The 222,894-nt window shown below is 39.6% G+C and overlaps 6 protein-coding genes across 11 annotated transcripts; 2 read left to right on the top strand and 4 right to left on the bottom strand.

Annotated features, from left to right (window-relative positions):
• The first annotated feature begins 9,572 nt into the window (after window positions 1–9,572).
• LOC309828770 (sodium-dependent phosphate transport protein 1-like) lies at window positions 9,573–147,670 on the top strand. Of its 6 annotated transcripts, none has more exons than XM_082664317.1 (13): window positions 9,573–10,076; window positions 13,723–13,807; window positions 32,456–32,628; window positions 42,620–42,853; window positions 42,940–43,027; window positions 43,369–43,455; window positions 49,576–49,694; window positions 49,798–49,959; window positions 50,972–51,104; window positions 51,191–51,338; window positions 59,028–59,118; window positions 66,783–66,919; window positions 147,453–147,670. In XM_082664317.1, exons 2-12 carry the CDS (start codon window positions 13,780–13,782, stop codon window positions 66,915–66,917), a joined length of 1,398 nt encoding a protein of 465 aa, XP_082520443.1. In that variant the 5' UTR covers window positions 9,573–10,076; window positions 13,723–13,779; the 3' UTR covers window positions 66,918–66,919; window positions 147,453–147,670. The 6 variants fall into 6 exon arrangements, with proteins under 6 accessions (XP_082520443.1, XP_082520441.1, XP_082520442.1 ...); XM_082664315.1 differs by lacking the exon at window positions 147,453–147,670 and adding an exon at window positions 85,864–86,109; XM_082664316.1 differs by lacking the exon at window positions 147,453–147,670 and adding an exon at window positions 85,852–86,109.
• On the bottom strand, window positions 83,967–110,949 carry SLC17A4 (solute carrier family 17 member 4; the record flags this gene model as incomplete). The annotated part of the gene is given in 8 exon segments (XM_082664798.1): window positions 83,967–84,097; window positions 84,100–84,112; window positions 85,464–85,554; window positions 86,389–86,536; window positions 86,625–86,638; window positions 86,640–86,755; window positions 87,975–88,036; window positions 110,859–110,949. Coding segments are annotated over 8 exon segments (666 nt in total).
• Window positions 119,199–119,869, bottom strand: LOC309829101 (histone H2A type 1-A-like; the record flags this gene model as incomplete). Its single annotated transcript, XM_082664797.1, has 2 exons — window positions 119,199–119,594; window positions 119,861–119,869. The coding sequence occupies 2 exons, from the start codon at window positions 119,867–119,869 to the stop codon at window positions 119,199–119,201; spliced, it is 405 nt and encodes a 134-aa protein (XP_082520923.1).
• On the top strand, window positions 119,868–120,251 carry LOC309828672 (histone H2B type 1-A-like; the record flags this gene model as incomplete). Its single annotated transcript, XM_082664174.1, has 1 exon — window positions 119,868–120,251. The coding sequence occupies one exon, from the start codon at window positions 119,868–119,870 to the stop codon at window positions 120,249–120,251; it is 384 nt and encodes a 127-aa protein (XP_082520300.1).
• On the bottom strand, window positions 129,309–129,692 carry LOC309829100 (histone H2B type 1-A; the record flags this gene model as incomplete). The annotated part of the gene is made up of 1 exon (XM_082664796.1): window positions 129,309–129,692. One exon carries the CDS (start codon window positions 129,690–129,692, stop codon window positions 129,309–129,311), a length of 384 nt encoding a protein of 127 aa, XP_082520922.1.
• A 23,747-nt stretch (window positions 147,671–171,417) lies between the features above and the next one.
• SCGN (secretagogin, EF-hand calcium binding protein) lies at window positions 171,418–208,642 on the bottom strand (the record flags this gene model as incomplete). The annotated part of the gene is made up of 11 exons (XM_082664687.1): window positions 171,418–171,546; window positions 176,697–176,765; window positions 178,498–178,557; window positions 178,800–178,845; window positions 184,328–184,383; window positions 195,346–195,423; window positions 195,729–195,785; window positions 199,949–200,038; window positions 203,414–203,506; window positions 207,570–207,640; window positions 208,561–208,642. 11 exons carry the CDS (start codon window positions 208,640–208,642, stop codon window positions 171,418–171,420), a joined length of 831 nt encoding a protein of 276 aa, XP_082520813.1.
• Window positions 208,643–222,894: the final 14,252 nt, after the last annotated feature.

Raw genomic sequence — 222,894 nt, 5'->3', positions numbered from 1 at the left:
TTAACGTGTTTTTTTTTTTTTTTTTTTTGCGGTACGCGGGCCTCTCACTGTTGTGGCCTCTCCCGTTGCGGAGCACAGGCTCCGGACGCACAGGCTCAGCGGCCATGGCTCACGGGCCCAGCAGCTCCGCGGCATGTGGGATCTTCCCGGACCGGGGCACGAACCCGTGTCCCCTGCATCGGCAGGCGGACTCTCAACCACTGCGCCACCAGGGAAGCCCTAACATGAATTTTTAAGTAGGCATAATTTACATGATACAAGGAGCGAGCTTTTAAGTGTAAAACTACTGAGCTACTTTATTAAGATCAGAAGTTTACAGGTGATATTCAAAAAATAATGACGTGTATTGTGAAACTTTTGTTTCCCCAGGCAACACCAACCTGGGGCAGAAGTAGGGGGAAATGATTTACACTTACAGGGGAAAGATTGCACTGATCTGACTCCAGCCACAACCTGCTCCTACCAAGACTTCACCCTCCAATAAAGCTCAAATCTTTCTGAGAATCCCAATGAGGGACTTATTATCATGAGTTTTGTATTATCATTGCTATGTCAATATTTGGTGTCAAACCAACAAGAAATTTAAAACCATTTCCAATATGTTCATTTGATTCACTCCTTTTCATTATCTGTAAATTCCATTACACACATGAGTAGTCATCGTGGATGATATAAGTATCCCAGGAAGCTGTTGCTATACCAGATTAGCTCGCAGTAATTTAACCCTATCCATTTTTGACCCAAACCACACAAATGTAGCCTAATTTTTAGCCCAAATTAAGTATATTCCCACTTAAGCTTTGCCGTAGCAATATTAAACCATTCCCTCCATTACTTCATCACCCATCACTAGGGAGAGTCCAACAGAATGGTGATGGATAGTGGCCTTACGCAATTGTGGTTAAAACTGGTTAAAATTTTCAAACACCTAAGACTATGTGAACACATTTCTAGTGCCCTGTCCCCCTCCACCGGAAGCTTGGAAACAGCCCATGCAAATGACAGGTTCTTAATCTTGTCACTGAGAGTACTATATGGATATGACTGACTGCTGAAGGCCCTGACATGGCTGTACCATGCTTCTTTGAGTCTTCAAAGTAAGCACATAATGAATATCCGGTGAACTGAACTGAAGCACCAGTGTACGGTCGGGCCACTCCGGATGGCTGTTCTCTTGCTCTCTGTACATCTCCTGCTCGACCTACACCTGCTTCACCTACGCCCTACTCACAGGAACGTGCTTTCCCCCTGCCCCTTAGGCCAGAATGGCTTCACCTGCTAGTTTATGAAAGGGAAACAGCTGTCCTCAAGATGGTCGTTACCCTGAGGGGCTGTGAGGGACGTGCTCCAGCTGCTGGTTTCCCTGGTAACTGATGAGCCAACCTGACGTCATTCCCCCTATAAATGGTAGCCTCTCCACGCCCGCCCCCTCCATGGCGAAGGCTGCTGCCGCGTCCTGAAGACTGGCTGCTGCACACAGTGGGGTGATGCTCCTGGACCTGGTTTCAGACATGTAAGATCCCCTGTCCAATAAGCCATTGATGTCTCTGTCGCTGTCTCCAAGCTATTTCTTCGGTCTTGAGGCTGGGCAACTACCAGGCTTGCAGGCCTGCGGGGTGCAGACTGGTGAGTCAGCCAGAAGGCCAGGGAAACTCCTGTGAGCACCACAATGTTGGGAAAAAAGGACAAGGAATGGAAAGTTGCGGGGAAAGACGTGGCTGTCCACTCGCGTGTGGGGGCCTGTAGCAGCTGTCTGCCATGAGAGGTAGCTTGCTCTTTCCATTATATTGATGATATCCTGTTAACCTCCGAGTCCCTTTCTAGTTTAAAAGTAGCAGCCCTGTGCTAGTGACTCATCTGATTGCACGGAGATGGCTGGTGAATAAGCCACTGTTTGGGGTCTAGAAGAGCTGTGTGTGAACTCTAGGACCCCCATGGACATCAGTAGTGACCAAGGGATCCGCTTTGTCGGCCATGAAGTTCAGGAATGGGCCGATAAGAATGGCACACACCGGCATCTTCCCCCGCCTCACAACCCCACTGCTGCTGGGCGGTGAATGAGCTGCTTCAACAACAGCTGAGACGGGAAACCCGCTCCTTCAACGTGTGGACACATCCCAGGAGCTGACGCCATGTTCACCCAGAGGCCGCTAGTCAACACCATTCAGGTTCAACTGTTGACCACTGCAGGACCGTTGCCAACTGCTGGCCAGGACGATAACTCACTTTTGCCCTCGCCACAGGCTCTACCCCCAGGGAAACACATCATAACATGGCCCTGGGACTGGCAGGTAAGTCTCTGTGGTTTGGGTTTGCTGCCTCATGGAGAAGAGGATTAGAAAGAGAGTTAAGAGGTTTCACCTGTCTCCTACCCAGCCCCACCTAAGAGCACTAAGGTAATTAATCCGCGCCCCCTACTGGAGAAGGGCACCATTACACTAACCCTGCAGTCTGTTATATGGCCTCTCCAGTATTCGGCACTGGCTGTGGGGACTGAGGGTAGACAGGCCGTGGGGTCCTGCAGGCCAGGACAGAAACCACGGGCAGGGGTGGTGGTATCTCAATGCTGTTACTGCTTGTATTTTGCTCAATGGTCATCATCTTCTCTGTATTGTGCCTGTTAAACACCTTACATTTCACCCCTAGTCTGAGCAGAGGGAATCTGTTCACAGACTGGGCGACAACAGTGGCCTCACTGTGAAATGAGTTTGATGGCTGGGTCTACAGGGAGGCGCCGTCATGGTCCTCCTCTGGCCCCTCCATGACCCGATAAGCTCCTGACTCCATAAGTTTGCCCACCTCTTGGCCTCCTGATTCTCTTTCACTGCTGTTGTCTGTATTGCATTTGTGGTAGCTGGTTGCAGTTCGCCTCTGTGTACCTGACCCCTCGGACCCCTCACTCCTCACAGTGTGAAGGGACAATGCGGAAGGTGGGGGGGCAAGATTGTAAGGGTCATGCGGGGTGTGTAGGGGTGGAGTATATGGAGGCTGCCCAAGATGGCTGTTCTCTTGCTCTCTGCCCATCCCCTGCTCTACCAGTGCCTACTTCACCGACACCCTACTCACATGACTGACCTTCCTACGTACTTGCCCCGGCCTCAGCTAATGATTGCTCTAGCTTTAAATCAGGACGTCTCCATCGTAATAAGTTATCAAAGGGGCTGTGAGGGACATGCCCCTTTGCTGGTTCTCCTGGTAACCGATGAGCCAACCTGACATCAATTCCCCACAGGAACATGCTTTCCCCCTGCCCCTTAGGCCAGAATGGCTCCACCTGCTAGTTTATTAAAGGGAAACATCTGCCCTCGTGATGCTGTTAACCTGAGGGGCTGTGAGGAAAGTGCCCCCACTCCTGGTTTCCCTCGGTAGCTGATGAGCCAACGTGACGTCAAATCCCCCTATAAATGGTCGCCTCCCCCTCCCCGCCCCCCCCCCGCCCCCAGCGAAGACTGCTGTCATGTCCTGCCTGCCTTCCGCCCCACATGGTGCCACTGCAGGACCTTGCTTCGAACATGTAAGATTCCCTGTCCATTACACCATTGATGTCTCTGTCACTGACTCCAGGCTCTTTCCTCGGTCTCGAGGATGGGCAAGTACAGGGCTTGCAGGCCTGAGGGGTGCAGCCCAACCGGTGTCTTCCAAATGTCCTGTTCCACTTCATCATATGAGTTTCCAAGCAGAACTACCTTGTCCACTATGTCTTAAAGAAGTTTTGGTAAAATTGCTCCTTTAGTTTTTAGCTGCAAACCCCTCGGAACCTCCTCCCTCAAAGTCTGAGGGGCTGAACCACACTCACTTTTTCTCTCCCAGTAATCGCCTCTCTTTATTTCCTATGCAATTGTTACTGAATCAGCAATATTGAAATTGTGTGCCTCCCTGCATCAGCCCTTTGGGTAAGGTTCTTTCCCCAATTTTCCTCATTCCCAGGGGCCTTTAGTCACTTATGAAGAGGTTCCCATCGGATTCCTCCATAAACCAAGCATATTAGGATTTTACTGATTATTATCAATAAAAACAGTTTAGGTTCATCCTGAGACAATCTCTACCTTAGCTGTATGTGTGATTAAAAAAAAATCAATGTAGAGGTTCTTTCCCATCAAAAATTAAGAAGTCTTTCAATTAGTAACTGCAGTACACATTCTCAGTTCCCTTTGCCGGAACTACCTACCAATTTGCAGTGAGCTTTCATTCCCAACACCCGGCACCTGTTTGCCTTATTGGGTTTTGGGAGCCTGTTTTGCCTGCCAGCATGAATGTGCCTGGGAGTTTATGTCCTCCTGGGAACAGGAGGCCAGTAATCCATCGCCACAGAGATATAAATACTCCAGCTCCCTTGCTCCTACTGGGGACGTCTCTGAGGCAAAACCTACACTGTCTCCCAAACTCCTAAGAATTGATCTGGACCTTACTCGATATCCCTTCTAGATCTTCTCTTCTCTGCCACTTTTTCCTGGGAATGTGTCCTAACAGATCATTTTCACAGGAATCCTCATTTCAGGATCTGGTTCTTGAGAATTTGATCTAAGACAGTTGTTTCTGCAAGGGAACCTGGGATGCAGACTCTCAGGATAGACTTCTGGAGTTAAATCACTCACAGGCCAGATGGCACAAGGACCCTCTTGATGTTAGTAAGAGCAGTGGTAATAATCCTGGCCTACTGTAGCAGTATGATTACGAAGACCCTCTCCTGTGGGACACTGGGATGGGAAATGGGGTACTGGTGAAAGGACATGCACTGGCTTGGTTAATACTTCTAGTGTTGAGAGATATGGGGAAATAGCAATTATAACAACTTCGAAGCTGGCTCTTTGATGGTCAGTACTACTGAGGGCCTCGAGCAGGAGAATTACATCAGAGCGTGACATGAAAGTCAGAAAATCTCCCTGGCAGCATTTAAAGATACACGATCTCCAATAACCAGAAGGAAGACCTGTTCTGAAGATCAGACTCAGGATTTGATGGTCAGACTAGCAGAAACACAAAGACTGGATTTAAAGGCACAAAAATTATACTAAAGATAAGTTTGGGGTAAACCTGAAACTTATACTGCAGGAGTGGCCATACCTGGTGCTGGCAGACAACAGCCTCTTTGAAGACCACATAGAAAGCAAATTGACACAGATGCCTTGCAAGAAAAAGCTTACTTGGTCAGTTTCTGTTATAGTTTCCTCTAATATCTGACAATTAATAAACCTAATGCTAGACAAATAACTAGGTCAGATCTTAGTATGTCCTAACTGGTATAGTACTGGTCCCACTAAGGGAGGGAAGGGATTTTTCACCAATAAAGTGTCAGGAATAAGGAGAGTGTGTCTGGAATATGGGACCAGGCTTTTGGGGCAGAATGGAAGACTGGATAAGGGAGACTTTGTCAATACGGGGATACAATGCTGTGACTCAGGACTTAACGTTATATAAGCCTAAATGGGATGCCTGAAATCGTCCATTCGTGGAAAATTAGTAACTCAAAAGCAATACTAGGGCTGCCCTGCTGGCGCAGTGGTTGAGAGTCCACCTGCCCATGCAGAAGACATGGGTTCGTGCTCCAGTCTGGGAAGATTCCACATGCTGCAGAGCAGCTAGGCCTGTGAGCCATGGCCGCTGAGCCTGCGTGTCTGGAGCCTGCGCGTCTGGAGCCTGTGCTCAGCAACGGGAGAGGCCACAACAGTGAGAGGCCCGCGTACTGCAAAAAAAAAAAAAAAAAGCAACACTGCATGCCAGGTGGAATGGCGGAGAGTAATGTCATTTTAAAAGATTTATAGGATGCTAGGATGATGGCCTCTATCATATTCCCATTCAACTCACCATTTTGTGGCCCCAGCAAAAATGGATTGTAACAGAAGATGAAGGATTACCATAGACTTAATCCAATGGTAGTCTTAATTGTGTGTGTTGTGCCAGATGGCGTATTTTTAATAGAACAACTTTATTTTCAGCATGTATAGAAGTCCTAGTTCCCAGAAGAGAGGAATGCTTCCAGGAACGGGCTTAGTAAGGCTTCCAATAAGCCTAGAACTATGAATGCTGACTTGTCATGTTGGGATCCTCTTGCTGGTAGACTGAGAGTGAAAGAAAGAAGTCGCCATGCTGGCCAGGAGTATTTAACCCTGATCATTATGAGACGGTTGGTTGCTACTACATAATAGGGACAGGGACAAGTATGTCCAGAGCTCAGGGAATCCCACATTTTAACTATGAAAAGGTAATGATAGCACCTACATCAAAGTTATGGCATCAAACCTTCAGAGATGAATTATTGGGTTACCCCACTCTGCACGCAACGCAAAGCAGCAAAAGTGCTGGCCAAGAGAGGAGACCTGTAATGGGTAGATGAAGAAAGATCATGAGTATCAGTTACATCCTTGGGACTGATTACGGCAGCAGGGGTGTAAATGTTTCATTAATCTTTTCTTCCTGAAGAATCAGTGCTATGAACTTAATGTGAAGGGAGAATGGAACTGAAGAGTGTGAAGGACAACAGAAGCTGTTGGTGCTCTGCCCTTACCTCCTGGGGTCCTTTGTATTTTGGAGCACACAAATTCCCCTTGTGCCTTCACTGGCAACAGCCAGCACACCCATCACTTGGTTTGAGGGCTGCCCTTGGGCTGCTGGAACCTACTTGATCTGTGCTCACTGAAAGGTAAAATTGTCTGGGGAGTTAGGACCTCCCAGAGGCAGCCCTTAGCCAGGGATTAATGGGTGCTGGCATATACACACTCCAACTTCTTTAGCTTTGGTTAGGAAAACTCTGAGGTATGGTTAAGGCTGTGCCCACTGCTCCCTTGCAGAATGAACCCCAAACTGCCTTCCTCCAGATTTAGCTTGTTACCGCACACTTGTTTGCTCTCCTTTCTTTTTCTGCCCACTTCCCTCCTTCCCTGCTGTTTTCATTGTTTTTCTGAAAATACTGCCTATTAAATCACTTTTACAGGAATCTTAATGTCAAGGTCTGCTTCTAGGAGAGGCAACAAATTTATTTTGGTAATAATATTAGTGTTATTTTGATGTTAATATGGGTATATAATAAAGCAAGAAAAGTAATTATATTAACTAAGACGTTCAACATAGGGGAAAATGCAAGAGTATAAAATTAACGAACTTTAAAAGAAATCACTCTAACATTCAATTTGAACTGGAAATATTAGAATTTATGATTTTTCTCTTAAAAACTGTTTCCAAATTCTTCCACTGAGAAGGCCTAGACGCAATGAGCACCCCAGTGCCCAGTGTGTGGTCTCCAAATGTTATTTCTTTCTGAAAGGAACCAGCACTCCTTAAAGTCCAGGTCTGGGAAGAGAAAATATTTGGGGACGCTAGAATATAATTTGTGCTAGAAAATAAGGAAGCTAACCAAGATCATTAGGGTCGTGTCATAAGGACGTAGAAGCCAGCTTGAAGAGACCCTTGCTGGCCACAGAGGAGACAATCTGAGAATCAAAATAGAGTAAGGACTGTGATGGATTGAAACATGTCAAATTCCATGAGGTCATAATTTTACTTGGTCATCTTTGCTAAGGCACTAAATTATTATTCTGGAATTTTATAAAGTATTTATCCTGACTTTCCTATTAAATCTGTATTTAAGGGTAACCAAATATTTGATTAGGTATATTTCCTGTTTTGTAGAAAATTCCAGCTCATAAATGAAGGCATGATAGAATTACAAAATCACCATTTTGCAACTTCTAATGAGATAACAGTTCTAGATAACATTAACAACAGCTAAAATCACAGGTGAAAGGTTAAGTACTTTATTAGTGGATAAGTCAGAGAATATCTGAACCCCCTGATCAGTCTTACTAAAAGTGAGACAACCTGCTATGGTGAAAGCATCCAGCACCCCTACGAAGTATTCATGTCCTGAATCTAACCAAGTCTCTCTTTATACTTAGTAGTTCCCAGGATATAAGGGGATAAAGAAATATATCAAATGACACAGCAAGCAATTAGCCAAATCAATTATGAGAGTCATTCTGCAAATGACTCTTGTATTATTGTTGTTTTAAATAACAGCAAGTAGAAAAGAGGGGGAGGAATTGTTATGAAATTAAAGAGAGCCGAGAGCCATAACAATTAAGTGTCATATGTGGATCTTGTTTGGATCTTCATTTAAATAAATCAAGTATAAATGGATAACCTTGAAGCAATTAGGAAAATTTTCATAATGACTGGATATTAGATGATATTAAGGAGTTATTGTTTATCTATTAGATATGCTGATGGCATGTTACGTTTTCAAAAGTCCTAATGAACTATGTAGTCATGCTGTACTTTTTGCAGGAGTAATGACATGATATAATACAGAAAACAACCTTTGGGTATATGGAAACTCGAATGGCCAATTATTGAAAATTGTGGAAACTGGTTAAGGGGTACATGGTTATATTAGACTGGTCTACTTTTTTTTTTTTATGTTTGAAACTTTCCATAATAAAACGTTAAACTTAAAAACTTAATAAGGAAAACACAGAATCCAGATGTAGAAGCCAGAAGTAATTTCAAAGGGTATGACAGAGCAGTGTAAAGCTTTGGGGCCAGCAAATAGAATGATGGTTCCCTCCTGGGTAATCAGTACCTAGAACTGGGGATATTGACACCAGATAGGAAGGTTGTTTGCTTAAAACGTGGACATTAAACAGCTGCTGACCTGGGACTTTCAATCAATAAAAGGGCCCCTTCCCAGAAAATGTCAGAAGTTGCCAGCCTTCGTGTCAGACAGGACAAACAGCACAAACATCCTGGAATAGCCAGATGAAAATCAGCAGAACCTAGACTTTAGAAAAAGAAAACAAAATCCAGATGTATATGACAAGACATCAAACCCTCTTGGGCAAATGGGTTAAGGTTTTCAACATTTTAAAAAACTTTTTATTGGAGTCTAGTTGATTTACAATGTTGTGTTATTTTCAGGTGTACAACAAAGTGAATCAGTTATACATATACATATATCCACTTTTTTTAGATTCTTTTCCCATACAGTTCATTACAGAGTATTGAGTAGAGTTCCCCGTGCTATACAGTAGGTCCTTATTAGATATCTATGTTATATATAGTAGCGAGTATAGGTCAATCCCAATCTCCCAATTTATCCCTCGCCCCCTTACCCCCTGGTAACCATAAATTTGTTTTCTACATCTGTGACTCTACTTCTGTTTCAACATTTCTTGAGAGAGAAAATAACTTGTTTAATTTATAGAGCATCTTCTATGTGCCAAACATTTATTGGGCACTTTAAAAGCACACTAAAAAAAATTTAAATGCTTAAGTATGTAAGAAACTATAGTGCACAATTTTTTATTTAAGGGTTTAGATGTCCCTATCTGCTCAGTAGTTTGCCTTCAAAGGGTTCCAAGGTAAAATGCTCCCAAGTACTGCTATAGATAGGAGGCTGAACCAGCAGAACTTACAGTCAATGCAGGAGAAGCCACAAGGGAATTCATACTCTTCAGAGGACACAACTCAATAAAATGTACCTCATTCTGAGTAGCTTGAATATTAAACAGATGTGACCTTTGGAAGAGATGACAAAAGGAGTGTGGGGGGAGGAGGGATGAGACGGAGGGAGAGGAAGGGAAGAGGAAAAGAGAGGAGAGGCAGAAGGGAAAGGAGGGAAGAAGGAAGGATGGAAAGGAGGGAGGGAAGAAGGGGGAAAAAGCCAATAGGTCATTTATAAGGCATTTAGAAAGCCATAGCATGCCTGTAAAAATAGTTCTGTACACACAGAACCATCCTCAATAGAAAAATCCTGGAAATTCTTATGGGGCAGGCAGGTTCTACTTCCTGGTAGGGACAGAGACTGGTGGTGTCTGTCTGTCATGGTCATGAAATTATTGGCAAATTTCTAGGAGGTTTCTGGTCCATTGGATGACTTTAAGACTTGCACTCCTCCCCTGAAGATTCAAGGCAAGAATGTAAGTGAAGTTAAAAATTAAGTTTTCAGCTTTGACCTAGGGAGATCAAAAGATATGAAGAATTTAAATGGCTGAAATTAGCAAATCCTGTAATTCAGTATTTTTAAAAGTTGAGAGGAAAGTCTGCACAGGGGAAGAAGGAATCGCTTTTCTGTCCTGAATCAGGTTAGTGACTATACGCTTATCTACTATTCATTAAATGAAATTTACAATTAATTAATTCCCCAGGAGGATTAATCAGGAGGGCTCCGTTGTTAGAGATCTGATCAAAGGTATTTAGCAATCTGGGGAAATCTGGGGGGAAAATATGTATTTTCGCAAGTCTTTCACAAGGGAAAGAAAAAAAATTTGTAGGGATGAATGTGAGCTGGACAGTTATGTGGATAGACAAGGAAAGAGAAGTGTGTGTTGTGGTGGATGGTGCTTGTGTATTTGTGAGTGGTGTGTATGTGGTGGAGAGTACATGTGTGTTCATGATGTATGTGATGGTGGTGGTGGTGTGTGTGTGTACTGAAAAAAACAGCAGGCAGACATTCCAATGTGTAATAATGGTAGTTGACAAACTGCTCATTTAAATACACTTTGCAAATCCAATCTTAGGAATTTTAAGTGTCTTTTGAGCATCTGCTGTCATATATGCTGATATGGTCAAAACTCTTTTGTTTGATTCACCCACTTTTCTGAGCTTCCTACCAACAAAGGCAGACCTGGCAGCAGGAGTCCTTTTGTCCAAGGTAGTAGGGAGAATGATTTGCCTCTCCTTATAAGGGTGCTATTAAAAAGCAGATCTTTAACTCTATGAAGATATAAGAAAAATAAAGGAATTTATTTTACCTTTAATTCCTTTTCTGACATCTTTCCTTTCTTTTTGTACATCCAAGTTTCTGACCTTTAGCAATCTCCTTCTGTCTGAAAACTTCTTTTCATATTCCCTGCAGGGTAGGTTTCCTGGCAATAAATTCCCTCAGGTTTTTTGTGTTTATTAGTCTTTATTTCTCTTTCACTTTTTTTTTTTTTTAATTCATTCACATTCTTGCATGTAGCTCAAGTTTCTTTTTTTTTTTCCAACATCTTTATTGGAGTATAATTGCTTTACAGTGTTGTGTTAGTTTCTGCTGTATGACAAAGTGAATCAGCTATATGTATACGTATATCCCCATATCCCCTCCCTCTTGCGTCTCCCTCCCAACCTCCCTATCCCACCCCTCTAGGTGGTCACACAGCACAGAGCTGATCTTCCTTTTTTCAGAACCTTTTTTTTTTAATTTTAGATTCCATATATATGTGTTAGCATACGGTATTTTTTTTCTCTTTCTGACTTACTTCACTCTGTATGACAGACTCTAAGTCCATCCACCTCACTACAAATAATTCAATTTCATTTCTTTTTATGGCTGAGTAATATTCCATTGTATATATGTGCCACATCTTCTTCTTTTTTTAAACATCTTTATTGGAGTATAATTGCCTTACAATGGTGTGTTAGTTTCTGCGTTATAACAAAGTGAATCAGCTGTACATATACATATGTTCCCATATCTCTTCCTGCTTGCATCTCCCTCTGTCCCAACCTCCCTATCCCACCCCTCTAGGTGGTCACAAAGCACTGAACTGATCTCCCTGTGCTATGTGACTGCTTCCCACTAGCTATCTATTTTATGTTTGGTAGTGTATATATGTCCATGCCACTCTCTCACTTTGTCACAACTTACCCTTCCCCCTCCCCATATCCTCAAGTCCATTCTCTAGTAGGTCTGTGTCTTTATTCCCGTCTTGCCCCTAGATTCTTCATGACCTTTTTTTTTCTTAATTTCCTTACATATATGTGTTAGCATATGGTATTTGTTTTTCTCTTTCTGACTTACTTCACTCTGTATGACAGACTCTAGGTCCATCTACCTCACTACAAATAATTCAACTGCATTTCTTTTTATGGCTGAGTAATATTCCATTGTATATATGTGCCACATCTTCTTTATCCATTCATCTGTTGATGGACACTTGGGTTGCTTCCATGTCCTGGCTATTGTAAATAGTGCTGCAATGAACATTGTGATATATGACTCTTTTTGAATTATGGTTTTCTCAGGGTTTATGCCCAGTAGTGGGATTGCTAGGTCATATGGTAGTTCTATTTTTAGTTTTTTAAGGAACCTCCATACTGTTCTCCATAGTGGCTGTATCAATTTACATTCCCACCAACAGTGCAACAGGGTTCCCTTTTCTCCATAGTCTCTCCAGCATTGATTGTTTGTAGATTTTTTGATGATGGCCATTCTGACCACTGTGATGTGATACCTCACTGCAGTTTTGATTTGCATTTCTCTAATGATTAGTGATGTTGAGCATCCTTTCATGTGTTTGTTGGCAATCTGTATATCTTCTTTGGAGAAATGTCTATTTAGGTCTTCTGTCCATTTTTGGATTGAGTTGTTTGTTTTTTTGATATTGAGCTGCATGTTCTGCTTGTAAATTTTGGAGATTAATCCTTTGTCAGTTGCTTCATTTGAAAATATTTTCTCCCTTCTGAGGTTTTCTTTTGTCTTGTTTACAGTTTCCTTTGCTGTGCAAAAGCTTTGAAGTTTCATTAGGTCCCATTTGTTTATTTTTGTTTTTATTTCCATTCCTCTAGGAGGTGGGTCAAAAAGGATCTTGCTGTGATTTGTCATAGAATGTTCTGCCTATGTTTTCCTCTAAGAGTTTTATAGTATCTGGCCTTATATCTAGATCTTTAATCCATTTTGAGTTTATTTTTGTGTATGGTGTTAGGGAGTGTTCTAATTTCATTCTTTTACATGTGGCTGTCCGGTTTTCCCAGCACCACTTATTGAAGAGGCTGTCTTTTCTCCACTGTATATTCTTGCCTCCTTTATCCAAGATAAGGTGACCCTATATGCGTGGGTTTATCTCTGGGCTTTCTATCCTGTTCCATTGATCTATATTTGTTTCTGTGCCAGTACCATATTCTCTTGATTACTGTAGCTTTGTAGTATAGTCTGAAGTCTGGAAGCCTGATTCCTCGAGCTCCGTTTTTCTTTCTCAAGATTGCTTTGGCTATTCAGGGTCTTTTGTTTCCATACAAATTGTGAAATATTTTGTTCTAGTTCTGTGAAAAATGCCATTGGTAGTTTGATAGGGATTGCATTGAATCTGTAGATTGCTTTGGGTAGTATAGTCATTTTCACAGTGTTGATTCTTCCAATCCAAGAACATGGTATATCTCTCCATCTGTTTGTATCATCTTTAATTTCTTTCATCAGTCTCTTATAGTTTTATGCATACAGGTCTTTTGTCTCCCTAGGTAGGTTTATTCCTAGGTATTTTATTGCAGTGGTAAATGGGAGTGTTTTCTTAATTTCACTTTCAGATTTTCATCATTAGTGTATAGGAATGCAAGAGATTTCTGTGCATTAATTTTGTATCCTGCTGCTTTACCAAATTCACTGATTATCTCTAGTAGTTTTCTGGTAGCAGCTTTAGGATTCTCTATGTATAGTATCATGTCATCTGCAAACAGTGACAGTTTTACTTCTTTTTCACTTTTGAGGGATATCTTCACTGGATTTAGAATTATAGTTTGGCAGGATCTGTTTGTTTTCTATAGTTTTCAGATTTTCTCTATATTTAGTAATCAACAAATATATCATAAAAATGAAATGTGAAAGCAAGAATGTGATAGAGTTGAAAGGGATACTGGTATGACAAAACAAATTTCCCTTGGATTAATGTTTTAAATCAGAGAGGAGTGTAGGTGGATTTTGCTCAGTTCCTCCCTGAGTTATGCTGACATCAGTGTGTTTTGCACTTGCAGTGGATAGAGAACAAACCCTTCAGCAAGAAGAGAAGCAACCGGAACACTCTTATGTAAATGGATAACCAGGTCCCTCCCAGGAAAGGTAGAAATTATTCTCTGTTCTGTCACATAGGTTTTCTCCTTCTCAAATATGACACCATAGATTCCATGTGAGAGGCTTTTGTCCATAAAAGTATGTATGGGGTCTTAGAAATGTTCAGGAAAGGAGGTGAAAGAAAAAAAAAAGAGTCCTGCTATGGTTTTCCATTAGAAAAACCCTAAATAAAAAAAATCCTTGTATCTAGATTGTTTACACTTTGTTATTTTGATTCTTATACACTTGTCAGTTTATCACTTGGTGCAGAATATCAGAAAGAGGTGCACTATTTTGGTTTTATCTCAAGGAGAAAGAGACAGATCCATGGATGCAAGTGAGGCAGGATGAATGTTCTTGAGTCACTGCACCCTTGTATATCAACAGGTGGATATTTACAGAATATTTTTTTAGACTAACTGTTTATCTCAAGCAGGGCAGGGGAAAAACAATAAGGAATTACTGCTATCAGATTAGTGTTAGGTCCATGTCATAGTGGACAAAATTCTAGAAGAGAGGGTGGGCAACAGATTACATACTCTTTCAATTTATATAAATGTTAGTGGGCTATTAAATTTTATATTTCTTGTATCAATTTTGATATTTTTATATTGTTCCTTTGAATTTGAATCTATATTCAAATTTATATATGAACATATAAAAGATAGAAACATGTATAAGACATAAGCATATATACATATATATATATAATTGATTCCTGCCTTTATGCTTAACATATCCTCCCTTTTAGGTTCTTTGGGTTTGTCCCTTTGTTCATTTTCCAAGTCTTTGAGTTCTCTCTTCTTTTCTGATAAATATGTTTAGGAGTGTACAATTTGCTCTAACTTTCCATGAGTTTGACATGTAGTGTCTTACCGTTACTTGGTCCCAAGCACTTTAGAACATCCCTTGTGATTTTTTATTTTTTACATCTTTATTGGAGTATAATTGCTTTACAATGGTTTGATTTTTAGATTTTTAAATTTTTTATTGAAGTGTAGTTGATTTACAATGTTGTGCTGATTTCTGCTGTACAGCAAAGTGACTCAATTATACACATATATATATTACACATAAATATACACATATATATATATTCCTTTTCTATATTATTTTCTAATTTCCTATGATTTCTTTAATTCAAGACTTATTTAGAAGTAAAGCATGTTCTTCCTGGAGCAACGTAGGGAAAACAAAACACAAAAGTGCACCCCTAAGTGACCGTGACAAGCCCTCCTCCATACATGGTGAGGATTAGGTTGTTTAGAAAGCTTTGGAGCAAGTCATCTTGGTGTATGTGTGTACATGCGTGGTTTGAGATGTTTTTCAGATGACCCAAGGCCAGTGAGTTTAAAATGAAAGGAAGGGTTCGGTAATGATTAAATTTCTGAGGCATTCTTTTCTTCCTTCTGCTCAGTTCCAAGGTTCAAACAGGGCAAAAATTTTTGCCTGTTTCCCTGGAAAGTTAGGAGGCAGTGTATTTACCCTTCACTGCCTCAGTAAGTCTTTGGCATCTAAACGTTTAGGGAAGGGGGTCTCTTACTAGACCTTCCCACTGCCGGGGCTTTGGTGTCTGACTCCTGTTGTCCCCATTCCCTGGGAATCCAGAAAAACCCCTGAGATCAAATGTTATCAGTGTAAAATCTTCCTTCAACGATCAGTTTATGCCCTGAAGACTGTCTTCACAAAATCTTTGGCCTGAATATCTCATCTTTCCTGCCAGATCATCCACACTTTCAATGAAATGTTATTTTAAATATATTTTATCTCATATTCTTATCTGTTTACAAAGGGAATCAGTCCAGAAAACTTATTTTCCGGGCACTAATGTTTCTCTTTTCACTTAATATATCTAAATAGTAACCCACATTTGTACCTAAAGAGCTTCCTCATCATTTTTTAGAGTTGCATATGAATTTGGTATGAATATATTATAATTTATTTAACTAATTATTGATTTATCTAATTTGTTTAAAATCTTTTACTGTTGTTTCAAACAATTCTTCAAAAATGGATAATGATATAAAATTCAATTCAGTGAGATTACTGAAAAAATATTTATGCAACTAAATAAAATAGCCTCAAATATATAAAAGCAAAATTAACAGTATGTTAAAAAGATACAAAAATCCTAATAAAATATTAGCAAAACAAATTGAAGAATTTATGAAAACATTTTTAAAAATCATGAACACTAAGTCCAGCTTAACCTAGGAAAGTAGATAACTGTCATTCAACACAAATTAAAGAGAAAAACTGTATGATGATCTCAATAGATATACAAAAAATATCTTTATGAAATTAACATTCATTCCCAATGAACACTATTAGGTAACTAGGAATATGTAATGGACAGAACTCTAAGATGGCCCCTTTGCATTCTTGGGTGGAACCAAAGTGCAAAGGACAAAGCAGAGAGCTCAGAGGACAGAGCCAAGAGCCACAGGGATTATCCCCAGGCCTTGAGAAAGATCCAACATTTGTCTAGCTGAACTTCAAAACTCTTATGGATCAATGACTCCTTTTTACTCTCCATTTTTACCCTTTGGAACTAGAATGTCTGTATCAGTTATTCTGTGCTTGTCCCACCACTGTACCGTGGAAGTTTTGGGGGCATGTAACTTGTGTCCTTAGTTTCACAAGTCCACAGATAGTTACTGCACCGAGGGTGGTTTACTTTTAGAAGCCTCATCCACACCTGTTTTAGATGATTTGGATCATGAGATTTTGGAAATTTGAGCTCATGAGATTTTGATGAGGCTTTGGACTTGAGTTGATGCTATAATGAGATGAGACCTTTAGGAACCTTGGGAATGGGGTATGTTTTGCATAAGGGATGAACGTGGATCTTCCGGGACCAGATGGTGAACTGAAGTAGGTAGAAATCTAAGCCTGCCCACAAGATCCTGGCCCCTGGTATACATACACCTTCCTCCAGCTTTTGAAGCAAACACTAACCTAGGTGCTGCTTGAAGGGATTTTTCAGATCTAATCATGGTCCCTAATCAGCTGATCTTAAAATAGGGAAATTATCCAGGTAGGACAGATCTAATCATGAGAGCTCTTTAACTCTGGGTCTAGAGGTCAGAGAGCAGTTAGAGAGGTTCAAAGCATGAGAGGGATTCAATATAAGAGAGATTTACAATAGCCCAGAGATGGAAACAACCTAACTGCCCATCATCGGATGAATGGATAAAGAAGATGTGGCACATATATACAATGGAATATTACTCAGAAAAGAAACGAAATTGAGCTATTTGTAATGAGGTGGATAGACCTAGAGTCTGTCATACAGAGTGAAGTAAGTCAGAAAGGGAAAGACAAATACCGTATGCTAACACATATATATGGAACTAAAAACATAATGTCATGAAGAACCTAGGGGTAAGACAGGAATAAAGACACAGACCTACTGGAGAACGGACTTGAGGATATGGGGAGGGGAAGGGTGAGCTGTGACAAAGCGAGAGAGAGGCATGGACATATATACACTAACAAACGTAAGGTAGATAGCTAGTGGGAAGCAGCCGCATAGCACAGGGATATCAGCTCGGTGCTTTGTGACCGCCTGGAGGGGTGGGATAGGGAGGGTGGGAGGGAGGGAGACGCAAGAGGGAAGAGATATGGGAACATATGTATATGTATAACTGATTCACTTTGTTATAAAGCAGAAACTAACACACCATTGTAAAGCAATTATACCCCAATAAAGATGTTTTAAAAAAAAAGATGTGCTGTTAGTGTAAAATGCCTATCAGATTTCAAAGACTGAGTAGTAAAATAATAAAAAATAAAAAAATTAAAAAAAGAGAGATTCTACCCTGCTGGCTTTGGGGATGGAGTGGGCCATGTGAGAAGGAATGTACACAGCCTCTTAAAACTAGCAGCTCTTAGCTGACAGCCAGCAGGAAAATGGCAACCTTTGTACTACAACCATGGAAAACTGAATTCTTCCAATCGCCTGAATGAGCTTGGAAATAGATCCTTCCTTAGAACCCATGTTGGTTGATCCCTTGCTATTGGCCTTTGAGACCAGGAGTGGAATATCCAACCACATCATGCTAAAACTTCTGACCTACAGAACTATGAGCTAATAAATATGTGTTGTTTTAAGCCATTATGTTTGTGAAATTTTTTTGCACAGGAAAGCTAGCTGGATATAACGTCAATATTTAAAAGTCAAATTTATTTCTTTATACCAACCACAGACAATTTAAAAATATAACCTTCATCGGGTTGTAACAATGTAGGTTCACTCCTCTTTTCTTTCAGGCTGGCCAACAAATGTGCTTTTGGATCTATGCCAATCTGACATGTCATCGTAGTTTCTCTCTCTACACAAATGTTTTTTGGTGTGTGTGGGGCCGTTATTCTGCTTACCACACATCCCATAACAGTTATTTGAGTTATAACAAGTTCAACCCACAATAAAAAATTCTACTTAATTTAAGTTATAATTTTATTTCTAGAAATCTAATTGGCACAAACTTTTCTGGAACATATTTATAACTTAGACATTAAACCACATAATTTCCTACAGATATTTTTCTTTCTTCCTTCCTTTCTTCCCTCCTGTCCTTTCTTATTTTGTACTTCCTTAACCCATTTTTTGTACCACCCCCCTCACCGCTGGCAACCACTAATCTGTTCTCTGTATATACGAGCTTGATTTCTTTTTTTTTAAGATTCCACATATAAAAGAGATCATACAGTATTTGTCTTTCTCTGTCTGACCTATTTAACTTAGTGTTAATGTCCTTGAGGTCCATCCATGTTGTCCCAAATGGCAAGATTTCATTCTTTTTAAATAAAAACACTAATTCAAAAAGATACATGTACCCAATGTTTATAGCAGCGTTATTTACAATCACAAAGATATGGAGGCAAACTAAGTGCCCATCAACAGATGAATGGATAAAGAAGATGTAGTATATATGTACAATGGAATATTATTCATCCATTAAAAACTCAAATTCTGCCATTTGTAACAACATGGATGGACCTAAAGGGTATTATGCTTAGTGAAATAAGTCAGACAAAGACAAATATTCTATATTACCACTTATATATAGAATCTAAAGAATAAAACAAATTAATGAATATAACAAAACAGAAACAGACTCACAGATATAGAGAACAAACTGGTGGTTACCCAATGGGAAGAAGGAAGGGGGGAAGGGGCCAGATAGTGTTAGGAGATTAAGAGATACAAACTACCATGTATAAAATAAGCAACAAGGATATATTGTACAGTACAAGGAAGTATAGCCATTGTTTTGTAAAAACTTTAAAAGGAGTATAATTTTAAAATATTGAATTACTGTGATGTATACCTGAAACTAAAATAATATTATAAATCAACTATACTTCAATTAAAAGAATTTTATTCTTTTTTAAGGCTTAATAATCTTCCATCATATAAATAACCACATTTTCTTTATCTATTCATCCATCAGTAGATACTTAGGTTGTTTCCATATCTTGGTTATTGTAAACAATGCTGCAATATACATGGGGGTATAGATACATTTTCAAGTTAGTGTTTTCATTTTCCTTGAATAAGTACCCAGAAATGGAATTGCTGGATCATACAGTAGTTTTTTTCTTCTTTTCTGTAATTTAATTTTAATATTTTTAATTTAATTTTATTTTTTTAATACAGCAGGTTCTTATTAGTTATCTGTTTTATACATATTAGTGTATACATGTCAATCCCAATCTCCCAATTCATCCCACCACCACCACCACCCCACCTTCCATGTTCCCTCCTTGTGTCCATACATTTGTTCTCTACATCTTTGTCTCTATTTCTTCCTTGCAAACCAGTCCATCTGTACCATTTTTCTAGATTCCACATATATGTGTTAATATACGATATTTGTTATTCTCTTTCTGACTTCACTCTGTATGACAGTGTCTAGGTCCATCCACGTCTCTATAAATGACCAAATTTCATTCCTTTTTATGACTGAGTAATATTCCATTGTATATATGTAACACATCTTCTTTATCCATCTGTCTGTCAGTGGGCATTTAGGTTGCTTCCATGACCTGACTATTGTAAATAGTGCTGCGGTGAACATTGGGGTGCATGTGTCTTTTTGAATTGTGGTTTTCTCTGGGTATATACCCAGTAGTGGGATTGTTGGGTCATATGGTAATTCTATTTTTAGTTTTTTAAAGAACCTCCATACTGTTCTCCATAGTGTCTGTATCATTTACATTCCCACCGACAGTGCAAGAGGGTTCCCTTTTCTGCACACCCTCTCCAGCATTTTATTGTTTGTAGAGTTTTTGTTAATGGCCATTCTGACTGGTGTGAGGTGATACCTCATTGTAGTTTTGATTTGCATTTCTCCAATAATTAGTGATGTTGAGCAGCTTTTCATGTGCCTCTTGGTCATCTGTATGTCTTCTTTGGAGGAATGTCTATTAAGGTCTTCTGCCCATTTTTTGACTGGGTTTTTTTTTAATATTGAGCTGCATGAGCTGTTTATATATTTTGGAGGTTAATCCTTTGTCTGTTGATTTGTTTGCAAGTATTTTCTCCCATTCTGAGGGTTGTCTTTTTGTCCTGTTTCTAGTTTCCTTTGCTGTACAGTAGCTTTTAGTTTCATTAGGTCCCACTTGTTTATTTTTGTTTTTATTTCCATTACTCTAGGAGGTGGATCAAAAAAGATCTTGCTGTGATTTATGTCAAAGAGTGTTATTCCCATGTTTTCCTCTAATTTTATAGTGTCCAGTCTTACATTTAGGTCTTTAATCCATTTTGAGTTTATTTTTGTGTACGGTGTTACGGAGTATTCTAATTTCATTCTTTTATATTTGGCTGTCCAGTTTTCCCAGCACCACTTACTGAAGAAACTGTCTTTTCTCCATTGTATATCCTTGCCTCCTTTATCATAGATTAGTTGAACATAGGTGCGTGGATTTATCTCTAGGCTTTCTATCCTGTTCCATTAATCTATATTTCTGTTTTTGTGCCAGTACCATATTGTCTCGATTACTGTAGCTTTGTAGTGTAGTCTGAAGTCAGGGAGTCTGATTCCTCCAGCTCCGTTTTTTCCCCGCAGGATTGCTTTGGTTATTCAGGGTCTTTTGTGTCTTCATACAAATTTTAAGATTTTTTGCTCTAGTTCTGTAAAAAAAAAAAAAAAAAAAAAAAAAAAAATGCCATTGGTACTTTGATAAGGATTGTGTTGAACCTTTAGATTGCTTTGGGTAGTATAATCATTTTCACAATATTGATTCTTCCAATGCAAGAACATGGTATATCTCTCCATCTGTTTCTGTTATCTGATTTCTTTCATCAGTGTCGTATAGTTTTCAGAGTACAGGTCTTTTACCTCCTTAGGTAGGTTTTTTCCTAGGTATTTTATCCTTTTTGTTGCAGTGGTGAATGGGATTGTTTTTTGTTTTTTCTTTTCTTTTTTTTTTTTGCGGTACGTGGGCCTCTCACTGCTGTGGCCTCTCCTGCTGCGGAGCACAGGCTCCGGACGCACAGGCCAGCGGCCATGGCTCACGGGCCCAGCCGCTCCGCAGCACGTGGGACCCTCCCGGACCGGGGCACGAACCCGTGTCCCCCGCATCGGCAGGCAGATTCTCAACCACTGTGCCACCAGGGAAGCCCGGGATTGTTTTCTTAATTTCACTTTCTGATCTTTCTATGTTAGTGTATAGGAATGCAAGAGATTTCTGTGCATTAATTTTGTATCTTGCAAGTTCACCAAATTCATTGATTAGCTCTAGTAGTTTTCTGGTGGCATCTTTAGGATTATCTATGTATAGATATCCTGTCATCTGCAAACAGTGTCAGTTTTACTTCTTTTCCAATTTGTATTCCTTTTATTTATTTTTAATATCTAATTGCCTGGCTAGGACTTCTAAAACTATGTTGAATAAGGGTGGCAACAGTGCACATCCTTGTCTTTTTCCTGATCTTAGAGGAAATGCTTTCAGTTTTTCACCACTGAGAATGATGTTTGCTGTGCGTTTGTCATATATGGACTTTATTATGTTGAGGTAGCTTCCCTCTATGCCCACTTTCTGGTGTAATGTGTTGTTGGATTCTGTTTTCTTGTATTTTGTTGAGAATTTTTGCATCTATATTCATCTCATCAGTGATATTGGCCTGTAATTTTCTTTTTTTGTAGTATCTTTATCTGGTTTTGGTATCAGGGTGATGGTGGCCTCATAGAAGGAGTTTGGGAGTGTTCCTCCCTTTGCAATTTTTTAGAAGAGTTTGAGAAGGATGGGTGTTACCTCTTCTCTAAATGTTTGATAGAATTCACCTGTGAAGCCATCTGGTACTGGAATTCTGTTTGTTGGAAGATTTTTAATCACAGTTTCAATTTCATTACTTGTGATTGGTCTGTTCATATTTTCTATTTCTTCCTGGTTCAGTCTTGGAAGGTAATACCTTTCTAAAAATTTGTTCATTTCTTCCAGGTTGTCCATTTTACTGGCATAGAGTTCCTTGTAGTAGTCTCTTAGGATGCTTTGTATTTCTGCGGTGTCTGCTGTAACTTCTCCTTTTTCATTTCTAATTTTATTGATTTGAGTCCTCTCCCTCTTGATGACTCTGGCTAAAGGTTTGTCAGTTTTCTTTATCTTCTCAAAGAACCAGCTTTTAGTTTTATTGATATTTGCTATTGTTTTCTTTGTTTCTATTTCATTTATTTCTGCTCTGATCTTTATGATTTCTTTCCTTCTGGTAACTTTGCGTTTTGTTTGTTCTTCTTTCTCTAGTTCCTTTAGGTGGAAGGTTAGATTGTTTATTTGAGATTCTTCTTGTTTCTTGAGGTAGGCTTGTATAGCTATAACCTTCCCTCTTAGAACTGCTTTTGCCACATCCCATAGGTTTTGGATCGTCATGTTTTCATTGTCATTTTTCTCTAGGTATTTTTTGATTTCCTCTTTGATTTCTTCAGTGATCTCTTGGTTATTTAGTAACGTATTGTTTAGCCTCCACATGGTTGTGTTTTTTTCCCTGTAATTGATTTCTAATCTCATAGCACTGTGGTCAGAAAAGATGCTTGATATGATTTCAGTTTTCTTAAATTTACTGAGGCTTGATTTATGACCCAAGATGTGATCTATCCTGGAGAATGTTCCATGTGCACTTGAGAAGAAAGTGTAATCTGCAGTTTTTGGATGGAATGTCCTATCAATATCAATTAAATCTATCTGGTCTATTGTGTCATTTAAAGCTTCTGTTTCCTTATTTATTTTCATTTTGGATGATCTGTCCATTGGTGTAAGGTGTTAAAGTCCCCCAGTATTATTGTGTTACTGTCAATTTCCTCTTTTAGAGCTGTTAGTATCTGCCTTATGTATTGAGGTCCTCCTATGTTGGGTGCATATATATTTATAATAGTTATATCGTCTGCTTGAACTGATCCGTTGATCACTATGTAGTGTCCTTCCTTTCCTCTTGTAACATTCTTTATTTTATAGTCTATTTTATCTGATATGAGTATTGCTACTCCAGCTTTCTTTTGATTTCCATTTGCATGGAAGATCTTTTTCCATCCCCTCACTTTCAGTCTGTATGTTTCCCTAGGTCTGAAGTGGGTCTCGTATAGACAGCATATATATGGGTCTTGTTTTTGTATCCATTCAGCCAGCCTGTGTCTTTTGGGTGGAGCATTTAATCTGTTCACATATAATGTAATTATTGATATGTATGTTCCTATTACCATTTTCTTAATTGTTTTGGGTTTGTTTTTCTTCTCTTGTGTTTCCCAGTTAGAGAAGTTCCTTTAGCGTTTGTTGTAGGACTTGTTTGGTAGTGCTGAATTCTCTTAGCTTTTGCTTCTCTGTGAAGCTTTTGATTTCATAACTTTAAATATATCGTGCCACTCCCTTCTGACTTGTAGAGTTTCTGCTGAGAAATCAGCTGTTAACCTTGTGGGAGGTCCCTTGTATGTTATTTGTTATTTTTCCCTTGTTGCTTTTAATAATTTTTCTTTGTTTTTAATTTTTGTCAGTTTGATTATATGTGTCTTGGTGTGTTTCTCCTTGGGTTTATCCTGTATGGGACTCTCTGTGCTCCCTAGACTTAGGTGGATATTTCCCTTCCCATGTTAGGGAGTTTTTCAACTATAATCTCTTCAAATATTTTCTTGGGTCCTTTCCCTCTCTCTTCCTCTGGGACCCCTACAATGCAAATATTGGTGCATTTAATGTTGTCCCAGAGGTCTCTTAGACTGTCTTCACTTCTTTTCATTTTTTTTTCTTTATTCTGTTCCACAGCTGTGAATTCCACCATTGTGTCTTCCAGGTCACTGATCCATTTTTCTGCTTCAGTTATTCTGCTATTGATTCCTTCTACTGTATTTTTCATTTCAGTTATTGTTTTGTTCATCTCTGTTTGTTTGTTCTTTAACTCTTCCACGTGTTTGTTCTTTAATTCTTCTAGGTCTTTGTTAAACATTTCTTGCATCTTCTCGATCTTTGCCTCCATTCATATTCTGGGGTCCTGGATCATCTTCACTATCATTATTCTGAATTCTTTTTCTGGAAGGGTGCCTATCTCCACTTCATTTAGTTGTTTTTCTGGGGTTTTATCTTGTTCCTTCATCTGGTACATAGCCCTCTGCCTTTTCATCTTGTCTACCTTTCTGTGAATGTGATTTTCATTCCACAGGCTGCAGGATTGTTGTTCTTGCTTCTGCTGTCTGCCCTCTGATGGATGAGGCTATCTTTGTACATTACTTCTATTTTTATTTTTTTAAGGAACCGCCATATTGTTTTTCAGAGTGGCTGCCACAATTTATATACCCACCAACAGTACACAGTTCCTTTTCTTCCCTCCTTTCCAACACTTATTTCTTGCCTTTTTGATAATAGCTATTTTAACAGGTATAAGTTGCTATCCCATTATGGTTTTGATTTGCCTTTCTGTAATGATGAGTGATGTTGAACATCTTTTCATGTACCTCTTGACCATATGCATGTCTTCTTCGGAAAATGTCTATTCAGTTCTGCCCATTTCTTAATTGGATTTTTTCTTTGTTTTTCACTGTTTAATTGTATGAGTTTTTTTATATTTTGTGTGCAAACCCCTTATCAGATTTATGATTTGCAAATATCTTCTCCCATTCAGTAGGTTTCCCTTTCATTTTGTTGATAATTTCCTTTGCTCTGCAGAAGTCTTTTAGTTTGATATAGTGCTCTTTGTTTATTTTGCTTTCATTGCTTTTGCTTTTAGTGTCATATTCAAAAAATCATCGCCAAGGCATATGTCAAGGAACTTACCACCTATATTTTCTTCTAGAAGTTTTATGTTTTCATGTCTTAAGTTTGTCTTCAATCCATTTTGAGTTAATTTTTGTATATGGTGTAAGATAGTGATCAAGTTACATTGTTGTGCATGTGACTGTCCAGTTTTCAGAACACCATTATTGAATATTTTAATATTTATTGAGGTATAATGATATAAAATAAAATATGGATCTTAGGTGTATATATTGATGTGTTTTTTTAATTTTTGAATTTTATTTTATTTATTTTTTTATACAGCAGGTTCTTATTAGTCATCAGTTTTGTACACATTGGTGTATACATGTCAATCCAAATTGCCCAATTCAGCACACCACCATCCCCAACCCCCTGTGGCTTTCCCCCCTTGGTGTCCATACATTTGTTCTCTACATCTGTGTCTCAACTTCTGCCCTGCAAACCGGTTCATCTGTACCATTTTTCTAGGTTCCACGTACATGCGTTTATATAAGATATTTGTTTTTCTCTTTCTGACTTAATTCATTCTGTATGATAGTCTCTAGATGCATCCAGGTCTCAACAAATGACTCAATTTCGTTCCTTTTTATGGCTGAGTAATATTCCGTTGTATATATGTACCACATCTTCTTTATCCATTAATCTGTCGATGGGCGTTTAGGTTGCTTCCATGATATGGCTATTGTAAATAGTGCTGCAATGAATATTGGGGTGTATGTGTCTTTTTGAATTATGGCTTTCTCTGGGTATATACCCAGTAGTGGGATTGCTGGATCATATGGTAATTCTATATTTAGTTTTTAAAGGAACCTCCATAATGTTCTCCATAGTGGCTGTATCAATTTACATTCCCACCAACAGTGCAACAGGGTTCCCTTTGCTCCACACTCTCTCCAACATTTGTTGTTTGTAGATTTTCTGATGATACCCATTCTAACTGGTGTGAGGTGATACCTCATTGTAGTTTTGATTTGCATTTCTTTGATAATTAGTGATGTTGAGCAGCTTTTCATGTGCTTCTTGGCCATCTGTATGTCTTCTTTGGAGATATGTCTATTTAGGTCTTCTGCCCATTTTTGGATTGGGTTGTTTGTATCTTTAATATTGAGCTGCATGAGCTGTTTATATATTTTGGAGATTAATCCTTTGTCCATTGATTCGTTTGCAAATATTTTCTCCCATTCTAAGGGTTGTCATTTCATCTTGTTTATGGTCTCCTTTGCTGTGCAAAAGCTTTTAAGTTTCATTAGGTCCCATTTGTTTATTTTTGTTTTTATTTCCATTACTCTAGGAGGTGGATCAAAAAAGATCTTGCTGTGATTTATGTCAAAGAATGTTCTTCTGATGTTTTCCTCTAAGAGTTTTATAGTGTCCAGTCTTACATTTAGGTCTTGAATCCATTTTGAGTCTATTTTTGTGTATGGTATTAAGGAGTGTTCTAATTTCATTCTTTTACATGTAGCTGTCCAGTTTTCCCAGCACTACTTATTGAAGAGACTGTCTTTTCTCCATTGTATATCCTTGCCTCCTTAGTCATAGATTAGTTGACCATAGGTGTGTGGGTTTACCGCTGGGCTTTCTATCTTGTTCCATTGATCTATGTTTCTGTTTATGTGCCAGTACCCTATTGTCTTGACTGTAGCTTTGTAGTATAGTCTGAAGTCAGGAAGTCTGATTCTTCCAGCTCCGTTTTTTTCCCTCAAGATTGCTTTGGCTACTTGGGGTCTTCTGTGTCTCCATACAAACTTTAAGATTTTTTTGTTCTAGTTCCGTAAAAAATGCCATTGGTAATTTCATAGGGATTGCAATGAATCTGTAGATTGCTTTGGGTAGTACAGTCATTTTCACAATATTGATTCTTCCAATCCAAGAACATGGTATATCTCTCCATCTGTTGGTATCATGTTTAATTTCTTTCATCAGTCTCTTATGGTTTTATGCATACAGGTCTTTTGTCTCCCTAGGTAGGTTTATTCCTAGGTATTTTATTCTTTCTGTTGCAGTGGTAAATGGGAGTGTTTCCTTAATTTCTCTTTCAGATTTTTCATCATTAGTGTATAGGAATGCAAGAGATTTCTGTGCATTAATTTTGTTTCCTGCAACTTTACCAAATTCATTGATTAGGTCTAGTAGTTTTCTGGTGGCATTTTTAGATTTCTCTATAGTATCATGTCATCTGCAAACAATGACAGTTTTACTTCTTGTTTTCCAATTTGTATTCCTTTTATTTATTTTTCTTCTCTGATTGTCGTGGCTAGGACTTCCAAAACTATGTTGAATAATAGTGGTGAGAGTGGACATCCTTGTCTTGTTCCTGATCTTAGAGGAAATGCTTTCAGTTTTTCACCACTGAAAATGATGGTTGCTGTGGGTTTGTCGTATACTGCCTTTATTATGTTGAAGTAGGTTCCCTCTATGCCCACTTTCTGGAGAGTTTTTATCATAAATGGGTGTTGAATTTTGTCAAATGTTGTTTCTGCATCTATTGAGAGGATCATATGGTTTTTCTTCTTCAATTTGTTAATATGGTGTACCACATTGATTGATTTGCGTATATTGAAGAATCCTTGCATCTCTGGAATAAATCCCACTTGATAATGGTGTATGATCCTTTTAATGTGTTGTTGGATTCTGTTTGGTAGTGTTTTGTTGAGGATTTTTGCATCTATATTCATCAGTGATATTGGTCTGTAATTTTCTTTTTTTGTAGTATCTTTGTCTGGTTTTGGTATCAGGGTAATAGTGGCCTCATAGAATGAGTTTGGAAGTGTTCCTTCCTCTGCAGTTTTATGGACGAGTTTGAGAAGGATGGGTGTTAGCTCTTCTCTAAATGTTTGATACAATTCACCTGTGAAGGCATCTGGTCCTGGACTTTTGTTTGTTGGAAGATTTTTAATCACAGTTTCAATTTCATTACTTGTGATTGGTCTGTTCATATTTTCTATTTCTTCCTGGTTCAGTCTTGGACGGTTATACCTTTCTAAGAATTTGTCCATTTTGTTGGCATAGAGTTGCTTGTAGTAGTCTCTTAGGATACTTTGTATTTCTGTGGTGTCTGTTGTAACTTCTCCTTTTTCATTTCTAATTTTATTGATTTGAGTCCTCTCCCTCTTTTTCTTGATGAGTCTGGCTAATGGTTTATCAGTTTTGTTTATCTTCTCAAAGAACCAGCTTTTAGTTTTATTGATCTTTGCTATTGTTTTCTTTGTTTCTATTTCATTTATTTCTGCTCTGATCTTTATTCTTTCTTTCCTTCTGCTAACTTTGGGTTTTGTTTGTTCTTCTTTCTCTAGTTCCTTTAGGTGGAAGTTTAGATTGTTTATTTGAGATTCTTCTTGTTTCTTGAGGTAGGCTTGTATAGCTGTAAACTTCCCTCTTAGAAGTGCTTTTGCCACATTCCATAGGTTTTGGATCGTTGTGTTTTCATTGTCATTTTTCTCTAGGTATTTTTTGATTTCCTCTTTGATTTCTTCAGTGATCTGTTGGTTATTTAGTAACATATTTTTATCCTCCATATGGTTGTGTTTTTTCCCTGTAATTGATTTCTAATCTCATAGCATTGTGGTAAGAAGAGATGCTTGATATGATGTCAATTTTCTTAAATTTACTGAGGCTTGATTTATGACCCAAGATGTGATCTATCCTGGGGAAATTCCATGCACACTTGAGAAGAAAGTGTAATCTGCTGTTTTTGGATGGAATGTCCTATCAATATCAATTAAATCTATCTGGTCTATTGTGTCATTTAAAGCTTCTGTTTCCTTGTTTGTTTTCATTTTGGGTGATCTGTCCATTGGTGTAAGTGAGGTGTTAAAGTCCCCCAGTATTATTGTGTTACTGTCAATTTCCTCTTTTAGAGCTGTTAGTATCTGCCTTATGTATTGAGGTCCTCCTATGTTGGGTGCATATATATTTATAATTGTTATATCGTCTTCTTGGATTGATCCCTTGATCACTATGTAGTGTCCTTCCTTTCCTCTTGTAACATTCTTTATTTTATAGTCTATTTTATCTGATATGAGTATTGCTACTCCAGCTTTCTTTTGATTTCCATTTGCATGGGAGATCTTTTTCCATCCCCCCCCCCTTTCAGTCTGTATGTGTCCCTTAGGTCTGAAGTGGGTCTCTTTTAGACAGCTTATATATGGGTCTTCTTTTATGTCCATTCAGCAAGCCTGTGTCTTTTGTTTGGAGCATTTAATCCATTCACCTTTGAGGTAATTATTTATATGTATATCCTATGACCATTTTCTTAATTGTTTTGGGTTTGTTTTTGTAGGTCCTTTTCTTCTCTTGTGATTCCCACTTAAGTTCCTTTAGCATTTGTTGTAGAGCTGGTTTGGTGGTGCTGAATTCTCTTAGCTTTTGCTTGTCTTTAAAGCTTTTGATTTCTCCGTTGAATCTCAATGAGATCCTTGCCAAGTAGAGTAATCTTGGTTGTAGCTTCTTCTTTTCATTACTTTAAGTATACCATGCCACTCCCTTCTGGCTTGTAAATTTTCTGCTGAGTAATCAGCTGTTAACCTTGTGGGAGTTCCCTTGTATGTTATTTGTTGCTTTTCCCTTGCTGCTTTCAATCATTTTTCTTTGTCTTTAATTTTTGCCAATTGATTACTGTGTGTCTTGGAGTGTTTCTCCTTGGCTTTATCTGGTATGGGACTCTCTGTGCTTCCTGGACTTCAGTAGCTATTTCCTTTCCCATGTTAGGGAATTTTTTGACTGTAATCTCTTCAAATATTTTCTCTGGTCCTTTCTCTCTCTCTTCTCCTTCTGGTACCCCTATAATGCGAATGTTGTTGTGTTTATTGTTGTCCCAGTGGTCTCTTAGGCTGTCTTCATTTCTTTTTATTCTTTTTTCTTTATTCTCTTCCACAGCAGTGAATTCCACCATTCTGTCTTCCACGTCATTTATCCGTTCTTCTGCCTCAGTTATTCTGCTATTGATTTCTTCTAGTGTAGTTTTCTTTTCAGTTATTGTATTGTTCATCTCTGTTTGTTTCTTCTTTAATTCTTCCAGGTCCTTGTTAAACATTTCTTGAGTCTTCTCGATCTTTGCCTCCATTCTTTTTCTGAGGTTCTGGATCATCTTCACTGACATAATTCTGAATTCTTTTTCTGGAAGGTTGCCTGTCTCCACTTCATTTAGTTGTGTTTCTGGGGTTTTATTTTGTTCCTTCGTCTGGTACATAACCCTCTGCCTTTTCATCTTCTCTATCTTTCTGTGAATGAGGTTTTTGTTCCACAGGCTGCAGGATTGTTGTTCTTCTTGCTTCTGCTGTCTGCCCTCTGGTAGATGAGGCTATCTAAGAGGCTTGTGTAAGTTTCCTGATGGGAGGGACTTGTGGTGGGTAGAGCTGGTTGTTGCTCTGGTGGGCAGAGCTCAGTAAAACTTTAATATGCTTGACTGTCGATGTGTGGGGCTGGGTTCTCTCCCTGTTGTTCTCTCCCTGTTGGTTGTTTGGCCTGAGGCAACCCAACACTGGAGCCTACCTGGGCTCTTTGGTGGGGCTAATGGCAGACTCTGGCAGGGCTCGCACAAAGGAGTACTTCCCAGAACTTCTGCTGCCAGTGTCCTTTTCCCATACGGTGAGCCACAGCCACCCCCTGCTTCTGCAGGAAACCCTCCAACACTAGCAGGTAGCTCTGGTTCATTCTTCCCTGGGGTCACTGCTACTTCCCCTGGGTCCTGAGGTGCACACTACTTTGTGTGTGCCCTCCAAGAGTGGAGTCTCTGTTTCCCCCAGTCCTGTCAAAGTCCTGCAGTCAAATCCCACTAGCCTTCAAAGTCTGATTCTCTAGGAATTCCTCCTCCCGTTGCCAGACCCCCAGATTGGGAAGCCTGACGTGGGGCTCAGAACCTTCACTCCAGTGGGTGGACTCCTGTGGTATAAGTGTTCAGCAGTGTGTAAGTCACCCACCCGGCAGTTACTGGATTTGATTTTACTGTGATTGCGCCCCTCCTACCATCTCACTGTGGCTTCTCCTTTGTCTTTGGATGTGGGGTATTTTTTTTTTTTGGTGAGTTCCAGTGTCTTCCTATCAATGACTGTCCAGCAACTAGTTGTGATTCTGGTGTTCTCACAAGAGGGAGTGAGAGCATGTCCTTCTACTCCGCCATTTTGTTTCCTCTCCCAATGCCAGTTGTGGTTGTTGTTGCTGTTGGATAATCTTAGATGTGTTTTGAAAAATGTATAAACTTACAAACAAGACTCACAGAACACTACATTAAAGTCCCTTCATGTCCTTTTGCCCTCCTCACCAAGAGGTAATTGTTATTGTAATATCTAGCCACATAAATTAATTTTGCCCACTTTTGAAATTCATAGAAATAGTATGCATAAAAATAGTATGCACTCTTTGGTGTCTAGCTTCTTCAGCTGACAATATTTTTGTTGAGATTCATCCAGATTGTTGAGTGTATCAGTGTTTCCTTACTTTGTATTTCTGAGTAATATCATATTACTGAGTAATATGATATATGATAATATATCATATAATGATATATGATAATGATATATGATATATTATCATATGATATTACATATATCATATATCATGATATATGATATATCATGATATATGATATATGTAATATCATATAATATATATTATATATCATATAATATATATAATATAATGATATGTGATAATATATGAATATGATAATATCTGAGTAAAATTGTATTAATTCACTATGGTATGTTCATCCATTCCAAATATCCAGCTATTTTGAATAAAGCTGCTATAAACATTTCAGTACAAGCCTTTTGTAGACACATATTTTTATTTCTCTTGATAAAGTGCCATTTGTTGAAAAGACTGTACTTGCCTCCATTGATTTGCATTAGTGTATTTATTCAAAAGCATATGGTTATTTATACTCCTCTCTTTCTGGACTCCCTACTTTCTCCTATTGATGAATTTGTTTGGCCTTTCACCAACACTACACTGATTACTCTAGCTTGAAACTACTTCAAATACATTACATTTTTTTAAGTGCTGTTTTTCTCTGCAATGTGCACATATGATTTTCTCAACCAGACTAATCATATAAGTTTTGAGAATAAAGCAGTTTACTTGAGGGAAGGTCTTTTTTGTTGTTCAGGGGACTTACTTCCAAGAGTAACTCAGGGTATTTGTAAATGGTCCCTTTAAAATAAACATGAGCCAAAGTCCTTCAAGGACTGGCTCAATTTTCTGGGACGTTCTATTAGGGATTATATTTTAGGGGGTATGAAATTATAAGATCAGTCCCACATCTTCTTATTGTGTCATGAATTCTCAAAAGCCAGTTAGTACAATAAAAATTTTAATTAATATATAGGGGTCCAAATTTCTAAGTGGCACTTCCTAAAGTTAAATTATGTTTTTACCTCAGATGTGTTAATGATGGATACTTTCTGTTCTACATTCCAGTTCCAAATTTTTGTTCCATTCGTTATGGAATTGCTCTCTTACTGCTCCTCTGTAATGTTATAGTAATGTCACAGCGTGTGTGTATGAGCCTCACAATGATAGCCATGGTGAACAGCACAGAGCCACATGGTTTGTCCAACACCTCCACAAAGGAGCCACAGGATAACATAAAGGTATATCAAAAATATTATAGACAGTCATAAGTTTAAAATCCTATCTTGCTAACTAATTTGTGGAGAGGTTGAATGTTATCATAATTGATATGACAGTAATTATTAAAAAAAGAAGCTCAAGTCTTGATCTGTCTTGCCAGTAGTAACCTAAATAAACATGTCCCACAACTAAAATATGTCTCAGTATTTGTAAAGGGCAAGAGAAGTTTGGACAAGAGAGAAAAGGAAAGCATCTTAAATGAGAAGTAGAAGTCAAGACACTTTTTCTTTCTTATTTACATTTTTAACATACAGTACATTTACATGTTTCATTAATTTCATCTATGTAATGTAATGAGTTGATACCTTTCAGAAGATGTAGTACAGAAAAAAATGAAAATAGGTGGGAAAAGTATTTTCCACTATACTCTTCCTATGTCCCTTTATGAATACACAGGCAAATAAGAAAATATTTTCTTATTATCACCCCTATTTACATTAAAAATAACACTATATGAAGTGTACTGCACCCTGATTTTTTTTAACATAAGCATCAGAACCAGGCTCAGATTTGACACATATGTAGGAATTCCTAGACAGGGAATTTAAAATAACTATAATTAATATGTCAAGGACACTAATGGGAAAAAAATGACAACATACAATACCACATAGGTAGTCTTAGCAGAGAGATGGATATTATTAGAAAGCATAAAAAAGAAATAGTAGAAATCATGGCAACTGTAACAGGTACAAAGAATGCCTTGATGGGCTTATAAGTAATCTCAACACAGCTGAGGAAAGGATCAATGAACTTGAATATAGGTCAATAGGAACTTCCCAATCTGAAATGAAAGAGAATTTAATAAATAAATAAATAAATAAACAAACAAACAGAACATCTCAGAACTGTGGACAATACCAAAAGTTGTAACATATGCATGACTAGAACACCAGGAAGAGTAGGAAAAAATGGGAAGAAGAAATATTTGAAAAATTAATGGCTGAGAACTTTTTGAAATTAATGGCAGACACCAAGCCACAAATCCAAGAAGCTCAGAGAACACCAAACAGGATAAATATTAAAAAGAAAAATAATCATCAACAACAAGAACAACCACCCAGACATACATATTTAAATTGCAGAAAACTAAGACAAAGAGAACTTCTTGAATGAAGCTAGAGGCAAGAATCACCTACAGAGGAAGAGGATAAGAATTACGGAAGACTTCTTATCAGACACCACTCAAACATGAAGAGAGAAATGAACTCTTTAAAGTATTGAAAGAAAAAAAAAAGACACCTGCCAAACTAGAATTCTATATCCAATGAAATTACCTCAAAAGTCAAAGAGAATAAAGACATTTTCAAGCAAAGAAAAACTGAGGGAGCTATATTAATTTCAGACAGAGCAGAATTTATATCAAGGAAGATTATCAGAGACAAAGAGGGCACTGTCTGATGATAAAGGGGTCAATTCTCCAAGGAGACATAATAATCCTAACCATGTATGTCTCTAACAGCAATCCTAAACATGTATGTCTCTAACAAAGCAGCAAAATACAGAAGGCTAAAACTGCTAGAACTAAAAGGAGAAAAGACAAATATAAAATTGGTAACTGTTTTCTATTTGTTACGTCTGTTCTTTGTTACGTTTCTTTTTTCCACTCCTTTTTTTGCCTTATCTTGGTATAATTGAGCATTTTATATGATTCAATTTTTTTTTTTTTTTTTTTTTTGGTTATACGCAGGCCTCTCACTGTTGTGGCCTCTCCCATTGTGGAGCACAGGCTCTGGTCACGCAGGCTCAGCAGCCATGGCTCACAGGCCCAGCCACTCTGAAGCATGTGGGATCTTCCCGGACCAGGGCACGAACCCATGTCCCCTGCATCGGCGGGCGGACTCTCAACAACCGCGCCACCATATAGGGAAGCCCTATATGATTCAATTTTATTTCTTCTCTTGATGTATCATTTATACTTAAAAAAAACTGTTTTAATAGTTTCCCTAGGGTTTACAATATACATTTTTAAATAATAGAAATCCACCATCAAATAACACTTTACTGCTTCATGTGTAATGCAGGCACTTTGTAACAGAGTATTCTTAATTCTTCTCTCCCATCTTTTGTGACACTGCTGCTATTCATTTCCCTTATCCATATGCTATAAATGCCCAATACAGAATTACATTATTGCTTTAAACAAGTAGGTATCTTTTGCATCAATTCAAAATAATATAAATTACACCTTCATTTATTCTTTCTTCATGCTCTTCTTTTTTAAATGTAGATACAAGTTTCTGAACTATATAATTTTCCTTCTGCATAAAGAACTTCTGTTGGTTTTACCAAAACTTCTTCTGGCTTTATATCTAATAAATCTTTGCATAGCCCAAAGTAAAAATATCTGTTATGTTTTCTTCTAGAAGTTTTATAATTTCAGGTTTTACATTTAAATATTCATTTTTTCAATTTTTTTATATGTTGTGTTGAAGATCCTTTTTTACATATGTGTGTACAACTGTTCTAGCATCATTTGTTGAAAAGACTTCTTTCTCCACTGAATTGTCTTTTAAGTTTGGCAAAAAATCAATAGTTACAGGAATAACGCTACCTACCTGATTTTAAGACTTTGTTATAAAGCTACAGTTATCAAGACAGTGTGTTATTAGCATAAAGACAGAAAAGTAATCATTGAAATAGAACAGAGTGTCCAGAAATAGACTCACACACCTATGAACTACTGATTTTTTTCATGATTCACAAAAGAAGAAACAAAAAAATTGGACTTCACCAAAATTCAAAAAAACACTGTTAAAAGACTGAAAAGACAAACCAGAGACAGTGGTAAATTTTTGAAAATCATATCTAGTAACGGAAGTTTATCAAAACTCAATAATAAATGAAACCAACAACGCAGCACAAAAATGGGGAAAAGATGTGAATAGACGCTTCATCCAAGATGATACATGGGCCTTCCCTGGGGGCGCAGTGGTTGAGATTCTGCCTGCCGATGCAGGGGACACGGGTTCATGCCCTGGTCCGGGAAGATCCCACATGCCATGGAGCAGCTAGGCCCGTGAGTCCTGGCCACTGAGCCTGTGCATCCAGAGCCTGTGCTCCTCAACAGGAGAGGCCACAACAGTGAAAGGCCTGATATGACTACACACCAATTCAAATGGCCAAAATTATAAAGATTGGACATAAGTGTTGTAAGAATGTGGAGGAACTGGAAGTCTTCTACACTGCTGGTGATAATTCACAATGGTACAACCAGTTTAGTTAAGCATATAGCTACCGTATGATCCAGCCATTCCACTGCTACTAAAGAGAAATGAAAGCATGTGTCCATATAGAGATGTATATATAGATTCTCATTGTAGCTTTATTTGTAATAGCAAAAAATTGGAAACAACCAACACGTTCATCAATAGGTGAATGAATGCACAAACTATGTCCCATCCATAAAATGGAGTACTGCTTAGTACTAAAAAGGGATGGGGGGCTTCCCTGGTGGCACAGTGGTTGAGAGTCCGCCTGCCGATGCAGGGGACGCAGGTTTGTGCCCCGGTCTGGGAGGATCCCACATGCCGCGGAGCGGCTGGGCCCCTGAGCCATGGCCACTGAGCCTGCACGTCCAGAACCTGTGCTCTGCAATGGGAGAGGCCACAACAATGAGAGGTACGCATACCACCAAAAAAAAAAAAAGGGATGAACTATTGATACACAGGCCAACATGGATGCCGCTCTTATTATGCTGAGTCAACTAAGCTAGATAAAAAGAAATAGTACATACTGTATGACTCCATTTATATATAAAACTTCTAGGAAATGATGACAAAGCAGATCATTGGCAGTGGAGGAGCAGAAGGGAGGAATTACAAGGAGTAAGGAAACTTTTGGAGATGAATAATATGTTCATCATCTTGATTCTGATGATGGTTTCATGAGTGTACACATTTAAAAATTTAGCAAGTTGTACACTTTATGACAAAGATTAAATATACAGTTTATTGTGTCAATTGTACCTCAAAAAATCTGTCAAAACCTATTCAAAATTTTTTTTCTTTAATTCTTAAATATTTGTAGTATTCCATTGCCTTGGTTTAAATATCAAGAATCCCATTCTCTAGAGAGATGACTACTCACAAAGGCTGTACTTCATTTCCTTCACTGTAGCAAAAGAAGAGGCAAGAGAGATGGCTACTCACAAAGGCTGTATTTTATTTCCTTCGCTGTAACAAAAGAAGAGGCAGCTCAAGCTGTGGAGCTTGGAACATTTCTTTGGCACATTCACCCCCACCCCCACCCACCGTGGAACTTGCTGCTATAATCCAGGACATTTGATCTTAAAATATGAGTCACAGGAAAGGATTTCAGTTTGCTGCTCTACAAAGGTACTAGATGAAGAAACAGAGCACATAATTATTCTCATGTATGAAAACTCACCAGGATATCATTTTCCCAAAGCAGATCTAAAATGTAACCTGAAATTACAAATGAACCTAAAAACTAGGAAAGCAACTCTAGCTATGGAAGGAACACTACAGTGCAGTACATCCAGGAGCTCAAAGCAGAGATAGCCAGGTGGTAGCAGTCTATGCTCAGACAGAAGATGAATGGGGAAGAAAAAAGGAAATTAACAGAACTCAGAAAAGGATTATGATAAAATGAGACAGAACATTTTACAAAAGAAGACAAAATAACAAGGAAAACAGCGAAAAGGAACCACAAAGACCACAGTAAGGGACACTGAGTATAGAAAGGAAGAGGAAGGAAGATGAGAAAAAGTGTGACACATAAATGAGGAGTATTCTCTATCAGTCTTCCCTCTGCCACAACAGCCAAGGAATAAGTATAATTATTCTATTTAAAATTTACTAATCCAATAGAAATTCTGCCATAACTTTAAATTTTTTATTATTAATGAATGTGCACATTTTTATATTTCTGTGACCTATACTTATTGATCATTTCCATTTTTCTCTCATAAATTATCTATTGATACCCTTAGTCCATTTTACAAGTAGATATTATCTACTTGCTCATTTATATGACTCATACAGATGTATATATATTTATTCCTAAGATTTATATAGGATAATTTAAACATTTATATATGTAGCACTTTGTTTAATGACAACTAGTTAATGCAACTTAGGTTTTATCCTTCTGGTGTGGGGAATTTATGAGTTCAGCAGTTTTAATTCAACTATGGTGGGATTTTTTTCTTTTTTTTTTTTACATCCTGCTGTGAAGAGTGATGGCTTTATGCCATTAGAAAAACAACCCAATATTCTGAGTAATCTGCACAGGGAGAGTTGAACAAATGTGTGCTGGACCACCTGATGTGGGTAAGGGTGAATATTGATTTCCTTGGCGAAATTCCTGTGATTTAGAAAAAAATGGCAGAGCATCTTGTTCCATCCTCTGAGTAGCTTCCAACCAATGGAAGAGATCTGGAGCTTCCATGCTCCCTTGGCTACTCTACGGATGCCTCTCACTATTCAATATTCTCAGAGTTGTACTCCTACCAGATCTCTCATGAAAGTCCTTTCTATCAGGAAGAGACATCACTATACAGAGGCCACAGCTACAGGATGACAGAGATTTGAGAAAGGGAGGGGAAAAAAAGGGATGAAGGGTGAAAGTAACAGTGATGAGAGAACAAACACATGGACTCCTACCTATTTCATTATTTCATAGTCAGCCAAAAATTTCATTAAGAACATTCATTCTTTATTTAACAAAACTCTTCATTTCTTAATATAAAAACTAATTATGCAAGTGCAGAGAAAGTTCAGGGAAGCAGACTATCATACACATAACCAAAGAGGCTTTATCTTGTCGTCACCTACTAAAATTAAGGCTTCTCCCTGTTCAGTGGGTCCAAAAATAGCACAGCCTCCTCATAGCCCCAGGTATATGTTCAATGTTCAGAATTTCTTATATCAACTTTAATAATACAACAAATTTATGCAAGACCACCTAGCCTAAGAATTGACAGGAAACCACTCCCAAGACAGACAACAAAACATGACACATCAGAGCCAAGCAAAAGAAGAGAAATGGTCTTTTTCCTTCACTATCCCATTCAATTATTTCCATAGTTCAGTCTGAGAACTCCTCTTCATGATTTGATATTCTCTCAATTGCTGCTTTTCTCTCTGGGATCATGTGTGTGGAGGGAAAATGTTGTTTTGTGAATGAGGTTAACTGAATAGAGAAATCAGAGGGTGAGAAGGGGCAGGAGGAAATTAATGATTGCAGTAAATGTAGTATTACATGGCACTCGACAGAAGAGTTTACATGTTTTTTACAAACATTCAAGAAACAAGTATTAGAGATGTTGAAGATGGAGAGGTAGAAAAGTCTGGACTCACCTCTTCATACAGACACACCAAATATACAGCTACATATGGAACAACTTCCTCTGGAAAAAAAATTGAAAGCTGGGTAACTCCTACACATCGGGCGAACAAGAAAAAGCCCACAACCAAGAGGAAATGCTGAGACACAATCTCACTGTAAACCCCACCCCTGGCAAGGCGACCCAGCAAAGCAACCCTGAGGAGTGAAGAGTTTGAACCCCACAATGGGCATGCCAACTTTTAAGACCTGTGCCTGAGAGATACGCCACCCACATATCTAGCTCTGAAAGCCAACAGGGCTCATATACCCAAGTCCCACAGGGTATAGTGAACTGAGAAATGGTTCTTAAAGGGCTTGCACATGAACTCACCTACCCCAGAGCACAGAACAGAGGCAACCATTTGAAAAGCACCAAGATGTTCTATGAAAGAGGCTTATTTGCTTACCATAAACTGTTGGCCTGAGGGGCGGGCATCTAATTTAACACACATCCAGGGCCTGCTGGAGTTCTCTTTGGGGATGGAGACCAGCAGATGCCATCCTTGTGTTCTCTCTGCTGTGCTCTGGAGAGCCAGTATCTCCCAAAAGGGAGCTTTTACATTCATCTGGCCCCTTGTTCTGGCACCCGATTTTTTTTTTCTTTTTAACAGCTGACGCCTTGATCATCTGGCTCTGGTGGCCATCAGGGTTTGACAAAATTAATATCCAAAATTCTAAACAAGTGAGTATAGAGGGAATGTACCTCAACATAATAAAGGCCATGTATAACAAGACCACAGATAACATCATACTCAATGGTGAAAATCTGAAAGCTTTCCCTCTAATATCAGGAATAAAACAGTGATTCCCACTCCCACCACTTTTATTCAACATAGTATTGGAAGTCCTCACCAAAGCAATTAGGCAAGGAAAAAAAAAGGCATCCAAATTGAAAAGGAAGAAGTAAAATTGTCACTATTTGCAGATGACATGATATTATATATAGAAAATCCTGAAGACTCCACTAAGGAAACTGTTAGAATAAAAATGAATTCAGCAAAGTTGTAAGATATGAAATCAATATACAAAAATCTGTTGCATTTCTATACACTATTAACAAACTAGCAGAAACAAAATTAAGAAAACAATTCTAATTGCATCAAAAAGACTAAAATATACAGGAATAAATTTAACCAAGAAGGTTAAACACCTATGCACTGAAAACTGTATGACGCTGATGAAAGAAACTGAAGAAGACACAAGTAAATGGAAAGATATTTTGTGCTCATGGATTGAAAGAATTCATATTGTTAAAATGTCTACAGATTAGATGTAATCATCAAAATTCCAACTGCCTTTTTCACAGAAATAGCACAAACAGTACTACAATTTGTATGCAACTGCAAAAGGCTGAGAATAGCCAAAGAAATAATGAGAAAGAAAAACAAAGCTAGAGGCATCAAGCTTCCTGATTTCAAACTACATCCCAAAGCTATAGTAATCAAAAAAGTATGGTATTTGCATAAACTCAGACACGTCAATCAGCAAAGCAGTGTAGATAGCCCAGAAATAAACCCATACGTATTTGGGCAATTAATCTGTGACAAAGGAGGCAAGAATATAAAATGATGAAAAGACAATCTCTTCAATATATAGTATTGGGAAAACTGAGCCACTATCTTATAATGCACACAAAAATTAACTCAAAATGAATCCAACATGGGAACATTAAGACCTAAAAACATAAAACTAGAAGAAAACATAGGTGAAAAGCTCACTGACATTAGTCTTGGCTATGATTTTTTGGATTTTACATCAAAATCAATGGCAGCAAAAGCAAAAATACACAAGTGAGACTACATCAAACTAAAAAGCTTCTGCACGGCAAAGGAAACCGTCAACAAAATGAAAAGGCAACCTACTGAATAAGAGAAAATATTTGCAAATCATATCTGATAAGAGATTGGTATCCAAAATATATGAAGAACTCATACAACTCTATTGTAAAAAAAAAAAAAATCAAAAAATGGGCAGAGGGGTTTCCCTGGTGGCGCAGTGGTTGAGAGTCCGCCTGCCGATGCAGGGGACACGGGTTCGTGCCCTGATCCAGGAAGATCCCACATGCCGTGGAGCGGCTGGGCCCGTGAGCCATGGCCACTGAGCCTGTGCGTCTGGAGCCTCTGCTCTGCAATGGGAGAGGCCACAACAGTGAGAGGCCCGCGTACCAAAAAAAAAAAAAATTGGGCAGAGGATCTGAATAGACATTTTTCCAGAAAAGACAGACAAATTGTCAACAGGCACATGAGAGGGTGCCCAACATCATCAGGGAAATGCAAATCAAACCCACAAGGTATCACCTCATACCTGTCAACATGGCTATTATCAAAAAGACAAGCAATATCAAGTGTTGACTAAGATGTGGAGAGAAGGGAACCCTAGTGCACTGATGGTATAATGTAAATTAGTGCAGTCACTGTGGAAAACAGTATGAAGGTTCTTCAAAAACTTAAAAATTAAATTACCATATCCAGCAATTCTAGTTCTGGGTATTTATCCTAAGAAAATAAAAACACTAACTTGAAAAAATATCTACACCCCCATGTTCATTGCAGCATTATTTACAACAGCCTAAGGATCCATCCAAGGATGAATGGATAATGCAAATGCACTGTATATATACAATGGAATATTATTCAGTCATAAAAAGTAAGAAATCTTGCCATTTGCGACAACATGAATGGACCTTGAGTGTATTGTGCTAAGTGAAATAAATCAGACAAAGACAAATACTATACGATCTTGTTTATATGTGGAATCTAAACAAACAAATGAATCTGAGCTCCTGGTTACAGAGAACAGGCTGCTGGTTGCCAGTAGCAGGGGATCGGGGATGGGTGGTGTTGGGCAAAATGGGTAAAGAGAGTTAAAAAGTGCAAACTTCCAGCTATAAAATAAGTTATGGGGGGACCTCCCTGGTGGTCCAGTGGTTAAGACTTTGCCTTCCAGTGAGAGGGTGTGGTTTCAATCCCTGGTTGGGGAGCTAAGATTCCATGAGGCTGGCAGCCAAAAACCCAAAACAGAAGCAGTGTTGTAACAAATTCAATAAAATATTTTTAAAAATGGTCCACATCAAAATAAATCTTTAAAAAAATTGTTATAGGGGTGTAGCATATAGCATGGTGACTATAGTTAATGATACTGTATTGTATAGTTGAAAGTTGCTAAGAGAGTAGATCTTAAAAGTTTTCATCACAACTATATATATAGTGATGGATGTTAACTAGACTTATGATCATTTCTCAGTATATACAAATATCGAATCATTATGTTGTACACCTGAAACTAATATAATCTGCCAATTATATCTAAAATTTTTTTAAAAAGCAAGTATTAAACGTCTATGCTGTGACAGGTATGGGTGGTACAAATGATGCCCTTGACTGCAAAGACTTTTCGTTATAGTTGAGGGTACCAATGATAAAATGTAATTACACACAGATAATGATGTTACTAGGAATAAAGAAGTCCCATAATAGAGGATGTTAGGCAGAGGACAGCTATTTTACGTGGGGTACGCTGGAAGACCAGTTTTCCCATATTCCTGAACATCATAGAAAATCATCTGCAGAGTGGCTAGATGTGTCTCCTTTTTCCTTTCAGAACCCTGTGTATAACTGGAGCACTGAAATCCAGGGGATCATGTTAAGTTCCATCTTCTACGGTATTCTCATCAGCCAAATTCCTGCTGGATACTTATCTGGAATATACTCCTTAAAGAAAATGGTTGGTTCCACATTGTTCCTCAGCTCTCTGTTTACTGTGCTCATCCCACTGGCAGCTGAATTTGGAGAAGCTTTGGTCATCATATGCCGAGTAATCCAGGGACTATTCCAGGTATTAAGATGATACAAAAACTGAACCAAGAGCTTAAATTCACAGAAAGTGTCAGAGAGCAAATGTTCTAATCATTCTTCTTTCAGGGGATAGCATTAACAACTCAGCAAGTAGTATGGCTCAAGTGGGCTCCTCCCTTGGAACAAGTCCGACTTACCTCTCTGAGTTTATCAGGTAATGACTAGGGGCCTAGAATGTTTAATCTCATTGTCATCTGACTGTAGCATGTGCTGCCCTAGAGCCATAAGAAACATGTATGTTTTGAACTGTCAAGGGCTTTGGAAACCATCCTCACTTTAAAGATATGGAAATTGTCTGGGATGGAGAAGAGGCTTCCTTATCTCAAACAATAGAGAAAAGAGAGAAAAGCAAATATTTTATTATTTTCTTCTGTTCGGTGTTATACGTTATACAAATATTTCACTATAAATTGTTCACTGCTACCATGAGACTACATTATTTCTACTTCCAGATGCCTGCATTCATTGGGGGTGTTCTTTGTGCCTTCTGATTAGGACTTCTGCTAGGACCCTGTGTTGTCCTACTTATAACAGGATTCATCTGTGACTCCCTGGGATGGCCTATGGTCTTTTATATTTTTGGTGAGTCTCTTTCTATAAAAATCCCAGCCATTATTCAGAATTTTTAAAACTTAAAACTAAAAATGGAATACAGTAGTTTATATGAAGTTAGCAATATTAAAACTCATAAATCCCATTGAAGGAAAAAGAGCAGTCAACATTCATGAATTTCTTATTATAAGCAAGACATCATGCTCAGAACTCTACGTGCATTACTGTATATAATTTCACAATTCTACAACATCGATGCTACAGATATATATCCCTTACCTGAAACTCTTGGGGAAAGGGATGATCAGAATAGATCAAAGATAATAGGAGTATACTATTTATAGTTAACATCCCAAGCAAAATTTAGAGCATCATCTCATAATCAAACACATTAATTTCTGAAGTGAAACATGAAATTCTCATAAATTGGAATAAATGAAAAACTATAAAGGATTGAGGTTTCTAAATAAGTTAGAAAATCACTTTTGGCTTTCAAATCTTTGTTTCAGATTTGTGGATAAGGGACTGTGGATGGGTGCTATTGTGCTTGTTTGATACGTAAGGAAAATTACAGAGACTTAATTCAAAAGGATCTATTACAAAGTGATTCTTTAAAATGGTAAATAAAGATGTGGCAGAATCAGATGGATAGAGCAGTAATCAGATGCTAGCAAAATGGAAGCTAATACCATCCCCAGGTCCAAAAGGGCAAGCAAGGGTGTAGACAATGGGAATCTACTAGGAGAGAGTCCTGTAGAGATGGCTGCCTTGAGAGGACCCATGACTTTTCATAAAAGAGCATATAGACTGAGGCAATGCTAGGGAAGGTGATAACTAGAGAGACCCTAATCTCATTCAACTCTCTCCCTCTCATCTTCTGCTCAAGCTTTCTGCTGCCTAAATCTATCTGGAAAGCAGAGAACATAGGGGCCGGTTGATATTCATTCAAGTCAGCCATCTGTGGCCAAAGCAGGGTAAAGAAGGGTGGAGAGTGGATCTAGAGGGACAAACAGGGAACCCCCGATACCCACAGTGAGCAAATGACAGAGGCATGTCTTCCATCCTCACAATTTCATTGTTCTTCATCACTGCATTAGTCATCAGTAGTAAGTAATGGTCAGTATAGTGATATTACACAAACCCTATGTCAGGAAAGGGCTGGAAGACTTGGAACTGTCTAACCTGGTGAAATGAAAACTTGAGCAGGCATGCTTTGCAGGACTCTCCTGTAAGAGAAATGCATACCTGCTCTGCATTACAAAACTAAAATTAATACGCAGGTAATTATAGGGAGGTGAAGTTTCGGCTCCATGTAAGAAAAACTTTTCAGTAATTAACGCTGCCCAACATTGCTGATCAAAAGTTGGGTGAGCTCCAATATTCATGATGTATTCGTATTTCAACATCATGCACATGTATACAGCAACATTTGTCATTTGCAATTCTCATGGGTGGCTCTATGAAGCGCAAAGAAAGGGACTATGCATTATACTGTGATAACAGCTTTACCATGAATTGCCCCATCTGCTTTTTCTTATCACTTAGAATAGGGGAAGAGTGCCATCACTTAGATGGCAGCAGTATAGGGATTTAGGTGTTACTGCCACAAGTCTTACAATGAGTCATACGTGCCCATAGATGTGAAATAACCTGCCCAAGTTAGTGGCAGAGGCAAACTAAAACCAGGATGTTTTGTGGTTCCATTTGAATGCTCTTCTCAATAAAGTTAGATAAATCTAATCAATACTATTTTAAAGAACAAAATAATACCTGCTTTTAAGCAGCTGATAATTGCTGGGGAATATTACCATACAGAACAAATTGAACCATACACTCACATTTGCACTTAAAAGGGCTTGACTGTCCAGCCATGTTTCTCTCCATAAATACTATTTCAAACTTCTCAAAACTACTCTCTCAAATCTCTAAAATGGCTCCCTTTCCCTGCTGTCTCTTTCAAGTTACCTCCCTTTTAATAGTCAAAATTATTGAACAACCTGTCTACACCCACTGCCCCCACTTCCTAGCCACCCACTGTCTCCTCAACTTATATCTGACTATAAGTGTCTGACCCATTCTACTATCAAGAGAGCCCTTGCCGAGGTCACTTATGGCTTCCATAAGGGCTAGAGCTGCTCTGAAGCCCAGACAGGAGGGGCCTTGCCTTGGATTCTACATTGTAGTGAGCCCATTCTGGCCCCCCTCCAGCCAAGCCTTCTTCATAGGGTAGAAGTCTATGGCATCAAAATTATAGGCTCATCAGAGTTCATGACTTTCCTTCTAATGACCACTCCCAGAATTTTTTTCTCATATACGACCAAGGCTTTTTCAGAACTGGCAGGACTCTTCCCCACATTCACTGAATTGAGGCTGGGCCGGGAGGTGACAGGTAAAACTATTTGCAGAGAATGTAGATGGAGCATGATGGGGAAGCCAAGAATTTCTATACAGAGCCATTCAAAACCCCTAGTGGTGTGGGACTGGATCTGGGTGGGAACAGAAGAGGTCAAGTCCCAGATCAGTGACCAGGGATTTGTGACCAGTGGAATCTAAGAATTCTAAATTTAAACCCGACTACCCGGGTCATTTTCTTTCCTCTGGCTTCTTTCAAAATTTTCTCTCTTTTACTTTCTGCAGTTTGAATATGATATGCCTATGTGTAAATTGATTGATTGATTGATATTCATCCTTTTTGTGTTCTCTGAGCTTCCTCTTTCTGTGGTTTTGTGTCTATCATTACTTTTGGGAAATTCTGAGTAATTATTACTTCAAATATTTCTTCTGTTCCTTTCTCTTACTTCTCTTTCCGATATTCCCGTTACACGTATACTACACTATTGTAATTGTCCCACAATTCTTGGATATTCTGTTCTTTTTTATTCTTTTACTCTATTTGCAATTCAGGTTTGGAAGTTTCTGTGGACATTTCTTGAAGCTCAGTGATTTTACCTCGACTGTGTCTAGTCTCTTAATGAGCTCGTTAAATGCATTCTTCATTTCTGTTACAGTGTTTTTGATTTCTATCATTTTCTTTTGATTCCTTATTAGCGTTTCCATCTCTCTACTTACATTACTCATGTTTTTGTATGTTGTCTGCTTTTTCCATAAGCATTTTAATCAAAGTTGTTTTAAATTCTTGATCTGATCATTCCAGCACCTCTGCTATGTCTCAGTCTGGATCTGATGCTTGCTCTGTCTCTTCAAACTACATTTTTTGTCTGTTAGTGTGCCTCATGTTTTTCTTGTTGAAAGCTAACAAGATATACTAGGTAAAAGGAACTGAGAAAAATAGCCCTTTAGTGTGAGGTTTTATGTTTTTCTGGCTAAGGGTTAGGCTGTGCTTACTGTGTGCTATGGTTAAAAGTTTCAGAGGCTACAGCTTCCTCTGGTGTCTTTGTTTTTGTCTTTCCTTGTCTTTGAGTTTCTCTAGAGCCTTCTTAAATAAGGTTTGTGATGTGCAGTTCTTCCAGGTGGATTCCCAATAACGTGCAGGACACTTTTGACGTGGTGGTAAGGTGTGTACATGAGGAGACAATGTTCTATAGTGCTGTGATTAGGTATCAGTATTTTAGTGAGCCTCTGCCCCGAACTCGACCTTCACAAGTCCTTCTCAGTTTTTTTTTCCCCTCCTTAAGTGAGCCAGGAGGAAGGGGCTGGAATTGGATATTTCCCTTAAGTTGGTTAGGCTCTGGCAAAACAGTTTCCCTTTGAGCAGTTTTTGTTAAGAACAGAATGCTCTAGACATAATTCAGAATAGCTACTTTTCCCTTCCTCTCCTGTAAGGATGGAGGGATTTTTCTCTTCTATTCACTGTGAGAACCTGGTAGGTGTTCTGGAGATAAAACTCACAAAAGTGTGAGGGGTCTTCTTAAGACTGGGCCCCCATCCCCAGACTTTTCATCTCTCAAACTTGTCTACACTGAACCTAAAGCAAGCCATCAATTACTAGGTTTTCCTACCCTAGAACTGACTGGTTCCAATGGAGTTTTCTGATTCTGGGCTTCTGTTCTGGGAAGTTGTCATTCTCTGTATCTATCTGTCTGTCTCTCTAGAGACAGGAGGGCAGTGGTTTGCCCTGTGACCTCAATTCTCTGATGGATCAAAGAAGAGTTATTGATTTCTAGTTTGTTCAACATTTTCCTTGTTGTAAGGATGGGAGTGATAACTTCTAAACTCCTTATATGCCCCCCAAATGCTGGCCAAGCTCCATGCCCATAAATCAAGTGGAAGTTTTTCAGTCCACATTTGACCTGAACTGTCAATCATATTCAACAATACCATTCTTTCCCTTGTGCCTTTGCCTCTGACTCCATGCACTGAACCTCAGTGACTGGACATTTCCTTCTCGTCTCAGTCTCTCTGACCCTGTTCTTCCTACAATGGACTTTATCCTTCTGGCCATTCCCTCTCAGTCTCCTTTGCAGACTTCTCCTCTTCTACTTGCCATTAACTGTTGTCTTTCTTCCAGGCTTTTCTCCAGCCTCCTCCTCTAGGGCTATTTTCCCTCCCTAGACAATGTAATCCGTGCTTAAGTGTCAGTTACCACTTACTAATCATGTGTCCCTGGGTAAGCAAGCAGATCGTTCTGAGCATCAGTCTTCTTATTTTGAAAAAGAGCTAATAGTATCAAATGTATTTTCTGAGGGTTGAGTACAATAATATAGAGAAATATATGTATTGCCTGTGTATTTATTAGGTGCTCACTTTTCTTCATTTACATTTTGCCTTGGGTTTGGGCTCTCAGGTCACAGAATGAGGTGGAAATGGTATGTTGTCAAAGTATTCTTTTAATGTTGTCTTAAAGTGTGTTGTAAACATCTGAGATCTCACAGTGGCTCCAGGTTTCCACATGGTCTGATCTCATTATCTCTCATCCTCATCCATTTCCACCCTCACCTTGCTCCCTGCCCAGTGACACTGGCCTCATAACTCTGGGCTTTGGTACTTATTTCTCCCTCTGCCTGGAGTGTCTGTGCCCCATCCACGTCCTAGCCTTCCCTGAACATGGTACTCCTTCCTTCCTCCCCCCATAACTCTCCTCCATAGCTCTTTTCACTGACATTTACTACCTTTTATTTAATTACTTTTCATTATCTTTGTCTCATCCATTAGAAACTAAAGTCTGTGAAGGCAGGGCTTTGTCTGTTTTATTCACTGTTGTATTCCCAGGACCTAGAATGGTTCATGGTACATAATGGACATTTAACCAATATTTTTCAGATGAATGAATGCAATTCTGGAAGGCTGACTACTGGGTACTACATACTCCCTGTCCTAACAAAGGATTCCTTATGATCAGATCATTAGTATAAAAAACTGAAAAACAACAAATAATTTGGCAAACTCTTATGGGACTTGGACAATCCCTAAGGCCTGGTCTGCATCTTAGGAGCATAGCTAAGGCCTAGCTCTCAAAACTGGGTGATTGGGGCTTCCCTGGTGGCACAGTGGTTGAGAATCTGCCTGCCAATGCAGGGGACATGGGTTCGAGCCCTGGTCTGGGAAGATCCCGCATGCCGCGGAGCAGCTAGGCCTGTGAGCCACAACTACTGAGCCTGCACGTCTGGAGCCTGTGCTCCGCAACAAGAGAGGCTGCGATAGTGAGAGGCCCGCGTACCGCAATGAAGAGTGGCCCCCGCTTGCCACAACTAGAGAAAGCCCTCGCACAGAAATGAAGACCCAACACAACAAAAATTAATTAATTAATAAACTCCTACCCCCAACATCTTTAAAATAAGATTGATTTAAAAGTAAGATTTAACTTTAAAAAAAAAAAAACAACAACAACTGGGTGATTGTCAAGCCCTGTGTAGGCTCAGCTATGCCGTACTCTCACAGTAGAATACATTAGGAATCTGTAGAGATGATGGCCTAAGAGCTGGGAGGCCCAGCTGTCCTGCGTGGAGAAAAATAGAGGCTAGGAGATCAGGAGAGGCCAGAGGGTTTACCACCATTTCTGTAAAATTCATTCTGTTGAGAGAGGCAGCTATGGATACAGAGAAAACAATCAAAATGTGAGCTTTGTTGCAAAGTTCCAAAAAAGAAAACAGGAGTCTAGGTTCTCAGACCAATAATGAAAAATGCCAGTTTGGAAAAGAAACTCACTATAGACAGAAACAATTCCAATTCTAACTTGCCCTGTTCCAATAGGTGCTTGTGGTTGTGCCTTAAGTCTTCTCTGGTTCGTACTGTTTTATGAGGACCCAAAGGACCACCCGTGTATAAGCAAAAGTGAGAAGGAATACATCACGTCCGCCCTCGCCCAGCAGGTAGAACACGCATGCTCCACTTTGGTATCTCCCAGATTCTGTGCCAAATAAAATGTGTTCCATCTTGTCCTAATGTGCTAACGATTAATGGGTTCCTTTCCAGGTCAGTTCAAGTGCACCATCTCTGCCCATCAAGGCTGTGCTTAAGTCTCCTCCACTCTGGGTCATTTCCCTCTGTAATTTTGCTTTTTTCTGGGCAAATAGCTTCCTGAGTTTGTATACACCAATGTTTATCAACTCCAAGTTTCATATTAATGTAAAAGAGGTAAGTACACCTTCTGTTCTTCACTTTATGAAGGACTTTGCACCCATTTCCTTTTCTCCCATGACTCTAGTCCTAGCTCTTGCCCACCCCTATACTACTTAGCTGGTGTTCTTTACCTGGAGACGTCACTCTTTCCAATTATTAGGTCAACATTGCCCAGAATAAAAGGTGTAGACATGATGTCTAGCACTCCCACAACAATACACACTCACCCACATTCCCACAGATTCCCTATCTCCCATTCCCTGTATAATCACCCTTATGTATTCCTTAAGGCTCAACACCATTGTTCCCTGCAGGGTCAGATCCTTTCCTGAAAGTCAGTTGGCCAGGCTCTACCACCCTTTCCAGCTCATACGAATCCTCTCCCCTGGGGAAAGGCAAAGAGTCCTGGGTTGTGAACCCATGACTCACAGCTTGCTCTGAAAGGACCGACACTTTCATTGGTTGTCTGACTTGGAGAATTACTGATGCCTGGAACCTTCTGTTGTTTGATGCCATAATAACCAGAAAAGACTCCTTTAGAAATGGAGTCTGGGCTTGCCATTTTGAGACATTCTATAATGAACTTTCAGTAACCCAGCTTAGTGACCGGTGTAACAGTGAGGTCACCTAAGCTCTCTAAGATTCAATTTTATCTTCCATGAGATCATGGATTTGCTGCAAGGATTAACAGCAGCTGGTCCACAATAAGCACCATATACATGTTTTCAGTTGTTATCATTATCATCTCTATCACTTTCCCCACAGACAGCATTTCCCATTCCCAACATAGTTTTCCTCTCTACCATCTAGGGCTTTCAGGTCCCAACAGAAAACTAGGCAGATTGTGATGACCGTTTCTGACGTCCAAACGATTTTTCTCTTTCTCTTGGGTAGTGTGTCCCCAGAAGTAACTCTGGGATTGGACGTTGATGCTTTCCTATATGACAATACAAACTTTAGATACTGAATTTCAGCGTAGGGCTTATCGTGTTTCTCATACTCACTCACAATAACATTCCTTCCTCAGAATGGGCTGCTGTCTTCCCTCCCCCATTTGTTTGCCTGGATTTTTGCTATCCTAGCAGGTCATATGGCAGACGTCTTCCTGTCCAGGAATGTTCTCAGCCTACTCACCATCCGGAAACTCTTCACCTTGCTAGGTAAGGAGCCAGGACATTCAAGCACTTTGGGGCATTTCACCCCCATCTTTGGGATACGCCTGACTGTTGTCTGAATCACTCCCCAGGACTTCTCCTGCCCGCCCTCTTCAGCCTGTGCCTGCTTTACCTGAGTTCCAGCTTCCATGGCACTATGATTTTCCTGATACTTGCTAATGCAACAGGAAGCTTTTGTATGGGTGGAATATTAATAAATGTCTTGGATATTGCTCCCAGGTAGGGTTCTAAAAATCGCTTTCTTTCTTGGATCCAAGTTCTCAAAGTTTTAAGATTTCAAGTATTTTGGAACTGGTGGTCAGCAGGCCAAAAGTTCCGAAGAAGCATCTATGTAGGTCAGACATATAACTTAAATGATATTTATATACCAAATGATATATGCAAATGTGTGCAACTCTCACATGTGTATGAGGAAGTATAGTCCAGTGATCAGGAGAACAGATTCTAGAGTCAGACTATTGGGTTTCATGACCATTTTCTTCAAGCCAATTACTTACTTTCTCAACACCTGTTTCTCATCTATAAAATGGGGGTAATAAGAAAATGCTTACCTCATAAAGTTATCCTCACAAGAGGATTAAACAAGTTAATACAGTCAAGTACATAGAATAGTGCCTGGAACATAGCAAACATGTATAAGGGTTAACTGATCCATTAAAATTATTATACCATGCTTATATATTATTACTCATGAAGAAAAGCCATCAGTTAGTAATATTTATTTTGTAACTAAGAAAACTGAGTTTCAGATACTTAACGTTCTCCCTAAGATCTCATCACTGGCTTGGATATTAGCTAGAACTTTAATCAAGATCTCTGTGACAAAGAACTTTTCCTCTTTTTACTATGTTATGCCTTTTTTTAGATATAATAAGTGTGACTAATGGAAGCAGTTCTGTCATTTGCACAATTCCAGGCGACACTCTTCACGTTGTACTTTATTGGGCTAGCAGTCTCTGGAGAACATAGATCCAATATGAACAGAATTATTTGAAGTTTTGTAAAGCAGTAGCCTGAGGTAGAGAGGCAAAAAGAAACCAAGAATAATCTACTTTGTCACAGTTCTGTAAAGAATCTTGCCCATCAGATCTACACTAGGTGAAGGCCAGAGTAATGAAGACATGTATCCATTTGATTTATTGAGTTCTGAGACCCTCCTTAAAAATGCCTGCAGGTATTCTGATTACTTGGAATTATATAAAGACATAAATAGATTATTTGATATAGAATACACAATGCCACCTGAGCCATATGCACTCTGAAAAACAGGTAAATTAAGAATGTATACACAAATAGATAAAGGAAATTATAAATAGCTACCATTTATTGAGTATTTTTTATGTGCCTGTTATGCCCCAGTGTGAGATAATAGTGTCCACATAGTGTGGGTAAGGAAACAAAAGACCAGGGAAATGAATGTATATAAAGTCACATGATTAGTAATAAGTAGAGGGAAGGTTCATATCTAGAATGTCTGCCTCCAGAGCCGTCTAGATGTAGTCAATGCCTCACTAGTGTTATTTACCAGTACCTGGTCACTAAGATGGGAAATATCTCAGCCAGCAATGGCTTGGATAACATAGAACTTGACCTGAGTTGCATCATTCTAATGGGCCCAAATACCATATTAGTCAGGTAATTTTGTACCATCAGAGAAGATATACTAATAGACAATTTGGGAATATTCTTAGTCTCTTAAGCTAATTCATCCTCAATATTTAGGGCATATGTGCATTATGTCACAAACATATTAATTTATAATGCTTAAACTTTTTTTTTAACATCTTTATTGGGGTATAATTGCTTTACAATGGTGTGTTAGTTTCTGCTTTATAACAAAGTGAATCAGTTATACATATACATATGTTCCCATATGTCTTCCCTCTTGCATCTCCCTCCCTCCCACCCTCCCTATCGCACCCCTCCAGGCTGTCACAAAGCACCGAGCCAATATCCCTGTGCCATGCGGCTGCTTCCAACTAGCTATCTACCTTACTACATTTGTTAGTGTGTATATGTCCAGGACTCTCTCTCGCCCTGTCACAGCTCACCCTTCCCCCTCCCCATATCCTCAAGTCTGTTCTCCAGTAGGTCTGCGTCTATATTCCTGTCTTACCCCTAGGTTCTTCATAACATTTTTTTTTCTTAAATTCCATATATATGTGTTAGCATACGGTATTCGTCTTTTTCTTTCTGACTTACTTCACTCTGTATGACAGACTCTAGGTCTATCCACCTCATTACATATAGCTCAATTTCGTTTCTTTTTATGGCTGAGTAATATTCCATTGTATATATGTGCCACATCTTCTTTATCCATTCATCCGATGATGGGCACTTAGGTTGTTTCCATCTCTGGGCTATTGTAAATAGAGCTGCAATGAACATTTTGGTACATGACTCTTTTTGAATTTTGGTTTTCTCAGGGTATATGCCCAGTAGTGGGATTGCTGGGTCATATGGTAGTTCTAGTTGTAGTTTTTTAAGGAACCTTCATACTGTTCTCCATAGTGGCTGAACCAATTCACATTCCCACCAGCAGTGCAAGAGTGTTCCCTTTTCTCCACACCCTCTCCAGCATTTATTGTTTCTAGATTTTTTGATGATGGCCATTCTGACTGGTGTGAGATGATATCTCATTGTAGTTTTGATTTGCATTTCTCTAATGATTAATGATGTTGAGCATTCTTTCATGTGTTTGTTGGCAGTCTGTATATCTTCTGTGGAGAAATGTCTATTTAGGTCTTCTGCCCATTTTTGGATTGGGTTGTTTTTTTGTTATTGAGCTGCATGAGCTGCTTGTAAAATTTGGAGATTAATCCTTTGTCAGTTGCTTCATTTGCAAATATTTTCTCCCATTCTGAGGGTCTTTTGGTCTTGTTTATGGTTTCCTTTGCTGTGCAAAAGCTTTGAAGTTTCATTAGGTCCCATTTGTTTATTTTTGTTTTTATTTCCATTACTCTAGGAGGTGGGTCAGAAAGGATCTTGCTGTGATTTATGTCATAGAGTGTTCTGCCTATGTTTTCCTCTAAGAGTTTGATAGTTTCTGGCCTTACATTTAGGTCTTTAATCCACCTTGAGCTTATTTTTGTGTATGGTGTTAGGGAGTGACCTAATCTCATACTTTTACATGTACCTGTCCAGTTTTCCCAGCACCACTTATTGAAGAGGCTGTCCTTTCTCCACTGTACATTCCTGCTACCTTTATCAAAGATAAGGTGTCCATATGTGCGTGGGTTTATCTCTGGGCTTTCTATCCTGTTCCATTGATCTATCTTTCTGTTTTTGTGCCAGTACCATACTGTCTTGATTATTGTAGCTTTGTAGTATAGTCTGAAGTCAGGGAGCCTGATTCCTCCAGCTCCTTTTTTCGTTCTCAAGATTGCTTTGGCTATTCGGGGTCTTTTGTGTTTCCATACAAATTGAGAATTTTTTTGTTCTAGTTCTGTGAAAAATGCCAGTGGTAGTTTGATAGGGATTGCATTGAATCTATAGATTGCTTTGGGTAGTAGAGTCATTTTCACAATGTTGATTCTTCCAATCCAAGAACATGGTATATCTCTCCATCTATTTGTATCATCTTTAATTTCTTTCATCAGTGTCTTACAATTTTCTGCATACAGGTCTTTTGTCTCCTTAGGTAGGTTTATTCCTAGATATTTTATTCTTTTTGTTGCAATAGTAAATGGGAGTGTTTTTTTGATTTCACTTTCAGATTTTTCATCATTAGTATATAGGAATGCCAGAGATTTCTGTGCATTAATTTTGTATCCTGCTACTTTACCAAATTCATTGATTAGCTCTAGTAGTTTTCTGGTAGCAACTTTAGGATTCTCTATGTATAGTATCATGTCATCTGCAAACAGTGACAGCTTTACTTCTTCTTTTCTGATTTGGATTCCTTTTATTTCCTTTTCTTCTCTGATTGCTGTGGCTAAAACTTCCAAAACTATGTTGAATAACAGTGGTAAGAGTGGGCAACCTTGTCTTGTTCCTGATCTTAGTGGAAATGCTTTCAGTTTTTCACCATTGAGGATGATGTTTGCTGTGGGCTTGTCATATATGGCCTTTATTATGTTGACGAAAGTTCCCTCTATGCCTACTTTCTGCAGGGTTTTTATCATAAATGGGTGTTGAATTTTGTCAGAAGCTTTCTCTGCATCTATTGAGATGATCATATGGTTTTTCTCCTTTAATTTGTTAATATGGTTTATCACATTGATAGATTTGCGTATATTGAAGAATCCTTACATTCCTGGAATAAACCCCACTTGATCATGGTGTATGATCCTTTTAATGTGCTGTTGGATTCTGTTTGCTAGTATTTTGTTGAGGATTTTTGCATCTATGTTCATCAGTGATATTGGCCTGTAGTTTTCTTTCTTTGTGACATCCTTGTCTGGTTTTGGTATCAAGGTGATGGTGGCCTCGTAGAAGGAATTTGGGAGTGTTCCTCCCTCTGCTATATTTTGGAAGAGTTTGAGAAGGATCAGTGTTAGCTCTTCTTAAATGTTTGATAGAATTCTCCTGTGAAGCCATCTGGTCCTGGGCTTTTGTTTGTTGGAAGACTTTTAATCACAGTTTCAATTTCAGTGCTTGTGATTGGTCTGTTCATATTTTCTATTTCTTCCTGATTCAGTCTTGGCAGGTTGTGCATTTCTAAGAATTTGTCCATTTCTTCCAGATTGTCCATTTTATTGGCATAGAGTTGCTTGTAGTAATCTCTCATGATCTCTTTTATTTCCGCAGTGTCAGTTGTTACTTCTCCTTTTTCATTTCTAATTCTATTGATTTGAGTCTTCTCCCTTTTTTTCTTGATGAGTCTGGCTAGTGGTTTATCTATTTTGTTTATCTTCTCAAAGAACCAGCTTTTAGTTTTATTGATCTTTGCTATTGTTTCCTTCATTTCTTTTTCATTTATTTCTGATCTGATTTTTATGATTTCTTTCCTTCTGCTAGCTTTGGGGTATTTTTGTTCTTCTTTCTCTAATTGCTTGAGGTGCAAGGTTAGGTTGTTTATTCTAGATGTTTCCTGCTTCTTAAGGTGGGCTTGTATTGCTATAAACTTCCCCCTTAGAACTGCTTTTGCTGCATCCCATAGGTTTTGGGTCGTTGTGTCTCCATTGTCATTTGTTTCTAGGTATTTTTTTATTTCCTCTTTGATTTCTTCAGTGATCACTTCATTATTAAGTAGTGTATTGTTTAGCCTCCACGTGTTTATATTTTTTACAGATCTTTTCCTGTAATTGATATCTAGTCTCATGGCATTGTGATCAGAAAAGATACTTGATACAATTTCAATTTTCTTAAATTTACCAAGGCTTGATTTGTGACCCAAGATATGATCTATCCTGGAGAATGTTCCATGAGCACTTGAGAAAAATGTGTATTCTGTTGTTTTTGGCTGGAGTGTCCTATAAATATCAATTAAGTCCATCTTGTTTAATGTATCATTTAAAGCTTGTGTTTCCTTATTTATTTTCATTTTGGATGATCTGTCCATGGGTGAAAGTGGGGTGTTAAAGTCCCCTACTATGAATGTGTTACTGTCGATTTCCCCTTTTATGGCTGTTAGTATTTGCCTTATGTATTGAGGTGCTCCTGTGTTGGGTGCATAAATATTTACAATTGTTATGTCTTCTTCTTGGATCGATCCCTTGATCATTATGTAGTGTCCTTCTTTGTCTCTTTTAATAGTTCTTATTTTAAAGTCTATTTTGTCTGATATGAGAATTGCTACTCCAGCTTTCTTTTGGTTTCCTTTTGCATGGAATATCTTTTTCCATCCCCTTACTTTCAGTCTGTATGTGTCTCTAGGTCTGAAGTGGGTCTCTTGTAGACAGCATATATAGGGTCTTGTTTTTGTATCCATTCAGCCAATCTGTGTCTTTTGGTGGGAGCATTTAGTCCATTTACATTTAAGGTAATTATCGATATGTATGTTCCTATTCCCATTTTCTAAATTGTTTTGGGTTCGTTATTATAGGTCTTTTCCTTCTCTTGTGTTTCTTATCTAGAGAAGTTCCTTTAGCATTTGCTGCAAAGCTGGTTTGGTGGTGCTGAACTCTCTCAGCTTTTGCTTGTCTGTAAAGGTTTTAATTTTTTCCTGAAATTAACAATATGCTGGATCATAAAGCAAGCTGCAATTCATTTTAAATGACTAAAATCATTCAGAATACATTCTTTAATCACTGTGAAATTAAGGTTGCTATCAAAAGCAAAAGATAAGTAATTCCCAATGCTTTGAAACTAATGTTTAGGTCAAAGAAGAAATCGCATTTGAAATTAGAAAATAGTTTAAATTACAATGAAATATGACATATCAAAGCATGTGGGATGCATTTAACATCCTGCCCAGAGAAATGTATAGCTTTAAACATATATACTGAAAGACAATTAAGTCTTAATATCAATAATCATGTTTGTAACTCAGGTATTATGGGTAGGGAAAAAAAGCAGCAAATTAAACCCAAAGAAAGTAGAAGGAAAGAAATTATGAAGAGTAGGACAAAAAAATGATATGTAAAGCCAACAATATCAAAAGTTGCTTCTTTGAAAATTAATAAAATTAGTGAAATAAAGATTGATCAAGAAAAAGGAAAACATTATCAATATAAGCAATGAAAATGGCTGCATTGTAATAACTCTTAGCACATAATAAAGAAAATAACAATATTATAAACAAGTTCATACCAATAAATCTGACAATTTAGATGAAATTGAAAAGTTCCACAACACATAGAGTCATAAAATTGTAAGTATTTTTTGTGGTGGAAGGTGATTATGAAGGCAAAAGTAACAAGGGCTCCCAAAGGCATAAGTGACCCTATTACCACTGAAAACTCAGGAGTTCTATTGCTAAAATGAAAAAGGAAACAATGGATACTGGAAATAAGTGATGGTTTCTGCCCCAATCTGCACCTGTGGCTGCTCATAACCATAAATCTTCTTCACACATTAAAAGACACTTTCCATCTCCCCCAAAAAAGAGCCAACTCAAATTTCCACCATGTGACTGCATACAGCTCCACAATCCAAGGACTCTAGGTCCAGATGTGTTGCTTCTCTGACCCAGGACCCATAAACTAATAAACTATACACTCCCTCCCATATTCAACAGGTAAAGGCAGAGTAAGAATGGAAAAGACCCAAGGAAATAAAATAAGAGACAGAGCAAAACAAACAAAAAGCCTTCACTCTCATAAAAGGCAAGAATTGAAAACAGAGAACATTTTATGGTGAAATCTGTTGGGCAGGAAAGGCACAGACTCCCTGTCCTGGAGTGAACTAATTTCTTGATTAGACACGTGTTCTGTTCTGCAAGAGGCACTTCCTTGTTCTTTATGGCTGATGGATTTGAGCCCTACTTTATCTATTATTCTCTGTGGCTTCCCTGCTTTTGTAGCTCCACTTTCTGCTGAAGTTGGTTTTGGCTCTCAGGAATGGCCAATCACAGTTGCTTGTAAAGAAGCTTCTGGTTTCCTTGCCTGAATAATGGGAGCAATCATAGCGGCCAGTAGTTCTGGGACTGTGAGAATAGGTCAGGTGAACAGAGCCCTTCAATTTTGTATTAATCCCAAACCTGTTCCTATTACCAACACACATCACCTTTGGAATTTCTCAACTGTATTTATAGATTTCCTAACTCTGCTGGCTTTTACTCTAATATGGCCTCATTTTCTCAATATATTAATATTCTTTACTGCTAAAGCCAACCTTTCTGGCTCTGCAGTGCAACCAGAAAGTTACTTATATCCATATACTTTTTCAGACATTTTTAATGGAATTTGAATAGTGGAAATGGGAAATTTAGGAAGTTAACAGTTATCTTAAATCTCATTTCATTAGGTTTTTCCTGCAGCACTTGTATTACTTTACATCTGTGTATTTTCATTCATTTTTGTATAGATATTATGGATTTCTTAAAGGATTTACAAATGTAATTGGACTAACAGGAGGACTAGTTGCTTCCACTGTGACTGGAGTGATCCTTAGTCAGGTAAGGAACACCCAGACATGGGTAGTTATTTTTCTCATATTAACTGTACAGAAAAAGAAAGTGTAAGGCATAAAAAAGTTGCAGAGGAGACATCAGCAAGAGGTGAGTTATGAGTTTTTGTGTCATATTAAACTTGGCATTCCCTCCAAACTTACAGAGGATACAAGTTCTTTCTTGCTATATGTCAATTAGTTGTGCTGGTAACTCTTTAATCATTGGTTATTGAAACAGAAGTGGACCTCTGTGATTTTTAACAATTAATGTGTGCCTTTATCAAAACAGGTAGTTGACTGGGTGAATGGTAATATAAGTAAGAAGTTATAGTTTTGTCAGGGAAGGAATGAAAAATCAGGAACAAATACAATTTTAGAATGACCAAAAGAAACAATTCTATGAAGGCTGGCTTCTGTTCCTATGGACGAGGTTACCTGAAATTCTCCTCTTAAAAATACTTAAAATGCCTTATGTGGTGCTGAAGGAAAATAACTGCTAGTCTAGAATTCTACAATCCATCAAAAAAAATCCATCATAAAAAATGAAGTTTAAATTCATCCATTTTCAAACAGAAACAGAATTCATCAGAAGTAGGCTAGCACTGAGAAAAAAAGCTAGTTTTTTAGGGAGAAATAAAATTAACCCAGATGGTAGATTGGAGATACAAAAAGGAAAAGAGGCAACAGAAATGATCAATACATGGATGATTCTACAGGAATATTGTATAAATTGATAGTATTATGTAAAAAACCCCAGTTCTCAAAGCTGGTTACCGAGTGGAGGCAAAACCACTATCATCACCCAGGTGATAACTGGAAACACGTGCACGTTCCTCAACCATCACATTTATTCTGACTTTTCTTCTTAAGCCACAGATAATTTACCTGCTAACCATTAATACTAAGTTTCTTTATTATTTGTTACATTAGTTCATCTTTGACCAGGATTTATTGATCTGTTACGATGACTCTGTTCTCATACACCTGAACATGCTTTCTCCAACACACTATATTGCAAATGGCTGTACAATCTTTGCCAACACATTTTCATGAATTCTGTGGTCCCAGAGTCTAATAATATATATTCAAAAAATTTTAAATGCCTTATAATGCATGCCTGATCTTGAGAAAAAAAAAATAAGGGAAAATTTCAGAGATTGAACATGAAGGAAGAGCTTGATTCCAGAGAGGTAAATGACCATCAAAGCCACTGGCTGCCTTGGAGAAATTGCCCATCCTGGGTGTTATAATGGACACCCAGTTATAATGGACAAACAGAGCATAAGAGATAATATCCCAAAACCACTCATAAAAGAAGAGTCAGAATGAAAATGCTGATATATATCTGTAACCGCTAAGGACTACAACCTCACACCACTACTACCATGTAGCTCATATATAAACTTGGAGGAAAGTTTTGGAGGAAAATCTCCAAGCTGAGAGGTAGCAGTGTTCAGGCAAATACTCCAATTGCTCCTTGTCCCACAACTTTGGCCAAGGAGAGACAATTTGTACTCACCATGGCCAAATTTCCCATAGAGAGGAGCCTCCCGACCATCATGTGCTAGGACTTATGGTATCAGAAAGGCTAGAAACATCACTATAACCATGGAAGCTCCCTGATCAGAGAGGCAGCCTTATTAAAAAAGAACTCCAGGAGACCAGGGTGTGTTTTCTCCCCCTGAGCATGGAGCCCACTCAGCCTGTTCTTCTAATGAACTCATTCAGACCTGCTGAGCTGACTTCCCCCAAAGGTGGCAGGAAACATGGCCCCAGAACTGTCCGAAGTTGTCTCTGCCCAGTGAGGAAACTTATCTACTTCAACCTCAGCTACAAAGGGAGAGGAAAAGCTGAATAAAGACTCTTCTGAACGTTTGAAACAATAAACCAATCTTCACAATGGTTTGAGGCCCTAATTCAAATTCTATTGTGTCCAAATGCCATAAGCCAAGAATTGAATTTCTAGTAGTCCACAGATGCCTAGGAAATGTAAATAATTTTTTTTTTCTGGAGAAAGTCTAAATTCATACTCCAGAATTTCCTTATGCATAAAGTTTTGGTGAATATGCTTGAGGAAATAATGTGTTATGTGAGAGATGAATAAAAACCACCGAATCAGATCCTCAGAGATATTGGACATATATGTATATATTTAAAGAAGTAAAAGAGAGGATTGAAAATATAAATAAAATATAAATAAGAAAAAATATATAAATATAAACTTAAGAAACATAAGTTTAGGGCTTCCCTGGTGGGGCAGTGGTTGAGAATCTGCCTGCCAATGTAGGGGACGCGGGTTCGAGCCCTAGTCTGGGAAGATCCCACGTGCCACGGAGCAACTAGGCCCATGAGCCACAACTACTGAGCCTGCGCATCTGGAGCTTGTGCTCTGCAGCAAGAGAGGCCACGGCAGTGAGAGGCCCACACACCACGATGAAGAGTGACCCCCTCTCACCGCAACTAGTGAAAGCCCTTGCACAGAAACAAAGACCCAACACAGCCAAAAATAAATAAATAAATAAATAGCGTTCCCTTTAAAAAAAGAAAAAAAGAAAGAAATATAAGTTTAGACAAAGAACTAAATCTAACCTCTGGCATTTAAAAATATAAAAATTAAAAATTCAGATTAAGTACAGCTAATAAGAGAATTAGTGAGGCTTCTGCCTCCATTAATGGGAGGGTTAGTAATTTGGACCAATTCTCTTAAGAAAGACAATTTAAAAGCCTGAAAAAATGTATAAACCTACATGCACAACAATTTTACTCCTTCCATAAGGGAGTCAACAGACATCCAAAGTCCCACCTAGTTAGGGCATCAAGTTCAAAGTGCAGAATGTATCACCCTTTACTGGGGGATAATGCATAATGGCCCTCTATATCAGGAATTATGTGCTCCATCATGCTGTATACAATGGTAGCATAGCAATCCAACAGCTGCGATAAATACTTCCTTTCAGAAAAGGAGGATTGGAAAGGAAACAGCAATCATTTGTCCTTAGTAATGCTGACACACTGCTAGGCAGACATTTTGAGAGTCACATCCTGATGAATGTTTGAATGTTCTTCAATCAGGCTCTGAAACAGATGAAGGTAGGGACTGGAGGGTCTTTGGAGTGGTCTCTCTTGATTAGTGTGTTTGGCATAGAGGAAGGTGAGTGAATCCAATGTTTGTGGAGCAGAGGGCAGGCTGGAAAGTAACTATTGCAGATACAATGATTTTTTGGTTGTCCTCTTAGGCATTTCCCCACTTCCTTGAAGTTAGATATATTTATATAACTTATTTTGGCCAATGACACATGAGAGAATGTGATATGCATTCATTCTGAAGAGAAGCACTGAGAACTAAGAGGCCACTCTCTTGGATATAGCAACTGGCAACAATCAGAATGTCAACTGCAACTCTGTTGACCAGGATCCAGGAATGAAGAGATGTGGAGCATAACCTCTAGCCAACTTGCTATGGACATTTAGTTTAAACAAAAACCAAATCTCTGCCATTAAAAGCCACTAGGAATTGCGGGGGGTGGGGGGCAGTGGGTATTGGTTACTGTAGTATAACCTACTCTATATTGACTGGTCAGGAGGATCTATCCTCCTGACCACATGAATCACCACATGAATGAATCACTTTAAGAAAAAAATTATAGAAAATACAACATATGTGGACTCAGTGAGAAGGCCCAACATACATTTAACTAGAGTTCCAGAAAACAGAATAGGGCAGAAGTTAAATTTGAAGAGAAAATGATTGTTTTCTAATTTTTCAGAAATATAGCAATTCACATCTTTAAGAAGTCCATTAATGACAAGTAGGATAAACCCACAGTTGCACACCTCATAGAGAATTTACAGAAAAGTAAAGACAAAAAGAAAGTCATACAAGCAGTGAGAGAAATAAGAAAGGTTGCCTTCAAATGAACAACAGTTAAACTAATCTCTGACTCCTCATCCACAAAAAAAGAAGCCCAGAAGACAGTAGAATGATATCTTCAGTATACTAAATGAAAATAACTGCCAACTTAAATTTGTAAACTCAATGAAAATATTTTTTTAAAGGAGATAACATATTTCAAACAAACAAAAATCAAGGAAGTTCAATTCATTAATGGGCATTTAAAGAATGTTTTTAAGCCTAAGAAAGTTGGAGGTACAAACAGGAATGAAGAACAGTAAAAGTGGTGTGTGCAAATCCACTTATTTACTTATTTGTTTTATTGTACAAAATAATAAAAGTGTCTTGCGGAGTTTTAAAAAAAACTACGTGTATAGAATGAATGAAGTAGAGTAGACAGTAACAATAGTAAATTAATCAGGAGAGGATAAATAGAATAAATTATTCCAAAGACTTCATGTTCTCTTGCCATAGGATAAAAGTATTAATAGAGTTTTGTGCACCAAGGATACATGTTGTAATTTCTAGGGTAATAATTTTTAAAATACAGAAAAATGTGTATAAATTTCAAAGTAACTGGAAAATGAAATAAAAAGCACTTTCTTTAATAAAAGAGGGCAAGACACAAGAGAAAAAGCAATATAGACCAGGAGTTGTCAATGTAAAGCCAACAAAATAAGTAGGTAAATTAAGATACATCACTATTTATTCACAGACTACAGAATTATTCTCCAGCTTTCGTTTTTAAATTGCATAAGTGTGTGTGTTAAAGTAAAAACCACATAACATAAATTTACCCTCTTAACAAATTTTGAGTGTATATTACAATATTGTATAGTTAGTATTGATAACTATATGCACATCGTTGTATAATAGATCTTTAGAATTTTGTCATCTTGCATGATTGAAGCTCTATACCCACTGAACAAGAACTCCCTGTTTCCCCTCCTCCTGGACCCTCTAATTTTTTAATACATAAAGATTAGTATTAAATTTGGGGGGTATGTGTATTAAAATTCCAAGACATAGAGTGTGGAACTTTCAAACCAGGAGAGAGGTGAAAACATGGAATAATTTTTTTTTTTAAATAGGAAGCAAAAGCCCCTCAATATGAAAGAAGGTAAGAAATGGTGTGAGGGTTGGGGGTAGGACTATAGGTAGAAGACAGGACAAATTGAAAGCACAAAGACAGATGGTAGAAATAAATCCAAATATACCAAAGATCGCAATAAATATAGATGGACTAAACTCTGCAATTAAGGGACACATTTTGTAAGACTAAAAACAAAAGCCATTCATATGCTATTTATATATAAAATACATACCTAAAATAAAGACAAAGAAACATTGAAAGTTGTAAGGACAGCATAAAAAATGAAGTAAACATTAACCAACAAAAGATGATATTATTATATTATCAGGAAAAAAGTTTTTCTTTAAGCAAAAATACTAGAAACAATGAGAATCAGCTACTTAGTGGTTTACAGTGTATATTTCCCCAGCAAAACTATCTTGTTCAAGTCTTAGCTCACCTACTTATAAGATATGTGACCTGGAAACGTTTCTTAATGTTTCTTAACGTTTCTTCTTCTAAGATGACATAGAAACCTCATGGTGTAAGGTAATTACCAAATCAGATCATGTATGCAAGTATCAGATGTTTATGTGTTCAATGCATAACAGCTATAAGTATTTTTAGTCTCATATACTTTTAAATCAGGAAAAATAAAAGTGTGTTTGCTATCCTATTGTTTAGCATTCTGAAAATGTTAGCAAACACAATTGTCAAGAAAACTTAATTACGGATATATACAATGTAAGTGTAGAGGAAAAATATAACATTATGTACAGAGAATGCAATTGTCTTCCTGGGGAAAAAAAAATTAAAGTTAGGTAGCATACTGTGGAAAAATCTAAAGCACAGTATCGACCAATATTGCAAAATACCTATGGGTATTTTGAAAATTGTACAAAGTCCACAAGAAGTCCTAATTGTACAAAGTCCAAAAAGTTGCTGCACACCTATTGAGCAACATCAGTGAAAATATTAGACGGGAGAGGCACGTCAAGTTTCTAGGTTGGAACTGTATAATATCACTTATATGTGGAATCTAGAAAAATGGCAGAGATTAACTTATTTGCAAAAGAGAAATAGATCTACAGATGTAGAAGACAAACTTATGGTTACCAAGGGGGAAGGGGGGGTAGGATGAATTGGGCTATCGGGATTAACATATATACACTACTATATATAAAATAGATAACTAATGAGAACCTACTGTATAGCACAGGGAACTCTACTCAGTGCTCTGTGGTGACCTAAATGGCAAGGAAATCTAAAAAAGAGTGGATATATGATTCACTTTGCTGTATAGCAGAAACTAACACAACATTGTAAAGCAACTATACTCCAATAAAAATTAATTTTAAAAAATTTCTAGGTTGGACTTCAATTCCAAATCGCAATAGATTCTACTAACTTAAAATTACCACAAGCTTTATTATTTATCATTAAATTTCTAAGCACATCTTGATTTTTTCCTCCACTTTCTGTTTGCCTACTACCTGTCAAATTTGGCATGTTTGATTATAGAAATCACTATGATTAAATATATATGTAATGTCTAGTTTGTCAGGAAACATTGTTTTATTTTTTTCAGTGTCTACTCTTAATTATATTTTAAATGAAATTGATGATGATTTAATAATGGTCAAGTTCTGAAAAGAATACATTCTATATAATAAAGTTTCATTTCAAACCAGAAGGAATGGATTGATTTTTTAAAAAACATAGTGGCAAGCCCACCTGAAAAATACAATTACACTCTGTTCTCATATTTACCCCCAGGTTAATTCTAGGTGATTAAAAAATGTAAATGAAGAAAGGAAATAATAAAGATACTAAAGTAAAATAGGAGTTAATAATTATTTAAGCTTTAGGCAGGACATCCTTGAAAAGCATGGCACCAGAGACCAAAACCCAATCACAATGCATTTTACGTTTAACTACATAAAATTTAACCTCAGCTGATGAAAAAGTAAAGGGCAAAGTGGTAAAGAAAATCTGAAACATAACTGAAATTTAATGTCATCTTTGAATATGGATTCCAAAAATAAATTACCTGTGCACAGAATCCACCAACATATTAAAATATATATGACACCATGATTAAGTAGGCCATTTTCTGTGAAAGTAAAAGTGACTCTATCTATTAATAAAATCTGTTAATGAAACTGATCATATTAATAGGCTGAAAGAGAAAATGTGTCAATAATTTTTATAAATAAGGAAAGCATATTTGACAAATCTTATTCAAAAGCATTGCTGTATATGTAATTAACCACCAATATATTCAAATTTATATCAACAAAAAGTGAAAAACAACTTTAAAGAAATAAGGGATGCTTTTGTAAATTTTATAAATCTAAACTCTGGATTACTAATCAGTCAGTAACAGTTATGATATAGTCAAATATTTCCTGATATGCAAACATGTTTATGAGATATTTCTAAATGAAAAACCATATGCATTCTTGGCTTTAGCACTATATACATACAATGTCCTTTTTGTACATGAAAAATTATATATAATAGATCTAAATCAAAACATGGAAAGATAAATAATGATTATCTTTGTAGAGTGAAATGGCTTTTTTTGTTCCTTATGATAGTGTTTTGCTGTGTTTTAGTGACCTGCATTGAGCCTATATTAATTTTAATATTACATTTTAAATGTTACAAAACACAATTTATAATTTTTTGCATTTTAATTCCTCAGGATCAAGATTCTCCCTGGCTTAAAATCTTCTTCATGATGGTAGCCAATAATGTGATAAGCCTAATCTTCTACCTTATATTTGCTAAAGCAGAGATTCAAGACTGGGCTAAAGAAACACAAAACACTTATCTCTGAAGGTAAGAAGTGATCCGATTAAGGGCAGATTTTGAAGCTGGGGATGCAGGAAATAGAGGAGCTAAAGATGGCCCCTGAGCAAACTGTGGTGTTGCTGACTGAGATGGGAAAAAATATGGGGTGCAGGTTTGGGGGAGAAGAGGGAACCATGTAAAGTCTGAAACTATTTGACATCCTGATGAGATGGCATGCAGCCCAGCGGATATACCAGTCTAGAATTCTTGAGAGATACTGGGGCTAGAGATATAAATTTGTGAGTCTGGGCCTCTCTAACATCTAAAGGTGAGGAAGAGAGGGGGATGCTTGCAAGGGAAACTGGGAAGGGCCTTTGGTGAAGTAGGAAAGACAGTTGAAGAATGTGGTGTCTAAGAAGAAAAGTGAAAAAGGTGGGAATGAGTACCCGTGGTAAATGCTATCAAGGGGTCAAATTATATAAGGTCTGTGAATTTATTAATGGGTCTAGCAAGAGTTACTTTAAAGGTGATCCTGACTAGAGTGGTTTTCAAATGAATGATGGAGACAAAGCGTCCATTAAAGTTCAAAGGAGAATCTGATATTGTGCCTTTCTTCTCTAAACTCTGTCAGTGGTAAATAAATAAATAGGAAAAATGTATTTTTGTAGAATTAGTTCAGCTAGTACACAAATAAGAATTGATAGATGTAGAAAATCCCCATTTTGCAAACCCCAGTGAATTAAGGGATCTAGGGTTGAGCATCAGTGGCTGATATCACAAAGAGAGACATAGAGACATTGTGTACATCCTGGTGAAAAAACGCACCACCATCAAGGTCTTGCTAAAAAGATCAAACTGAATGTGATCAAGCCTCAGGATACAGCTACTGTTTTCTAATAAATACAGAAAATAGAGAATATGTTGAACTAAATCCTAAGGATATCATCAGCAAATCTAAACTGTCTTATAATTGTCTTTAACAAATGAATTATAAGGAAAAAGAAGAGTGATGCAGGGGGAGTCTCTGATTCAAAGAGACTTAAAAGACATACAAAATGGGGCTTCCCTGGTGGCGCAGTGGTTGAGAGTCCGCCTGCCGATGCAGGGGACACGGGTTCATGCCCCGGTCCAGGAAGATCCCACATGCCGCAGAGTGGCTGGGCCCGTGAGCCATGGCCACTGAGCCTGCGCGTCCAGAGCCTGTGCTCCGCAATGGGAGAGGCCACAGCAGTGAGAGGCCCGCGTACTGCAAAAAAAAAGAAAAAAAAAGACATACAAAATGTTTAAAAACTGGCAAAACTAAAGTTTACAGTGATACATATGTGGGTAATAAGTCTATAAAGACATGCACAGAAGACATTACACTAAATGTCAGGATAGTCATTACCTGTAGGGGGAGGGAGAGGTTGTGATTAAGAGAGACCACATGGAAAACTGCTGGGATCCTGGTGATAGTCTGTTTTTCATATCCAAAGTTATGATTAAAAGAGTGTTCATTGGGTGGAGACTTTAGGGTTCTCTATATAGAGTACCATGTCATCTTCAAATGATGACAGTTTTACCTCTTCCCTTCTGATTTGGATACCTTTTATTTCTTTTTCTTGTCTGATTGCTATGGCTAAGGAAGTGGAGACAGCAAGAATAGATAGCCCTATAAAGGAGAGCTGAGAAACGTTATGGTACAGTGGGGAGTTTTTTATATGTTTGTTGTTTTAGAATTAGATGTAATAGTATATAAACTGATGGTATAATCTAATAGTGAGGTTTCACAATATTGGAGAGAAAATGCACATGCAGAATTAAACTACTTGATTTACCAGGACTCGTTCATACTATGAGACTCAGGTTGAAGCAGCAGCTGAGGCCCTGTCCATAGGGAACTTAGAGAGCATGGCACAGAGGATGGAGGTGTGCCTCAGTGGGCACTTGCAGTATAGCTCTCCTTGAAGACTGTGAGCTTCTGCAAGGTACAGCCTAATGGCTTCACCACTGAAAATCATCCCAGGTCTTCACCCAGGTCCCCTCTTCCTCTCCCTAAAAAACCATCATGATAGAGAGAGAGTCAGGCTGGTGAAGGGGCTCTGACCACCATGCACATGTGTACATCCACAGAAAATAAAAGGGGAGCAATGCACCAGGCTGTAGAAGTCTGGAGAGTTCTGCCTTTCTTGGTCAGGAAGTGCTGCTGCTACTGATAACAGCAATTTTATAGGCTAAGAAAGTATTTGTGCTCAAGTAAACTTTTATTACACAAATTATGTACATATTAAAAAATGGTGTGTATGATTCCTCGTTTAAAAAAAAAAAAAAGTCCAGAGGGGATGAAATCCAAGCACAGTGCAGAGGCTGGCCTTGGATACAAACCCAGAGTTTACCCATAGTAGCTGAGAGAAAGTAGGTTTATGGACACAGACTTGGTAGGTCAACACATAGTTTGGCATTTTGTCTGTGCAATAAACAGTGAGGTTTTCACTTAAACTGTCCTCACTTCTTTTCATTCTTTTTTCTTTTTTTTTCTGTTCAGTGGCAGTGATTTCTCCTACTCTGTTTTCCAGCTCACTGATCTGTTCCTCTGTATCATTTAGTCTACTATTGATTCCTTCTATTATATTCTTCATTTCAGTTATTGTATTCTTCATCTCTGTTTGGTTGTTCTTTTATATTTTCTAACTCTTTGTTGAAAACTTCTAATTTCTCATTCTGTGCATCCATTCTTCTCCCAAGTTCTTTCATCATCTTTACGATCATTACTCTGAACTCTTTCTCAGGTAGATTGCCTATCTCCACTTCACTTAGTTCTTCTTCTGGGGTTTTATCTTGTTCCTTCATCTGGGACATGTTCTTCTGCCACTTCATTTTGTCTCAGTTGCTATTACTATTTTTATGTATGTAGTTGGTTAGTTATATTTCTCGACCTTGGAGAAGTGGCCTTCTGTAGGAGAAGTCCTATGCATTCTTGCAGCATACTCCTCTCTTGTCACCCAAGGTATAAGCTTTAGGGATTCCCCCTAAAAGGGCTGTGTGTTGTGGTCCTTCTGTTGTGGCAGTCTGCCTATGTGGGTGGTCTGGTAGGCTTGGCTGGCCCCTGGCCCAGTTGGTTGCCAGGCCTTGCCTTGTGTGGCTGCTGTTGCCTAGTAGGGCCTGGTCACAGGTGGCTGATTGCAGAGCCCCTCCCAGGGCCCCAGGGTTAGTGCTGGTTCACTGGTGGGTGGAGTCAGGGTCCTGAAGAGTCTGGGGCTGTTGCCCACCCACAGGCAGGTGAAGCCAGGTCCTAGTGTTAGCGATGGACTACTGGCAGGCAGAGCCAGGTCCTGGAGTCTGGCTGCGGGGCCCAGGGATCCCAGAGCTGCTTTCAGATTGCTGGGGGAAGGGGTGGGGTTCCTGACACAGTTGCATATGAGGTCCTTCATGTCCCTGTGTTGTCCTGCTAGTGGGCAGGGCTGGGGCCCATCTGGTCCCAGGGTAGGGTGTGGCCTGCTACGAGTGTGCTGTGTGGTGCTCAGGCTGTGGGACTGTGGTTTTCCTGTGTCTGGTGTCTGCCTCCTGGTGGGTGAGGCTGGTCTGGAAGCGAGTGCAGGCTTCCTGGAGGGCAGGGTCAGTGCCTGCCCACTGGTGGGAGGAGCTGGGTTTTGGTCTTCTGGTGGGCAGGGCTGTGTGTAGACGCCATGTCTAGAGGCAGCTGTGGGCTCAGGAAGTTTTTAGGCAGCCTGTCTGCTGATGGATGGGGTTGTGTCCCCACCCAGTTAGTTGTTTGGTCTGAGGCATCCCAGCATTCCAGACTGTTGGGTGGGGCCAGGTCTTGGTGCTAACAGGCCAGAGAGAGGATCCCACACATTGGCACCCACCAGCATCAGTGGCTCCCAAATACGTATGCCACCAGTGTCTGTGTCCCCAGGGTGAGCCACAGCTGCCTCTCACCTCTCCAGGAGACTCTCCAAGACCAGCAGGTAAGTCTGGCCCGGGCTTGTATCAAATTACTGCTTGTGCCCTGGGTCCTGGTACATGTGAAGTTTTGTGTGCACCCCTTAAGAGTGAAGTCATGAAGCCTCTATTTCCCACAGTCCATTGGGACTCCTGAAATTAAGACCCACAGGCCTTCAAAGCCAAATGCTCTGGGGGCTTGTCTTCCTGGTGTAGGACCCCCAGGCTGGGGAGCCTGATGTGGGGCTCAGAACTCTCCTGGGGAAGTTCTGTACTATAATTATTCTCCAGTTTGGTTGCCCACCTGAGCATATAGGACTTGATTATATTGTGAGTCCTCCCCTCCTACCCATCTCATTGTGGTTCTTCTTTCTGCCTTTAGTTGTAGATCTTTTTCTGATAGGTTTCAGTCATTTTCATAGATGATTATTCTGCAAGTAGCGATTCTGATGTGTTTGTGAGAGGAGGTGAGCTCAGGGTCTTTCTGCTCCCACATCTTGACCAATCTCCAAGGTTTTTACTTAAGAGACAGGAGTTGAGAGAAATGGAAAGAAAAGGAATCCACACAGGAAAAGGGTAAAATTACCATTATGAGTTGATGATATGATTGTTTACCTAGAAAATATAACTGGGTTGGCTGGAAAGCTACAGAAACAATAAGTGCACACAGTAAGTTTCCTGACTAACCTATTAATACAGAAAATTTTTTTCATGTTAAACAATCACTAGTTAGCAAATTTATTGAAAGAAATGATCCAAATGATGGTTGCAGGGAAATCTGCTATGATCAATCAAAACTTTATTTGACTCAGTTTGCCAGCACCAAGAACTTTCCAAAATGGTGCACTCACAAAACTTCACCAGGATGCATTTATGCTCAAGATTGCTGATTAGAAATGACAAAGATCTGGATCTGGAATTAAACATGTCTATCAATGGTGTCTTCGTTAATAAATTTTGCAAGTGAATGGAATATAACCAGCAGCTGAAAAATATGGGATCTCATACAAATATTTTAATATAGATATTACTGAGGCCATTGTTATGAATAAGCACATAACAACACTAGGAAATATTCCATAGGTGTTAGCAAAAGTTCATCTTCTATTTCCAAGGTACAGAGTTGGGCACAGCTATGGAAGCAATCACACTACTTTATTCAGACCCTATAAATCTTACCTGTTTCTATATATTTGACCTATTTAAATACTAAAAGTTTTTAGTTTAGTTTTCAGTTTAGTTTTATACTAAAGTTTTCCATGATTGTTATTTCTATTCATTTCTGTTTATGTCCAAGCAGTCATTATTGAATATTCTGATGTTATATTACAATTTCAAAAAGATTTTGACAAGTATATCTTAATTGAAAATTTAATTTTGATTTTGTAAAGTTATCAGCCTTTTCCATTTGTTGAGTTTTACTCATTTGACTTTCTGATATTGCATCCTCAAATTTTATGTGTGTGCGTGCTCGTTTTAGATTCCCAGGAATACTTTTTCATAGCCTTTAAATTCCGCCTTTCTGAGTCATTTCATTTAGTATGTGTTCCTTATAAAGTGTATATATTTGGGTTCAATAATTTCACCCATTCCGAGAGTTGTCTCCTATGTTAGCTGAGTTTAACCCAACTGCATTCATTGTGTTTACAAATATACTTCATTTTTTGTCATTTTATTTTATATTCCCTTAAAACAAAGTCCTCCTCCTCCTGCCCCCTTGCCTGCCTCTAGTAATTTGGAAGGTTTATGGAATATTGTAAGTTTGGGTTGTGCTTACACTCTAATGAAATCTTTGAAAATGTGTTCATTTTCCATTACCATGCTATGTTCTTTTCCTGCCAAAATATTTAACATATCCGACTTTTCTAATTACTTTTCTCTGGCTAGGACCAATTCTCTCTGAACTTGTAATTCCCCAAGCATGGTGTGGGTAGAATTTCCTCAGTTCTCCTGTTTACCTGGCCGCTGTTTCCATCTTCCCATCAGTCTGCAGCTGGAGGTCTGAGAGTTTGAATCCACTTTTCGGACCCTAGGCAAGAGGACAGCTCAGGGAACACCGGCCCGGGTAATGGGGTAGTTCCGGAGACGTTTTCCTTAGCTTTGCTTTTTGTTTTGATGTGCTGATGGTTGTTTCTTCAGTCATAGGCGTCTTCAGTGCTGTCAGCCATAATCAGCGGTATTTTTCCCTGTCAGTCAAACTGACACACTGTTGCAACGGTGATCAATCCCAACTTCCTATCTTTATTTAAGAAATTGGGGGAAAACAAGAAAGGGCTGAGTTACAGCCACGTGTTTCTCCTCCAGCCCAGAAGCCATTGCCAAAGGGCCTGGGACGCCAGAATTGCAAGTGTCCACCTGGTTCCCAGATGCCCTGGCCCTGGGGCATTACCCTCTCTTACTTCCAGAGGAATGTACCAAACTTTTGAGTCTGGTAGGCATCGTGAGTTGATTTCCAATGTCGCTTTTTCATTTGATCCCCATTGTTTTGAATTTAGCAAATAGTCCTTGTTGTTTTTGGCATGGTGTAGTGCTCCAGTCTTTGTAATTTTCTGATTTTGCTTCTTTGAATTTATTTCAGTAGTTGTGTAAAGGGACATACATTCTGCCTGTGAAAGTTTGTTTAGAGCAAGGCTTCTCAGCCTTTTTGTGATGGACCTCAATTCACAATATAATGCCCAGAACTCCAAAGGAGAAAGATTATAGTGAAATAGTTATCAAGATATTTTAAAAACATGTTTATGATCATATATATGCTCCTTTATTAATTAATTAAATAATGAGAACTAATTACAGGTCTAATAGATCCATTGTAATTTCAAAACAGTGTTGAGCAAAACAGCATATTTTGCGATATTGGTAATAACTGTAATGACACAAGAAGATATCTGTGATTTCTTATGCTGTCAGTCATCAGTACTGCTAATATTACTGTGGTTTGTTGCCTACATTCATAATAGATAGAAATGTTAAATTTCAGCCAGAGGTTGGGGATATAAAGATGTATTTTTTTTCTATAAAGTTTGCAGATCCCAGATTAAGAACCCCTGCTTTCTAATATTCAACCAGATTAAAAAAAAATACTTTTAAAGCATTTTTATAAGTGCTGAGAAGAGAGCTACATCGTCAGGACTTCTATTCCTAAAGGAGATTTATGTTTTGTTGTGTGTGGTAGGGTGTGTGGGGAGGCGGGTATAGGGAGAGAAGATGAATGATATCTATAGTTTAAAAGTTAAGATAATTCCAGGTTCTAATAGCTCATAAAGAACATGAAAGAGGGTAACGTGATATAGAGAGTCCAGGAGAGCTGCTTTAGTTGCAGATACAGGACGTGACATTTGTGTTGAGACTTCAGTGATGAGAAGGAGAGCCTCATGACAATCAGGGGAAAGGGTGCTCCGAGCATCAGAAATAACCAAGGGAAGGACCTAGAGATGGGAATGAGCTCAGTCTACCTAATGAGCTCAGTCTACCTAAGAGCAGAGGGCAGTGTGGTTGGAATCTAGTGAGTGACGGAAAGTGAGATTGGGAACTAGTTAAGGGCCAGATCCTGTAGAGCTTGAAGATCATGGTAAGAGCTTGGTCTGAATTTAATTCTATTTATAATTGGGTCAATTAAATGCTTTTGAGGAGGGAGGTGACTTGCCTAATTAATGCTGTATAGAGATCCTCTGGCTACCTTCTAGAAAAGGGTCTCTAGGAAAACAAGGGTGGAGGCAGGGAGACCAGACTGACGCTGTTTCAGAAGTTCATGTCAAAGATGTTTGTGGAGTGGGCTAAGATGGAGGCAGAAGGAATGGTGAGAAGCAGTTAGATGTAGACTCTGCAGGTAGAGCTGGGCAGACATGGCAGGGAGATTATGGATTGTGCAGGAGAGAGAAGAAACAAGGATGGGACCCAGATTTTGGTTTTAACAACTAAGTGAATAAGGAAGTACATTACACAGAACTCTCAGCATTTCATTCATGGTGTGTTGTCATACTTGCCTTTGCCACCTAACTGTTTTCCATAGCGGCAGTACCATTTTACATTTCCACAAAAAATGTGTGAGGGTTCCAATTCTCTGCATCCTTGCATTTGTTATTTCCTGTTTTGTTGTTTTATTATAGCCATCTATTGCGTTTGAAGTGGTTTTGATTTGTGTTTCTCTAATGATTTCTTTTAACATCTTTATTGGAGTATAATTGCTTTACAATGTTGTGTTAGTTTCTGCTGTATCACAAAGTGAATCAGCTATATACATATATCCCAATATCCCCTCTGTCTTGTGTCTCCCTCCCACCCTCCCTATCCCACCCCTCTAGGTGGTCACAAAGCACCAAGCTGATCTCCCTGTGCTATGTGGCTGCTTCCCACTAGCTAGCTATTATACATTTGGGAGTGTATATATGAAATTGCCACTCTCTCACTTCGTCCCAGCTTACCTTTCCCCGCCTGATGTCCTCAAGTCCATTCTCTATGTCTGTGTCCTTATTCCTCTCCTGCCCCTAGGTTCTTCAAACCATTTTTACTTTTAGACTCCATATAAATGTATTAGCATATGGTATTTGTTTTTCTCTTTCTGACTTACTTCACTCTGTATGACAGACTCTAGGTCCATCCACCTCACTACAAATAACTCAATTTCGTTTCTTTTTATGACTGAGTAATATTCCATTGTATATGTGTGCCACATCTTCTTTATCCATTCATCTGTTGATGGACACTTAGGTTGCTTCCATACCCTGGCTATTGTAAATAGAGCTGCAATGAACATTGTGGTACATGACACTTTTTGAATTACGGTTTTCTCAGGGTTTATGCCCAGTAGTGGGATTGCTGGGTCATATGGTAGTTCTAGTTTTAGTTTTTTAAGAAACCTCCATTCTGTTCTCCATAGTTGCTGTATCAATTCACATTCCCACCAACAGTGCAAGAAGGGACCCTTTTCTCCACACCCTCTCCAGCATTTATTGTTTGTAGATTTTTCGATGATGGTCGCTCTGACTGGTGTGAGGTGACACCTTATTGTAGTTTTGATTTGCATTTCTCCCGTGATTAGTGATGTTGAGCATCCTTTCATGTGTTTGATGGCAATCCGTATATCTTCTTTGGAGAAATGTCTATTTAAGTTTTCTGCCCATTTTTTGATTGGGTTGCTTGTTCTTTTGATATTGAGCTGCATGAGCTGCTTGTAGATTTTGGAGATTAATCCTTTGTCAGTTGCTTCATTTGCACATATTTTCTCCCATTCTGAGAGTTGTCTTTCTGTCTTGTTTATGATTTCCTTTGCTGTGCAAAAGATTTTAAGTTTCATTAGGTCCCATTTGTTTATTTTTGTTTGTATTTCCATTTCTCTAGGAGGTGGGTCTAGAGGATCTTGCTGTGTTCTACCTGTTTTCTTCTAAGAGTTTGATAGTGTCTGGCCTTACATTTAGGTCTTTAATCCATTTTGAGTTTATTTTTGTGTATGGTGTTAGGGAGTGTTCTAATTTCATTCTTTTACATGTAGCTGTCCAGTTTTCCCAGCACCACTTATTGAAGAGGCTGTCTTTCCTCCATTGTATAATCAGGCCTCCTTTATTAAAAATAAGGTGATCATAGGTGCATGGGTTTATCTCTGGGCTTTCTATCCTCTTCCATTGATCTATATTTCTGTTTTTGTGCCAGTATCATACTGTCCTGATTACTGTAGCTTTGTAGTATAGTCTGAAGTCTGGGAGTCTGATTCCTCGAGCTCCGTTTTTCTTTCTCAAGATTTCTTTGGCTATTCAGGGCCTTTTGTGTTTCCATACAAATTGTGGAATTTTTGTTCTAGTTCTGTGAAAAATGCCATTGGTAGTTTGATAAGGATTGCATTGAATCTGTAGATTGCTTTGGGTAGTATAGTCATTTTCACAGTGTTGATTCTTCCAATCCAAGAATATGGTATATCTCTCCATCTGTTTGTATCATCTTTAATTTCTTTCATCAGTGTCTTATAGTTTTCTGCATACAGGTCTTTTGTTTCCCTAGGTAGGTTTATTCCTAGGTATTTTATTCTTTTTTTTCCAATGTAAATGGGAATGTTTCCTTAATTTCTCTTTCTGATTTTTCATCATTAATGTATAGGAATGCAAGAGATTTCTGTGCATTAATTTTGCATCCTGCTACTTTACCAAATTCATTAATTAGTTCTAGTAGTTTTCTGGTGGCATCATTAGGGTTCACTATTTATAGTATCAGTTCATCTGTAAACAGTGACAGCTTTACTTCTTCTTTTCTGATTTGGATTCCTTTTATTTCTTTTTCTTCTCTGACTGCAGTTGCTAAAACTTTCAAAATTATGTTGAATAATAGTGATGAGAGTGCACAACCTTGTCTTCTTCCTGATCTTAGTGGAAATGGTTTCAATTTTTCACCATTGAGAATGATGTTGGCTGTGGGCTTGCAATATATGGACTTTATTATGTTGAGGTAAGTTCCCTCCAAGCCTAGTTTCTGGAGGGTTTTTTTTTATCATAAGTGGGTGTTGGATTTTGTTGCAAGCTTTTTCTGCATCTATTGAGATGATCACATGGTTTTTCTCCTTCACTTTGTTAATATGGTTTATCACATTGATTGATTTTCATATATTGAAGAATCCTTGCATTCCTGGGATAAATCCCATTTGATCCTGGTGTGTGATCCTTTTAATGTGCTGTTGGATTCTGCTTGCTAGTATTTTGTTGAGGATTTTTGCATCTATGTTCATCAGTGATATTGGCCTGTAGTTTTCTTTCTTCGTGATATCTTTGTCTGGTTTTGGTATCAGGGTTATGGTGGCCTCGTAGAATGAGTTTGGGAGTGTTCCTCCCTCTGCTATATTTTGGAAGAGTTTGAGAAGGACAGTTGTTGTCTCTTCTTTAAATGTTTGATAGAATTCAACTGTGAAGCCATCTGGTCCTGGGCTTTTGTTTGTTGGAAGATTTTTAATCACAATCTCAATTTCAGTGCTTGTGATTCATCTGTTTATATTTACTATTTCTTCCTGGTTCAGTCTCAGAAGGTTGTGCTTTTCTAAGAATTTTCCCATTTCTCCCAGGTTGTCCAATTTATTGGCATATAGTTGCTTGTAGTAATCTCTCATGATCCTTTGTATATCTGCAGTGTCAGTTGTTACTTCTCCATTTTCATTTTTAATTCTACTGATTTGCATCTTCTCCCTTTTTTTCTTGATGAGTCTGGCTAATGGTTTATCAGGGTTTTTTTAATCTTCTCAAAGAACCAGCTTTTAGTTTTATTGATCTTTGCTATTGTTTCATTCAAGTCTTTTTCATTTATTTCTGATCTGATCTTTATGATTTCTTTCCTTCTGCTAACTTTGGAATTTTTTTGTTCTTCTTTCTCTGATTGCTTTAGGTGTAAGGTTAGGTTGTTTGAGATGTTTCTTGTTTCTTGAGGTAGGATTGTATTGCTGTAAACTTCCATCTTAGAACTGCTTTTGCTGCATCCCGTTGGTTTTGGGTCTTTGTGTTTTCGTTGTCATTTGTTTCTAGGTACTTTTTGATTTCCTCTTTGATTTCTTCAGTGATCTCTTGGTTATTTAGTAGTGTATTGTTTAACGTCCATGTGTTTGTATTTTTTACAGATTTTTTTCCTGTAATTGGTATCTAGTCTCATAGCATTGTGATTGGAAAAGACTTGATATGATTTCAGTTTTCTTAAATTTACCAAGGCTTGATTTGTGACCTAAGATATGATCCATCCTGGAGAATGTTCCATGAGCACTTGAGAAGAAAGTGTATTCTGTTGTTTTTGGATGGAATGTCCTATGAATATCAATTAAATCCATCTTGTTTAATGTATCATTTAAAGCTTGTGTTTCCTTATTTATTTTCATTTTGGATGATCTGTCCATTGGTGAAAGTGGGGTGTTAAAGTCCCCTACTATGAATGTGTTACTGTCGATTTCCCTTTTTATGGCTGTTAGCATTTGCCTTATGTATTGAGGTGCTCCTATGTTGGGTGCATAAATATTTACAATTGTTATATCATCTTCTTGGATTGATCCCTTGATCATTATGTAGTGTCTTTCTTTGTCTCTTGTAATAGTCTTTATTTTAAAGTCTATTTTGTCTGATATGAGAATTGCTGCTCCAGCTTTCTTCTGATTTCCATTTGCATAGAATATCTTTTTCCATCCCCTCACTTTTAGTCTGTATGTGTCCCTAGGTCTGAACTGGTTCTCTTGTAAACAGCATATATACGGGTCTTGTTTTTGTATCCATTCAGCCAGTCTATGTCTTTTGGTTGGAGCATTTTATCCATTTACATTTAAGGTAATTATTGATATGTACATTCCTATGACCATTTTCTTAATTGTTTTGGGTTTGTTATTATAGGTCTTTTTCTTCTCTTGTGTTTCCTGCCTAGAGAAGTTCCTTTAGCGTTTGTTGTAAAGCTGGTTTGGTGGTGCTGAATTCTCTTAGCTTTTGCTTGTCTGTAAAGGTTTTATTTTCTCCACCAAATCTGAATGAGATCCTTGCTGGGTAGAGTAATCTTGCTTGTAGGTTTTCCCCTTTCATCACTTTAAATACGTCCTGCCACTCCCTTCTGGCTTGTAGAGTTTCTGCTGAAAGATCAGCTGTTAACCTTATGGGGATTCCCTCATATGTTATTTGTTGTTTTTCCCTTGCTGCTTTTAATATTTTTTTCTTTGTATTTTATTTTTCATAGTTTGATTAATATGTGTCTTGGCGTGTTTCTCCTTGGATTTATCCTGTATGGGACACACTGTGTTTCCTGGACTTGATTAACTATTTCCTTTCCCATATTAGGGAAGTTTTCGACTATAATCTCTTCAAATATTTTCTCAGTCCCTTTCTTTTTCTCTTCTTCTTCTGGGACCCCTATAATTCGAATGTTGGTGTGTTTAATGTTGTCCCAGAGATCTCTGAGACTGCCCTCAATTCTTTTCTATCTTTTTTCTTTATTCTGCTCTGTGGTAGTTATTTCCACTCTTTTATCTTCCAGGTCACTTATCCATTCTTCTGCCTCAGTTATTCTGCTATTGATTCCTACTAGAGAATTTTTAATATCATTTATTGTGTTGTTCACCATTGTTTGTTTGCTCTTTAGTTCTTCTAGGTCCTTGTTAAAAGTTTCTTGTATTTTCTCTGTTCTATTTCCAAGATTTTGGATCATCTTTACCATCATTACTCTGAATTCATTTTTAGGTAGACTTCCTATTTCCTCTTTATTTGTTTGGTCTGGTGGGTTTTTACTTTGCTCCTTCATCTGCTGTGCATTTCTCTGTCTTCTCATTTTGTTTAACTTACTATCTTTGGGATCTCCTTTTCACAGGCTGCATGTTCGTACTTTCCATTGTTTTCGGTGTCTGCCCCCAGTGGGTGAGGTTGGTTCAGTGGGTTTTGTAGGTTTTCTGGTGGAGTGGACTGGTGCCTGTGTTCTGGTGGATGAGGCTGGATCTTGTCTTTCTGGTGGGCAGGACCACGTCTGGTTGTGTGTTTTGGGGTGTCTGTGAACTTATTATGATTTTAGGCAGCGTCTCTGCTAATGGGTTGGGTTTTGTTCCTGTCTTGCTAGTTGTTTGGCATAGGGTGTCCAGCACTGGAGGTTGCTGGTCGTTGAGTGGAGCTGGGTCTTAGCATTGAGATGGAGATCTCTGGGAGAGCTCCCACTGATTGATATTACATGGGGCCAGGAGGTCTCTGGTGGTCCAATGTTCTGAACTCTGCTCTCCTACTTCAAGGTTCAGGCCTGATACCCAGCCAGAGCACCAAGACCCTGTCAGCCACACAGCATACCTCCTCACTGAGCCCAGGAATAGTTGATCTCTGCTAAGTGACCTGATGTGAGTTGTCCTGATGCCTCTCTTACCCAAACTCAGAGGCAGAGCACCACTTGGATGAGCATGGGATGGAAAGTCATGCAGACCAAGCCCTGACCTTTGCTGCAGCCTTCACAGCAAGGCCTGGTGCCTGGGCACTGCTGGTTCAGAAGTGGCTCATTTTAATACACTCTGGCCTAAAGTTACAGCTGGTTTCTAGAAAGGGGACAAAAAACACCACCTCCCTAATGATGGTGAGCGTCTTTTCATTGCATGTTGGTCATATTTATATCTTCTTCAAAAAAATGTTTATTCAAGTTTTGCCCATTTTTTAATTGGGTTGTTTGTCTTTTTGTTGTTGAGTTTATATATTCTATATATAAGACCCTTATCAGATATGTGACTTGCACATAGTTTCTCCCATTCGGAGGTTTTCTTTTCACTTTCTTGATAGTGTTCTTTGCCACACAAAAGTTTTTAATATTTATGAAGTCTACTTTATCAGTTTTTTTTGTTGCTTATGCTTTTGGTGTTATATCTAAGAAACCGTTGCCAAGTCTGAGGTTGTGAAGGATTTACCCCTATGTTCTCTTCAAAGAATTTTATTATTTTAGCTCTTACATTTAGATCTTTGATCTATTTTTATCTAGTTTAATTTTTGTAAATGGTGTGAACTAAAGGTCCAGATTCATTCTTTAGAATGTAGCTATCCAGTTATCCCAGGACAATTTGTTAAAAAGACTATTATTTCCCCATTGAATGGTCTTGGCATGTTTGTCAAAAATCAGTTGACCATAGACACTTTGGTTTATTTCTGGACTCAGTTCGATACCACTGATCTATATATTTATCCTTATGCTAGTACAACTCTGTCTTGATTACTGTTGCTTTGTAGAGAGCTTTGAAGTGTGAGTCCTCGAACTTGGTTCTTCTTTTTCAAGAATGTTTTGGCTATTCTGGGTCCCTTACAATTCTGTATTAATTTTGGAATCAGCTTGTCAATTTCCACAGAGAAATTGCTTGGATTCTGATAGAAATTTCATTAAATCTATGGCTCAATTTCAGGAGTTTTGCCATTTTAACAGTACTGAAGTCTTCCACTCCATGAACGTCGATTCTTTTCATTCATTTAGATCTTCTCTCATTTCTTTCAACAATGTTTTATACTTTTCAGAGTATAAGTCTTACGTTTCTATTGTTAATTTTATTCCTAAATATATTCTTTTTTATGCTACTTTAAATGAAATTAGTTTAATTTTTGGATTGTCCATTGCAAGTATATAGAAATATAACTGATTTATGTATATCAATCTTGTATCCTGAAACCTTGCTGAACTCATTTATTATTCAAATAGTTTTTCAGTGGTTCTTTACAATTTCTATATAGAAGATTATGCCATCTGTGAATATAGTTTTATTTCTTCTCTTCCAGCCTAAGTGACTTTTATTTCTTTTTCTTGCCTAGATGCCCTGCCTAGAACCTCTACTAGGATGTTGAATAGAAATGGCAAGAGTGGACATCCTTGTCTTATTCTTGATCTTATAGGGAAAACACACATTTAAAATTTTTTTCAAAGCCTTTCTCTAACTCCACTCTCCTGAGGCTTTTACTTTTATGTAATCCTAAATTGTTTAGAACCATATGACTTTTTAAAAATGACATCCTGAGCAATATCTGTGAGGTACCCTAACACCGCACATTGGAATTTCATGTCTGTTATATATGGCCACCTACAGCAAGTCTTCAATGTAACATCATCATACACCCTGTTACAGAATTAGTCACCGTAAATTTGGCCGGATACAGGCCATCCTAGAAAAGAGGAAACAGATATATCTTATTTCTTCCCATGGACTATGTGCACTTAAAGCAGTGACATGTTGGTGAGAGATGTCAACTTTTTTCTCAGTCTTGGGTGAAATACCTGTGTTGCATAGTATTTTCCCTCCTGTGGATAAAACGCATCATGGTTGCTTACGTTAAAGGAATGTTTATATTCAGCTAACACGTAGAAACACATGTGGGGGTACTTACCGGTAGTTATTAGGCAACGTAAGTAACTGTTTCTACTGGGAAACCCAGAAAATGTCTGTTTGTATGAATGGCATGTTTTAGTGTGTCTTCCTCATCACTGCCCCAGATAGGCTCCTGTACTGATACCCAAATTAAGCACCTTGGCCACTTCCCCTTTTTAGGTTTTGGAGAACATTACATCAGATGAATTGATCTGGACACCTGCTAACCAGGTGAAGCTGGGTTTCAGTCCAGTTTGCCAGATAGCACTGTCCCAATTGCCACAGGTTTTGGTAGCTTGTTCTTTGAAAGGACTGGGAATGTTTCTGAGCAGAACCAGAGTGTGTGGTTGGTGGAGGGTCACAAAAAGAAGTTTCATTTTCATTTGCTTAGTAACAAATATTTACAAAGAATGGGAATTTGGTCAAGTACAAAAAGTGTGCCTTGTGAATGCTGCGGATAAAATGTATTCCTATTAGGGAGCGCAGCAATATCAAACTACCTGAGTCCCAAACCCCAGGAGTGTGCAGTGTTTTTATTTTCAGGATACAGCATAGGTATAGAGCAAATGGTGGATGGTTTCGTACCACGTGCTTGGACCTAGCAAGATATTGGAATTGTTCAGACCTTTCACTCAGAGACTTTTGAGAGTAAGAACGAGTAAGGAGGATAAAATTGCACCGTTTTTATGTCAAGAGATGAGAAGTGTAACAAATGCCTAGGATAAACTAATTGGGACAAAGAAAACAACTTGAAAAAATATACTAAACCAGACTATTCCTCCGAACTGTTGTAAAGCTTTCTTATATCCACTGGGTATCAGGACTCAGTGACATTTATGTGTGCTTTTTTCTTTCTCTACAAAACTTAGTGTAAAACAGAGCACTAGGAGAGCCTGGGTCTGAACTCCTTATTGAGGGGGAGAGGGACCAGCACACAAGCTGGGACTGAGGGGCAGTCACCAGCCCAAGGAAGAAGATGGCATGGAGATTCCTAGGAGGCCAGTCCCCACCCCCAGCCCCTGCCACCATGCACACCCTGTGGGCATCTCTTTTGTCCATGTATTGTTTGTAACAAGTAACACATCTGAATTTTAAATTAGGGTTTGTCTTCGACTCTGCATTAGTTGCCTTATAAATGATTGTTAAATAAACAGAAAGCAAGCACAAGAAGATAAAATTTTATTCTAAGACTTTACGAAAGAGCCTTTCCATAATTTGCAACTCTCACTCCTCCATGTCCTAGGTGTATGGGCCAGTGGAAAATCTGAGATTTCTGTACTTTAAGGACAGCCCATTTTGGGGTAGAACTGTAAGTCAGGGGAATGTCCATGAGGGCAAACAGTGAACAACTAAGCACCGGCATCTAATTCGTCACTCGGTTTGCTCAGAAGCGGGTGAACCTCTACCTTTAGCCCAGTCCTGCACCTCTGCTTGGCCAAAGATGAGGTAGAGAAACAGGCCTGCTATGTTCACAGCAGCTGAAAGCAAGAAGACATTCCTCAACTGAACTCTGAGTCCTGGAGGCAGGAAACTACAAGTTATTAACAGTCTCCTAGTTCTTGTCCCTCCTGGTTCAGAAAGGCTTTGGCACCATATTCTACCGCCCTCATCCCCAGCTCTGCCCCCCATTACATGTTCCTGGTTGCTCTTAGAATATGCAGGTACATTTCCGGTGCCATGGCCTTTCCCTCTGCTGGAATATTCCTCCCCTCAAGTAGTCATTTCTCTCACCCATGTACTTGCTTCCCATAAATATTACTTTTTCAATGAGACTTCCTCGGCCACCCTACTTAAAACTGAAATCCCACCCCTCTCATGTGCCCTATTCTCCTCTCCGGCTCTACTCTTTTCTTAGCGCTTACAACCAATCACTATACCATGTTTTGGTTTAGTTTGTTAGTTTTCTGTCGGTTTCTTTCCTACTGACTTCACAAGGGCAGGGACTTCTGTTGGTTTTATTCACTTAAACAGTGCATTGCACATGCTAATGTTCATTGCATATATGTCGAATGAATGAAGAGATAAATGAGTGAGTGAGTGAGTGAGTAATAAGGGAAACAAGAGCAGTTTGAGAATTTCCGTTGTAAACAGTGTTAGTCAGTGGCTGGAAGAGAACTGAAGCTTCAAAAAAAAAAGGACTTGGTGTCAAAAAGAATACCCTTTCTTTGTTATTCTCCATTCATTTTCCTGGCTTACTGGTGGAAACCACAGGAAACTTAAAGAATGATAGTCATGTGAATGTCATATGTATGTTTCTTCACATAAAGTCTGTATCAGTCCGATTCTTATGAAATTGTCATCAGATGAATTTGTTTATTCTGACAACTTTAAATGCATCTCCCAGGATGGAAGACTGTATGAATGTAAAAACACTATGTAAGCAATACTGGGCAGAGGAATTTCTGTACTAACCACTGATGAGCATACCTGTAATGTACAGGTTGCTCCTTCGCTCTTTCATTCACTCATCCACTCAGCATCTCGTTCATTTGTTCTATAAATATTTGTTGGGTTCCTACATAGGGTGACCAACTCTTTCCAGATTGCCTGGAACTTTCAAGATTTTAGTGTTGAAAGTCCCACATCCCAGGAAACCCCTCAGCCCCAGCCAATCAGAATGGTTGGCCGTTCTATACTTCACAAGAAGGGTCATGATTATTGCTAGAAAATGTGATGATTAGCACGAGAAACTCATTCTAAGAACTCATAAAGCATAAACTCATACAATAGAGCATTCTCCTTCACTCCATACCCTGAACATGTGGTAATTTTTCTGCATGAGCTGAGCCTAGGGTCAGAATGAGAGGCTGGATGATCTTTTGAGGTGACTCTTGTGAATATCATAATCATCAGAACATTTGACCTTACATGACTGATGAAAAATCCGGCAACTGTGGGAGAGATGGCTCCCGCTATGTAAGAAAAGATCTGTGATAGTCCCCTGAGTAAGGCACTGTACCTGCGAGAGAGAAAGTGTGAGAAAACAATATTCCTCTTTAAGCAAAGGGTTAATCTCAGCTGATCTGTTGCAACTCTATGATTATCTCTGGGGATTGCTGGAGTTGTGCTGACCCTTAGTCAAACCTGAATGAAATGTACTGACTAGTGATGAGTATAATCCAGTGCTAGGATCTGGGATTTCCAAGGGGTCACCTGCACTAACTTGTCAACGTTCATTATACAAAAGGTACAGATTGATGGTTGGCAGCTGGTTTATATGTTCTCTTGTCTTCTGCTGTGGAGCCTGATCTTTCAGCCTTGCTTTTAGGTATAAAAGACCTCCCATTGGATGAGACATTGGCTTCCCTGAGACCAAGGTGTCTCCCATGTAATTTGGTGGTTCATTACCTGAAGATGAAATGTGTCCTATTGACTGTGAACGGTCCATGGATGGTCCCTGGGAGCTATATTTGGAAGTCTCAGTCATCTGGTATTTACCTATATCAGAGGTGAATGTTTCTCCTGCTATCCTGTATCCTCTACTTTTATTAAAGCCTTACATGAGCACGCCCTCTGAAGTTTACGAGTCCTTTCAGTGATCCAGCCCTGTGTAACTGCTGCATTCCCCAACAGAAAGAAATTGGTGTGAGTCTCCCACAGTTGAACTGTGAGTGTGGCCACTGACTTCTGTTTTCATCTGGAAAAACTAAGTTCGCAGAGGTTGGCTAGCTTTGGGTCCCTTCCAGGAATTATTTGGATGTACGACTGGTGCTGAAATTTCCTGTGACCCATTGCATGTGTCACATTTTACCCACGTGTCAGAGCAGGTTTAGGGATGATCACAGGTCCCTACCGAGGAGCAATATCCATGAAGTTGACAAGGGCTCCTGATTGGCTGAGGCTTTTGGTAGCAGAAGACAGTATCAAGAAGGCCATGGTGGCACTGAAGCTGGATCTGACCCAGAAAAGGGACACGAAGAACGCAGATGGGAGGAGAACCCCTGGGGCAGAAGAACAAACACAGTGAATAGGAAGCTTCCCAGAGCATCCCACATCCACCCACCACCCCATGTCTACCTTGGTTCTTACCTATGGCAGTGAAGTTTCCTGATGGTATTGAGTCTGAGGATTTTTCTGGAGAGGAGAAAATCTGCCAGTAGACCTCCAGGGACAATGCAGATACAGGCAGAAACAAACGGCAGGGCTGACAGCATCCCACTCTGAGAACCAGAGCTGAGATGAGGTGCATGCCTCACTATACCCACCATGACACAGATTGATCCCTGGGTGGATTGTCTACATCTATAGCTTTTCTTTTATATACACATCACCTTTAATATGAATTTCTGGAATGAGCCAATATAATTTTAGTGCCTGAGGAAAAATATGCATACAGTTCAATTTGAAAAAAAAATGGACCAATGCTGTCTTCATATATAAGGATCATGTAGAAATAGATATTAAAAGGAACAAAAGCCAGTAGAAAAATAGTCAAAGGATATGAATGGACCATTTATAGAAAAAGAAAGTGATTTCTAACATATTAAAAGGTATCCACCCTCATAATAGTAAAACTACTGTGAGATACCATTTTATCAAACTGCCAAAAGTGCAACAGTTTTGTGACGTGATCTGTGGTGATGCCAGGGGTATCAGGTACTTCCAAATATTATCAATGCCTAATGGAGGGCAATTTGACAATAAATATAAAAGTTTATAGAGGAGATAGATCAAGATAGTGGAGTAAGAGGACGCGGAGCTCACCTCACCCCATGAAACATCAAAAATACATCTACATGTGGAGCAATTCTCACTGAAAACAAACTGGAGACTGGCAGAAAGACTCTTATACAACCAAGTCTGTAAGAAAGTTTCGCATGTAATTGGGTAGAAGGGAGAGAAGTGATCAGATCGAGACCTACACCCCTGGGAGGGTACACAGAAGAGGAGGGGGAATTACACAGGTTCAGAGATCCTCCCTGGGGAGTGAGTGGTGAGAACCACTGAGCACTACGCCCTAGGGTCTGGCACCAGGAGGACACGTCCCCTTAGCTGATTCGAAAAACTGGGATTGATAGCAGGACTATAACGAACCAAGACTCCGCTCATGAAGAGCATGCACACGCTGGCTTACTCCCAAAAACAGGCAGAGGAAGCAGATTGAAACTGATAGGGACTCTGGCTGGTTTCCCACCACTGCCTAACACACACCTCAGCCTGAGCAGAGCACCTGCTCCAGCCCCTCTTGCTCCCAGTGCAGCTCCACACTGGAGAGAGGGCTGCCATGGCTGAGAGGAGTATGCAGTTGTGAGGGAAAGAGGTAGCTCAGACTTAGCACAGCATCTGGACATTGCTGGTGCCTATGAAGGCAGAAGATCAGGAGCTGTCCAGGACTCCGACTAGTGCCGGCACTACCACGGTCTGCACTCCAACCCATACCAAGCACCCACTCCAGCTCCTCTTGCTCCAGCGCTGTTCCCTTCTGGGTGAGTGTGCCTGTGCTGGGAGGGGGGAGAGCACACATTTAGAGGGAATGGAGCCAGATCAGACCAACCCTCAGGTCTTCTGACCCAGCAACGTGGAACCCACCCCCACCCTGATAGTGTGGTGTTGGCCACCAAACCGAGGAGAAGCCCTGGCTCACAACTGGCTCTTGCTCTAGCCCTTCTACTTCCAGCCCTACCTCCTACCCTGGTGATAGCTGCTAGCACACCATTGGGGAAGAGGGACTTATGCTCAACGTCAGATGTAGCTGTGCCACCAGAGACGCTGGGCACATACAGACTGCACAGGGATGCTTCCATACAAGGACACCACTTCAATTCCAGGATAGCTAAATGTTTTACCTAATTTCATAGAGACAGAGAAAGTTAAGCAAAATGAAGAGATAGAGAAATTTAATTCAAAGGAAAGAACAAGAGAAAACCCCTGAAAAAACAAGTAATGAAACAGAAATAATGTACCAGATAAGAGTTCAAAGTATTAGTAATAAGAATGCTAACTAAATTAAAGAGTAGATGAACACAGTGATAATTTTAATAAGGAAATAGAAAACATATAACAGAGCCAGCCAGAACCAAAGAATACAATAACTGAAATGAAAAACACAATCAAAGGAATTAACAGCTGACTAGGTGATACAAAAGAATGCATGTGTGACCTGGAAGATAGAATAATGGAAATTACCCAATCAGAGCTGCAAAAAGAAAAACAGAAGAGTTTAAGAGATCTCTAGGATAACATTAAGCAAACCATGATTTGCACTATAGGAGTCCCAGAAGGAGAAGAGAGAGAGAGAGAGAGACAGGTCAAAAATGTATTTGATAAAATTATGGCTGAAAACTTCCCAAACCTGCAGAAAGAAACAGATATCCAGATACAGGAAGCACAGAGGGTCCCAAACAAGATGAACCTAAACAGACCTACACCAAGACATATCATAATTAAAATGGAAAAATCAAAGATAAAAAGAATTCTAAAGGCAGCAAGAGAAAAACAGTCATATACAAGGGAACCCCCATAAGACTATCAGCTGATTTTTCTGCAGAAACTTTGCAGGCCAGAGGTAGTGGCATGATATATTTAAAGTGCTGAAAAGGAAAAACCTGCAACTAGGATACTCTACCCAGCAAGATGATCATTTAGAATTGAAGGAGAGATAAAGAACTTCTCAGACAAGCAAAAACTAAGAGTTAATCAATACCAAACCTACCCAAAATGTAATGTTAAAGGGTCATCTCTAAGTGGAAAAGAAAAGGCTACAACAAGAAGTAAGAATCTATAGGAAAGCAAAAATCCCACTAGTAAAAGAAAATAGACAGTAAAGACTGGATCAACTACTTAAATAGGCTAGCATGAAGATTAAAAGACAAAAAAATTGTAAAATCAACTATAAATACAATTAACAGTGAAGGGATAAACATGAAGATGTAAAATATGACATCAAAACACAAAACATGGAGGAGGGGAGTAAAAAATGTAGATCTTTTAGAATATGTTTGAACTTAAATGACTACCAGTTTAAAACAAGTAGATATAAGTAAATATACATGAACCTCATAGTAACCACAAATTAGAAACCTACAATAGATACAAAAAAAACGAGAGAAAGGAACACAAGGATACCACTTTAAAAATCATCAAACCACAAGGGAATAAACTAAAAGAAAAAGGAACAGAAAAGAACATAAAAACAATCAGAAAACAAGAAACAAAATGACAATAAGGACATACCTACCAATAATCACTTAAAATGTCAATGGACTAAATGCTCTAATAAAAAGACATAAGGTGGCTAACTGAATTAAAAAACAAGACCCATCTGTATACTGCCCACAAAGACTCACTTCAGAGCTAAAAACACATACAGATTGAAAGTGAGGGGATGGAAAAAGACATTTCATGCAAATGGAAATGACAAAAATGGGGGTAGCAATACTCATATCAGACAAAATAGACTTTAAAACAAAGTTTATAACAAAAGACAAAGAAGGGCATTATATAATGATAAAGGAATCAATACAAGAAGATATAACACTTTCTAACATATATGGACCTAATATAGGAGCACCTAAATATATAAAGCAAATATTAACAGACATAAAGGGAAAAATTGACAAAGATATAATAATAGTAGGAGACTTTAATACCTCACTTACATCAATGGACAGGTAATTCAGACAGAAAATCAATCAGGAAACAGTGGTCTTAAATGACACAACAGACCAGTTGGACTTACAGGACATTCCATCTAAAACCAGCAGAATACACATTCTTTTCAAGTGCACATGGAATGTTCTCCAGAATGGATCACATGCCACGTTACAAAAGAAGTTTCAACGAACTTAAGAGGATAGCAATTATATCTGGCATTTGTTCCAACCACAATGGTATGAAACTAGAAATCAATTACAGGAAGAAAAATGGGAAAAACATAAACATGTGGAGACTAAAGAACATGCTACCTAAAAAAAAAAAAAAGCGTCAATGAAGACATCAAAGAGGACATAAGAAATACCTTGAGACAAATGAAAATGGAAACACAGTACTCCAAAATCTATGGGATGCAGCAAAAGCAGTTAGTTTATGGCAGTATAGGCCTTCCTCAAGAAACAAGAAAAATCTCAAAATCTGCTACTTGAAAGAGAATGAAAAAAGCCCAAAGTCAGCAGAAGCAAGGAAATAATAAAAATCAGAGAGGAAATAAATAAAACATAGACCAAAAATAAATAAATAGCTATAGAAAAGATCAGTGAAACCAAGACTTGGTTTTCTGAAACGGTAAACAAACTTGATAAACCTTTAGCCAAGATCATCAAGAAGAAAAGAGAGAGGATCCAAATAAAATAAGAAATGAAAGAGGAAATATACCACCCAATACTACAGAGATACAAAAAAATCTTAAGAGAATACTATGAACAGTTATATGTCAACAATTTGGACAACCTAAAAGAAATAGATAATTTCTAGAAACATACATGACTGAACCAAAAATAGACAATCTGAACAGACCAATCACTGGTAGTGAAATTGAATTCATAATTTAAAAAATAACTCCCAGTAACAAAAGTCCCGGACCAAATGGCTTCACAGGGGAGTTCTACCAAACATTAAAGAAGAGCTCATACCTATATTTCTCAAACTATTCCAAAAACTGGGAGAGGGGGGAATACTCCCAAATTCATTCTATGAGACCACCAGTACCCTATACCAAAATCAGACAAAGACACTACAAAAAAGAAAATTATAATCCAATATCTCTGATGAATATAGAAGCAAATATCCTCAACAAAATATTAGCAAACAAAATTCAACAATATATAAAAAGGATCATACCCCCATGATAAAGTGATTTATTCCAGGAAGGCAAGGATAGTTCAATGTTCACAAATCAATCAATGTGAGACATCATATTAACAAAAGGAAGGATGAAAATCACATATTCATCTCAATAGATGCAGAAAAAACATGTGACAAAACTTAATATCCATTCATGATAAAAACTTCCATCAAAATTGGAACATGGGCTTCCCTGGTGGCGCAGTGGTTGAGAGTCCGCCTGCCGATGCAGGGGACACGGGTTCGTGCCCCAGTCCGGTAGGATCCCACATGCCACGGAGCAGCTAGGCCCGTGAGCCATGGCCGCTGAGCCTGCGCGTCCGGAGCCTGTGTTTTGCAATGGGAGAGGCCACAACAGTGAGAGGCCCGCATAATGCAAAAAAAAAAAAAATGGAACATAACATAATAAAGGCTGAGAAAACAGGGCAGATTGGGGACAGGAATGAGAGTAAGATTTTTTACTCTTTTACCTTTTTATATATATTTTTTAAATGTTGATCCCTGTTTTTATCAATTCAACTCCTAAATTAAATTGCCATTAAAGAAAATGCAAGGAAAGGAGGCCATTCTTTGTTGTATGTAACCCAAACAATGAAAAGGATTTCACTGTCAACTGGTCCGAGATGTTTATTTTACATATGAGTAAACATATGTTGAATAAGACTTCTAGGAGGAGAAAATAAAGAGAATTGAGGACAGGCAATACTTTTAAAAATATTGAATAGGACTCCTTCAGAATAGATGAAACATAAGATTTCTCAGATTCAAGAATTACAGAGTGTCAAGCCAAAGAAATGAAATGAAATTTATACCTAGACATATCATAAGGCTGCAGTATATGTATACTGCAGGATACAAAAAGCACAGGCCTTATTTATAATAATAGATACCATTAAAGGTCATTGACAAAAGGGGAGAAATCCATTTCAGTATGATATCAGACAGGGGAGAGGTGTTTTTTAAACTTCTTCAAAATAATTTTAAAAAGACAAAATATAGGAAAATGGGTAAAGAGCAGGTAACTATCAGAAGAATAGATAAATACAGATGAAGAACGAACAGTGGGAAATGCAGTCTGCCTTACTATAGAGGAAGGCCATGGATATCAAAGGAACAATATCATACTATCTCTTACCCATCAACCTTCATAAATATTTAAAAGACTTTTATCACCAAGTTTAGGCAGAAGTGTGAGTAATAAGCTGTTATTTATGGTGGTCAAACTGCATTCCTTCTACCGATATTGCTGCTTCACGGTGTCTGCACAGCCACACAGAGTATGTCCCAAGACACTCCTTGTAGCAGCAATATTTGTAAAAGTAAAAAATCAGGAACAACTAATGATCATTAATATTTAAATAGTTAAGTAAAGTACATGTAAATTTTAGAATACAGCAGTCAAAAAGAATTAATTGGATCTATATTAAAAAGCATATAAAGATTTAACAGACATTAAGTGGAAAAAGTACATTGTAGAATAGTAAGTATAAGATAATAAGTAAAACATACATAATATTCCATTATGTAATTTATGTGTTATAAAGGTCAGGAGACCTCCCACAGCAGCAGGTGCAAAGACGCCTGGACAGAGACCTGCAGGTTCGTTCTGAACCAGATACGGATGATTCAGGAGAGGTCCGGTTTATAGCCTTTTAAAATCCTGCCCAAGAGAACTGTCTAGAGGGACCACATACCCCAAAAAAGGTGGGGTGGACTGCAGGATGCCCAGCAGGTGAGGGAGGAACAGTAAGGGCTGAGCAGTGGACACGCATCACCTGTGACATGGGGGAGACTGATGGGTGTCCCCAGTGGGGAACTCTCCAAAAGATCAGCACTGAACATACACCCAAGCCCAGAGAGCCCCAATGCCAGATCACAAGAGTCCCAGTCAAAACCCACACTTCCGGCCTCTTATCCACCAACCCATACCTCCGTAAGCGCCAGCCCTAGAAGGATCAGACGCCTCAGCTAGCAAGAGGGGCAAGGGGAGGAGCTGACGGAGAAGGGAATAAGAAGCCAGACCAAATCATCCACCACACCCCTCCCCAATCAGACCCAAGCTGGAGGCGGGAGAAGCTCTAATTTTAGATAAAATTTGGAGTTTTATGCTTTTCATCAGACTGCAGCTATTAATTATAACATGAGATTATTTGGAGGCTGAAAATAACCAATGGACTTTTCACTCTCTGAAAGTGATCAGAAAAGTTATGGGGCTGAGCAGATATAAAGGGAAGTGAGGGCAGGGCAGGAGTTGCTGGTAAAATAAAATTTCGAATTTCTCTCTATGGAGTACTACTTTTATTAACGTAAGAGCAAGTATATATCTGATTCTTCGATGATTTGTTTTTAAGTATAAGTGCAAACATTGCATAATGTCTGTGCATGTCACAACTACAGTTGGTAGTGGTTAACTAACAGAACAGTTGCCTAATTACGTCATTCAAAAGCACAGATGTTGGAGACCAAGGAGCCCTCCAGTCCACACTGAAATTCAGAAACAAACTGAAAGTTGAATTGAAATCCAAATCATTGTTCATTGGCAAAATAGAGTGGCTCTGCTAACTGAGAAGAAACCTGTCACAAGAAGGGACTGAATATCCCGCTGTATAAGTAATTTACTTATCATGTCTGTCTACACCTTAGGGCAATTAGTTTAATTGACAGGGTTATTAGCAGTCACAGAACTGAAGACATAGCTTTCAGAGTAACATTTTCCCCCAAGGGTTACACCTATAAGGACTCTTCTAGTGTACCAGTGCCTAAGAGTTCACTGACCACTTGTTCCTTCATTGATTCAGTAAATATTTGTTGAGCCAATAAGTGGAATGTTCTGCTACCTTAGCCCTTTCTCTTGCATTTGTGACTGAAGGACTCCATTCTCATTAAATTTCCTCTCTCTATACTTATTATTACAGAAGCACTTGCTAGTTTTTCTGGCAACCAGCAATAATGCCAGCATACTGTCCACACCAGCATCCCTTACCCTATACCAGCTTTGTCCTAACTTCTATTGCCTTGTTAACTCCAGCAAAGTCTCCAGGAGGGGCACAAAATGAAAAGAAAGAGGAATGACATTTGCTATGAAGAAAAGGAGAGTAGCGGTGACAGTGACTTAGTAACTAGCATCTGGTGAAGAGGGCAACTACTTTGCCAAATCTAACTATTTTACCTGGTTGTGTGAGAAAGTTACATGTGAGCTGAAATGGGAATGATGAGAAAGAGGCAGCTCTGAGCCAGAGCATTCCAGGCAAAGGAACCAGCAAGTTTGTCCAATGTAGCCAGTGCAGAGTGAGTGAGGAGGTTAATGGTGGGAGATGAGATCAAAGTGGTGGTCAGGGCCACACCATGAAGGGTCCTATGGGGTGGATAAGGGGACTGGATTTCCCTTGGCTGCTGTGGGGTGCGTGGTCTACAAGGTCCAAGACTAGGACCCAAGAAACTGGAGAAGAGGCTGTCGTAGTCACCCATTGAAGGGTTGATGGTGTCTGGGCTAGGCTGTCGTGGTTCAAAAGACAAGACTGGGAATCTGTTTTGGAGCTAGACCCAAGAAGAATTGCTGATAAGGTGGATAGTGGGATGAGAAAAGAGGCGGGGGGGGGGCGATTTTTGGAGACTTCTAGATTTATGGCTTGAGCAAATGAGTGAATGGTAGTGTGCTCAATGGAGGTGGGGAAATGAGCGAGAAGGGAGCAGGTTTCCAGAAGAAAAACAAGAGTTTCATTTTGGACATGTTGGGTTTGAGATGCCTGTTAGACCCAGAAGGGAAGATTGCCAAGTAGGCATTGTGTCTATGAGTTGGTAGCTTGGGACAGAGGGCCCAGGTAGAAATATAAATTTGAAAGTCATCAGCCCTATTTATTTAGAGACCAGGTAAATGAGGAAGAACCAGCAAAGAAATTGGGCCATTCATTCTTCTATCAATTTCCTGGCAGTTTCTCTGGCCACGATTGTTTCTGTGTCTATGACCTTTGCATTAAGTATACCCTGCTCTTCCGCCATTGATTAGTTCACTGTAGAATGAGACTTTTCTCTAAGGTACCATGCAGAGTTATTAATAACTCAAATGTTATCTCTGTCTGGTCTCAGCACTGAACATTTCTTCCATATAAGAACAGTTCATGGCTCTTATTCATAGCCCCAGAATAAAAGTTCTCTGCCCCAAACTCTTCACTCACTACCTACTTCCCAAAGCCATGTGGGATTTCATTTGTTTTACTCTTCCCCCTAAATTAATTGGAAAGATCTAGTCTGTTTTGATTATTTGATGTTTTAGCCCCGATGAAAATCTCCCTTTGTCAGAATATACACTTACTGTCTCACCATAGATGTGATCAATGTCTTCTTTTTTAATTAATGTGTCCCACGAAAACAAGCCCAGTTTAGGAATCTTAAGCTGGCCATCTAGCCTAATGCCAATAAATGGGTGATATTAACCCTAAAAAGCATAATTTAAAATTGTTGGTTTATCTCCAGGTCTCTGTAGCCATCCTTTTGGATAATTTTGTTCCCTGGAGTTCTGGGGCTCTGGTTTCTCTTAGGAAAAGGTGACATCTTCTCTCACTTCTGAGAATTATCTCAGGAAAGAAGAGGTCTCTTCCCCATTCCAACAATCTCTACCCCAAAACAGCAAATTAAGCTCCTCTCTATGGGAAAACCCATTCCCATCATCTCAAAAGCAGAATATTAAAGAGCAAAAGATTGAAGGCTAACCTGAGGGAGGTGCAGTGCAGGGTCCTCATTCCATTCAAATAAATTTCTCTAAACGTCTCCAAATTTCCTAGTCTTCAGGAGGTAAATGATTACCCCAAACCTTTAGCATCTATGTTACCAAAGGGGAGAATTTTATTGGCTTAATGGTTTAATTTTTAACTTCACTTTCATTGTCTCACTGACAAGTACATCGAGCTCATTAAATCTTCCTCATGCTTCAAGCCCAGATGAGGCCAATGCCATCTTCCCTGATCTCCCATTTGGAATTGATGCCCCCTTCTTGTAGGAACCTGACAGCCCATGCTCCTTGTTTAAGCACTGCTACCTTATGGGGTCTCTCAGCGTTATTATATTCTTCATGAGGATGGGGTATGTCTTGTCCCTTTTTGGTCCTCTCCCCATTATCCTCCTGTTTAATACAACTGGGCTCTCCACAGAGTGGAGACTTAATATATTTTGGTTAACTTGAATGATTTTTTTTTTCGGTACGCGGGCCTCTCACTGTTGTGGCCCCTCCTGTTGCGGAGCACAGGCTCTGGACGCGCAGGCTCAGCGGCCATGGCTCACGGGCCCAGCCGCTCCGCGGCATGTGGGATCTTCCTGGACCGGGGCACGAACCCGTGTCCCCTGAATCGGCAGGCGGACCCTCAACCACTGCGCCACCAGGGAAGCCCAACTTGAATGATTTTTGTGGTTTTCTGATTATACCTATTTGCACAAAGGCCATTGAGTTTTCTGTGAAAATTGACACCCTGTGATTTTGCTCCCTTTTGTAGCAAAATATTTCATAAGACAGGCATGCTTGTCTGTTTCCTCACCTCCAATTCTCTCTCTCTCTTAAAACTGAACTATAGTTGACTTACAATATTATATTAGTTTCAGGTATACAGCATAGTAATTCGATATTTTTCTAGATGATACTCCATATATAGTTATATTCTCTCTTGAGCCCACCAGCAACAAGAGAGCCCTTGGCAAAGCCATCACTGACCTCCATACTTGCAAATCCAGTGGTCACTTACGCCTTATCTGTCGATACTTAACAGCTTTCATCACTCACTCCTTCCTGTTTCCCTTGATTGCCACATGCCATTCAGGTCTGATTTTTCTCATGCCTTATTGGTTGCTCTTTCTGAATCCTTTTTGCTGAATCACCATCTTTTCCTTAACCTCTAATGTTGGTGTACCCAGAGCTCTGTTCTTGAACTTCTTCCCTACCTAAACTCACTCCCAAGGTGATCCCATGCAGTCTCCTTTCCTTACATGCCCTCCCTCTGAGATCCAAACTTTCTTCAGCTGCCTTCACCTGTTGTAGAGGTTGGGTTTCCACCAAGTGACGCAAAACTACAGCAGCTCCTCTGCCATCCAGTGAGCTACACATGTGCCCTCTCCCAGAAGGTCTGGATCTCAGGCCTTGATGCTCCCCTTTGGCCCTATGGGTAGTAACTGCCCTTATCTCTGCTAGTCCTCTACTATTTAGAGTTATTTTTACTGCTTATTAGCCAGTCCCAAGTCCTTACTCCAATTCCCTGAATTCATTCTTTATATTCAAATTTCCCTCTTCAGATAACTGTTGGTTTCTCTCTCCTGATCGGATCTAGTGGTATAACCGTTGACTTATTTTTTGTGTATTTACCGAAAATTAAACCATTGGGATCATAGTATGTCCTTGTGTGCTATTTATTTAATGTTCTCACAGAGTTGACTTCTAATGTTTAACATAGGAAATAGGTCCCTCTGAACAATTTTGAGCATGTTGTTTTCATTAGGTTTCATCATACTGTTATATTTTCTACATAAATAGAAATGAAGCGTATTTTTGCACAATTTTTCTGGGGTTCAATTTTCTCTATATATTTCCCAGAATTTCTTTCCCTCTTTTTGGGAAAAAGAAACCTGCAGCTGACACACACACACGCACACGCACATGCACATGCACACACACATGCAGAGGGACGGTGTATGTGCTTAATTCAAGGAACAATTGACTCTCATAAGTTTGATTATTCTTAGCTGTCAAATTACATCATTACTTCTAATCTTATGTTAATCCTCTTAGAAAGCTTTAGACTTTTCTTCACAACATCACTGCACATTTTTGTTGTTTGTCCCAAATCTCTGTACCTTTTGATCATATGTGATAATTAGTAGGTGTATGGATTACATTATTTTACCTCATAGCCTCATAGTTAAAAAGGAGATTTTTTTTTTAAAGTAGAGTAATGTATTTGGATTTCCATTTTCATTTCTTTCTTTAGATGTTTCTCTATACTCAATGCAATAAATCAACTCCTTGGAAAATTCCTTGACTAATATTCCTGAATATATCACAAAGTATCATCAAATAATGATGGTGGTACAAAGATTTCTTGTTACATTTCTGACTCTCTGGGGAACAGTACTGATATTTCACCATCAAGCATGATATTGGGCTTTAGGTTGAGATATACTTGGTCCATATGTTAAGAATCCTATTAGTCTTGTTTTACTAAGCACTTTTTTTAAATGTAAAATAAGTATTAATTATGCTCTTTTAGCAAATTTTGAATTTAACAGACTTTTGGGGGGATTTTGGGGGGGGTTGTTTTTAGCACTGTCAGGGAGGAGGAAATTTCCCCCTACCCCTCTCAAGTTCTTTTGGCTGGTCTAATAATTAAATTGGCACAAGAGAGATTAACAGGAGAGAAAAACACCAATTTAGTTCGTACTCATTGGGGTTCTCATAGAAATGGGAACCCCAAATGCTCCAAGCAGGCTGTTTATATATCATTTTTAGACAAAGAAACAATTATTTGTGAAGATTTAACAAAACAGAGGGACTTGTGCTTGGGGCAGCTGACTAACAAAGAGTAACAAAGTTTGTTTATACAGCTTTCTTAGCCTTGAATTCCCTAACTCTGGTGGTATAGTCTACCCTCCTAGTATAGGGAGGGTATCTTTACATGAAAGATTTATTTTCCGCTTTCAGGGGGAAAGTAGAGGATCAGAGTGGGTTTTTTAATCATTTTTTCCCCCCACTGGCTGTTTCTCAAGTAACTTTAATTCAAAATAATCCATATGCTGTTTTCCATAGTGTTTGTACCAATTTACATTCCCGCCAGCAATACACTAAGGTTCCCTTTTCTCCACATCATTTGTAATTTGTGGTCTTTCTGATGACAGCTATTCTGACAGGTGTGAGGTGATATCTCATTGCCGTTTTGATTTGCATTTCCCTGATGGTTAGTTATGTTGAGCATCTTTTCACGTAAAAAAGAAACAGACTCACAGATATAGAGAACAAACTAGTGGTTACCAGTGGGGAGAGGGAAAGTGGGGGAGGAGCTTTAGGGGATTAAGAGGTACAAACTAATATGTATAAAATAAATAAGCTACAAGGATATTTGTACAGCACAGGGAATATAGCCAGTATTCTATAACAACTTTAAATGGAGTATAATGTATGAAAATACTGAATCACTATCTTGTATACCTGAAACTAATATTGTAAATCAACTATACCTCAATTAAAAAAAATAATCAATATGCCATTGAGGCATATTTTGGGGCAGCCTGCCCTGGGCCCCAACAGCACAAATATTACATTTAATTTGCAAACAAAAACTAAAACCAGCTATAAAAATTTTTCAGAGGGGCTTCCCTGGTGGCGCAGTGGTTGAGAGTCCGCCTGCCGATGCAGGGGACACGGGTTCGTGCCCCGGTCCGGGAGGATCCCCCATGGCGCGGAGCGGCTGGGCCCGTGAGCCATGGCGGCTGAGCCTGCGCGTCCGGAGCCTGTGCTCCACAACGGGAGGGGCCACAACAGTGAGAGGCCCGCATACCGCAAAAAAAAAAAAAAAAAAAAAAATTTCAGAAAATTTGGGCAAATTTGAAAATAGACTAGGTATTAGGGAATTATTGTTAATTTTCCTAGATATGAGAATGATACGGAGAATATCCTCTCTTAGGAGAGGCATACTGAAATTGAAGTTGCCATAATGTGTCAATGTGGGTGTTTATCATACTATTCTTTCAAATTCATATGTGCAAAATATAACAATAAATAGTTGAGAAAATTAATAAAATAACATAAAAAGTGAATGACAGGGATGGGAAGGAGATATTATTGAAAATAACATATTCAGGCTATATGTAATTTTTGTGGTCTACTCCTATTTAAAATTTCTGTGTAAATTTTGTATGTTATATATACACAATTTTGTTTCCTGGAAAAAAATAGACTAACTGCTATCAAGTCAATATTAAAATGACTGGTGTTAAAAAATATAGTACCCCTTTACTGAATAATGGGCTTCAGGAACTTGTATTGGAAGACAGTGAAGTAAAGAAATGATTTTTTTATGTGCAACTTAAGATGATAAAATGACTTGTAAAGGTAAGAAGGGTATTCTGAGGAACTATAGCACTGGTGTGAAAAAAGTGAGCAAATACTTTTAGGCACAATTTGTTAAAGCAAAGCAAACACAAAATCTATAAATACGTTTGTATAAAATATTAGTTCTAAGAGAAGAATTGAGAAGTCTTTGTGCCTGCTGGGGTTTTTTGAGGAGGGATGACAAATGATGTAGAGATGATATATCAATCTCACCCCTACTTCACAGCTCTCTCATCACTTCCCTCTCAAATGAGGTTATGTCAGAGACATCAATAAATTATGTTTATTTTAAGTAAAAAGGATATCAAGTTTTTAATAAAATGGCTGCTTTCAAAAAAGCAAAAAAGACAATTTCATTATCAGTTATGTGGCATGTGTTCTATAAATCTGACTTTACTCTCACTTTAGTTTTAGAACCTAGTGTGATAAACCATGATCACGCTGCAGTTACCTGTGACTTCACTACAGCTCTTATTGAAGGGCTTTGCTGTAGAGCTTTGCTTTTTCCATAGTTAGGCTTCTTTTCAAATCATGGATCTTTTATATTTGCCCTCTCAGTGGAATAAGAAAATTTTATTTTCATAAATTTAAAACCATTTAAATATAAATTATCTCTCAAACTTGAAAATTGATGACCAATATATCAAAATTACAAGACCAAGTTGTTACAGTCTAATATTTACCCAAAGCAAAATGTTCGTATAATTCACTTGTCTGCTGTCTCAAGAGCCATAAGCCAGAGCAGAATTAATTTTTATGGAGAAGAAAAATGAATCAAATGGGGATGAGGACCAGCTCTGGGTTCTCAATACTGTTGGTGAATTGGAAAAAAGGCGTTTAACACAATTTTTGGAATCTTTTTGGCTTGGTATTGTGGATCCCATATTATAGATGCTCTTATGTTAATATATGCTAAGTTTCTTGGAAGAATAGTCCTAACTAGATGTATGAAGAATTTACACAGCCTTGGAGGTGTGGTGTTATCTGCCGATATCCTGTGGGCATACGCTCCCATCAGACAGTTGAGCTGAGAGCTGAAAGTTTACATGCCTCCTTCCGCCTCTTCTAATCCCATCGGCCTTTAAGCCTAGCTCCTTACATCATTGAAATAATAAAAATAAGAAATAAAAATAAGATTTACCCACTCATCCACTATGATCTATGTATTTATTCTCCTTTCTGAAGAGCTACGCTGCTGTCACAATGCATAAGCAATTGTACTTTACTCCAGTACCCTAGCATAGCTCCATGAGTGCCCTAACCAAGACCCAAATGGTAATATTGCTGCCAGATCCCACTGGGCCCTGCTGCTCTGCCTACCTGCAGGACGTGCTAAGATAGATCCACTTCCATACCCGCATCCCCTCTGAAGCCAGAGGCATCAAGGGTTCCTCTGTTGGTGATATTCTTGGTGAATAGCTTCGGGAGGCCCCCTGTCATTCAAATCAAAGATTCTTTTTAGGTTACTGTGAATTTGTAAAAGACAAGTTGTGATAAAGTATCTTTTTATTGGCAGTCTATGGCTGGGAATCAATCAATTGCTCCCTTGATTCGCTTTCCTACTTTGTGACTAGAAGAAAATGCGTTATCTATTATAACCTAATCTCCACAGTGACATATTCTAACTTCTGCTGTATTGTATTTTCTGGGTCCCATAGACTAACCCTCGTACAACGTGGGAAGGGGGCTGCTCAAGGGTGCCAATACCAGGAGGTAGGGGTAATGGAGTGCCGTCTTAGAAACTGGCTACCACACTAGGTCTGCAATGAAGTCATCCAAAAGTATGAAATTGGCTTAGAGTTGACCATGGTTAAATTCCGTGCCTACTATCTTTGTCTAATATTTCACAATAAGACATGTGGTGGTGATAGGGACTTTTGGGGGCAGGTTCCTGACTCTAATGACAGTAAAACTATTATTTCACTACTGGACATACGATGCTGGGTTTTCTTTGGGGACGTATCCAATTCAACACCTTCTAGAATTTATGCCATTATCTTCAGTTTACCAAAAGTTTTTAACCGTACAGTAACTATAGAGAGTATTTTCAAATGCATGTTTAGTAACCATTGTTGTGAATATAATGCTTTATCAGTATTGACTTGCTAATGTGCTGAATCACCTTTATGGATGTGCCGGTACTGAATCATCCTTGGATTCTGGAGAGGAACTCTATGAGGCAGTCATCAAGGACGCCAGCTGCAGATAAGCCAATTAAAGATCATCAGAAACCAAAGTATTTTCAGAGCAGTTAAGTTTCCATAATAATAGCTGTAATTAACTGTGTTTTTCTTGTTTATATGCTCGTGGCTCTGAATCACATAGTTCATTGGATAACACATGATATATTTTTTTGGTTGAGTTTATTATTTGCAGATGTGGTAAACATTCAAGCTCACCAGGTAGATGACATTTAATTCTACTTATTATTAAGGTTGCAAAATCTTCTCATGAGTGATCCTCTCTGTCATTAAGTCAAACATGCGAATTTATTTCCAAGCGTGTCTTCTAATACTTCTGAAACGGTCTCGTGCAATAGGACCGTTTTTAGAAAGCCTCTGAGGATTTGTTTATTGGCTGGAGTATAGGAAAGGCAATGTTTCAAATAGAGGAGGAGCTCTAGAGAGACAAACTGATGCCTCCATAGTGCCCATTTGTTTTGGCCTTTAGTACTTTGCCAGATATTCTGGAAAGAGGCCAGAGCATCTGTTTTTGTTATTTTGATGACTGTTATTCTATAAATCTGAGAGAGAAGGATCAGGAGCCTGAGAACAAGCCTCCAACTTCGGAATGGGAATAATAAGCACCCATTTTCTTTAGTATAGGAAAAAGGAGTTTTTCCCATGATCTGGCCTCCCTCCCCTCAGGAAACATGCCGGGGTTTGAGGCTACAGAACAAGTGAGTGTTAAAAGTATTCCTTTGCCTCTCATTGCCCTCTGTACCTTTGTTTCATTTCGGGGCCTCTCTCAAATGTCTGGAGTGAGGGTTATAGACAGTGATGTGCTGGTAAATGTTGAACAACTGGCTCTAACAGAAAAAACAAATACACACACAAAACATACACACACACACACACACACACACACGCATACATATACATGTTAATAAAACCCTTAAGGTTAAGGTAAAAAAACTGTTAAATATTTTCATACAGTTTTAGAAATAGATTTTAGCTAAAACCTCCTTGATTTTCAGATTAGACCAATAATTTCAAAGGAATTGCTATTTCTTACAAAATCTACTTACCGCTTTTATAATTTTATTGCCCACAATAGTGTCATAAAATCAGACTGCAAATAACTGCTTGATTACTATCCATTTCATCACAGAAGTCACTCACACCATTGACCAATGAATATAGTCCTGACATAAATGTTGATTCTTTTTTTAAAAATTTCACCACGTAAGAAAAAGCTATGTCAGACATGAGGGACTCCTTTGCTGAATCAGATAATAGTTTCTGAATATTAGAAAAATATTTCCTTAATATTTGGGGTTATTCACAGTGTAACAGCTGCAGATACACCACACTTTTAAGTTTAATGCACATTTTCTCCAAGATGTTTTAAAATCTAGATAATCACCAAACTTAAATCTAGATAATCACCAAAACAATAAGTTAAGTCCTGCCTTTATAGCATTTATTGATTTCCATGGTGTAAAAAAATCCTATCGGGCTGATTTCCAGCTACCAGCACTTCTCTGAAATCAGAACTGGGAAGAAAGCACAATAGGAAGCCGTTAAATGGCATGTCTATCATTTAGACAGAATTAACGAAAATAACCTCAAGGGCATAGGTAATAGTAAACACTGGCAAAAATTAGAAGGTGATGTATATCTTTACCTGTTCTAAATTTATTTAATTGTAGTTTTATACGATTTAATTTTTAGTAATGGTCTTATTTAACACCAACTTGCAAAATTCCCCCAAATTTAATGGTTGACCCTTGCAAGCAGGTTTGCTCTCACTGGAACCTAATCCATCACAACACTGGCTCCGTGAGTGACAATTTGTAGGGATTAGGGACAGAGTTCAATGCTTAAAAGAATCCCAAGTATCTGGCTGAAGCAAACGCATTAGATGTGTTTCTTCAAACCTCCCTGCCTCCCCATTACAATCCATCTGCATTGGTGCCAATAGTCTCTCAGTAACTCGCACATCTGACCATTTCACTCTCATACTCAGAAGCTTTGAACACCTACCCTTTTGATTAGCGGTTCCAATCTCTTTAGCATCCCACACAAAAGTTTGCGTCAACCATCCCCAAGCTGCCATCCAGTCAAGTCTTCCCACTGTGTGCCTGTGTTGTCTAGTCATACTGGACTCTTTATTACTCAAAGAGGCCATTCTCGCCACACCTCAGGGCCTTTGATGATGCTCTTCTATATCCCTCAGTCGGTCTTGCCCTTTCCTCTTCATGGCATTTAGTAACTCCCTCATCCAGGTCTGGCTCACATAACCTTCTCCTTGGAAAGCTTTTCTTTAGCTTCCTCTCGCGAATGAACCAGACTTTCAATCCAGTAGCTCTCGTACACTTTTGTACATATTATCTGCTATACAATACGTTTTTTTCTTAAGCACTTATGATTTTTCTAAAATTATCTGGCTCATTTATTTGTTCATTTCCACATCCATAAGTTCTTTGAAACATTGTCTGGTTTGCCACCAATTCCCCGGGGCCAAGAGCAGTTATCATTGGCCTGTGCGTGCTCCGTAACCCTTGTTTAATGAGTGGGTGGAAGACATTTTAAGTCCTTAAGTATACTGGCACTCCACGGTCCAACCATCTAGCATCACAAGGTATTTTTCCTTAATAAATTGCTTGCTTAGATTTTATATTATTCTGTTTAGGACTTTTGCATCTACTCGAGTAATTGAGATTAGCTTTGAGTCTTCCTGTGCTACCTTTGTCTAATTCTGGTTTCAGAGTAATGTTAGCTCATAGAACCCCACAGAAGTTGCTTCATTTTTCTGTTAGTTTACAAAACCTGGGATTTAAAATTTGAATTTATTTTCTTCTTATTATTTTCTTTTTAATTTCTGACAGAAATAGAAGGCATCCCAATAAGAATATACCATCAGAGAACTGTGTTCAGAAGTCACTGGAAATAATCCATTCTTTGTGGATTCACGTTACCAATATGATATACAGTCACCTTCATTCATGTCAGTCTGTTTTCAGAATTTGCTTATTTTCCTTTTGATGTAATTTTATTTCTTGAACCTGTGAAGTATGAACATGGTTCAAAATTTCCATCCTTTACCCAAAAGTATCACTCAAGATGCATTTTTTCTGCATTCTTTCTTCACCTCATAGTATATCATGGAGCGCTTTCCCTACCGGCACATGAAGATGATTCTCATTCATTTTCATGGCTTCCCAGGTGCTCCAGTGTGAATCTGTCCTGGAGATTATTCAACCTTTCCCCTACGGATGGACATTAACATTATTTCCATTTTATAATATATCACAAATAATGCTGCCTGAGCAACTTCGTACATTTTTGTTAATTCATATATGTAGAATCATATTTTTCAGGTAGATTCTTAGAAGTGGAATTCCTGTGTCCAAGGTTAAGGCATATGTTACTTTGTTAGATATTACTAAACTTTCCCACCATATGTATTATATCATTTTACACTCCCACCAGCAATGTACATGTATGCCCATTTCTCCTTAGCATTGTCAGCTGGGTGGGTTGTAGGATTTTTGACTATCAGATAGGCAAGAATTGATATCCCAGTGTAGTTTTAACTTGCCCTTCATTTTGATTATAAATGAATATCTTTTCATGTATTTAAGGGTCATTTGCCTTTTTCTCCACTGTGAACTTTCTTTTCGTCTTGTTAAATAAATAGGACTACACTGAATTTGACATCTTTAGGATGTTATATCATCCTGTCCACAAGTATAAGATGCTTTCTTGTTTATTTAAATCTCCTTTTGATTCTTTTAGGAATATTTAAAGTTTTTCTTATATAGGATTTACATTTCTTATTAAGTTTACTCCTAGATATTTCACATATTTTGCTTCTTTTGAAAATTTGGTCTTTTCCTTTTTTATAACTTCTAACTGGTTATAGTTTATAATTAATGCTATTGACTTTTGTCTTAGTTTCATATCCTGCCACTTTACTGAATTATCTTGCTTTTCATTGGTTCTCTTGGGTTACCTTCAAGAAAGTTCTGTTAGCCTGTTGCCTACAGATAGAGTGTGCCCTTTACTAATCTGATTCTTGGGCTCCCATTTGCTCCCTTTCCAATGCTCCTTATGAGAGCACTTGTAGGACACTTTCTATGCGTTGGTCAATGTTTGAAGCACTTTACACACATTTATACTTTTAATACTCACAACAAATCTACAAAATACTGTCATTCTCCTTATTTCACAGAGAGGTTAAGTAACTTGCTTGTATGGAATGGAGTCAGGATACCAGCCCTTGACCCTGGCTATAGGGTCTGTCCTCTTACCCTCCACCTATTACAAAATAAAATCGTTTCCCTTAAATTTTCCTTTTAGTTCAACCACCTTGGAATTCTTAGATGGGAGGAGACAAAAGCAAGAGGAGTTTCTTTTCTTTCTTTTTTTCTTCGTTTTCTTTTTCTCATACCCACTGTTCTCCTTAAGAATGTCAGGCATCCCTTCAGACTCTACTTGAATACTTTCCACTACAACCATTTACTTTAAAGCTTTTGAGTGGGTTTAATGCCATCAGGCTTCTCTCTCACTCTAATTTTCACTTCCCTTTCAATGAAAGATAAGCATTAAGAGCAAAGACATTGGGGATTCCCTGGTGGCGCAGTGGTTCAGAGTCCGCCTGCCGATGCAGGGGACACGGGTTCGTGCCGCGGTCCGGGAAGATCCCACATGTCGCGGAGCGGCTGGGCCTGTGAGCCATGGCCGTTGAGCCTGCGCGTCCGGAGCCTGTGCTCCGCAACGAGAAAGGCCACAAGAGTGAGAGGCCCGCGTACCGCCAAAAAAAAAAAAAAAAAAAAAAGAGCAAAGACATCAGTATTGTTGCTACAGAAAAAGGGCAGAATGCACTTATTTGTTCAATATGCTAGTAAATGTGGAATTCTTATTGTGTTGAGTTAGTTTTGGCTTGGATTTGTCACACAATCTCTTGTTAGTGACAGAAGTCAAATTGAAATAGCATTTTAAAAAGAGAGACAGACAAAAGTGGAGGGTGGTGGTTTGTGCTAAGTAGACTGAGACACCTCACATTATAAGAGCCTTTGGAACAAGCACACCTGTTGAGACTGGATATAAATGTATCTCTCTGTTCCTCACCCCAAACTTCCAAACTCATTTTTGTTGTTCCCCTTCACTTCACCTTTCTTCTCAATCTTTCCCAAGAGGCCGGAGACACTTCCTCAGCCCCTCCAGTCTCATTCACACCCTCATAAAAGAAAGAAAAATTATGTTCAAGCCGCTGAAAATCTCAGAAAGCTCTTTCACTGGCTCAGCTCAGGCCACTTCCCTACTTTTGGGCCAATCACTGTGGCCCAGGAGAGCAGTTCTATTGGCAATAAGCCTGTGTAATTATCCCAGCATTTTTCAAACGGCAGTGTCCTACCCTGCCTTGAAATCAATTTAGTGAGCACCCAGAGCATGGTTATTAAGAAATGTAAAAGGTTAGAACAGGATTAAAAATCTAATGACAATCTAAATTTCAAGAAAAACTAACTTTCACAGAGTAGTTACAAACAGAATTTACAAGGAAGGTGTCAAGATAACATTTTTAACTGGACTGTTTTATTGAAAGATTGTATATTGTTCTTTGGAATCTAGCCACAGCTCTTTCTCAGAAACTATGTGCTTATCCTTTGGTTTTTGGTTTGTTGTTTCCGTTCCCCAGAAATGCATATTACTTACTGGGCTTTGCTAACTGGAGACTTTACTGGCACTTGCCTCTGTGGTGGTGGCCCTTGGTTTCCCTTAATATCGGACTGGGCTTCCCTGGTGGCGCAGTGGTTGAGGGTCCGCCTGCCGGTGCAGGGGACACGGGTTCGTGCCCCGGTCCGGGAAGATCCCACATGCCGTGGAGCGCCTAGGCCCATGAGCCGTGGCCGCTGAGCCTGCGCGTCCGGAGCCTGTGCTCCGCAACGGGAGAGGCCACAACAGTGACAGGCCCGCGTACCGCAAAAAAAACACAAAAAAACCCAAATATCGGACTGAACACCCGCCCTGGGCGATGGTTGTGCAGTGTCAGGCAGGATGATGCCTGACTTGTAGCTGCCATGTTGTCTGCCAGGCCTTGCATTGACCCTCGCTCCGAGCAGACTCGCTCCTTGCCAGCCAGGGAGAAGACACGATAAACTTCTGCCTACCTGCTCCCCACCTCCAAAAGAGAGAAAGCTGAAAAACAAGAGTTAACACACGATTGAGGGAAATACCCGCAGGCTATTTTAGCTGCTTGACTAAGGTATAAAGTGTGGTTAGTGTTCTGATTGGCTGATGTCAGGGAGGCATTTATCCAATCAGAGAGTTGAATTGGCAGTCCTACTTTTACTTTCATTCTACTGTAATCATCCTCCAATCAGACCTGGTTGTTTCAAAACTTCATTTGAATATATGGACTATAAATGAATCCCTCCCACGGCATCCATGTAAATCATCAGTCTTTCTTAGAGAGCAAGTTGCGTTACCATGACTGATTTTCTGAGGGGTTTTTGTGAGTCTCTAAGAAAGGCGATTGAAAAGCGAGGACTGCAAATGTTGACATTACAACAGGAGTTGTGTTTGTTTGGCGAGTTCCTAAAGCAAGTTTGCTTCAAAATCCAGCTGTGGTAGTAGGATCAAGTTTTCTGGGAAACACCGCAAGTTAGAATTCGGTGCCTCTAGTACTGCCCAGAGAACTGCAAGGCTATTGGGCTGTTTTACTAGAACCCAAAGGGTTTATTCAGAGCCATTTCAAGTTCTTCCGTCAAAGGAGTGTTTCCTGTTTACTGACCATCTAGGACATCAGCAAGAAGTGAGTAATAATTTATAATTTATCTCTATAATTTCGTTATTTCGGAATGTTATATGAATGAGATCATACAGTATATAACCTTTTGAGATTGACTTTATTTTCACACAGCATAATTCCCCAGAGATCCGTCCAAGTTGTTGCATGTATCAGTAGCTTGTTCCTTTTTATTGTCGAATAGTATTCCACGGTATGGATAAACAACAGCATATTTAACATTCGCCTATTAAAGGACATATTAGTGTTTTTCCAAGCTTTGACCACTACAAAATAAACAAATCAAAAAAAATAAACAAAACCCTGGTGTAAACATTCACCCGCAGGTTTTTGTGTCAATGTAAATTTTCATTTCTCTGGGATGGACGCTCAGTAGTGGGAGTGCTGGATCACACAGTAAGCATGTTTAGATTTTTAAGAAACTACCAAAATATTTTCCTCCACCTTCATGCCAGCATTTCATTTTTGTCACTAGTTTTAATTTTAGTTGCCTAATGGGTATATATTAACATTTCGTCATAGTCTTAATCTCATTTCTCTAATGGTTATTAACGTTAAACAGCTTTTCATGTGCTTTGCTTGCCATCTCTATGTCTTCTGTGAAATGTCTCTGACTTTTGCCCATTTTTTAATGGGATAATTTGGGTTTGGGGTTTTTTGTTGTTGTTGTTGTTTTTAACTATTGAGCTTGGAAAGCTCTTTCTATACTCTAAAAATAAGCCTTTTGTCATATATGAAGTTTGCATATATTTCTTTTATGTCTATAGTTTGTCTTTTTATCCTTTCCACAGGGACTTTCACAAAACAAAAGTTTTTACTTTTGATGAGATTTACCAACCTTTTCTTTTCTGGATCGTTTGGGTTTCATTTTTGCCTAGCTCTAGATCCCCAATATTTTTATATCTTTTTTTCTAAAAGGTTCATAGATTTATATTTTACCTTTAAATCTACCATCCATTTTGAGTTACTTTTTGTAAGTGGTTTCAGGCTTAAGTGGAGGTTCTTATTTTTGCCTATTGCTCCATCATCATTTGTTGAAAAAACTATTCTTCTTCATTGTATTTCTCTTCATCATTGTCTAAAATCGGTTGGCCATACTTACGTGGGACAATTTGTGGGTTCTCTGTTCTGGTCCACTGATACATTTATCTATCCCTTTCCTGTTACTATACAGCCTTGATTACTGTAATACATAATAAATCTTGAAATTGGGGAGAGTGATTCTTCCCACTTTATTCTTCTTTTTCAGAATTATTTTCGACATTGTACCTGGCAGCTATTAGCTTTAGGAGGTTTTTTGTTTGTTTTGTTTTGTTTTGTTTGTAGATTCCTTGTTTTCTTCTACACAGACCATCATGTCATCTTTGAACAGAAGGAATTTTGTTTCCGTCTTTCAGATCCATATGCCTTTAGTTTCTTTTTCTTGCCTGATTGTGCAACGGAGGACTTCAATGTGAAGTTGAATTTAATGGTGAGGATGGATATCTTTGCCTTGTTCTTGACCTTATGGGGAGGCATTGCGTCTCTTCATTAGTTATGGTGTTACCTGTAGGATATCTGTAGATGCCCTTCGTTAGACACAGAGACTTCTCTTCTACTAATCTGTTGAGTTTTTAATCAGATAAGGTTGATGAATTTTGTCAAATGTTTTTTCTGCATTCACTGATGTGATCATGTTGTTTTTCTTTATACTGTTAATATGGTGGGTTACACTGATCGATTTTGAATATTGAACCAGTCTTACATTCTTTGATCTACATTGCTGGACTTGATTTGCTAATATTGTATCAATGTTCATAAGGAATATTGGTCTAGTTTTTGTTTGTACTGTTTTTGTCTGATTTTAGTATTAGGGTAATTTTGGACTCATAAAATGAGTTGGGAAGTATTTTATCTTCTTTTATATTCTGGAAGAAATTGTGTGAAATCAGTGTTATTTCTTCTTTAAAGATTCGGTAGAATTCTCCAGTGAAACCATCTAGATCTAGCGGCTTCATTTCCTGAAGGGTTTTAATTACTATTTCAGTTTCTTTAAGATATAAGAATATTTAATTTCTATAATTTACCTTAGATGAATTCTGCTAGTTTCTTTTCCCTTATTATCATTTTAATAGTCTGTTATTTTATCCCCTGTTTTGAGATTGGTAGTTTGTGTCTTCTCTCTTTTATTATCAGTCTTGATACAGCTTTTTCAATTGTATTGGTCTTTTTAAAAGACTTTTTGTTTCAATGATTTTTCTGTTGTTTTTCTGTTTTAATCTCATTGAGTTCTCCTCTTGTTTTTATTTTCTTTATGTTTAATTGAACTTACTTTGCTCTTCTTTTTCCATGTATTAACATTGAAACTTAGATTAATGATTTGAGAACGTTTACCTTCTCTGATATAAACATTTAGTGCTAAATTTCCCACTAAGCATGGCTTTCACTGCATTCTACAAATTTTTTAAATTAAACTTTTTTATTTTGAGATCATGGTAGATTCACATGCAGTTGTAAGAAATAATGCAGAGAGATACCATGCACCCTTTGCTCAGTTTCCCCCAAAGGTAACATCTTGCAAAACTTAGTACAATATCACAACCAGGATATTGCTGATGCTTTAATCAGGATATAGAATATTGCCATCACTGCAAGGATCCCTCATGTTGCCTTTTTATAGCCACAGATACTTCTCTGCTACCACCTCCTCAACTCTTGGGCCACTAATATATTCTCTGTTTCTTATGTCGTTTCAAGAATGTACTATAAATTGAATTTATAGTAGGTAATCTTTTGGAGTTGGCTTTTTTTTAATAGACTTTATTTTTTAAAGCAGTTTTAGGTTTAAAGCAGAAAAATTGTGCAGAAAGTACAGCGACTTCTCATGTACCTCCTCTTCTTCTACATTAGCGTGGTACACTTGTTACAATTAATGAACCACTATTGATATGTTATTATTAAAGTCTATAGTTTGTGTTAGGATTCACTCTTTGTGCTGTAAAGTTCTGTGGGTTTTGACAAATGCATAATGTCGTGTATCTACCTTATAGTATCATACAGAGTGGTTTCCCTGCCCTAAAAATCCTGTGTGCTCCACTCGTTCATCCCTGCCCCCTCCCACCACCAAACCCTGGCAGCTGCTGGCCTTTTTACTATCTCTATCGTTTTACCTTTTCCATGATATGATTAGTTGGACTCATACAGTATGTAGTCTTTTCAGACTGGCTTCTTTCACTTAGCAGTATGCATTTAAGATTCCTCCATGCCTTTCCATGGCTTGATAGTTCATCTCTTTTTATCACTGAATAATACTCCATTGTATGGGTGTAACATAGTTTATTTATCCATTCACCTGTTGAACAACATCTTGGTTGTTTCCAGTTTTTGGCAATTGTGCATAAAGCTGCTATAAACATTTTGTGTGTATGTGTGTGAATGTACATATAAACTCACTTGGATAAATACCTACGAGCGCTATTACTGGATCAAATAGCCAATGTTTACTATTGTAAGAAACTGTGTCTTCCAAAGTGGCCATACCATTTTGTGTTACAAACAGCAATGAATGGGTGTTCCTGTTGCTTTATTTCCTACTTAGCATTTCATATTGTCAGTGTTTTGGATTTTGGTCATTCTAATAGGTGTGAGATAATAGTGGTATCTCATTGCAGTTCCCTAATAAAATATGGTATTGAATACCTTTTCATGTGCTTATTTGCTGTCTGTATACCCTTTTTGGTGAAATGTCCCTTCATGCTTTTGCCCATTTTCTAATTGGATTCTTTAACATTTTCTAACTATTGGATTTTGGAAGTTCTTTATATATTATAGATACTAGCCCTTTATCAAATATGTATTTTGCAACTATTTTCTTTGAACCTGTATCTTGTCTTTTCATCCTCTTAACAGAGTGTATTTCTTATGGTCACCGTAACAGATTTTCACAAACTGGGTAGTTTAAAACAACAGAAATTTGTTCTCATGTAATATTGGCAGGACGAAGTCCAAAATCAGGTGCTGGCAGAATTGGTTCTTTCTGGATGCTCTGAGAGATAATTTGTCCCATGCTTCCCTTCTAGTTTCTGGTGGCTTCTAGGAATCTTTTGTGTTGCTTGATTTGTAGCTGCATCTCTTCAATCTCTGCTTTCATCTTCCACGCAATCTTCTCTTCTGTGTGTCTTCTCTTCTGTCTCTTATAAGAATACTTGTTACTGGATTTAGGCCCTACTGGGGCCCTTGAGATGATCTGAGATCCTGGATAACCCAGAATGAACACAGATACCAACTAGAATCCAAGCAGAACCTGAAAGGTTGGGATTAAGGAGAATCAGAAGAAAGGTATCAGGAATGAAATGACTTATATCACACAGGGTTTATTTTTTATATTTCTTTATGGTAACAAGGGGAGAGACTATTCATTTGGGAAAACCTAAATTTTGCTGCCAGATATTTTTAAGCGGAAAACTGTGATCTAATATCACTATTATATTTCAGTGAATGCAGCAAGCTTAGCTCTTATTTCCAGCATCATGTTATTTGGGTGGCATTAGTATATGATGGTCATATACTATTGGTTGATTAACACACTGATGAGTTTAGTTGGACCATGTAAGAAAGTAAAGTTCAAGATGGAAAAGACAAGAGGGTGTCACTTTTATTTTTACTGGGTAGAAAGGGCTTGGAGGCAAACTTAGTTAAATGTGATCCAGGTCTGATAAAATTTCAAGATTTTAGATGACTCATTGAGTAAGAGAAGGAACCGTGAGTGACAGACTGACGTTATCTCACTGCCCTCATATGGATTCTGGTAGTAGAGGTAAGGATTGAAAAGATGACTCCATGGAATGGATCCCCACCCAGAAAGGATGACCCCATCAGAATGTTCTGATGATCCACAAATACTCTCAAAGGGCCAGACATACTCCTTTTTTGGTGTTAAATTTGTCTTTTAATTGCCTTATATCATTAGAAGAAGGAGGAAAATTCCATCCCTTAACTAAATTTCATCCTTCTCCTCTGCCTCTCTCTCCCGTATTCTGTATTTATCTCTCAGTGGTACACCATGACTAAAAACAAGGCCATTTGCATTTCAGTACTAAAAAAAGTACTGAGACGAAGGACCCAGATTAACGACCAAACACATTTCATTGACAGTGGTGCTGGACAGAGGGTTTTCGTTGTGCCAAGTTGAAAGCTGTCCCTTGAATTTGCCAGGCAAATGTGCTTGCAAGTGAAACACGTAGTTGAAATATATTAAGGAAAGATAGGGGAGACATTAAAAGTAACCTGAATAACCCTGAGAACAGAAAGAAAAGCTACTGGGACTGAGTCCTTAGAGCGTGGAATCTCAGCAGCCACAGAATTTTTTTCTGATGTTGCCTTCATTTTCTTAATTTGTTCTAAGAACAAGAGATTAGCCACTGACGGCTCTAGATTAATTTTCTAACGTCTTCAGATTGCCCTGCACCTATACAAATGCGTCCCTTCAATTTCCAGGTCTGAGAATCCCAGGAAAGATTGGGTGGCATTCCCACTCTTTGAATGAATATTTTGGCCCAGAGAGTGCAGTTTCTTTATTGGCTAAACCTGTGTGCCTCATGAGCTGCTTGGATCAGCCATTCCTATCATTTCAGCGTTCCAAACAGCAAATCATGAACCATTTGTGAAGTAGGATACTCAAGAGAACAGTTGAACAAAACGGAATAATTAAGAACAGTAATCTTGGAATCCTTCCACAGTGGCATATTGTTTATGAAAACTTTTAAGTTATTTGTATGCATGTGTATTTCTGAGTGTGATTTTGCTCATATAGTAAAACGGATTTCTTAATGTGTTGTAGGAAAAAAAAAGAAAAACTCAGTGTACTGCATTGAATATAAATTTGTGTATTTGAATTCTGTCAGTGCTGCTGCTTGTGTAACTCATTACAGCAGCAAGGCAGTTTCCCCTGTTTTGCATAATAGACTGCATTAGAGCATGATTGCTCACTTAACCCCTGGGCTCCTCATTTACCCATTTAGATAGTAATCAGATGTACTTATTTCCCCTTCTGGGCTTCAGCATCAAGCCTCATTTATCCTTGTTTCTCCTGATTTCATATGTCTTTAACCCCCCTTCTTCTCCCCAATTTTTCCATAGTCTGATTCCAGTGGAATATTACAATTCTTTTACTAAGTGTTTGGTATGGCTTTCTGAAATTATAAATGAAAAACTGCTATCAATCACCAAAAAGCACGATTTTATTTTACTTATTAAAATGGCTTCTCGTATAACAGTTTGCATGAACTGAGGATAAAAGATTAACACCAGCATTTTAAAAAATTCTTTTTTAATTTTTATTCTATTTTGGAGTGTAGTTGATTAACAAATGCTATGTTAGTTTTCGGTGTACAGCATAGTGATTGAGTTATACGTGTATCTATTCTTTTTCAAGTTCTTTTCCCATTTAGCTTATTACAGAATATTGAGCAGAGTTCCCTGTGACATACAGTAGGTCCTTGCTGGTTACCTATTTTAAATATAGCAGTGTGTATATGTCAGTCTCCAACTCCCAATCTATCCCTCTCCCCTACTCTCCCCCCTCTCCCCCCCCCGTAACCATAACTTCATTCTCTAATTCTGTGAGTCTGTTTCTGTTTTGTAAATAAGTTCATTTATATCATTTTCTTCTGGATTTCACATGTAAGAGATATCATATGATGTTCGTCTTTCTCTGTCCTACTTACTGCACTTAGTATGATAATCTCCAGGTCCATCCATGTTGCTGCATATGGCATGATTTCATCTTTTTAATGGCTAATATTCCATTGTATATATGTACCACATCTTCTTTATCCATTCATCTGTTGATGGACATTTAGGTTGCCTCCATGTCTTGGCTATTGTGAATAGTGCTTCAGTGAACACTGGGGTGCATGTATCTTTTTGAATTATGGTTTCCTCCAGATATATGCCCAGGACTGGGATTGCTGGATCATACAGTAGCTCTATTTTTAGTGTTTTAAGGAACCTCCATACTGTTCTCCTTAGTGGCTGTATCAATTTACATTCCCACCAACAGTGTAGAATGTACTGTTGGTGGGAATGTAAACCAACCTTTTCTCCACACCCTCTCCAGCACTGATTATTTCTAGACTTTCTGATGATGGCCATTCTGACTGATGCAAGGTGATATCTCATTGTAGTTTTGATTTGTATTTCTCTAGTAATTAGCGATGTTGAGCATATTTTCATGTACCTCTTGGCCATCGGTATGTCTTCTTTGGAGAAATGTCTATTTAGGTCTTCTGCCCATTTTTTGTTTGGTTTTTTGATATTGAGCAGCGTGAGCTGTTTGTAAATTATGGAGATTAATCCCTTGTCGGTCGTATTGTTTGCAAATATTTTCTCCCATTCTGTGGGTTGTTTCTTCGTTTTGTTTATGGTTTCCTTTGCTGTGCAAAAGCTTTTGAGTTTAATTGGGTCCCATTTATTTATGTTTTTATTTCCATTACTCTAGGAGGTGGATCAAAAAAGATATTGCTGCGATTTATGTCAAACAGTGTTCTGCCTATGTTTTCCTCTAAGTTCTTTAGTAATCCGGTCCTACATTTAAGGCCTTTAATCCATTTTGAGTTTATTTTTGTGTATGGTGTTAAAGACTGTTCTAATTTCAACACCAGCATTTTGAAGTAGCCATAATTAATATTACATTGAATATAAATGACTCATTGAAATGTTTTTTTTGAAACTTGGTCACAGCTCCTTTTCTGAAAGATGGCTCTGAAGAGAACTGTTGATTTCCAATATAATTATTTCCCAGTTAATTGTGAAGCATTACCCTGCAGGTGTTACTTGCACCTAATTTTATTTCCCTTTTGTTACAGCAGAATCCTTTTAATATTTCTAAATGATTTGTCTAACGTAGTCCAGAATAGTATTAAAATATGATAAAGGGCTTCCCTGGTGGCGCAGTGGTTGAGGGTCCGCCTGCCCATACAGTGGACAAGGGTTCGTGCCCCGGTCCGGGAGGATCCCACATGCCGCGGAGCGGCTGGGCCCGTGAGCCATGGCCGCTGAGCCTGCGCGTCCGGAGCCTGTGCTCCGCAACGGGAGAGGCCACAACAGAGAGGCCCGCATACCAAAAAAAAAAAAAAAAAAAAAGATAAAAAGTCTGCTAACAGTAACTACTATTATTCCACTAAGAAACAAAAACTATCCAACTAAACATACTAGCAAATGTTAAGCATCTTCTGAGTTTAACAGGACTATTTTTCCCTTCGGTTTTATAAAGTGAATTGTTTGCTTTCACTCAACATTGAAACAACCTCACATTCTTAGATCCCCATTTGTCATTGTTTGGTAATTTTCTAATGGGCTGCCAAAGTTCACATTTAATGGAGATTTATGGGTTATTTAAAACATATTGCACTGCACTTAGCATGCTTTTTTCATTAAATTTTATATTTCTTCAAAAATATTTTTTCATAATCTGGAGCCACTTCCTTAGCCATAGATTTCTCTTTTCCTTAAATATCTAAGAGGATGGTAGCTCATCGACTTTTTTTCCCATTTATCTTAGTCCTCACTGCTTTTTAGGTTCAATTTAAGCAATTTATATTTTTCCGGAAACTCTTACATTTCATCAGTATTTTTAAATGTTTTTTTTAAACTATGTTTTTGTAATTTTAGAACACTTCGATTCTATATATAGGTTTGGGTATACGTTTATAGACAAGAGTAGTGTTCAAATTTTAACTTGGCAACTGTTTAAGGAATTTTTAAATTATAAACATGTAGATTTTTGTTTTGTGTTTGGAAATTTTTGATGCTTTCATTTTCGTACAAAAATTTTGTATTTGGCTGCTTTCTTGTCAGTTGTCTCTGTGGGTGTTTACTCCTAGGCAGTGCTAAAAGATCAACAAAATATTTTGCTTCATTTTCAGTGGTTAAATCTGTTGAATTCAGTGCCTACTATTCCTGAATAATTGGTGGTAGAAAGCTGCCTTGTCACATTACTTACCCACTCTAATACTGATAGTATTTTACCATTAAAATGGTACGTCTTGTTTGAGATTTATCCTACACACTATCAACCTGTTTGCTGTTTTTCATGTAATTAGCTGTCAAGTATGTCTTTTATCTTTTGGCTTAACATGTCATGCTTAGAGATTTCAGGATATGGAACCATCCTAGAACTCTTGGAAATCCCTTGCTAGAAAGCACTTGTGAGAACAAGCAGCCGTGATGCATACTGACTTGCTAGCTGCTTGGCTGACGTTCTGTTGACATACTCTCCAAACATGAGTTAAGCCAAAAGCTGCAACTTCACAAGTCTTTGCTTTTAATCCACTCATTTAGTCTAACTTTATCCTCCCTAAAGATCATGCGTCTTAATTCTTTCTTGGGAATTGTGTTCATTGTCAGAACAATCCTAAATTTGCTTCTTTCCCCAAGGAGAATGGCATCTCCTCCAACCCCACCCCCATCTCGCCAGGAGCCCGCTAGGATGTTTGCTCTACCTACTCTGAAATGTAAAAAATTTACACCCAAGTTCACGAGTTTTGCTGGAAAAATTTTTATGAAGTTAAACTGTTTCAGGGGTGTCACCGGAGCTACATACTTTTCAGAGTCCAGAGTTCTGTTAGCGTTAGTTGTGGTGAGTTCTTTTTTGGTGCCAATTACTGCTCTGTAGTCTCTTTCTAAACCTAAGCTGTTTCTCAGTAATTGTGAGTGGCTTTGGTTTCAGCTTGGGGCTTTTCTCCTTTAGACATTCAAGTTACTCACTTGGCTTTGCAACTTGTGAAGTGTTACTTGCACTGAACCTGGCGGTGGTGGCTCTCGGTCTTCCTGGGCAGCAGCACTGCCTGGATGCTGGGTAGGATACCGCCCTGAGCGATGGTCACACCGCCCAGCAGCTTGTTGAGCTCTTCGTCATTACGGATGGCCAACTGCAGGTGACGCGGGATGATGCGCATCTTGTTGTTTTCATGGGTCGCACTGCCCGCCAGCTCCAGGACCTCGGCCGTCAGGTACTCCAGCACTGCTGCCAGGTAAACCAGTGTGCCGGCCCCAATCTGCTCGATGTAATTGCCCTTGCGGAGAAGGTGGTGAACTCGACCCACAGAGAACTGCAGGCCGGCTCTGTACGAATGAGATTTGGCCTTAGTACGTGCTTGCCACGTCCAAACATTACTATAAGAATACTAATCTGTTATAACGGAAACAAATACCGTTAGGGCAGGTACGGGGTCTATTTATAGTCTCACGGTGGGTTGTGATTTACTATTTGATTGGCTGATACGCTTATATCCAATCAGAGAACCATACTGGAATCACCTCATTTACATACATGCCACTATCCAGTATCCAATCAGATGTGAGCTGCCCAATACGTCATCTGAACTCCGCGCATATAAATATCACGCTTCAGCAGACCAACTGCCGCTGGTTTTCTGTTTTAAAACTGTACGTTAGCCATGCCGGAGCAGACTTCCAAGAGCAGTGCTAGTTCCATGAAAGGCTATAAGAAAGCCGTGACTAAAACTCAGAAAAAGGAGGAGAAAAAGCGCAAGAGATATCGCAAAGAGAGCTATTCAGTGTATATCTATAAAGTACTGAAACAAGTTCATCCGGATACTGGTATTTCTTCGAAGGCTATGAGTATTATGAATTCACTTGTTACTGATATGTTTGAGCGCATTGCAGCGGAGGCGTCCCGCCTGGTGCGTTACAACAAGTGTTCGACCGTCACATCCAGGGAGATCCAGACAGCAGTGCGCTTGCTGCTTCCTGGGGAGTTGGCCAAGCACGCAGTGTCCGAGGGCACCAAGGCTGTCAGTAAATACAGTAGTTCCAAGTAAAGAAATTCAGACTTTTGTAACCCAAAGGCTCTTTTAAGAGCCACTTAACTTTCTAGAGAGTTGTAGGCTTTTTACTTGGCTGCTCAGTGTGTGTGGACAGGCTTACTCTTAGAGTGAGCTATAGCTGTTATGCTAGTAACTGTCAGATTCACTTTGCTGCCTTTAGTGTGGTTAAGAAATACGTAGATAACTCGTCCGTCTCACGTGACTATTAACCAGAATGATTTCAGGTGAAATCCCGGATCTCTTAAGCATATCAAAGAATAGAGCTCTCTTGAGTTGAACAGAGCTCCTTTAAGTCTGTCTTAAGAGAGGGTGGGTCGAGTGCCATGAGAAACGTGGCTTGCTCTTCTCTGGGTTATGTCCTGTTTTAAGTACTTTCTATCAAGAGACTGAAAGGGAACTGAAGCTGTGGAAAGACAAAGAACATAGGCAAGCTCAGCATGGGAGTGTTAAGGCTGTTTTGCTTCCGGTCTACATTTTCTGTAGTGTGTGAGAATTCTATAGATCAGGTTAGGTGCCCTACATCTGCTGAGATTTCGAGTCCAATAGTTCCTTGGTCTGGTGATGTCATCTGTACATTATTGGGGTGTCTAAACTAGGCTGTTTGTTAAAAACAGCTTGATATTGGGGAGTGGAGGTCTTGCCATATTGGAGTCACACAATCTGGCTAACCACAACTGACTGGCAAACAGAAGTAACGCTGACTGAATTTTTGGGGGGCGTTACTTTTCTTCCAAGTTATAATAGGATCACTTGCATTTTGTTTTATGAGAAGATAATTAAATTGGTGTTTGTGTCCTATATTACTGGACTCCAATACTAACATGTTCCAAATTGGGTCATAGGGTGTTTATCAAGTCAAGGGACTTTGGGTGGAAGATCTACTCTGTCACGATCGTCTGGACTCTTAGCAGACAAGCATTAAAAAGTGACAAATGACACTGAAATTAACATTAAAAAAGATCAAATTACTACTTCCCACAAACCAGTAGTTTAGCTGGACTCAATTCGTTCATTTATATTTTTCATTCTTCCCTTTTAATAACAAGATTTCGTGCTCATGTGTGTCTACCTTACAGTTAAAAAATACTTTAGTATCATTTGGTAGATATGTGTACTAAAACTCCACAGGGAAAAAAAAAAGTGCCCTACATTTCTGCACAGAAACAGACCCTACAAGAACCTCTGAATATCTTAACTGGGAATCATCCAAGGAGTTAACAGATGGGGCATCTGTGCCACATTGTCTGGGAGGGGAGGCATCATCTCCAAGCAGGGGTCCCAGCTGCCCCCATAAGATCTTGTGAAACAGCAGATGTCTGTATAGCTCCCAAATCCTTGTCAACTCTTGAGTTGAAAAGCAAGCAGTTTTTCCATGCTGGTTTTTGCCTTAGCAGTAGGTGTTTAGATTCACCCATTTTGTTATGTGAATTAAGAGCTTGTTCCTTTTAATGGTTGACTAGTATTCCATTGTATGCATAAACCACAGTTTGTCTATCCATTCATCTAACGAAGGGATCTTAGTTGCTTCCACTTTTTAGCTGTAGTTGTTATATAACTATTCACATGCAAGTTTTTGTGTGGACAGAAGTTTTCAAATCAGTTGGGTATTACCAGGAGCACAGCTGCTGGATGGTAGGCTCAACAGTACGTTTAGCTTTATAAGAAACTGTCAAACTGTCTTCGAAAGTGGCTGTGCCATTCTGCATTACTACCAACAATGAATGTGTTCCCGTTGCTCCATGTCCTCCTCAGCATTTGGTAATGTACAATATTTTGGATGTTATCCATTCTAATCGATGTTTAATATCTCATTGTTTTAATTTGCATTTTCCTAATAAATGACATTGAGGATCTTTTGGTATGCTAATTTACCATCTGTAAATTTTTTTTTTTTTTTTTTGCTGTACGCGGGCCTCTCACTGTTGCGGCCTCTCCCGTTGCGGAGCACAGGCTCCGGACGCGCAGGCCCAGCGGCCATGGCTCACGGGCTCAGCTGCTCCGCGGCATGTGGGATTTTCCCGGACCGGGGCACGAACCCATGTCCCCCGCATCGGCAGGTGGACTCCCAACCACTGCGCCACCAGGGAAACGCCCATCTGTAAATTTTTTTGGTGAAGTGTCTGTCCAGTTCTTTTGCCTATTCTTTAATTGGGTTATTTTCTTATTGTTTAGTTACAAGCATTCTATTTTCTTGGACACAAGTCCCGTTTCAGATAAATGATTTGAAAATATTTTCTCCTGGTCTGTGGTCTATTTTTACAGTATCCTAGCAGAAGTTTTTAATTTCACAAATGTCTGGTAGAAATATAATGCAAGCCACAAATACTGATCACATATGTCACGTTAAACGTTCCAGTACCCACACAGCATAAAAAAAAAGTGAAATGAATTTGAATCAAATATTTTGTTTAGTCCAGTTTATCTAAAATGTCAGTGTGTAATAAGGGTTAAATTATAATAATTTACATTTTAAAAAATTAGGACTTTGAAATTCAATGTGTATTTTATACTTACAGCATATCTCATGCAACATTTCAAGTGCTCAGTAACCACATCTGGCTAGTGGCCACCATATTGGACACTGTAGCACTGAACTCTTTCTCTAGGCAACCTAAGTCATACCCTTGCTGTAAATACCTACAGCAGATGATTCACGAATTATATCTGCAGTCCAGGGCTCTCCATGAACTGCAGACCAGTAACTGCTTACTTAATATTACCACCCTGATGGTGCTCATGCATCTCTAAACATTTCTCTCCACAAGGGTTTCCAATGTATCCTGACAGACCTGTTTTCAAATTCCAATGTTCCCTATATCCATGGGGCCACCCCAATCACATGGTTGTCCAAGCCAGAAATGTATTTTTTCCTTGATAGTGCCTCTGTTCAACCTCCATTTCAATCTTTTGACAACATATGGAGATTTTATTTCCTAAATATTTTATTATTATCTGACTTCTTTTGTCATCTCCACTGCCAACATTTTTGTCCAAGCCCCCATCATCTCTTGCCCGGGTTACTGTCTCTAACTAGACTCACTGCTCCTAATGTTTTCTTTCTAAAATCCACTCTCCACACAACTGACAAAGTAATCTTAGATAAAACAATATTGTCACTAACCATTAACTGAAAGTTAGTATTTCTTTCAGTTTTGACTATAGCAAATAGACCAGTCACATTAGCTATACCTGTGACTTTATTGCCAATGAAAACCATAGTTATAGTCCTAGCACTTAACCAGATATATCAAAATATTGTTTATGCTCATCCCAACCTCAGAATATTAAATTTTGATCTTGCTATTTGAAGCACAAAGAAGCACAAATATTACTGTATCAAACTATTTTTAAAACTGTTTCAACCTGGTATTGTTTTATTATTAAAATTCATATTTTACTTTATGTACTTAGAAATTTATTTTAAGAAGATGTTTATTTTATTTTAAGAAGGATCAACTAGACTTTCAAAGAAATCCATAATACAATAAAAGCTAAGAGCCCCTGTTTAAGGATTCCAGCAAATACCTTACATATAAAGTAGACTAGAGACAGATGATATAAAAATCAGATGGCAGAATTCCACTAATAATCCAGTTGGGAGCAGATAACTGAATCTTCCTTGGCTGTTAGACTGATTGCTTCATCAGGATGCCAATTCTGCAGCCACAGGATACTGGGGTTACTAGGGCATCCCACTCAATTCATGCATGTGTGTCTGCTGGAAACACACATCTTGATTATTATTGTTTTTATCACTGAAACAATTTCTCACATTACTTCTGCTAACCATCAGCCCTCTAGTGTGATTGGAGATGAAGAGCTAAAGAACTTGTAGTGGGTGAAAAGAACTTGTAGGGGGTTAAATGATGACTAACCTTTTCTGGAGAGTGAATTCCTCATTAGAAAAGTCCATTTATTAGTTTCCTAGGGCTGCTGCAACAAGTTACCGAAAACTGGTTGGCGTAAAACAGAAATATATTCTTGCACTGTTTTGGAGGCCAAGAAGTCCAAAACCACAGTGTCAGTAGGGTTGATTCCTTGTGGAGGCGCTGAGGGAGAATCTATTCTATGCCTTACCTGGCTTCTGGCGGCAGCTGGCAATCTTCGGTGTTCCGTGGCTTGCGCTGCATCACTCCAATCTCTGCCTGCCTCAGTTTTCATATGGTCTTCTGCTTTGCATCTCTGATGCCCCTCTCCCTTCTCTTATAAGTATACCCTAAATCCAGGATGATCTCATTTCAAGATTCTTAACTACACCCTATTTCCAAACAAGGGTCACATTCATAGGTGCCAGGGGTTAAGACTTGGACATGTCCTTTTTCAGGACACTCAACCTACTACATTTCACAGATCCTAAGGTTTACCTTAACATTGACTCACACAAAATTTACATCACACTATCTGGATAGAAGTATTTTAGAGTAAATTACAGACAATACAAAGCTTTCCTTAGGCACCTTATTATCTCTCTCATTCATAATCAGCTAAAGTGACCTTGTGTGTTTATATCTGCCTCACTAAACTAGAAAGGAAACAGTGAGAGTAAGGACCTCCTCTCTTACACACACAAACACACACACTCTCTTTCTCTCTCTCTCTCTCTATCAGTGAATGTTTGAAGAGTGAAGAAAAAAGAACAATTTTTTAAAACCTTTTTGGAAAACAAAATAAGGAGAAATAACAAAATGCAGCCACTTGTCTATGACCAGCCCTGCACTGAAGAGCTAGCAATGTCCACCTGCCGGAACGATGCAGTAAGGGCTTGGTGTGATCTAGCTTCCTCTGGCCCTGCTCCTTGAGAGGGTTTCCCTTGCCCTGTAGACCTCAGGGACCCATCTGAGATGAGAATAGAAAGTCTCTTTTTTGAGGGCTACACCAGCCCTCTTCTTTTCTGAATTCAGAGGCACTGTGGTGGCTTTTGGGTAATTACAGCATCTGGGTTTCTAAACAGGCCTAGTTGCTCTGCCCTTTTTCCAGCCCTCATCTTACTGGCATCCATTATGTTCTCTGTTCTGTGGCACAACAAAACCACAGCCTAGAATCAGGGAAAGACAGCAAATATCTCCCCTGCTTCCATGGCAAATCCCAATGCGTAACCATTGCAATGATTTTAGGGTGAAGTTAACAGCCAGATGTAGCTTAGGGAGGGTAGCACCTAAAGGATCTGCTTTCCCCAGTTCCCAAACCAAACCTTATCATATTTAAAGCAGAGTCCTAACTTTGCTGTGGCCCTTTTCTCAGAAAATTCTGTCTTGCCAGTCCTTTATGACTTAGGGATTGAGATGTGGGTGGACAAACAGCACCTTTCTTAAGCACTTTAACCTAAAAACAAAAAAACCTGTGTTTTCTCTGCTTTCATGAATTGTCTTGGATTAAAAGTTTACTCTTATTTCTCTGACATCATTAAAGTCTTTGAAGGTTGCAAACCCATCCCAACGTCCTGTGTTTGTCCCTCCAAGTTCCGTAAAGCTGGGTCCTTGGTCTGCATTTGGTCTGCATCTCTGGTGGAAGGAGAGTTTGACCAGCTGCTTTGCTGGTCGATAACAGTGATTTCCAGGTTCCTAATAGGAAGTGAAGGAATCTGCTTTTCCTAGCACCTCTCTCACATTAATGAAAATTCAGAATATATACAGAACTTGTGGGAATAAAGTGAAGCATGGCCCAAAGGAAAAATGATAGATTTAAATGCTGCTTACATTAATAAATTAGAAAGTGTAAATGCAGGCAGTCCTTCAGGTAGTGTGAAATCTTAAAAGTGACTATGCAAAGCAGTCTTAATAATCAATGGGAAAAGTCATGATTGTTCCATGACCTTTAAAATTTTTTATCAAAACATTAAAAACTCACCATCTATCATAAATATAAAGGGAAGTGAAAAACTAATATTAAGGACATTGTAATTTTAAATATTAAAACAATGAGAATTAGTGTCATTTCTTTTTTAAAAACTTACCAAAAATAGTTGAATGGTGCTTGATTTTTTTTCTTATCATGCAACTTATGATACAGAGTGAGTGTCCTTCTTATGCTTTGGGGAATTGTCATGTTTCTTTCTAAGTTTGGATTAGCTTCCAATATTTCACCCTTTGCATTTTTAATGCCATGAAATATCTCTGAGAATTCGTTTAATATGAAGTATTTTGCCAGTGTCACTTTCTTTGGAACTTCTTCCTTTTCATCACAACCATTTTCTACATTTATATCAGTTGGCCTTTACTGAGTTCCTCTGGTTTGCATAGCTAGTCTCTTCATAGCAACAGTGTCAACATTTCCCCGGTCAACTGTTACTTCAATAGCTCTATTTACCTTCGATTCAAATTCTGCTTCCAGGGTTATTACTTTCTCTTGTCTTGCTGTACTTTCATCTTCTTGGCCAAATCCCTCTTGACTTGATTTTTGTCATGTGAGTTTATCACTGGAAGACAAGGAAGCAACTAAACTACATGCTTTCTCTTTTTGAATAAACTGAATAACATGTGCAGTAACCATGCCAACAAATTTTGGCCAACGAATTTTAAAATAAGTGACACGATTAGGTCACTGATCACAGTGTATGTGTGTTATTTGTGCAGTGACTTGTGAACTAAAAGCGAGCAGTGAATTTTGTAGTTTATGCAATGACTCACCATGCCATGACCTTTGAACTGTGTTTTCGGGCAAGTGGTGTTATTTAACTAAACTGTGGTAACTGAAATTCATTTAGATCAAAACTGTGCAATGTAAAGACTGTCGCTATAAAGTTAGCATCCCACTAAAGAAGCTAGGAAAAACAAAAATAAAGTGAACTAGTGGCAGCAGAAAGGCTAAATAATGGAAAATGGAAAAAAATAATTAGGAAAAAGAAAACAGTAAAACTAAATGCAAGAGTAAAGAAATAGCAAATAAATAAACACACTTAAAAAATAAAAGATTAACCAATAACCATTGTGGTTTGTGAAAAATCAGAAGACACAAGTACAAAATTTAGAATAATAAAGGAGCTGTAGTTACAAAGACAGCGGAGGTTAAAATCATTAGAGACCAATTTGCTGATCTCTAAGAGAATATCTTTAAAAAATTGTCTTGAAAAATATAATTTACCAAAACTTATTACAAATTATTAGCAACTCTAAATAGAAAAAATTCATTAAAGAAAAATAAAGATAATTGTCAAAGAACTGTCATCTGAAAAAGGGCACCAAGTACAAATTGTTTTAAAAAGGAAGTTTACCAAAGTTTTAAAGAAAAGGGAATTCCAATGCTGTTCAAACACTTCCAGAGTATTAAAAGGACATCTATCCTCCATATTATTTTTATGAATTGAATAAAAATTTGTACCAGAACCTGAACATCAGTGCACACACAAAAAAGGGAAAAGAGATCAATTTAATTTATAATATTGAAGTATAAATTGTAAATGATCCATTGGCAACCAGAGTTCAACAGAACATTAAATGAGTAACATACGATGCCCAAGCAGGGGGTTATATAAAAAAATGCAAAGGTGACTATTAAGAAGTTTATTTAAATAACTCATCATAATATACATAAAGAGGGAAGGCCTATGCTCATTCTTCAGAGATGCTCAAAAGGCATTTTATAAATTTCAACATGCATTCTTAACAATTCTCAATAAAGCAGACATAGAATTCTTCGTCATTGTATGATATAGCTAATGAGGAATAGTGTAGATCTTCAGCAAAGTGAAGGATAAAACAAGAATAGCCACCCTATTTAACATTGATATGAAGGTATGCGGCACTGAAATCAGGTGAAAGGAATTAGAAGTGAACTAAATTGAAAGGAAGCAGTGAAATGTTTACTATTTTCAGACATCATTGCAAACATGTAAAACCCAACAGAATTATATCAGAAAGCCAATGCAAAAATTAGTCAATTCAGTAAGATATAATAAGATATAAAAATGTACAAAAATCAGTACTTTCATATAAAACAAGATGCTGGAAGATATGAATTGGGAAATACACTATTTATGGAAATGAAAACAAAATACCTAGAGCTAAATGTAATAAATGTGCCACACATATTAAGTAAACTGGTCCACATCAATCACATTGTCCCAATTTCCCTGCAGATGAATGACTCAAGCAGCATGTGGGACTAAGCTCAATTCTAGAGAAGGGACTCGAGAGGAAGTCCTCCTCATTTGCTCTCAATTGGAAACCCAGGGAGATAGACTGTCTTCCTACCACTACTTTGACCTGAGTGAACACTTGGAACTGTGACCAGCATGAGGGTGTAATGCCAGGGTCGGGAGAAGAGCAGTGAGACTGCAGGGCCTTGGAGCCTGGGCTCTGATCCATGATTGTTACCACTGATGTTTAATGCTTATCTGCTGAGTGGAGTCCAGGTAGTTCAGTAATACAGGACACCAACACCTATTTAAATGATTCATCATACAAAACACCCACAAATGATCACACCGTTATTTATAAAAAAAACCAAAAAAGGAGTTTGAGTTACTGTTTTCTAGTCAATTGTGGTTAGCCAGATTGCTGGCTTCCGGTGAGACAGAGAGCAATATTCCCCCATCCCAGATCAACGTGCCCTGGACAACGTAGGTCACCAGGGCAAAAGGACCCCAAGTTGAGGACCTCAAACCACTCGAGCTTTGAAACAACTTCGCTGGCCTACAGAATCCAAACTTTTCAGATAGAGAAGTAGAAAAAAACCAGGATAATGTACTTTACAAGATCTCTCCACACCTTCAGGCCCTTTATAGAATTTTCAGTCATTTATAGAGACAAATGCGTCTTTTATACTTTACAGCTCCTTCACTCTAAGAACACTTTCTATATGTATTAACCATAAACTTTCCTGTAAAAAGCATTCTGAAGAATTTCTTTTGCTGCAGTTGATTTCTGAAGACCGTTGGAGCCTCATGGGGGCTTCTATACAGTAGAAAGTCACTAAATTACAAACGGCAGCTAAGTAGTAAAGTTTATAACGTAAGTATCCTACTTACGTTGAGTCCACAGCTCTTTCAGAAACATGACTGGCTCTGAAAAGAGCCTTTGGGTTGTAACTGGAGCCTGCTTACACTTTGCAAGTTTACAGGGAGGTAGTGTACTTCGCTACAGCCTTCGTGCCCTCGGACACAGCGTGCTTAGCTAGCTCTCCTGGCAGCAACAGGCGCACGGCCGTTTGAATCTCCCTGGACGTAATAGTCGATCGCTTATTGTAGTGAGCCAAGCGGGATGCCTCGTTTGCAATACGCTCGAAAACATCAGCAACGAAGGAATTCATAATACTCATGGCTTTCGATGAGATACCGGTGTCTGGGTGTACTTGCTTCAACACTTTGTAGATATAAATCGAATAACTCTCTTTCCTGCATCTCTTGTGCTTTCTTTCTTCTTTCCTTTGAGTCTTCGTTATGGCTTTCTTAAATCCTTTCTTAGAAACAGCAATACTTCTTGAAGCCTGATCTGGCATACCTAGTGTTAAGCTCTATGCCGTTAACAGTTCTAACAACTCCCACCAACGCCAAGAAAACGAAGACAGACCCTAGCTGGAAAGGGTGGTATTTATAGGGGCAGCACTCAAGTGACGTGTGGAGAGGCCAGTATCTGATTGGATATCTGGCACTCTCGTGTATGTAAATGAGGTGATTCCTGTGAGCATTTCTGATTGGATAGATGGCCATCAGCCAATCAGAAAGCAAAGCACACCCTACCGTCAGACTATAAATATGCCCAGTCGTAGGTGTTACATATTGGCGTCGCGGTTTCTCGTTAAAGATATGTGTGGGCGTGGTAAACAAGGTGGTAAAGTCCACGGTAAAGGTAAATCTCGCTCATTCTGAGCAGGCTTGCAGTTTCCGGTTGGTCGGATCTATCGTCTGCTCTGCAAGGGTAACTGCCGAGCGCCTTGCGGCTGGTTTGCCTGTGTATTTAGCAGCGGTATTGGAGTCCATAACGGCTCAGATCTTGGAGTTGGCGGGTAATGTCTGCCGTGACAAGAAGACGCGCATTATCCCCTGCCAGTTGCAGCTAGCAGTCCGTAATGATGAGGAGCTCAACAATTTGCTGGGTGGTGTGATTATCACTCAGGGTGGTGTCTTGACGAACATCCACGCTGTGCTGCTTCCCAGGAAGACCGAGAGCCACCATCACAAAGTGTAGGGCAAGTAATCCAAGTGGAGGTTACCGTTGAGCAATCTAAACGTCTGGTGAAGGAAGATACCAAAGGCTCTTTTCAGAGCCACTTAAATTATCATTGAGGGCTGTGCCTGGGCTGTCTGGGTCTGTGATTGTGACGTATTCCAAAAGTAGGCCGCCGAAAACATCCGTTAACCGTAACTTTATCATGTTGATTCTAGCACGTGAGGTTCTTTGCAGCTTTTTTTATTACTGAAGGGCAAGTTCATGGGCCTTCAAGATGCCTATCGGGTGAGAGAAAAAGAGCAAAGCTTCAGCATTCTAATACCCTTTTTAAGGCTCATTTTGATAAGTATTCGCGATGCCTGTGGTTTAACACGTGCTTAGAAAATGTTTCTTAAATGTAATGTCCATGAAAAACCTAAGTGGCACATGTAGGGGAGGGACACTAGTGTCTCACTAGAGGTAGGAATGTGACATGGTATACCATAATTGGAATTATTAGGGAGTTTTTGTCAGATCTTTCAAATGGTTTCATTTGATCTGTATTATAAACACCAAGAAAAATTGGAAAGCAAATGAACAGGTAGGCTGTCATAAAGTTACAGAAAATTCAGCAGTTTGCCTTATCTCAAGGAGAAAGTGTCGCTGGTTATTCTTTTAAAGTCATTGTTAGACACGTGAGAGCTAAACACATAAGACATACAGAAGCAGGCACGAAGTATAGAGTTCTGTAAGAAATTAAAAGATGAAAGTAAACTACGTAATATGTTGAGCAATCGAGTTACGAAAAAGCCAACCATGTTTTGAATTAATGTACATAGATAAGGCATGTGATTAAGAAGGGCACAGAAGGACGGGAAAATTTCGAAAACTGAAAGGAAATTGTACAGATATATTGAACAAAATTAGATTATGTTTAGAACATGGCATTAAAAACTAAAATGTGAAAATTTAAAATCTGAGAATGCTGATGTAAGTGATTGACTAAATGAGGGATATGTGAAAAATCTTCTAAACAGAAGAATTTCAAATCATTTATATAGATGTTCCCCCATCAAGCAGCTGGAACTTAACTCCCCAGACTTACCAAAGTGGAGTATGGAAAGGCAGGGGAAAACAGGAGTGACTTTACAGTAGAGAAAACGGGCAAACACTACCGCAAATGATCAGTGTTAAGATCATCAGTGATAAACCACGTGGTTTGCATGTGCCATTAATATGATGTGTTGAGAGGGGCAATTCACTTCTCTGGTCTTCCTCCCAGCAACACATAATCTCAGTCTAAACATGAGAAAAACGTCAGACAAATACAAGTTAGGAACATTCTAAAGAATATGAGTCCTCAAAATTATCAAGTTCATCGAAAACAAGGAAATTCTGAGAAACTGTCAGCCCAGAGCAGTTAAGGAGACATTACAAGAAAATGTCAAGTACAACATGACACGGGTTTAATCAGCATATTCCTTATAGTCGGATTCCATATTCAAGGTTCTTCCACATCCACATATTCAACCACAGACTGTATAGCACTGTAGTATTTACTATTGAAAAGTATCTGCGTATAAGTATACGCGCACAGTTCAAACCCCGAGTTGTTCAAGAGTCAACTGTATTTTGGATTGGATCCTGGAACAGACAAAGAGCATTAGGGAAAATCTAATGAAACCCAAAGTTTAGAGTTTAATTCACAGTAAAGTACCAGTGTTATTTCCTAGGTTGTGACAAATGCATAAATGTTGACAACAGAGGAAATGGTGAGGTATATGGGAACTACCTTTACAACTTTTATGTAAATCTAAAATTGTTCCAAGTTAGAAAGCTTATTGAAAAAAAAAACCACATTTTTTTTAAATCAAAGAGTCCCAAATCCATAACAAATGAAATCTCAATAGACTATCGCTCATAAGCTGAAAGTGTGAGTGGCTCTGAAAAGAGCCTCTGGTTTCAGATATTGGTGTCCTAAAAAATGCTCTCTTGTAGCTGTTGTACTTGGTGACGAGGCATAGTGCCTTGCACACAGCGTGCTTGGCTGGTTCCCCAGTCATCAACAGGCATTAGTTCTCTGGAATTCCCTGTAGAGCAGGGGTCCCCAAGCCCTGGACCGTGGACCGTTACGGGTCATGGCCTGTTAGGAACCGGGCCACACAGCAGGAGGTGAGTGGCGGGCAAGCAAGCGAAGCTTCATCTGTATTTACAGCTACTCCCCATCACTCGCATTACCGCCTGAGCTCCGCCTCCTGTCAGATCAGCAGCGTAGTTAGATTCTCATAGGAGCATGCACCGTACTCTGAACTACGCATTCGAGAGATCTAGATTGCGCACTCCTTATGGGAATCTAATGCCTGATGATCTGAGGAGGAGCTGAGGCGGTGAGGCCAGCGCTGGGGAACGGCTGCAAGTACAGATCATCATTAGCAGAGAGGTTTCACTGCACAGAGACCATAATAAGTCAATTGCTTGCAGACTCATATCAAAACCCTATCAGTGAGTGACAAGTGAAAACAAGCTCAGGGCTCCCACTGATTCTGCATTATGGTGGGTTGTATAATTATTTCATTATATATTTCAATGTAATAATAGAAATAAAGTGCACAATAAAGGTAACGCACTTGAATCATCCTGAAACCACCCCTCCCCCCCCCCACCGTCCATGGAAAAATTGTCTTCCTTGAAACCGGTCCCTGGTGCCAAAAAGGTTGGGGACCGCTGCTGTACAGGATAGTAAAGAGTCTGTTGTAATGAGCCAAGTAGGTTGACTCACCAGTGATGTACTCAAAGGTCACAAACGAGTTCAGTATTCACATGGCTTCCATAGAGATGCCAGGGTTGGGGCAAACCGCAGCACTGTCTGTGACATCTCTGGTGCTTCTTGCCTTTCTTTTCATCTTGAGGATAGCTTCTTGGAGCCTTTCTTGGACATGACAGTAAACTTAGAGAAAGACTGGGAGATAGGAGACACAGCCATTATCTACCTTGAGAAAAGAAGGATGGCAGGCTGTGTATTCAAATGAGGTATTGAATAAACCATTTCTGATTGGAATAAAAGCAAGAGGCAAATGAATGCAAATAAGATATCTCAGGTCAACTCTGATTGCATAGTACTCCTACTGGCATCAACCACTCAGAAAGCAGAAGGCTATCATGTGGGGTCTTGCTCAAGGGCATTTGAACCCAGGGGCCCCTACAGCTGCTCAGTTTTGTAGATTTCAGCCTCAGCTTGTTTTGAGAGAGACCACCTTCCTTAACCCAAGTTTAAATTTCCAAAGAAATGGATCTGGCCCAGTGTGAATCGTCTGTCCACTCACTGTCCATCAACAGTAGTCAGAAGAGAATGATCCTGAAAACAATGCATCAGAATTGACACATTGTTAGGATTATTTGTTCTCAGTTTCCCTGATGCTGAATAGTATTTGCTTATACTTGCCTGTTTTAAAAACCCTGTCCTGTGGTCAAACATGGTTCTTATCTACTACCTGAGCAAGTGAAGGTGACTCACTGCTATTCAAGTTATTAGCCTGATCGAATTTCCATGTTTTTAATAGTGAGGTGAGGCATCATTTCATGTTTGGTGGTATCTTTTTGATGTTTTTCTTCCTCCTGGTTTTAAAGACTACCATAATGTGAGTACTTTTTGTCAAATGGTGTAAGTTGCCTTTTGTACTTTTCAGAATCAACCTATGCGTTCTCTTTCTTCATATGCATTTCTTAATCCTTTTCCCATTGTAATGAAATCCTATTTGAGTTAAACTAAAAGCTTATATAGAATAAAATATTTGTAAACAACGTGAATACGTGTTTAGGGTGACATGTGCCTTGACTTTTTCAAACCTTTTGTGTATGTCTTATAAAACTTTATAATTTTCCTTAGAGCTTTTACACATATTTCATGGAGTTTATATCCAGGTGCCCTTCTTTTTATTTTAGGGGCATCTTGTTGTTTTTGTTAGCTTATACCTTTATTTCTTAAAATAATTTTTCACCCGCTGAAAGGAAACAGAGCACCTTGAAAGACAGGCTGAATTCAGGCCTGTGGCAGGAAATTAAGAGGAGTCTGGGACATCTTGCTGTACTGGAAAGCAAGGAAGCTGTCAAGAACTAATGGGTCAGGTCAGGAAGACACAAGAACCAGCAGGGGTAAGATACTGGTAAAGGAATGAAAGGAAAGAAAGGAAAAAGGGAGAGAGGGGGCAAATATGGCAAAATCTTGATCATTGTTTAATCTGGGTGACGTGTATGTGGGATTCATTTTAATATTCTTTCTTGTATTTGAATTTTTCATTATAAAATAAACATTTACATTATTTGCATTAAAGAAGGCCTAAATATTTAGGCCTTCTTTAATGCAAAGCAACACATGTGTTATCAATAAAATTAAGTAACACAGATGGGTAAAATAAAAAGCATTGATAATTCTATCACTCAGATAATTACTGTACTACTAATTTGTTGTGATGCTTTCTCAATATTCTTCACTACATATGCAAATTTTTAAAAACTAATTTCGTCTTCAATTTCTCATATCATCTATGGCCTAGAAGCACCACTTTGATTATACTATTGCCCTGCTTTCTAATCCATTAGGACTTTCTACAATTACCAAGTACAGTCTGGGCTCCTTGACATTAAAGGTCTTCCAACGTTCTTTCCAGAATTCTTTCTACTACCTTGTCTCCATAAACCCCCCTAGGCTCTAGCCACTCTGGATCTCTTACATTTGAATTCGTATTGGTTTCTGTATAAATGTCATAATTTATCATCTGAACGAGCACTCAAGACCTTTAAAATAATATATTTGGGGATTTCAAAGTTTAAGACTCCTGATACAACTAGCAACTTGTCCCAGCACAGAGCCTAATTTCTGTCAAAAGGCCAAGCTGTTACATAAGCATTGAGCCGAGATCCATGAAAAGAAATTAAGAGACTGCATCTCAGCCTGTAAGGGATGGCTTGAAAACTAAAAAGAAAGTGAGAATCTGTCTCCACAAGTCACAGTGCTTCTGCAATATTTGTTTCTGCTGGTGGTGTTAGAAGAAGAAATAACATGCCTGTTTTGCTGAATACAGGGAGTGTGAGGTCCCCCAAAGGTCCTAGGCATCACACTCTTTCAGAATTGGGAATTTTGGTTCCAGGAATAAGCTTGTCCCTTGTTCAGCTATGCTGCATTCACTGCACTTCTGCAACTTTGAGAGGTTATAGTTTTGGTCCGAAAAAATGTAATTCCAATGTTGTTTCTAAACTTAAACAGTCTTGTATGTCAATTTTTTAAAAAATATCTGTATTGGAGTATAATTGCTTTACAATGGTGTGTTAGTTTCTGCTTTAAAACAAAGTGAATCAGCTATACGTATACATATATCCCCATATCTCCTCCCTTTTGCATCTCCCTCCAACCCTCCCTATCCTACCCCTCTAGGTGGTCACAAAGCACCGAGCTTATCTCCCTGTGCTATGCGGATTCTTCCCACTAGCTATCTGTTTCACATTTGGTAGTGTAGATAAGTCTATGCCACTCTCTCATTTCGTCCCAGCTTACCGTTCCCCCTCACCGTGTCCTCAAGTCCATTCTCTATGTCTGTGTCTTTATTCCTGTCTTGTCCCTAGGTACTTCATAACTTTTTTTTTTTTTTTTTTAGATTCCATATATATGTGTTAGCATACGGTATTTGTTTTTCTCTTTCTGACTTACTTCACTCTGTATGACAAGACTCTAGGTCCATCCACCTCACTACAAATAACTCAATTTCATTTCTTTTTATGGCTGAGTAATATTCTATTTTATATATGTTCCACATCACCTTTATCCATTCATCTGTTGATGGATACTTAGGTTGTGTCCATGTCCTCGCTATTGTAAACAGAGCTGCAATGAACACTCTGGTACATGACTCTTTTTGAATTATGGTTTTCTCAGGGTATATACCCAGTAGTGGGATTGCTGGGTCATATGGTAGTTCTATTTTTACTTTCTTAAGGAACCTCCATACTGTTCTCCATAGTGGCTGTATGCGGCGAGCCGCCTCCGACCAGCAGAATGACGAGTCGCCACACGCAAGATTCTTCTCGTATCACACTTTATTGGAGCACAGCTTGGTTAAAGAAAAGATGGAAGGAAGACCCCGCAATCCTATAGCAGTCTGCTTATATAGGGATTAAGAACATGTGTCGCTCTGTGATTGGCTTTCGCTGATGGTGCGACTTGTGAGCCAGCATCGGATAGGTCGCTACTTTAAAACCTCATTAGTATACTTAGCGCAAGCGCAGTGGCCACAGGAAGGATGACTCAGCTTGCTTCAGCTTCCTGCTGCGTGGCAGTTAGCTGACCGCGCCCTACAGCTGTATCAATTTACATTCCCATCAACAGTGCAAGAGGGTTCCCTTTTCTCCACAGCCTCTCCAGCATTTATTGTTTGTAGATTTTTTGATGATGGCCATCCTGACTGGTGTGAGGTGATACCTCACTGTAGTTTAGATTTGCATTTCTCTAATGATTAGTGATATTGAACATTCTTTCATGTGTTTGCTGGCAATCTGTATATCTTCTTTGGATAAATGTCTATTTAGGCCTTCTGCCCATTTTTGGATTGGGTTGGGGTTTTTTTGGTATTGAGCTGCATGAGCCGCTTGTAAATTTTGGAGATGAATCCTTTGTCAGTTGCTTCATTTGCACATATTTTCTCCCATTCTGAGGGTTGTCTTTTCATCTTGTTTATGATTTCCTTTGCTGTGCAAAAGCTTTTAAGTTTCATTAGGTTCCATTTGTTTTTGTTTTTATTTCCATTTCTCTAGGAGGTGGGTCAAAAAGAATCTTGCTATGATTTATGTCATAGAGTGTTCTGCCTATGTTTTCTTCTAAGAGTTTGATAGTGTCTGGCCTTACACTTAGGTCTTTAATTCACTTTGAGTTTATTTTTGTGTATGGTGTTAGGGAGTGTTCTAATTTCATTCTTTTACATGTGGCTGTCCAGTTCGCCCAGCACCACTTATTGAAGAGGCTGTCTTTTCTCCATTGTATATTCTTGCCTCCTTTATCAAAGATAAGGTGACCATATGTGCATGGGTTTATCTCTGGGCTTTCTATCCTGTTCCATTAACCTGTATTTCTGTTCTTGTGCCAGTACCATACTGTCTTGATTACTGTAGCTTTGTAATATAGTCTGAAGTCAGGGAGTCTGATTCCTCCAGCTCCGTTTTTCTTTCTCAAGATTGTTTGGCTATTCAGGGCCTTTTGTGTTTCCATACAAATTGTGAAATTTTTTGTTCTAGTTCTGTGAAAAATGCCATTGGTAGTTTGATAGGGATTGCATTGAATCTGTAGATTGCTTTGGGTAGTATAGTCATTTTCACAGTGTTGAGTCTTCCAATCCAAGAACATGGTATATCTCTCCATCTGTTTGTATCATCTTTAATTTCTTTCATCTGTGTCTTATAGTTTTCTGCATACAGGTCTTTTGTCTCCTTTGGTAGGTTCATTCCTAGGTATTTTATTCTTTTTGTTGCAGTGGTAAATGGGAATGTTTCCTTAATTTCTCTTTCAGATTTTTCATCATTAATGTATAGGAATGCAAGAGATTTCTGTGCATTAATTTTGGATCCTGCAGCTTTACCAAATTTGTTGATTAGCTCTAGTAGTTTTCTGGTAGAGTCCTTAGGATTCTCTATGTATATTATCATGTCATCTGCAAACAGTGATAGCTTTACTTCTTTTCCAATTTGAATTCCTTTTATTTCTTTTTCTTCTGTGATTGCTGTTGCTAAAACTTCCAGAACTATGTTCAATAATATTGGTGAGAGTGGGCAACCTCGTCTTGTTCCTGATCTTAGAGGAAATGGTTTCAGTTTTTCACCATTGAGAACGATGTTGGCTGTGGGTTTGTCATATATGGCCTTTATTATGTTGAGGTTAAGTTCCCTCTATGCCTGTTTTCTGGAGACTTTATCATAAATGGGTGTTGATTTTGTCGAAATCTTTTTTCTGCAACTACTGAGATGATCACATGGTTTTTCTCCTTCAATTTGTTAATTTGGTTTATCACTTTGATTGATTTGCATATATTGAAGAATCCTTGCATTCCTGGGATAAACCCCATTTGATCATGGGGTATGATCCTTTTAATGTGCTGCTGGATTCTGTTTGCTAGTCTTTTGTTGAGGATTTTTGCATCTATGTTCATCAGTGATATTGGCCTGTAGTTTTCTTTCTTTGTGACATCTCTGTCTGGTTTTGGTATCAGGGTGATGTGGTCTTGCAGAATGAGTTTGGGGGTGTTCCTCCCTCTGCTATATTTTGAAGAGTTTGAGAAGGATAGGTGTCAGCTCTTCTCTAAATGTTTGATAGAATTCGCCTGTGAAGCCATCTGGTCCTGGGCTTTTGTTTGTTGGAAGATTTTTAATCACAGTCTCAATTTCAGTGCTTGCGATAGGTCTGTTTATATTTTCTGTTTCTTCTTGGTTTAGTCTCAGAAGTTTGTGCTTTTCTAAGAATTTGTCCATTTCTTCCAGGTTGTCCATTTTACTGGCATATGGTTGCTTGTAGTAATCTCTCATGATCCTTTGTATTTCTGCAGTCTCAGTTGTCACTTCTCCGTCTTCACTTCTAATTCTATTGATTTGAGTCTTCTCCCTTTTTTCTTGATTAGTCTGGCTAATGGTTTATCAACGTTTTTTATCTTCTCAAAGAACCAGCTTTTAGTTTTATTGATCTTTGCTGTTGTTTCCTTCATGTCTTTTTCATTTATTTCTGATCTGATCTTTATGATTTCTTTCCTTCTGCTAACTTTGGAGTTTTTTTGTTCTTCTTTCTCTAATTGTTTTAGGTGTAATGTTAGGTTGTTTATTTGAGATGTTTCTTGTTTCTTGAGGTAGGATTGTATTGCTATAAATTTCCCTCTTAAAACTGTGTCTGCTGCATCTCATACATTTTGGGTCATTGTGTTTTCCTTGTTATTTGTTTCTAAGTATTTTTTGATTTCCTCTTTGATTTCTTTAGTGATCTCTTGGTTATTAAGTATTGTTTAGCCTCCATGTGCTTGTACTTTTTACAGATTTTTTACTGTAATTGATATCTAGTCTCATAGTGTTGTGGTTGGAAAAGATACTTGATACAATTTCAATTTCCTTAAATTTACCAAGGCTTGATTTGTGACCCAAGATATGGTCTATCCTGGAGAATGTTCCATGAGCACTTGAAAAGAAAGTGTATTCTGGTGTTTTGGTTGGAATGTCCTATAAATATCAATTAAGTCCATCTTGTTTAATGTATCATTTAAAGCTTGTATTTCCTTATTTATTTTCATTTTGGATGATCTGTCCATTGGTGAAAGTGGGGTGTTAGAGTCCCCTACTATGATTGTGTTACTGTTGGTTTCTCCTTTTATGGTGTTAGCATTTGCCTTATGTATTGAGGTGCTCCTATGTTGGGTGCATAAATATTTATAATTGTTATATCTTCTTCATGGATTGATCTCTTGATCACTATGTAGTGTCTTTCTTTGTCTCTTTATTTTAAAGTCTATTTTGTCTGATACGAGAATTGCTACTCCATGTTTCTCATGATTTTCATTTGCATGGAATGTCTTTTTCCATCCCCTCACTTTCAGTCTATATGTGTCCCTAGGTCTGAACTGGTTCTCTTGTAGACAGCATTTATACAGGTCTTGTTTTTGTATCCATTCAGCCAGTCTATATCTTTTGGTTGGAGTATTTAATCCATTTACATTTAAGGTAATTATTGATATGTGTGTTCCTATTACCATTTTCTTAATTATGTTGGGTTTGTTATTGTAGGTCTTTTCCTTCCTTTTTGTTTCCTGCCTAGAGAAGTTCCTTTAGCAAATGCTGTAAAGCTGGTTTGGTGGTGCTGAATTGTCTTAGCTTTTGCTTGTCTGTTAAGGTTTGAATTTCTCCATCAAATCTGAATGAGATCCTTGCTGGGTAGAGTAGTCTTTCTTGTAGGTTTTTCCCTTTCATCACTTTAAATATGTCCTGCCACTCCCTTCTGGCTTTCAGTTTCTGCTGAAAGATCAGCTGTTAATCTTATGGGGATTCCCTTGTATGTTATTTGTTGTTTTTCCCTTGCTGCTTTTAATATTTTTTCTTTGTGTTTAATTTTTGATAATTGGATTAATATGTGTCTTGGCATGTTTCTCCTTGGATCTATCGTGTATGGGACACACTGCGCTTCCTGGACTTGATTAACTATTTCCTTTCCCATATTAGGGACGTTTTCAACTATAATCTCTTCAAATATTTTCTCAGTCCCTTTCTTTTTCTCTTCCTCTAGGATCCCTATAATTCGAATGTTGGTGCATTTAATGTTGTCCCAGAGGTCTCTGAGACTGTCCTCAATTCTTTTCTATCTTTTTTCTTTATTCTGCTCTGTGGTAGTTATTTTCACTATTTTATCTTCCAGGTATCTTATCCTCAGTTATTCTGCCTCAGTTATTCTACTATTGATTCCTTCTAGAGAATTTTTAATTTCATTTATTGTGTTGTTCACCATTGTTTGCTCTTTAGTTCTTCTAGGTCCTTGTTAAAAGTTTCTTGCATTTTCTTCATTCTATTTCCAAGATTTTGGATCATCTTTACCATCATTACTCTGAATTCTTTTTTAGGTAGACTGCCTATTTCCTCTTCATTTGTTTGATCAGGTGGGTTTTTACTTTGCTCCTTCATCTGCTGTGCATTCCTCTGTCTTCTCATTTTGTTTAACTTATTGTCTTTGGGGTCTCCTTTACACAGGCTGCAGGTTCGTACTTTCCGTTGTTTTTGGTGTCTGCCCCCAGTGGGTAAGGTTGGTTCAGTGGGTTGTGTAGGTTTCCTGGTGGAGCGGACTGGTGCCTGTGTTCTGGTGGATGAGGCTGGATCTTGTATTTCTGGTGGGCAGGACCACGTCTGGTTGTGTGTTTTGGGGTGTCTGTGAACTTATTATAATTTTAAGCAGCCTCTCTACTAATGGATGGGGTTGTGTTCCTTTCTTGCTAGTTGTTTGGCATAGGGTATCCAGCACTGTAGCTTGCTGGTCGTTGAGTGGACCTGGGTCTTATTGTTGAGATGGAGATCTCTGGGAGAGCTTTCACTGTTTGATATTACATGGGGCCGGGAGGTCTCTGGTGGACCAGTATCCTGAACTCGGCTGTCTCACCTCAGAGGCACAGGCCTGACACCCAGCTGGAGCACCAAGACTCTGTCAGCCACACGGCTCAGAAGAAAAGGGAGAAAACAAGAAAGAAAGAAGGAAAGAAAAAAAGAAAGAAAGAAAATCAAGTTATTAAAATAAAAAAGAATTATTAAAAATAAAATTTTTAAATAAAAAAAGAAAGAAGAGAGCAACCAAATCAAAAAACAAATCCACCTATGATAACAAGTGCTAAAAACTATACAAAAAAATAATAATAACCAAAAAAAAAATACACGGACTGACAGAACCCTAGGACAAATGGTAAAAGCAAAGCTATACAGACAAATTCACACACAGTAGCATACAGATACACACTCACAAAAAGGGAAAAAAGAAAAAATATATATATATCATTGCTCCCAAAGTCCGCCTCAATTTGGGGATGATTCGTTGTCTATTCAGGTATTCCACAGATGCAGGGTACATCAGGTTGATTGTGGAGATTTAATCCGCTGCTCCTGAGGCGGATTAAATCTCCACAAAAGAAAAAAATTTCCCTTTTTCTTCTGTGTTCCCACAGCTCCCTGGGTTCAGCTTTGGATTTGGCCCCGCCTGTGTGTGTAGGTCGCCTGAGGGCGTCTGTTCTTCACTCAGACAGGACGCGGTTAAAGCAGCAGCTGATTCGGGGGCTCAGGCCGCGGGGGAGGGAGGGGTTCGGATGCGGGGCGAGCCTGCGGCGGCAGAGGCCAGCGGGACGTTGCACCAGCCTGAGGCGCCGTGTGTTCTCCCAGGGAAGTTGTCCCTGTGGCGGGCTGCACAGGCTCCCGGAAGGGGGGTGTGGATAGTGACCTGTGCTCGCACAGAGGCCCCTTGGTGGCGGCAGCAGCAGCCTTAGCGTCTCATGCCCGTCTCTCGGGTCCGTGCTGATAGCCGTGGCTTGCGCCCGTCTCTGGAGCTCCTTTAAGCAGCGCTCTGAATCCCCTCTCCTCGCGCACCAGGAAAGAAAGAGGTAAGAAAAAGTCTCTTGCCTCTTGGGCAGGTCTAGACTTTTCCCCGGACTCCCTCCCGGCTAGCCGTGGCGCACTAACCCCCAGCAGGCTGTGTTCACGCCGCCAACCCCAGTCCTCTCCCTGCGCTCCGACCGAAGCCCGAGCCTCAGCTCCCAGCCCCCGCCCGCCCCAGCGGGTGAGCAGACAAGCCTCTCGGGCCGGTGAGTGCCGGTCGGCCCTGATCTTCTGTGCGGGAATCTCCCCGCTTTGCCCTCCGCACGCCTGTTGCTGTGCTCTCTTCCGCGGCACCGAAGCTCCCCCCTCCGCCTCCCGCAGTCTCCGCCCGCGAAGGGGCTTCCTAGTGTGTGGAAACTTTTCCTCCTTCACAGCTCCCTCCCACTGGTGCAGGTCCCGTCCCTGTCCTTTTGTCTCTGTTTATTCTTTTTTCTTTTACCCTACCCAGGTACGTGGGCAGTTTCTTGCCTTTTGGGAAGTTTGAGGATTTTCTGCCAGCGTTCAGTACGTGTTCTGTAGGAGTTGTTCCACATGTAGATGTATTTCTGATGTATTTGTGGGGAGGAAGGTGATCTCCACATCTTACTCTTTCGCCATCTTGAAGGTCTCTCACATTTTAGGGACATATTAAAAGGGACTTTTTATTATGTTTTCTGACTGTTTTTTATAGGTAGAAACTTACCGAGTTTTGTATTGTAATTTCGTATTTAGCTTCCTTATTGAATTCTGTCATTTCCATTTTCTAGCTTTTTTTCCCCTAGGGTTTTCAAGTAGGCAAGAAAATCATATAATGTTGCTCCTGTCATTTTCAATAGTTAACTTTCTTGTCTAAATGAATTGTCTAATAGTCAGGAATGATGATAAATAAAAGTGGTGATTGGGGTCTTTCTCATCTTACTGCTGATTATAATCAGAATAATATGACATTGGTGCAGTTCTTGGATTGTTTCTCCTATTTCCTTACCACCACCACCACCCCCCCCACGCAATTTATATTGCTTCACAGTTACCACTCTACTTGGGGGTGGTAGACTTACTGGTTCCCAGTTGGCATTTCCCCTCAGTACTGGTTTGATTAACCGGAAGTGGGAGTCGCAGATAGAGGTTTGCAGATTTTGACCTTGTAGAATATCAGTGCCCAGTATGTGCTCTGAAATTGGAGAGATAAAATCCTCATATTCTCATGGGGGAGATTGCTCAATGTCAGTGTCAAAAGGACCTTCCTGGCCATAATTGTTTGCCATCTGTAACTATCGATGGCACTGAGGGGCCAGAAACTCCTGAGGGTGACAGTGTATTAGAGTACGTTCGGTTCCAGTGTCAACCAGAGCCATCACCTTTTGTTTACTTCTGGGGGACAATGAATAGTGAGCACAACATGGGGCCTCCATTCACCTGCAATGGCCCTCTCCTGGAGACAGTCTTGGCCACATCCTAAGCCCAGTATGTGGGGGCACCCACCACGAATAAGACCGTGTCTCTGAGGTCTCCACTGGAGCAGGTGGGACATCAGGAAAGGTAAGGGCAGGAGGTGGGGCAGGTCTGAAATGTGGTTCAGGTTTTAAGGCTTTTTACAGGCTGACCAACACAGCATTGGGTTGTTGGTCTATCTTTTCAGGTGGAGTCCCTGCAGCAATGAGGTCAAACCCCACTTGCTTCCAGGTTACTTTTACCAGAAGCTTTACAGCTGATTGGGATAACCTACTGGCTTCTCCAGCTCCCTCTCTGTCTCAGGGCTTTCCCACAGCCTGTACCCACTCCCAGGGTTTGTCAGTTTCCCCTAAGATTAGCAATGGATCGCCCAATATAAATATCTTGTCCCACGACTGGACCCAACATGGACATTGGTGTACATACCAGGTGCTGGGGGGAGACTGGAGTATCATGGTTTTCACTCCTGCAGTGAATGTAGCCCAGTCAGGGCCTTCAGAGATCAGGGGCATAGATGACCTGACTCATTCCTAACTCCTTAAGAATTTGTTGTACCTTCTCTATTGATTTCTAGAATCCCGCATACCTGGGGCTATCTCCCCCCTCCCCCCAATTGGGCCAAGCCTCTCTGTAGGATAGAATGACTCAATCTATGAAGGAGCGAGTACCTTGAACCCCCACACGATGCAGTTGCTGCCAGAGGGCAGGGTGTGTGGGGATGTTGCTCATTTTCTCTGCCTCCTGCCCAATCAGAGAAACACCATTGCCCCCTGTACCCCATAGCTGTGCTCATTAATAATGCCTGGATACTTTCCTTGGCCTTTGGCTGGAACATTGCAGCTATATTAATAAGCTCAGCAGGTATATAGTCTCTCATCATGAACATTTCCTGAACAGGGGGCTGCCCCGCTGGCTGACATTGTTGTTGCTGTGCTTTTGCTGTTTTTGAATTAGGGGTTGGACAGCATGGGACATTCTGTCCATTTCACTGTCACTCACCTCTTCATCCTCTTCATGAACATCCTCTTCGTTCTCCTCACTTTCCTAGGCATTCCACCTCTTAGTGGCCCAATCTGGCTTTGTCAGTTCTCAGACCTTAACCTGTAGTAGCTTGTGCCCTCCTAGCTTTGCAGAATGGCACCCTAAAGTCTACACCTTATCCTGCTCTCCTACCTTGACTGCCAGCTCTGAAGCCAGCAGAGTAGTGGACACCCACATGTCCTTCCTAAATCTCAGCTCTTCTTCCAACTTTCTAACGGTGCACTCTGTGCAGTACCTCAGTCAAGCAAATTCGATCAGACTGAGTTTTTAGGGCCTCCCAGTACTCATGCAACAGTCCACAAGCATCTAACATACAGGCCACCCTCCCCACACAGAGGTTGATGACCAACCTGGGATTCCCCCCAGGTGCCCCTTTCCCAAGACCCATTTCTTTAGTCTCCTGGTTGGCTCACCAATTATTGGTTCGCAACCTTGGTAGTTCCCCGGGTGAAATTCAAAACTGGCCATCGTTACAGAGGGCAAGGGGAGACAGAAAAAAGAAGCAGACAACTCCAGATTGGCGGGTGGCAGTTTTAATAAGCAAGGGAACTTACATATGAGGCTTGTCTTGTGCAGCTGCAAGACGAGCAGATCCCTGCATCTGCCCACCAGAATCTTAAAGAGTTTATATAGCGGCCTTAAGGGGGTTCAGCCACGAATACAGTCCAGGTGGCCTCAGTAACACATTACTCTCTCAAGGCTGCATCTTTGAAGTGGCTCCTAGTACAGGGACAGTGGGTGGAAAGTTCATTCCAAGGACAGGGGAGGGGTGAGGAGTCTCCAGTTCAAGGGTCAACTAGTGGTCACATCCTCTTGATGACCTCCTCCAACATCTCTCAACTGCTCCCCCCTAGCTTTCAGGACAAAATTCAGATTCCAAGCTAAGCTGTGGAATCTAGCCCCTGACTACTTCACTGGGCTTTTTTCTTATCACAGTCTCCCATTTGTGGTTATATCAATATACTTGCAGTTCCGTGAATTTAATTCACTTTTGTCTTTCTTAGTTGTATTTCCCCTCGGAATGTTCTTCCTGCCCTTCTTTATTTAGTTTCTGTAAATCATTCAAGATTATGGTCTTGTAATAATATTTCATTATTTCAATCAATGCTGTAATGAACATGTACATGCAAATAGCTTTGCCTCCTTCTGAAGTAGTTGCCTTAAACCATTACTAGATATAGGATGATTGGATCAAAGAGTATACATGATTTTAGGGCTTTGTCTGCAGTTGTTAAATGATTCTTCCAAACGGTTGCATCAAAATGCCACAGCCAAGCATGAAAGTATATGTTTTATTTCACTCTCAGAGAAGTTGGTGTTGTTTAAATAAAGATTTGCCTAAGTTTTAGGGTAAAGTGCTACCACATTATTGTTTTAATTTGCATTTCTTTTTATCATTGTGAGACTGCACGTTTTCATTCATATATATATGTTTGTTTTTTCTAGTTAGTTCCATCTTGTGAAATGTCTCTTTTGAGCCATTAAATAATTTAAACAATTCAAACAATTGTTTAAATAATTTAAATAATTCATATTTGTTGTTCTCTAACATTATAAAACCTAAGTTATGTTGGACCCTTAATAGAATGTTTGTGAAACCTGAATAAAACAATTTACAATGTAGTCAGTAAGAGCCAGTTGAAATTTCTAAATTGCCGCTTGACGAAGAACATATTCCGCATTAACTTGAAATGTGGTCACACATGTGCTCCTTTAAAGGCAAATATCTTAGCTGACACCAGAGGGAGCCCGGTAGGCATTCCACGTGAAAGTGTGTCCAATTTTTAGTGCATTTCTGAAATGACACTGGAGAAAATATACAGTGAAATTATGAATATTGCACTTAACAGTCCTAGAGAGAAAAACAGAAATCAGTTCTTAAAATATATTTTCAGACTTCAACCTTTCTTGAACTAGGAAAGATATAAAATAAGAATGGTGATTAAATGAACAATTGTAGAACACCCACAAATGCCTTTATTGATGTTGTTTTAATTGTTATTTCTGGCTCCTGTGAGCATGGGAATCAGTCAGACCTGCTTCACAGCCCAGCTCTGCTGCTTCTGAGTTGAGTGTTCTTAACCTCTCTGCCTCTGTCTCTTCACTTGCACATTGTAAAGCACCTCACAGGGTTATTGTGAAGGTCAAATTGTAGATCACATCGATGAAGCATCTTGCGCATAGCACATGCTTCAGATATGTTAGCTCTTCATCTAGTGCAGTGGTTCTCAACCGGGGGTGACTTTGCCACCCAAAGAACATTTGGCAATATCTGGAGACATGTTTGGCTGATGGAGCCTGGGAGAAGAAGCCTTTGAGTCAGAAGTCCTGAGTTTGAGTCCTGGCCCTGCCCCTTTCTACCTGGGTGACCTCTCCTGATATCTCAAGCCTCTTTCCCCATCTGTGGCATGGAAGGAAGAATCCCTCATGAGGTTTATGTGGACTTTAAACATTCAGCGCTTCACAAGCATCACCTATAATCCTCTCCTTTGCTTGTCAGGTTCTGCCTCACAAAGGAGTCTTATGGCCAAGCTCAGAATTTACCACAGAACTACTATTGTATGGCCTTAAGTTGCCAGCGAGAGGCAGGTGGATTCACACTTACTGAGCATCTGCTATGTGAGGATTCCGTGTTCAACACTTCAAGCCCATTGTTTAAGATGTAAAACGTGGCAAAGCATTCAAAGGCAGCCAAGGGGCTGATCCAAGGAGCGATCTACTTTTTCAATGGACGAAGGGTAAGTGACTAAAATGTAATTGATGGCTTCCTAGGCCCTAGAATGGGAACGTTAATTTAGTTCCCTTTGTTTTCTTTGGTTCACCTGCCCTACTCACCTCAAAACTTGCTTAAAGGAGGAGGCCACAAATTAATCAACTAGATGCCTGCGAAGTAGGAGATAGGCTGAAGAAAGGAGATCTTAGTAGAGGGCCCTTTCCTCCAGCAGCGGGGATTCCAGGGCTGGGGACAGAGCTGTAAGTACACAGCCATTCTACTCCCTCCTCATCTTGGATTCTCTCTTCTCCTGAGTGGACCCTCTCTGCCCATCTACCTCCCTTGTCTACGTATGTCTCTACCTACAGATCTACCTCTCCCAGGCTCAAGCTTATCAAGAGTAGTGGGTTGTGGGCTTCCCTGGTGGTGCAGTGGTTGAGAGTCTGCCTGCCGATGCAGGGGACGCAGGTTCGTGCCCCGGTCCGGGAAGATCCCACATGCCGCGGAGCAGCTGGGCCCGTGAGCCATGGCCGCTGAGCCTGCGCGTCCGGAGCCTGTGCTCCGCAACGGGAGAGGCCACAGCAGTGAGAGGCTCGCGTACCACAAAGAAAAAAAAAAAAGAGTAGCGTGTTGTGGTGAATGCTGACAGAAAGAATGAGTACGAAACACATGGGCAGCCTATTTTCAAAAGAAGGCTTGGGGCAGGGAGTTTAGCTTTACATTCTCACAGTTAATGGATTTAATCTTGTTGGAGGGAGAGGGGGATGTTTCTCTCCAAAGAAAAGTGAAAATGAAATATCAAAAAATGGTTTAAGGGACTGGCAAAAATGGGAGTGGTTTTGGTTGATCTGAGCTCGGGGATACCCAAGCAGAAGATCTGCTGGTGGGGCTGCTGGTCTGGCTCCTTAAAAGTTTTCAACCAAATATGCTTATCCAAGCAGAGGTGGAAAGATGAGGCAGCCAGCTACAACGCCTCACTCATTTATCTGGTCTGGACTGAAGGGTTTTTATATTGAGAATCTACATCTGTTAAAGGTCATCATCGATCCTAGGGCATGTGAGCCAGGCCTGCCAGCCCCCTGATGGCAGCATGTTTGAGATAATTGCAGGCTGTCCTCTTCGACAGCTCCTTTTGACTGAACAAGTGCTGCCTTTCCCAGCACTGGCTTAAGTTGGAGTTAAACAAATGCTGTAATACTGATGCAACAGCTGAGAGTGGTTCTCAGATAATCACTGCGCAAAGCGAAATTATTAGCAATATTAGCGCTTGTTGGCAGATTACTATAATTGTGCCCGTGGTAATCAGTGCTGACTCAGAATGACACATTCATAAATAAGATAAAAAAGTGCGTGCCAAGCAAGGATTTCCATGCCAGACAGCCTCTCCCTCCCCCACATGTTCAACAACATTCTCAGTTCTTCTACCATCTGCACTCAGATAACTATGGAAGTAAAATGTTTACTGTCTAGGAGAAAATGATCATTATATTTTGATAGATGAAATTGGGCTGCCTCATTAAGTGGAAAATGTTGATCTCAAGACAGTGCAACAGAGCAGGACAATGGAAGGATTTGAGGGTCTCAAGTCTCACAGTCAAGGCTGCCCATGCCATGAGGCAGAGAAGACTACTGCCCACTTTGGAGGGTCTGGGAAGGCCAGAATTCTCCAAAATTATTCTTGCAACTGATTATTGAAGTCTGAAATGCCTTTAACCAGGGACAAAACGTCTCATACTAGCAATAAGAAATGAGGTTGTTTTCTAAATACATTATTTCACTAAAACGTCCTAACAATCTATGCTCTTGTTCTTTCATTATCCCCCACTTTGCAAGTTTAGAGAAGTAGAATCCCACACAGCTAATTATATGATAGTAGCCAGGATAAACCTATTACGTGCTGGTTCCTGACCCCATCTGACTGTTCTGCACCCCTATTTTACACTAGTGGTACCAGATTTTTCCCTGAAACCTGGCAACAAGGAGAAAACGTGAGAGAAGAATGGGTTTCTGAAGCAAAAGTCCCCTCAAAGGAACAATAAAATAGAGTCGGAAAGAGTAGGTGCCCCTGGGGACCATGAGGACAAGTTCTGTCACTTCCCACCTGTGCTGAGGACTGACCCTGGGCAGTGTTTCCCTCCTTGACTTTGGCAGGCATCATGAAGCACTATAGTCCTGTAACAAAAGCCACGGGAGGCCTGCTTTGCCTGGGCACATTCTTTTGGAGACCAGCACTGCTGGGACTAAACAGACCCCACCAGACCTCAGAGGCCCCAGCCTGGGGAAAAAGGAAGTCTTGGTGATTTCTTTTATTGTGGTTATTTTCTTTACATTTTTCCCTTTCCATTTGTCCTCAAATACCTTTCTTTAGTCTTTAATTGACTGGAACCAGTTGCCAGTAAGGAAGAGAAGTATATTGTAAACTATTTGTAGGGATTCCATATTTGTCCAAAAATTGCTCTCTTGCTTCATTTCTTGCAGATAATTTTTGGCCCCCATTTACAATGGCTGCTTGGTCCTCCCCAGCAAAATTCATGGTATAATATTCCATTGTATATATGCGCCACATCTTCTTTATCCATTCATCTGTCACTCAGCCATAAAAAGAAATGAAATTGAGTTATTTGTAGTGAGGTGGATGGACCTAGAGTCTGTCATACAGAGTGAAGTAAGTCAGAAAGAGAAAAACAAATACCTTAAGGTAACACATATATATGGAATGTAAAAAAAGAATGGTTCTGAAGAACCGAGGGGCAGGACAGGAATAAAGATGCAGACGTGGAGGGTGGACTTGAGGACATGGGGTGGGGGGTGGAGTGGTGGGCTGGGACACGGTGAGCAAGTGGCATGGACAGGTATACACTACCAAATGTAGAACGGATGGCTGGTGGGGAGCAGCCGCATAGCACAGGGAGATCAGCTCGGTGCTTTGTGACCACCTAGAGGGGTGGGATAGGGAGGGTGGGAGGGAGACGCAAGAGGGAGGGGATATGGGGATATGTATGGCTGATTCACTTTGTTACACGAAAGAAGCTAACGCACCATTATAGAGCAATTATACTCCAATAAAGAAGTTGAAAAAAAATTCATGGTATAAAAGACTCTGGGAGGGCTTCCCTGGTGGCGCAGTGGTTGGGAGTCCGCCTGCCAATGCAGGGGACGCGGGTTCGTGCCGCGGTCCGGGAAGCTTCCACATGCCGCGGAGTGGCTGGGCCCGTGAGCCATGGCCGCTGAGCCTGCGCGTCCGGAGCCCGTGCTCTGCAACGGGAGAGGCCACAACAGTGAGAGGCCCGCGTACCAAAAAAAAAAAAAAAAAAGACTATGGGAGTTCAGGTCTTTCGAGCATGAGATGCCCATTCTCCTGCTGAGCCCTGCAATAAAACTTTCTCTGCTCCAGACTCCAGTATTTTGGGGTTTGGGGCCTCACTGTGTGTCAGGCGCACAAACTTGTGTTTGTCAAGGCTTCCTGTAATAATCTATGCTGGTTAATAACCCTCAGATGGAAGGGAGGAGGACTCAGGTGATTTCAATCTCTTTTCTTTGGTATTTACCCTGTATGGTGTTCTCTGTGCTTACTGGGTCTGTGGTTTGGTATCTGAAATTAATTGCGGGAAATTCTCAGTCATTATTGTTTCAAACATTTCTTCTGTTCCTTTTATCTCTTTCTTCTCCTATTTCCCTTACACGTATGTTACACCTTTTGTAATTGTCCACAGTACCTGGAGAGTCTGTTCTGTCTTTTTAAGTCTTTGTTCTCTTTGCTTTCATCTTTTAAAGTTTTTTTTGGATATCCTCAAGCTCAGAGATTTCTTCTTTCCTCAGCCATGTCTAGTCTGCTAATAAACCCATCAAAGGCATGGCATTCTTTATTTCTGGTACAGTGTTTTTGATCTCTAGCATTTCTTTTTGGTTCTTTCTTAGGATTTCCATTTCCCTGCTTACATTGTCCATTTGTTCTTGCATCCTGTCTACTTTATCCACTAGAGCCCCTACCATATAAATCATAGTTTTAAATTACAGGTCTGATAATTCCAACATCCTTGCCATGTCTGTTTCTGATGATTGCTCTGTCTCTTCAAATTGTCTTTTGTGATGTTTGGTATGCTTTGTCATTTTTTTCTTGGTAGCTTAACATGATGTACCAGGTAAAAAGAACTGCTATAAATAAGCCTGTAGTCATGTGGTGGTGCGCTGTGGGGCAGGGGAAGCATTCTGTAGTCCAGTGGTCAGGTCTCAGTCTTTTGGTGAGCTTAGGCCTCTGGACTGTGAATTTCGCAAGAGTTTCTCGGTTTTTTCTTCCCCGCTTAGGTGGAACAGGGTGGCTAGCGTGGGCTGGAGTTGGGTATTTCCCTTCCCCCAAGTCAATCAGGCTCTGATAATAACCCAGCAGGTGAGGCTCTGGTTAACTAGTTTCCCCTGCGGGCAGGCTTTTTAAGCAGAGCAGAGTACTCTGGGATATTTCAAGATGGCGCCTTTTCTCCTTCCCTCTGCTAGAAGCAGGAGTGGATTTTTCTCCGATGTTTCCTGAGGGAATCTGGTCGGGTTTCGGAGGTAGAGCTCACAGTATTACTGGGTCCCTGTGGAGTTTTAACTCTCAGACTTGTTCCTGCTGAGCCTCCAGCAATTCGTCAATTACAGTTCCTGGTTTCCGGCCCTGCATGTCGGTTCCCAAAGGTAATCCCTTATATTTGCCTGTCTCTCTAATCTTGGGGGCAGTGGTTTGCTCTGCGTTCTCTCCTCTGTTGTGGATATGAGTTGCTTTTTGTCTGTTCAGCTTTTTACTTGTTTAAATGGGGTTGCGGCTTCCAAGCTCCTTACATGGGGAACCAGAAATCAGACCCCATCCCGCACTCCCCCTCCATCCCAGTTAAAGCAGAGAGCTGCCTGAATAGTAGTGGGAAAAAAAAAAAAAAGGACTAAGCATATGTGTGGGAGTAGGGAAGTGTGGAAAAAATTACCTAAATCAAGTGTCTGTTATGTTTTAGATCTTTAAACAATGTGTCTTTACTCATCACAGAAGTCATATGCTGTGTTTTACTGCCAGACATACCCCTTCCTTTTTCTGATAATCAAATGCTCTGTTGTGAAACATTCAGGGTCTTTTAGGAAGGTCAAACTCTGCATCAGAGGCAGCTGGACCTAGACAAGCAATCAGCAAACTTTTTCTGGAAAGAACATGAAAAGACGTTCAGCACCACTAATTATTAGGGAAATACAAATCAAAACCACAATAAGATATCACCTCACACCTGTTAGAATGGCTACTATCAAAAAAACAAGAAATAATAAATATTGGAGAGGATGTGGAAAAAAGGGAAACTTTTGGTAGGATTTAAAATTGATGCAGCCACTATGGAAACCAATATGAAGATTACTCAAAAAATTAAGAATAGAGTTACCATATGACCCAGCAATTTCACTTCTGGGTATTTATCCAAAGAACATGAAAACACTAATTCAAAAAGATACCTGGGCTTCCCTGGTGGCGCAGTGGTTGAGGGTCTGCCTGCTGATGCAGGGGACGTTCGTGCCCCGGTCCGGGAGGGTCCCGCATGCCACGGAGCGGCTGGGCCCGTGGGCCATGGCTGCTGAGCCTGCGCGTCCGGAGCCTGTTTTCCGCAATGGGAGAGGCCGCGACGGTGAGAGGCCCGCGTACCGCAAAAAAAAAAAAAAAGATACCTGCACCCCCATGTTCATTACTGCATTATTTACAGTAGCCAACATATGGAATCAATCTAAGAGCCCATCAATGAATGAATAGCTAAAAAAGATGTAGTATATATATACATAGTGGAATTCCACTCAGCCATGAAAAAGAATGAAATCCTGCCATTTGTGACAACATGGACAGATCTTGAGGACATTATGCAAAATGAAATAAGTCAGAGAAAGACAAATATCATATGATTTCACCCATATGTGGAATCTTAAAACAAGCAACTCATAGATACAGAAATCAGAGTAGTGGTTACCAGAGGGAAGCAGGGGAGGAATGGAGGAAATGGGCGAAGTGAGTCAACTGAATGGTGATGGATGGTAACTAGCCTTGTGGTGTTGATCATTTTGTAGTGTATATAGATATAGAATTATAATACTGTATACCTGTAACTTATGTAATAATAATTATACACACACACACACACACACCAGATAGAACATATTTTTGGCTTTGCAAGACATACTGTCTCTGTCATAACTACTCACCTCTACTGGTATAGCATGAAAACAGCCATAGACAATATAAATGAAGGAGCATGACCAGATGTGGGCCATGTGGGGCTGGATTTGGCCCCAGGGTTATACTTTGTCCGCTCCTGATCTAGACCTTACCAGTTGAAGTGCCCTGCCCTCTGGCCACAGTAATTGGCTCAGGGATAGTATATAATCCAAGCTAGACCAATCAGAATACGCCCTGGAATTTTTCTATTGAAGCTACAGAAAAGTTGGCCCCGCAGTTAGTTGTGAAGATGTGGATCTGGAACTGCCAAGGGCCATCTCCTTTGCATGTTAGAAAGGTTCTGGATGAGAAATGGAGAAAAGAGAGAGAGAATTATTGGTGTTTCTTGAGCCCCTAATCCCAGTCAAGTATCCAGATCTTCCTTTATGATTTATAGTTCTATGAACACAACTTTTTGTGGAAGCTAGTTTGAGTCTGATTTTGCTCTTAAAACTAAAATATTCTGGCTAATATACTATAAGAAATCAACATTATTCCTGTTTTACAAATTAATTTGTATTCTGCTCTGTCGCTTACTAACTGGGAGACCTTCAACAGTTTAATTACCCTCTCTAAGCCCAAATTTTCTGATTTGTAACATAGGAATAATAATGTACATTCATCCCATGATTGAATGGGATAATTCATATGTAGCACATATGAATTTCTGTTCACAGATTCAGGTGATCAAGGAATATTACTTTATTTTCTATGACTTCATTTTACTCTGAGGCCCCTCTTTTCCTGGCTAGTTAAAACTTCTCTGGCATTCTTGGGTGTCCCTGCCCCTTACCATTATTGTATTACAACTCCAGTGAGTGTGTGTGTGTGTGTGTGTGTGTGTGTGTGTGTGTGTGTGTGTGTGTGTATTATGTGGAGGGTATTTGTCATTTGGTCTCATAGAAATAGGACTTAAGAAGTGGCCAAAGGAGGCAGCTTTTATATTTTTTTAAGACAAAGAAACAAATTTGAGGGGAATTGACAGGACAAAGAAACTAGGTTTGGGCTTTTAATAAGGAACATCAGCAGAGTTTGGTCTTGTGTGGTAAATTAAAGAAGTAACAAGGTTTGTTCATAGGGGCTTCTCACCCAAATTCTTCTGGAGATAAGGGTGTTTCTACCTCCAGATGCACGGAGGGCACCTTCCATATGAAAGATTTATTTCCTGCTTTCAGGGAGACAGAGAGGAGGATAAGAGTGTTCTTCTTGCATTGGCTCTTTCTTTAAGTAACTTTAATTCAAAATAATGAGTATGCCGTTGAGGCACATTTTGGGACCACCCACCCTGAGTCCCAGAAACTGCATGGTTACAAAATCAGGACTCACAGTCAGCATGAATGTGTGATGTACGGACCCACAAGGGAACGTTGAGTAACTGTAAGGGATTTGGAGAGCAGGGATGGGTCAAGGGAATGACAGACCTTTTTTGTTTGTTTTTATTTTGTTTTTACGTACAGTTGATTTACAGTATTGTGTTAATTTCAGGTGTACAGCTTGATGATTTGGGTTTTCTGCAGATCATATTCCATTATAGGCTATTGTAAGATATTGGATATAATTCCCTGTGCTATACAGTAAAGCATTGTTCCTTATCTATTTTATGTATAGTAGTTTGTATCTGCTAATCCCATACCCCTGACTTGTCCCCCCACCCCCTTTGATAACCATTAGTTTGTTTTCTATGTCTGTCTGTTTCAGTTTTGTATATAGATTCATTTGTATTATTTTTTAGATTCCACATATAAGTGATATCATATAGTATTTGTCTTTCTCTGACTTATTTCACTGAGCATTATATTCTCTAGGTCCATCAGTGTTGCTGCAGATGGCAATATTTCATTCTTTTTTATGGCTGAGTAATATTCTCTTGTATATATATACACCACATCTTTTTTTAATTGAAGTATAGTTGATTTACAATGTTGTGTTAATTTCTTCTGTACAAAGTGACTCAAACATATATATATACACATATATATTCTTTTCCATATTCTTTTCCATTATGGTTTGTCACAGAATATTGAATATAGTTCTCTGTGCTGTACAACAGGACCTTGTGGTTTATCCATCCTATATATAATAGTTTGTCTCTGCTAATCCCAAACTCCCAATCCTTCCCTCCCCTACCCCCCAATCCCCTTAGCAACCACAAGTTTGTTCTCTATATCTGTCAGTCTGTTTTTGTTTCATAGATATGTTGATTTGTGTCGTATTTTAGATTCCTCATATAAGTGATATCATATGGTATTTGTCTTTCTCTTTCTGACTTACTTCCCTTAGTACGATAATCTCTAGGTCCATCCATGTTGGTGCAAATGGCATTATTTCATTCTTTTAAATGGATGAGTAATGTTCCATTGTATATGTGTATATATATATACCTCATCTTCTTTATCCATTCATCTGTCGGTGGACATTTATATTGCGTCTGTGTCTTGGCTATTGTAAATAGTGCTGCTGTGAAGATGGGGTGCTTGTATCTTTTTTTTTTTTTTTTTTTGCGGTGCGCAGGCCTCTCACTGTTGTGGCCTCTCCCGTTGTGGGGCACGGGCTCCAGACGCGCAGGCTCAGCAGCCATGGCTCACGGGCCCAGCCACTCCGCGGCATGTGGGATCCTCCCGGACCTGGGCACGAACCCGTGTCCCCTGCATCGGCAGGCGGACTCTTAACCACTGCGCCACCAGGGAAGCCCTGTATCTTTTTGAATTATAGTTTTGTATAAACTATACGCCCAGGAGTGAGATTGCTGGATCATATGGCAGCTTTTTTTTTTCCGTTTCTTGAGGAATCTCCATACTGTTTTCCACAGTGGCTGCACCAATTTACATTTCCACCAACAGTGTAGGAAGGTTCCCTTTTCTCCACACCCTCTCCAGCATTTTTTATTTGTAGACTTTTTAATGATAGCCATTCTGACAGGTGTGAGGTGGTACCTCATTGTAGTTTTGATTTGCATTTCTCTAATAATTAGTGATATTGAGCATTTTTCATGTGCCTACTGGCCATCTATATGTCTTCTTTGGAGCCATATCTATCAAGGTCTTCTGCCCCTTTTTTGACTGGGTTCTTTGGTTTTTGATATTGAGACACGTGAGCTATTTGTAAATTTTGGAGGTTAACCCCTGGTTGGTCGCATCATTTGCAAATATTTTCTCCCATTTGCAAATATTTTCTCCCATTCTGTGGGTTGTGTTTTCGTTACATTTATGGTTTTCCTTTTCTGTGCAAGAGCTTGTAAGTTTAAGTCAAACTTTTGTTTATTCTTGCTTTTATTTCTATTGCCTTAGGAGACTGACCTAAGAAAACATTGGTACGATTTGTGTCAGAGAATGTTTTGCCTATGTTCTCTTCTAGGAGTTTTATGGTATCTTGTCTTATATTTAGCTCTTTAAGCCATTTTGAGTTTATTTTTGTATATGGTGTTAGGGTGTGTTCTAACTTCATTGATTTACATGTGGCTGTCCAACTTTCCCAACACCACTTGCTGAAGACACTGTCTTTTCCCCATTGTATATTCTTGCCCCCTTGGTTGAAGTTTAATTGTCCCTAGTTGTGTGAGTTTATTTCTGGGCTCTCTATTCTGTTCCATTTGATCCATATGTCTGTTTTTGTGCCAGTACCATGCTGTTTTGATTACTGTAGCCTTGCAATATCGTCTGAAGTTTGGGAGGGTTATGCCTCCTGGTTTGTTCCTTTTCCTCAGGATTGCTTTGGCAATTCTGGGTCTTTTATGGTTCCATATAAATGTTAGTATTGTTATTTCTGTGAAAAATGTCATGGGTAATTTAATAGGGCTCACATTAAATCTGTAGATTGCTCTGGGTAGTATGGCCATTTTAACAATATTAATTCTTCTAATTGAAGAGCATGGGATATCTTTCCATTTCTTTGAACCATCTTTAATTTACTTCATTAATGTTTTATAGCTCTCAGCATATAATCTTTATCTCCTTGGTGAGGTTTGTTCCTAAGTATTTTTTTTTTTTGGTGCGATTTTAAAAGGGATTGTTTGTTTACATTCCCTTTCTGATATTTCATTGTTAGTGTAAAGAAATGCAACCATTTTCTGTATGTTGAAAATCTACCACATCTTAAGCCAGTTGTCTGTTGATGAACACCTGGGTAGCTTCCATGTTTGGCTCTTGTAAATAGTGCATGACAGATGGTTTTAAGCTTTATTACTTAAGATGGTGATGAAACAAACCTCCCCCTTTCCTCCCCACTGTTATTGTCTCACCTACCTAATGTTTGTGCAAAGCATCACAGTTTATAAAATGTTTTCATGTACATTAGTTCATTCAATCACCCGGTCTTTTCACCAATCGTGAGGTATTTTTATTACTGTTATTATTTCCATTTAACAGATGAGGAAGCTGAGGTTCAAACAGGTGGGACATGAGTATCCATAGATATGCATGAGTACATATAGCACATAGCTTGTGAGAATTTAACCAGGTTTCCTGATGCCAAGTTCAGTTACTTTTCTTCTCATTTGTATAGGTTTTTTGTTTTGTTTTGTTTTGTTTTACATGTCCTTTCTGACCTGGAGTATCCTAGCATTTTCTGTACATTGGAGACATTTGTTTGGTCCAAATGTCCTGGGCTTTCTCTCTCTTGTATATAACGTACAGACAGGCTCCCTGAAGCCATTTAGTTCATAAAAGCAACTTTCAGCTTTGAATCATCTTTGGGACAACAGTTGTTAGCAAGTAATTTTAAACAATAGTATCTGTAATTAAAATACAGAATGAAAACATTTGCTTACACTTCCATCATAGCAGATGTTTCCATGATGTTGGCTGCTCTGATAACTTGCAAGCTATTGTTTTCATTAATAATGGTATTTTATCATTCTACAAATAACCGTAAGCAAGGGAGGGAGAGAAAGAGAGAGACATCAAAACAGCCTGTTGGTTTTTATATTGTCAAGTACTTTTTTTCCCTTAAAATTTTTTTGGCAAGTGAGGGAACTAGAAAATTGTTTTCTATTTCTGTCTTAGCAGGAGTCAAAACTGGTAAGGATTTCTCCAGACACGCCCTAACTTATTCATGTTTTTTAGGACTATTAGATTAAATGAGAATATTTATCTCTTTTCCTTTAGAATATTGCAGCATTAGAAACATGTCATGAAATTGTCTCCCTTAAGAATGTACCCATCTGATTAATTTTGAATAATAGTTCAACTCATATATTTTCTTACCCTAATGTGAAATGCGTCAGGCCATGCAAAATAGTGACACGGAAACTAGACTAGAGGGAACTAGGGAAGGAGGAGAGAGTAGGAGTCTGGGGTCTGGTCTAGAATCACATGCCTACCAGCCTCCTTCCCAACCAATAACTTACTCTGAGCTCCTGGCCAAGACATGGTCTCTCTAGACTTAAGAACTGTGTTAATATAAATATGAATAGTTGTGTAAAATAACGTAACTTACATATTCACAAGGATATTGGGGAGGAAAATAAGAAACCAATCCCTGCTTTTCATTCAGTGGGGAAGCTTAATATGTCTTCTTACTGAAGACAAATAGGGGAATTGATGGTGTTAATTCTATTAGATTTTTCAATGTACTTGATTTTTTTTTTTTACTTTTCAAAATAGCAGACTAAATTCTCTAGTTCTCTTTAACACAAGCTATGGTAAAAATTCATCAGAACCCTTCAAATCTACTGTGGCTGGCAGTGGGCCAGGCTAAAGAGGAGAGTGACAGGAACACAGTATAAATGAATGGGGCCTGGTGATGTGAAAGGGGGCCCCTGGGGCAAATCCCTGGTGAAGAGTTTGAGCCAGATCCTCCTGACTCAGAGGTTATTGATAGGTAGGTCACAAAAATGGCTCCAGTTCTTCTCTCCTTAAATCCACGCCCTTGCCATGTAGTTTAGCAGTGCCCTCCTCCTCTTGGTCCTACTCTTTGACGCTGCTTTGCTTTGGTGGATGGGACATTAGCAAATACTGCTCAAGAAGAGGCTTGAGCAGTGCCTGCCCACTCATATTTCTGCATTTGCCCTGAGGATAACATGGGCAGACTAGCCTCCTAGAGAATGAGACACACACAGCTGAGCTGAGTTATCCCAGGTGCCCAAGCTAAGGCCAGCCTCTATCAGCCAGTGGCCAGCCGATCCCCAGATATCTGAGCCAGCCTAGCCAACATCAGCAAAGTGATTAGCTGATCTTAGACTAGTGAGCAGTAAACACTTAAAGTTATGTTACTTAGATTATGTGGTTGTTTGTTTCAAGGGAAATGCTAAATGATACAGCCTCCACCCCCCAAGTTTTCTACCTGGACCCAAACCTAGTGGCCCTGGTGATATGGAAAACAAACTTGGAGCTCATCCAGAATACCGATTAGTAGTAGGGGAAAGTCAGCCAGTGACTTACAGTTGAGCCAGGATGGTTTTCAATGGGACTTCTTCCCATGTGACCAGTTGAGCTTTGACCACATTTGTTATTTTCAATTTCTCCTTCCATCTGGGGACTGAGAAATGTTCTTTCTTTCATGTTCCCTTTTCATTCCTAAGACTTTTCTAAAGAGCTGAAACAAAGAAACACATACAGGAAACTAGAGAGGCAATCATTCATGTTGCTTGTTGTTAGGAACTCCAAGATGTATCCGTGCCCCCCAGAAAGGCAGTCATTCATGTTGCTTGTTGTTAGGAACTCCAAGATGTATCCGTGTTCCCCAGAATCTTTTCCAGTGGCCTGTGTTTCAGAAAGCCTATCCACTCTTTTGAGAGAAAGCATTGTTCTCAAAAAACAATAACAAAATGATTACAGTGCTAGTATGCTCACCAAAAGGCAATTCATTAAGTTATCAATTCTGCCACACGGTTGTCATCAAGTATGTGGTTATAATAGAAGGAACCTTAGAAATCTATCAGTCTCATCTTTGATTTTATGTAAAATAAGCATAATCCTAGGAAAGTTAGGTGACTTTGTTCAAAATAAAATAACCTAAGTTGAAACACATTCAGGATTTCAGACCCCAGGTCTGATGCCTCTCCCACCATGCTGCTGCGTTTCGGGCAGCAACTCCCAGCCCCTCAGAGAAGAACCCATACGTATCAGACGGCCTCTCTGGGTACTACCAAGTGTTACCAAATTAAAATTAAGCAGCCTTGTGGCCTACTTATACACAGTGGTTTATTCAAGGAAACACCAATCCGATAACCAAAGAAAAACTTAAAAAGAAACTTAAATCATTATTGAACTATTTCAATAAACATCAAAGGGGGATTCCATTAATAAAACCCAGTGAACTGTCTTCCTCCCTTTATACCCCTCACACATACCTGCCCCCATTCTCTCCTCCCTCTTTTCAAACTCTCCCAAACTGTGCCCCAATTCCAGCCCACACAGCTGCTTCATTTCTTCCCTCCCTTCTCTTTTGGATCTGTTCCTCTCCCAACGACTCCAGCCCTTTCCAACAAAAACCAGTTGGAATTCTTGACTTCTGCGATTCTGTCTCTACCTAATACCCTTATTTTGTGTAACAGGGTCTTGGGAATCTAGTGGGCAAAATAAAATTCTCCTCAGTGGATGGGAGTGAGAGAGAAGCTATACACACACCAGGATATAAGACCAGGGAGCAGGACTTTGTGTCTGTGACCCTGTTATATACTGATCGCCCAGAAGAGTGATGGTATGTTGTATTAATTAAATGCATAAATATTTGCTAAATAAAGAAATGTCACACATGCAATGAAACCTCCAGGAGGTACAGAAGAACAAAGGCTGTCAAGTTGTATTGTCAGTCACGTGGACACCATTGCAGCAAAGTGGCTGGTGTCAAGGAGAGGATCTTATAATCTAGCAAAGTACATTGTGCCAAAGACGTTAATCCTGTTGATTCCAAGTAATGAAGTCACGTTAGGAGCGAAGGATCATATTTTCACCACCATGCGGTCTTCCTGGTAATAGGTGAGCACAGGATGGCAGACAAGCCACTGGTTGTTGCCCCTCCTTTTATGGTGTGTATGAAAAGAAAAAGATGTTCCCTCTACTGTAATCTGGGGGGCAAAAAACAGAATTTATCATTTCATGCTCTAATGATCAAAGTTAATAAAGGAAGAATGTGAGGTACAAGCTCTAATTGTCTGGAAATGATTTCCCTATGAAAATGATTACCTCAGCTCTGTTGCAATATCATCATTTTCACATAAAGAAAGCAAGTTGAGAAAATGTTTAAAAATAATTAGATTCCAGGCAAGTTAATTAGGCAAGCACTAATTCTATTTTAAGAGGAAGATAATGAATAGTTTTATGACAAGACAAAGTGGAGGGTGGGGGAAAATCACATCAGAAGAAATGCCATGAAATGCTTCAGTGTTTTTAAAGACCAATTTCCCCAAGACATGCTGCCCCCAACTTTCTCACATCGCCATTGTCAATCTCCACAGAGTTGGGAGCACTTCCTAGTAATGTGACATAATGGAATAGAGTCATGACAGATCCATCTCTTTTGTCTAAAGAATATCTCTAAATGACTGAAATGCTCCTTTTAAAAGGTTGAATCATTCAATCTCTGCTTTGGATATATTTCCTAATTCATTCCAGTCTGCCTTTAGTCATTTCCTGTTTGTAATCTCAATGATCTGAAAATGTCTTTGCACAGTTTTTAAAGTTGTATAATACTAATTGGAGAAAAAAGTAATTATCTTCATTCTCTACTGTCAGGAAAATATAAAGCATAAAGAATGAAAAAACTTTTTACCACAAAGGCATTTTCTGAGATGATTATGTAATAAGCTTACTTGGAAATGTTCCCTTGTCTTTGGCATCTAGCTTTGCTGATAAAAATCTGCATACGATAATTATCATTTACTAAATACTTTTCTCCTTTTCTTGGATAGCTTTTGAGGTTTTACATTTTAACCTTTATTTTCGACAGTTTTGCTAGAAAGTGTCTGGTGTGAGTTTATTTTTATTTACTAGATTTAATATTCAAGCTGTATTCCTATTCTGAGGACTCATGTCTTTCTTCGTTTCTGGAAACTCTCAACCATTATCTCTTCAAGTTTTATTTATCCATCATTCCTTCTGTTCTTTTTGTTTGGAATTGCAGTAGATACACACTGTGGACTCTTAATATAGCTCCCATCTTTCTTTTTCATATTTATTATCTCACTACATCTCTGTGTGGCTTTCTGTGTGAATTATCTGTTCTATTTCTTTTCACTAATTACTTCCAATTGTGACCAGTCAAAAGTTATTTCTTGCATTGATGTTGTCTCAGTGATTATACTTTGGGCAAAGGTGATCAAAAGGTGCAAACTTCCAGTTATATAATAAGTAAGTCCTGGAGATGTAATGCAGCAGGGTGGCTATAGTTAATAATACTGTATTGTATATTTGATGCCAGCCCCTGGTGTCAAGCAGTGAAACCAACTCCTGCCTTCCAATCCCTTTTAATGCCTGATGCTAACGCTCTTGACTCAGAATTGGGAGCCCGGCAAGACCTCTGGCCCTGTGTTATCTTACAGGAAGATTATTTTGTTTGTGAGCATCATTTTTAGAAGTCTTTTTTTTTTTTTTTTTTTTTTGCTGTACACGGGCCTCTCACTGCTGTGGCCTCTCCCGCCACGGAGCACAGGCTCCGGACGTGCAGGCCGAGCGGCCATGGCCCACGGGCCCGGCCGCTCCACGGCACGTGGGATCCTCCCGGACCGGGGCACGAACCCGGGTCCCCTGCATCGGCAGGCGGACTCTCAACCACTGCGCCACCAGGGAAGCCCTAGAAGTCTTTTTTATTGCTTGCTGGGACACTGCTATGCATTTGGAGTGGTGGCCTGGGGAGAGATGTGCTCAAAGCCTGAACATACAGCATAATTTTCACTGGAAGTCAACACGGTTATTTTACAGATGAGGAAATTGATGTGTAGAGAGATTAGGTGATCTTTCCCTAGGAACAGACAGAATTAGAACTAAATGGCAGACCACTGTGTAGTCTTATAATTGAGACTCTTTCTGTTACACGGTAATATTTCAAGTTTCTAACTGGTGCTGGTGTTGACAAAAAATAAATCAGTAGTCAATCTAAGAAAGAAATGGAAAATTTTATTCAAGCCAAACTGAGGAGTATAACCCGGGAGACAGTCTCTCAGAGAGCTCTGAGAACGGTTCCAAAGAGGTAAAGGGAGAGGCCAGTACCTATGTGATTTTGGCAAATGGGTACGTGCAGTCAGGCACTCATCTTGGTAGAAGATTTTGCTATTTGTGAGGAACAGATATCTTAGTTAATGGTTCAGTGCTTTTCTAAGTATGAGAAGATGCAAGAAGCTGGGATCACACAGTCTTCTCCTGAAAATATCTCAGCGCCAGTTCTGTCAGTTCTCCCAGAACACAAAGTACCTCATCCTGATCTTCGCCCTGAATTCATTTCAAGGTGTATTACAGGTCAGTGACTGCAGTGATGACTTGATTCTTATAGAACTGGATGGTGGGCAACATTCTATATTTTACAGTCTTTTTGGTCTTAATTTCAACCAAGGTTTGGGAGGCATTTCGTGACCACTTTGTCCCATGGTGCTAAGATTGCTCATTCCCAGGTCAGGTGAGGACTTCCTTGATAGGCTAGTCCGTGTGCTGTTACTGGACCTAGGCCCTGTTAAAGTACCCAGAAGCCTCTGGACCACCTGTCTTACTAGTCTGTTATGGTCCAGGAAATGTTTCCCTTTTGTTGCTTCTTCCCATATCTAGAGTTATAATATTACTATCATTGATCTTATAGAGCTGAATATTTGATCAACTGTTTCAAGTCACCTAATTATTAATTTTATCTGAGGCTCAGTCATTTAGTAATGCAAGAAACAATCTTGTAAAATGAGCAGAATACAAGTAATATAGCTAGTAACATGAATAAGGTCATAACTAAATATTTAAGCTAAGAACTTACATTCAGTATGGCCCAGTATCTCACCAGGTTATCTGACCAGTCTGTTCTGCCCCAATCACTGTCTTTAAGGGAAATGATATATTGGCTGCACCTGTAGGTGGTCTGCACCTATAAGGTGAGTGGTGAGTCATCATGACCCCTTATAAGTTAGAGAAACAAATATTATATTCTAAGGAGTTACACAACTGACATCAGAAGGAGAAAAATTGATCTTGATGGTTGAGCAGGTATTTCTGCCACTGGGGAATCTGGTTAATGCAGAATGCAGATAGATGCATGAGCACCCTAGAGGGGAAGGAGGAGGCCCAAATGGCCAGAGAAAATTTTTGTTTGAATTCTGCTTGTCATGCCTTAAACTGTGAATTTCTATTTCATCACTGGGCACTGTGCTAAGAGATGTATGTGTGTGTGTGGTGCTCAGGTAGGGCCAGCTTCTGGAAGCAATCTAAAACAAGGTTTTCTGATCTTAAAAGAAGCTTATCACTTCATTGGAAATGACAAAACCAGTCGTATAAAACAACTACAGAAGGATTAGAATCAAATTATGGAGTATTGGTTACACAATGACAGAAATTGGGGGGTAAAAGGACATCGGTGGAGAGTATTGGGGCAGGCTCTATGGGGAAGTTGACGCTTGAGCAGACCTTTGAAGAAAGGGTAGATTTTAAATGGTCAAGGGGAAGAGGAATGAGGTGGAAGGTGAGAAGGGACTAGAGACCAGACGGAGGTAAAGAAGAGGGAATGGGCAGCTGTAAGCACCGCAGTGAGAGGCGGGAGGGGGCAACTGAGGAGAGCAGAGCCGACCCTCAGGGAAAGGAGCCCGCCTGGGAGGCACTGAGATGTCCTAGGGATGTGGAGATGCAGAGAACCAGTGAAGAGGGAAGGTTAGTAGACATGATAATTAGTTCCTCTAACGCTGGAGGGAAAGAAGAGAGAGGATCCATTAGGAAATAGGAACACATTTTTATCTGCCAGGTTTATTGTTTGTTTTCATAGTTAGAAACTTACATTGTCCTAGAAGTCTCGTAGACTCTAAGTATCTTTACCAGAATAAAGCAGAAATATGCCGATTATTGCTATTTCTAAAACTTACAGACTTTCAGAACTTATAAGTTCATAAGCAGTCAAGAAGCAGAATTAGAGCCTATGGGTCTGGTCGTAGGGCCTCTGAAGCTGTTCTTTTGGTTTTTCTTGTTTTTTTTTTTTAATGCCAAGTCTTGTCTGAGTTCAGTCAGAAAGTCTGTTATTTGTGCAACTATTAAATTCATTCAAACTGCTGGATTTTATAGGATTTTTGGCTGAACTGATCAGATACTGCGGTGTGAAGATAAAGTAAAGCTGGTACCCGCACCAGTTTTACTGAAATTTTACAGAAATGAATGATTGGATTCTATCACTCAACCTTTTATTTTAGGTTACATTATGCAGCAAATATAATCACATTCTTTTTTGCTTTAATATCATGTAGACATATATTAAAGCAAAATAGAATAATATATATGTATATACATGTAGAAGAAGATTATAGGTATATAATCTTTTTTATTTATTATCCATTGATGGGCACTTAGATGGTCTTTGCATCTTGGCTATTGTGAATGATGCAAAGAAACATGAAAGTAAAGGTACCTCTTCAAGATCCTGATTTTATTTCCTTTGGCTGTATACGCAGAAGTAGAATTGGTGGATCCTATGGTAGTTCTGTTTTTATTTTTTTGAGGAACCTCCATACTGTTTTCCACAGTAGCTGAACCAATTTACATTCCCACCAAGAGTGCACAAGCGTTCCCTTTTCTCCACATCCTTGCAAACACTTATCTCTTGTCTTTTTGATAATGGCCATTCTAATAGGTGTGAGGTAATATCTCATTGTGGTTTTGATTTGTATTTCTCTGATGATAAGTAATGTTGAGCACCTTTTGACATACCTGTTGTTCATTTGTATGTCTTCTTTGGCAAAATGTCTATTCAGATCCTCTTCCCATTTTTTAACCAGATTGTTTTTTGCTACTGAGTTGTAAGAGTTTCTTGTATATTTTGGATATTAACCCCTTATTAGACAGATGGTTTGCAAATATTTTCTCCCATTCTGTAGGTTGCCTCTTCATTCTAACTGTTTTTTCTGCTGTGCAGAAGATTTTTCATTCGATGTAGTTCCACTTACTGACTTTTGCTCCTGTTGCTTGTGCTTTTGGTGTCATATCAAAAAAAATCATTGCCAAGACCAATGTCAAGGAGCTCTTTCTGTGTTTTTGTCTAGGAGTTTTATTGTTTCAGGTGTTACATTTAAATCTTTAATCCATTTCACGTTAATTTTTGTTGAGTGGTATAAGATGAGGATCCAATTTCATTCTTGTGCATGTGGCTATCCAGTTTCCCCAACACCATTTATTGAAGACACTATTCTTTCTCTTGAGCATTCCCGGCTCCTTTGTCAAATATTAGTTGACTATATATGCGAGGGGTTATTTCTGGCCTCTCAATTCTCTTCCATTGGTCTATGTGTCTGTTTTTTATGCCATACCATACCATTCTGATTACTGTATCTTTGTAATATAGTTTGAAATCAGGAAGTGTGATGTCTCCAGCTTTGGTCTTCTTTCTTAGGCTTGCTTTGGTTATTTGAGGTCTTTTGTGGTTCCATACAAATTTTAAGATTGTTTTTTATACCTATATGAAAAATGCTATTGGAATTTTGTTATGGATTGCTTTGAATATTAGATGGCTCTGGGTAGTATTGACATTTTAACAATATTAATTCTTCCAAATGATAAACACAGGATATCTTTCCATTTATTTGCGCCTTCTTCAATTTCTTTCATCAAAGTCTTACAGTTTTCAGTGTATCTTTCACTTCCTTAGTTAAATTTATTCCTAAGTATTTTATTATGTTTGATGCTATTGTAAATGGGATTGTTTTCTTTGTTCCTTTTTCATGTATTTTGTTGTTAGAATATAAAAATGCTATATACTACAGCATTTTGCATGTTGATTTTGTGTACTGCAACTTTACTGAATTCATTTATTAGTTCTAACAGGTTTTTGGTGGCGTCTTTAGGATTTTCTCTATATAAGATCACATCATCACCAAATAGAGACAATTTTACTTCTTCCTTTCTGATTTGGAATGAACGAAATCTTCAGCAAGGAGCACGGCTCTCTGGGGTGCCATCACACCTTTCCCCAGCCCATCAAATATTTACAGCATGGGCTTTGATAAGAGACTTCTGCCTTCTGTCAGTCCCTTATTCAGCACTCTGTTCCCCTTTGGTGCTCCAGCAGAGGGCTAAGACCAGTTATTTTCCTTGGCCATTGCTATAGACTGAATGTTTGTGTCCCTCCAAAATTTATATGGTGAAGCTTAATCCCCAACATGTTGACATTTGGAGATTTGGCCTTTGGGAGGCGATTAGGTCACAGGGCAGAGTCCTCCTCATAAATGAGATTACTGCCCTTATAAAAGAGACTACAGAGAGCTGCTTTGCTCCTTCTACCGTTGGAGGACACAGGAATAGGCATCTGTCTATGAACCAAGAAGCAGGTTCTCACCTGACACTGAATCTACCAGGACCTTGAACTTGGACTTACCAGCCTCTAGAACTGTGAAAAATAAATGTTCATTGTTTAAGCCACCCAGTCAATAGTATTTTTGTTATAGTAGCCAGAGTGGACTGAGATAACCATCCATTAATGAACATACCAGCACCTATATTACAGGACATGAGGCTCAAACTTCTTGAGAATGTTTTTGAGTGAACTCATTCCTTAAGTGGAACAAACCCACCTTCCTTCCACTTAAAGATCTCCACCAGCCCTTTCTTTGGATGCCGGGAAAGGTCTTTGCCAGCCTAAGGTTATGACTGGGAAAGAAACCTGAGAGCTTCTGATAGAATCTCAGCCATATGCCATGACCGAAAGCTTGCTGGTGCTCAAGGCAAGTAGCTGCCCTCAATGAATCTTAACAAATTACCCTTAAAAGACTAAAGCTTCCCTTCCCCACTCACTTCCACCTCCGTTATCTCCAGAAAGACACAGAGGACTCTTTGGCTAAGAATTTATGCAGTCATGGCTGGAGCAGTAACCTCAAAAGTTATCCTCGGGCTTCCCTGGTGGTGCGGTGGTTGAGAGTCCGCCTGCCGATGCAGGGGACACGGCTTCGTGCCCCGGTCCGGGAAGATCCCACATGCCGCGGAGCAGCTGGGCCCGTGAGCCATGGCCGCTGAGCCTGCGCGTCCGGAGCCTGTGCTCCGCAGCGGGAGAGGCCACAACAGTGAGAGGCCCGCGTACCGCAAAAAAAAAAAGTTCTCCTCATATAGCTAAAGGGAGAGTCATGAATTAATATATGTCAGCTCTGGGTCCAGTTTTTATTTTTTCCTTCTTGTGAGCTTAGGTTGTCTCAACCCTGGAAACAAATGTTTGCTCTTTGAAGGGTGTGTGGGTACACAGTTAGCTCAACATTTGGATAATGAGGAGAAGTCTGCCTTCTTGGCTTGCCCTGTACTCCTTCCTGGGCTCTCTTCAAGCTCCCATGAAGCATTAATCCACACTGAATGACCCAGACTTAGATAAATGTTCTGCTGCTGTGGACCCCACAGTGAGACCAAACCTGTGGGGAAGGGCCAAGGTTTCCTGAAAGATGACCATTATTTGTATATATGTCCCACATCTTCTTTATCCATTCATCTGTCGATGGACATTTGGGTTGTTTCCATGTTTTGGCTATTGTGAGTAGTGCTACTATGAGCATAGGGATGCATGTATCTTTTTGAATTATAGTTTTTTCTGGGTATATTCTCAGGAGTGGGATTGCTGGGTCATAGGGTAATTCTATTTTCAGTTTTCTGAGGAACCTCCGTACTGTTCTCCATAGTGGCTGCACCAACTTGCATTCCCACCAACAGTGTAGGAGGGTTCCCTTTACTCCACACCCTCTCCAGCATTTGTCATTTGTAGACGTTTTAATGATGGCCATTCTGACAGGTATGAAGGTGACTCATTGTAGTTTCGATTTGCATCTCTCTAATATTAGATTAGTGATGTTGAGCATCTTTTTAGTGCCTACTGGCCATCTGTATGTCTTCTTTGGAGAAATGTTTATCAAGGTCTTCTACCCATTTTTCAATTGGGTTGTTTGCTTTTTTGTTGTTGAGTTGCATGAACTGTTTGTATATTTTGGAGATTAAGCCCTTGTCTGTTGCATCATTTGAAAATCGGCCATTGTTGACTCCCTGACTCCCAACCTCTGATATGTATGAGCACAGACATGCTGCTTAGCTTCTATTTGCCTCAGTTTCTTCATCTCTAAGGTGGGTGTCGTGAGAGTACCTACCTCATAGGGTTTGGTGAGGACTAAATTAGTTAAGGTATGGAAAGCATCTAGAAGTACATGGCACATAGAAAGCACTTGATCAAATAGTAATTATGGATACTAATTATCTCTATGTTGGAAGTAAGGGGCACCTAAGAGGAAGGGAACCAGGTTAGGACCTGTGTGTGCCAGTGAGGGAGATCTCTGTGAGTGGTAGAGTTTCTTGGGTTATGGTCAGCTCTAAGTGAACTATGCTACACTGTAATTTTTCTGAATTACCTACAACACTTCGTTAAACCTGAAATTCCTACACAGTCTGGTATAAGGTAGAGGTGTTCTGGAAAATAAAGTGTCAGGACAGCAGAGGAATCAATCTGTCTGCCCCTGCCCCAGGGAGACTGAGTCAGAGTTCCAGGAGTGAAGGGAGGGGGTCTGGTCCATGGGGGAGCCAGCAACCTGCAGAGGGGCCCACAATAGTCACAGGCATAGGAGGAGGCCTCAGGGGTCCCAGATTTGCCAGAGGAAACTGTTGGAAGGGGAATGGTTGGAGGGGGTGACGGATGCTGGGGTTACCTGGGAAAGATTTTCTCCATATTTCTTCTGTATTCCTGCCTGCTTGGCCACGTGAGTTCGCAAAGCACCTAAGAGCAAAACCCAGGCCAGGATGAATGTTCTGGTCTTCTCCACGCAGTGAGATGAAAATGACGATTGGCAACTCCTACTTTGACTCCAACTCATCCGGGCACCTGAGAACTACAGGGTTGGTGATGTGGACTCCATCCAGGATCTTGCCCTTCTCTCTCCTTCTCTTTCCCCCACCCCAGTTAGAGAAGTAGTTCATCCATCCAACCATCAGGTAGAACCCTCCAAAGGTCACAGCACAAAAGCAGTTCGCAGTGCATCTTTGTTTCCAGCTGCAGCTTTATTTCCACTTCAAAATCTATTTGTGAAAGTCACGGGACTGCCACGAATGCCACATACCATTCAGCAGAAAGCCGAAAAGAAGAGCACAGGTAGATGGACTCAGCTGCCCCACCTCCCCAGTGACTGGGGGAGGACAAGCCAAGCAGATCCTGGAGGTCAGCTGAGTCTTTAGCAGAACAGGAAAGCCCAGGGTCAAGGGGAAAATAACACAGACCCTGCGTGGGGGGCTTCCAGTAAAGGCAGGAAAACACCAGGACATTAAAAAGAAGGCCCTCAGGTCCCTCCCCTTGCCCAAGAACACCACACCATTTGTTAGAAAGTTTGCCTACTGTGTCCCCAGTAGCAAAGCACAGATACAGTTTTACCAGCAGGAGCTCAGAAACACGCTAAGAGCCAAAGGCAAAGCGGTCTGGGGATTAGGGGTTGATTTTCAGCCCAAGACACAAAGCCAGCTCAGACTTCTGAATTTTTCCATCCTTATTCACATCGCAGTGACGCAAAAGAATCTCCCGGAACTTATCAAGGTCCACCCCGCTGATGCTGGGCTGAGGACAATAAAAATAACATGTCAGTAGGCAAGCCAATGGCAGTCCCACCCTTTCATGCCACCCTGCCTCCCCTCCGTGTTTGCTAAGCTTAGGGGACACCCTGCCTTCTGAGAGCCCCTCCCTGGAGACAGGCCACGAGGGGGTGATTCTGTCTCCTCATCCCACCAGATGTTGCCAAGGATGAGTTTTCTGCCAACAAGTTCATTTCTTAGCATGTCCCTTCAGGCAAAAGAATGTCTATTCCCACATCACTTCTCTGCAGTTCTAACAGAAAGCCGGCCTTTTTCTCAACCATAATAAAGATATTTTGCCTTAGAGCAGAGGATCGTCACCAAAATTCTGTCTCCCTACGCTGCTGAGAGAAGGCACATTTATTATCTCCCCGTGGGAGGTTTCTGTGCCTCTAGTTTTTAAAAGGGTTACAATGCATGAAAATCTAACTAAAGAATTACGTTGTTGAGCTAGATAGGCCCCATCACATTTATTCCAAGGGACTGTTTCAGGGGCTAAGAAGGAATTGTGAATCAGGTCAGCTAGGAAAATATTCTAAACTCAAAGGCCTGCAAAAGTGAGCAATGCCGGAGCTAAGTGATTCTCCCTCGGTTATTTTATTTAATCCTCACGGTAACTTTGCAAAGTGAATGATTATGCCTCGTTTACAGATTAGGACGCGGAGGCTCAGAAAGAGCTGAGACATCTTGCGAAGCTAGAAAGTGGCAACAGCATTTTTGATCCCAAGTCTTTTGTCTCCAGTTAAGTGCTTATTTCACCAGTTCTCTCTGCTCTCAGGGCGAAATCGCTGGCCTAAGGAAGCTGTATGAATGGTGACGAATCTAAATTTAAAAGTTAGTGTCTGGAGAGAAAGGAAAAAATCATATTTCCAAACCCCTTGATTGTGGACTAGTTATGAGTGAGCAGCAGAGGCTCACTCTGCAGGATTTGATTTCAGGAACCCTTGGAAGCAGCCCTTATCACCCAACCCCACCCCAAGGTTTCCTCACTTCCCAAGAAAGCTCTAGAAAACCTGCAGTAGGAAACAAAACCTTTCATTCTGCAACTAGACAGCCATATTAAGACAAGCTAATTTGCAGTGTCCCACAGGGTAAATGACTGACACGAAATCTACCCCTGATAGCAGGTGTTAACAGAGCGAAGGAGGGGAGAGAACAGCAGGAACGGGGAGCCATAAGGCAGAGCAAGAAGAAAAAACGCCGAAGCGGGGCAGGATTCTGGGAGATATCAGGAGGTGAAAGAGCCTGGGGCCAGAAGCTAAACTTGGCGAACTTCACTCCTCTGCCGAGAATCCCTGAGTGATTGGACTAAGAGGCTAACACGTAACACAGTGTCAATAGGTTCTCTTGTCGGGGCTCTAGAGGATAGCTCCCTGGGTGTCAGTGCCAGGCAGGTATCGATGTGGCCTGAGGAGAAGGGGCCTAGAGGTCCTGAACACAGCAAGCCACACTCTGTGGCTCTGTATCACAGGCTCATTTGTTGTACGGTTACAAGTGGAGATATTTGGTTTTCAGTATCCTCAAACCACTTCTGCTAAATCCTTTCTGCAGCAAGTGACACCCTGCCCCAGGATCCTTTTAGTAAATTCCCACACTTAGAAAAGACTTGGGTGGTAGTCATGTACATACTAGCATATATCAACTTGCCAAGGCATTTATGCAATACCAAACTATTCTAAGCTCTTTTTTTAATTTTTTCTGATTTGTTTCCTTTAAGTGAGTAGAAATATCTTAAGTTGTGTGCAGGCATGTGTTGGGGAGGCAGTTGTGGGTATGAATGTGGGTGTGTGTGTAAAGGAAGTTTCTTTGGATCTTTTGAGTTGTGGGTTTTGGGTTTTGTGGGGGCTTTATTAATTAGTTATTTTTGGCTGCATTGGGTCTGTTTTGCTGCACATGGGCTTTTCTCTAGTTGCGGCGAGCGGGGGCTACTCCTCGTTGCGGTGGGTGTGCTTCTCATTGTGGTGGCTTCTCTTGTTGCGGAGCACGGGCTCTAGGCATGTGGGCTTCAGTAGTTGTGGCACGAGGGCTCAGTAGTTGTGGCTCGCAGGCTCTAGGGCGCAGGCTCAGTGTTTGTGGTGCATGGGCTTAGTTGCTCCGCAGCATGTGAGATCTTTCCGGACCAGGACTCGAACCCATGACCCCTGCATTGGCAGGCTAATTCCCAACCACTGCACCACCAGGGAAGCCCTTGAGTTATGTTTTTAATGCTTGACAAATCACCAGGAGTCAGGAGGACTGAATGCCACTGCTAAAAAAAAATGCTTGGCTCACAGAAGACAAATCATTTGAAACCACTAAGGGCTTCCATTTTAATAGCAAGTTGCCAATATAAATGTATGCAGGTTCCTGATCTAAGGCCTCTATGAGTCCCCTCTTGCCAACCATCTTCTTGTCAACAACAGAGAAAATCAGATGGTGTACCTAGCAGGGAAAAGAATAAACTTTTGGAGGCCTGGGGGCAGGACCTCATCATCTCCAGGCAGACACCCTGGTCATCTCTGGCATCCCTTTTATTTGGCTTCCAACATTTTTGTTCACATTACTACTTCTCCTTGGTGGGTGCTTGGAATCTTCGATGTCTTGCCTTCCCACTTTCTAGTTTAGGTTGTAGATTCTTGTGTTGATTTTCTTGCTGTGCTAAGTGAGCTACAGGCTTTCAGAGACTCTTGTGTAGAAATTATGGTGTCTGCTCCCTTAGGGACTTGCTATCTGATCACACTGTTGGAGGACAGCCTTGGGTAGCATTTTCCAGAGGTTAAAGAAAAGGGTGGGTGTTCTGGTAACCAAATAATTTTGTTAACACAAATTCAACATATGCATCATATATGACTGTACAAGAATTAAAAGGCTATAAAATAAGCTTACTTCAGGGTTATTATTGCAAACATCGGGGATCCTGACCAGGACTGTATGTTTAGAAACTGAACCAGCTCCCTGCTGACCCCATGGCATGCTCTGATAGTTGCTTTTAAAATAAATCCCAGATACTAGTTTAATTGTCCTGTGGCCCTTTCTTATAAGATGAAAATAAAGAAATAAGTCACAGGAGATGGCTGTACTTTATGAAGCTGAGAAATGTCAGATCCTCAGTGGTCTCAATGTCAGGGTCTCAATGACCCAGTGGTCATACTTCACTACATCTTTCAAATTGTATGTGAATATATATTAAAGCAACCTGGAAGACTAGAAAGATCCAATAAAGATAGGCACCCTCCATCATCTGGCTTCAGGGGAGAACATTAGTAACTAATTACTGTGTACATACTTTTTAGCTCGACAGATCAGCCTCCTATAAACTGCTTTTGTATTCCTGACCACAGTCTGACCCAATCCTTAGAAACCAGCTGTCTCAAATTGTCTGGTACTGACATGGAGAAGTGCTTTTTTGTTGCCCCAGTAGCCCCACAGAAATAGAGGGACAAGGACAAAAATGGTGGGGATCCTCTGATTTCCCATAGAGGTGATATAAGTCCATCAAAGAGTGAGGCGGATTTCTGCCTCCAGCTCAGGTTTTTAGATGGTCATGAATTTTTCCCTTTAATTTTCTCTAGAAAAATGTCTTCTCTGCTCCGTTGCTGGTTTAGGTTTTACTTCCATCATCTCCCATTAACCTTTGGAAGCCTTTGCCAAACCCAGAGACAGTTGAAAGATAATTGAAAGGATCTGAAGCCTCTGGGCTCTACACTCAGGCGATCAGGGGCCCTGGCTCCACAGCAAAGAGGAGGCCACACAGCTCTGGAAAACAGGTTCCCCATCCCATTTATTCTATCAAAAGCAAATTAAAACTTCAGTTAGGCAAGGCCTTCTGCTGTGCACCTTTAATCCCATAGATAATTGCTCACTTTCTATTATAGAAGTCATTCTGGCATTAAATAGGTAATGAGTGAAATGGGATTTTAATTTAGCAAGCAGTGTGAAAGGCAATATCACACCAACGCCCAGCAACTATTCTGACTGTGCCAATGTTGGTGAAATCTCCAACAGGAGCACCACGTGAAGGGGACAAAGAAGTGGCAAGGGGCCAGTTGGGATGGGACTAATGAGAGTTAGGCATCCTGATAAGAGACATCTCATCCGTGCCTGCTTAACTGCAGTATGTAAACTTCCTGGAGATTTACACAAAAATCGGTATCTGGGCATTTTTCCACGGCAAAACTCCATAGTTGTTTTTTTAACATCTTTATTGGGGTATAATTGCTTTACAATGGTGTGTTAGTTTCTGCTTTATAACAAAGTGAATCAGTTATACATATATGTATGTTCCCATATCTCTTCCCTCTTGCGTCTCCCTCCCTCCCCAAAACTCCATAGTTTTAATCATATTTTTCAAAAAGGTCTGAGACTCCAAAAACCGTTACTAATTGTTGCTACTCAAATTTATTGCCATCTGGGCCAATCAGGAAATGACGATTATGTCCTATACAAACCTCAAAAGAAATCCCTAAGGATATGAGACTATGAAATTCAGTGTCTATACAGTCTCATAGAAAAACACCCACACAGGAGTTGGAAGGTATCTGTTTAACTGGATCGTGCAGCCAGTCAGTACAATTCATCAGGATCTCAAAGGAGATTGCTTTTTTTAAACATTGTTTACCCTACGTGAAACAGCTCTGTGATGTAGATATGATCTAACTATCATCAGTCCCAATCACTGCCTTGCTAGGCGAAACAGCCATCTTAGGCTAGGTGTTAGAGCAGCCCCTTGGTGTTAAAAAAAAAAAAGAGAGAGAGAGAGAGAGAATCCCAAGTATGGGATTTATTACATGAAATTATAAGTTTTAGTTATTCTAATAACCAAGTCCACAGGAGAAGGACTTTCTGTAATCAAAAACTAAAGCAGCAAGATATATAGTGGCACTGTGCTCCTTTGGTAAAATAGATGACATTCAAATGATGGTAACAAGAAGCTTCTATGGGGGCTTCACTTAATTGAAACTACAAATGATCTTAAGAGAGAAGAGAGATTTTTGGGGCTTCAAAGTTTGAAAGCTCAAAGTTTGTTAAACAGACTACATCCCTAGATTTTCTCCAGCATTAATCTTTGGCCCTACTGATTCCCCAAAATAAACAGTGGAGTCAAAACGGCAACCCCAGTCCATGATGGGGCTGATCTACACAGCCTCGTGAAGTTACCTGGACAAGCTCCATCATGTCTTTGACAAACCCATCCACTTCTGGGCCTTCTAGGGCTCCAGTTTTACTCTGAAAAATAAAAGATCCAATCAACCAAATATCGTTTTCTTAAGTCAGAAAGCTTAAAGAATAAATTATACAAATAGACCAAATCTTTTGTGACTGCAAACAAGTTTGGAAACGGCATGTTCCAACTTATGGTCCCTGTGCAGGATGTGAATGCGCCACATAAATCAGAAGCACGCCCTGTAAATAACTCCCTCCATTTAACCAAATGGGAAGCAGTAGTTTTGAGTTCCTTGGCTCTTACAAATAGCATTACTATGACACGTACCGACTTTATTTGCTTCCCAAATACTAGGACTCAGTTCAGACTAGTGCTAATTGAACATCCACTGATCCTTTGAAGGCTAGATTGACATTTTTAAATTTTGCTTTATGATTTAGCAGTGATTTACTGAGTATCAAAACACATTTTAAATTCAAGAGAGACTAGATTGAGTGAGCATTATTAGAATTACTGTATGGTTCATGCATAAAATCTTTTATTTTTTCTACCCATTTTATAAGAATGCCTATAAAATACAATACATATTAACATATTTCAGTTTCTTCTCTAAAGTTCCAGTTAATGATAAGTCATCCATTCTCCTCAAGTTTTTCTAATCCTGAACCTTTAACATATTATAAAAACTCATTCCCTTCGTGTATTTACCAGACACTGATACAGTACTTGCCATATGCCAGGAACTCCTCAAAAAGCTTACGAACATGAATTCATTTAATTCTCATATAACAAGCCCATGAGGTAGGTATTATCATTATCCCCATCACCCTAATTTTATAGATAAGGAAAATGAGGCACAGGGAGGTTAAGAAATTTGCCCAAGGTCACACAGCTCATGAGCCGTGATTCAAACCCAGGTAATTGGTCACAGAGTCCTATATACTTAAACAGTTTGCTAGACTGCCTCTTCCAGGTGATTTTCTTTTCTGCTCAGCATATGACACACAGATATCCAGTCTGATTAGTTTCAGGATCTCTTATGACCTTTCTCAACTTTCTTTTTGTTTTCCTTGCTCCGTGCATTATCCCACCTTGTCCTGAAGAAATTCAACCTCTTTGCCATACTTCCTTCTTTAGAATTATTATTTTCTCCCCTCTAAAGAAGGACCAAATAATAGTCTTATAAGAGAAATAGATTTTGTGCCAAAGATGTCTGACTTCCCCCTATTTCTTTAGGTTGGTTGTGTTTTTTTTTATTTGACTGTTTGCTTTTGTGTTTGAGCATACTATGATAGATAGAGACCAAGAAGGAGAAACTTTCTTTTAGCTTGATTACAAGGAGCAAAAAAATAATAGGGCTTCCCTGGTGGTGCAGTGGTTGAGAGTCTGCCTGCCGATGCAGGAGACACGGGTTCGTGCCCCGGTCCTGGAAGATCCCACATGCCGCGGAGTGGCTGGGCCCGTGAGCCATGGCCGCTGAACCTGCGCGTCCGGAGCCTGTGCTCCGCAACGGGAGAGGCCACGACAGGGAGAGGCCCGCGTACCGCAAAAATAATAATAATAATAATGTTATTTTATTCTCTTCTCCACCATAAGTACTACTCCTATGTCTGTTTTTACTTAGTTCTCAGAAGTTTCATAGAGAAGCTGGGTACCTTGACATAGCAACACACATGTGCGATTGCTGTTCGTTATATAAGTTTAGGGTCTGTAAGTAGGATGACCCCACATAAGGGCTAAAAAAGCTTCCTACCTGAAGATGACCAGCACAATATATTGAAAAGGCACACTTACGACATCATAGTGAGCAAAGATTTTCTCAAAGTCCCTCTTTCTTTCTTCAGTGGAACAAGCCTGTATATGGAGAAAGCATCATGTCAATCAGCAGTGTGAAACTTGTACAATTCTTCCACGGTCTTAGACAACTTTTATAAACTTTGAGTCAACAGTTCCTCATCCCTTAATTCTGACACTGAGCCTTATCAGTCTCTAGATAAAGTAAAGGCAATACAATTAGATACCTTTCTTCCCTCCCTCTCAAATCTGTAGAGCAACATGAATGATACAAATCCACCTAGAGAAATGCCACCACTTACATCCATTTTAAATTGGAGAAGAAAGTTTTCCTGAAGAGCCAGAATCCTAAATGGGGGGAAAAAAATTCAAAAAACGTTATCCACATGATGATCTATCACCTCTCATTTACAAGTAGATTTATAACTCTGGTGTGAGGAAAAGGGCAGGCAACTTCCAGGTTATTCTGCAGAATAGGGTAGGTGCTTAAAAAATAGGAATTTGTACACTATAAAAACAAATAAAGACGGGAAGGACTTTCACAAGGATTAGTAGTCACCATAGACATATAAAAATTCCAGCAAGGTTGCAGGTACACGATCAATATGCAAAATTCAGTTGCATTTCGATATACTAGTAATGGCCAATCCAAAAAAGAAATTAGGAAAACCATTCCAGGGCTTCCCTGGTGGCGCAGTGGTTGAGAGTCCGCCTGCCGATGCAGGGGACGCGGGTTCGTGCCCCGGTCTGGGAAGATCCCACATGCCGTGGAGCGGCTGGGCCCGTGAGCCATGGCCGCTGAGCCTGTGTGTCCGGAGCCTGTGCTCCGCAACGGGAGAGGCCACAACAGTGAGGGACCCGCGTACCGAAAAAAAAAAAAAAAAGAATACCATTCCATTTACAACAGTATCAAAAAGAATCAAATACTTAGGAATAAATATGGCAAAAGAGACCTAAGACTTACAGACTGAAAACTATAAAACGATGTTGAAGAAAAAGAAGAATTAAATAATAATATTAAGGACATCCAGTGATCATGAGTTAGAAGACTTAATATTTTTAAGATGGCAGTGCTCCTCAAATTTACCTACAGATCCAACACAATTCCTATAAAAATCCCAGTTGCCTGTTTTTGCAGAAATTGGTAATCTGATAATTGCAATTGCAATCTGATCTGCAATTAATGTGGAAATGCAAGGGATTCAGAATAGCCATATCTGTACTTTTTAAAAGGGTAAATTACATAGTATATAAATTATACTCAATAAAAAATTATGTATTTCTCTTTCCTGCATAACTACAATTATACTTCAGTGGAATAGAATCAGTTTCAAAAGACTGAAAGCATTGGATTTGTGTCGACTTTATAATCATGGGTATATAGAGAGAAAGGCAGAAAAAAATATCATACAACAATTTGGAAAGTTTTACTCCTTTGGATGCCCAGGGTAGAGAGAATTAAGTTGAGCCAAATAGAGGGTAGAATACCCTGAGACCCTGCAAGGAATACTGTCCTCATCTCTCTGCTGGTACCAAGCCGTCTAAAGTATGTTGCCAGTCAGAGGACATATACTCTAGAGGTGATTGTCTAGGAGTAATCGGGCTACATTTCACTACTGGGGGCAGAGAAAGAAGATTCCTATGTGTAAATGTTTTAAGACCTTTTTGTCATTGAATTAGTTTCTTATTGCTGCTATAACAAATTACCACCAACTTAGTGGCTTAAAACAACACAAATTAATATCTTATAGTACTGGAACTCAGAAGTCTGAAATGGATTTCACTGGTGTTTCAAGGTGTTGACAGGGCTGTATTCCTTATGGAGGCTCTAGGGGGGAATCTGTTTTCCTGCCCTTTTCAGCTTCTAGAAGCTGCCTGCATTCTTTGGCTTATGGCCCCTTCCTCTACTTCAAAGCCAGCAATATAACATCTTCAAATTTCTCTGTGATTCTGATCTTCTGCCTCCTCCTTCCATGTTTAAGGGACCCTTGTCATCACACTGCACCTACCCAGGTACTCCGGAATGATCTCTTTATTTTAAGGTTTTTAATTAGCAACCTTAATTCTATCTGCAACCTTAGTTACCTTTGCCATATAACATAAAATAGTCACTGGTCCTGGGAATTAGGACATGCACATCTTTGTTCTACTTACCCCAATTGTCATTTTCAAATTCCATAGCAAATTGGTTTTAAAATAATGTAGTAACTGTCTTATTGCTTTGCATCTCTGCTCAATGCCACTTAACCCTTTCTTCAGTCCAGAACTATTCACTGAATCCTCCCGTGTACATAACACTCCGCTGCGTGAGAAGCTATTCAGGAGATTAAGGCATAGTCCCTACCAGCTAGGCAGGACTATAGTAGAGGGTGTTTGTGAATCTGCAGGGGAGCTTGTTGTTTATCACAGGGATAGAATGGCCGTGACTCGTGCTCTGCTTCACTGTCCAGTGTACAATTGCCATCCAGCCTGACCCTGAGGAACCTGGTATTATAGTTGCTCCCTCTAAGGGTTCTATCCATGTATTCTTTTTTTTTTAACATCTTTATTAGAGTATAATTGCTTTACAATGGTGTGTCAGTTTCTGCTTTATAACAAAGTGAATCAGTTACACATATACATATGTCCCCATATCTCTTCCCTCTTGCATCTCCCTCCCTCCCACCCTCCCTATCCCACCCCTCTAGGTGGTCACAAAGCACCGAGCTGATCTCCCTGTGCTATGTGACTGCTTCTCACACATTTGATAGTATATATAAGTCCATGCCACTCTCTCACTTCATCCCAGCTTACCCTTCCCCCTTCCCGTGTCCTCAAGTCCATTCTCTACGTCTGCGTTTTTATTCCTGTCCTGCCCCTAGGTTCTTCAGAACCTTTTTTTTTTTTTAGATTCCATATATATGTGTTAGCATATGGTATTTACTTTTCTCTTTCTGACTTACTTCACTCTGTATGACGCTCTCTAGGTCCATCCACCTCACTACAAATAACTCAGTTTCATTCCTTTTTGTGGCTGAGTAATATTCCATTGTATATATGTGCCACATCTTCTTTATCCATTCATCTGTCGATGGACACGTAGGTTGCTTCCATGTCCTGGCTATTGTAAATAGAGCTGCAGTGAACAGTTTGGTACATGACTCTTTTTGAATTGTGGTTTTCTCAGGGTATATGCCCCGTAGCGGGATTGCTGGATCATATGGTAGTTCTATTTTTAGTTTTTTAAGGACTCCATACTGTTCTCCATAGTGGCTGTATCAATTTACATTCCCACCAACAGTGCAAGAGGGTTCCCTTTTCTCCACACCCTCTCCAGCATTTATTGTTTGTAGATGTTTTGATGATGGCCATTCTGACCGGTGTGAGGTGATACCTCATTGTAGTTTTGATTTGCATTTCTCTAATGATTAATGATGTTGAGCATTCTTTCATGTGTTTGTTGGCAATCTATATCTTCTTTGGAGAAATGTCTATTCAGGTCTTCTACCCATTTTTGGATTGGGTTGTTTGTTTTTTTGGTATCGAGCTGCATGAGTTGCTTGTATATTTTGGAGATTAATCCTTTGTCATTGCTTCATTTGCAAATATTTCTCCCATTCTGAGGGTTGTCTTTTCGTCTTGTTTATGGTTTCCTTTGCTGTGCAAAAGCTTTTAAGTTTCATTAGGTCCCATTTGTTTATTTTTTATTTTATTTCCATTTCTCTAGGAGGTGGGTCAAAAAGGATCTTGCTGTGATTTATGTCATAGAGTGTTCTATGTTTTCCTCTAAGAGTTTAATGGTGTCTGGCCTTAAATTTAGGTCTTTAATCCATTTTGAGTTTATTTTTGTGTATGGTATTAGGAAGTGTTCTAATTTCATTCTTTTATATGTAGCTGTCCAGTTTTCCCAGCACCACTTATTGAAGAGACTGTCTTCTCTCCCTTGTATCCTTGCCTCCTTTGTCATAGATTAGTTGACCATCGGTGCATGGGTTTATCTCTGGGCTTTCTATCCTGATCCATTGATCTATATTTCTGTTTTTGTGCCAGTACTATATTGTCTTGATTACTGTAGCTTTGTAGTATAGTCTGAAGTCAGGGAGTCTGATTCCTCCAGCTCCGTTTTTTTCCCTCAAGACCACTTTGGCTATTCAGGGTCTTTTGTGTCTCCATACAAATTTTAAAATTTTTTTGTTCCAGTTCCGTAAACAATGCCATTTGTAATTTGATAGGGATTGCATTGAATCTGTAGATTGCTTTGGGTAATATAGTCATTTTCACAATATTGATTCTTCCAATCCAAGAACATGGTATATTTCTCCATCTGTTTGTATCATCTTTAATTTCTTTCATTAGTGTCTTATAGTTTTCTGCATACAGGTCTTTTGTCTCCCTAGGTAGGTTTTTTCCTAGGTATTTTACTCTTTTTGTTGCAGTGGTAAATGGGAATGTTTCCTTAATTTCTCTTTCAGATTTTTCATCATTAGTATATAGGAATGCAAGAGATTTCTGCGCATTAATTTTGTATCCTGCAACTTTACCAAATTCATTGATTAGGTCTAGTAGTTTTCTGGTGGCATCTTTAGGATTCTTTATGTATAGTATCCTGTCATCTGCAAACAGTGACAGCTTTACTTCTTATTTTCCAATTTGGATTCCTTTTGTTTCTTTTTCTTCTGTGATTGCTGTGGCTAAAACTTCCAAAACTATGTTGAATGACAGTGGTGAGAGTGGGCAACCTTGTCTTGTTCCTGATCTTAGTGGAAATGGTTTCATTTTTTCACCATTGAGGATGATGTTGGCTGTGGGTTTGTCATATATGGCCTTTATTATGTCAAGGAAAGTTCCCTGTATGCCTACTCTCTGGAGGGTTTTTATCATAAATGGGTGTTGAATTTTGTTGAAAGCTTTCTCTGCATCTATTGAGATGATCATATGGTTTCTCTCCTTCAATTTGTTAACATGGTTTATCACATTGATTGATTTGCATATATTGAAGAATCCTTGCATTCCTGGAATAATCCCCACTTGATCCTGGTGTATGATCCTTTTAATGTGCTGTTGGATTCTGTTTGCTAGTATTTTGTTGAGGATTTTTGCATGTATGTTCATCAGTGATATTGGTCTGTAGTTTTCTTTCTTTGTGACATCTTCGTCTGGTTTTGGTATCAGATTGATGGTGGCCTCGTAGAATGAGTTTGGGAGTGTTCCTCCCTTATCCATGTATTCTTGATCCAATGATTTCAACTCTCTATCTGCTCAGAATCTCTTTTTACCTTTTTGTGGACAATCAGAGGTTGTTTTGTGTTCGGCTAGACTTGACAGAAACATGCTGACATCATCATGTGTCACCACAATACCAGCCTCACAGAGAGCACTTTTGCAGATACTGGACCTCTTCTGCTGTCATCCTCCCCTCTTCCACTTCTAACCTGCAGACACTTGGCGCCCCACGGAGGATACACCAACACTCAGAGACCACAGGGTGCAGCTGTAAGTCTGATTCTGTTGTTATCTGTCCTGAACTAACGATTCAGTATTCTCAGAACCATTGAATGGGATTCAGGACTTTTTTTTGTTGTGGGACACTTATGTAGGACCATGAATGTCTGGCCTTTGAGGGCAGGGCTGGCCCATTTATAAAATATTTTGAAAATGTTGTGCATTGTGCTTTTCTGGGGAGAAGTGCTTTTATGATCTTCACAAAGATATCTGTTACCCCTAAAGATTCACCTATTCTTTAAGACTTCAGGTGAGACTTGATCTCTGCCTTTCAAAAAGAAGTGTATGATGTCAGCAAACCCCTAGGAACATGTTTCTGAATCTATGACACCATTTTCACACTACTCACCTTGCCAAGTCATTAAGATCCAACCGGCCATCATTATTTTTGTCAAAGATCTTCATCTGGAATGCAGAAGGGGAAAGGAGTGTAAGAAATACTTGCAATGGGAATTTATTTTAAAAGTCGTTAAAGTGCTTTTCTGTTTTGCTCTTCTGGTTATATATTTGTCTAAATTGGCTGAGGTTGACTCATATCATAGAGTACTCTCTGTAGAGTATAGAAGAAATAGTTTTCCATGAAGGCAAAAGTAGCTGAGGAGGATATGATGTAGGAGAAAGGCTGCCTTGTGTAGGCCTCAGAGGATTGTAGGAAGGAAAAGAGAGAGAGAAGCAGAGATGGCAGAGTAAAGTAGATGTGTGACCTAGCTCTGCTGGAAGGGGATCTGGAGGGAGAGGAGAACTAGCTAAGGAAGGACAACTTTGAGCGGACAGAGTTGCTGGGGCTTAGCTTTCCTGGGACCCTCTGAGCACCCAAGGGTTTGGAGGCTGAGTCAAGGACCAGTGGACCTTCTATGGGGCTAGCTGTGTATGAGGTGATGCTGGAACAGAGGGTGGGGGTGGATCACTGAGTCAGCAGGCTGGAAGGAGGATATGGCAGAGAATTAGTGGTCTGCATCCAGCAAGAGTTAGAGGATGGCTTCAACCATGAATGTCAGCCAAGTAGCAGCAACTGTGTGTTCAACAGGCGTCACCATGGAAACCAGAGCACTGTGCCTTGGGACCTCGACTCCTCCCCTTCACCATGAGGTCCAATAAGCTGCTTTTTCTCTCCTTACCCAGCTTGATGACATTTTTAGAGAAGGGTCTTGGTTGGATCCAGAGGACAGAGAAATCTAAGAGACTGAGCTTTTCCTTTGGCAGAGACTTAGCCTTATTCAAAGAGGCTGTTTGAATTTATTAGATAAGGCTAAATTTTTTTTTTTAACATCTTTATTGGAGTATAATTGCTTTACAGTGGTGTGTTAGTTTCTGCTTTATAACAAAGTAAATCAGCTATACATATACATATATCCCCATATCTCCTCCCTCTTGCGTAGATCAGACAAAGTTTTAAACAAGATATAAGAGGTTTGTTCTTAGAAAGCTAGATTATCTTGAGTTTTAAGCAAATAGTAGCTCAGCTTGAAAGACATGGGCCCATCTTTATTGCTGTGCAAACTTACACAGCACGTGTAAGGGGGAAAAGCCCTTTGCTCAAAATTGGCTCAAGGAAGAACCGAACACTAATGTGTAAATTATGCTTCTGCCCATCAGAAAATTGGTTATGTGGTTCACGTAAGAATCAGAATCAGAAAAAAAAATCACTTGCTTAATTTTACTACCCCTGTGTGTGTACACATGGGGGTGATTAATACACATATTCCCGTGTGTCTACTCTTCTAGTTGACTGGGACATCTTTGACTACAAGAAATACACATAACAAGGGAAGCTTGAGACATGCCTATTGCACCAGACCAGAAATCAGACCTCTTGTCACATTAGTAAAGTCATATGATCTCTTTGGGTGCAGCTTCTCCAGCTATAACTGTGCCCATGATTTTAACTCTCCTTATCAGAAGAACCCTATTTTCAAATGAAATTCTGCATGGTGCTTGAATGTGTAAAGCAAAGAAATGGAGCTGTACAAGTAGTGGGTGGAAGTGGGCTGGAGCTTTGTCCTCTAGGTTCCCTCTCAATCCTGAAGTGTTGCCTCTGAACCCAACAGTCCAATAACCACTGACCGAATTAGGGCCCAGAGTGCATCCAGCTCTGAAAATTAATGATTTCATGACTTTGTCAAAGCACTTGAAGGGGAGTAAGATTGATGCTGAGCACTTTTCCTGGTAAAGTCAGCAAACAGAGTCCTTCAGAGCAGGTTCCAGTGTGGCTAATGGGAGGACTGAGTTCTTGGGAAGACTGCGTTCTTAGGTATCCAGGGACCTCAGTGGCACCTGTCCTTGCACTTCACCCCTGAGTAATTGATGGTCAGCATCTCCTCAAAGGATGCTGTTTGACTACTGAACGGTGGTGTTCAGAACACCCAAATTACATGCACCACAGCACTGTTTCATATGCAAGTTCACTGCAACCGCCACGAGGGTATCTTCCACCAGAAGCCATCAGTAGAGTAGTAACTGGTTGCTAATCCAGGTATATGAATTTACCAGGATTTTCTTCCTCCCAAAACTTGATTATGAAAAAGAAAAAGCCTCAGAAAATGACCGGTTTCTAAGAGGGAGGGAAGAGTAGGCTCCTAATAGTTCATGATCTCAGTAACTGAGAAAGTTGTTTGTAAACAGGTCCGTACTAACTCACGGAAGTTACTAACGACCTTTGATGAATTTTGAATGTTTGGCAATTTGGGGTGGGGGGGGTGGGCATAATGGCTTCTTAATTTTTTAAACTCTAATAGTGACCATTTGTAGAGCAACCAAAACTTTATGTTATTTCATTTAATTATCACCACATTCTCTGAAGGTAAGAAAGAGCTGCATGCCACACACGCAAGAAACTGGAATGAAGAAAGATTGATTTGTCTAAGAAGGTAGCAAGCTTTGAATCCAAGCATATCTGTCACCAGAGCTCTAGAGCTCTTCCCATAAACCAGGCTCTTAGCTTTATAGAGTCTGGGTAGCTTATAGTTAATGTAGTTTGCTTCATGGTTGGTTATGAAATAAAACATCTGGTGCTATAGATTATGCCAGAGATGTGGTGTTTACCTTTTCTAATTGCCCTTCTTTCCCTGGGAAAGCAAAAAAAGATTCTATTTATGTGAGGTTCCCTCTGACCTTAGTGGTCACGTGGTCATGGCACAGGTCCCTCCTGGAGGGCTGTGGTGACTCACGGTGCTGGTGGTGGGGACAAGATTCCATTCTGAAGGGCTGATTGTTGAAAAGTTATGAAGGGCCCTTAACCACTGTTCTCACTTCTGCCACTGCCTTTTCCAAGATTGAACATCCACACATTTTTGAGTACTAAGTACATGAAACGTTCTATAAAGTCTCCTGGAAATGGAACACAATGACTTACTGACAAACTCCTTAAAATTCTATAGATCTATGGTTCCTCTCAAGAGACCCCTCAGAGACTATAGATCTACCCAGCATTCTCCTTAGATTGAATAATAGGTTTACCTTAATTTTTCGATTACTTAAAGATGGCATGGTGATTGTGAAATGCAAATTCATTTAAAACCATTACTGGGTTAATATCGGATTGGCCAAAAAGTTCATTCAGGTTTTTCCATGACATCTTACAGAAAAACCTGAACGAACTTTGTGGCCAACCCAAATAGTAACTTCTTACCAGAAACAGTAGATCCAAAGTATGACTGTTGTCATGTGGTGGGAGAGGCAGTCTGTGAATTTTTTAAACAATTGATAATTTGAGATGCGGTGCAAGGTCAAAATTATGCAGATAGTTCAGCAGAGTGAAGAGTACAAAGTATAAGTCCTTCCTGTCCCTGTTGTAAAGGTGACTACCATTCACAGGACTGTGTATCCTTCCAGAAACTTTTTAAACATTTTAATATGTCCATCTTTATTTTTTTGGACAAATAGGACCCCATTCTATGTATTATTTTCCAACTTGCATTTTTTCATTAAGCAGTATTCTTAGAAATCACTCCTTATCGGTTATCTTTTTTTTTTTTTTTTTTTTTTTACTTAAAAAGAGTTCCTTATTAAAAAGTCTGGAAGTTGTTGCCATACACAATCTCAAAAAGGATTTAGAGGGCCCCCCCCCATATTACTGAATCAACAATTGTATGTTGAATAAGTACCATGTGTCTGTCAACACGTGAGGCACTGTGAGAGATTCTCAGAAATCATTAAGGTGGTACAGGCTTTTAGGAGCTTACAGTGTAATTGGAGAGGCAAAAATGAATATCTGAAGTAAGATTCAACATTATCTCCATGACCACTGAGTCAAAGAAACAGAACAATGTGTTAGAATATTGACAAACACTGAGAGAGGAGATGGGACTTCAGATAAATCTTGAAGGAGGGGCAACTTGAAAAGTATGGTTCACATCCACTGGGGAGAGGAAGATCACCAATGGAACAGGACTGTGGGGGAAGGTCAGAATGTCAGTTTTGGACATGCTAAGTTTGAGAGGCTTATTGGGCATCCAAGTGGAGACACATATCCAAATATATGCAGACAGCTCAGAGAAGTGCTCTGAGTCAGAGATATAAATTGGAGGCAGTCACCTTTAGTTAGTATTTAAAACCATCAGACTGGTTGAGATCAACGGCAGAGTGAGGGTGGACGTGGAATAGAAGAGATTTCAAGACAGCCTGGTGGCGGAGGGAGGGATAAATTGGGAGATTGGGACTGACATATACACACTACTATATAAAAAATAGATAACTAATAAGAACCTACTATATAGCACAGGGAACTCTACTCAATACTCTATAATGGCCTATATGGGAAAAGAATCTCAAAAAAGAGTGGATATATGTATATGTACAACGGATTCACTTTGCTGTACACCTGAAACTAACACAGCATTGTAATCAACTAGACTCCAATAAAAGTTAAATTAAAAAAGAAAAAAAGCACAGACATGTCTCAGATTGGCCTGGATCAGAGACCTAGGGGGAAGGAAGCAGGTGCTTTAATCCAGGCATGAAGGGATGAGAGCTGGGACCAGGGTAGAGGCTGGGGGTATTCTCTTTGCCTGCCACATTCTCAGATTTTATTTTATTGTTTTACAGTAGTTCAAGTTCCATGCTCTAATTAGGGACATGCGCTTAATATCTCCCACATGTATTAGCTTACATTTTACAAAGCTCAGTATTACCAAATAATATTCTATTCAGACAGCTAATCTTTCCCCCTGCCAGGTGTTGGCAGCCTCTCTTAATTAGATGTCATAATTGGATTTTGTTAATAGTTTCCTTCCTTGTACAGAACATTAATTACGAGTTTACACGAGACAAGGTCTGCAGACCTCAGCTTTTCTCTTCTGATTGGATGTTCTGCCTTGACTTGTTGATTGTTATGTTTCAGACAGCTTTCAAGTGTGCCAATCCTTATTTGGGTCAATTTGAATTCATTAGTAGGTTACATCTCTTAAGTGAAGCATTTGATGCTAAACCTCAGAACCAAATCTTTAATGCAGTGCTGCTGTGACTGTGTCCATTGCTCATCAAAAAGCCATTAAAGCAGCCTTAAAGTGATTTCACACTTGGTGTATCACTTAGAGCTCGGATCCTAGAAGGTTTTTCTCAGAATGTTGAGTTTCTAAAAGTCAGTATACCCAGAAGTCTCTAAGGAAATGTAAAGAGTCTTTAAAAAAACAAACCAACTGTAGTCCAGTTCCCATATCTGTTCATTGGAAAAGTATAAGTCGCCTTTACAATTTAAGAAAGAAAAATGAAGTAGGTGGGCCAAAATCTCATGAAACTCATCTAGTCTTGAGGGCAAACTCAGATCCTTGGGTGGAAACTCTTTCACTAGATTCCTCAACACTTACCGATCACCCCAGCACATGAAGAACCAGTGAGGGGCTACCTGGAGTTTAATGGATCATGGGCCTTCATGGGACAATTTAGAGCAAAAATGAATACTTAACTGCAGCACACATGAGCAGAAGACCCCCAGGGTTTTAGCAATGAAACAGACACATATAACAGGAGAAACAGGACAGTCTTGGTCAACTGTCATTTCTCAACCTCTAGATACTCAAAAGTTGGCTAAGACCACTCGGATTCCCCTCAGCTACTTCACAGGACTCTAAGCTTCTGGATCCAAGCTCAAAGCCATCAGAGGTGTACATTGCCATTTCTTTTTTCATTTCATAGGTTTTCTTCAGCTCAGGGCATTCCATTGTAAGAGCTGCCAGCCTGAGGTTTCTTAAATGTAAACCGTAGAGCTGTGGAGAGAAGCGCTCTGGGCAACTAGGGCTGCGGGGCTGATGCATGATGTGCAGAATTTCTTTTCAGCCCAGTACTGACTTTCTAAGCAGTCTACACTTCTCCTCCCTGCCTCCTCCTGCCCCTTATAATGGGATGTTTGACTGATGTGACCCCTGGGGCTTTATGCAGCCACAATTCACTCTTCTTCTCTTTCTCCCTTCCCCAGTTTAATCAGTGTTCCTCTTTTCTCCAGAACAATTTTGTGGAACCCTTTCTTGTTTCTTTCATTAATTTGCTTCCATTTTGGTGTTTAAGAAGTTGTCAATTCTTAGGAGTATTTAGGGACTTCATGAGGAGAAAAATCCATTTTTCTGGGTAATAAATTCTGTTGTGGCTGTCAGAGCTCCTGTATTATCTTATCTTTAAAAATACTGAGAGGGGGGCTTCCCTGGTGGCGCAGTGGTTGAGAGTCTGCCTGCCGATGCAGGGGACGTGGGTTGGTGCCCCGGTCTGGGAAGATCCCACATGCCGCGGAGCTGCTGGGCCCGTGAGCCACGGCCGCTGAGCCTGCGCATCCGGAGCCTGTGCTCCGCAACGGGAGAGGCCACAACAGTGAGAGGCCCGCGTACCGCAAAAAAAAAAAAAAAAAAAAAAATACTGAGAGAATCCTAATCTCCTAACATGGCTTTGTCCTCACCTTGCTCTTCACTTTATTCATAGGGATTTGTGTCTCTTCTTGATCTCATAGAGCTCAGCCCTCCCTCTTTTGAAAGTTTTCATTTTAATAATTTGACATTTAGACTTTCAGATGTGAATGTGATGGTTTGAATACAGTTTGAAGCTGGATTTGGGTCTGAATTTCCACTCCGTCCTTATCATCTCTGACCTGTAATCCTCAGTTTTTTCATTTACAAAATAGGGGTTTAAAAATACTTATTTTATAAGGTTCATGTGAGAATCATAAGATGTTTGAAAAGTGCTTCACACAGGGCCCAGCACAGAAGGAACTCTCAATTATTAGGATTAAAATATTTAATACTAGAGCAAACACTGGCTACATTTCAATGAAAATAAAGTACTGTGTGTACTCTGTTAAGAAGACATCTTTAAAAAAATTTAAGTTTAATTCTTTTCACCTACCTCTTTTTTTTAAATTGAAGTATAGTTGATTTACAATGTTTCAGGTATACAATAGTGATTCAGTTATACATATATGTGTGTGTATATATATATTTTTCAGATTCTTTCCCATTATAGGTTATTACAAGATATTATAGTTCCCTGTGCTATACAGTAGGTCCTTGTTGTTTATCTGTTATATCTATATATCTATATAGCAGTGTGTATCTGTTAATCCCAAATTCCTAATTTGTCCCTCTCCTGGCCTTTCCCCTTTGTCCACCTACCTTTTCTTGTCCTGCTTTGCTGAAGCTCTAGAATTGCTGCTTCATTGCAGTCCATCTTATTTTTTAAAAAATCCAGAAAACTTTTCAAGAATCTTTTAATTGGATCTCAAGGTGAAATTGCTGTATTTAAGGGCTGAAAGGAAAATTGAACTCAATTCCTACTTATGGGTCGATACTGTAGGGCAGTGATGCACACAGTGGGGATGAAAGGGAGGGACCAGAGGGGATGTTTGCTCCCTTTCCCGTTCTTACCAAATTTCCTCCCAGTTGGAAGACTTCATAAGGTCAGAGACCGTATCTTCCTTGGTAGGTTCTCCCTAAATATTTGTTGAAGGAATGAACTCATATCTTTGTATGAACTAGCTTACCAGAGCACATTCTAACCTGACAGAGCAGCATTAAGAGAGTGGGGTTTTGGTGAGGGAGGGGATATTCTCGGTCACTTTGAGACCCTACCTCTCAGCCCAGAAAAACCATCTCAGACCCAGCTTAAGAAAAGGAGCAGAGTAATGTGACTTGCAGATCCACAGGGGCATATACTAGGCTCGCCCTGCTCTGACTGTCCCTTCTTGATTTGCTCTGCTCTGTCTCCATGCCTCCAGCTCTAGCCCTCACTCCTGTCCCTCCTACCTCCCGTCGTCAGCTCGGGGCTCCCATCTCCCTGTCTGCCTCTGTCCCCTGGGCTCAGCACGGCTCCTACCCACTGCCTGGTTGGGATCCTTCTGGGTGACTCTTCGTGATGAAGGACCCCATTGAGAGACATAAGGAGGGAGCTCAGCACTTCCAGGCTCCCTTTCTGGTTCTGCCCTGGAGGGTCTGGTTTTAAACAAGGAAAGAGAAAAAGGAGAATTTCGGAACGTGAAGCACTGCTTGAGGAAAGCTGGGTCTGGGCAAAATGCTGCGATGTGCAGTATGCAGTATGCGAGGCACCTCAAGAGGGATCAAGAGTCGTGATGGAGCTGGAGGGTCCCAAGGAACACGGACAAGGGAGGCAGGAGGGTCCCAAGGGCAAAGTTTAGTCATATTGTTAGGGTTTATTCCTAGCTGTTTATGAGGTAATAACTGAAAATTCAGTTCAGACAATTCGCATTAAGTAGCCCACTGTGTGCCAGGCTCCGTGGGAGGGCTGAGAACACAAAGATAAGATGCCACCTTGCCCTTGAGGAATCACAGCCTAGTGGAGTACAGGATCCATAGACAGTGGCAGTGTCATCCTTGACGCCCAGCTGCTTCATCAGGAAACCCTACTGATTCCGTCTTCAGACAGATCTAGTTCTCACCTCCTCTGCTACCCGACCCTGGTCCAAGCTGCCATCCTTTCTCACCTGGATGGAGCAATGGCCTCTTAACAGGGCTTCCTGATTCCCTCCTTGCCCATTTCGGGCTCTTCTCAACCCAGCAGCTAGATCATGGCATCCTCTGCTTCAAATCCTCCAGTGGCTCTCCATCTCCCTCCCACTAAAACCCCAAGTTCTCACAGTGGCCCCAAAAGCCCAACCTGGTCTGGCCTACATCTCATCCTTGCTTACTCTGATCCAGCCACCCTGGTCTCTTCCTGTTCCTGGAAATCCCGGGCACACCCCTGACCCAGGGACTCTGCTGGCTGCACCTTCGGTCCTTTCTCACGTTGCATCTTCTTGAAGGGCCTCCCCTGACCACCCTATTGAAAATTACACCTCCCCAGGCTCCCATCCTAGCTGCCCTGCTGGCACTGCCTGGTCTACTTTTCAATTTTTTCCATCACACTATTACCCTCTATCATGAAATGTAATTTATTATTTATTGTGTTTATTGTTAGTGTCAGTCTCTCCTTTGTCTATTTCACTCACTGTTGAATCCTTGATGACTAGAAGAGTGCCTGAGGCATAGCAGATTTTAAGGAATATTTGTGGAATGAATTACATGGATGACTATGATGTTACGACAGTGAAATACACAAGATAATATAGGGACACAGACGAGAGGCACTTGGATCCACTATAGAAGAAGGTTATGGAAGATCTTCTAGGGCAAGATGACGTCTAACTAAATCTTGAAGGATGAGCAAGAACCAGGTGGAGAAAAGTAAGGAAAAAATAGCCAAGCTGTGTTAAAAAGTCAGAAAGCAGTGGCTTAGTATTCTAGTTGGAAGTGGAGGGAAGCCCCTCGGAGTCAAAGGTATTCAAAGAAATACTGGAAACATGCTGGAGATTCTAAATGCAAGCATTTCATTGTGTAGGGCCTGTTTTATACATTAATAAAATCAAGATAACAACAGCCAGTGCTAACATCGTTAAATCAATGTTGAAAAAAATGCCCAACTGGAAGAATAATCTCCTTGTTATTCTCTCCCCCAGGCAGTTTTCAGTCTAATTTCCTTTTTCAGATTATTTATTCTATTAGAGGGTTTCACTGGAACTTTCACTCCTTAGTGCTAAGTACCTATTTACTCAGGATTTCAAACAGCGTTTTGCATGCTGTTACGACAAGTCAACATAGTAGAAAGCCAGATAATTTCCTTGATTGAGACCCTGGCCTGGGGTGTGACTCTGTCCTTGGCATCAGCTTTGCTCCTGTCCAGGCCATTTACAAGGTGTCATGGTCAAGAGCACATTCTTCCTTCCCGGGGCTAATGCCCTTGGCTGGAAGCAGCATTTGGAGTAGTCAGAGTACAGAGTGAGAGCCAGGAAGATGCAGGGTTGAAAGCCAGGAGAGCCCAACTTCCAGTGTAACTGGTGCCTTAGGCTAGGCAACTTAACCTTTCCCAGTTAATCTGATTTTTATAAAACGAGTCTAGGGATTCAACTTGGTGGTGACTTAGTCACTTACCCTCTCCAAGCCTCAATCATCAGATACACAAAGGAGCAGGAAAAATGCCAGTGCTATAAAGGGGTTGTTAGAATGAATACAGTATTTGGAAACATCATTTAAAGGCCGAAATAGATGAACCTAGTGGTGCACATTTTAACAGGGATCCGTAAAACTCTTCTCAGTGATACGCTTCCGTGGCTGTTCACCGGAAGGTTCAGTAAGATGCGTCTACTCAAGAGCTCTTTCTATAATAAGTGTAACAATTGCACAAGTAATCGTAAAGTACTTTTACAAGTAATTTGTAAAAAAAAGTAAAAAAAGTAAATTGACCTTTACCAGCAATTTCCTTGCTTGTTAATTAAGAAACCTACAGAGTTTGATTGGAATGAAGCCCACATCTGGGGATGGGAAGGGGCTCTGGGGGAGATACATGGTAGAGAAGCCAGATCCAGTTCAATACAGAGTGTTGATAAGCACTGGGAGAAAAGCATCAAGTTAGGAACTGAAACAGAATATGAGGATGAGTTCACCAAAGGCAGCTTCTCCTGCTTCACCATTTTCCAGGGAGCTTTGACGCTGAAATAGTCCTGGGGTCATGTGGCACGAGGGGCGAGTGAAATCATGACAACAAGGGCCACGACAACCGCTACCGGAAGAGCTACCATGTACCGAACATTTATTATTCCCCTGATGCTCTGCAAAGTGCTGCATATGCATCCACTCACTTGCCCTCGCAGTGACTAGATACTATTAATCTCCATTTTTCAGATGAAGTAAGTAAAGTTGAGAGCCTGGACTGTTTCTCAAGGCCATGGCTAAAGATGGCAGAGGTGGGACACACATCTCCCATCTATCTGATTCCCAATTGCTCTAAATCAACTTGCTAAATGGGTAGAATCATCCACTGTCCCAGACAATGTTTCTGGGCCCCGAGGAGGCAGCGGAGAAGCCGTCCTCATGGAGATCGCATTGCTCGGTTACTCACCATGGTGCCAGTATATTCTTCCAGCTTAGCCTCAGAAATGGCCTTTTTGTGGTGGCGGAAGAGGTCTCGGAGGAAGTTCTGTGACATCAAGCAAAGAGCTGCATTTTATCTAGTGAGCAAATAAAAATCTAAAAATCTCAAGAGGCTGTATTTTAAGAATTGTGATCCGTTTGTTTTAGGAAGGAACTGAAATGCATTTAGCAAGCAATAAATCCAACATACAGTTTCTAAACCTTTTAAACATGAATCAGTTTTTTTAAGTAACAAATTCATATCCATGTTTCTTGGAAACACAGAAATCAGTCTCATGATACATATATATCAAATTCCCAGCGATGAGCAAACCCACCCTTCACCCAGACACAGCTCCTGGCAACACTTACACAAAGCTCAGCGGCTGATATAAAGCCACTGCTGTCAGCATCATATTTGCGCCAAATCTGAAATACACAAAAGCCATTAATCCATTTACCCTCAGATAATTTGGGGTCAACTTATGCTGCTGTCTGCTATGGTTCAGCATCTGATAATAGTACTTAACTGGGTGCAACTAAGACTTTGCATGGAGAATTTTAGACTTTCTTTGGTGACAGCTATTGTTTGGACAGAACTCACTAGAAATGACTCACTGCATTCGCTTAGAGCCACTTAGGAGGGCCACAGTGCACTCACTGAAAGGGAGCTATGGAAAGTTCAAAATGGAAAGATATCAAGGGATGGCCTTCAGTGGGAGGCAATATGGCAAACCAAGCAATCTTCTTTGTACTAAATTCCTAAAAATGCAGAGTACTCTAAAAAACAACTCTTTACATACATTGCTCAGCTGGCAAGAAAGTGAGGGGACATCTGAGAGGTCTGACATGATAGGAAAACACAAAACAGAAACCAAAGTCTATCCTAGGTACATCTACTGATCTCTGATAACTTAGCCTGTAGCTTTATCAGGAAACTGCACACAAGGTAGACAGGAGACAAATCCTGGGGCCACCCAAGGTGAGAAGTCACACTGAGGCACCTACATAAGACTAAAACCCCGAACAGCAATAACCTTCATGCAAAGGTGAACTTCCCCAAAATAAATTGCACGGCAGAAAGGGCCCCTAAGGAATCTTGCCTTTGTGGTCTTGGCTCCAGGTAAAGGGAATAAAACACCTCTGATAATTCCCAGTAGCAAGCCAACCCTTTCATTGGTTTAAGAACAGCATTCATGGGATTTCCCTGGCAGTCCAGTGGTTAAGACTCTGTGCTTCCAATGCAGGTGGCTCGGGTTCGATATCTGCTCGGGGAACTAAGATCCCACATGCTGTGCAGTGTGGCCAAAAAACCCCACAAAAAAACAGCATTCAGCCAGCTGAAATACAGTTACTTAAGCTGGAAGACAGAACAGCTGAATATTTTTCAGGAAACATTGAACTGCTTTCTTTAGTAAATGGTGTGATTTTGACCACCTCTGATTTTTCCATATCCAAGCCTCACAAGTTAACAAGTTTCCTAACTCCTATACAGAATGAAAAAGTAGCATTAAGTATTTTTTTAATTGACAAATGTTTCATTGATGTGGAATGGGTTTCCTGAGTCATCAACTGCAGGGACCTTAATTCTAGATCACAACTAGGGTCCTGCCTGAATATCTTGCAGGGGTAGTAGGAGATGCTGATACTTAGTGAGAAGTGTTCAGAAACATTGCCCCTTTCAGTCCCTGTCACCAACGTTTCTGCCTGAACCTAACCAGGCTTAGAAAATCACCTGGTTAAATGTGATTTATATCCTAACTTTAATGGTGTGACTATACCAGAACTAAGAATGAGAATTTCAAAAAACAAAAACATTTTAACCTGCTTTTTTATGCTGTTCTCCAAACATTTTCCATCTAACTTATCTTACAGTTTTACTGCAACTGAGCTATTGGTGGGCCAAAGATCTTTATGTGACTACTATATATGCCTGTCTTTAAAGAATGAAAGCAAAAAGGTTTCCAGGCAAACAAAAACAGAGTTTATTACCAACAGACTCTTGGTAAAGGGTATACTCCAGGAAGGAGGAACACAAAGGAGGAAAATCTAAGATGAAGAAGGAATGATGTACAAACACAATGGGAAACATGTGGGCAAATGGAAACATTTTGTTAGCATAAAATTTGTGGGGTTAAAGAAAACAAGATAGAACTAATATTCTGGACAATAATGGCAAGTGAGCTGATAGTTAAAGTGTCTTAAGGTCCTGTAGTTCAGGGGGAATATAAAGACATTAAGGTAGGATTTCTTAAATATAGGAGAGTACATAGGTTATAACAAATTTAATTTTAAAAAAAGAATTCAAGAATCCAAAATATTTTTTTTAATTGGGTAGAGAAAGAGAGAGCACTTCTTGACAGAAGAAATTGACAAACTAGAAGGGAGGGAGGAAAAATGGAGAAAGTTTTTTTTTTTAAAAAAAAAGATGGAAATGGCATATGGAACTTTTCTTTTTCCCATTTCTCAAGATTATTCAAGCCTACACAGGCATAACATTTTAATACTTTCTGCTGATTATAAAAGCAAGTCATATTTATTGTACGAAATTACTGAAATATAAAACACTACAATCTTCTGAAATTCCTACCCCAAGATAGTCACTTGTCATTTCTATGTGTTTCCTTTTCATTGTGTTTCTGTTATATATGTGACAAAATGAAGGGGAAGTCATATGGCCTACGCACTTGGGTAGTCTATTATTTTCATTCAAAATTTTCTGTGAGCATTCTTAAACACAATTAAAATTATTTTGAAAATGTCATTTAAAATAATCTGTAAATAATAGAATGATTCTACACAATTGGAAAATACAGAAGTACAGGGAACATAAATATTATCCAAAATCTTACCCCTAAAAAACCCAATATTTATCTAGTGTGTATTTACCCGTTGTCTTATTTACATGGGTGTTAGGGTAAATAATTCTTTAAGCAAAGTTAAGATCATAACGCATATACAATTTTGTTTCTTAACACCATAGTGCACTTCCTTCTTGTCATTAGATAGTCTTTGAAAACTTGATTTTCAGTGATGCATAAAGTTCCACATGGGGTTTTTCTCTCATGAATCTCCAGGGCGTAGAACAGTTGCTGGCATACTGCAGGGGCACATAAGTATTTGTGGAATGAATGAATTGTATGAATGTATCATAATTTTTCTTTCATTGTTAAGCATTTATGTTATTTTCAGTTTTAACTATACTAAGTAACAGAAATATTTAATGTACATCATTGTGTAGAAAACTTGTCTGCATCTCTGATTATATCCTTAACATAGATGCTTGGAGAAGTAGAATTATTGAGTCAAAGGGTAAAGATTTTTTTTAATTAACTCTGGATTATGAAATTTTAAAGAATCCTGATTACATTTTTGCAAAATCGCTTTCCATAAAATTATCCCAGTGCGCGTGCCTACCAGGATAGCAAGAGCAAGTCTCAGTGCTTGCTTGCCAGTGCTGTGTCTTTTTGTTGATCCTCTTAAAGTCTTTACCACTTTGGAAGAGTTAGTTGTTTCTAATTTGCATTTCTTTGGTTACTGTTATATATCAATTGTCTATTCATATTTCTTCTGTGAATTGTCTATGCAAGTGCTTGCTCCATTTCTCATAACTTCCACTTGGCCCGAAGATAAATAAAGTAGTGCACAAGGGTGCCAAGTTATTATCTCGTAAGTGGGGACCTGGTAAGTCTTTCAGGAATGGGGCCCTGGGTGCAGGAGCTGTCTTGAATCTGCCGCTCTGGCCTTGAAGACACCCTGCTCTGCCTTCCCTGGTCTTTTTTCACCCACAGACAGTAACACCTAGAGGCTGAAAGAGGAGATAAGACGAGCCATCGATTCTGCCTTTTGGTTTTATTCTGGCGCAGTGATTGCAAAGAGATGCCTGCTGGCTGGATCAGCCCTCTAATCAGTTGTATTTTGACCATACTGTGCCTTCAAAACTAGAATTAGTCGCCAACAGTTAAAAATAAGTAGTTTCGGGCTTCCCTGGTGGCGCAGTGGTTGAGAGTCCGCCTGCCGATGCAGGGGACACGGGTTCGTGCCCCGGTCCGGGAAGATCCCACATGCCGCGGAGCGGCTGGGCCCGTGAGCCATGGCCACTGAGCCTGCGTGTCCGGAGCCTGTGCTCCACAGCGGGAGAGGCCACAGCAGTGAGAGGCCTGCGTACCGCAAAAAAAAAAAAAAAAAGTAGTTTTCCATAGAGTCTAGATGCCTAGGCTGCATTCTCAGAAGGCAGCAGTTGGCTGGAGCTCACAGGACTCTGGGCTCTTGATGGGCATGTGCTCTCCAGGCTCCACGGCCCCCTCCCTACCCTCCCATTACATGCCTCAGGTACCTGCCGGGCCCCTCGTCTAAGCCTTCCTCTAGCCCAGGCTAAGGAGTTTGTCAGCTCAGGGGCAGCCCGGGTCAGCACACTGAGAGAGCACATTGGGGCTTGGGGCCAAAGTCCAGGCTCCACACAAGGGCTTCTTTGCATGGTCTTGTCCTCTGTGGGCAGCTCTCCCTTGGGGACTGGGCAGGAGTGGTGGCAGCCACAGCAGGTGACTGGAATCCTGGCCTCACCCTCCATAGAGACACAACCAAACGCTTACCTGCATAAACTCCACACTGCTGTCCAAGGGGGTTTCCCGGCGAAAGAGCAGAAGAAAGTTTTCATCCTCAGACAAGAACATGCAGGCAAGCTAAAGGAAAAGGGGGAAATAGCAGCTGGTGACACTGGCCGGTGCTCCGTGGGTAAAAGGCATCAAGGAACATATCAGAGGGCAGAAGGGCTTGGATCTCTCAGGATGGAGAGCCCAACACGTAGTTCCGCGCCCTTGATTGTCATTTTGGATTCATTGATTCTTTCAAGAAGTATTGCACCCTTCTAGGTGTGAAACACTATGAGTATCTGTCTTCCATGAGCTTACAATACAAAATAATAATAATCATCTTTATTATTATTTAATAATAAATGTGTTAGTGCTTAAAATGTTCCAGACCTTATTCTGAGAGGCTCCAATTTTATATTAAGAACTCTGTAATTATAGTAGAAAATAAAAACACCCAGTAATTTTTATATGTGCCATGAATTGTTCTAAATACTTATATATGCTAACTCATTTAATCCGAACAACCTATAGGGTGCATAACACATCATTATTATTATTTATTAGTTAAGGAAACTGGGCTTCACAGAGATAAGGAGCTTGCCATCATTATGTAGTTAGTAAGTGGTGGAGTCAGGACCTCAGCTAAGCCCACACTTTTAACCCCTGTGCTGTGCTGGTGAGATGCTGTGTATACAGATCACTTCGGTGCCGTACACACAATCAGGAATGATTGCTGTTTGGCTTGATTCTTGAGTTGGCTATGGTTTATATTCTTTTATATTATTAGCATCTATATGATACTTTCAAAGTTGGTTCACTTGTGGTAAATTTAACCATCCAGCCGTCTATATGAGCACCAGTTCTACTGACTGACTTCCCTTGCTCCCATGAACAAAGGTAACATGTCTTCCCCTATGTGATGGTAATACTTGTTTCAGCTCATAGGCACGTTTGGCTGGGTTCTTTGCCAAACCTATGGTATTTCAGTGTATACTGTCTCCTTTCTGAATTGTCCCCCATAAACAACGGCCATTTCTTCTATAACCATAGTTCTCCCAGCATCTTGTTCAGTGCTACAGAGGAAGTCCAGAGCAAAAGCTTCTGCTAGGTTGTAGGAATGATTAGCCCACACTCCCATTCATATTCTCTAGTTGGATGTAGGTCAGCTCAAGGGCACATCGTGTTAATAACAGCTGTCATAGATTGAATACCTACTACATGGCAGGCACTGGCAATGTCCTTTTCATCTATCATCTCATTAAATTCTCACACCAATCCTTCAGGTAAATATGAGTATTGGCATTTTAATACGAATGGGAGGCGGCACAAAGCAGTACGTGGTTGGCTTTAGTGTGGATCCTTCCTTCTCCGTATTCACCTATTATTTGATCTTGGACAATTTAATTGATACCTCTGTGCCTCAATTTCCTCATTTGTAAAATGGAGATAATATTTATATCCTGGTGCTTATGTGAAGACTAAAAGTCAGGTGAGGCACTGTTTATAAACTGTTTAGCAAAGTCCCTGGTACCCATTAAAAAGTTAGTCCGTGGTAACTGCTCTGTGGATGAAGATGATGAACTTGAGGCTCAGAGAGATGAAATCACTTGGCCAAGGTTTCATACTTCACCTGTCGACTTTGTGTTTTTCCTACCCACCACACAAGGTGAGCTGCGAGCTGCTCTTCAGGACTAAGTGTGTTTTCGCATGGGGTGACACAGGCTGAGAAACCAAATTAAAATGTAATTCACCAGCCCTAAGTCTCTAGACCGCACTCCGTCTTCAGTTTGACCAGAGTGGCACAGAGGAGCCCTGGACACAGATCATCCCCAAGCTTCACTTTGGCTCTTAGATGCAACTCCTTTCCCGTTTTGTTTTGTGCTAAAATAGCTCAAATGTGTGCAGGTGAGCTGATTTTATGTCACAAGTACCTGTAATTGGAGTAAGAGAAATGGCCAGTGGTATAGCAGGAGACAGTAGGAGAGACCTTGCTACTCTTTACACTCACAGACTCATGAGGTTTTCAGGGGACCAAAGCAGTCCTATACCATCAGCTTCTCTACAGACAACCTCAGTTATGCTCATTGGCAGGACTCCATGACAGAATGGTTGGCACGGATGCCAAAGTTTTTGCCAAGTTCCCAATTGCTTCAGGAAGATCTACCAGTAATTGGTAAGATAATGGCATAGTTTTTCATTATTTACCATGTTTCATTCATTTATTATTAAGTTAACAAATATTTATTGAGTGCCACTATACGCTATGCTCCGTTCTATGGGCTAGAGAATGTAACTGTGAACATGTAATTATGAATACTTTGGTTATTCTACCTTGATGCGTACAATTACTTTTCCATTAATCAATACACTGATACATTCACATCAATTATAATGCAATTATTGGTTATATAAATAATTTTTGCCTTTTAGTGAAAACTTTGGAAGTAGCTACACTCATAAATCTGGAGTTTAGCTTAGTAGTTTTCTGAAAAGGCAGCCTCCTGGTGTGAACATGTCTATTTTTTATAAGAAGACATAATCTTGCCTTGTTATCATAACTTTTTGAAGAAAAATTACTATTTTCACCAACAATAATGACTAAGTATGACAGCACTGAGAGACTAGCTCTTCAGGTTTCAGGTCATATGTCTAGCAGGCAGTTTTGTCTATGAAATAAATATCTTACTTTCATAGCAGCTCATTTTTATGTATGGATTTATAACTCTATAGAATAAACCTGTATAGATTCATACCTATAAGTGGGTTACAACTTAATCCAGTGCCACTTACTGGCCATACGATGCTAGGAAAGTAACTTAGCTTCCTCATCAGTAAAATAGAGCTAATGTTCCATGTTCATCTTCTATAGCTACTGTGGGGATAAAGTAACATAATATGTGTGGAAATCCTTTCTAAACTGGAAACCTTTTTGTAACTGGAAGGAAAAATTATCAGGTTAAAGATAGACTGTGCCTGGCGCTGCATGTCTAACACAGTTCCTCGCTTTAGTAGGTACTTAGTAAGTGTGGCTTGAGTTGAAGTAGAGGCGGCGCTTTCTGTTTTGTTTTTAATGACATTCACGGACTGATCTTTCCAATCTCCATTGGGAACTGATACTGAACTTTAAACTCATTTATTGTCAGTACGTTTTCCCTTATGTCAAGGTTGAATTTGAACAGGACACTGTGGAAGGAGACAAATATTAGATCAAGTAACTGAAAAGCCTCCAGCATATCAATTCCCCAATTATAAAATAAGTATAAATATTGATTGACCTAAATAAAATGATGGAAGCATCATATACTCTTCGTTATTAAGCTGATGAAAAAGGAAAAGTGAGTACTTCAGAAATGTTATGTAACCCAGCTGCCTTGCAGAGGGTTCTAATTTTCCAATCAAATGTAAAACTTTCATTATCCTTCAGAAAAAATTATAGCCCAAGAAAGTGACAGTCATAAAAGGTACCTCTTTCATCTGTATGCGACCGTCTTTAGAGACATTGTGGGCAGACGTAAATTGTTGTTTCATCTTCTGCACATTTTCTTCCATGACTGCATCCTATAGTGGGCCAGACAGAACCACATTAAAGCCACTGAGATTCCAAAAATGTAGTTAGGATATCAAATATTCAGAGTATATAGTCTGATAATTATGTTAGTCTAACCTGGAAAGTAAGTTACTTAGCCACTGAAAGTGATCCCACCAAGTTGCACACCAGAGAGAGAGAGAGAGAGAGAGAGAGAGAGAGAGAGAGAGAGAGAGATTTCTTAAACAAATAACCACTAATCAGAATCCTAACTAGGTAAGACTTGTAGCTAGTGAGCTCCTAAAGTATGAAGGAAGAGAAGCTTAGAGACTAGACTGTTGATAGAATGAATTTGAACATCATTCTATATTTGGTTGTGACAAAAGATTGTAATGAACATATAAACTTTCTTCCCAAGAACTCAGAGGTTTTTTTTATTCTTTTCTAATTGGAAAGTCCAGCTCTTCTGGGTCCCCAGTTTGCTAGAGTTTATTCTTTTAATCTTGGTCTCACCAAGGAAAAGAATAATTAGGGGAAAATAATTAAAGAGGAAACCAAAGAAATAATCATTGAACTACTGAAGACGTCACATATCCCTTCCTTGTACAACCTTTTCCACACATTAAATTGTTCTTCATCAGTGGGCGGCAGGGTTATTACAAAGAAAGGTGACAGGTATAATCAACAATGGAGAATGAATTTGACGTAGGGGCTGAGAGGCACAGATACTCCCAAACAGTGCCGTATTCCTAGACTTCAGACTAGATCAGTTATACTAAATTTATTCTCCCTAATACTACTACACTATCCCTGCCAACCAGGTTTCCTCATTTGACACTCCACTAAGTACCGAGAAATTAGCCTCTGTAGTCTTGGCGCCGTAGATTGTGTGGCTTGTATGAGTGTGTATGGGCATCATACAGGAAAATCACAATGGAAATCACGCAAGAAAGTGGGTCTTCACTTTGAATTTCAGCTTGGCCTTCGACCTTTAGTTTGAAGGCACAGAAACTTGACTTCCGTCCTCTCAGACCTCTAACTCCAAAGTCCGTGATTATCCCTTAGACCTAAAGCAAAAGAGTCTAGGGCTCCCTCTGTTGTAATTTCCCAGCAGCACCAACCCTGCTCGCCTTGTCTGAGACTCTAGGCCCCAGCAGAGTATTTATCATCTCTGAAGCATTGAAACAGGCCCAGGATGTGCTACAATCTGTACGTGAAGAATGCATACACAGCCCCAGAAAGCAATGCTATGCAACAGACTGGCTAGATCTGGACCTGGTTCAGAGGCCAGTTCTGAGTATTTGAAAAGACAAAAGGCGGAGATACGAGGGGGGTGAGTAACAGAAGCAGGAGGAGCAGCCGATGGTTCTATTAGGTCAGTCCCCTCAGAGGCTGTGAGGAACGTAATTACAAGCAGGCCGGCTGCTCTCCAAGATTGACTAGCAGGCAGCTTGCTGTTAGAAATCTTCAAATTCCTTCCCCCAAGGTCTCTGTGACTCGCTAATCAGGGGAGGAAAGTAGAGCTATTCAGGCCTCTGATGAACTGCTTGTCACACTTAGACACCAGAGTGAGGGGCTGCCTGGTCATGGAGGCCCCCCGCTGCTGCTTCTGTACTCAGTGGGGCATCACTGATTAAAAGTAGGTGTCACAAGTGGTGATTATCCCTCCGCTGAGAGGGGCATGTCCTCTTGTTAAGGACATACTTAGGGCCTATTCATTTCTCAGCAGGAAAAAAAGTCCAGAATTAGGAACAGTTTCCTTAATCATACTTGTCCCGGTATCATGGAACGCCCAGTGAAGGTCCCTGTAACTATGTTCCCTGGGGTAATGCCTCAGCATTTTGAAAGGAAACAATGGCAGATGACAGCATTTCTGATTAACAGTTTAAACGGCTTATCCCCTGGCTCCAAAACCTGTCTCCTTTGCCAAGTGCTGAGGAGAGGTACCTGGGGCTACAGCCACAACTCAGCAGGACTGGCCTAATTATATTACAGTCCCCTGTCTGACAGGTAATCACTGTTCCTGGAGGGAACAGAGTGAAAGAAGATGCAGTGTGACTCAGGGTGCTTTTAAAATGCAAGACCCCAGACAGACCCCCAAATGTACTGAAATACCTAAGAGGTGGGACCTGGGGCTTTGCACGTTAACAAACACAGTTAATTCTTAGGCACTGGCCTAAGGACTCTGCAGCTTTCCAACCCCTTCGCCTCTGGACTCAGGAATGCCTGCACTGAACACAGTTGCACAGCAGACTGGTGAGTCATTTGTTGTTTCCTTTCCTCCGAGGACCATGCCTGTCCATGTGTGAGAAGGTGAGGCCATGGGCCAGATCTGAGGGAGGGGTGATGACAAGATCAGGCAAGCTACGGGAGATGGCATCCACCTTCTCCCTCACTAATGGGAACGATGCCTTTGAAGTCAGCCCAAGCCCCAGAAGAAGGCAGCTCGCAGTGTCCTCAGTCTAGAGCAGACCCCAGTGTTTGAGAAGCCCTACCCCTCATCCCATGACTGAAAACTAGACACTTTCAGTTTCAATAGTGATAGCAACTTTTCTCCTCCTTTAAATCACTAAAGCAAGGAGCTTTCTGAAAAGGTGTGAAGTTCCAAGTCTCTGGGGTTTAGTTTCTGACCGTCCAGTTTATTGCAAGACTTCGAATGGTTTTGCCTCCATCATTTTGTTTTCCTCAAATACTCCTGTCATGTTTGATAAAATGGTGTCAGACCCATGGGTTCTGGAACGACACGAGCCTTTGCATTTACAGTAGTAAGTGGCAGCAAAGCAGAGAAACAGACAGAGAGATAAGGGAAGGAAAGAGAAAATGAGAGGAGAGAAACTGATAAAAGAAATGAAGGGCAAAGAGAGATAGGAAAGAGAGAAGAAAAGAGAGGAGTGACAATGAGAGAGCTTGAAAAACAGACTGAAGATAGAAAGCAGGAGAAACAGAGACAGGAGAGGGACAAAGACAGATGGAGAGACATGAGAAACAGAGCTGAGAGAGAGAGACAGAGAAGTCACAGAGAAAGTCAAGGGATGATGGGGAAAAAAAAGAGATGATGGGAGAGGAGAGCCATGAAACAGAATGAGAAACAGAAATGGGTAGAAACATAAGAGAAAGAGATCAGAAGAGAGATAGAAAACGAGAGGCAGACGGGCTGCGGGCGAGAGAGGGTGACTACGAGTTCTGTGTGTGGCTGTTAGAGGCAGATGGCAGCCTCTCTTACTCTGAGCTGACTGCCCTTCCCCCAGAAACAGCGTCCCCAAGCTGCTTATTCTCCGCACTGGGCTCCTACGTGAAAGTGTGATGCACTCCAGTATTCTTCCATGTAAACAACTATGGCTGAGGATAAGCTGTCGCCACAATTCGTTTTAAACACTATTGTCTCCAGAGCTACTCCTCTTACCATGTATCCCCTGATGGAGTCTTTACCAGGTTATCCCAGCCCCAGGCTGGTGCGTCTCTGTGTGCATTTTTCCTCTGCTTTGGTACAGGGCTTATCAAAAGGTAATCTGCATCTCTCAAGGCGAGATTTACCGTCAGGGAGGGATATGGACACTGGATGGATTGGTTTACATTTATACTTGGGCTCTGGGAATGTTTATTATTTTCTGGTTTGTCATTTCCTAAGAAATTTGTAACCTTTCTAACAAAATGAAAAATGCTTTTGAATGGTTTGTTTGTGGTTTGCTATCCAAGTAATATTAAAGGCACTAAACACCTAGAGCCTCAAAAGCTCTTAACATCTTTTCCACCTTTCTGAGCAAAGTGAGCTACCTTATCTCTAGGTTTAAATCCATTAGCAGAGACATAACCAAGGAGACGTTCAAAACAGGGTTGTTTGAATCTACAGTTAAAATCTCTGAGTGGATGACAGATGTCACACTAAAAGTCAGTGACCAGCATGTCAAATGCTACAGCTGAACCTCATAAAACCTACCTAAATCCCTCTGTGCTGCTAGGAGAGGGAGAAAAATTACATGCAAGGAAGAAAAGAGATCAGATGCGATTAATAGGTACAAATCAACATAAGACTTGGATGCTTTTTAGAATTCACTAAGAGAACATAAATTAATGCTTAGTGGCACAAGTACTTACATCAGTACAAAATTTCGGCAACATGTGGTAAAAGAAAGCATCCAGCTCCTTCTCTTCTATGTAACCTTTTTCTAAATGCAAGAAGGTATCCATAAATAATAGTCACTTACACAGAATAACGTGTGACATTTAGTATTTAACACTTAACATCTAAATTTGTTTTTAATCTCAAATTTATAAAATCCCCATGGACACTATCTATTGTAACTCTAATTAAGTGCCGGTATCTACCTCTAGATGACATGGATGTGAATAGCAAATACACATTTGAGAGTCAATGCTTTGTGCTGTGGTTTGTACAAATAGTGGGGAAAGGAAAGCTATTTATACATGAATTTTAATCCACAAATAAACATGAGTTTTAGAATAAACTCTAACCCAAGGATTTTGCAGTCTTGGAAAAATTTAAGAGATGTAAGTATTGAATCTTAGTTTGCAAGGTTAAAACGCACACTTTAGATATTTCCTTTATGTTTCTTTTTTAATGAAGACAAAGCAAATGTAAGTAGTTCTTTTCAAATAGTTTTTTGGGGAGTGAGGGTAGTGTCTTTTTGAAAGCTGATAAAATTCACCCTCTCTTTGAGAGACTGGGGGTTACACAACAAAGTCATTGAGTAAAAATGAGCATTTGAGTAAAAATGTCATAGAGGGCTGACTTCAGGTACCCGAGTGTCAGCCCACAAGCCTCTAATATATAAAATATTTGTCATTATATATACGGTATATCACTACAGACACACACACACACACACACACACACACACGTTGAGGGGTGGGGGCCGGGGTGTAATTTCAGGTCCCTCCTCCCACCCTGAACGTTCACAAGGTACCGAGAAGTGCAGCTCCAGTATCAGACGTCTGTTAGGTATACTGCGTTAGGTATATTGCATTAACAGCGCTGGAAGACAACTTTCTGCAGGGAAAGACGTATGGGGAAGAGGAAGCTCTAGGTCCTTTCAGCAAGGCTGTACAGGTGGCTTGTTTTACTCACCCTCTGAGTCAAAGCGCTGCCAGACCTGCCAGAAGCCAGCGGCGTCCGCGCGCCCCTGAGTCGGTTCGCGGGTGCTGTCCATGGTATTGACAACGAAGCGCAGGCACCGGCCGGCAAGAAACACCTAGAGAACTTTGATAAGGACTCCTTTACGGTATCTTCTGACACTCTTGCCAGCCTCTTTTGCCCTCTGATTTCCTTTGAGCAGCAGTCTGAGGGGCGGGCACGGGGGCAGCTGGCGAGGCAGCTGCTGGCGCCTTAGCGTCGCTGTGCCGTCCCCAAGGCCCCACCGCGGACTCTCGGGGAAACCAGCTGCTGGGAATCCGCCCTGCTCAGGCGCGTCGTCCCTGACCCGCCCCGCGTGCGCTGTCTGTCCTGGGCACATCCAGCGGGGAGCTCTTGTCTGCCTCAGAGCTGTGGGGAAGTGGGGGAGAAAGGATCTGTCTCCGGGCGGTCATGGTTCACTCTCCTTGCCCTTTAACCTGTTTGTCAAACTCAGAGAAAGTATCCCCCTTATGTTTCACTCACCTTCCAAACGTGTGTCTCAAGGGGTTTTCTAGAGACAGCTCCCCCATTTAGAGGGTTGGAAGGGTGTCAGTGTTAGGATCCTTTGGCCTGATGATTTAGAAATGTCGTGTGTGGGGAGGGTGGGGGTGAGGAGGAGAGGGGTGATAGCGCTGGGGTGAGAAAGAGGTTACCAGTAAGCAAGGAGTCAGCAGGGCGATTACTGAGCTCTGATTGTAGAGGGCATGCACGTTGCAGAGCTATAATGCACTCTAAGGACTTGCATCTAAATAGAGATTCTGCAGGGAACTGTGGTCTAAATCAGGCTATTAAGATGCTGAGGGAAGTTCATACTGTGCCGCGCTCTTCCAGGAAAGGATTGTCTAGGGGGAGACATGGTGGCCGACTGCAGAGTTCTTAGTAGAAGTTTAGATGGTTGTGTTTGGCTCCTGAGAACCACACTAAGACCAGAGGAAAAACCGTTTGGAAGAACACAGAGCTCTCGTGATCAGAATTGTTCACAACTTGACTGGATGTTTTGTGAAATAGTAAGCTGAGTGATACTGATGGCTTCTGACCATGTGCTTAGAACCTTTTGTTGAGGAATCTGTAGAATGAGCTTGGGCAATAGGAGAGTTGGACCAAATATCGATCTGTATGGCACTCTAACTCTGCTATTAACATTTAATAATATTTTTTAAAAGCACATGTACATAAGTCACCTAAATTAGAGTATTTAAAAGAACATGACACTAATGGTCAGACAGTCCCGGGTTAGGATCCCAGCTCCATCACTTACTAGCTTCGTGACCTCCATCATTAGTTCTCATCTCTAAGTCTCGGTTTTCTCAACTGTAGAATGAGGATTATAATAGCTTTGGAGAGTTGCTGTGAGGACCAAAGCCACTCTCAACAGTGCACAATAAATTGTAATTGTTGTGGTCTTGTAGAGGATAAGAAGTGACTATATTGTAAAAAAAAAAAAAAAAGTTTAGAGAAAAAAAGCAAAGTCTGAGAAACTGTCACAGCCAAGAGACGTCCAAGAAGACATGATTAAATGAAACATTGAAACATTGTATCCTGGTGGTATCCTAGAGCAGAAAAAGGACATTAGGCAAAAACTAAGAAAATTTGAATAAAAAAGGACTTTAGGTAATAATAATAATAAATTATGTAGAAGCAAACAGGTCTGGGTTTAGGGCCAGCTTTGCCTCTTACTAGCTGTGACATTAGTCAAGTTACTCAAAAGAAGCCTCACTTTCTTTACCTGTAGAGGAAGATAATAGTAGTATTTGCCTTGTATTACTATCATAAAGTTTAAATGAAAAAAATTCTTATAAACCTCTAAGCACAGAAAACACAGTAAACATTCAGTGTAGGTTAGCTACTAAAATGATGAATCTTCCCTACATACACATTTGGAAGATGGTGATATAGACTTCAGGATTTTTGAGGAATGTGGCTTCGGTTGAAGGAAGAAAAACAATATCTTCACTCTTGGGGAAAATGTTGGGTACAAAAATTGGAGAACAAAGTAGGAGGAGAAGATAAGGGACTCAGTATCCATATATCCACATATCACATGTGGTCCTGGGAAACTATTGGATATAATGTCAAACATCAGTCAGGAAGACTGATAAATATGAACTCACAAGGTTGGTGACTGTTTTCTGATAAACAGTGGGAAAAAAGAAAACACAAGGCAAACATCAGCAGTAATAATCAACGTCTAATGTAGTGGATGGTTAAATGATGTTAAGTCACTATGATAGTCTTTGCTGCATACACAGGAATCTTGATTTTCAAGCCTGATGACACACAAAAAAATGCTCAGAACATAAGGTTAAGATTAAAAAGCAAGTTACAAAAATGCACGTATTGCATGACCCAAATCTTTAAAATAAAATACATGTTTCTACACATAGGAAGACAATGGAAGAATATACACTAATAATGTAAATGATTATCTCTGGAATGGGGAAGAGGGAGAATAATGGGTGACTTAATTTTGTTATCTGTAAATCTTCTATTTTAAAACTTTCTACAAAAGCATATAATGCAAACATAGTTTTTAAAAGTTGTAAAGGTGAAATCTAAAGAACAAGGAAAGAAGTACAGCTACAAGGACTGCTGTTCTCAGAACTCCAGAGCAAATGGAACTTGGACCAATTTCCAGGAGCCTGGCATGTGGAGCTCTCTGGGGAGTTGTAATTTCCCTTCAATGACTCCCTTCCTTTTGTTTTTTTTTAATTTTATTTATTCTTTTACACAGCAGTTTCTTATTAGTCATCCATTTTATACACATCAGTGTATACATGTCAATCCCAATCTCCCAGTTCATCCCACCACCACCCCCCGCCGGAACTTTCCCCCCTTGGTGTCCATACGTTTGTTCTCTACATCTGTGTCTCAATTTCTGCCCTGCAAACCGGTTCATCTGTACCATTTTTCTAGGTTCCACATATATGCGTTAATATACGATATTTGTTTTTCTCTTTATGACTTACTTCACTCTGTATGACAGTCTCTAGATCCACCCACGTCTCAACAAATGACCCACTTTCGTTCCTTTTTATAGCTGAGTAATATATTCCATTGTATATATGTACCACATCTTCTTTATCCATTTGTCTGTTGATGGGCATTTAGGTTGCTTCCATGACCTGGCTATTGTAAATAGTGCTGCAATGAACATTGGGGTGCATGTGTCTTTTTGAATTACAGTTTTCTCTCAGTATATGCTGGGTCATAGGGTAATTCTATTTTTAGTTTTTTAAGGAACCTCCATACTGTTCCCCATAGTGGCTGTATCAATTTACATTCCCACCAACGGTGCAAGAAGGTTCCCTTTTCTCTACACCCTCTCCAGCATTTGTTGTTGATAGATTTTCTGATGATGCCCATTCTAACTGGTGTGAGGTGATACCTCATTGCAGTTTTGATTTGCATTTCTCTAATAATTAGTGATGTTGAGAAGCTTTTCATGTGCTTCTTGGCCATCTGTGTGCCTTCTTTGAAGAAATGTCAATTTAGGTCTTCTGCCCATTTTTGGATTGGGTCGTTTGTTTTTTTGATATTGAGCTGCATGAGCTGTTTGTATATTTTGGAGATTAATCCTTTGTCCGTTGGTTCATTTGCAAATATTTTCTCACATTCTCAGGGTTGTCTTTTCATCTTGTTTATGGTTTCCTTTCCTGTGCAAAAGCTTTGAATTTTCATTAGGTCCCATTTGGGTTTTGTTTGTTTGTTTGTTTTAAACATCTTTATTGGAGTATAATTGCTTTACAATGGTGTGTTAGTTTCTGCTTTATAACAAAGTGAATCAGTTATACATATGTCCCTCAGAATGTGAGAAAATATTTGCAAATGAAGCAACTGACAAAGGATTAATCCTCAAAGTTTACAAGCAGCTCAGGCAGCTCAATATCAAAAAAACAAACAACCCAATCTAAAAATGGGCAGAAGACCTAAATAGACATTTCTCCAAAGAAGATATACAGATTGCCAACAAACACATGAAAGAATGCTCAACATCATTAATCATTAGAGAAATGCAAATCAAAACTACAATGAGATATCATCTCACACCGGTCAGAATGGCCATCATCAAAAAATCTACAAACAGTAAATGCTGGAGAGGGTGTGGAGAAAAGGGAACCCTCTTGCACTGTTGATGGGAATGTAAATTGATACAGCCACTGTGGAGAACAGTATGGAGTTTCCTTAAAAAACTAAAAATAGAACTACCATATGATGCAGCAATCCCACTACTGGGCATATACCCTGAAAAAATGATAATTCAAATAGAGTCATGTACCAAAATGTTCATTGCAGCTCTATTTAGAATAGCCAGGACATGGAAGCAATCCATTTGTTTATTTTTGTTTTTATTTCCATTACTCTAGGAAGTGGATCAAAAAAGATCTTGTTGTGATTTATGTCAAAGAGTGTTCTTCCTATGTTTTCCTCTAAGAGTTTTATAGTGTCTGGTCTTACATTTAAGTCACTAATCCATTTGGAGTTTATTTTTGTGTATGGTGTTAGGGAGTGTTCTAATTTCATTCTTTTACATGTAGCTGTCCAGTTTTCCCAGCACCACTTATTGAAGAGGCTGTCTTTTCTCCACTGTATATTCTTGCCTCCTTTATCAAAGATAAGGTGACCATATGTGCATGGGTTTATCTCTGGGCTTTCTATCTTGTTCCATTGATCTATGTTTCTGTTTTTGTGCCAGTACCGTATTGTTTTGATTACTGTAGCTTTGTAGTATAGTCTGAAGTCAGGGAGCCTGATTCCTCCAGCTCCGCTTTTTCCCTCAAGATTGCCTTGGCTATTCAGGGTCTTTTGTGTCTCCATACAAATTTTAAGATTTTTTGTTTTAGTTCTGTAAAAACTGCCATTGGTAATTTGATAGGGATTGCATTGAATCTGTAGTTTGCTTTGGGTAGTATAATCATTTTCACAGTACTGATTCTTCCAATCCAAGAACTTGGTATATCTATCCATCTGTTGGTATCATCTTTAATTTGTTTCATCAGTGTCTTATAGTTTTCTGCATATAGGCCTTTTGTCTCCCTAGGTAGCTTTATTCCTAGGTATTTTATTCTTTTTGTTGTAGTGGTAAATGGGAGTGTTTCCTTAATTTCTCCTTCAGATTTTTCATCATTAGTATATAGAAATGTAAGAGATTTCTGTGTATTAAGTTTGTATCTTGCAACATTACCAAATTCATTGATTTGCTTTAGCAGTTTTCTGGTGGCTTCTTTAGGATTCTCTCTGTATAGTATCACATCATCTGCAAAGTGACACTTTTACTTCTTGTTTTGCAATTTGTATTCCTTTTATTTCTTTTTCTTCTCTGATTGTCATGGCTAGGACTTCCAAAACTATGTTGAGTAATAGTGGTGAGAGTGGACATTCTTTTCTTGTTCCTGATTTTAGAGGAAATGTCTTCAGTTTTTCACCATTGAGAATGATGTTTGCTATGGGTTTGTCATACATGGCCTTTATTATGTTGAGGTAGGTTCCCTGTATGCCCACTTTCTGGAGAGTTTTTGTCATAAATGGGTGTTGAATTTTGTCAAAAACTTTTTCTGCATCTATTGAGATGACCATATGGTTTTTCTTCTTCAATTTGTTAATATGGTGTATCACATTGATTGATTTGCATATATTAAAGAATCCTTGCATCCCTGGGATAAATTAAAAGGTGTATTATCCTTTTAATGTGTTGTTGGATTCTGTTTGCCAGTATTTTGTTGAGGATTTTTGCGTCTATATTCATCAGTGATATCGGTCTGTAATTTTCTTTTTTTGTAGTATCTTTGTCTGGTTTTGGTATCAGCGTGATGATGGCCTCATAGAATGAGTTTGGGAGTGTTTCTTCTTCCACAATTTTTTGGAAGAGTTTGAGAAGGATGGGTGCTAGCTCTTCTCTAAATGTTTGATAGAATTCACCTGTGAAGCCACCTGGCCCTGGACTTTTGTTTGTTGGAAGATTTTTAATCACAGTTTCAATTTCATTATTTGTGATTGATCTGTTCATATTTTCTATTTCTTCCTGGTTCAGTCTTAGAAGGTTATACCTTTCTAAGAATTTGTGCGTTTCTTCCAGGTTGTCCATTTTATTGTCATAGAGTTGCTTGTAGTAGTCTCTTAGGATGCTTTGTATTTCTGAAGTGTCTGTTGTAACTTCTCCTTTTTCATTTCTAATTTTATTGATTTGAGTCCTCTACCTCTTTTCCTTGATGAGTTTGGCTAATGGTTTATCAATTTTGTTTATCTTCTCAAAGAACCAGCTTTTAGTTTTATTGATCTTTGCTATTTTCTTTGTTTCTATTTCGTTTATTTCTGCTCTGATCTTTATGATTTCTTTCCTTCTGCTAACTTTGGGTTTTGTTTGTTCTTCTACTCTAGTTCCTTTAGGTGTAAGGTGAGATTCAAATGTTTATTTGAGGTTTTTCTTGTTTCTTGAGGTAAGCTTGTATAGCTATAAACTTCCCTCTTAGAACTGCATTTTTGCATCCCATAAGTTTTGGATCATCGTGTTTTCATTGTCATTTGTCTCTAGGTAATTTTTTATTTCCTCTTTGACCTCTTCAGTGATTTCTTGATTATTTAATTACGTATTGTTTAGCCTCCATCTGTTTGTGTTTTTTACGTTTTTCTCCCTGTAATTGATTTCTAATCCCATAGCATGTGGTCAGAAAAGATGCTTGATACGATTTCAATTTTCTTAAATTTACTGAGGCTTTATTTGTGACCCAAGTTGTGTCTATCCTGCAGAATGTTCCATGCGCACTTGAGAAGAAAGTGTAATCTGCTGTTTTGGGATGGAATGTCCTATAAATATCACTTAAATCTATCTGGTCTATTGTGTCATTTAAAGCTACTGTTTCCTTATTAATTTTCAGTTTGGATGATCTGTCCATTGGTGTAAGTGAGGTGTTAAAGTCCCCCACTATTATTGTGTACTGTTGATTTCCTCTTTGTAGTTGTTAGTATCTGCCTTATGTATTGAGGTCCTCCTATGTTGGGTGCATATATATTTATAATTGTTATATCTTCTTCTTGGATTGACTCCTTGATCATTATGTAGTGTCCTTCCCTGTCTCTTGTAACATTCTTTATTTTAAAGTCTATTTTATCTGATATGAGTATTGCTACTCCAGCTTTCTTTTGATTTCCATTTGCATGGAATGTCTTTTTCCATCCCCTCACTTTCAGTCTGTATGTGTCCCTAGGTCCTAAGTGGGTCTCTTGTAGACAGCATATATATGGGTCTTGTTTTTGTATCCATTCAGCAAGCCTGTGTCTTTTGGTTGTAGCATTTAATCCATTCACGTTTAAGGTAATTATCAATATTTATGTTCCTATTACTATTTTCTTAATTGTTTTGGGTTTGTTTTTGTAGGTCCTTTTCTTCTCTTGTGTTTCCCACTTAGAGAAGTTACTTTAGCGTTTGTTGTAAAGCTGGTTTGGTGGTACTGAATGCTCTTAGTTTTTGCTTGTCTGTAAAGCTTTTGATTTCTCCATCAAATCTGAATGAGATCCTTGCTGGGTAGAGTAATCTTGCTTGTAGTTTCTTCCCTTTCATCACTTTAAGTATATCATGCCACTCCCTTCTGGCTTGTAGAGTTTCTGCTGAGAAGTCAGCTGTTAACATTATGGGAGTTCCCTTGTATGTTACTTGACATTTTTCCCTGGCTGCTTTCAATAATTTTTCTTTGTCTTTAATTTTTGCCAGTTTGATTACTATATGTCTCGGTGTGTTTCTCCTTGGGTTTATCCTGTATGGGACTCTCTGCACTTCCTGGACTTGGGTAGCTATTTCCTTTCCCATGTTAGGGACATTTTCGACTATAATCTCTTCAAATATTTTCTCTGGTTCTTTCTCTCTCTTTCTCCTTCTGGGAGCCCTATAATGTGAATGTTGTTGCAATTAATGTTGTCCCTCTTAGGCTTTCTTTATTTCTTTTTATTCTTTTTTCTTTATTCTCTTCCACAGGAGTGAATTCCACCATTCTGTCTTCCAGGTTACTTATCCGTTCTTCTGCCTCAGTTATTCTGTTATTGATTCCTTCTAGTGTAGTTTTCATTTCAGTTATTGTATTGTTCATCTCTGTTTGTTTGTTCTTTAATTCTTCTAGGTCTTTGTTAAACATTTCTTGCATCTTCTTGATCTTTGCCTCCATTCGTTTTCCAAGGTCCTGGATCATCTTCACTATTATTATTCTGAATTATTTTTCTGGAAGGTTGCCTATCTCCACTTCATTTAGTTGTTTTTCTGGGGTTTTATCTTGTTCCTTCATCTGGTACATAGCCCTCTGCCTTTTCATCTTGTCTGTCTTTCTGTGAATGTGGTTTTTGTTCCACAGGCTGCAGGATTGTAGTTCTTCTTGCTTCTGCTGTGTGCCCTCTGGTGGATGAGGCTATCTAAGAGGCTTGTGCAAGTTTCCTGATGGGAGGGACTGGTGGTGGGTAGAACTGGCTGTTGCTCTGGTGGGCAGAGCTCAGTAAAACTTTAATCCGCTTGAATGTTGATGGGTGAGGCTGGGTTCCCTCCCTGTTGGTTGTTTGGCCTGAGGTGACCCAACACTGGAGCCTATCTGGGCTCTTTGGTGGGGCTAATGGCAGACTCTGGGAGGGCTCTCGTCAAGGAGTACTTCCCAGAACTTCTGCTGCCAGTGTCCTTGTCCTCACAGTGAGCCACAGCCGCCCCCCATCTCTGCAGAAGACCTTCCAACACCAGCAGGTAGGTCTGGTTCTGTCTCCCCTGGGGTCACTGCTCCTTCCCCTGCGTTCCGATGCACACACTACTTTGTGTGTGCCCTCCAAGAGTGGAGTCTCTGTTTCCCCCAGTCTTTTCAGAGTCCTGCAATCAAATCCCACTAGCCTTCAAAGTCTGATTCTCTAGGAATTCCTTCTCCCCTTGCCCAACCCCCAGGTTCAGAAAGCTGATGTGGGGCTCAGAACCTTCACTCCAGTGGGTAGACTTCTGTGGTATAAGTGTTCTCCAGTTTGTGAGTCACCCACCCAGCAGTTATGGGCTTTGATTTTATTGTGATTGTGCCCCTCCTACCATCTCATTGTGGCTTCTCCTTTGTCTTGGGATGTGGGTTATCTTTTTTGGTGAGTTCCAGTGTCTTCCTGTCGATGACTGTTCAGCAGTTAGTTGTGATTCTCATGTTCTCACAAGAGGGAGTGAGAGCACATCCTTCTACTCCGCCATCTTATTTCCAGGAATTGTACAATGACTTACTTTCATTTTCTTTGTATCCAAATATCTGTCATGGCACTAGGTAGATAATGTTCAGATACTTTGCATTCTCTCATACAGAGATTTCCTTCTGGGAAAATTATCCAAACTCTTGACAGAGAAGAGAGCCATTAGGAAGGTATTTAAAGATACTGGATCAGCAGGAGTCATCTTTAAGACTGTCTCACTTGAAAGGTTTTCCTGCCTGGGAATGGAGTGATGGGAGCAGGGGTGAAAGAACCGAAGGTGATTTACTTGAATCCCTGACTATCCAACCAGAGAACTCAGTAAAGCAAATACAAAGAAGCTAGAATTAACTTGAGATAAATTATGCAATTTATAGATTAATTTAGCCCCTTCCACAGAGATTCTGATTTAAATGGTCTGCAGGAGGACTCTGCATTGATACTTTTTAAAAGCTCCCCTAGAGATTATATCAGAACCAACAAGTAGTCTTTTTTCTCTAAGTTTCCTGCTGCTTATATTTTGGTCATTTTATTCTTTGGGTAGGGCTGCTCTGAAGAACAATCTGGAAAAGGAAAAGACTTCTAAGGAATTAATATTATTTTTTATTAATAGCCCAACTCTTTCAAAAAAAAGATTAGAATTTACATTGTATGTCACTCTGGTAAATTTTAACAACTGATGGCTGAAACTAAGGGCTTCAATGAGTTGTTTTTCTTTTTTAATCCCTGCTGATTTCATTTTCTCCTGCAGTCATTTCCTGCTTTCCTCATTAGCATAGCTAATTGACGGTTAGTTGTACAAGAGACATCAGTGGTGTCTAATTTGAAGCATTGCTATTTAACCCTGATGCATGCATTAAACTTTGAGTTAGAGTATCTGCGTCTTTTTACAAACTCAGAATGATATTTCTAGCTGGAAATATAAACAATGCTTTTCTTAATATCATCACCCAGTAGTTATTAAACATTCAAACATGGGAGACACCTCACAGACTATATAGTAGACCTTAGGATTCAAAGAGATTTGCTTGGTTTGATGCTACACCAACTCCAGAGGGCAAAGAAAGTCGACTAGAAGAAATCAGACAATGTTTATCATAAGAAAATGCTGGAAGTAGAGTTAATGCCTTTTTAAAAATATACCTTTTATTGTTTCTTTGGTAATCACATGAATAATACAGATCATTAAATAATAAAGATCAGAAAATTCAAAAGAAATATGTTCTCCCATAATTTCACCACCCAGAGATATCCAAGAATAATAAGATATTAGTGTATATCCTTCCAGTCTTTTTTTTATATGCACAAAAATTGGATTATACTGCTCTGTTTCACTTACTATTATGAACACCTCTCCATGTCATTGAATTTTCTTCAGTGACATCATTGTAAGGGTGGGATTGCCATAATGTATTTAACTAGTGTCCTCTTTTTGGACTTTTAAATTATCTCTAGGTTTTCAGTATCATAGTGCTGTGAGAGCTAAATATTTGCACACTCTCATAATTATTTCTCTAAAATTCTAAATGCAGAAGTTCTGGACTGAACAACACATAGCATTTTAAGTCTTCAAAACACATTGTTAAAAAGACCTCCTCCATCTTAATTTTACCAATTTATTCTGCCATTAGCAGTGGAAAAGTGTATTCCCCCCCACATTAACAATAAAAGCAGATATCTTTAAATGGGATTAATTTTAAGTAGTAGTTAATAGTTATTTTATCGTGAATGTTTCAGGTAGTTTAGGATTTATTAAGAGGTGGGCTATGTGTTAAAGTCTGTCATACTCAAATGGCTGATCAGAATCTCTATGCTGTCTCCCTGCGCCTTAACACATAGTTTCTGTCACAGTGTCTTGCAAACACTGGCTAATATTTCTATATTGCACCAATAATACCACTTAGTTTTATTATATTTTACTAAATTATGGAAGGAGACTTTGATAGCCTATAAAAAATCTTGGAAATAGAATGGAGAAAATACAAGAGACATTTAACAAGGACCTAGAAGAACTAAAGAGCAAGCAAACAATGATGAACAACACAATAAATGCAATTAAAAATTCTCTAGAAAAAAAAAATTCTCTAGAAGGAATCAATAGCAGAATAACTGAGGCAGAAGAACGGATAAGTGACCTGGAAGATAAAATAGTGGAAATAACTATCACAGAGCAGAATAAAAAAAAACAATGAAAAGAATTGAGGACAGTCTCAGAGACCTCTGGGACAACATTAAACACACCAACATTCGAATTATAGGGGTCCCAGAAGGAGAAGAGAAAAAGCAAGGGACTGAGAAAGTATTTGAGGAGATTATAGCTGAAAATTTCCCTAATATGTGAAAGGAAATAGTAAATCAAGTCCAGGAAGCACAGAGAGTCCCATACAAGATAAATCCAAGGAGAAACATGCCAAGACACATATTAAACTGTGAAAAATAAAATACAAAGTAAAAAATATTAAAAGCAGCAAGGGAAAAACAACAAATAACATACAAGGGAATCCCCATAAGGTTAACAGCTGATCTTTCAGCAGAAAGTCTGCAACCCAGAAGGGAGTGGCAGGACATATTTAAAGTGATGAAAGGGGAAAACCTACAAGCAAGATTACTCTACCCAGCAAGGATCTCATTTAGATTTGATGGAGAAATTAAAGCCTTTACAGACAAGCAAAAGCTAAGAGAATTCAGCACCACCAAAGCAGTTTTACAACAAATGCTAAAGGAACTTCTCTAGGCAGGAAACACAAGAGAAGGAAAAAACCTGCAATAACAAACCCAAAACAATTAAGAAAATGGTAATAGGAACATACATATCAATAATTACCTTAAATGGAAATGGATTAAATGCTCCAAACAAAAGACATAGACTGGCTGAATAGATACAAGAATAAGACCCATATATTGGCTATCTACACGAGACCCACTTCAGACCTAGGGACACATACAGACTAAAAGTGAGGGGATGGAAAAAGATATTCCGTGCAAATGGAAATCAAAAGAAAGCTGGAGTAGCAATTCTCATATCAGACAAAATCGACTTTAAAATAAAGACTATTACAAGAGACAAAGAAGGGCAATACATAATAATCAAGGGATCAATCCAAGAAGAAGATTTAACAATTGTAAATATCTATGCACTCAACTTAGGAGCACCTCAATACATAAGGCAAATGCTAACAACCATAAAAGGGGAAATTGACAGTAACACAGTCATAGTAGGGGATTTTAACACCCCACTTTCACCACTGGACAGATCATACAAACTGAAAATAAATAAGGAAACACAAGCTATAAATGACACATTAAACAAGATGGACTTAATTGATATTTATAGGACATTCCATCCAAAAACAACAGAATACAGTTTCTTCTCAAGTTCTCATGGACCATTCTCCAGGATGGATCATATCTTGGGTCACAAATCAAGCCTTGGTAAATTTAAGAAAATTGAAATCATATGAAGTATCTTTTCCGATCACAATGCTGTGAAACTAGATATCAATTACACGAAAAAAACTGTAAAAAATACAAACACATGGAGGCTAAACAATACACTACTAAATAACCAAGAGATCATTGAAGAAATCAAAGAGGAAATCAAAAAATACCTAGAGATAGGGAGGAAGACGCAAGAGGGAAGACATATGGGAACATATGTTTATGTATGACTGATTCACTTTGTTATAAAGCAGAAACTAACACACCATTGTAAAGCAATTATACCCCAATAAAGATGTTAAAAAAAAAAATACCTAGAAACAAATGACAATGAAAGCACGATGACCCAAAACCTGCAGGATGCAGCAAAAGCAGTTCTAAGATGGAAGTTTATAGCAGTACAATCCTACCTCAAGAAACAAGAAACATCTCAAATAAACAACCTAACCTTACACCCAAAGCAATTAGAGAAAGAAGAACAAAAATATCCAAAGTTAGCAGAAGGAAAGAAATCATAAAGATCAGATGAGAAATAAATGAAAAAGAAATGAAGGAAACAATAACAAACATCAATAAAACTAAAAGCTGGTTCTTTGAGAAGATAAACAAAATTGATAAACCATTAGCCAGACTCATCAAGAAAAAAAGGGAGAGGACTCAAATCAATAGAACTGGAAATGAAAAAGGAGAAGTTACAAAAGACACTGCAGAAATACAAAGGATCATGAGAGATTACTACAAGCAACTCTATGCCAATAAAATGGACAACCTGGAAGAAATGGACAAATCTTTAGAAAGGTATAACTTTCCAAGACCGAACCAGGAAGAAATAGAAAATATAAACAAATGAATCACAAGCACTGAAATTGAGACTGTGATTAAAAATCTTCCAGCAAACAAAAGCCCAGGACCAGATGGCTTCACAGGCGAATTCTATCAAACATTTAGAGAAGAGCTGACACCTATCCTTCTCAAACTCTTCCAAAATATAGCAGAGGGAGGAACACTCCCAAACTCATTCTACGAGGCCACCATCGCCCTGATACCAAAACCAGACAAAGATGTCACAAAAAAAGAAAACTACAGGCCAATATCACTGATGAACATAGATGCAAAAATCCTCAACAAAAGACTAGCAAACAGAATCCAACAGCACATTAAAAGGATCATACACCATGATTAAGTGGGGTTTATCCCAGGAATGCAAGGATTCTTCAATAGACATAAATCAATCAATGTGGTACACCATATTAACAAACTGAAGGATAAAAACCATATGACAAGCTCAATAGATGCAGAAAAAGCTGTCAACAAAATTCAACACCCATTTATTATAAAAACCCTCTAGAATGTAGGCATAGAGGGAACTTAACGTAATAAAGGCCATGTATGACAAACCCACAGCCAACATTGTTCTCAATGGTGAACAACTGAAACCATTTCCACTAAGATCAGGAAGAAGACAAGGTTGCCCACACTCACCACTATTATTCAACATAGTTTTGGAAGTTCTAGCCACAGCAATCAGAGAAGAAAAAGAAATAAAAGGAATACAAATCAGAAAAGAAGTAAAGCTGTCACTGTTTTCAGGTGGCATGATACTGTATGTAGAGAATCCTAAAGATGCTACCAGAAAACTACTAGAGATAATCAATGAATTTGGTAAAG

This window comes from Grampus griseus (genome assembly GCF_964374135.1).
Source record: "Grampus griseus genome assembly, chromosome: 10".
Classification (NCBI taxonomy): Eukaryota; Metazoa; Chordata; class Mammalia; order Artiodactyla; family Delphinidae; genus Grampus; species Grampus griseus.
Note: the sequence above shows the minus strand (reverse complement) of the source record. Positions and strands in the feature narration are given on the sequence as shown.

Excerpts from the sequence above, each read along its gene's own strand:
- LOC309828770 (XM_082664317.1), top strand. The coding sequence starts at position 13,780 with ATGGATAACCAGGTCCCTCCCAGGAAAG. Across the intron at positions 43,028-43,368 it reads TACCTCTCTGAGTTTATCAG|GACTTCTGCTAGGACCCTGT; the intron begins GTAATGACTAGG and ends CCTTCTGATTAG. Across the intron at positions 59,119-66,782 it reads CTGGAGTGATCCTTAGTCAG|GATCAAGATTCTCCCTGGCT; the intron begins GTAAGGAACACC and ends TTAATTCCTCAG.